We start from the raw sequence: 287000 nt of genomic DNA, 5'->3' as shown, positions 1-287000 counted from the left end.
GTCCAATCAGAGAAAACTTTGCATCCATTGAGAAAAGGCAAAGTGTGTTCACTATGCCAAAATTGTGTCTATAGTAGGGTGACCAGACATCCCCAGTTTCAGGGGACAGTCCCTGGATTGAGGACACTGTCCCTGGACCAAGTCTGTCCCCGGTTTTGTCCCCGGATTGGATTTGAACAGGGGCTGGGGCAATTTCAAAGACAGTCAGTGCAGAATAAAAACTGAATTACACCCCCCCCCCCCGCTCCTACTAGCTTAGGTGGGGGGGGGGTATTTTTTTCCATTATCTGTGCCACTTTCTGATGATCATGTGCTGGTCGGAGCAGAGGGAATATTTCTTCAGTTTCGGGTGCCCGTTCAGCTCCGCTCGCATGTTCTTCTGCCTTGGCTCAAGTCCCGGCCAGCCGCCTGCCTGCTTATCTCCTTGCCTTGCCTGGTGGAGTGATCTTCCTCCGCTCCCCACCCAGTAGTAGCCGGGGGACCCGGAGAGTGAGACTTGACAGGCTGTGAGGTGGCAGTGATGGGCAGAGAGTCGATGATTGCCGCCATTACTAGTAAAAAAAAAAAAATATGTCCCCGGATTTCATTTTAAAAATCTGGTCACCTTAGTCTATAGTGCAGAAGTATGTAATGTAGAATATAGTGTCTATAGTGCAGGAGTGTGTAATGTACAATATTGTGTCTAAAGTGCAGGTGTACGTAATTTTCAATATAGTGTATATAGTACAGGAGTATGTAATGTACAATATAGTGCAGGAGTGTGAAATGTACAATATAGTGTATATAGTGCAGGTGTATGTAATGTACAATATAGTGCAGGAGTATGTAATGTACAATATAGTGCAGGAGTATGTTAAAGCGGAGTTCCAGTTGATTAAAAGTCAGCAGCACACTTACCTGTCCCACGGTTAAGCAATGCGGCTGCCCGAAGCCTCAGTTCTCTCCCCGGAGTAGGCATCGTTAGTGTGGGAACACGGCTGTGATAGCTTGCGGCTTCACAGACAGGTGTGCCGACAATCTTCTGGGATCTGTGACATGTCCCAGACGATTGCCGGGAGGGAGGAGAACTTCCACTCGAGTCGCCTAGGCGGGCAAAAGCAGAAGTGAGAGCTGAGTACTTGTTAAAACGAGGTACCCGCTCCACCCCAAAAAAATGACATGCCAAATGTGGTGTGTGTCGGGGGGTCAGGAGTCCTTAAAGCGGAAGTTTCACTTTTGGGTGGAACTCTGCTTTAAATTGACGATAGATAGGCCAGTCAGTCTGTCCCCCAGTACAACCCTCCCCCCCAGGTCAGTCAGTCTGTACCCCAGTAAAACCCTCCCCCCAGGTCAGTCAGTCTGTCCCCCAGTACAACCCTCCCCCTTAGGTCAGTCAGTCTGTACCCCAGTAAAACCCTCCCCCCAGGTCAGTCAGTCTGTCCCCCAGTACAACCCTCCTCCTCTAAGGTCAGTCAGTCTGTACCCCAGTACAACTCCCAGGTCAGTCAGATTGACCTGGGAGGGTATTGTACTGGGGACAGACTGAGCTGATGGATTAGTGTACTGGGGGACAGACTGACTTGGGGGGGGGGTGTACTAGGGGACCCCAGTACAAACTTCCCCAGGTCAGTCTGCAGACCCATGGAAACCAATTACGATCTTAGCCATACTCTTATGCAAATATCTAGTGGTAATTTAGTGTAACTACAACTTGCAATGAGGAAAATATGATCCGCACTCCGGTCGTTGCTCTTTAAAAAAAATCGTTGTTTTTATTGACAAGCCACAGTGAACAAACGCAAATAAGAGCAGTTGACGCGTTTCAGCCTACAAGGCCTTAGTCATAACCCAACTACAACTTGTAATGTCTGAAACTGCATTAGTTGATTTAGTCCTTAGCTAGACCTCTCTCTTTTTTTTTGTTCTCTCAGTTATTTTCCAGCTTTCATAGTGGGCACAAGGCGTAGAAGACCCTTGCCCATTTAGACTTTGATATAGCCGGTTAACATCCATGTGCAGAATACAATTTTGCACAACTGCAAGAAAAACAGATCCCATACATCCACATCAGCTAAACTCAGAGCACAATCTCTTATATCCTCTGGTTCCAGGAGGTCACCGTTACGTGATATGCTATATGGAGGCCCACGCAAATGCAGTAGCAACTAAAGTGGCAAAATCCTTTGCTAAAAAGAAGCAGAAACTGAAGCCAAAGAGGCAGAGGTGAAGAAAGCTCAAAGATTCTCCAAATGGAAAAGAAGGGAGTAGCTGCCCTAGCAAAGTGATTGTTTTCTCTCAGCAGAACAAGAAGATTCCATAAAGCAAACTAATGACTATTGCAAAGAAAAAAACACACAGAAGGTTCCAAACGCCTTGTGCATTACCATCATACAGCTTTATTAAATCCCCAAAAAAAGATTGCATGCTCGCAAACATGAAGAACAACAGGCGTATCACATATCAACTCCAGCCGTAGGTGATGTAATCTGAACATATATCACAGGGTTGGAAGGCTGACGCGTTGCGGGGAACATGCCTCCTTCCTTAGAGCTTCAGTGCAACTACAACTTGTAATGTCTGTAAAATGGTACAATCCAGTTTACCTGCATGTCTGCAATAGTTTGATTAGTCCTTAGCTAGGCCACGCCCTTCTTCTTGTTCCCTTAGTTTACAGCTTTCACAGTGGGGACAAGGTATAGAAGATTATCGTCCGTTTACAGTTTGATTTGACCAGTTAACACCCATGTATTGTATTATGACAAGTAAAACTACTTTGGATTAAACTGCTGTGTCTTATTGGAGAGTTGAGCTGTCTTTGGAGGGAGCAGGATTGACCGAGGACTTAAGGAGGTATGGCCATGCATAAGACATAGCATGAAACAGATCATAAGGGGCACTCTGACCACCAATGGAAGGAGCACACTGACCACCAATGTAATGGGCACACTGACCACCAATGTAATGGGCACACTGACCACCAATGTAATGGGCACACTGACCACCAATGTAATGGGCACACTAACCACTAAGGATGAGCTCCGGTGTGTTCGCATAGAACACGTGCAGAGCCCGCCAGGAAGTGAGCACGGCGCTGTGCTAGTCACAGCCAGGGAGACATTGTCCCGAATGCTCGGCTGCAGGGATCGTGTAATGTCTCCCTGGCTGTGACTAGCACAGCGCCGTGCACACTTCCTGGTGGGCTCTGCACGTGTTCAATGCGAACAAGCCAGAGCTCATCCTTACTAACCACCAATGTAATGCGCACACTGAGCACCAGTGTAAAGAGCACACTGAGCACCAATGTAATGGGCACACTGAGTGCCAATGTAAAGAGCACACTGAGCACCAATGTAAAGAGCACACTGAGCGCCAATGTAAAGAGCACACTGAGCGCCAATGTAAAGAGCACACTGAGCGCCAATGTAAAGAGCACACTGAGCGCCAATGTAAAGAGCACACTGAGCGCCAATGTAAAGAGCACACTGAGCGCCAATGTAAAGAACACACTGACCACCAATGTAAAGAGCACACTGACCACCAATGTAAAGAGCACACTGAGCACCAATGTAAAGAGCACACTGAGCACCAATGTAATGCGCACACTGAGCGCCAATGTAAAGAGCACACTGAGCGCCAATGTAAAGAGCACACTGAGCGCCAATGTAAAGAGCACACTGAGCGCCAATGTAAAGAACACACTGACCACCAATGTAAAGAGCACACTGACCACCAATGTAAAGAACACACTGACCACCAATGTAAAGAGCACACTGAGCACCAATGTAATGCGCACACTGAGCGCCAATGTAAAGAGCACACTGAGCGCCAATGTAAAGAGCACACTGACCACCAATGTAATGGGCACACTAACCACTAAGGATGAGCTCCGGCGTGTTTGCATAGAACATGTGCCGAACCCGCTAGGAAGTGAGCATGGTGCAGTGCTAATCACAGCCAGGGAGACATTGTCCCGATGCTCGGCTGCAGGGATCGTGAAATGTCTCCCTGGCTGTTATTAGCGCAGCCCTGTGCACACTTCCTGGTGGGCTCTGCACGTGTTCTATGCGAACAAGCCAGAGCTCATCCTTACTAACCACCAATGTAATGCGCACACTGAGCACCAGTGTAAAGAGCACACTGAGCACCAATGTAATGGGCACACTGAGCGCCAATGTAAAGAGCACACTGAGCGCCAATGTAAAGAGCACACTGAGCGCCAATGTAAAGAGCACACTGAGCACCAATGTAAAGAGCACACTGAGCACCAATGTAATGGGCACACTGAGCGCCAATGTAAAGAGCACACTGAGCACCAATGTAAAGAGCACACTGACCACCATTTTAATTGGCACACTGACCGCCAATGAAAGGAGCACACTGACCACCATTTTAATTGGCACACTGACCACCAATGAAAGGAGCACACTGACCCCACCACTGAACACCAATGTAATGGGCACTCTGACCATTAATGTAATGGGAAAACTGACCACCACAGTAATGGGCTGGAGGTTAATTATTATGTAATGTTGAGGCTAACTGTTGTACAATGTTGGGAGATAGTTATTGTGCAGTGCTGGGGGTTAATTTTGTGAAACACTGGGAATTAAATATTGTGCAAGGTTGGAGTCAATTATTGTGTATAAATAGCTATATCTACTATACACCCCCAATATATATATATATATATATATATATATATATATATATATATATATATATATATATATATATATATATACACACACACACACACATACACACCTACTACCCCCCCCCCAATAAATATATATACCTACTATAAACCCCAATATATACTACTATACACCCCCACAACCATATTTATATATGGGGGGTGTATAGTAAGAATATATGGGGGGTGTATAGTAGGAATATATGGGGGGTATATAGTAGGAATATATTGGGGGTGTATAGTAGGAATATATGGGGGGTGTATAGTAGGAATATATGGGGGTGTATAGTAGGTATTGCGGGATGGGGGTTGTTAGCTCTCGTGGCAGATGCGTTTTTTCAGTGATTCAAGACAGTCAGGAACTATATTTAAGGGCATGGTAGCCCATTTTTATTAAAAAGGCAAAATAAAAGTCCAAACAAAGGTTTCTCCATCAAATACACAGAAGAGAAAATGCTAGCCCACCTGGCTCTCTGTAGCAGTACGTCTGCACTTTATCCTGGTCACTCAGACCAGCGGACTCTTCAAAGTAGACGGCTGCCCTTTAGCATCTACAGCTCTGCCTCTTGCAGTCACACACGTCTCCTACAGCCTCTCTGACTCCTGGAGACCTCCCGTCTCTTGGTGTGAAGCCGTCTCCAACTGGGAGCCATCAGGTTTTCCCATACACTCAATATAAGGGCTGCGCTCACCTGAGCACACACCCTGCTGGTAATCAACAAAGTCTGGATACAGGGTTGGAGATCCCGTCCCTCCCAAGACACTGTGGAATCTCCAAACTACAGAGCCCCATTCCAGAATACCAAAACCTGGAGAAAGCTGCGAAGGCAGTCTTCTCCAGTCCACATCTACGCTCTGTAGTCTTGCACCTCGCAAATGTGCATACCCTGTGTCCAGCAAACTGTCCATTTTACCGTGACAGTAGCTCCTACTGTTACAGTATATATATATATATATATGGGGGGTGTATAGTAAATAGGGACGTGTATAGTAGGTATATATAGGGGGGTGTATAGTAGAAATATATGGGGGGTGTATAGCTATCTATGTAGTACTGAAGACTCGGTATGTGGTAGATGGCCTGTAGGGGGCGCTCTTGGTAATTGCTCCTTAATGTAGTGGATCTCCGGGCACCATTCACTATGAATAGAGGAAGCCCCGTCTCTCATGAGAGCGGACCCGGAGGTTCAGCCCTCCTCCTGTCCGATCTCTCTCATCCTTGGCTCCTCCCAGTACAGATCGGAAAATTGTTCACCTTCCACAGCCTTGATTCAACATTTTTTCCGAGGCCGTACTGCACATGCATCCGTCGGGCAGGAATCCGACACATGCGTACTAGGAGCTGTTTTTTCCGTGCCAAACTGCGCATGCTTCGGGTGGGAATCCGGCGCATGTGTACTAGTAGCCGGATTTTCGGGGCCGCACTGCGCATGCGTCGGGTGGGAATCCGGCGCATGCATACTAGGAGCTCGTTTTTCTGTGCCGCACTGCGATTGCGTCGGGCGGGAATCCGACGCATGTGTACTAGGAGTCGTATTTTTGGGGCCGCACTGCACACGCGTCGGGCGTGAATCCGACGCATGCATACTAGGAGCTGTTTTTTGGGCCGAACATATGTAGAAGAATGCATATCGGCCTAAACTGAGGAAAAAAATTGTTTAAAAAAAAAAAAGTTGTGATATTTATTAAATCAAAAAGTAAAAAATATTGGGCCAGATTCAGATAGGTCAGCGGATCTTTAGATCCGCGTAACCTATCTGATTTACGTTACGCCGCCGCAAGTTTTTGAGGCAAGTGCTTTATTCAGAAAGCACTTGCCGGCGTACTTTCAAAATTCCCGCGTCGTATCTTTGTTTTGAATCCTCAAAAGAAGATACGACGGCATCTGGGTTAGATCCGACAGGCGTACATCTTCGTACGCCTTCGGATCTTAGATGCAATTCTTCGGCGTCCGCTGGGTGTCGTTCCCGTCGTAATGTGTTGAGTATGCAAATTAGCTATTTCCGACGATCTACGAACGTACGAGCGGCCGTCGCATTCTTTTACGTTGTTTCCGTTCGGCTTTATTCGGCTTATAGTTAAAGCTGCTATCTGGTGACGTACGCAATGTTAAGTATGGCCGTCGTTCCCGCATCGAATTTGAATTTTTTTATTTTGTTTGCGTAAGTCGTCCGTGAATGGGGCTGGACGCCATTTACGTTCACTTACGGTGAAAATTCTTTCTGGATTCAAACCAAAGCCAGGTAAGTTACGGCGGCGTAGCGTATCTCAGATACGCTGCGCGGGTGCAGATCTATGTGGATCTGCCCTAATGACTTTTTCGATGACATGCGAATCTAGTTTTTTTTTAACGCATCGCATTCGTTATCAACTCGCACAAGTGTGAACCGGCACTTGGCCATAAAAGTCTCCCTTCTGCAGCGTTAAACCGTGTCACTGTCACTTTAATTCCTAGCTACAGCTCTGTGCCTTACAGCTCTATGGGAGGGACTGAGGTCACATGACTGGAAGGTCCTAGCTGGGAGGTATAACAAAACAAAAAAATCCATTGCAGAGTGCTCGGGAAGACTGCTGGAAGTAATTGAAGCTCTGCAAAATCTTTAAACAAAAGAGAAAGATCTGAAGGTGACATCGAATAACCCAGAGCGGTGAGATCGTTTTTTGAACTGATACAAAGGAAATCATCGTTTGGGGAATTGCAGACGTGTTCACACCTTTGGAATGTTTGAAATCCACCCAAAACTGCCACCAAGGAAACAAAGATCCGAGATCTGAGAACTGTAAGCATTTGAGACCTTGGCGTGTGTGAGGTGAGTGGCACAAGTGGAGCTCTGGTGACCGTATTTTATTCTGCGCGTCTTGTTTAACGGAAATTGAACCGACTTTCAGTTTGGCAACAATGGCGTCTGCTGATCTGATAGACGAGCTGAGCTGCTCCATCTGCCTGAGCATCTTTGCGGATCCGGTAACGCTGAGCTGTGAACACAACTTCTGCCGGGAATGTATTGACAGTGTGTTTGATTCTCAGGCGGCGTCTGGACTTTATACCTGTCCGGAGTGCCGAGAGGAGTTCAAGAAGCGACCTGTACTGTCTAGCGCTAGAGTTCTACGCAACATAGCGGAGAAGTTCCTCATTTCTCAACCCGTTCCGGAAGATACCGGAATCTATTGTACTTACTGTGTGGATTTTCCTGCACCGGCTATAAAGTCCTGCCTGCTCTGCGAAAGTTCTCTGTGTGGCAAACACCTGAGAGTCCATGCCAAGTCACCAGAACACGTCTTAACCGATCCCACCAACACGCCATGGAACAGAAAATGCTCAATCCATAATCGGATTGTAGAGTATTACTGCCCCACGGAAAGGGTTTGTATCTGTGTTCACTGTATTGCCGTTGGAGATCACAAAGGACACCCGGTGGAGAAGCTGGATGAGGCCCCTGAGAAGAAGAAGGAGAAGCTGAGGAAAGATCTGGAGATATTGTCCTCAAAGAAAGCCTGGGCTGAGAAAGAAGTCCAGAGTCTGGAGGAACGGAGGACAGACGTACAAATAAAAGCGGCTCATGTGACACAGAGAGTCGCTGTCCTGTTCAGAGATGTCAGGAGAGAGCTGGAAGAAGTAGAGCAGGGAGTCCTAGACGAGATTTCCAAACAGGTGGAGAAGATCTCAGAGTCCGTTTCCATTGTGATCCAACAACTGGAGATACAGAAGGACGAGTTGTCCAGGAAGATGAGTCGCATCGAGGAATTGTGTAAATCCTCCGACCCAATGACCGTCCTGAAGGATCAGAACTCCGATGGAGAGGACATCTGTCATATCGAGCAGGAGGATACTATGGACACGGTGATTCCAAGTGAAGGCAATTTCTATGAAGATCTCATCAAAGACGGATTACACAAATTATCTGACATAATAAAAGATCTTCACATCTGTGTCCAGAAACAAGAAGGCGTTTTACTCGACGAGGAAACCGCTGCTAATGATCTACTGATTTCAAGGGATCTGAAAACTGGCTCTTCGATGACCGTGAGATTAGACCGTCCGGAAACGCCCAAACGATTTAAGAACTTTCAGGTTCTAAGCAGGAGAAGTTTTTCCTCGGGGCGGCATTGCTGGGAGGTGGACACCATTTATTCCAACAGCTGGAGAGTCGGGTTGTGTTATCCCAGCATGGGCAGGAAATCATTTATTGGGGACAATAAGGACTCCTGGTGTTTGCAAAGGTGTAACCATGATGAGTATAATAAGGTGCATGAATGTCAACGTATTCCATTTCAACACAAGCCAACCAGCCATAAATTCCGGATCTATCTGGATTATGAGGCCGGGCGGATCTCCTTTTATGAGCTGAGCGACCCAATCAGACACCTCCACACCTTCACCACCACCTTCACCGAGCCCCTCCATGCCGCAATTTCTGTTTGGAAAGGATCCATAAACATTATAAACTAGGAATGTGTTTTTCTGCATGTTTCATTCTGTTCATTTTGACTTAAAGTGGAGGTCCGCCATTTTTTTTAAGTCAGCAGCTACAAATACTGCAGGTGCTGACTTTTAAAATATGAACACTTACCTGTCCAGGGCGCCCGCGACGTCTGCACCCACGAAGCCGATCTATCACTCGGCTCTCGGGTGCTGGCGCCGCCGTCTTCTGTAAGGGAATCAGGAAGTGAAGCCGCGCTGCTTCACTTCCTGGTTCCCTAATGCGCATCCGCTATCCCACTGGTTCCTGCTGTCTTCTGGGACCTGTGTGTCTCCCAGAAGACAGCAGGGGGGTGGTAAAGGCGCCGGAAGTGGCGTAGATACCCGCAGGTGGCTCAGGTATCTATGCCCAGAAGTGGGAGCAAAATACCTTTATTATACAGGTATCTGCTCCCCCCTGAAAGGTGCCAAATGTGACATCGGAGGGGGGAGGGGCGGTTCCGAAAAGCGGAAGCTACATTTTTGGGTGGAACTCCTCTTTAATTTCTGGATATTAAAGTGGAACTCCAGGAATGATCTTTGTTGCATACTTGGTCCATCTCATACCGGAGGGGCTGCTCACTCGGTGCTGCCACCATCCACTGAGCGCTTTTTTTTTTTTTTTTTTTTTTTTTTTTTAAATACAAGCCATTCTCTGATTGGACAAGATGGAGATTGTGAAGCCACCGACCCCTCCTCCTCCTTTCCACCTTGTCCAATCAGAGTGCACCTTGTACTCGTTGAAAAAGATAACAAGGCATTGTGATCTGTGAATGGCAGGCTGTGCTAAGCAAGGAGTAGGGAAGCTGCTCAGCACAGGAGCCAGAAAATCGTGGCTGTCACTGTAGTAGCGCTGACTACTACAGCGAATGTCTGTCTGCTTCCTCAGAGGTATGAGCTCTGCATACTTATATTGTGGCAAACTGGACCAATAAGTATATCATAAAGATCATACGTGGAGTTAGGATTTAGAGCTTATTCACACGACAATTTTGGTGTTTCTAATGCATTTTTGTATCGGCATATACGTGCTTTTGAAGCGTTTTTTTAAGTGTTTTCAATGCTGTTCTGTGCATTTTTTGTTTTGTTTTTTTACCTCTTTCCACCCCCCCCCCCTTTTTTTTCCCTTACCCCTTTCACCTCCTTTCCCTTTTTTTTATTATTATTCATTATTATTTTTTTGACACTTTGCATTAGAAAAATGTGCATCCAGATGGGGGAAAAGAATGGAGCAGGTTATAGTTTTGTTGAAAGCACTGGAACTGACTGCACTGGTGTCAACTAAGGTCATTGCAATACATGGCGACCACTGTGCACTCTGGATGCATTTTAAAAAATGCACTGAAAAGCATCTGGTGTGAGCCAGCTGAAGTTTAGAAAATGTGCCCCATCATTTGTGTCATTGGGCCCCTTGTTGGTCTCATTGGGAGACATAGTGCCCCATCATTGGTGTCATTGGGCCCCTTGTTGGTCTCATTGGGAGAAATAGTGCCCCATCATTGGTGTCATTGGGCCCCTTGTTGGTCTCATTGGGAGAAATGGTGCCCCATCATTGGTGTCATTGGGCTCTATTGATGTCATTGGGAGAAATTGTGCCCTATAATTGGTATTTGTGGGAGGAATTGTGCCCCATCCTTGGTGTCATTGGGCTCAATTGTTGATGTCATGGGTACCATTCCTCCTGCTGATGCCAATGATGGGGAACAATTTCTCCCAATAACATCAACAATAGAGCCCAATGACACCAATGATGAGGCAATGTTTCTCCCAATGACACAAAAAAAATGGGATACTTTCTCCAAATGAGACCAACAAGGGGCCCAATGACACAAATGATGAGGCACTATTCCTCCTTCTGATACCAATTATGGGGCACATCAGTGGGACGAATAGTGCCCTATCATTGATGTCATTGTGCTCTATTGATGTCATTGGGAGAAATTGTGCCCTATCATTGGTATTTGTGAGGGGAATTGTGCCCCATCCTTGGTGTCATTGGGCTCCATTGTTGATGTCATGGGGAGAAATTGGGGCACCATTCCTCCCACTGATACCAATGATGGGGCACAATTTCTTCCAATGACATCAACAATGGAGCCCAATGACACCAAGGATGGGACACAATTCCTCCCACAAATACCAATGATAGGGCACAATTTCGTCAAATGACATCAATAGAGCACAATGACACCAATGATGGGGCACTATTTCGCCCAATGAGATCAAAAATGGGGTTCAATGACACAAAAAAATAAAAAAAAATAAGACCAACGAAGGGGGCCAATGACACCAATGATGGGGCACTATTCCTCCCACTGACACCAATGATGGGGCACATCAGTGGGACGAATAGTGCCACATCATTGGAATTTGTGGGAGGAATTGTGCCTCATTATTGGTGTCATTGGGCTCTATTGTTTATTTCATTGGGAGAAAATGTGCCTCATCATTGGTGTCAGTTGGGGGAATTATGGCCGCAAGGGCCTGATAAAAGCACGCAAACGGCCGAAGTTCGGAGAACACTGCTCCAGAGCTTAGTAAATGAGCAGAAGCTCTGCTGACTTCCATCATCCAATCATGTGCAAGGAAAATCTGCTTATTTTTTTTTTCTTCTTGCTTGCTTGTGATTGGGTATTCTTTGCAAAGTGAAGCCTCACCTCCATTTACAAAGCTCTGGAGCAACTTGCACTTTGTGAACTTTGCAATCTATTTGCCTTTAGTAAATCGACCCCTTATAGTATTCTCTTTCCTAGAAACTCTGGTGGTGAAACCTCTGCACTGTGTTTCCCAGGTCTGCCACCTTGCAAGGGAAGGGGTTCCATTCTTTTTGTACAGTAAGCCCCAACTGACACCGAAAGCCGCCAGTCAATGCAATTTCATGTGCAGCTTGCCGACATCTGTGCGACTTCACACAAAGATGCCAATGCAAGTCGCACATGAAATCGCCAAAAAAAAAAGGTGCAGAAACCTTTTCTTAAAATGGTGCAAGTCGGAGTCGCACCATTATTAATGGGTTCCATAGCCAGAAATGGGATGCGCCTTGTCGTGCCACTTTGCTCTGTCAAATCGCATGACAAGTCGCACTGGTGTGTACGGGGGGCTTGGTGTCCAATGTGCTCTTATTTTATGGGGGATTGCAACGGGAGCAGCAGGGCACCCATTCTTGTTTCAGGAGACCAAGGCAGACGGGAGAAAACCAGAAATATCTCAGCCCCGGAGTCTCTTGAGAGATATAGAACATGAGGAGCTGCCTCGGCCCACCAGGCTCTCTTGTGTATTTGAAAAACATTTTGGCTAAAGCTACACGGTCAATTTTTGGTATCTCAGTTGTGCCTCTGAATCAAACAGAGCAACATGTCATCCTATTGTGTAGACTGCATAAAAAAATATATACAGTAGTAGTTGTCAATCCATGGGTGTGAGCACAGGGTGCGCCGGATGTGCCCAGGCACGCCCTTATCACCCCATGCACATTATCACTCTGTGTGCCAGCAGGAAGATGGGAAAGTTCTCCCTCTTACCGGCTCTGCCATAAGAGAAGTGTGCTTGAGCTTTAGGGTGCACACACCTATGGATCGTTATCACATGATCACAATTGGGTGTGATCGATCACTAATACATGCTGCCTGTGTTGCTTACACTGTAGGGGGCGATGTGTTTCATGTTCAGCATATGATCAATTATTATTATATAATTTTTATACATATAGAGCTATATATATTGTATATTTGCATTGTTGCAGCTTGGTACATTATAAGTATGCATATCCTATACCTGATGGACCGCTGAGGAAGTTGGCAATCATCGTAGTAGTTGGAGCTACTACAGCGCGGCTGCTTTCACACTGAGAACTTTTTCAAGCACTTTTGCGTAAAAATACAAAAAAAGCGCTAGAACAATACATCCCTTTAAAATTATTGAGACCGCATTGACACCTCGTGTTTTAAAGCAGAGGTCCTTTAAAATTATTGAGAACGCATTGACACCTTGGTGTTTTAAAGCGGAGGTCCACCTGATTTTTTTTTTTTTTTTTAAAAAGCCAGCAGCTGAAAATACTGCAGCTGCTGACTTTTAAAAAATGGACACTTACCTGTCCAGCGCGCCCGCGATGTCGGCAGACGAGGCTGAGCAATCGCTCGGATGCTGCCGCCGCCATCCTTGGTGAGGGAGTCAGGAAGTGAAGCCTTGCGGCTTCACTGCCCGGTTCCCTACTGCGCACGCGCGAGTAGCGTGGCACGCCGTCACTGGTCCCCGCTCTCTCCTGGGAACAGTGTGTTTCCCAGGAGACAGCGGGGGGGAGTGGCGTGACTCCCGCGGAAGTCTATGCTCGAAAGTGGGTGCAAATAGGCAGGTATCTGCACCCCCCTCCCCCCTGAATGGTGCCAAATGTGTCACCGGAGGGGAAGAGGGTTCCGAAAAGCGGAAGTTCCATTTTTGGGTGAAACTCCGCTTTAATTAGTGGGCAGATTTGCCCGCAATTTCAAAGCGCTAAGGTGCGAATGACTAATTACAGAACGCACATTTTAGATGCCATTCATTTGAATGGCACCTAAAATCGTGGTGCGGTTCTGCCGCAATAAATCGCGGCAAACCGCATCACATGTAGCATGTTGCCCAAAAGTAGCTCCTGAACTTTCTTTGGGTGACCAGCTTCACGCGATGCAGGTTTCCGTGATTGCAGCTCGATTTATCGCAGCAGAACCGCACCACGATTCTAGGTGCCATTCAAATGAATGGCATCTGAAATGTGTGTTCTGCGATTTATCATCTCAAATGTGTGTTCTGCGATTTGTCATTCGCACCTTGGCGCTTTTAAATTGCGGGCAGAATCGCAGCAAATCTGCCCCCTCCTGTTTCAAATCCCTGAGGTGTAAATGCAGTCTGGATGTGTTCACACTGGGGTGGTGCGCTTCCGTTGCGGTGAAAAAAAAAATCCTGCTTGCAGCATCTTTTGGAGCATGCACGGGGAGCGAAAAAAAATAAAAACTGCACCAAACGCACCCTCCCATTGAAAGCAATGGAAAATGCAGTTTTTGGTGCGGCTTTTGAGTCACGTGTCCTTTAAAAAACGCACCGCAAACGCGGTTTTGCAGAGATCAGTGTGAAAGTTCCCTACTAGCGCCAATCTTCCTGGTCCGGTTCCGAGAGTCCTGGCTGAGCACTGATACAATAAACAAATTGGAGGAAAAAAAAGAAAGGAGGAAGCTTGGTCACATGATCTGTCAGCCTTCTGTCCTCCAATCACGGAGTTCCTCTCTGCTGCAGTACGCAGGGAGGGCTCCCACAATGGGGCCTGCATTTTATGAATGGGCTGTAAGTGTATCTGTAAGGACACAAAGAACAAATTTTCTAATAAACAATGTTTATGGTCATAACGATGTGTGTTTCTTTTTTATTCCATGATGCATAATAGGAAATTTTAAAGTGAATGCCCAGAAAATGAACATTGGGTGAGGAGAAGACTTTAGAGGTCAGGGCACCCACAGACAATAGATGATTTCCAACCAATACCATTGGTTTCTATAGCATCTGGCAATGACTGAAGTGTTTATGGGCACCTTCAGATTCATGCAGAAAACTCCAGACAATTGTTTTGAAAGGAAACATCAAGGGCCACTTCACACTATGGATACGCGGTCTAGATGCATTCTGAAAGCTTTTCTGCATGTGCGGTTTTGAATCGTTTTTGGTGCTGTCCAGTGCATTTTTTTTTTTCTTAACCTTAAGGCTGGGTTCACACTTATGCAAATTGGATGTGGATTTCTCTGCATCCTATTCGCATGACAGGAGACTGTGACCAACTCTCAATGGAGCCGGTACACACAGCTCCGAGGTGGCCGTATTCCGGATTTGGAAAGGGTTCTCTGCGTCTTTGGCTCTGAATCAAGTGCGAATTCAGGCAAAAATTCAAGCCTGATTTGCACCGGAATCGGACCTTTCACACCGGACCTTTTCCAAATCCGGCCTGCGTGTCTGAACCCAGCCTAACACACGATCGGAAATTCCGACAAGAAAACCGTGGATTTTTTTCTTGACGGGATGTTGGCTCAAACTTGTGTTGCATACACACGGTCACACCAAATTCCGACCGTCAAGAACGCGGTGACGTAGAACACCACAACGAGCTGAGAACAATTATTTTTTCCGACAAACCGAGCGGGTTCTGGGAAAGGTAGGGGTTTTGGGTGGGGAGAGTTACTAAGTGGAGACGCACTTATGTTTTTTTCCAACAAACCGAGCAAGATCTGGGTGCTATAAAAATGCATTGATTACTGTGAAAATGACAATGCAGTGAAGGGGTTAACCACTAGGGGGCGCTGTAGGGGTTAAAGCGGGGGTTCACCCATAAAAAATGTTTTAACATTACATTCAGCCGAGTTGTCAGAATGACATTAGGCTGTTTTTTTTTTTTATTTCATTGCCGTACATACCGTATTTTCACCGCCGCTTCCGGGTATGTAATCTGCGGGACTGGGCGTTCCTAATTGATTGACATCCTTCCGACCATCGCATACAGTGCGTCACGAGTTGCCGAAAGAAGCCGGACTGCGAGTCGGCTCTATACGGCGCCTGCGCACCGACGTTCTGCTTCTTTCGGCAACTCGTGACGCGCAGTATGCGCCGGTCGGAAGCCTGTCAATCATTTAGAAACAGCCGATTACATTCAGCCGAGTTATCAGAATGACAATGTTAAACGCACTGGACTCCAAGTACAGTGGAAAAATAGAAAAAAGCAGGGAAATATAAGAAAGATAGCATATGGAATGTATACGAAAACGCATCAAAAACGCACTGGAACATGTCAAAGCCGCATAAAAAAAACACCCATGCAGAAACACTTCCAGGACAGATCTGGAGTGCGTTTTTGTGGACATGTGCGTTCCTGGTGCATTTTTGATGCGTTTTACCGCGGTCCAGTACAGTCCCGTCCCCCCAACTGAAATGCTGGCTTGAAATTGTGTGAGTTCAGTGTGAACGGGGGCTAATGGCTTGGCCCTATTTCTCCCCCCCCCCCCCCCCCAGAAGGATGCCAGGTGAGTAGAACACTGTCTGCTGAGTGCATACACATACCTAAGGGCTTTTCCACACGGGGCATGGGGATCAGTGATGATGTGCCCCGTGAACCTCCGCTTGCTCAGCGGGGATCGCTACGTTAATCCCCGCTGAGCCGGCGGATGACAGGGCGGTCCCGCACACTTTACAGGGACCGCCCTGTCTTTTCTCTGCTCTCCTCTATGGAGGGATCGGATAAACACGGACCGTCTGTCCGTGTTCACCCAATCCGATCTGCAAACGGATGGAAAAATAGGGTTTTCCTCCGTCTGCAGAATCGGAGGATTGCGAGATCGGGTGTCAGCGGATGTTCAAAAATGAAAAAGCGTGTGAAAGAGCCCTAAGATCAGAGGCTTGATTTGCTCAAAAGGGAGCGTGCAAAATCTGGTGCAGCTGTGCATGGTAGCCAATCAGCTTCTAACGTCAGTTTGACAAGAAAACCTGGAAGCGGATTGGCTACCATGCACAGCTGCACCAGATTTTGCACTCTCCAGTTTGAGAAAATCAACCCCCTTGTGTGCGTTTTTATAAGGTAATTTAACCTCTTCAATACCGGGCACTTTACTCCCGTCCTGCCCAAGACAATTGTTAGCTTTCAGCGCTGTCACAAATTGAAAGAGAATTGCGCGGTCATGCAACACTTTACTCAAATTACATTTTTAGCATCTTTTTCACACAAATAGAGATATCTTTTGGTGGTGATTAGGCACTTCCCACCCAGCCTATAGCAGATTGGAATAAAAGTGACCCAAAAAAAAATATTTAAAAGGAGAGTGTAAAAAAAATAAAAAAAAATTTAAACGCCCTGACCCACCGAGCCTGTGCGCATCACAGTTTGCTCTAAAAGTGACGTTCCGCTGTAAAATTGCGCACTGCGCATGTGTGATGCCGCCATATGCCTTTCAACACTTTTTTTACGAGAAAACAGCACACTAAAACCGTGCTGGGTAGCCGAATGTGACGAAACACCGCCATCTTGCTACACTCCACACTCCTCCACCCTAAGGATACAGTGAGAAGGGGACAAGCGGACATCTTTGTACACCCCCCCCCCCCCCCCCCCGGAGTTTTACATTTTTCACTTATTTATTACAGTAAACTGAGGTTCTATAGTGAAATCCAGGACTTAGAACTCTGTGTGACTGTTTACATGTTGAATTTTAACCACTTAAGGACCCCTTCACGCGATATACGTCGGCAGAATGGCACGGCTGGGCACAATCATGTACCTGTACGTGTCTCTTTAAGCCCAGCCGTGGCGGCGCGCTCACGACCCGGTCCTAAGCTCCGTGACCGCGCCCCCGATCGCCGCCGGTGCCCCGCGATCGGTCACAGGAGCTGAAAAACGGGGAGAGGAGTGTGTAAAAACACCTTCCCTGTTCTTCACAGTGGCAGCGTCACTGATCGTCTGTTCCCTGATACGGGGAAAGACGATCACTGACGTCACATGTCTAGCCCCCCCCTACAGTTAGAAACACACATGAGGTCACACTTAACCCCTACAGTGCCCCTTAGTGGTTAACTCCTAAACATTTTCACAGTAAACATTTTTATAGTATTTCTTGTGGAAAAAAAAATAACATTTTTATAGTACTTTTTGCTGTGAAAATGACAATGGTCCCAAAAATGTGTCAAAATTGTCCGAAGTGTCCGCCATAATGTTGCAGTCACGAAAAAAAATTGCTGATCACCGCCATTAGTAGTAAAAAAAAAATGTATTAATAAAAATGCAACAAAACTATCCCCTATTTTGTAAACGCTATAAATTTTGCGCAAACCAATCGATAAACGCTTATTGCGATTTTTTTTTTTTTTACCAAAAATATGTAGAAGAATACGTATCGGCCTAAACTGAGAGAAAAAAACGTTTTTTTATATATTTTTGGGGGATATTTATTATAGCAAAAGGTAAAAAATATTGTTTTTTTTTCAAAATTGTCGCTCTATTTTTGTTTATAGCGCAAAAAATAAAAACCGCAGAGGTGATAAAATGCCACCAAAAGAAAGCTCTATTTGTGGTAAAAAAAGGACGCCAATTTTGTTTGGGAGCCACGTCGCACGACCGCGCAATTGTCAGTTAAAGCGACACAGTGCCGAATCGCAAAAAGGGGCCTGGTCCTTAACCTGCAATTGTGTTTAGTCAGTAAATTTGTCACATATTGTTAGTAAAAAAAAAAAATAATAATCTATTGCGCATTGACAACTCTGATCTGGATCATATTGGACGTGTGCAAATCTTTACCTGCCGAACCCGCATGCCTTCTATAAAGCAGTTTTATATTACTGCAGATATTTACATTAGGGTTGCCACCTCGTCCCTTTAAACCCAAACACATATTCCCTAATTTAGATCCTCCTTTACCGTGTCACTTTATTTCCTAGACGTTGCTCTGTCCCTTTAAGGACCTATGTGGGTGGGGCAGTGGTCACATGAGGAGGAAGTCAAAGTGTTTCTGACTGCGGAGGGGAAAGCCGGAAAATAATCGCAAAGAGAGCGATCTGAAGACAATGAATGACACCAAAGAGCGGTGAGATCTAATTTTTGATTGGATACAAAGGAAGTTATTATTTGGGGGACTTGAAAAACTGCTACAGGGTGGCAAAGATCAGAGATCTGCAAACTGTGTTTTAAATCTCCGAGGGGTTGCCTGGACAGGTCTTTCAAAGGTGAGTTGGACAAGTACATACCTCCCAACTTTTGAACTTCAGAATGAGGGACAATTGAGGGAGTGAGGGAGCTGCGGCGCATGTAACGGCAAAATGTGTGTGGCTAAAGGCGTAATGGTGGGAGGGGCTTAAGGGTGTGGTTAAACAAAACCCAGCTCTCTCACCAATGCCCCCAGCTCTCTCACTAATCCCCCCCTTCTTTCTTACTAGTGCTCCCCCAGCTCTCTCACTAATCCCCCCTCCTCTCTTACTAGTACCCCCCACCACTTCCTCCCTCTTCTCCTACTAGTGCCCACCCCCCACCCTCTCTTACTAGTGCTCCCCCAGCTCTCACCAACTCACCCCTCTCTCTTACTAATGCCTCCCCCACCAACTCCTCCCTCTTCTCTTACTAGTGCCCTCCACCCTCTCTTACTAGTGCTCCCCCACCAACTCCCCCCTCCTCTCTTACTACTACCCTCCTTCTTCTTACCTTCCCCCCACCAACTCCCCCCTCCTCTCTTACTAGTGCTCCCCCATCCTCTTACTAGTGCCCCCCACCAACTCCCCCCTCTTCTCTTACTAGTGCTCCCCCTCTTCTCTTACTAGTGCTCCCCCACCAACTCCCCCCTCCTCTCTTACTACTACCCTCCTTCTTCTTACCTTCCCCCCACCAACTCCCCCCTCCTCTCTTACTAGTGCTCCCCCATCCTCTTACTAGTGCCCCCCACCAACTCCCCCCTCTTCTCTTACTAGTGCTCCCCCTCTTCTCTTACTAGTGCCCCCCACCAACTCCCCCTCTTCTCTTACTAGTGCCCCCCCCTATCTTCTTACCTTCCCCCCCATCAACTCCCCCCTCCTCTCTTACTAGTGCCCCCACTCCCCCATCCCCTCTCTTACTAGTGACCCCCACCAACTCCCCCTCTTCTCTTACTAGTGCCCCCCACTCCCCCATCCTCTTACTAGTGCCCCCCCACCAACTCCCCCCTCTTCTCTTACTAGTGCCCCCCATATTCCTACCTTCCCCCCACCAACTCCCCCCTCCTCTCTTACTAGTGTCCCCCTCTTCTCTTACTAGTGCCCCCCATCTTCTTACCTTCCCTCCACCAACTCCCCCCTCCTCTTACTAGTGCCCCCCACCAATTCCCATCTCTTCTCTTACTAGTGCCCCCCATCTTCCTACCTTCCCCCCACCAACTCCCCCCTCCTCTCTTACTAGTGCTCCCCCTCTTCTCTTACTAGTGCCCACCATCTTCCCCCACCAACTCCACCCTCCTCTCTTACTAGTGCCCCCCCACTCCCCCATACTCGCTTACTAGTGCCCCCTCCCCCTCCCAGCTCTCTCACAAATTCAGAATGGTAGGTAGGTGCTTTTTTAAGCACAGTGCTGCTGACGGCTCAAGTGTCACTAACAGTAGCATGGAGCGGAGAGTTTCACAGCACTTCACCGGCTCCATGCTACTGTCCTGACAGGTGGGGAAAGACACCTCCGGCATCCACAATGTGTGGGCTGTTGTAGTGCCGGGACCCAGGGCACCCATCAGCAAATGTGAATCATGTACCCCCTGGATGCCTGGTGCAACTGAAACACACAGAACCAAATGGAGCGTTTCTGTGTGAGAAATCGCTCTTACCTTTCACCAGCACTGACAGGCAGAATCGGGGCTGTTCAGAAGCAGGATTGGGCCGCTGGCAGATGGCATGGGGACCGCTGAGAGTTGGCATGGTGGCAGATGAGAAGCGGGATCGGACCACTGAGAGCTGGCGTGGGTGGTGGCAGATGAGAGGCAGGATCGGGACCACTGAGAGATGGCATGGGGCAGATGAGAGGCAGCATCTGGATCGCTGAGAGCCAGCACTGGGGCAGATGAGAGGTCGGATCGGGATCGCTGAGAGATGGCATGGGGCAGATGAGAGGCGGATCTGGACCACTGAGAGCCGACATTGGGGAAGATGAGAGGCAGGATCGGGACCGATGAGAGCCGGCATTGGGGCAGATAAGAGGCAGGATCGGGACCGCTGAGAGCCGGCATGGTGGCAGATGAGAGGTGGGATCGTGAGCCGAAGAGGGGGCAGAACTAAGAGGTGGCGGTCCTAGCAACCGGCAACTACATTGAGGAGGGGAGCAGCAGAGATTGCTGGCCAGATATTCTCCCAATAATCCTCACTTGGTGCCGTGTGTGAACACACAATGCACCCATTGAGGATACCACTACGGAGTGGAGCCCAGGGCTTGAACTTGTTACAGACCTGAGTTCCGGGATCCAGATCCGCGGAACTTACCTCAAATCACGGAATGGTCCCGCAGAATCCGGGACGGTTGGGAGGTATGCAAGTAGAGCTCCAGTGACTCTTCCTGTATATTATTTTACACGTCTTGTTTAGCAGAAATTGAACAAACTTTCACTTTCATTTCTCCTCCTGCAGGCTACAATGGCATCTGCTGATCTAAGAGAGGATCTGAGCTGCTCCATCTGTCTGAACATTTATACAGATCCGATAACACTGAGATGTGGACACAACTTCTGCCGGGAATGTATTCACCATGTGCTGGACACTCAGGAGACGTCTGGACTTTATACCTGTCCGGAGTGCAGAGAGGAGTTCCAGGAGCGACCTGTACTGTATAGCGCTAGAGCTCTACGGAACATAGCGGAGATGTTCCTCAATTCTCAGCCTGTTCTGGAAGATACGAGAATCTATTGTTCTTACTGCGTGGACTCTCCTGTACCAGCTATAAAATCCTGCCTGCACTGTGAAAGTTCTCTGTGTGGCAAACATTTGAAAGTCCATGCCAAGTCACCAGAACACGTCTTATCCAATCCCACCAACTCCCCGGGGAACAGAAAATGCCCAATGCATAAAAAGATTGTGGAGTATTACTGCACCGAGGAAAGAGTTTGTATCTGTGTTTACTGTATTGCTGTTGGAGAACACAAAGGACACCTGGTGGAGTCACTGGATGAGGCCTCTCAGAAGAAGAAGGAGAAGCTGAGGAAAGATCTGGAGATGATGACCTCAAAGAAAGCATGGGCTGAGAAACAAGTCCGGAGTCTACGGGAACACCGGACAGATGTAGAAGATAAACTAGAGAGAGTCGCTGTCCTGTTCAGAGATGTCAGGAGAGAGCTGGAAGAACTTGAGAAGAGAGTCCTGAGTGAGGTCTCCATGGAGGAGAAGAAGATCTCACAATCTGTGTCCAATCGAATCCAACATCTGGAGATACAGAAGGACGAGTTGTCCAGGAAGATGAGTCACATTAAAGAATTGTGCAAAACCTCCGACCCAATGACCGTCCTGAAGGATCAGAACTCCGACGGAGAGGACATCTGTCATACCGAGCAGGACGATAATATGGAGACAATGATTCCAAGTGAAGGTGATGAGAATTCCATCACAGTCAGATTACACAAATTATTTGACTTCATAAAAGATTTTCCCGTCGGTATTCAGCAGCCAGAAGGTGTTTTACTTGATGAGGAAACAGCTTCTAATTATATACAGATTTCAGACGATTTGAAAACTGCGTCTTTGTCATCAGTAAAATTAGATCGTCCGGAAACTTCGAAAAGATTTAAGGAATATCACGTTCTAAGCAGGAGGAGTTTTTCCTCAGGGCGTCATTCCTGGGAGGTGGACACGAGTAATTCCACTAGCTGGAGAGTCGGGTTGTGTTATCCCAGTATGGACAGGAAATCATATATTGGGGATAATAAGTATTCCTGGTGTTTGCAAAGGCATATCCATGCGTTTAATAAGATGCATGAAAATAAATTGATGCCACTTCTTCAAAAGCCAACCAGACATAAATTCCGGATCTGTCTGGATTATGAGGCCGGGCGGATCTCCTTTTATGAGCTGAACGATCCAATCAGACACCTCCACACCTTCACCATCACCTTCACCGAGCCCCTCCATCTTGTGATCGCTGTTTACGATGGATCAGTGACAATTACCAACTAGGAATATATTTAGGGTTGCCACCTTTTTCTTCCAGCCAAACCCGAACACTTTAGTGGCCTGGCACACCCTCGGGTGCCCCAAGGAGAGTGGTAATGCAGTACGCATAGCGTGCCGCAGCAAACAGTGGGTGCGGCTAAATTGCTCTTGCTGACATCATCTGCCCCCCAGTGATGCCACACCTGCTCCCGGATGGCAACAAATTTGTGTGTGACTATCTTAATTCAAAACTGGGACTTTCCGGGTCAATCGTGGACAGGTGGCAACCCTAAATACTGTATATTGTGCTGTATGCTCATTCTGTGCATGCAGTTGCAGTTTTATCAGTTCACCCAAATCTAATAGTAAAGCGTTTGGCATTTCCTGTAGCGTTTAAGTTCATGTTGGTTTTTTATCCTTCTCAGGAATTGCTATGTTATTTTTACCTACAGGTAAGCCGATGAGGCTCGGTTCACTTGGGTGCGATGCGGGAACACTGCGAATCCACTACGCGGAGTTCCCAACTCGCAAGGCAGTTCACACTGTCATATACGAACTGCTGGGAGTGTCAAGACATTGTTAATGACACCCCCATTTCAGTTTGCATATTGGAGTGCGAACTAACAATTCGGACAGGAATCAGATCAGATCAATCCGATTCTGGTGCAAATCACATGCAATCTAGCACAGCGCACTGATGTGAACCTAATGAGGCTTACTTGTAGGTAAAATGAATATCTCCTAAACCTTTAACCCTACACCCCCTTCCTGCACACACTGCCCCCTTTACCCTACACTTACCTTCCTATACACACTGCCCCCCTTTAAGCTACACCACCCTTCCTTTACACACTGCCCCCCTTTACCCTACAACTTTCAGGCAGTCTGAAAACCAGGCAGATGATTCTGAACCTGGACTGTTCGGATAAATCCTGTGCAGGTGGCAACCCTATACACCACCCTTCCTGTATACACTGCCCCCTTTAACACTACACCACCCTTCCTGTATACACTGCCCCCTTTAACACGACACCACCCTTCCTGTATACACTGCCCCCTTTAACGCTACACCACCCTTCCTGTATACACTGCCCCCCTTTAACGCTACACCACCCTTCCTGTATACACTGCCCCCCTTTAACCCTACACCAAACTTCCTGTATAGACTGCCCCCCCTTTAACCCTACACCACACTTCCTGTACACACTGCCCCCCTTTACCCCCACCCCCCTTCCTATAAACACTGCCCCCCTTTAACCCTGTACCCCCTTTCCGCGCAAACTGCCCCATCTTCCTGCACACACTGCCCTGTATAGACTTTACCCCCTTCCTTGCTCAACACAGCGAGCAGCACATGCTTGGAGTACCTGGTCTGTCAGTCCCGCCACCCAGCTCATTGCTTCCATGGTTCCACCTGACAGCAGCCTTTGGCTCTCATACTGCAGGTCAGTGATGGGAGAGGGGCCTTGCCAGGCGCAGTACATCCTCCAGCTGCCTCTCCACTCTGCGCCTGAACTCCTTCATCTCGGCTTGCAGCCTGTACATGGTCCCCCATAGCGTACATTTCCCCTCCTCCTCTGGTACAATCCTGCAGACCAGCCACACCAACATCTCCACCCCAAGCTCCATGCTGGCTGGCAATGACAGGCAGTGATCAGGGCTTTGGGCTGACTTCAACTGCAGCGAGTAGCGATTGCCATCATCCAGCGAATGACCTTGTCCGGTGCCAGGATCTCAGCTCACTTCCGCTGTGTGCAGACGAGAGACGGCAGTAGTGTATTTAGGTTTTGTGCTGCCCTAGGCCTGACTAAACTTTTGCACCTCCTGATTCAACTATAACCCACCCCTTTCTGTCAAGGCCACACCCCTTTCTAAGACCCGCCCTGTAAATTTCAAATGGGGACACTAGTTCTGAGGGCCTGGGGTGGGGCAATGGATTCCCTAATTTGCATAGATTTCCTATCACTTCCTGTTTGGCTATGGGGCAGGAAATGAAGGGAAATCTCTGCAATGGGACAGGGATGGTAAAAAATAAACTGACCGGGGCCAAGTGTTGCCTACAGTTCTACTTTAAGCTCAAATTTCTGATAATTTAATGGAGAGAACTAAGAGGATATAATTATACCAATGGTGCAGCAGAAAACATATAACACAGTGAGGAAGGTTTGTGGTCCAGGATGATAGGACAGTCAAAATTAGAAACGAGGTGGGCACAAGGGACACCTATTGTGATGGAAGTGAAATAAAATAAATATTTTATTCTATGCTATTTTGTGTTAAGCTAATTCTTTTATTAGAACCACTGAAATGTTTTCTCTTCTTATATTATTTTAATTTCTTTTATATTCTTATATTGTTTTTATATTCATTATCTATATATGCATGTGTGAAAAATATATATCACAATAGTATTTATTTTCCTTGGGAAGTTATGTCAGATATTAAGTTTTAAAAGTTACAACTCAGCATTGGAGAAGAGACAAAGAAGAGCTATTCAGCTGCCATCCCCCCCCCCCTCCCTTGCTCCTCATCTTCCAAAACCCCCCTCCTTGTCCTCGTTTCACTAAAGCTACCATATATGGAAAAACCCTTGCAGAGCTGACCAAGGACCCCTGTACATGGACGTTCCACAATGGACTCTCATGCCTGTATGACACGAGGCTGTTTGTGCTATGAGAACCCCCATACCATATATGGACTTCCAAGGAGAATGTGTGCAGTGTGCAAAGATCAGACGTCACAGGGGGCGTGTAATAAGGGGCTGAATTATATCAGCTGACCAATGTGAATGCTTATGTTTGTGATGTCATATTGTTAATAAAGGAGCCGCACAGGCTCCACCTCTTCCTCTTGAGGTTGGACACTGGAAAGGTGAAGATGTAGATTTTTTTTCTCTCTGGTCTGCATGTTTCACTATTATGATTTGGGTCAAACGGCAGAAATGGGTTTCGCCCTGAGAATTGTGTCAGGGGTCTCATCCTTATCAATATCAGCAAATGTATGTAGGCAGAGGACACACCCCCTGCCACACCCCCTTAAAGGAAAAGTATACAAAAAAAAGATTAGTTAAACCCACAAGTGCTTTTTTTTTTTAACCACTACTATTCCTTTATATTGGCTTTTGACATTTACAAATGCAGCTAATTAGAAATTGGATGAAAGGTTTTACACTGTGAAACACTGTTGATAAAAAAAAAAGTGCATTTTAGGAGGAAAGAGAGACAGAGGGACTTTGTTCCAAATCTGGGACAGTCCCTCCAAATCCGGGACAGTTGGGAGCTATGCTAATGTGTTCTGTCATGTTATTACAGAGGTGATGGGCCATTTTTAATTGTAAAAATAAAATGTAGTTCTATGTGATTGCTGTTTTTTCATATTTTTGTATGTAGTGAGTACCCATCACATACACACAGCGAGTTCAGGCGTATAGGGGGCTGTGCCAACATGGTCAGAGCAGGTAGCAGGAATTAGCAAGTTAAGAGCTACTTAACAAACTGTATGCTAGTTAACCTCCTCCCACCCAGTCTATTGTAAAATGATAGCCGGGCGGGAGCACTGTTGTTCTGGGAGGACCTCATATGACGTCCTCCCAGGATCGCACCTCCCATGCTCCCCACGGGCCGCACTTAGGATGCCACCTTTTCTTCAAGCCACTGTAAAAAAATTTTTTTTAAAGGGGGACGCTGTGGTGTAAAAAGGAACTCTGATGTAAGGGGGTTTCTAAGGAAGGTATGCTGTGGTATCTGGCACCAAGCTGGACGTGTTTTTTAAGCAGATGCTCCATTGGATTGAGATCTGGAGAATTTGAAGGCCAAATCAACATCTCAAATTCGTTGTTGTGTTCCTCAAACCGTTCTTGAGCCATTTTTGCAGTGGCGCATTATACTGCTGAAGAAGGCCACTGCCATCGGGGAATACCGTTTCCATGAAGGGGTGTACTTAGTCACCAACAATGTTTAGGTAGGTTGTACGTGTCACAGTAACATCCTCATGAATGGCCGGATCCAAGGTTTCCCAGTAGAACATTGGCCAAATCATTACACTGGCTCCGCCGGCTTGCCTTCTTCCCATACTGCATCCTGGTGCCATCTCTTCTCCAGGTAAGTGACGCACACGCACCCGTCCATACACATGATGTAAAAGAAAATGCGATTCCTCAGACCACGCCACACTCTTCCATTGCTCTGTGGTCCATTTCTGATGCTAATGTGCCCATTGTAGGTGTTTAGGGCTGTGGACACACATGGGCACCCTGACCGGTCTGCTACCACACAGCCCCATACACAACACACTGCGATGCTCTGTTTTGTATTACTAAAACTAGAGAGCGCAAAATCTGGAGCAGCTCTGCATGGTAGCCAATCAGCTTCTAACTTCAGCTTGTTCAATTAAGTTTTGCCGATAAAACCTGGAAGCTGATTGGTTTCTATGCAGAGCTGCACAGGATTTTGCAGAAAATCAACCCCATTGTGTCCCGACTTCTTCCTATCAGAACCAGCATTAACTTTTTAGCAATTCTAAACTCCAGTAGCTCTTCTATTGGATCGTGCTAAACAGACCAGCCTTCGCTCCCTATGTACATCAATTAGCCTTGACCACCCATGACCCTGTCACCTATTCACTGGCTTTCCTCCCTTGGAACGGTTTTGGGGGGTCCTGATCACTGCAAACCCGGAATATCCCACAAGAGCTGCAGTTTGGCGCTTTTCAAAGTTGCTCCAATCCTTGCACTCTCCCATTTATTCTTCTTTCAACACATCAACTTCAGGGAGAACATGTTCACTTGCTGCCTAATATATCCCACCCATTTTCAGATGCCATTGCAATATTATTCAAACGTGCCGAAATGTGTCTGGTTCCTGCTTAAAGGGTTAGTAAAGGTTCCCGTTTTTTTTTTTTTTTTTTTAATAACAAACGTGTTATACTTACCTCTACTGTGCAGTTTGTTTTGCACAGAGTGGCCCCAATCCTCGTCTTCTGGGGTCCCTCGGCGGCTGTCTCGGCTCCTTCCCGCAAGAGCTAACTCCCATTCTGGGAAGCTCTCTCCCAAGGGGCTTAGCTTGCGGGCGCGCTCCGTGATACAGTCCATGACCATAGCCGCCATCTGTATCACTCGGCCCCGCCCCCCGGTGCACCGCGTCGTTGATTTGATTGACAGCAGCGGGAGCCAATGGCTGTGCTGCTATCAATCATCCAATGAATGAGCTGAGAAGCCCAGCCGAGAAGCCAGCGAGTTCACGTCGCGGGACTTTCGGCGGCTCAGGTAAGTAAACGGGGGGGCTGAGGGGCTTGTGAACATCGGATGTTTTTTCACCTTAATGCATAGGATGCCTTAAGGTGAAAAAATGCAAAGCTTTCCAACCCCTTTAACTGGCCAAATTTTGGTACATGTGTACTGGGTTTTATCCCCTTTCACTTTTCTTGCAATCTCTGCTCTCCTTTAGGCTCTCTAGGCACATGGGGCTGTCAGTCATTCTCAACCAATGTTCCTCTAGAGGTTGCTCTAGGGATTCCTTGAGCTGTGTCCGATCTCCCATTTGATGGTGGGTCAGTGCCATCTACACAATACCAATGATCTTCCCACTGACCACCAATGTAAAGGGCTATTTTCCTTACTGACTGGTTTTAGCAGGGGTTCCCCCGAGACCCGAAAATTATTTTAGGGTTCTTTTGGGGTACAACGTTTGAGAAAGGCTGGTCTAATTGTTTGCAAAAACAGAAAACAAACCAAACCAAACCTTTTCCATTTCTTTCTGTAGACATGAATGGACTCAGATGTAAGCAGATGGCCCAATCAATCACTTCTACCACTTTCCCCTCCACGTCCTCACACTAAAATGTCATGCATGGCTGCTTAATTGTAGTCACCTTTCCTTTTCCTAGTCACGTTCGTCAGGCATTAGCACCAAGTGAGACCCTTTCAAGTGAATGGGGCCGAGCTGCAACTTCCCTTGGGGGTGTTCTGTCAGATATGGCGACCCGTCAGAATTGGTAATGGAAGTGACGTTCCGATGCCACCATTTTGCTACACCTTTTTAGGCCTTGTTTACACTTACAGTCAGGGGGCAGTAAAAACAGTTTTATTATCCCATAATCTACCTTGGCTGCCAAAAGGAGTTGTACACATGTAAAGCATTTGCAGGTATGGAAAAAATTATACTCAGTGTCACGTTCTGTCAAACCTCAACCACCCTGTTACCAGTGGTGGCTGGTGCTCAACATTTTGGGGGGGGGGGGGTGCAAACCAACTGAAAAATTCTGAAAGAAAACATCAATTGCAGCCACTGTGCCCATCAATTGCAGCCACTCTGCCCATCAAATGCTGCCACTGTGCCATCAAATGCTGCCACTTGGCCCATCAAATGCCGCCACTGTGCCATCAAATGCTGCCACTGTGCCCATCAAGTGCTGCCACTGTGCCATCAAATGCTGCCACTGTGCCATCAAATGCTGCCACTATGCCATCAAATGCTGCCACTGTGCCCATCAAGTGCTGCCACTGTGCCCATTGAATGCCACCACTGTTCCATCGAATGCCACCACTGTGACATCACCCCCCCCCCCCTCCGCCCGCTTGCCGTCTGCCCGGCACTTACCCTGTCTTGGTGGGGCAGTGGGTGACGGCTTTTCTAACACACCTGGATGGGCTGTGAGTTCACTATGGCTCTAATCAGGTGCTATGCATAAATCTATCCATTGGTCATAGAGGGGGTGGCTAGAATGGATGCACCGCCACTGCCTGCAACCATGTGCAATGCATGAAGTTGTGGCACGATGGGGCTAGCTTTACAAGTTTGGCACTTTTTCAGTGCAGTGTTACTATTAACCTCGCCTCCTGCACCACTGGGGGAAGGGGGGTGCCATTTGGCATCTTCGCACCGGGCACTGGATATGTCTTAGCACTGGGGGTAATGAAGGTGGACCGTCAATAAATGGGCTTGTTTTATTGCACAGCGCATATAAACACAAAACTTCAGTTTGTTTTCCATAAAGAGCACCATCAGTGTAATGTTCTGTTCTATACATTCCTTCAGCAGGGAGAAGCATTAAACTGGCCATAGGGCCAGTTCACACCACATGCAGGCAAGTTCGTTTTTTTCTGTATCAAAAACGCATAAAAAGTAAGTTATATGGTTTCCAATGGCATCGTTTGTATCAGTATGGTCAGTTCCAGGGCTTTCCCATTCCAGAAAAAAAAGTAGAACATGCTGCATTTTTCCTGCACTGGACTGTACTGGAACGCGGGAAAACGCATTAAAAATGCACTGGAACGCATTAAAAACACACCGGACCTCAGTACGGTGAAAAAGAAACAGGAAAAAATAAGAAAAAAGCATCTGGAATGCATCAAAAACGAAGCAGAAGGCACCAAAAACCCTGCATGCAGAAACTCATCCGGAACAATTCTGGAGTTTGTTTCTGTGGTGTGAACCAGTCCGATTTCTCTCGCTCAGAATGCAGACCACTCGATAGGCCCTTCCACAATGGGGATACATCTCCTGCTACTGACTGCAATCACCGATTAGGCGACTTTATTTTTCTAATAAATATTTCCTTCACATTTCATATTGTCAGTAAAATTTTGTTCAGTCAGTAAATTTTCCACGTATTGTCGGTACAAAAAGTTTATTTTGTAACTCTGATCTGGATCATATTGGACGTGTGCAGATCTTTGCCTGATGGACCCACATGCCTCCTCCACTGCAGATATTTACATCCTCCTTCCTTACCATGTCACATTATCTCCTAGACGTTGCTCTGTCCCTTTAAGGACCTATGTGGGTGGGGCAGTGGTGACATGACGAGGAAGTCGAAGTGTTTCTGACTGTGGATCGGAGGGGAAAGCCGGAACAGAATCTCCGAACAAAAGAGAGAGATCTGAAGAAGACCCCAAAGAGCAGTGAGATCAATATTCAAACTGATACAAAGGAAGTTATTATTTGGGGACTTGCAGCATTGGAATGTGATAAATCCATCCAGAGCTGCTACGAGGTAGAAAAAATCTGAGATCCCCGAAACTGTGTTTACAATCTTCAAATATCTGAGATCTTGGAGTGTGTGCCTGGACTGGTCATGGAAAGGTGAGTTGGACATGAGAAGCTCCGGTGACTCTTCCTGTATATTATTTTACACGTCTTGTTTAGCAGAAGTTGAACAAACTTTCACTTTCATTTCTCCTCCTGCAGGCTACAATGGCGTCTGCTGATCTGATAGATGATCTGAGCTGCTCCATCTGTCTGAACATTTATAAAGATCCGGTAACTCTGAGATGTGGGCACAACTTCTGCCGGGAATGTATTGACCGTGTGCTGGATTCTAAGAAGGCTTCCGGACTTTATACCTGTCCGGAGTGCAGAGAGGAGTTCCGGGAGCGACCTGTACTGTCTAGTGCTAGAGCTCTACGGAACATAGCGGAGAAGTTCCTTATTTCTCAGCCCAGTCAGGAAGATACGGGAATCTATTGTACTTACTGTGTGGACTCCCCTGTACCCGCTATAAAATCCTGCCTGCTCTGTGAAAGTTCTCTATGTGGCAAACATCTGAGAGTCCATGCCAAGTCACCAGAACACGTCTTATCCGATCCCACCAACTCCCCGGGGAACAGAAAATGCTCCACCCATAAAAAGATTGTGGAGTATTACTGCACCGATGAAAGGGTTTGTATCTGTGTTTACTGTATTGCTGAGGGAGATCACAAAGGACACCCGGTGGAGAAACTGGATGAGGCCTCTGAGAAGAAGAAGGAGAAGCTGAGGAAAGATCTGGAGATGATGACCTCATGTAAAGCATGGGCTGAGAAACAAGTCCGGAGTCTGGAGGAACGTAAAACAGATGTACAAAAAAAGGCAGCCGGTGTAATAGAGAGAGTCGCTGTCCTGTTCAGAGATATCAGGAGAGAGCTGGAAGAACTTGAGAAGAGAGTCCTGAGTGAGGTCTCCATGGAGGAGAAGAAGATCTCACAATCTGTGTCCAATCTAATCCAACAACTGGAGATACAGAAGGACGAGTTGTCCAGGAAGATGAGTCACATTGAGGAATTGTGTAAAACCGCCGACCCAATGACCGTCCTGAAGGATCGGAACTCCGACAGAGAGGAGATCTGTCATACCGAGCAGGAGGATAATATGGAAAAAATGATTCCGAGGGAAGGTGATTTCCATGAGGATTCCATCACAGAGAGATTACAGGAATTATCTGACTTTATAAAAGATTTTCCCGTCTGTATACAGAAACCAGAAGGAGTTTTACTTGATGAGGAAACAGCTGCTAATAATATAAAGATTTCAGGAGATTTGAAAACTGCGTCCAGGTCAGCAGCAATATTAAATCGTCCAGAAACTCCTAAAAGATTTAGGGACTGTCAGGTTCTAAGCAGGAGAAGTTTTTCTTCAGGGCGGCATTCCTGGGAGGTGGACACAAGTAATTCTACTAGCTGGAGAGTCGGGTTGTGTTATCCCAGTATGGACAGGAAATCGTGTATTGGGAATAATAAGTATTCCTGGTGTTTGCGACGTTATAATAATAAGTATACTACGGTGCATAATCAAACATATATATCATGTGTTTACAACCCTACCAGCCATAAATTCAGGATCTATCTGGATTATGAGGCCGGGAAGATCTCCTTTTATGAGCTGAGCGACCCAATCAGACACCTCCACACCTTCACCACCACCTTCACCGAGCCCCTCCATCTTGGGATCACTGTTGGGAATGGATCAGTGACAATTACCAACTAGGAATATATTGTGCTGTATGCTTCATTCTGTGTGTTCAGTGACAGTTTTAGCACTTCCAAAGCAAAAATGATGGTGAAAATATCACAGCACTTAAAGAGGAGTTCCACCCAAATTTGGAACTTCCTCTTAACCCACTCCTCTCCCCCTTACATGCCACATTTGGCATGTAATTTTTTTGGGGGGGGAGTGGGGGCTTCAGCACGAGTGGGACTTCCTGTCCCACTTCCTCCTTCCTGTAGGCGACTAAGCTTAGTCGCCTTCAGGAAGTGGCTGCTGTTGGCGATCGCCTAGGACACGTCACAGGTCCTAGGCGATCTCCTGGCCAATTACACGGCGCGGCGCCGGGCCGCGCCGCTCGCGCATGCGCAGTGCCGCGCCGCTCGCGCTCGCGCATGCGCAGTGGGTGCCCGGCCGTGAAGCCGAAAGCTGTCACGGCCGGGTGCCCACACTGAAGATGAAGACGCCGGTCGGGGAGGGGGGGAGAGGAGCGGAGCCCCGGCCGGCGCGTCGCTGGAGCGCTGGAGCAGGTAAGTGCCTGTTTATTAAAAGCCAGCAGCTACACTTTTTGTTGCTGCTGACTTTTAATAAACACACAAATGGCTGGAACTCCCCTTTAATATCAAGCCAAGAAGTGCCTCAGCCCACCAGACTCCACCTGTAAAAAAAACATCACCTTATGGCTGGAGCTTCAGAGCGAATTCTAACAGCTTAACCACTTAACCCCCGGACCATTTGGCTGGCCAAAGACCAGAACACTTTTTGCGATTCTGCACCGCGTTGCTTTAACTGACAATTGCGCGGTCGTGCGACGTGGCTCCCAAACAAAATTGACGTTCTTTCTTTCCCCACAAATAGAGCTTTATTTTGGTGTTATTTGATCACCTCTGCGGTTTTTATTTTTTGCGCTATAAACAAAAATAGAGCGACAATTTTGAAAAAAAAGCAATATTTTAAACTTTTTGCTATAATAAAAATCTCCAATTAGTTTTTTAAAAAGCAATTTTTTTCTCAGTTTAGGCCGATACGTATTCTTCTACATATTTTTGTTTAAAAAAAATAAAATCGCAATAAGTGATTGGTTTGCGCAAAAGTTATCGCGTCTACAAAATAGGGGATAGATTTATGGCATTTTTATTAATATTGTTTTTTTTTTACCAGTAATGTCGGTGATCTGCATTTTTTATTGTGACTGCGACATTATGGCGGACACATTGGACACTTTTGACACATTTTTGGGACCATTGTAATTTTTACTGCGATCAGTGCTATAAAAATGCACTGATTACAGTGAAAATGACACTGGCAGTGAAGGGGTTAACAACTAGGTGACCCTGAAGGGGTTAAAGGGTCACTAAAGGAATTTTTTTTTTAGCTAAATAGCTTCCTTTACCTTACTGCAGTCCTGGTTTCATGTCCTCATTGTTCGTTTTTGCTTTGATGTTGCTGTAATTCCTCTCTGTTCTGGACACTTCCTGGTTGTCTGTTTCCTGATCACCACAGTACTGGGAGATTTCTCACTGTGGTGACTAATCAAGGAGGTGTGATTACTGTGTGTCAGCACCAATCCAGTTTCGTTTTACAAAGCATCACTGCCCTCTATTGGCTCTTTGTCTCTGTACATCAGAGAACCAGGAAACAACAGCAAAAACGAAACTAAACTGCAGGTACATTATATGATTGGTTTTTATCTATTTTTAATCATTTTTAAAAGGAATCAGTTAACTATTATGTCTCTATACCCTGTAAACAGTCATTTCAGCAAAAAAAAATATTTCCTTTAGTGACCCTTTAAGTGTATCCTAGGGAGTGATTCTAACTGTTAGGTGGAGGAGCTACAAATGACACGTTACTGATCACTGCTCCCGATCACAGGGAACATTCGATCAGTGACATGTCACTAGGCAGAACAGGGGAATCCCCCTATTCTGCCTTTGCCGACCGCAATCGCGGGCCGCCCGGGAACATCGAGTTCCCGGGACCCGCAAGCGCACTCACGAGGCACGCGGCGGGCATACGTGCCTGCTGGGTGGCAAATTTAAAGGGACGTACACGTACGCCCATTTGCCTGCCTGTGCCATTGCGTAGACGTAAATGTGCGTGTGTGGTTAAGAGATCTTTTGACATTGCCTTACCAACCATTGTTGAATGAGTGCTTCAGGTGCAGGGACTGAAATGCTCCAGGAAATAATGTGTGTGCCATTTAGAAGGTGATTAGCTATACCCTATTTAGGAGGAGGGTGATCCTTTTTCCAACTCAGTGATTGTGTTTTTGATTTAGATTTTTTACATGTGTTATATTTCTCACTTGGGTATCATAAGTTGCAATGAGTAACTACAGCTGGATAAAACAAAGACTGTGTCTGTCTTAATTTCCAGCTGCAAAGCAACAAAATATGATTATTTTAAAAAGGGGGGGGGGATTCTTTTGTATACCAACTGTATAGAACAAATACACTATAATGTTTTTACTGTATAGAGGGTATCCTACGTATTTTCTATATTATGGTCAGGTAAAAATACATGTTATCCTATTCTGCAAATCAATTTGTAATTTTTTTTGCAGTTTTACGACTTATGTAAAGTGTTGTAACCCCCATCAACAAATCATCATCATTCTTTGAACCAGCAGGCTCTGACCTGGCAATAGGTGAGATCTGATTGGCTGATAGAGGTTCTAGTACCTTAGGCTCCATTCACATCAATGCGTTTTTTCATGCTTTTTGCAGAAACTCATGACATTATTTTTAACATGGTTTCCTATGGAACACGTTCACATTAATTAATTATTGTGTCTCTGCACTTTTGGAAAGGGTCAGGGACTTTTTTTAACCACTTCCATACCAGGCACTTTCCCCCCCTTCCTGCCCAGGCCAATTTTCAGCACTGTCGCATTTTAAATGACAATTGCGCAGTCGTGCCACGCTGTACCCAAACAAAAGTTTTATCATTTTGTTCCCACAAATAGAGCTTTCTTTTGGCGCTATTTGATCACTTCTGCGGTTTATATATATTTTTTAAACAAATAAAAAAAGACAAAAAAATTGGAAGAAACTACAATTTTTCTTTGTTTCCGTTATAAAATTTTGTAAAAAAATAAGTTTTCTCCTTTACTGATGGGCACTGATAAGCTGCACTGACAGGCATTGATAAGGCAGCACCGATGAGGGGGCACCAATGAGATGGCACTGACGATGGGCATTGATAGGCGGCACTGAAAGGCTGCAATGATGGGCACTCATAGGTGGCACTGCTGGGCACTGATAGGCAGCACTGATGGACACTGAAAGGCGGCACTGATGGCTGGCACCAATAGATTGCACCGATAGGCATCACTGATGGGACTGGCAGGCCTTATTAATGGGCACTGCTTGGCAGCTGCCTGGGAACTGATTGACATATCCCTGGTGGTCTAGGGTGGCACACCTGTTGGAGTTCCTTTGTGGGCATCCCTGGTGGTCCTGGGCGCGCATCCGCGGGGTGGCTGCGCTGATAAACAACCAGAACAGACCCCCCTGTCAGGAGAGCCACCTATCGTCTCTCCTCTACTCGCGTCTGTCAAAAGCGAGTGAGGAAAAGCCGATAAACGGCTCTTCCTGTTTACATCGTGATCAGCCGTGATTGGACATGGCTGATCACGTGGTATAGAGCCTCTGTCAGAGGCTCTTTACCGAGATCGGTGATGCGGTGTGTCAGACTAACACATTACACCAACAATCGCCACACTGCGTGCCCCCGATCGCGGCTTATCCTACTGAACGTCATATGACGCCCAGCCAGGATAACTGAACCACTGCCCGGCCGTCATTTTGCTATAGGCCGGGCGGGAAGTGGTTAAACACAAAACGCTGCTTTTCTTTGCGTTTTTGGTTCAATAGACTTTAATGAAGAAGCTGCAGATAAAGCATGTAGTGCGTTTCTGCACTGCGATTTTGCTGCAATCTCCGTTTTTTTTTTTTTAAATCTGCCCAACAACAAATAAAAAAATAAAAAATGCCAATCACGGCAAAATCCCACTTAGCTCCACACTAGTGCTTTTCATAAGCCCAAAAACAGCTACAAAAAAAATGCTGGATGAAAAATTCAGATAATAGCATTTATTGTGTCAGCTTCTAGTAACATTATCTTTTAGCATTATTGGAGCATTAAAGGGGAAGTAAACCCTCTTTTTTTCCCTGCTCCTAGTCGTTGAACCCCCAAAAACGCTAATAGCCTAAAATAGTGTGCATGGACACATAGGATAACACTATTTAGCTTCTAGAAGCAGAACAAAAATGCTAAGAACAGCTTCTAGGAGCTTAAAAAAAACGCTAGTATGCATGGAGCCTAAAAAAACGCAAAAAGCACTGCAAAAATGCTCAAAAGCAACACGTATAAATGTGAATGGAGCCTCAAACATTATTATCACTCTGAAAATGTTGCGTATAAATCCTAACATGTTGAAAACTTACAAAAACATTAAAAAAATAAATAAAATCTATTTACACAACTAATGTGTTTCTATTATGTAATAACAGAGGTGATGGATAAATTGTCATTGTAAAAATAAAATTTAGTTCTCTGTGATTATTGCTTTTTCATCTTTTTACTATGTAATGAGTACCTGTCATGTATACACAGTGAGGTCAGACGTATGGGGAAAGAGGTCTATTAACAAGATAATAGATGCAATCAGTACACCTTCCCAGCTACTCAACCACTTCCATACACTTACGCACCTTCCTGCCCAAGCCAATTTTCAGCTTTCAGCGCTGTCGCAATTTGAATGACAATTGCGCGGTCGCGCTACAACTGTACCCAAATGAAATTTTTATAATTTTGTTCCCACAAATAGAGCTTTCTTTTGGTGGTATTTGATCACATCTGCGATTTTAATTTTTTGCGCAACAACTAAAAAAAAAAGACCGACATTTTTAAAAAATATATATTTTTTATTTTTTTCTGTTATTTTTTTTTGTAAATAAGTTTTCTTCTTCAATTATGGGTACTGATATGGCGGCACTGATGGGCACCGATGACATGGCACGGATGGGCACTGATAGGCGGCGCTGGAATGCTGCACTGATGGGCACTCATAGGCGGTACTGATGGGCACTCATAGGCGGCACTGGGGACTCTTTGGTGGCACTGATGGGCACTCATGGGCGGCACTTATAGACACTGATAGGTGGGCACTGGGCATAGATGGACACTGGGTGGCACTGATGGCATTGCTGGGCATCATTTCAGTCAGTGCCCATGTAGCCAGTAAGTGCCCATTTGTGGGCACTGATTGGCATCGATTGTGTTAAAAAAAAATGTATTGTTTTTTTTTTTGTCTATTTTGCTCTATTGAGCACAGGGGGGCACTCCCTGGTGGTCCAGTGTTGGCATCCGAGGGGGGGCTGCGCTGATAAACAATCAGCGAGAACCCCCCCGTCAGGAGAGCCGCCGATCGGCTCTCCTCTACTTGCGTCTGTCAAACGCGAGTGAGGAAGAGCCGATCAACGACTCTTCCTGTTTACATCGTGATCAGCAGTGATTGGACAAGGCTGATCACGTGGTAAAGAGCCTCCGCCGGAGGCTCTTTCCCGAGATCGGAGATGCAGGGTGTCAGACTGACACCCCGCATCACCAATCGCCGTGCTGCGCGCCCCCACGGGCGCGCGCCAGCATGTAATCCTGCAGGTGTCCGGCACCCGAAAAGGGTCCGGACACCTGAATAGGGGGTGTCAGCAGCGACCATAGATAGATTCATGCAATGCGTGAATCTATCCATGGTGATTAGAGCGGTGCAGGAGAAGGGGGCCGCGCTCCTGCGCCCTTTATGGACGTACTGCCACTGCTAGCAGCATAAGGATTAAGAATAGTCAAAGTTGATAGAGAAAATTGAGTACTGTCCGTGATCCTTTTTTTATTTGCACTAACATACAATTTTTCAGGACAAGCTTTCAGGGTGTGTCCCCTTCTTCAAGGTCCAAGCAGTACTGATTCAAAAATGTATTAGCAGAATGTTAAAACAAAACAAGAAAAAAAAAAAGGGAAAGGGAAAAAAAAGAAAAACAAACACATACAAATCAATGGTAATAAAGATAGCAGCAGAGTTAGTGAGATAAGACAGAGGGAGAGCTATAAACTTCAGGGGGGGGGGGGTGCTAGTCACAGAGGGGGTCATAAAACTGTAGTATAATGGGTAAGAAAACTATATAAAAATATCTACATTTAGGCCATTCGTTTGTGTCAAAAAGAATTATCATTCTTAGTTCAAAAATGTTCCTTTCTTAGATAGTTCTGAAATTCCCTTTAACCACTTAAGCCCATTATGCAGGTAAAGGACCTTGTCACTTTTTGCGATTCAAAACTGCTTCGCTTTAACTGACAATTGCGCGGTCGTGCGACGTGGTTTCCAAACAAAATTGACGTCCCAACAAATAGAGCTTTCTTTTGGTGGTATTTGATCACCTCTGCGTTTATTTTTTGCGATATAAACAAAAATAGTGCGACAATTTTGAAAAAATTCTAAATTTTTTACTTTTTGCTATAATAAATATCCCCCAAAAATATATAAAAATAAATATTTTTTCTCAGTTTAGACCAATACGTATTCTTCTACATATTTTTGGAAAAGAAAATAAGCGTTTATTGATTGGTTTGCGCAAAAGTTATAGCGTTTACAAAATAGGGAATAGTTTTATGGCATTTTTATTAATAATTTTTTTTTTACTAGTAATGGCGGCGATCAGCGATTTTTTTTTTGTGACTGCGACATTATGGTGGACAAATGGAAACAAAAATAAAAGGTCTGCAGTCACCAGCGATGCACTTCCATCCCTATATACATATACAGAAAAAGAGTCGCCCTTGGGACTTTAAATGAGGTGGTCACAGTTTGCCACTGAGTAACACAAATAGTAACAGTATAAATGTTTATTAAAATTGATGTACATACATGAATAATATAGCATTATAGCTCAGCCAATGGATTAGCACATAATAAAGAGAATAATAAAAATTGATACAATTGTTGTACAATGCAGTATATACAAATGCACGCATCAGAAAACCCGACGCACGTTTTCGCAAGATCATTGCTCGCTCATCAGGGGTGGATTGCGGATTGGATGTATCTAAATAGATAAATAAAGAGATGTGTCACAGTGGTAAATGCAAGAACAATGGCAGAGTGGGCCAGAACAAAACGGCCCAATACTTACCAATGAACAAAACTAAGTTCTGGTAATACTGGTAAGTATTGGGCCGTTTTGTTCTGGCCCACTCTGCCATTAAGGCGACGTACAGGTAAGTGCCTGTGCCCAGCCGTGCCCTTCTGCCGACGTATATCGGCGTGAAGGTGTCCTTAAAGCGGGGGTTCACCCTTAGAGGGCACTTTTCCCCTTAGATTCCTGCTCGTTTTCTCTAGGGGAATCGGCTATTTGTTTTAAAATATGTGCAGTACTTACCCGTTTACGAGATGCGTCCTCTCCGTCGCTTCCGGGTATGGGCTGCGGGAATTGGCGTTCCTTCTTGATTGACAGTCTTCCGAGAGGCTTCCGACGGTCGCATCCATCGCGTCACGATTTTACGAAAGAAGCCGAACGTCGGTGCGCAAGCGCAGTATAGAGCCGCACCGACGTTCGGCTTCTTTCGGCTACGAGTGACGCGATGGATGCGACCGTCGGAAGCCTGTCAATCAAGAAGGAACGCCCGCTCCCGAAGACCCATACCCGGAAGCGACGGAAGAAGATGCATCTCGAAAACGGGTAAGTACTGCTCATATTTTAATACAAATAGCCGATTCCCCTAGACCGAACGAGCAGGAATCTAAGGGGAGAAAAAAAAAAAATTTATAAATGGGTGAACTCCCGCTTTAAGTGGTTAAAGCGGGGGTTCACCCAAAAATAAATTTTTAACATTACATTCAGCCGAGTTATCCTAATGACAATCGGCTGTTTTTTTTTTTTTTTTACTGTACATACCGTATTTCACCGCCGCTTCCGGGTATGTCTTCTGCGGGACTGGGCGTTCCTATCTGATTGACAGGCTTCCGACCGTCGCATACAGCGCATCACGAGTTGCCGAAAGAAGCCGAACGTTGGTGCGGCTCTTTGTAAACTGATACAAAGGAAATTTGCATTTCGGACTTGCAGACGTGTTGACAACCTTAGAGTGTTAAACTCCATCAAGAGCTGCTAAAGTCAGATCAGATCTACAAACTTCTTTAAATTCTTCAAACATTTGAGATTTCGAAACGTGAGCTGGACAAGTGAAGCCCAGGTGACTCTTCTCGCACAATATTCTACTCATCTTAGTTGAACAAACCTTCAGTTTCGTCTCCCCTTGTGTTGGCTACAATGGCATCTACTGATGTGAGAGAGGATCTGAGCTGCTCCATCTGTCTGAACATTTTTAAGGATCCGGCATCGCTGAGATGTGGACACAACTTTTGCCGGGAATGTATTGACCATGTGATGGACACTCAGGAGGAGTCTGGACTTTATATCTGTCCGGAGTGCAGAGAGGAGTTCCGGGAGCGACCTGTACTGTATAACGCCAGAGCTCTACGTAACATCGCGGAGAAGTTGCTCTTTTCTCAGCCCGATCAGGAAGATACGGGAATCTATTGTACTTACTGTGTGGACTCTCCTGAACCGGCTATAAAGTCCTGCCTGCAATGCGAAAGTTTTCTGTGCGGCAAACATTTGAGAGCCCATATCAGGTCACCAAAACACATTTTATTCGATCCTAACAACTTCCCCGAGAACAGAACATGCTCCATCCATAAAAAGATTCTGGAGTATTACTGCACCAATGAAAAGGTTTGTATCTGTGTTCACTGCATTGTTTTTGGAAAACACAGATTACACCGGGTGGAACCACTAGATGAAGCCTCCAAGAAGAAGAATGAGAAGTTGAGGAAAGATCTGGAGATGTTGACCTCCAATAAAGAATGGGCTGAGAAAAAAGTCCAGAGTCTGACGGAACGCAGGGCGGACGTAGAAATAAAAGCAGCCGGTGTAACAGAGAGAGTCACTGCCATGTTTAGAGATGTCCGGAGAGAGCTGGAAGAACTTGAGAAGAGAGTCCTTGGTGACATTTCTATGCAGACAGAGAAGATCTCACAATCTGTGTCCAATCTAATCCAACAACTGGAGATCCAGAAGGACGAGCTGTCCAGGAAGATGAGTCACATTGAGGAATTGTGTAACATCTCCGACTCAATGATCGTCCTGAAGGATCAGAACTCCGACAAAGAGGAGATCTGTCCTACCGAGCAGGAGGCTACTATGGACTCGATGATTCCGTGCGAAGGTGGTTTCCATGAGGATTCCATCAGAGACAGATTACGGGAATTATCTGACTTTATAAAATATATTCCCATCTGTATACAGAAACCAGAAGGACTTTTACTTGACGAGGAAACAGCCGCTAACGATATACAAATTTCAATGGATTTAAAAACGGCGAAATTTTCAGAAGTAACATTAGATTATCCGATATCTCCCAAAAGATTTCATCTCTATCAGGTTCAATGCAGGAGAAGTTTTTCTTCGGGGCGGCATTGCTGGGAGGTGGACACGAGTAAGTCCACTGGATGGAGAGTTGGGTTGTGTTATCCCAGTATGGACAGGAGACCATTTATCGGGAATGAAAAAAATTCCTGGTGTTTGCGAAGGGACGATGATGAGTATAATATAGTGCATGAAAAGACATTTGTACTATTTCCTCACCGGCCAACCAGCCATAAATTCAGGATCTATCTGGATTATGAGGCCGGGCGGATCTCTTTTTATGAGCGGAGTGACCCCATCAGACACCTCCACACCTTCACCATCACCTTCACCGAGCCGCTGGAATTTGTGATCTGTATTTGGAATGGATTAATGACTATTACCAACTAGGAATATATTGTGCTGTACAGTGGAACCTCGGAGAATGCTCTTAATCCAAAATTGTAAAAAAAAAAAAATGGCTGCACATCCAGGAATTCCGATTGTCTTTTATTGTTCAAAATGATAACACCAAAGACATCAAAACAAGGTCACGTAGACGCGTTTCACACAAACATCTTGTGCTTAATCATTGCCGTAATGATTAAGCACAAGATGTTTGTGTGAAACGTGTCTACGTGACCTGGTGTCTTTGGTGTTATCACTTTGAACAATTAAAGTAATTCGAAATTCCCAGGTGTAAAGCCATTTATTTTCTTACAAGTCTCCCACGGAGGCGGGCCGGGGCTGGCACTCTACGAGACATTGTACCTCAGGTTATTATCATACACCTGGAGCAGCGGCTCTTTTTCATCGTAATCCAAAGTACTTGCATATCAAAGCGAGTTTCCCCATTGAAGTCAATGGAAACGAAAATCATTTGTTCTGCATTGACTTCAATGGCATGCAATACCTCATGCGGCCAGAGATGGGGGGGCACTGGAGAGCCTCGGAAATGGCTGAAAAGTATTTCCGAGCTTTCCCGAACGACGCAGATCGGCTGTGATCTGCGCCGTTTGGCTCCGGTGCCCCCCCACCTCAGGCCAAACGCTTTGGCCTGAATCCTGCTAGTTTTGCAAGACAACACTCACAAACCGAGTTACAATTTTTTTTTAATACAGTGCTCGTATTTGCAAAACGCTCGTTAACCACGTTACTCACAGTCCGAGGTGCCACTGTATATTTATTTTGGGCAGTAAGGATGAGCTAGGGCGTGTATACAAAGCCCACGTGCAGAGCCCACCAGGAAGTTGGCACTGCACTGTGCTAATCACAGGCAGGGAGACATTGTCTTTATGCGCGGCTGCAGAGATCGGGAAATGTCTGTGATTAGCGCAGTGCCGACTTCCTGGCGGGCTCTGCACGTGGGATTTGCAAACACACCGGAGCTCATCCTTACTGGGCAGTCAGTGACAGTTTTATCAGTGGACCCAAATCTTATAGTGCTGAAACAAGGTCATCTAGAGTCCCGCCCCCCCCCCCCCCAAGATGTATGAACATTATGTATCAGCACACCCCCACAAAAAAAAAAATTGAGCACTAATGCATGCTTTCCCTCTAAGCATAAATTCCCCCTCTTCCCAGGACAAATCTGCCCCCTGATGAAATCCCCCCTCCCAGCACAAATCGTTGCACCCCCATACCAGATCAAATCCTCTCCTCTTTTTTTACAATTTTAGTTTTTACATACTGTCACCAGAGCAGTACATCATCACTATATGAATGGTGTGGCAGTGACCAGGGACACTGACTGGTGATAATATGTAAAAAAAAAAAAAAAAAATTATAAATACATTTGTACTTTTTTTTAATATGTTTTTTCTTTTTTTACAATTTTATTTTTTTACATACTATCATCATAGCAGTATTTTTTATTTTTTAAAATATTATCACCAGTCAGTGCCCCTGATCACTGCCACGTGAATCATATGGTGACGCACTGATCAGGGACACTGACTGGTGATAGTATTTAAAAAAAAAAAAAGTGTACTTTTTTTTTAAAGATTTTAAACCTTTTTTTAAGAAAATACTTTTTTACATACTGTCCCCAGAGCAGTACAGCGTCACCATATGACTGATGTGGCAGTGATCATGGACACTGACTGGTGGTGATAGTATTTAAAAATTAAAATAAAATACATTGGTACTTTTCACCATTTTTAAAAATCATAATTTTTTTTTAACATTTTCTTTTTTTTACATAGTGTCACCAGAGCAGAACAGCATCACCATATGACTGGTGTGGCAGTGATAAGGGACACTGACTGGTGATAATATGTAATACAAATTAATAAATACATTTGTACCTTTTTTAAAGATTTTAACCTTTTTTTTTTTTATAAATAAAATGGTACATACTGTCACCAGAGCACTACAGCTTCACCATATGACTGGTGTGTCAGTGATCAGGGACACTGACTGGTAATAATATGTAAAAAAAAAAATAACATTTATACCATTTTCTACTTGTTTTACATTTTTTTTTCTATTACTTACTTTCACCAGAGAAGTACAGTGTCACCATATGACTGGTGTGGTAGTAATTAGGAACACTGAATGGTGATAGTCTGTTAAAAGAATAACAAAATAAATACATTTGTACTCCTTTTTTTCCAATTTGTTTTCCTTTTTTTTTTCTACATACTGTCCCCAGAGCAGTACAGTGTTATTATATGATTGGTTTGGCACTGATAAGGGAAACTGACTGGTGGTGATAGTATTTAAAAAATAAAATACATTTGTACTTTTCACAATTTGTAACATTTCTTTTTATTTTTTTACTTTTTTTTTACATACTGTCATTAGTATGCCGATAGTATTTAAAAAAATAAATACATTTTTACTCTCTTTTTCCTTTTTTTTTTTTTACATACTGTCACCAGAGCAAGTACAGCATCACTGTATGACTGGTGTGGCAGTGATCAGGAACACTGACTGATGATAGCATTTAAAAAAAAAACTAAAAAATAAATAAATACATATGCAAGTGTTTTTTTAAAAAAAATAACATTTGCTTTTTATTTTATTTTCAATTTGTTTTACATACTGTCACCAGAGCGCATCGCAGTGACACTGTACTATTCTGAGGAGGTGATCAGCATATATATATTTTTGTACACTGTGATTGCTTAATGCAGTGATGATCACTGGGTAAACAGTAATTTTTACTTTGTGAAGGGTATCCATTTATGTGCACTATTGTGATAACTGTGATTGGCCACAGCCATCACATGATACAGATCCACTGTGATTTGGCCCTGTACCATATGAACGCTGTGTCTAATCACAGAGATCATCACAATAGTACACAATGGCTATGCATGAAAGCCATCGTTTACAGCTGACATGCGATCACTGTGATTGGTCACGATGCCGGGGCTGCGAATCGGTTTTCCTGGATACATCGGGTCGCATATCACTCCCTAGGGCGCGCACAAAGCCCATGGCTGGGAAGACGTCATATGATGTCCACCCAATATAGTAGTACTAACACCTGGCCGTAATATGATAATAGGCTGGGTGGGAGGGGCTTAAACATTATTATTAGAAAATGTTGGTCATGTATCTTAATATGGCGAGAGACTTTATTATTGACAAAATATTCCATTTATACAACTAATGTGTTTGTCATATTATAAAAAAAGTTGATTAAATTGTAATTTTTCTGTGATCACTGTTTTTTCATCTTTTCAATCTCACAACATCTATACAACATCACTTCCGTTGAAAAGTCCACACGTTCGCATCCTGATTCTGGAGAGCGGATGAAACAATATTACTTATGTGTTTAACCCAGGGCCGCATCAGGAATTATGGGGCCCCTTAATAAAAATAAAAAAAAATAAAAAAAAAATAGATATAATTTTTTTTTAAAAAGGCGGGTTGCCATCTGGGGCCCTGGGGACCTCTGGGCCATATAATATATATATATATATATATATATATATATATATATATATATATACACACACACATACACATACACAAAAAGTATTATTATTTCTTATAAAAATAAATTACAAAAAAGGGGGGTTGCCATCCGGGACCTCTGGGCCCTTTAATAAAAAAATAAAAAAAAAACTCTGGGCCCTTTAATAAAAAATAAATAAAAACAAATATATGAAAAAAATAAACATTTATAAAAAAAAAAGGGGGTGTGCCACATGGGGCCCTGGGGACCTCTGAGCCCTTAAATAAAAAAAAAAAAATATATTACATTTTTTTTTTCTTATAAAAAATAAATAAAAAAAAGGGGTGTACTGCCTGTACCCCCGTGATGGTGGCCTGTACCCCCCTGATGGTGGCCTGTACCCCCCTGATGGCGGCCCTGGTTTAACCTTCTTGGAGCAAATATGCGGCCCATCTGGACTTGGCTTTTTTGCGTATCTCTCCCTTTGTGCTGAGAGTGCACCACAAGGCACGCTCCCATCACAGAGACCGGGGTCTCACCGAGTCCCGAACTTCGGATTCTAGGTCACTGTGATAGCCTATGATTGGCTATCACAGTGATCAGTCACTGTGAAGCCCACCCCTAGGTTTTCTCTCTTTGTGGAGATACGCCGTCGTAAGTCTCTCTGAATCCGGCCCTTTGTATCTCTCTCCCTGTCCTTGCAGAAATAGAAAAAAAAAAGTGTGTGCAAAATATATATATATATATATATATATATATATATATATATATATATATATATATATATATATATATATATATATATATAAATATATATATATTTTTTTAAAACACCTAGATCAAGGTTTGATCTAGGTCAGTGTTTGGGTTAAAGGTCAAGGTCAGGATAAAAAAAAATTTGGGCAGGAATTTTTTATTTTTTAAAGTCAGCAGCTACAAATACTGCAGCTGCTGACTTTTAAAATATAGACACTTACCTGTCCAGGGCACCCGCGATGTCCTCACCCGAAGTCTATAGCCAGCCTAAAGCCTGCCATACATGGCTCAAAGTTTGGACAGTTTAGCAGGGAACCAGCCAATATTCAACCCATTTATGGGCAGGTCGATTGTACCCAAGTCAATCCATTGATCGACTTGGGTACAACCAGCCTGTCGTGTTTTATGTTCAATTAATGCAGGCAGCTATAGCTGCTAGCAGCAATCATTGTGTTCTGCCGCTCGGGAAGGCTCTCTGTACCCCCCTTCTGGCAGAACACATAAGCGCTGCAGGAGGGACTCCTTCATTAAGGCCCCTTTCACACTGGGGCGTTTTTCAGGCGATTTAGCGTTAAAAAAAGCGCATGTAAAGTGCTTGAAAGAAGCTGCATCTGTAATCCCAATGTGAAAGCCCGAGTGGCGCTGCGCTGGCAGGGCGTCCAAAAAAAGGCAAGTGCTGTATTCACAAAGCACTTGCCTCTAAATTTACGGCGGCGTAGCATAAATCTGCCGGCGTAAGGGCGCGCAATTCAAATGATAAAGATGCGGGCGTGTTTTATGTAAATTTGACTTGACCCCACGTAATTGACGTTTTTTTTGAACGGCGCATGCGCCGTCCGTGGGGGTATCCCAGTGCGCATGCTCCAAATTAACCCGCAGCATGCCAATGTTTTTGACGTGAACGTAATTCTACGCAAAGCCCTATTCGCGAACGACTTACGCAAACGACGTAAAATTTTCAAAATTCGACGCGGGAACGACGGCCATACTTTTTTTTTTCTCAAAAAGAATGTTTATTGACACATATGGCAACAATCACAGGTACAGGGTATTTATACAAAACTAGATCAGTCATTCCAGAAAATATTAGTGCGCCCACAGGAGATCAAACTTCCCCCGCCGGCCCCTGTGCTGATAAATATATTTCTCCATGCGCAGCGTAGCTCCCATCTGTGTTATCCATTCGTTGATCTTGGGAGGCTCCAATGATGAAGAATGAGTTTACGGGCCTGAAAGAGGGCCCTACCTATGGCCACAACGGCCATACTTAACATAGGATACGCCTCATATAGCAGGGGTAACTATATGCCGAAAAAAGTCTTACGGAAATGACGTAAAAAAAATGCGCCGGCCCGACGTACGTTCGTGGATCGCCGTATCTAGCTCATTTGCATACTCGACGCAGAAACCGACTGAAGCGCCACCAAGCGGCCATCGGAAATATGCACCTTAGATCCGACGGCGTACTAAGACGTACGCCAATCGGATCTAGCCCAGCATCAGGCGCATCTTGTTTTGCCAGCGTAACTGCTTCGTGGATCTGGCCCACACAGTATACATACACACAGAGCACACATACACACAGTGAAAAGGTACTGGAGAGGCGGGGCAGCTAAAATCTTGTGATTTTTTTAAAAACACAGATTTTTACATACTGTCCCTGGTTTTACTGAGGCTAGCAACCCTGATTGGGCCCCCTAGTGGCATGGGGCCCTCGGGCAGTGCCCGAATGGTCAGTCCGCCCCTGCTCTCGGAATTGTCTGGTAAATAACATTCAGTCTTGATTAGATCACCTCTTAAGCAAATAAGATTTGTTTTATCATGAAGTGTTTACAAGAGGCCACGTGAAGACAATGGGACAATTGCATAGTAAGTAGTACCTGTGTGTTTATGTACTTGTAAATTATTCCCTGAAAGAAAACCTCTTAGCAATTGTTCTATTATGTTGGAGAAAACATTGGATCAGACATTGCTAGAAGCCTGGCTTTGCTTTCCTAGACTAGAGTACGGTACATATCTTCATGGGTTAGAGACACTTATGCCGCGTACACACGATCGGAATTTCCGACAACAAATGTTCGATGTGAGCTTTTGGTCGGATATTCCGACCGTCGTGTGTAGGCTCCATCGGACATTTGCTGTCGTAATGTCTGAGAGCTGGTTCTTAATTTTTTCCGACAACAAAAGATTCTTGTCTGAAAATTTCACACATTCCGTGTGTATCCAATTCCGACGCACAAAGATTCTACGCATGGTCGGAATCGATTAGATGCATGCTCGGAATCATTGTACTTCATTTTTCTCGGCTCGTCGTAGTGTTGTACGTCACCGCGTTCTTGACATTTTGGAATTTCCGAGCAACATTTGTACGACCGTGTGTATTCAAGACAAGTTTGAGCCAACATTCAGTCGGAAAAAAGTCCACGAGGAGAGCTTTTGGCCGCGAATCCCGGCCATGTGTATGCTCCCTCGCAGTTTTTCCGACGGGAAAACTGCCAAACCCACCGGCATAAAAAGAGAACAGCTCTCTTTTTTCCTGTCGGGGTTCCCAACTGACTTTTTCCCATCGGAAATCCTGAGCGTGTGTATGGGGCAAAAGAGAAGGAGAGAAGGAGCCTAGATATATACCCCAGCAGGGGAAGGTGTTTTGGACCTGGAGACAGGTCTATATTTGAGGTGAGCATTGCATGACCGTGCAATTGTCATTGAAAATGTGACCGCGCTGAGAGCTGAAAATTGGCCTGGGCAGGGAGGGGGGGTAATAGTGCCCATTAGGTAACTGGTTAAACATCAAGCTCTCTTCAAAAACTGATCAGTTTGAAAGGGCCCATAATCTGCACCCCACTATACAGCGATCACCTTCAATTGCTCGGCCCTGGAAGCTGACTGTCTCCACCAGAGGCGGTGCATCCATAAGCCACCCCCTCTATTGCCAATAGAGAGATGCATTGCATAAATCTATCTATGGCCACCGCTTCCACCCCATATTCAGGCGCCCGGCCCCTTTTCGGACACCAAGTGCCTGAATTACAGTAGCGGGGGGTGTTTTTGAAGCACCTAATTAGAGCCATAGGCTCTAATAGGCATAAAAAAAGGTATGCTTGGCTCTCGCAGTTCACATAGCTGTGTCAGAAAAGTGACTGAATAACACAGAACCACCTCTCCGCCAATCAGGTGCTTGGGTCTGTTACCCATCACCTGATTGGCTGAAATGACAGGTTCTGTGATTGGACGGTGTCCAATCATAGGAGAGGACGGGAGAAGACATGGAGGAGCATGGAGGACACTGCTTGCCGCCCCGCCGCCATCACCCACTGCCCCACCAAGACAGGGTAAGTGCCGGGCAGGTCGGGTGGCATAGTGGCAGCATCGGATGGGCACAATGGGAGCACCTGTTGCCCGAACAGGGTCCGGGCGCCTGAATAGGGGGTGGCAGCCATGGATAGTGGGAGCATTTGATGGGGCACAGTGGGAGCATTTGATGGGGTACAGAGGAAGCGTTTGATGGGCCACAGTGGCTGCGTTTGATGGGGCACAGTGGGAGCGTTTGATGGGCCACAGTGGGAGCGTTTGATGGGCCACAGTGGGAGCGTTTGATGGGCCACAGTGGGAGCGTTTGATGGGGCACAGTGGCTGCGTTTGATGGGGCACAGTGGGAGCATTTGATGGGGTACAGTGGAAGCGTTTGATGGGCCACAGTGGGAGCGTTTGATGGGCCACAGTGGGAGCGTTTGATGGGCCACAGTGGCTGCGTTTGATGGGCCACAGTGGGAGCGTTTGATGGGCCACAGTGGGAGCGTTTGATGGGCCACAGTGGGAGCGTTTGATGGGCCACAGTGGGAGCGTTTGATGGGCCACAGTGGGAGCGTTTGATGAGACAGTGGCTGCATTTGATGGCACAGTGGGAGCATTTGATTGGGCACAACGGGAGCATTTGATGGCACAGTGACTGCGTTTGATGGCACAGTGGCTGTGTTTAATGGCACAGTGGCAGTGTTTGATGGGCACAGTGGCAGCATTTGATGGGCACAGTGGCTGCGTTTGATGGGCACAGTGGCTGCGTTTGATGGGCACATGTTGGATGCGTTTGATGGGGGCTTTTTTCAGAATTGTTCAATTTGCGCCCCCTAAAAAAAAATTGAGCACCAGCCGCCACTGGTCTACACCTGGGGCCGATCCCTCATAGCTGGTCACTGCATAGCAATTGCATATAAATGGCCGTGATTAGCTTGCTTTCAATGGGGGATGTAATCTCCAGGAACCCCCCTCAGAGTTTCTTGCATATAAACGATGTTGGGCCCATTTGCAAGTGTAAATGTAGCCTAATTCTGGAAAATAATTCACCCCCCCATTTGGTGCTCAATTCACATTGAAATTTCAGCTTCTATGCATTTCATAGCTGCTCAGGATCAAAGCCATGTGAGGACCTTCTGGTAATACCTGTTTTCTGTGACGTCTTATCAGTGACCAGGATGTGAGGTGGGGGGGGGGGGGGGTTCGGAGCCACAAAACCTGAGAAGATAAACAGAAAGATTCTGTACCTTTTATTGTACTCAGTCAATTAAAGGTGTTACAATGAAGACAATACAGGAAGGGAACATATAATACAAGCTGTATGCAGATCACCAAGGTGGGGGGTATTAATCCTACATAAAAGGCATATGTTTCTATATACAGTATATAAGCCCCCTGGTCCAAAAGTCTAAAGGTATGGTTACACTGAAGAAACTATTTATTGAATAAAAGGAAAATAAACAATCACATCCCAACTCCACAGAGACCGGTGTCCCAGCACTGAAATATACTATATTGTCAAAAGTATTGGGACGCCTGCCTTTACACGCATATGAACTTTAATGGCATCCCAGTCTTATGACTGTGGCATTCTGTGATATATCGACATGCGACTTAAAAAGCGCACCAAAAAAAGCAACCGTGATGTGTTTTCCATTGATTTCAAAGGGGATGAGTGCTTTTTAATCATGGACCAAAAAATGCAGCATGCAGGACTTTTAAAAACACACCGAACCTGGAGCACATTGGTGGGAAGAGTTCAGTAGGATATAAAGGGATACATTTTTCATGCATTGTTTCCGATTTGTTCAGGATAAGTAAAAAGAATAAATAAATGCACATCTTTTTGCAGGTAAAAATTAGTGACAGCGAGCGGGGGGAAAAGATCCCCAGCTCGTTGTCGCAATGAGGGAACGGGGGTGTGGAGAGCTTGCTGTTGCAACTGTAACATGAATATGTGTGTAACATGTCACAAAAGGTGAAGCTATCCTTTAACCACTTCCCGCCCGGCCTATGGCCGATTTACGTCCGGGAAGTGGTTATGAAATCCTGACAGGACGTTCTAGAACGTCCTGCAGGATTTCATGCCGCGCGCGCCCGTGGGGGCGCGCATCGCGGCGATCGGTGATGCGGGGTGTCAGTCTGACACCCTGCATCTCCGATCTCGGTAAAGAGCCTCCGGCCAACCACGGCTGATCACGATGTAAACAGGAAGAGCCGTCGATGGCTCTTCCTCACTCGCGTCTGACAGACGCGAGTAGAGGATAGCCGATCGGCGGCTCTCCTGACAGGGGGGGTTAGCGCTGATTGTTTATCAGCGCAGCCCCCCCTCGGATCGCCACACTGGACCACCAGGGATGCCCACCCTGGAGCACCAGGGTGGGCAAAAAAAAAAAAAAATGCCAGGAAAAAAAAAAAAAAAAAAAGTCTAAAAAATAAATAAAAAAAAAAGCATAAAGAAAAAAGATGCCAGTCAGTGCCCACAAATGGGCACTGACTGGCAACCTGGCAAAAATCAGTGCTGCCACCCCAGTGTCCATCAGCGCCACCCCAGTGTCCATCAGCGCCACCCCAGTGTCCATCAGTGCCACCCCAGTGTCCATCAGTGCCACCCCACAGTGCCCATCCATGCCCAGTGCCCACCTATCAGTGCCCATCTGTGCCACCCATAAGTATCCATCAGTGCCGCCCATGAGTGCCCATCTGTGCCGCCTATGAGTGCCCAGTGCCGCCCATGAGTGCCCATCAGTGCCGCCTATGTGTGCCCATCAGTGCCACCTATGTGTGCCCATCAGTGCCACCTATGTGTGCCCATCAGTGCCGCCTATGTGTGCCCATCAGTGCCGCCTATGTGTGCCCATCAGTGTCGCATACCAGCGCCGCCAATCAGTGCCACCTCATCTGTGCCCGTCAGTACTACCTCATCGATGTCCATCAGTGCCATCTCATCGGTGCCCATTAGTGCCGCCATATCAGTGCCCGTAATTGAAAGAGAAAACTTATTTACAAAAAAATTAACAGAAAAAAATAAAAACGTAATTTTTTTTCCAAATTTTCAGCCTTTTTTTAGTTGTTGCGCAAAAAAAAAAAATCGCAGAGGTGATCGAATACCACCAAAAGAAAGCTCTATTTGTGGGGAAAAAAGGACGCCAATTTTGTTTGGGTACAGTGTAGCATGACCGCGCAATTGCCATTCAAAGTGCGACAGTGCTGAAAGCTGAAAATTGGCTTGGGCGGGAAGCTGCGTAAGTACCTGGTATGGAAGTGGTTAAAGAGGAAGTGAACCAAGGAAAAAAAAAACACCACCTGCAAGACAAAGGCATAATGCATGGAATACTAGCTCATTATGTAATACTTAGCTCCGATCAAAGCCCCCGCAGCCATTCTCTTCCAACGCCCGGGCAGCCGACATCTTGCCCGGGGGTTACTTCCGTGAATCACGGCTCCAGTGCTCCGATTGGCCGGAGCCGCGATGACGTCACAGCCTCAATGAGGAACGCCTGCGCCACTTGTGTACGGCGCATGCGCCGTAGAGAGCGGCGCCCGTGATTATAGTAAATCTCTTCTAAACCGTGGAGGTTCAGGAGATATTTCCAGCACCTACAGGTAAGCCTTAATCTAGGCTTACCTGTAGGTTAAAGTGGGTGTAAAGGGTTTACAACCGCTTTAAAAGGGTTGTAAACTCTCGTGTTTTTTCACCTTTAAGTGGTACTAAGGCTTTGTTTTTTTAAATAACAAACATGTCATACTTACCTCCACTGTGCAGTTCGTTTTGAGTGGCCCCGATCGTCGATCGTCCTCTTCTGGGGTCCCACGGCGGCTCTTGGGGCTCCTCCCCGCAAGAGCTAACCCCCTTTGGGAAGCTTTCTCCCGAAGGGGGTTACCTTGCTGCCGCGCTCCCGTGCCATACACTTGGCGTCCATAGCTGCTGAATGTATGACTCGGCCCCGCCCCCCGGCGGCCACATCATTGGATTTGATTGACAGCAGCGGGAGCCAATGGCTGCGCTGCTATCAATCTATCCAATGAAGAGCCGGTCAGGCATGGGGAGAATGACGCGGGATCGCTCCCGTGTAAAACATTCGTTGTCCATTGCCGCCAAGTGTATGACTTGGCCCCGCCCCAAGGTGCCCGCGTCATTGGATTTGATTGACAGCAGCATAGGATGCATTAAGGTGAAAAAAACACCTTGCTGTGTCCGCCCCCCCAGCCCCCCATTTTACTTACCTGAGACCCGAATTTCCGTGGGTGCGATTCCGCGTCATTCTCCCCGCGGCTTCTCTGCTCTTCATTGGATAGATCGATAGCAGCACGGCCATTGGTTCCCGCTGCTGTAAATCAAATCCAATGACGCGGGCGCCTTGGGGCGGGGCCGAGTCATACACTTGGCGGCAATGGACAACAAGTGTTTGACACGCGAGCGCGCCCGCAAGGTAACCCCCTCGGGAGAGAGCTTCCTAGAGGGGGTTAGCTCTTGCGGGGAGGAGCCGAGAGAGCCGCCGTGGGACACCAGAAGAGGACGATCGGCGATCAGGGCCACTCAAAACGAACTGCACAGTGGAGGCAAGTATGACATGTTTGTTATTTAAAAATAAATAAAAACTGAACCTTTAGTATCACTTTAAGCACTAATATGAAGTTCTTCAAAAACTGATCAGTGTGCGAGGGCCCATGATCTGCACCCCACTATGCAGCGGTCACCTGTGAAGCCAAGAGGTCTACATCCAGAGCCGATCACTCATGCATAGCAAATGCATATAAATGGCCGTGATTAGCTGTTTCATCAAATTAGGCGACCCTTCAGATTTTTTTAACGGAAGTGACGTTTCGTCGCCGCCATCTTGGTACTTCTCCATAGTAAGGATACACTGAAAAGGCGGCAAGCGGACCTCTTGTTACACCCACCGGAGTTTTGCATTTCACACTTATTTTTACAGTAAACTGAGCTTATATAGTGAAATGCAGTATTTAAAAATCCGTCTGACTGTTTAGATGTTGAATTTTAAAAGCAGCGGCAGGCCTGCAGATCTCACAGGTTTGCTAACTTGACAGAACAGCGCTGCTTTGAAAAATCAACATCAAAACAGCCTGAGGGCTTTAAAAATACTGAATTTCACCATATAAACTCCGTTTACTGTTAAGAATAGGTGTAAAATGCCAGACTCTGGTGGGTGTAACAAGATGTCCACTTGCCCCCTTCTCACTGTATCTTTTCTGAGGAGGAGTGCGGGGTGTAGCAAGATGGCGGCAACAAAACGTCACGTCCGTTACAAATTCTGATGGGTCGCCTAATCTGACGAAACACCGGCAGCCTCCTATTGCTTTCAAATGGGGGGGATGTAATCTCCAGGAACCCCCCTCAGAGATTCTTGCATATAAACGATGTTGGGCCTATTTACAAGTGTAAATGTAGCCTAATGAAAAATACCTCACCCCCCCATTTGGTGCTCAATTCACATTGAAATTTCAGCTTCTATGCATTTCATAGCTGCTCAGGATCAAAGCCATGTGAGGACCTTCTGGTAATACCTGTTTTCTGTGACGTCTTATCAGTGACCAGGATGTGAGGTGGGGGGGATGGGGTGTCGGAGCCACAAAACCTGAGGAGATTAACAGAAATCCAGCAGAAAGATTATGTACCTTTTATTATACGTAATTCAATTAAAGGTGTTACAATGAAGACAATACAGGAAGGGAATGGAGGGGTTGGTTGTTGGGGGGTGACAAGTCTCATGGGGACATTTTAGCCCGGTGTCCCCGGCATCAACATTTCTCTATGTAGAACAAAAGCTGTATGCAGCTCACTAAGGTGTGTGGGGTATTAATCCAACATAAAAAGGCATATGTGTGTCGCACTACCCCCCAAAGGAGCTGCTGGTTTGTTTTGGGCGGCATTTTACCTCATGACTCTGCAGTGCACTTTTAGTGTGATGAGTAGGGTGCTGGTCCTCGGGCCTGCTCTGAAAGTCTTGGGAGTTGGTGAACTCGGCCTTCTGGCTTAGTTCGCCGGCTCTCATGGGGTCTCCCTTCGGGGGAGCCTCACCGAGGAGGGTTCTGTTTCGGCAGTCCCTCCGAGGATGTTGGGTCCTTGTGGCTTCGGCTGCTTGGGCCATGGTGGGTTCCTTGTGGCTTCGGCTGCATGGACCACTACTCTTTTCCCTGCCAGGAGCCTAACGCCCCGGGGGATCAGAGCTGGGCCCTTTTCGGAGGGCCAATTGACGATGCACCCATCACAGTTTTTTTGTGTTTCACTCTTTATGTGTGTGTACATTTTTTCCTGCACCGGGTGAAGTTTTTGGGTTGTGTTATGCACGCCACAGGCTTTTCGATTGAGCCTTAAAAAAAAAAAAAGTTACCTCATGGCTCCTCCGCCGTCTAGGGGTGTATAGTGAATATAGTAGTAACGGAATGTCCATCTTTTCTGTGCTCTTTATTACCCAGCCGGGTAAAAACAATGGGCCAGATCCACAAATAGCGGGCGTAACTTAACTTTTCCCATTTAAGTTACACTGCCGCAAATTGTCCAAGTTAGTGCCCGATCCACAAAGCACTTACCTAGAAATTTGCAGCTGTGTAACTTAAATTTGTCCGGCGCAAGGCGTGCCCAATCTAATGGGGCGAGTCCCATTTAAATTAGGCGCGCTCCCGCGCCGGACGTACTGCGCATGCTCCCGACGCGATTTTCCCGACGTGCTTTGCGCGGATTTACGTTGCGCCGAGTTTTGAGAATCGCGACGGGTGTAAAAAAAAAAAAAAAAAGAGTTGCGGCGGGAAAAAAAAAAAAAAAAATGTAAAAAAATTTGCCAGCGACGCGGGAAAGAAGGGTCTACTTTTACGTGGTGTACTAAGTTTACACTTTGTAAAAGCAGCCCTAATTTTGCGACGGCAAACTAACACTTACAGAAAAAAAACGAAGGGAAAAAGCTTTGTGGATCTCCGTAAGTGCTAATTTGCATACCCGACGCGGAATTTCGACGAGAAATGCCCCCCAGCGGCGGCCGAGGTACTGCATCCTAAGATCCGACAGTGTAAAAGTATTATACCTGCCGGATCTTAGGAATATCTATGCGTAACTGATTCTGTGAATCAGCCGCATAGATAGAAACAGGGATACGACGGCGTATCAGTAGAAACGCTGGCGTATCCCTTTTGTGGATCTGGCCCAATAAAACTTGTGGTGAAAGGTGGAGTTGAAGGAGAACAGCAGATTCAGGCGTAGTAATAGGGAAACAGTCCTGCTCCCATGTGTAACACTTCTTGCGCCACTCCTGCCTGAGTGGACTAAGGCCCCTTTCACACTGAGGAGTTTTTCAGGCGTTGCAGTTTCTAAAAATAGCGCTGCTACACCGCCTGAAAAACTCGAGGGCTTTCACACTGAGGCGATGCGCTGGCAGGAGAGAAAAAAATCTCCAGCAAGCAGCATCTTTGGAGCGGTGAGAGGAGCGGTATGTATACCGCCCGCAATGCGGTAATACCGCCAGCAATGCGCCTTGGAATTGAGGTGATCCTTCAGTAACCGGTTACCTTGATCCCCGGTGGATTGTCGAGACCCTATTGGATCGCCAGCCTCTCTTGGCTCTCCTCAGATGGACTCCCCACCGAACAGCTTCCTCACAAGGAAACAACGCTTGGGATCTTCTTAAGAATAGTTGATCACTGGGGCCCAGCCACAGCTCAAATGTCCTGGACCAACATGGTCCCAGAACCAGGAATACCGCGTGGCACGTGCACCCCGGCCCGGAAGGCCATTTTGAAAGTGGGTGCCGCACTCGAAGAAGAACCCAGACCAATGGCGTCTGTCCCGTAAATACCCTCCCCCAGCATGCACAGTGAGGAAACACCCTCCTGATTGGCTGCTGGGGAAAAGCACCCAAACCTCGACTCCACTGCTGTCACCTATCGTCTTGGGGTGGGAACAACACCCCAGAAGCAACAGAATGACCCCACAGCACAGCCAAGCTGAGACAGAGACCCAATTAACTGGATCAGAGCCAAGTAACTCTGACCCCCTCTAAATTTAAACTAGCACGGGTACTTTGAAGTAACCAGGCGCTACATGTGTAATTATATAAACTCAAAAGTCTGGTTAAAGTTGAAGAAAATGTTTATTGCATAAAAGTAAAATAAACAATTAAACAATTAATTTCATGGTCACAGCCCAACTCCACAGAGACAACGGCGCAGGCGCACTGAGTGTCCCGGCTTTATGGATGGGATCATGCCGGTCCCGGCGCATGCGCGGGAGTGACGTCATCGACGCTCTGGCCAGTCACAGCGCCGGAGCGGCGATACCCGGAAGAAGCTCCGAGGGGACATGGCAGAGGGGAACGAGGAGCACTTCAGGGGCTTCGATTTCAGGTAAGTGCCACATAATGAGCTAGTATGCTATGCATACTAGCTCATTTTGCCTTTCTCTTGCAGGGTTTTCTTTTTTCCTGTTTTTTCAGGGGGGTTTACTTCCTCTTTAGCTTATTTTTTTTCTGAAGGAGCCTGGAGCTCTACTTTTAGGCATGTAGCTCTGTAGCGTGGAGGATTGAGGGAAGAGCACCGTACTGGGGGGGGGAATGGGTTGGGGGGGGAAGAGCCTTGAGCCCCACACCTCAGGCATTCCTGAAACTTGCACCTTGTGTGATATGCAGATCTGAGCCTGTGATATGCAGATCTGAGCTCTGGCCACACCTGCCACTTTGGCAATGTAAATGTTAGTACCTGGACCTATTCTCTGAGGTAGAAAAAAGCCCTGATTGTATTAGCATTCTCCCTGCGGGTGGGACGGCACATGACCAGGAAGTCCAACTATCTCTGACTGCAGAGTGGAAAGCTGGATCATTATTGGAAGCAACTGAAGTTGAAGACTCAACCCTGCGGAGCCTCTGAGCAAAGAAACAGAAGAAGACACTGAATGACCCGGAGTGGGGAGACCATTGTTTGACACAAAGGAAATTATCATCTGGGGACTTGCAGACATGTTGACAACCTTGGAGTGTTAAATCCATCAAGAGCTGCTACACAGCCAGATCAGATCTGCAAACGTCTTCAAACATTTGAGACCCCGGAGTGTGTGCATGGACTGGTTCATTGAAAGCTGATCTGGACAAGTGAAGTACCGGCGACTCTTCTCGTATATTCTTCTACGCATCAGAAGTATAACAAACTTCTAGTTTATTTTCTCTTCCCATTGGCTACAATGGCAACTGCTGATCTGAGAGAGGACCTGAGCTGTCCCATCTGCCTGGACATTTATACCGATCCGGTATCGTTGGGATGTGGGCACCACTTCTGCCGTGTCTGTATTGACCGCGTGCTGGTCACTCAGGATGCGTTTGGACTTTATATCTGTCCGGAGTGCAGAGTGAAGTTCCAGGAGCGACCTGTACTGTCTAGCGCTAGATTTCTACGTAACATAGTGGAGAAGTTCCTAATTTCTCAGCCCGTTCAGGAAGATACCGGGGTCTATTGTACTTACTGCGTGGACTCCCATGTACCGGCTTTAAAATCCTGCCAGCTCTGTGAAAGTTGCCTGTGTGACAAACATCTGAGGGTCCACACCAAGTCACCACTACACGTCTTATCCGATCTCACTAACCCCTTGGGGGACAGAAAATGCCTCCTCCATAAAAAGATCGTGGAGTATTACTGCCCCAGGGAAAGGGTTTGCATCTGTGTTCACTGTAAGAATTTTGGACTGCACAGAGGACATCCGGTGGAGAAGTTGAGTGAGGCCATTGAGAAGAAGAGAGAGAAGTTGAGGAAAGATCTGGAGATGTTGACCTCAAATAAAGCTTGGGCTGAGAAACAAGTCCGGAGTCTGGAGGAACATAAAAAAGACTCAGAGGAAAAAGCAGTCGGTGTAACGGAGAGAGTCAGCGCCCTGTTAAATGATGCCATGAGAAGGTTGGCAGAACTTGCCCAGAGAGCCCCAAGTGGAATCTCCAGGCAACAGGAGAATATTTCACTGTCTGTGTCGGAGCTGATCCAAAAGCGGAAGATGCAGAAGCACAGGATGTCCAGAAGGATAAGTGACATTGAGGAATTGCGTAACACCGCCGACCCGATGACCATCCTGGAGGACCAGAACTCGGATGGAGAGGACATCTATGATACCGAGCAGGAGGATACCATGGCCGCAATAATTCTGAGCGAAGGTGATTTTCGTGAGGATCTCGTGACAGACAAAATACACAAATTATTTGACTGCATGAAAGATATTGATGCCTGTATCTGGCGACCAGGAGTTTTACTTGATGAAGAAACAGCTGCTAATAATTTATATTGTCCAGAAACTTCCAAAAGATTTAAAATCAATCTCAGAGAAATTGAAAATTTTCTGCAGGGTGGCGGTCCTGGGATGGAAGGACGAGTCATTCCACTGGATGGAGAGTTGGGTTTTGTGATCCCAGTAGGTGCGGTTATGTTACCCCAGTAAGGGCAACAAATCGTTTATTGGGAATATAATAATATACAGTGGAACCTTGGATTCCGAGCATAATCTGTTCCAGGAGAATGCTCGTATTCCAAAGTACTCGCATATCAAAGCGAGTTTCCCCATAGAAGTCAATGGAAACGAAAATAATTTGTTCCGCATTGACTTCAATGGCATACAATACTGCATATGGCCAGAGGTGATGGGGGGGCGCCGGAGAGCCTTGGAAACACACAGAAAGGCTGACCTCAGCAGACCTCGGAAACTGACTATTTCTGAGTCTTTTTGTGCATTTCCAAACGGCGCTGATCAGCTCCGAATGGCGCCCGCGCCCCCCCCCCACCTCAGGCCAAAGCGGTACTGCACACCGCTGTGGCTTTGAATCTTGCTTGTTTTGCGAGAAAACACTCGCAAACCGAGTCAGGATTTTTTAAAATACAGCGCCCGTATTGCAAAACGCTCGTTAACCTCGTTACTCGCAATCCGAGGTTCCACTGTACATAAACGTAAACGTATACAATTTCTTCGCAAGCCTACCAGCCATAAATTCAGAATCTGTCGGGATTATGAGGCCGGGCAGATCTCTTTTTATGAGTTGTGTGACCCAATCAGACACCTCCAAACTTTTACCACCCCTCCATCTTGTGATCTGTGTTTGGCATGGATTGATGACAATTACCTACTAGGACTATAATTTGCTGTATGTTTCATTTTGTGCAATCAGCAGCAGCTTTATCACTTGTCGCACAAATGTCATAGTTTATGGTTTGGCAGATGCTTGAACCCCAAAGCTGGCCATAGATGGCGTGATTATTTTTCCCTGCAACCACAGGTTGCAGGAAAAAAAAAATCACTTGATTTCCCCATCAACGCAGTCAATGTTGGTGGTGGAATCCCTCTCATGGAGCGATTTTGTTTGACCAGCAGGGGGGGGTGCGGGGAGTCATCTCTGGCCGGAGACTACACAATGATTATTGCTAGCGGCTGTAGCCACTGGCAATAAGCTGATCGATTGGGTACACTCAGCCTGTCCATGGGTACACTCATCCTGTCTATAGATGGTTCGGAACTCAGCCTGTCCCTGCTGAACCGGCTGAAATTTGAACCAACCATCCGGGTTATAGCCCATGTTGGTTTCTTATCTTTCTCTGGGATTTCAGTGCTGAAACCTTTACAAGAAGCTCCCATTCTTCTGCTAAATTTGTAATATGTTTAATGAAGTATGGCTGTAAATATTACAGCACTAAAAACCTGAGAGATCTATAAAACCAGAAGGTGCCGCAATTTCATTTAATGGCCATTAGAGTGCGGTAAGGAGCAAGTATAATTTCTACAATAGTCAGCACCATCTAGTGGCCATAATGCAGAATTTTTTTTCTGCATTCATAAATTCAAACGGCAGAGAATATAAACTGAGAATATTTAATGTTGCATGTTTTCAGGTTAAAAGAGAAGTTTGAAGTGTTTTTTTTTTTTTTCTACTTCCAGTCCAGGCATTTTCTGGCACTTTTTGTAACAATACGTATTTTTTTTTATGGAAAATGACTTAGAACCCGCAAACATTATATATATATATTTTTTTTAAAGCAGAGGCCCTAGAACAGGGGTCTCAAACTGGTGGCCCTCCAGCTGTTGCGAAACTACAAGTCCCATCATGCCTCTGCCTGTTGATGCCATACTTGTAACTCTCAGCCATGTTAGCAACTGTCAGCCATGCAGTGCCTCATGGGACTTGTAGTTTTTGCAAAAGCTGGAGGGCCGCCAGTTTGAGACCCCCTGCCCTAGAGAATACATTGGTGGGTTTTGCAATTTTTTATGTCACACGTTATTTGCGCAGCATTTTTTTAAGCGCAATTTTTTGGGGGGGAACAAATACACTTTTTCTTATTATTTTAATGTAAAAATTACATAATAAATACAAAAACACAATACAAAACCCATTTTTTTGTAAAATATAAAAAAGGAGGTTACACTGATTAAAAACATACCAAACATGACACGCGCACCCCCGTGCAACAGCAACAAATGATGTAAATGTCACTAACCATAGGCAACACTTTAAAAGCCTTTTCAGGTTACCACTTCAGATTTACGCCTTTGGACGTGAGCACGGGAGGAGGGGGCACTTTATTTTTTAATTATTATTGCATTTTTTTCATTTTTAACTCTTGCTTTAATTATTATTTTTTCATCACTTTTATTGCTGTCACAAGCAATGTATACATCCTTGTGACAGCCAGCAATAGGTGACAGGTCCTCTTTATGGAGAGATCTGGGGTCTACAAGACACCAAATCCCTCCTTTGCACTTAAAAGCATTCCAAACACAAAGATTGGTGTTTCTGAATGCTTTTGATTTTTTTTTTAAATGGCGCTGATTGTTTCTGAGTAAACCCGGAAGTGTTGTCATGTCATCACTTCCGGGTTACTATTACGAACAGCCAATCGAAGCCCATCCTGGCTTTGCTTGGCTGTCCGGCTAGTTGGCACATGCGCCGGCTGGTTGCTTGGGTCTCCCGGTGGGATGGGAGTGCTTGAGAGAAAACTGCGGAAGGTGGAAAGAGGGGGAGGGGACGTCCCTCCCGCTATTTATAATATAAATCAAGCAGATGGTTAGCTGCTCTGATTGCTATTATAAGAGAGCCGACCAGCGGCTCTAAAAAATGATACCAGGGTGATGCCTGCAGTGAAGCTGCATCATCCCGGTATAGCCACCGAAAGTCCAGCGGCATAAGGGTATGTCGCGGGATGCAAAGTGGTTAAGAATCGTGCTTACCTAGGTGGATGCTGCATCTGCCCCCCAGCCGGCTCTAAGACTGAGAACCTGAGCAATCAAACACTACTGATCGCTCAGTTCTCCTTGAGCAGAGAGCGGTGACTGTCAGTTACCGCTCTCTGCTCTGCTCCCTGCACTTACTGGAGCGCTGGGCCGTGGAGTCTCCCAGCGGCTCACTGAGAGGCTAAGCCAGCTGCCGATCCAGGCTCCTGGGTGGATCCCGACCATATGGTCACGATTTTTCCCCAGCCTGAACCGGCTCTGCGACAGCAGCTGACAGCGTGGCTTCAGCCCGTTGTCTGCTGAAAATGGGTCCCAGGAGTGCAGAACAAACTGCACTCCTGTGATCCACAGGAGAAGTACAGCCAAACAAGCTTTGACTGTACTTCTCCAAAAGTAAAGGAAATGACCGAGCAGCGCTGTAACCCCCAGCAACCAATCATCATTCACCTTTTATTGTGCTGGCAGGCTTTGACCTGGTAAAAAGTGAAATTTGATTGGTTGATAGAGGTTGTAGCAGTTTATACATTATTACTTTGAAAATGTGGGTCATGCATTATAATATAACGAGATCTTACTTTTTTAACCTCTTGGTTGCAGAGTGCACGCAAATATGCGGCCTCGCGTTAGCGGGGCCCTGGGGTCAAGCGGCCGCATGTTTGTGTGGAATAGCCCCAACAGCGATGTGCCGAGAGCGCACGCCCTGCGCGTTCCCGACATGGCGGCTCACAGAAAGCTCCCGCTCATAGCTTTCGATCGGGAGTTTTTTGATCATGTGACTGCCGATCACATGACCGCAAGCCGCCGCCGCACTAAACCCCATAAAAGGCCAGCAGGCGCCGGCTCTAAGGGGTTAATCACCAAAGTTTCCATTTATACAACAAATGTGTTTTTATGCTGTGTTTTAGCAAGGGTGATAAGTAAAAAAAAAAAAAAAAAATTGTTTTAATTCTCTGGGATTTTTTAATCTTCTTGTATGCAACGAGTACCTGTTATGTACACACAGTTGGCGTTAATTTACTAAAACCTGCATAGTAACCAATCAGCTTCCAGGTTTTATTGTCAAAGATTAACTGAACAAGCTGAAGTCAGAAGCTGATTGGCTGCCATGCACAGCTGCGCCAGATTTCGCGCCCTCCAGTTTGAGTAAATCAGTGAGGTCAGATTGTGCCAGCAAGACCAGTGATTGGTTGATAGAGCTGGCGGTTTAAACATTATTATTAGAAAATGTTGGTCATGTGTCTTAATATGGTGAGAGCTTACTTTTTTATTAACAAAAGTTTCCATTGATCAGAAAATTGTATTAATCTTAATTAATGTATTAATGATTATACAACTAATGTGTTTCTGTTGTGTTTTACCAAAGGTGACGGGAAAAAATAAAAAAAAATTAATTCAATTTTCTGTGTTTGCTCATTTATTTATTCATCTTTTTGTATGTAATGAGTACCTGTCATGTACACACAGTGAGGTCAGACGTATAGACGAGTGTGCCAGCATGGTCTAAGCCAGGGCCGCCATCAGGAATTATGGGGCCCCTTACACAGCTTCAGGGCATGGGCCCCCTGGAGCAGAGAACCCGGGGGGGGGCTGTCACCTGAAATTGAGAAGCAGGGGGGTTGCCGCGAATTGAGAAGTAGGGGGGGGGGGTGCCACGAATTGGGGGGGTTGCCCTGGGGACCTCTGGACCCCTTAAAAAAAAAAAAAAAAAAAAAAAGAAGTATATATATATATATATATATATATATATATATATATATATAGAGGGGTTGCCATCTGGGGACCTCTGGGCCCTTTAATAATAAAATAAAAATACAATTAGATAAAAAAAAAAGTGGGGTTGCCATCCGGGGCCATGGGAACCTCCGGGCCCCTTACAGGTGTACTGCCTGTACCCCCCTGATGGCGGCCCTGGACTCTAAGCAGGCAGTAAGATAACAGATGCAATCAGAACACCATCCCAGCTATTTAACCACCTCAATACCGGGCACTTTCACCCCCTTCCTGCCCAGGCCATTTTTTAGCTTTGAGCGCTGTCGCGCTTTGAATGACAATTGCGCGGTCACGCAACACTGTACCCAAATGTATTTATTTTTCTTCACACAAATAGAGAGATTTCTTTTGGTGGTATTTAACCACTAGCCGACCAGCCGCCGCAGTTTTCTGCTCGGCTGCGCGAAATCACGTAATATAACGTGATTTTGCATTACAGCCACTAGGGGCGCGCCCCCCTGCTCACCCCTGGTGCCGACGCGTGTGCCCAGTGGGCGCGATCACCGCCGGGTACCCGCTCATTACAGAGCGAGAATCGGGAGCTGTGTGTGTAAACAATGTATGAACAGCGATCTGTCATTTCCCCCAGTCAGTCCCACCCCCCCTTCAGTTAGAACACACCCAGGGAACATACTTAAAGCGGCGGTTCACCCTAAAAAACAAGTTTCTATCATGCCATCCAGCATACTAGCGTGAGCTACAGTATGCCTTTATTTTTATTTTTTGCGCCGTACTCACAGTTTAATCCCTTAGTTAAGTTTCAGACTAGGCGTTCCTATGCAGAGGGGACAATGATTGACGGCCAGCTATGGCGCGTCACGCTTCCCGAGTACGACTCGGCTCTTCACGGCGCTTTACGGCGCCTGCGCACAGACTAGGAGCTGACTGCGCAGGCGCCGTGAAGAGCCAAGTCCTATTTCGGCTATTTCCGTGAAGCGTGACGCGCCATAGCCGGCCATCAATCATGTTCCCCTCTGCATAGGAACACCTACTAGTCTGAAACTTAACTACGGGATTAAACAGTGAGTACAGCACAAAAAAATAAAATAAAGGCATACTGTAGCTCGCGCTAGTATGCTGGATGGCATGTTAAATTTTTTTTTTTTTAGGGTGAACCCCCGCTTTAACCCCCTTCCTCGCCCCCTAGTGTTAACCCCTTCACTGCCAGTGACATTTTTACGTAATCAATGCATTTTTATAGCACTGATCGCTATAAAAATGCCAATGGTCCCAAAAATGTGTCAAAAGTGTCCGCAGTGTCTGCCATAAGGTCGCAGTACCAATAACAATCGCCATTACTAGAACAAAATATTAATAAAAATGCCATAAAACTACCCCCTATTTTGTAGACGCTCTAACTTTTGCGCAAACCAATCAATAAACGCTTATTGCGATATTTTTTTAACCAAAAATATGTAAAAGAATACGTATCGGCCTAAACTGAGGAAAAAAAATGTTTTTTTCTATATTTTTGGGGATACTTATAGCAAAAAAAGTAAAAAATATTTTTTTTTTCAAAATTGACGCTCTATTTTTGTTTATAGCGCAAAAAATTAAAAACGCAGAGGTGATCAAATACCACCAAAAGAAAGCTCTACTTGTGGGAAAAAAAAGGACGCCAATTTTGTTTGGGAGCCACGTCGCACGACCGCGCAATTGTCAGTTAAAACGATCGCAAAAAGTGGCCCGGTCTTTGACAAGCAAAATGGTCCGGGGCTGAAGTGGTTAATCGCACGACCGCAGTGCCGTATGACAAAAAATGCCCTGGGTCAGGAAGGGGGCAAATCCTTCCGGGGCTGAAGTGGTTAATGGCTCTTCAGTGTTATGTTCAGGAAAGAAAATGGACTTGCATGCAAATTATTTGCATACAAATGACAATCCCTTGGTGATCCCATTCAGCTCTGAGATCCCATTCAGGGCAAATTGCAGTGTAAAGACCCATACACACGATCTGACAACAAACCTCCGACGGACCTGTCTAATCGGACAAACTTTTTCGCTTTTTCATCGGACAAATGTTCGCTTTGAGATCAGACAAACTTTCCGGCAACAAATGTCCGATGGAGCAAATCCTATTTTATGTACTAAAGTCCAAAGTACAAACACGCATGCTCAGAACCAATGCTAAAGATCAGACAACAAAAGCAGAAGTTGCCCACAGGGTGGCGGTAAAGAGCTGAAAAACCATGTGATTTGGTGAAAGTTGGCTGAAAAAGTCCTGCCGTGTGTATGCAGTTCACAGACAACGCCTTTCGGAGCAAAATCTACGGAAAAGTCAGATGGAAGTCCGATCGTGTGTATGATCTTTCATCACTGCCCAAAGCCAGCCCATCAGAAATTCCCATCGTGTGTACAAGGCATAAGGTAAATCAGAGTTCTCAGAGCACCCCTTACATCAGTGTTCCACTTTACACCAGAAGCCACAGTGTTCTCCCTTACATCAGAGTCCTGACCGTACATCAGAGTTCTCAGGGTTCCCCCTTAAAGCGGAGGTTCAGCCATTTTTTTTTTTTTAAAGTCAGCAGCTACAAATACTGCAGCTGCTAACTTTTAAAAAATGGACACTTACCTGTCCAGCGCGCCCGCAATGTCAGCAGCTGAGGCTGAGCAATCGCTCGGTCCTCGGCTGCTTCCGCCGCCATCCTCAGTGAGGGAACCAGGAAGTGAAGCCTTGCGGCTTCACTGCACGATTCCCTACTGCGCGTGCGCGAGGATCGCAGGGCGCCGTCACTGGTCCCCGATCTCTTCTGGGAACAGTGTTTCCCAGAAGACAGCGGGGGGGGGGGGGTGACGTGACAGGCTGGATTCCCCGCGGGAGTCAGAACCCGGAAGTGGTGAAAATACCTATATCTGCACCCCCCTTCCCCCCTGAAAGGTGCCAAATGTGAGACCGGAGGGGGGATCCAAAAAGTGGAGGTTCACTTTTTGTGTGAACCTCCGCTTTAAATCAGGGTTCCCAGAGCATCCCTTATGTCAGAGTCCCCAGGGATCTCCCTTAAATCAGAGTCTGCAGAGTCCCCCCTTACAGTGTAAGGAAACTCTGCAAGTTCAGATGTAAAAGGGGAACTCTGTGGACTCTGATGTAAGAGGCGACTCTTGTTATTTAATAACAAAATATATGTACTGTGTAATATATACTGTAAAAAAAAAAATGTTGTGCGCCGCTAAAGTGTTCGGTTTTGACTTGAGGAAAAGGTGGCAACCCCAAGACCAATACCACCATAACTTTACCCAAACCACCTGCTCACCCACACCTACAGGACCTAGGGTGACCACATTTCCAAACTACCATTCAGGGACACCCTCCCTTCCCAAAAATCTGCTTCTGCTGTAACGAATCACAGCACAGTGATTGGACACAAGAGGCGGGATTTATGATTTCTCCAATCACAAGCAGGAGGTGGGATTGTGCTCCTCCAGGCATTCCCGGCTAGGACAAGTACTTCAGTGTGTAAAGCGGTGATGTGGCTGCCTTCTTTGGGGGCATCAGATTGGCCCGGGGGGGTGACTGTGTCAGTTTCATTCCGGGACACTGTATTGTCCTGGAATGAATGTGCCCGGGACAGACCTGCAAAATGCGGGACTGTCCCGGGCAATCCGGGACACGTGGTCACCCTAACAGGACCGCATTACCCACAATTAAGTTAGAGCCGCGACAATGGGAGGGAAGGTGCCAGACCACAGGTGTTGGAACCTAAAAATGAAAAACACTTCACCCCCATTTGGTGCTCAATTCACATTCAAGTTTCAGCTTCTATGCATTTTTTAGCTGCCCAGGATCAGGACCTTCTGGTAAAACCTGTTTTCTGTGACTTCTTATCAGTGACCAGGATGTGAGGCGGTGGGGGGGGGGGGGGGTCTTAGCCACAGGACCTAAGAAGATAAACAGAGAAAGTCAGCAGAAAGCTTAAAGTGGTATTGAGCCGGTGTTCCGTCAGAATTGGCGACCCGTCAGATTAGGCAACGAAAGTGACGTTGCTTCAGCTACGCATGCGTCCACCGCTACCAGGTTTGCTCATCTGACAGAACACCCGCAGTCAGAAGAAGGCAGCGGACATCTTAGTGCACCCAGCTATGTCTTAAATTTCAGTCATTTTAGAAATAAATATAGTATATAGCGCTGATCTGATAGAGAGAGCGGCATGGATAAGCATCGGGAGCGAGTGGTGTGTTAACTGCGCATGCTGATGGATCAGATGTTCATTCTCTGAGATGTCCGTGATCTCTGATTGCGCATGCGCAGTCCAGGCCGTGCACTATCTGATAGGGGACCCATAATGATAGAACACCGGCAGTGATCATTGTATTCTGACAAAGAAGAAACTTCCTGCTGTTACAGAAGGGTTTTCCCCATCAAACACATAGGGAGTGGTTGAGACCACAGGTTGTAGGAAAGATAAGCCCGAAAGCCAAAAAAAATGTACTGTAAAGATAAACAGAGGGCTGGCATGACTAGATAGCAGGGCTAACAGGCATACATAGGGTTAAAGTGGAGGTCCGCCAATTTTTTTTTTTTAAAGTCAGCAGCTACAAATACGGCAGCGGCTGACTTTTAAAATAAGGACACTTACCTGTCCAGGGCGCCCGCGGATGTCGGCACCCCGAAGCTGATCTATCGCTCGGCTCTCGGGTGCTGCCGCCGCCATTTTCAATAAGGGAATCAGGAAGTGAAGCCTTGCGGCACTGCGCGATCAGAATGACTGTGTGTCTCCCAGAAGACTGCGGGGGGAGGGGGGATGGGAAGTGGCGTAGATACCCGCAGATAATGTGGCTATCTATGCCCGGAAGTGGGTGCCAAATGTGACACCGGAGGGGGGGGGGGGGTTCGAAAAGCGGAAGTTCCGTTTTAGGGTAGAACTCTTTAATTATATACAGTGGAATCTCAGTTTAAGAGTAACTTGGTTTGAGAGCGTTTTGATTTGCGAGCAACTTTTTTTTATTTTTTATTCTGACTCTCAAGACAAGCAGAATTCAAGTTAAATAGGCCTGCAGTACCTAATTTGTCCTGAGGTACGGGGGGCGCAGAAGCCGAGCAGAGCCGAAAATAGGCCTGCAGTACCTCCTTTGGCCTGAGGTACGGGGGCGCAGGAGCCCAGAAAAGCCGAACATTGGCCTGCAGTACCTCATTTGGCCTGAGGTACGGGGGCGCAGGAAACGAGCCAAAGTGTCCTCAGGCCTTTTCAACTCTCTGGCGCCCCCCTCCCCACCTCTGGCCCCAATCGGTATTGCATCCCATTGAAGTCAATGCGGAACACATTTTTTTCGTTTCCATTGACTTCAATGGGAAAACTCGCTTTGATATGCGAGTGCTTTGGATTACGAGCATACTCCTGTAACGGATTATGCTCGTAATCCGAGGTTCAACTGTATGTTCTTGAAGTTACATACCAGTATGGGTGGGTTGTGTAGAATTAGGAGGAGCTTTGGCGTAGTAAAGGTGAGGTTAAAGAGGTTGTAACGGTAAAAAAAAAAATCCCTAAATAGCTTCCTTTACCTTAGTGCAGTCCTCCTTCACTTACCTCATCCTTCCATTTTGCTTTTAAATGTCCTTATTTCTTCTGAGAAATCCTCACTTCCTGTTCTTCTGTCTGTAACTCCACACAGTAATGCGAGGCTTTCTCCCTGGTGTGGAGAAAGCCTCTTGAGGGGGGGAGGGGGCGAGCAGGAGTGTCAGGACACTCTCTACTTTGCAGATAGAGAAAGGAGCTGTGTGTTAGTGGACATCCTGACTCTCCTGCTCGTCCCCTCAAGAGGCTTTCTCCACACCAGGAAGAAAGCCTTGCATTACGGTGTGTAGTTACAAACAGAAGAACAGGAAGTGAGGATTTCTCTGAAGAATTAAGGACATTAAGGCCTCGTACACACGACCGAACATGTCTGCTGAAACTGGTCCGCTGACCAGTTTCAGCAGACATGTTCGGTCCTGTGTATGGCCGACCGGACAGGTTTCCAGCGGACATTTGTCCAGCCGACCGTTTTCCGGTGGACAAATGTTTCTTAGCATGCTAAGAAACATGTCCGCTGGAAGCCTGTCCGTCGGACATGTTCGGTCGTCTGTACAGACTCACCGTACATGTCCGATCGGCCGCCATCCCTCGCATGCGTCGAAGTGATTTGACGCATGCGTGGAAGCTTTGAACTTCCAGGGCCGCGCACGTCGACGCGTCATCGTCGCGGCGACGGCGCGGCCACGTCACCGCGGATCGTGTACGCGCGGATTTCCGAGGGGACATGTCCGCTGAAAACGGTCCGGTGGATCATTTACGGCGGACTGTCCCCTCTTCTGTACGAGGCCTTAAAAGCAAAATGGAAGGATGAGGTAAGTGAAGGAGGACTGCACTAAGGTAAAGGAAGCTATTTAGGGATTTTTTTTTTTTTTTACCTTTACAACCCCTTTAAGAGTTCTACAGGCAGTTGGAGGTCATCGGACGAAGAAGAAACTTATGTGGATCGATGGATCGGATGGGGTTCAGCGGCTGTGGTAGTGGATTGGCGGTTGGGATCTTTGGAGGCCTTCTAAAATACCAGTGATTTGGCATAGTGGGGTACTATCAGGGCTCAAGTCCTGCGGGAACGCGTGGGAACGGAGTTCCTGCACTTTTTTCACAGCAGGAACGCAGTTCCCTTTGCAGGACTAGAGCAGCTGAGCCGCCCGAGCCAATCCTTCACCAAGCGGCGATGTCCAGCTCGAGTCACTGTCAGGGGCAGGCGAACCTTAGTAATCCTTTATGTTACTGGCCGCTTCCTGTATATGGATTTATCGGGTAGTGTGCGGGTATTCCGTCACTTCCTCGATGCCGCAATGTCTCCTGGGAGCTTTTGTCATTGTTCCCAGGAGACATTGCGGAGGTCTGCTGCGAGTTATCGCAGGATTTAGAAAGAACTTGCTTATAGTTAACTTGCACACTACCCAATGAATCCATATACAGGAAGCGGCCAGTAACATAAAGGATTACTAAGGTACAGTGGACCGAAAAAAATGCGGTTTAGTAATTATGCATATGAGCGTATCATTTTTTTTTTTTGGGTGGGAGTTCCCACACTTTTTTCCCCAGGACTTGACCCCTGGGTACTATCTATGGTATGGGGTCCTCTGTAAAATTCCAGTTAACGGAGGAGGCTTAACTGGGCATTTGGGATCTGGAGGTATGTGCGTAGAATGTGGAGAGTTGGGATCGTCCCCGAGTCGGTGTGTTGCCGCTGGCGACCTGTATGTGGTCACGCTGATACCAAACGATTTGGGGTTCTTCAGTGCCTTCAAAGATCAGCAACCTGGATTAGTATTTATTATTGAGGTTATTATGTTTCTGTTAAAGAAATGTGTTTTACTGGTAATATGGCCGCTACGGGCAATTTTTTTACTCCAAAAAGGGCGTTGTCTATGTATTCTCTGTTGGTAACAATTAGGGTGGGGGTTGTAGTGGTAGAGGAATTTTGGTGTTTGCAGTTGTCTTACCATAGTCAAGAAATTTGCATGATTCCACCATCAACACAGACAAGGGAGTCGCCCCTGCCAGGTCATTGTCTTCTCCCGGTGGGGTTCGGGTGGGGGAAGCCAGCCCATTAATGGGTCAAATCTCTGCTGGTTCCTGCTTAACTGGCCAAGATCAGAACTGTCTATGGCCAGCCTAAAGGCCCCGTACACACGATCGCATATTCTGACAACAATTGTGTGATGGAAGGGTTTTGTCAGATAGCCCGACCGTTTGTACGCTCCATCGGACAATTATTGTCGGAATTTCTGACAACAAATGTTGGATGGTCGTGCTCTCAAATTGTCCAACAACAAATGTGTTCCATCAGATTATCCGATTGTGTGTGCACAAGTCTGTCGGACTAAAATCCAAAGTACAAACACGCATGCTCCGAAATAATGCTAAACATCAGACATCATTAGCAGAAGTTGTTCAAAGGGTGTCGCTAAAGAGCTGAAAAACAACAAAGTTTCGTGTATGTTGGCTGAGAAAGTTCTGCCGCCTGTATGCAGAACAAGTTCACGGCCAACGCCTTTTCGGACAAAATTCCACGGATTTGTCCAATGGAAATCCGATCGTGTGTAATGTTGCGTACACACAATAGGTTAGTCTGATGAAAACGGTCCCATCGGTTATTTATCCATAGGTTAAAAAAATAGGAACTTGTTTTAAAGTGATCTGATGGATAAAAAACCTATAGAAAAAAAACGATCGTCTGTGGGTACGTCCATCGGTTAAAAACCCGCGCATGCTCAGAATCAAGTCGACGCATGCTTGGAAGCATTGAACTTCATTTTTTTCAGCACGTCGTGTTTTACGTCACCGCGTTCTGACACTATCGTTTCTTTACCGTACCGTATTTATCGGGGTATTGTGTGCTCCGGCGTATAGCGCGCACCCCTAATGTGGACCCGCATTCCTGTAAAAAAAAAACATTTTAGTACTTACAGTTTTGGTGTCTTGCGCGGCGTCCATCGGCAGCCTCGTCGGGTCCGGCGTCTGTCTGCGGCTTCGGTGGTGTCCTCCTCGTCGGGTCCGGCGTCCTGCGGCCATCGTGGTGTCCTCCCCGCTCGATCCCCGCTTCCCGCGCTGAGTTTGAACCACTGCGCCGGCATATAGCGAGCGCAGTACACTCGGGTATAGTCGGGCAGGCTCGGCTCCTCTCGCGTAAAGGACGTACAGGACGTGACCGCGAGAGGAGCCGAGCCTGCCCGACTATACTGCGCTCGCTATATGCCGGCGCAGTGGGAAGCAGGTATCGGCGTATATCGCGCACCCACGATTTTTCCCTGATTTTCAGGGAAAAAAAGTGTGCGGTATACGCCGATAAATACGGTAACTGATGGAAAAGTCAATCAGACCGTTTTCATCAGACTAACCTATCGTGTGTACAGGGCATAATAGGCTTTAGACCCCATACACACGATTAGATTTTTAACTTCAGATTTACCAAAATCATATAATATGAGGTCAAATCTTAATGCCCCGTACACACAAGCGGAATTTCCGTCGGGAAAAAAGTTGGATGTTTTTTCCGACGGAATTCCGCTCAAGCTTGGCTTGCATACACACGGTCAGACAAAAGTTCTCTGAACTTTCGAGCGTCAAGAACGCGGCGACGTACAACACTACGACAAGGCGAGAAAAACAAGTTCAATGATTCTGAGCATGCGTTGAATTGTTTCAGAGCATGCGTGTGTGTTTTTTTTCCCTCTGTCGGAATTGCATACAGACGAACAGATTTTCCGATAGGATTTCTTTTCCGTCAGAAAAATTGAGAACCAGCTCTCAAACTTTTGCTGGCGGAAATTCTGACAGAAAATGTCCGATGGAGCCTACACACAGTCAGAATTTCCGATGAAAAGCTCCCATCAGGCTTTTGCTGGCGGAAATTCTGCTTGTGTGTATGGAGCTACAATTTGTATGCAATCCAGTGTTGCCAACCTACCAGATTGAAATTTACTGGTACGACACCCGAAATTTACTGGCGCAGCCACGTTTTTACTGGCGTTTCACAAAAGTTACTCAACTACATTTTTAGGTACACATTTTAGTATTTAGGCTACAATCAAGTATGCTGGGCAAATAGCAATGTGATTTAAGGTAGATATTAAGGTAAAAAAAACATATTTTTGTTATTTTCTATATAAAAAAGGGCAAATTATTTAGTCACATCACCCCCTGCCTCCATCCGCCTCTGCCACCAACACCACCTGGCTTCACCCCCCTCTACGGTGCCACAATCTCCCCCTGCCTCCAATCACCCCCTGCCTCCTTCGTCCCCTGCCTCCTTCGTCCCCTGCGGTGCCACCAACAACCCCTGTCTCCATCCCCCACCCTCTGCGGTGTCACCATCCCCCTCTACGGTGCCACAATCTCCCCCTGCCTCCTTCGTCCCCTGCCTCCATCCCCCTCTGCGGTGCCACCAACAACCCCTGTCTCCATCCCCCACCCTCTGCGGTGCCACCATCCCCCTCTGCGGTGCCACCAACACCCCCTGCCTCCAATCACCCCCTGCCACTTACACCCTCTGCCTCCAATCTCCCCCTGCCTCCATCCCCCTCTGAGGTGCTATATTATATATATATATATATATATATATATATATATATATATATATATATATATATATATATATATATATATATATATATATATATATATATATATGTGTGTGTGTTTATTTTTATATGTTTTATATATATATATATATAAAAATATAGATAGATATATAAAACACATATACATACACTATAAATTCCTAACCTGCTAATTTTGGGGTGTGTAATGGTGGGGAAGATGTGATCTGACTGTATGGCTGCTCGTGTGTGAAGCATGGAAGACAAAAGACTTCCTTCTTCCTCCACAATACTCAGCCAGCTTCGGCTTCTCACTCTGATTCTCCACCTCAGAGATGGTGAATCAGAAAGTGAGAATTCTGTCACAGATCGCCAGTGAGGTGCTGAGATCACACCTTCATAAACTGCTTTCCGTTTCTGTGACAGTCAGTTAGAGATTCGCACTGTGCTGAGGTAATCGGTGGAGAACATGTTCTCAGCTGATTACCTCCGCTTCATAAACTGTGTATGACCTGAGATCAGCGGTGAGAATCGGGATCGCCGCTGATCTCACTTTCATAAAAGGACACCTTAGACTTGACAGGCTGTGAGGCGTAAAAAAAAAAATATGTCCCCGGTTTTCATTTTAAAAATCTGGTCACCTTACCATAGATAGATGTTTTCCTCTCCCAGAAAGCGGGGGGGATTCGTCATTGAGAGCGGGGGAGGGCTTGTCTGTCATAATGCACAGGCACTTCTGTGGACTGCCCAGGGGTCCTAGGTGCATGGGGCGCCTTTGAGGTTTCCTCCCAGCAGGTTCAAAAAAAAATTAACTGTTCTCCTCACTTTGGCTGTTTCTGTGTTTTGCACAGGTGAGTTCTATTATGTGTCTCTCTGTGTCTGCAATGCTCTCTCTCCCTCATACACACATCACTCCTCAATCCTCCCCATACACAGATCAATCCCCCCCCCATACACAGATCACTCCTCAATCCCCCCCCCCCCCCCAATACACAGAACACTCCTCAATCCTCCCCCCCCCAATACACAGATCACCCCGCAATCCCCCCATACACACATCACCCCTCATTCCCCCCATACACAGAGCACTCCTCCCCATACACAGATCACCCCTCATTCCCCCCCCATACACAGATCAATCCTCCCCATACACAGATCACCCCTCATTCCCCCCCCCCATACCCAGATCAATCCTCCCCATACACAGATCACCCCTCATTCCCCCCCCCCCATACACAGATCACTCCACAATCCCCCCATACACAGATCACCCCCCATTCCCCCGTACACAGATCACCCCTCATTCCCCCCATACACAGATCACCCCTCATTCCCCCCATACACAGAGCACTCCTCAATCCCCTCATACACACATCACCCCTCATTCCCCCCATACACAGAGCACTCCCCATTCCCCCGTACACAGATCACCCCTCATTCCCCCCATACACAGAGCACTCCCCATTCCCCCCATACACAGAGCACTCCCCATTCCCCCCATACACAGATCACCCCTCATTCCCCCCATACACAGATCACCCCTCATTCCCCCCATACACAGAGCACTCCTCAATCCCCCCATACACAGATCACCCCCCATTCCCCCGTACACAGATCACCCCTCATTCCCCCCATACACACATCACCCCTCATTCCCCCCATACACAGAGCACTCCCCATTCCCCCGTACACACATCACCCCTCATTCCCCTCCCCCCCCATTACACAGATCACCCCTCATTCCCCCCATACACAGAGCACTCCCCATTCCCCCCATACACACATCACCCCTCATTCCCCTCCCCCCCCATTACACAGATCACCCCTCATTCCCCCCATACACACATCACCCCTCAATCCCCCCCCCCCATTACACAGATCAATCCTCCCCATACACACATCACCCCTCAACCCCCCCCCCCCATTACACAGATCAATCCTCCCCATACACACATCACCCCTCAACCCCCCCCATTACACAGATCAATCCCCCCCATACACAGATCACCCCTTAACCCCCCCCCCCATTACACAGATCAATCCTCCCCATACACACATCACCCCTTAACCCCCCCCATTACACAGATCAATCCCCCCCATACACAGATCACCCCTCAATTCCCCATACACAGATCACCCCTCAATTCCCCCCTATACACAGATCACCCCTCAACCCCCCATACAGAGATCACCCCTCAATTCCCCCCTTGGGCCAGTTTACACCACATGCAGTCCAGTGCGTTTTTTTTTTTCCTGCATCAAAAACGCATGGAAAGTAGGTTATATGGTTTTCAATGGCATCGTTTACACCAGTGCTTGCAGTTCCAGTGCACTCCAGAGAAAAAAAAAGTAGAACATGCTGCATTTTACCTGCACTGCAACGCTGTAAAACGCACTGGAACGCACCTAAATGCACCAAAAACGCACTGGAACACACTTGTCCTTATCTATGGTTAATATAAAAGAAGGGTGAAAAAAAAGCACTGGACTGCATTAAAAATGTACCAAAAATGCACTGGAACGCATCAAAAACGCGCAAAAAAAAAACACAGCTGGAAACATCCGGATTGCGTTTTTATGGTGTAAACTGGCCCCCGTTTCTGCCATGTGATTGGCTGATTAGCAATTTGTGTTTCCGAGCAATTGAACAGGTGTACCTAATAAAGTGGCCGGTGATTATAGACTGCACCTGCCCTACAGCTGCACTACGGACCAGTTCACATCATAGAAACGCAATCCGAATGCGTTCCAGGTGTTTTTTTGTTTTTTTTTTGCATGCGCGTTTTTGACGCGTTCCAGTGCGTTTTTAATGCAGTCCAGTGCTTTTTTTTCACCCCTCTTTTTTTTATTAACCTTAGATAAGGACAAGTGTGTTCCAGTGCCTTTTTGTTGCGTTCCAGTGCGATTTTGATGCATTTTACAGCGTTCCAGTACAGTCTAGTGCAGCATGTTCTACTTTTTTTTTTTTGGAACTGGAACGCACTGGAACTGCAAGCACTGGTGTGAACTATGCCATTGAAAACCATATAACCTACTTTCCATGCGTCTTTGATGCAGAAAAAAAAAACCCCACTGGACTGCATGTGGTGTGAATTGCACTTAGGCCCAGATTCTGAAAGGACTTACGACGGCGCAGCGCCATGTACGCCGTCGTAAGTCCGAATCCGACCCGTCGTATCTATGCGCCTGATTCTTAGAATCAGTTATGCATAGATATCCATTAGATCCGACAGGCGTAAGTCTCTTACGCCGTCGGATCTTAACTGCATTTTTTTTTTTTTGACCGCTAGGTGGCGCTTCCGTCGAATTCCGCGTCGAGTATGCAAATTAGCTAGATACGCGAATTCCCGAACGTACGCACGGCCGACGCAGTAAAGTTACGCCGTTTACGTTAGGCTTTTCCCGGCGTATAGTTACCCCTGCTATATGGTGGCGTAAGTGCGGCGTACCAATGTTAAGTATGGCGTCGTTCCCGCGTCGAAATTTGAAAAAGTTACGTCGTTTGCGTAAGTCGTCCGTGAATGGGGCTGGACGTCATTTACGTTCACGTCGAAACCAATGACGTCCTTGCGGCGTACTTTGGAGCAATGCACACTGGGAAATTCCACAGACGGCGCATGCGCCGTTCCGCAAAAACGTCAATCGCGTCGGGTCACAGTAGTTTTACATAAAACACGCCCCCCTGATCCAAATTCGAATTAGGCGGGCTTACGCCGGCCGATTTACGCTACGCCGCCGCAACTTACGGAGCAAGTGCTTTGAGAATACAGCACTTGCCCGTCTAAGTTGCGGAGGCGTAACGTAAATCGGATACGTTACGCCGCCGCAGAAATACGCCGCTGACTGAGAATCTGGCCCTTAGACTTTAAAATAAATAGGGAAAAAAAATGTGCATTTATTTTATTTTATTTTTTTATTTTTGTGCACAAAGAGCCTTCAAAGCATTGCACCCATGATCGGGGTAGGGTGGCGGGTGGTACGATGTCTGCCTCCTGCCAACTCTTTCTATCTGCAGGGGGTTTCAGTTGGAAAGCTGTAGAAAGTATCCACGTGCTGCCAGCGTGCTGATGCGCATTCCTGAACCTTGCATCCAATTTAAATTGCAGTTCTGAGCCCTGGCCACACCCGCTCTTTGCTTTTTTCTCCCCGGGAGGGGGTGGGGGGATGTTGGCACTCTGACCTATTTCCCTGAGAAACAAAGCTTCCGGTTTAAATAGAATGTCACTGTCCCTTTAATTCCTAGACTGTGCTCTGCACCTTTAACTCCCTCTGTGGGCGGGGACGGCGGTCACATGGCCAGGAAGACCAAACGGTTTCTGACTGCAGAGAGGAGAGCGGGGATCATTGTTTGAAATCAACTGAAGTTGACGGTTCTTGTGCTGCCTCTGAACAAAGAGAGAGATCTGAGGACGGCAACGAGAGCGGTGAGATCGTTGTTTGAACGGATGCAAAGAGACGTATCATTCGGAGGGGCCTGCTGACGTCTTCTAGACCTTGGGGGTGTGCTAAATTTATCAACAGCTGCTGGAAAAGCCCGATCGGATCTGCCAACTGTCCTTCAGACCTTTTGAGATCTTGGAGTGTGTGCCCGGACTGGTTCTTTGAAAGGTGAGCTGGACAAGCGAAGCTCTGCTGACCCTTCTATAGATTGTTCCTTCCGTCTTGATTAACAAAAAATTAGGCAAGTTTGAGTTCCTCTCCGGCCGGCTACAATGGCGTCTGCTGATCTGATAGAGGAGCTGAGCTGCTCCATCTGCCTGAGCATCTATACGGATCCGGTAACGCTGAGATGTGGACACAACTACTGCCGGGAATGTATTGACCACGTGCTGGACACTCAGAAGGCGGCCGGACTTTATATCTGTCCGGAGTGCCGAGAGGAGTTCAAGGAGCGACCTTCACTGTTTAGCGCAAGAGCTCTACGCAACATAGCGGAGAAGTTCCTAATTTCTCAGCCCGTTCCGGAAGATACCGGAATCTATTGTACTGAATGTGTGGACTCTCCTGTACCGGCTATAAAGTCCTGCCTGCTCTGCGAAACTTCTCTATGTGCCAAACATTTGAGAGACCATGCCAAGTCACCAGAACACGTCTTTACCGACCCCATCATCTACCCGGGGAACAGAAAATGCTCCTTCCATAAAAAGGCCGTGGAGTATTACTGCCCCAAGGAAAGGGTTTGTTTCTGTGTTTACTGTATGGCTGTTGGGCTACACAAAGGACACCCGGTGGAGAAACTGGATAAGGCCTCCGAGAAGAAGAAGGAGAAGCTGAGGAAAGATCTGGAGATATTGACCTCAAAGAAAGCATGGGCTGAGAAAGAAGTCCGGAGTCTGAAGAAACGCAAGACAGACTTAGAAGATAAAGCAGACGATATAATGGAGACCGTCACCGCCATGTTCCAAGATATCGGGAAAGATCTGGAAGAACTTGAGAAGAGAGTCCTGAGTGAGATTTCCAAGGAGAAGGAGATGATCTCAGAGTCCGTGTCCAATCTGATCCAACAGCTGGAGAAGCAGAAGGACGAGCTGTCCAGGAAGATGAGTCAAATCGAGGAATTGTGTAAAACCGCCGACCCAATTCTCGTCCTGAAGGATCAGAACTCCAATGAGGAGGAGGATATCTACCAAACCAAAGAGGAGGACAATATAGACACAAAGATTCCAAGTGAAGACGATTTCCATGAGCATTCCATCACGGCCAAATTACACGAATTATCCGACTTTATCAAAGATTTTCAAATCGGTACTCTGCAATCCGGTATTTTACTCGATGAGGAAACCGCGTCCAATTATATACAGGTTTCGAAGGATTTGAGAACGGCGTCTTTGTCGGCGGTAAAGTTATTTCGCCCGGAAAGTCCCAGAAGATTCAAGAACTATCAGGTTCTAAGCAAGAGAGTTTTTTCTTCGGGGCAGCACTCCTGGGAGGTGGACACCAGTAATTCGAATAGCTGGAGAGTCGGGTTGTGTTATCCGACGATGGACAAGAGATCGTATATCGGGGATAATAAGTCTTCCTGGTGTTTGCAAAAGGAATATAAGTATAATATTATGCATGTGAGCAAATGTATACCGTTCATTCCCAAACCCACCAGCTATAAATTCCAGATCTGTCTGGATTATGAGGCCGGTCAGATCTCCTTTTATGAGCTGAACGACCCGATCCGACACCTCCACACCTTCAACACCACCTTCACCAAGCCCCTCCATCTTGTGATCTGTATTTGGAATGGATCGATGACCATTACTAACTAAGAATGTATTGTGCTGCATGTTTCGTCCGATGACGTTAGTGAGTTTTATCCCAATTCTAGTATTTTGGTATTTGGCAAATGGTGGATAGTTTAAAGGTTGTAAAGGTTTGCTTTTTATTTTCTAAATAGGTTCTTTTAAGCTAGAGCATTGTTGGTTCAATTCCTGTTTCCTTCCATTTCCCTTCTAAATGTTTTATTTTTTTGTCTGAATTTCTCACTTTCTGTTTCTCCTCAGTAAGCTTTCCCCCATCATCCGAGCCGTTCTGGCTGGGGGTTAGTCAGCGTGCTCGCCCCCTCCCTTGGGATTACATCCCTGCGGGGAGATGCGCTGACTAACCCCCAGCCAGAACGGCTCAGATGATGGGGGCAAGCTTACTGAGCGTCTCCCCGCAGGGATGTAGTCCCAGGGGAGGGGGGCAAGCACGCTGACTAACCCCCAGTCAGAACGGCTCAGATGATGGGGGCAAGCTTACTGAGCGTCTCCCCGCAGGGATGTAGTCACAAGGGAGGGGGCGAGCACGCGGACTAACCCTCAGCCAAAATGGCTCGGATGGTGGGGGCAAGCTTACTGAGCGTCTCTCCACAGGGATGTAGTCCCAAGAGAGGGGGGGCGAGCATGCTGACTAACCCTCAGCCAGAACGGCTCGGGTGATGGGGTCAAGCTTACTGAGTGTCTCTCCACAGGGATGTAGTCCCAAGAGAGGGGGGGCGAGCACGCGGACTAACCCTCAGCCAAAATGGCTCGGATGGTGGGGGCAAGCTTACTGAGCGTCTCTCCACAGGGATGTAGTCCACAGGGAGGGGGCAAGCACGCTGACTAACCCCCAGCCAGAACGGCTCGGATAATGGGGGCAAGCTTACTGAGCGTCTCTCTGCAGGGATGTAGTCCCAAGGGAGGGGGCGAGCATGCTGACTAACCCTCAGCCAGAACGGCTCGGATATTAGGGGCAAGCTTACTGAGCGTCTCCCCGCAGGGATGTAGTCTGAAGGGAGGGGGCGAGCATGCTGACTAACCCCCAGCCAGAACGGCTCGGATGATGGGGGCAAGCTTACTGAGCGTCTCCCCGCAGGGATGTAGTCCACAGGGAGGGGGCGAGCACGCTGACCAACCCCCAGCCAGAACGACTCGGATGATGGGGGCAACTTACTAAGGAGGAACAGGAAGTGAGAATTTCGGACAAAGAAAAAAAAACATTTAGAAGGGAAATGGAAGGAAAAGGTAAGTGAACCAACAATGCACTAGCTTAAAGGAACCTATTTAGAAAATAAAAAAACAAACCTTTACAACCCCGTTAAGTTGATGTTGGTATCTTATCCTTCTTAGGGATGTCAATTGTGAATTTTTTTTACAAGGGGCTCCCCTGCTTCTGTTAAATTCCTAATGTATACTATTGAACCTCTGATTACGAGAATAATCTGTTCCAGGAGTATGCTCGTAATCCAAAGCACTCGCATATCAAAGCGAGTTTCCCCATTGAAGTCAATGAAAACGAAAATAATTTGTTCCGCATTGACTTCAATGGCATGCAATACCGCAATGCGGCCAGAGGTGGGGGGGCGCCAAAGAGCCTCGGGAACAGCCGGAAAGACCCGAGAACAGCTCGGCTGACCTCGGGAACGTAGTATTTCCATGTCTTTCCAAATGGCGCCGATCGGCTGGGATCTGCGCCATTCCCGCGCCCCCACCTCAGGCCAAACGCGGTACTGCACACCGCTGTGGCTTGAATCCTGCTCGTTTTGCGAGACAACACTCGCAAACCGAGTCAGGACTTTTAAGAATACAGCGCTCGTATTGCGAAAGGCTCGTTAATCGCGTTACTCGCAATCCGAGGTTCCACTGTATTTTGGTATTTGGCAAATGGTGGATAGATTAAGTTGATGTCGGTATCTTATCCTTTTCAGGGATGTCAATTGTGAAATTTTTACAAGGGACTCTCCTGCTTCTGTTAAATTCCCAATGTATTCTACATTACAGGGAATGCTTTGGAGGGAGAAGGACAACCATTGTTTTTGTTTCAGGAAGAATGAGACTCCAAAGTTAGGCAGGCCAATGGCCATACACCGTTCCAATCTCGGCCAGTTCAGCAGGATCCAGGCCAAGATTTGAACCATGTATGGCATGGGTGCTCAACCTGTGGCCCTCCAGCTGTCGCAGAACTACAAGTCCCATGAGACATTGCAAGGCTGACAGTTACAAGAATGCCTTCCAATAGCAGAGGCAAGACGGGACTTGTAGTTCTGCAACAGCTGGAGGGCCACATGTGCAGCACCCATGATGTATGGGCAGGTTGAATGCATACAGTCCCAATCTCGGCCAGTTCAGCAGGAACTGGCCAAGATTTGAACCATGTACGGGCAGGTTGAATGCACACAGTTGATTGAGCGATCGACTTCGGTACAACCAGCCTGCCCGGTTTTACTTGCGAGTATCGCTAGAGGCTGCTGTAGCCACTAACAATAACTACTGATTTCTCCCAGCGGGGATGGCCTCCTATGCCGGGAGAAGACAATGGCTCGGCGGGAGGGATTTCCACATCAACACTGTCTGTGTTTGATGGGGGAATCGCGTGAATTTCTTTACTACAACCCGTGGCTGGCCTAAATGGGGACAGAACCAAAATGGTGAAAAAATCCTAACACTGAAGTCAGGGCTGGCCTCGGGGCGGGTGGACGACGACACACCATACACATGTAGGGGGCCCGGGTGCTATAGGGCAATGGTCCTCAGGGCCCACTAACAGGTCAGGTTTTAAGTATTACCTTGGGGGAGATGCAGACTAGAATACTGCAATCACTGAGCAGCAAATGATATCACCTGTCATGTATTTCAGATATCTTGAAAACCTGGCCTGTTAGTGGGCCCTGAGGACAGGGTTGATGACCACTGCTCTAGGGAATAGCACTCAGTGTGTGTGTCTATATATCAGTGTTATTCCCTATATAGAACACTGATATCTGAGTGGCACTCAGTGTACAGATATCAGTGTTAGGCTGGGTTCACACTACGGTTTTCCCGTCCGTCAGCCGCATACGATTTCAGTATTGAAAACGTACGGGCCCGGACGGGAAAACGTATAGATAGAGAATGCATTGCAAATCGTATGCACTCAGATGCATCCGGGTGCGTACGATTTGCTGGCAAAACGTTTTTTAAACGTCCGCAAAACCGTGTTCAACCACGGTTTTGCGGTCGTTTTTAAAACAGTATGGCAACCGCATACGTTTTCCTTTAACATTAATGTCAATGGAAAACGTACATATGTGCGGTGCCATACGTTCCCGTCCGTTTCAGCCGCATACGTTTTTTCATATAAATCGTATGCGGCTGACGGACGGGAAAACCGTAGTGTGAACCCAGCCTTATACAGGGTTGGATTGACCATTCGGGTGTCAGGGGGTCTGATTTAGAGGTAGGTAGGTGTCAGGGGTCTTATACAGAGGAGGGTAGGTCTCAAGGGGTGTTCCATAGAGGTAGATAGGGGTCAGGGGTCTTATATAGAGGTAGGCAGATGTCAGGGGATCCTTTTTATAGGGGGTGGGAAGTGTCAGGGGGTCCTTTATAGAGGGTGGGAAGTGTCAGGGGGTCCTTTATAGAGGGTGGGAAGTGTCAGGGGGTCCTTAATAGAGGGTGGGAAGTGTCAGGGGGTCCTTAATAGAGGGTGGGAAGTGTCAGGGGGTCCTTAATAGAGGGTGGGAAGTGTCAGGGGGTCCTTAATAGAGGGTGGGAAGTGTCAGGGGGTCCTTTATAGAGGGTGGGAAGTGTCAGGGGGTCCTTTATAGAGGATGAGAAGTGTCAGGGGGTCCTTTATAGAGGGTGAGAAGTGTAAGGGGGTCCTTTATAGAGGGTGGGAAGAGTCAGGGGGTCCTTTATAGAGTTCGGTGGGTATTTAGAGATTTTATATAGAGATAAGTACGTTACTAGAGTCCTTATACAGGGGTAGGTAGCTGCGAGGGGGGTCTTATGTTAAAGTCAGTAGGTTTCAGGGGGTCTTTATATAGAAATTGTTAGGTGTCCAGGGGTCTTGTGCTGGGGGGGTCTTATATAGAGGTCAATGGGTGTCAGGGGGTCCTATATAGAGGCTGGTAGGTGTCCAGGGGTCTTATATAGAGGTCGGTAGGTGCACTAATAACTTGGAATACACTTTTTCATATATTAAGTTGTAAGAGTGTTAAAATAGAGTTGGGTGCACTGAAGGACTCGGTGGGATGGCCAGTGGGTAGACTCAGTTAGGGGGCCCTGGGAATGTTGGTGGTCCAACCCGGGTGGGTGGGGCTGTGTAAGGGGCCCCAAAATTTCTGATGGCTGCCCTGACTGGAGTCTTTGAGAGATACAGACAGACTCCATGATGGTGAGATCAGGGCTCTGCGGGGGGCCAAACCATCAATTCCAGAACTCCTTGTTCTTAAAGCGGAGCTGCTGACTTTTAAAATAAGGACACTTACTTGTCCAGTGCGCTCGCGATGTCGGCACCCTGAAGCCGATCTACCACTCGGCTCTCGGATGCTGCCACCGCCGCCATCTTCGGTAAGGGAATCGGGAAGTGAAGCCTTGGCGCTTCACTTCCTGGTTCCCTACTGCACATGCACGAGTCGCGCTGTTCAATCTGAATGGTCCCTGCCGTCTTCTGGGACCTGTGTGTTTCCCAGGAGGACAGCGGGAAGGGGGGGGGGGGGCGTTGGACGTGGCGTAGATACCCGCAGATAATGCGGCTAGTATCTGCCTGTATTTTTTCCAGCATGGAGGACACCACTGATCCTGACCAAATTGCCAACTCCATTTGCAGAAATGCAGCCCCAAATATGCAAGGCACCTCCACCATGCTTCACAGTTGACACTGCAGACACTCATCGTTGTAAATATTTCAGATTAATCATTTCAGAGCACCTGCTGACGTTTTTCTGCATCCCAGTTTATGTGTTTTAATTTGTATGCCTTGTTTTTAAGTCCTATGCATGAAAACTTAGTACCCTACATATTTTTTTTTTTCTTGGTCAGGGAAAAATGTACACGTCGGCTCTATTCTATACAGTGGAACCTTGGTTAACGAGCGTTTTGAATAACGAGCAACTTTAAAGAAAAGAAAATCCTGACTCGGTTTGCGAGTGTTGTCTCGCAAACGATTGAAGCCAATGGGGTGTGCAGTACCGCATTTGGCCAGAGGTGCGGGGGCGCCGGTGAAACTCGGAACAGTTCTGCCAAGCTGTCCCAGAATATTTCAGAGGCTCTCCGGCGCGCCCCCCCACCTCTGGCCACATGCGGTATTGCATGCAATAGAAGTCAATGTGGAACGAATTATCTTCATTTCCATTGACTTCTATGGGGAAACTTGCTTTGATATGCAAGTGCTTTGGTTTAAAAGTATTCTCCTGGAACGGATTATTCTCGCAATCCAAGGTTCCACTGTAATCTTATTTGTAATTTTTGTTTTTGATTTATGACTTTGTTGCATGTCAAGTACTGTAACCTCCATCGACCAATCGTCATTCATCTTGTATTGTACCAACAGGCTCTAACCTGGTAAGAGGAGATTTGATTGGATGATGGAGGTTGTGGAAATTGAAATATTTGCCTTGCTCTGAAAATGTTGGTTATGCATCTTAATATGAAAGCTTGCTTAAGATTAACAAAGATTTTCATTTATACTACGAACATGTATCTGTCATGTTATTATTAAGGTGATGGGTCATTGTAAAAAATAAAATTTTAGTTTTGTGTGATTTTTTTTGTTTTTTCATCATTGCAATGAGTACCTGTCATGTATACACAGTGAGGTCGGATGTATAGGGGAATGCGCATAGGTGTGCGCAGCCTATTGCATTAGGGTGTGCACCCCCAAAGCTCAAACACACGCTACCGATCACTCACGATCTTCATTCTAAAAGGGAAGGGGCCAGTAAATTACATATTTACTGGCCCCTTCCCCCCCACTCATTCTAAAACATCCCCACAGCAACAGCTGGCGGGAGAGGAGGGAAGCCAGAAGCGCTGTAGGGAGAAGGGGAGGAGCCAGGGCAGTAGGGGGAATTTTTGCTGCACAGGGTGATTAGGGTGTGCCTTGGCGCCCCCCCTTTTCCTAACGCCTATGGGAATGTGTCTGCATTAGGGTTGCCACCTTTTCTTCAAGCCAAACCCAAACACTTCAGTGGCCTGGAACACCTTTTGGGTGCCCCAAGGAAAGTAGTAATGTGGTGCGCATCGCGCGCTGCATCGAAAAGTGGGTGTGGTCTGACATCATTGCGCTGCCCCCTAGTGATGACGAACCTGCTCCTAGAAAGCCTCCACCAGCTCCTGGATGGCAACAGATTTGCGTGCGACTATCTTGGTTACTTGGCGAGCTACAGCCCAGTTTGAATAATGTGTACAGGGTTTCAGTCCACCTGACACGTGATTTCAATCCCGGACTGTCCAGGTGAATCCCAGGCTGTCCGGGTGATTCCCGGACTGGTGGAAACCCTAGTCTGCATGGATATAGGAAAGTAAGAGCTGCAAGCAGTATACCTTCCCAGCTACTTAACTGTCCGTATGCCAATTAATATGGACTCCAGTTTCAGATTCAAGTACAATTTTGTCATTAAGACCCAAATTTATTATATAAACCAGATGGTAATGACTGTATTATTGGCCAATATACAGTGGAACCTCGGATTGCAAGTAACGCGGTTAACGAACGTTGCGCAATACAAGCGCTGTATTTTTTAGAATCCTAACTCTGTGTTGTCGCAAATGAGCAGGATTCAAGCCAAAGCTGTGTGCAGTACCGTGTTTGGCCTGAGGTGGGGGGGGGGTGGGGCGTTCGGAGCAGTTCGGACTTGATCAGAAAGATTCGGAAATACGCAGTTCCCGAGCCTTTCCGAGGTTTGCTGAGGTCGTATGTTCCCGAGGCTTTCCAACTCCCCCCACCTCTTGCCGCATGCGGTATTGCATGCCATTGAAGTCAATGCGGAACAAATTATTTTTGTTTCCATTGACTTCTATGGGGAAATTCACTTTGATATGCGAGTACTTTGGATTACGAGTATTCTCCTGGAACGGATTATACTCGCAATCCGAGATTCCACTGTATATTGAAGTATTCAGTATCTGCTGACTATTTTATTTGTGCATTCCTTATAATGGTGACCCTTCAATGTTATGCTCAGGAAAGAAAATGCAATTGTATTCAAACAATACAGGCCATAGATTATACAATTTTCTTTCCTTCCACCACAGTGCAAGGAAAGAAAATGGCTAAATTCCGCCATCAACATAACCACTGTTGATAGGGGAATCCCTCCCGCATTGCTATTGTGTTCTGCTGGCAGGGAGCCGTCCCTGCCGGCAGAACACAATAGTCACTGATGGCGGCTATAGTCACCAGCAGTGATTGCATGCAAAAAACCCAACAGGCTGGTTGTGCTAAAGTCGATGAATCTACTATGTAACTATAGATAAGCACCTGAAGGACCATGATATGCAGGGATATACAAGGTAATACAGTGGAACCTCGGAGTACTTGCATATCAAAGCGAATTTCCCCATTGAAGTCAATGGAAACAAAGATAATTTGTTCTGCATTGACTTCAATGGCATGCAATGCCGCATGCGGCCAGAGGGGGGGGGGGCGCCAGAGAAGCCTCGGAAACGTCCGAAAAGGCCTGAGGACACCTCGGCAAATCTCGGAAAGATTTTGTTCCCGAGGTTAGCCGAGCTGTCCTCCCATTTCCGTGCATTTCTGAACAGCGCCGATCGGCTCTGGCGCCCACCTGCACACCTCTTTGGCCTGAATCCTGCTCGTTCTGTGAGACAACACTCGCAAACCGAATTACGACATACAGCAGCATGGAGGGGGACACGGAGGGAGAGACAGCAGCATGGAAGGGGACATGGAGGGAGACAGCAGCATGGAGGGGAACACAGAGAGAGACAGCGGCATGGAGGGGGACACGGAGAGAGAGACAGCAGCATGGAGGGGGACACGGAGAGAGAGACAGCGGCATGGAGGGGGACACGGAGAGAGAGACAGCGGCATGGAGGGGGACACAGAGAGAGACAGCAGCATGGAGGGGGACACGGAGGGAGAGACAGCGGCATGAAGGGGGACACGGAGGGAGAGACAGCGGCATGGAGGGGGACACGGAGGGAGAGACAGCGGCATGGAGGGGGACACGGAGGAAGAGACAGCGGCATGGAGGGGGACACGGAGGGAGAGACAGCGGCATGGAGGGGGACACGGAGAGAGATAGCGGCATGGAGGGGGACACGGAGAGAGACAGCGGCATGGAGGGAGAGACAGCGGCATGGAGGGGGACACGGAGGGAGAGACAGCGGCATGGAGGGGGACACGGAGGGAGAGACAGCGGCATGGAGGGGTACACGGAGGGAGAGACAGCAGCATGGAAGGGGACACGGAGGGAGACAGCAGCATGGAGGGGGACACGGAGGGAGAGAGACAGCAGCATGGAGGGGGACAAGGAGGGAGAGACAGTGGCATGGAGGGGAACATGTATGCTCCTTGCAGTTTTTCTAACGGGAAAACTGCCCAGAACCTGCTCTCTTTTTCCCGCCGGGATTCCCGGACAACTTTTTCCCGGCGGAAAACCCGGCCGTGTGTACAAGAAAACTGTCAGTTTTTGCCAGCTTTCCCGTCGGAAAAACTCAGATGGAGCATACACACGGCCGGGATTCCCGGCCAAAAGCTCTCATCTGAGTTTTCCCGTTGGAAAACCCGCTCGTGTGTAGTAGAGCAGTTTCTCAATTTTCCCGTCTGGACTTCCGACGGACCTTGACTCGCCGGGAATCCCGACCGTGTGTACAGGGCATTATGCCGTGTACACACAACCGTTTTTAATGTTATGGAAAAAAAATGACGTTTTTCTCTACGTGATTCTTGTCAAGCCTGCCTTGCCTACACACGATCGTGAAAAAAAAAATGCTCGAGCAAAGCGCGGTGACGTACAACACGTACGACGGCACTATAAAGGGGAAGTTCCATTCGAATTTCACGACGTGAAAAACGCTGAGGAAAAAATAGAGCAGGTTCAAAATTTTTAATGGCCATTTTTCTCGTCTAGAAAAATGCTCTGGAGCCGACACACGATCGTTTTAAAAAAAAAATAAAAAATTATTCTCGTCATGTGTACGCGTACGGTCGTGTGTACACGGCATTAGAGTAAAAATCTGCTGTCCATTTGCCAGGTTCCTATATGTAGGTCTCTCACCTATACATTATTTCTGGTGGCTGGCACCACTGGTGTAGTGGCATTTTTTTTCCACCAACATGATACCAATGCTGGGGCATTTTTGTTACCTCCAGTGACACCACTGATAAAGGGCATTCAAAGAGTGGTGCTGATGTCCCCCTCGCTTACTGAAGACTCCCACCGCTGCTACATGTGGAAGAGAAAAAGGACCTCCGAGTATCATCTGAGCAGCCAGAAGATTTCTGGATTTAAGGTACTGTATGTAGCTCTGTACTGGGGAGGTCGAGCACCCATTCACATCAGTGCGATTTGACAGGTTCAAATCGCACCCTATTGTCGGCAATGGAGCTGTTCAAATCGGAGCAATGCCGACTTTGCACAGATTTGAAAAAAAGGCTTCTGCACTGTTTTTTGTGATTTTAAGTGCAGCTTGCATGGACGTCTGTGCATGAAGTTGCACAGATGTCAGCCAAGTCGCACCTGAATTCACACTAAACTGTGGCTTTGAAATTGTGCAATTTCAGCCCCTTTCACACCAGTGGACCTGAAAAACGGACAGCCAGACTTGATCGGACCACCCATTGTTCTCTAATCCGATTCGGCCTGCTAAAAACAGATGAATGGGCATCCATTCCCCAGTCATCCGGCGGATCGGAAGACAATCAGTTGGAAACGGGCAGGCAGTCCATTTCCATCTGACCGCCCCATAGAGAACAGCGATCTGTGTCCATGTCTGCTCTACATTGTGGAGCGAACACAGACTCTCATCTGCCTGCTCAGCGGGGATCAGTGTAAAGATCCCCCCTGCTGGGCAGGTGGATCCGCTCGTACAGATTCCGCTCCGTCTGAAATGGGCCTTCAAGTGAAGCCGCACGATTTTAAGGTTGGATTCAGTGTGAATGGGGGCTGAGGGAAATGCTCTGTACTGTAGGGTAGGTTTGGCCTGTGTGTTACCCACTACTGAGCCCTGCACCCTGTGTGATACACATGCCTTCACCCGGCACAATATGCACTTCTGGGCCCTGCACCCTGTGCAATGCACACACCTGTTCCCTGTGTGACACACATTCTGGAGCTCTGCACCTAGTGCAATAAACACTACACTGCCGCGTACACACGATCGGAATTTCCGACAAGAAAAGTTCGATGTGAGCTTTTGGTCGGAAATTTCCGACCATGCGTAGGCTGCATCTGACTTTTTTTTTCTTTCGCAATTTCCAACAACAAAAGTTTGAAAGCTTGTTCTCGATTTTTCCGACAAGAAAAGTTCTTGTCGGAAATTCCGAATGTCTGTATGCAATTCCGAGGCACAAAAAAAAACACATGCTCGGAATCAAGCAGAAGAGCCAAACTGCCTATTGAACTTCATTGATCTCAGCTCGTCGTACGTCACCGCGTTCTTGATGGTCGGAATTTGGTGTGACCGTGTGTATGCAACACAAGTTTGAGCCAACATTCCGTCGGAAAAAAATCAACGGTTTTCTTGACGGATTTTCCAATCTTGTGTACGCAGCATTAGTGAGTGAATAACTTGTATAGCGCTACACATGCGAACTAAATCGCCTCAAGGCACTTTTTCCTTTTTACAGGAACCGGATCTGTTTTTGCTCAGCAGCAGGAGATCTGTCTGCTGATCCCCTGCTGAGCTGAGCAGGATGGCCGCTTGACAGGTCGGTGTCCACTCCACTTTCACATAGCAGACGCGGACACAGACACAGCCTGCACTGCTTTATGGGTAGCCAGATGTGGACAGGCTGGCTGTTCGCTCACACCCGACTGCCCTCCAATCCAATCTGGCCAGAAGGAGTGTAACAGATCCCTTCAAACTATTTTGAAGGGGACCCATGCAGGCTGTGTCCGGATCGGATCTGGTATTGTGTTTTTTTTTTTGGTATTTATTGGTAGAACTTGGATAAGAGAAGGGATTAGTGGGATACTCCAACTTGAACTATGTACAGATGAGGACAACTCTCACTTGACCCCATTAAATTGATCCGGATAGCAGATTCACTGCAATGGTTATGCTATAGCTGTGTGGGAAGATAAGTCCTTTGGTTGCTCAGGAAGCAGACTCAATGCACACTTTTCTTCCGGACACTCGCTAGTATTCCTATTAGCTGACACCCGCCCACTGACTTCACTAGCCTGAAGGGATGGCCCTCACAGAACAGGCCTCTGAACGCAGGTCGGTATTCACTGTAGCCAGAAGTAGATCCTTCTAGATGCGTCTCCCTCCTAGTCAGTGTTACAGGACATCAGGGTTACAGCTTCCTCTGTTGACAACCTGAGGCCACATGGCAGCCGGAACAGGGAAGGGGCAGTAGCCCCCTCTCTCCAGGACCCTGCTCTCCAGCCGAGACCCCGAGCATATGTGTCCTAGGCATATATACAGTCACCCAGCATGCCTTAGGCACCTGCTTCTGCCAATGGCCAGGGCTGTAACTACGCCTATCCTCCCATTTTTCAGGTTTCCTCCCACTGTCCAATACGCCTCATCCTATTGGACCAGTGTGAAACAGGCAGACAACATTAGCAGCATCTGAGCACAATGAGCAGACCCTATCAATGGATCACTGCTCTCTGGTAGGCAGAGAACACCTAAATTTACCTAATAACCTCCCTGGTATGCAGGGAAACCCAAAACTATGCTCACTAATTAGTACCTACCTAAGAGGGTGCTACAGGTGTAATATGCAACTCCAATACCTGACCACATCCTCAAACTACGGCCCGCGGGCCGCATCCGGCCCCTCCAGTGTGATTTACCTGGCTCACGGACTGCCCCTTTAACATTGCAGCAATCAATCCCCCTCCCCTCTGCTACCTTTATCACACAATGAGAAACATGACAGGTCCGGACAAAGGGCGGGGCCTTTTGAGTTAAGAAGCGGGTGATTGGTTACTAGGCAGCGGGACCATCTCAGCAATTAATTACTTGCATTTCACTTGCAAGGTCCCGGACCTGCCCTGCTTTACATCTTGTGTGATTAAGTTAGCAGCGGGGGGGGGGGGGTTCTGTGATATTATAGAAAGGGCGGCAGTGTAATATCGATGGGGGGAGTCTGTGATGGGGGAGTCTTTTATGTGATGGGGGGCAGGGCCGATCCGCCCTATAGGCTCACTATGCAAGCCGCTTAGGGCCCCCGCAAAGCCGCGGAGGGCCCCCCAATTTACCAGAGGCTCCGGCCCCTCACCACGCTTCTCAACTCTCTGGCTGCATGGGACAAGAGGTAAAAACCCCCCCCCCCGCTTCTCACTTTAATGTAAGATGTAATTTCCGACAGCAGAACAGCCCCCCCCCCCCCGCTTCTCAACTTTAATCTTTAATGTGACATGTCACTGTCGGCAGCGCCCCCCCCCCCCCCCCCCTGGAGTCTGTTATAGGGCATCTGTGATTGGGGGGAGTCTGTGATGGGGGAGTCTGTTATGCGGATCTGTGATTGGGGGGAGACTGTGATGGGGGAAATCTTATAGGGGATCTGTGATGGGGGAAGTCTGTTATGGGGGGCGTCTGTTACGGGGGGGGCTTTGTGATGGAGAGGAGTTTGTGTTGGGGGGCTTTGTGATGGGGGGGGGGTCTGTTATGGGGGGATTTGTGATGAATGACCTAATATGGGGGCTTTTTGATGGGGGGAATCTGTGGTGGAGAGGTTCTGTGATGGGGAGGGGGATCTGTGATGAGGGGAGTCTGTGAAATACTAATACATTTATGTTGATTAAAATTGTTTTTTATTTTAAATATTAAATTGTTTTTCCTGTTTCTTTCGCACTACAAATAAGATGTGTGCATAGGAATTTGTTCATATTTTTTTAAACTATAGTCCCCCCCAACAGTCTGAGGAACCGTGAACTGGCCCCCTGTTTAGAAAGTTTGAGGACCCTTGCGGTAGTATGTCATTCTCATAGACACTGCTCTGTAGCTTTAATTATCTCTGTGGGTGGGGCAGTGGTCACATGACCAGGAAGTCCAACTATTTCTGACGGCAGAGAGGAAAGTTGGATCATTATTGGAAAGCAAAGTTGATGATTCAGCTCTGCAGAGTCTCTGAGCAAAAATATATTTCGGAAAGAAGACAATGAATAATACTAAAATCGGTGAGATCGTTATTTGAACTGATACAAAGGACATTATCATTTGAAAACTTGCAGGCGTGTTCAACCTTGGAATGTGTTAAATCCACCCAGAGCTGCTACAATGTAACAAAGATCAGAGATCTGCAAACTGTGTGTGAAATCTTGGAACATTTGAGATCTTGGAGTGTGTGGACTGCTTCTTTGAAAGGTGAGTTGGACAAGTGGCATTTTGGTGACTCTTCCTGTATATTATTTTACACGTCTTGTTTAAAAGAAATTGAACAAACTTTCACTTTCATTTCTCCTCTTGCAGGCTACAATGGCGTCTGCTGATCTGAGAGACGAGCTGAGCTGCTCCATCTGTCTGAACATTTATAAAGATCCGGTAACTCTGAGATGTGGACACAACTTCTGCCAGGAATGTATTGACCGTGTGCTGGACACTCAGAAGGCGTCTGGACTTTATACCTGTCCGGAGTGCAGAGAGGAGTTCAAGGAGCGACCTGTACTGTCTAGCGCTAGAGCTCTACGCAACATAGCGGAGATGTTTTTTATTTCTCAGTCTGATGAAAAAGAGACAGGGATTTATTGTACTTACTGTGTGGATTCTCCCGTACCCGCTATAAAATCCTGCCTGCTCTGTGAAAATTCTCTATGTGGCAAACATCTGAAAGTCCATGCCAAGTCACCAGAACATGTCTTATCCGATCCCACCAACTCCCCGGGGAACAGAAAATGCTCCATCCATAAAAAGATTGTGGAGTATTTCTGCACCGAGGAAAGGGTTTGTATCTGTGTTTACTGTATTGCTGTTGGAGAACACAAAGGACACCCGGTGGAGTCGCTGGATGAGGCCTCTGAGAAGAAGAAGGAGAAGCTGAGGAAAGATCTGGAGATGATGACCTCAAAAAAAGCATGGGCTGAGAAACAAGTCCAGAGTCTGGAGGAACGCAAGACAGACGTACAAGAAAAAGCAGCCGATGTAATAGAGAGAGTCACTGCCCTGTTCAGAGATATCAGGAGAGAGCTGGAAGAAGTTGAGAAGAGAGTCCTGAGTGAGGTCTCCATGGAGGAGAAGAAGATCTCACAATCTCTGTCCAATCTAATCCAACATCTGGAGATACAGAAGGACGAGTTGTCCAGGAAGATGAGTCACATCGAGGAATTGTGTAAAACCGCCGACCCAATGACCGTCCTGAAGGATCAGAACTCCGATAGAGAGGAGATCTGTCATACCGAGCAGGAGGATAATATGGATGCAATGATTCCGAGGGAAGGTGATTTTTATGAGAATTCCATCACAGAGAAATTACAGAAATTATCTGACTTAATAAAAGATTTTCCCCTCTGTATACAGAAACCAGAAGGAGTTTTACTTGATGAGGAAACAGCCGCTCATAATATAAAGATTTCAGAGGATTTGAAAACTGCATCTTTGTCAGCAGTAACATTAAATCGTCCAGAAGGTCCCCAACGATTTAAGAACGGTCAGGTTCTAAGCAAGAGAAGTTTTTCTTCAGGGCGGCATTCCTGGGAGGTGGACACGAGTAATTCCATTGGATGGAGAGTCGGATTGTGTTATCCCAGTATGGACAGGAAATCGTATGTTGGGAATTATAAGTATTCCTGGTGTATAAGAAGGAATTATAATGATTATAATTATGTGTATGAATGTCAATGTATACCATTTCCCCACAAACCAACCAGCCATAAATTCAGGATCTGTCTGGATTATGAAGCCGGGAAGATCTCCTTTTATGAGCTGAGCGACCCCATCAGACACCTCCACACCTTCACCACCACCTTCACCGAGCCCCTCCATCTTGTGATCTATATTTGGAATGGATCTATGACTATTACCTAGTAGAATGATATTTTTGTGTACATTTTATCTCATTCTGTGCAGTGAGTGACGGTTTTATTGGTAGACCCAAATCTCATAGTTCAGTGTTTAGTGGATTCTCGGGTGTTAAAACCCATTTTGGTTTCTTGTCTTTCTCTGGGATTTCAGTGGTGAAATCTTTTCATGAGGCTACTATTCTGTTAAATGTCTAATGTATTGAATATAATGTATTATGGTGGGAATATCACAGCACTGGAGTCCTTTGAAAGCTATAAAATGCCAGAAAGTGCCTCAGCCCACCAGACTCCAGGAAGAATTCTTGTAGCTTAAAGCGGTTGTATAGTCCCATACATTTTTTTTTTTTTAGTCACCTGTAAGGCAAAAGGCATAATGAGCTTGTATGCACCGCATACTAGCTCACTATGAAATACTTACCTTAGAACGAGGCATCGGTAACCTACCTGGTCCATGCCGAGGTAGCTGACATGCTGCCTTGGCGTGTCTTCCGGGTATCGCGGCTCCAGCGCTGTGAGTAGCTGGAGCCGCGATGTCGTCACTCCCACGCATGTGCGCGGGAGACTTCTTTCTGGCAAGGTCCGGCATCTGCCAGGCCTTCAGCTGAGAATCCCCTGTGCTTTTACCTACAGGCTTACCTGTAGGTAAAAGTGGTGTAACGGTGTTTACAACCACTTTAACAAGTGCGACAAACTGATACAGCTTGCAAGGTCTTCCTCTACTTTTTACACCACACACACACATCTTGTTTAGTACAAAAGAACAAATTTAGTGAAAAAGAGAAATTTTGCAAAAGTGGGTGTGATTTTGTCTATACAGGGGGTCCCTGACTTACGAACGCCGAAGTTGCGAACATCTTCTACTTACGAACCGGGCGCTGCAGGGACCCTCTGCCATTTTCCGCAGACCGTCTGCTGTTCTGCGCATGCGCGGCCAGGCGGAGCCTCCGGAAATGTCCGTAATTGGCCGCGCATGTGCAGAATGGCATTCGAAGGAACATCGGAAATGTCCGTAATTGCCGGTCTGCGCATGCGCGGCCGACTTACGAACATTTCCGATCTACAAACAGGAGGAAAGTCCCTTGTATAGGGAACTTCTACATTTTTTATTTCTGGACCAAGGAGGAAGTTGGGGACAGTGCTGGAGCAAGGAGAGGGTTATATGACTCGCCGATCATTATTTTTTTTTTTTTATTTGTATGTGGGGGGAGAAGGACCCAGTGGGGGGGGAAAAAAACACTAACGTGGAGTTCTACTTTCTGACAATGGGCAGGAGAGAGGACCCATATGGAAGGAAAAAAACAAGCTGGAGCTCTGCTTCGTCAATATAAATATGAAAAATTACATAAATTATAGATATAAAATAGGTAAAAAGATTTTTTCCTAAAACTACTCCAGTTTTCTTTTAAAAAGTGACTTTAGGTGTGTATTTATTAAAAAAAAAAAAATGTTGCTTAGTTGTTCCTTGAATTTACACTGCGTGCTCTTTGCAACAAGTGTGGATGCAGAAAGTACACATTATGGCCAATAGATGGCGATGAGGAGCATATATTTATTTCCTATCATAGTCAGTACGGTTTCTTGGCCACAATGCTGTATTTTCCACATTCACACATTTGAGGTGCAGAGACTATAGACCGAGGACATACAATTTTGCCCCGTTGAATTTATATTCAGTCTGGATGGATGAATTGCAATTTTTTTTTCTTTTTTTTTTTGTATAAATACATCCCTGAAACCAACCATAGATGGGTTGAACCGGCTGGATTTTGATCTTTCTATGGGCAAGCTGGTTGTATAAAGTCGATTCCTTGGATAATTTCCGCTCAATCAATGTCTATAGTTGAAGTTGTTGATGAGTGTGTTCTGGCAGCGGGGAATTCTCTCTTTGCTCCATTGAGAATTGACAATCGGAGATGGGAGAGATTCCCCCATCCACATTGAATGTGTGGATTGGAAAATCTATTTTTTTTTTTTTTTTTTTTTTTAACCTGCTGGTTGAATGAAAGAAAAATAAATCATGTATGGCCAGCCCAAGTATAAAGCCTGTGTTTAAAAAGAAACTCAAAACTTTATTTAATCATCGTGGTGTCCTCCATTCTGTGAAACTTTGAGAATTTTTATGTTTTCAGTTTATGACTTTGCAGTATGTAAAGTGCTGTAACCCCCAGCAACCAATCATCATTCACCTCTTATTGTACGGACAGGTTCTGATCTGGTAAGAAAACTTTTGATTGGTTGATAGAGGTTGTGACACTAAACATTATTATTACTTAGAAAATGTTGGTTATGTATCATAATTATGGTGAGGGCTTAACAAAAATTTCCATTTATACTAATGTATTTTTGTCATATTATTACAAAGTTGATGGGTAAATTTTCATTGTAAAAATAAAATTGACTATTTTGTTGTGATTGTGTTTTTTTTTTTTATCTTTTGTGTGCAATGAGTACCTGTCATGTTTACACAGTGAGGTCAGACAACCACCTATCCTCCCGCCCACTCACTGTCTGACGGTCTGGCACCTACCCCATCTTGGTGGCAGGTAGCGGCTTGTGTGTCCTTTTTCTCCATCAAGGCGGCCTTGCATCTCCTCCCCCTACTCCTAGGCGTCCAATAGGATTGCCTGTCCTTTTCAGCCGATCGGGTGACAGGTCTGAAGACCTGCTTCCTGATTGGCCGGAAGGAGGATCAGTGTTACAATAGCGAATGTTCATTCGCTATCGTAACACACCTGGATGGGCTCCGTTCGCATTCTCTGCGCCCCGAGCCCACCCTATTTTGAAGCCTATTGGAGCCTCTGGCTCTAATCAGACAGACAAATCTTTCACCGCTCCAGGTGAGCCTCGTGTATCATTAAGGGTTGTTGAACCACCAGGGTGCTGGCGATGCTGATTATAGCAAATGGACGAAAAAACTCTGGATAGCCTCACTCCAAAATAACTAAAATAAAGTTGGTCTTTTATTTTCAAATGCACATGCATTCACCGCAAACAACAGGTACAGTATAGGCCGACGCGTTTCACGCTGTACTTCAGCGCTTAGTCATGAGCCATGACTAAGCGCTGAAGTACAGCGTGAAACGCGTCGGCCTATACTGTACCAGTTGTTTGCGGTGAATGCATGTGCATTTGAAAATAAAAGACCAACCGGCTATCCAGAGTTTTTTCGTCCATTTGCTCTGGCTCTAATCAGGTGCTTCAAAACCCCCCCGCATTGGAATCCATGCATCCTGAAAGGGGCCAGATGCATGAATAGGGGAGGGGCAGCCACAGACAGGGGGGGCGTGCACCCTTAATAGACAGGCCGCCCCTGAACATTCCTTACAATCGGCTTCTATTTTTTTTTTGCCAAAGCTTAGTTTATTGGCTCCAGTTTTGAGCCATTGGCTCTCCAGTGTTAGTATAGCTCCCCCATGATGTCAGACCTACCAGAGGACCTTCAGGAAAAAAAACTATTTTATATGTATATATTTTGTGCGTGTAGTACATGTCGGTATGTTCTTATCATAGTTTTTTTTCTTTGCTATGCATACTAGCTCATTATGCCTTTGTTTTGCAGGGTGTTTTTTTTTTTACATTTTTTTAGAGAGGGTTTACTTCCTTTTAAGCCTCATTCACATAAATAGACTGATCCTTACACCTATGTGAAGGGCCAGGATGCAGAGGTGTTCCTTGCAGCTGCATGCAGGCAGCCTATCCAAATCATTGACTGACAAGCAGCTGTACAGACCTCCAAGCTCGTCCGCAGCTGTATATCCATGGAGGACAGATGCATGGATCAGAAAGCAGTCTGTCTGAATTTTCTTCCATACATTGGTCCCCGCGCAGTTGTGCTGTCTGGGATGTGATTGCAGATCTGTGCAGCAGCCTAGCTGTTATTGATTTTAACGGGCTGCCTGCAAGCGGCTGCAAGGACCACCAGTACATCTTGTGCAGGTAAAAAGGCTTGGTGTGAATGAGGCCTTAAAGCAAATGAGCCATGAAAAAAAAATATTAAAAGCCAGCAGCTACAAATACTGCTGACTTTTAATATTAGGACACTTACCTGTCCTGGAGTCCAGCGCCGTCCGCAGCAGAGGGCGATCGCTCGTCACTCTGCTGCTCCCCCCGACATCCACGGTGAGGGAACCAGGAAGTGAAGCGATTCGGCTTCACTGCCCAGTTCCCTACGGCGCATGCGCGAGTCACGCTGCGCCTGCCGATTGGCTCCCGCTGTGTACTGGGAGCCGAGTGTTCCCAGCACACAACGGGGGGGGGGGGGGTCAGCGGGAGGTGACGTAATGCCTGCAGTCTGCCCGAGATTGTTGTGGCCGGAAGTGGGTGCAAATACCTGTCTTTAGACAGGTATCAGCACCACCCTCCCCCCTGAAAGGTGTCAAATGTGACACCGGAGGGGGGGAGGGTTCCGATCAGCGTGAGTTCCACTTTAGGGTGGAGCTTCGCTTTAATTCAAAAAGCAGTCCACTGGCATGTCAGTTAAAGACGAAGTGTGGCATTTAAAAAAGAAATGTACATACTCACCTAGGTGAATGCAGCATTGATCCCCCTTCGACTCTAATGCCGCGTACAGACGGTCATTTTTTGTGATGAAATAAAATGACATTTTTAAAAATGTCAATTAAAATGATCGTGTGTGGGCAAAATGTCATTTTATGTCTTCTGAAAAATGACAAAAAAAAAATTCGAACATGCTCGAATTTTTTGTGTCGTTTTTCAAAATGTCATTTTTTGTGTCAATGAAAATGATAGTGTGTGGGCAAAACGACGTTTTTAAACCCGCACATGCCCAGAAGCAAGTTTTGAGACGGGAGGTAAAACTACCATTCATAATGGAGTAAGCACATTCATCACGCTGTAACAGACAAAAAAGCACAAATCATCTTTTACTAACAAGTAACCAGCTAAAAGCAGCCTCAAGGCGAATAGAACTTCCCCTTTAGAGTGCCGTCACTTTGTTCATCATTTTTCAAAATGATGGTGTGTATGCTACATCGTTTTTGAAAATGAAGTTTAAAAAATGTCGTTTTTTTTTCATCACTTCAAACGTCATTTTTTTTTCATCACAAAAAATGACCGTCTGTATGGGGCATAAGAATGAGAACTGAGCAATCAAAGACCACTGATCACTCAATTCTCAGTCTTCAGTGAGCAGAGAGCCGGTGACTGTCAGTTACTGGTTCTCTGCTCTGCCCCTCCAGTGCTCACTGGAGCGCCAGGCTGTGCAGGGGGCAGGAGCGGCTGGCTCAGGTACTCAGGACTCCCCCACCCATCAGAACACACAAATTGGATGCTGGTGTCCCTTCAAAAAAAGCTGGTCCTTAGGCTGGATTCACACCTAGGCATTTTTTGCATTTTGCAGATTTGCACTACAGAACGTGTTCCATAGGAAACCATTTTAAATGGACTGCAGTGCAAATCTGCAACATGCAAAAAGCACTAAAACTACATAGATGTGAATCCAGCCTAAGACCAGCTTCTGTTGGAAAGGACAGCTGTACATATATACCGAATGTCGGCCGGTTGCTGATGAGCAGGCCGATATTTGGACCTTGTGTACCCAGCTTATTTGTTAACCTATATATATATATATAAATAAATAACTGGCAGCCCTTCTTTTATATGCAGGCATAGCACACTGTACCTGTCTTTTATAAAAAATGAGGCTTGTAAATACAGTCAGGTGACGTATACGCGCGGGAGCCGCCAGTCACTGCATGACCCCTTTTGAAATGGCATGAACGTGCCCTTTCTAAAGTGAGCATGCGCAGAAGACATTGACGCATTGGGTATATTGTAAATATCTCCTAAACCGTGGAGGTTTAGGAGATATTTCCAGCACCTTCAGGTAAGCCTTAATATAGGCTCAAGCCTCGTACACACGGCCCAGATTCTCGTCAGGAAAAAAACGTTGTTTTTCCTGACGAGATTCCTGGCAACGTACGATTCAAAAGAACCGCCGCTCTTTTGAATGGCACGAACACAGTGATGTCATCGACTACGATGAGCGTGCGCTCGTCACATTTGATGCCGTCGCCGCCATCTTGCTTCACCCTACCTATGCCTTGGAAGCTACCGCGCATGCGTCAAAGTCATTTTGAGCATGCGTGGGTTTCTACGGTGACAGGTAAATATACAGACGCTCGGGTTTCTCGTCGGGAAACAGGCCGACAAGAAAATAGAGAGTAGGATCTCTATTTTTCTCGTCGAGATTCTGGGCAGATTTCCCGACGAGAAACCTCGAAGCCTACACACAAAGGATTTTCTCGTCAAGAAAGCTCTCCCAGCAGCTTTCTTGCCGAGAAAACCATGCATGTGTACAAGGCTTTACCTTTAGTTGAAAGTGGTTGTATAGAGTTTACTCTAAGGTGACCAGATTTTTAAAATGAAATCCGGGGACATATTTTTTCTTTACTAGTAATGGCAACAATCAGCGACTCTGCCCGTCGCCGCCTGCCTCACAGCCTGTCAAGACTTACTCTTCGGGCCCCGTCTACTACTGGATGGGGAGTGGAGGAAGATCACTCCGCCAGGGAGGGCAAGGAGATAGGCGGGTGGCTGGCCAGGATTTGAGCCAAGGCAGAAGAACATGCGAGCGGAGCTGAATGGGCATGCACCCGAAACTGAAGAAATATTCCCTCCGCTCCGACCAGCACATGATCATCAGAAAGGGGCACAGATAATGGGCAAAATATAACCCCCCTATGGTAGTAGGCACGGCGGAGCAGGGGGGTGTAATTCAAATTTTTTTTATTTTAATTCTGCATTGACTGTCTTTGAAATTGCCCCTCCCCCTATTAAATCCAATCTGGGGACAAAACCAGGGACAGACTTGGTCCGGGGACAGTGTCCTCAATCAGGGGACTGTCCCCTGAAACTGGGGATGTCTGGTCACTAGGGTTGCCAACTCATCCCTTTAAAACAGAACACATATTAATTACACAGGTTCTGAGGCTAATTTAATGCAAATAAGGCACCAAGTGAGTTTAATTACCTCCTTAATCAGCCACAGAACCTGTGTAATTCAGATGTGTTCTGTTTTAAAGGGATGAGTTGGCAACCCTACTGGTCACCCTAGTTTACAACCACTTTAACTCCTAGACTGTGCTCTGTACCTTTAATTTCTTCAGTGGGTGGGGAGGCAGTTGCATGACCAGGAAGTCAAACAATTTCTGACTGCTGGGAGGAAAGCTGGAATCTTGCTGGAAGCAGCAGAAATCAAAGGTTCAGCTTTGGGGAGCCTCTGATAAAAGAGGGAGAGATCTGAAAGAGACAACAAAAGAGCGGTGGGACCATTGTTTGGATTGATACAAAGGAAATTATCGTCTGCAGACGTGTTCACACCCTTGGATTGTGTTAAAGGCATCCAGAGCTGCTACAACGTAACGTGGATCAAACTGTGTTTGAAATTGTGAAACATTTCAGATCCTCTAGAGTGAGGACTGGTTTTTGAAAAGGTAAGCTGGACAAGTGGGGGATTCAGTGCATTTTCTGTATATTATTCCCGGTTTCCTGTTTAACAAATAGAACAAACTTTCGGTTTCATTTCTCCTCCTGCAGGCTACAATGGCTTCTGCTGATATGAAGGACGATCTAAGCTGCTCCATCTGTCTGAACATTTATATGGATCCAATAATGCTGAGATGTGGACACAACTTCTGCCGGGAATGTATTAACAAGGTGCTGGACACTCAGAAGGCGTCTGGACTTTATACCTGTCCGGAGTGCAGAGAGGAGTTCCAGGAGCGACCTGTATTGTATAGCGCAAGAGCTCTACGGAACCTAGCAGAGAAGTTCCTAGTTTCTCAGCCCAATCAGGAAGATACGGGAATCTATTGTACTTACTGTGTGGACTCCCCTGTACCGGCTATAAAATCCTGCCTACACTGTGAAAGTTCTCTGTGTGCCAAACATTTGAGAGTCCATGCCAAGTCACCAGAACACGTCTTATCTGATCCCACCAACTCCCCGGGGAACAGAAAATGCTCCATCCATAAAAAGATTGTGGAGTATTTCTGCACCGAGGAAAGGGTTTGTATCTGTGTTTACTGTATTGCTGAGGGAGAACACAAAGGACACCCGGTGGAGAAGCTGGATGAGGCCTCTGAGAAGAAGAAGGAGAAGCTGAGGAAAGATCTGGAGATGATGACCTCAAGTAAAGCATGGGCTGAGAAACAAGTCCGGAGTCTGGAGGAACGTAAAACAGATGTACAAGAAAAGGCAGCCGGTGTAATAGAGAGAGTCACTGTCCTGTTCAGAGATGTCAGGAGAGAGCTGGAAGAAGTTGAGAAGAGAGTCCTGAGTGAGGTCTCCATGGAGACAGAGAAGATCTCACAATCTCTGTCCAATCTAATCCAACATCTGGAGATACAGAAGGACGAGTTGTCCAGGAAGATGAGTCACATCGAGGAATTGTGTAAAACCGCCGACCCAATGATCGTCCTGAAGGATCAGAACTCCGATAGAGAGGAGATCTGTCCTACCGAGCAGGAGGATAATATGGAGACAATGATTCCGAGGGAAGGTGATTTCCATGAGGATCTCATTACAGATCGATTAAACAAAATATCTGAAATCATGAAATATATTCACACCTGGATACAGCAACCAGAAGGAGTTTTACTTGACAGGGAAACAGCTGCTAACAATATACAGGTTTCAAGGGCTTTTAAAACTGCATCTTGGTCAGCAGTAGCATTAAATCACCCAGAAAGTCCCAAAAGATTTGACAACAATCAGGTTCTAAGCAGGAGAAGTTTTTCTTCAGGGCGGCATTGCTGGGAGGTGGACACGAGTAATTCGAATAGCTGGAGAGTCGGGTTGTGTTATTCTAGTATGGACAGGAAATCGTGTATTGGGGAGACTACAGATTCCTGGTGTTTACGAAGGTATAATCATGAATATAATAAGATGCATGGAAATAAATTTATGCCACTTCTTCATACACCTACCATCCATAAATTCAGAATTTTGCTGGATTATGAGGCCGGGCAGATCTTATTTTTTGAGCTGAGCGACCCCATCAGACCCCTCCAGACATTCACCATAACCTTCACCGAGCCCCTCTATCTTGTGCTCGCTGTGTGGAATGGATCAATGACAATTACCAACTAGGAATATATTTTTTTGCTGTATATTCTGTACAGTCAAGCCGTGTACACACCATCGGTTTGTCCAATGAAAACAGACCGATGGACTGTTTTCATCGGACAAACCGATTGTGTGTGGGCCCCATCGGTCTTTTTTCCATCAGTGTTAAAAAATAAAACATGTTTAAATTTTTCCTATGAATAGAAAAATCCGATCGTCTGTGTGGAACTCCATCGGAGAAAAAACCATGCATGCTCAGAATCAAGTCGACGCATGCTCGCAAGCATTGAACTTAATTTTTTTCGACTCGTCACCGTGTGTAGGCTCCATCTGACCTGCACAGTGTGTGGGGACCGCCCTGTCATCCGCCGGCTCAGCGGGGATCAACGGAGCGATCCCCGCTGAGCAAGCGGAGGTTCACGGGGCGGATCATTACTGATCCGCCCCGTGTGAAAGGGGCCTTAGTGGTGACATTTATCCAGTGCTGAAAAATGTGTGTACAAGCCCTAAGGGGTGTTTTTTATTACGTTTCATGGCCCCAGGCATGTTCTTGGCAATTCAAATGTGTTAAATTCAGAACGTACGTATTTTATGTTTTTAGTTTAAAGTAAAGGAAACAACCAAGTAGTATGTAAAGTGCTGTAACCCCCAGCAACCAATCATCATTCACCTCTTATTCTACCAAAAGGTTCTGACCTGAAAAGAAGTGAGATTTGATTGGCTGATAGAGGTTGTGGAATTTTAAACATTATTATTACTTTGACTATGCTGCTTTTGCATCTTAGCCAGGTGAGAACTATACTTTACAATTCACCAAATATTCTATTTTATACAATTAATGTGTTTCTGTGATGTTATTACAGAGGAGATGTGTAACTTGTCATTGTAAAAATAAAATAAAATTCTCTGTGATTATTGTTATTTATCTTTTGTATGTAATAAATACCTGTCATGTACACACAGTGAGGTCTGCTGTATAATAGACTGTGTCATAGGTTTTGATTGACAGCAGCGGGATCCAATGGCTGTGCTGCTATCAATCTAGCCATTCAAGAGCCAGGACCCCCTGGAGAGAGGGACAGCGCGTCCCCGCCATAGGGAAATCGGGGCTTTGGTAAGTAAAACATAGGATGCATTAAAGGGGTTGTAAAGGTAAAAGTTTTTTTACCTTAATGCATCCTATGCATTAAGGCAGGGGTGGCAAACACAAGGCCCGCGGGCCGAATCCGGCCCGCCAGACCTTGCCATGTGGCCCGCGCCTCCGTGATCCGAACGGGTCGATCCGCGGAGCGCACCGCTGCCTCGGCCTTAGGAAAGGCATCGGCTTCGGCCTAGCTCCGGAGCGGTCGGCCATCTTGGTACACCCAGCGGCGTCGGCTGCCTAGGTCCCGCCTTCTGGAGCCTGCAGCTCCTATGATGGACGTCCCGGAGATCCAATCCTGGGATCGCGGGACGTGTGACATCCATCATAGGCCCCCGCAGACTCCAGAAGCCTCCTTGCAAGCCTACTCCAGTCCACACCATGCACTGTAAAGATCCCGGCCCCCTCCTCTCTGCCAGTGCCCCCCCCTTCCTCTCTGCCAGTGCCCCCCCCCTTCCTCTCTGCCAGTGCCCCCCCCCTTCCTCTCTGCCAGTGCCCCCCCTCCTCTCTGCCAGACCCCCCCCCCTTCTCTCTGCCAGACCCCCCCTTCTCTCTGCCAGACCCCCCCTCCTGTCTGCCAGACCCCCTCTTCTCTCTGCCAGACCCCCATCTTCTCTGTCAGCTCCCCATGTGGCAAGTGACAATCTGCAACGTGTGGCAGGTGACTTGGCAAGTGACAATCTACATCTGGTGACAGGCGACATGGCAAGTGACACGCTGAATCTGGTGACAAGGAACCAGTGGCAAGTGACACGCTGAATCTGGTGACGGGATGGATTGTACGTGACACACTGAATCAGGTGACGGTGGCAAGTGACACGTTGAATCTGGTGGCAAGTGACACGCTGAATCTGGTGGCAGGTGACGGTGGCAAGTGACACGCTGAATCTGGTGACGGGATGGATTGTACGTGACACACTGAATCAGGTGACGGTGGCAAGTGACATGCTGAATCTGGTGACAAGGAACCAGTGGCAAGTGACACGCTGAATCTGGTGACGGGATGGATGGTAAGTGACACACTGAATCTGGTGACAGTGGCAAGTGACACGCTGAATCTGGTGGCAAGTGACACGCTGAATCTGGTGATGGGATGGATGGTAAGTGACACACTGAATCTGGTGACAGTGGCAAGTGACACGCTGAATCTGGTGACAGTGGCAAGTGACACGCTGAATCTGGTGGCAAGTGACACGCTGAATCTGGTGGCAGGTGACGGTGGCAAGTGACACGCTGAATCTGGTGGCAGGTGACGGTGGCAAGTGACACGCTGTAAAGTAGAAATTTTGTACTTTCATTCTTGAGAGTAGGTGCGTAAATTGGGGCAGGCTTGTAGGGGCCCCATAGCATTACTTTGCCCAGGGGCCCATGATGCTATTAATATGGCCCTGCAGGTAGGTGAAGTCAGTGTATGTCAGGTAGGTCTATGTATGTCAGGTAGGTCCATGTATGTCGGGTAGGTGAGGTCAGTGTATGTCAGGTAGGTGATGTCAGTGTATGTCAGGTAGGTGAGGTCAGTGTATGTCAGGTAGGTCCATGTATGTCAGGTAGGTGAGGTCAGTGTATGTCAGGTAGGTGAGGTCAGTGTATGTCGGGTAGGTGAGGTCAGTGTATGTCAGGTAGGTGAGGTCAGTGTATGTCAGGTAGGTCCATGTATGTCAGGTAGGTGAAGTCAGTGTATGTCAGGTAGGTCCATCTATGTCAGGTAGGTGATGTCAGGTAGGTGAGGTCAGTGTATGTCAGGTAGGTCCATGTATGTCAGGTAGCCCATCCCATTATATCCCACCCCACCATACCTCATCCCATCTCATTCCATAATAAATAGTGGACACATAGTCTTATAGATACAACCGGCCCTTTGAGGGCAACCATACTGCTAATGCGGCCCCCGATGAATTTGAGTTTGCCACCCCTGCTTTAAAAAGTGATCCATGGTTGATTGCTTTTCAGAGGAGCAGTAGAGCAGTGGCTGCCAGAAATTCAGGGGGTGATACTGCTGCCTCATGAATCCCCCCTTTTTATAGTCAAATGGGGATTTAGTAGGAAAATACTGTGCCACTGCCAAAGTGTTTGGCTAGCAGTGGCTGTGTGGGCCCCATTCACTGAATTCAGGTTAGGTAGCAGTACTGTCCCCCAAATATGGTGGGAGGTCTAATTTTAGCCATGGCATTTGTACAACCCTGCTGCATGCTATCTTTTTGGTGGGTGGTAAAGGGCGGTAAAAGCTCAATAGGCTGTTTTTACTGCCCCCATCAGTGGCGGCTGGTGCTCAAATTTTTTTGGGGGGCGCAAACAAACAAAAAAACATCAATTGCAGCCTCACTGTGCCATCAAAAGTGCCATGCCATCAAACGCAGCCACTGTGCCCAGCAATTGTCACCACTGCACTGTGCCCAGCAATTGTCACCACTGTCCCCAGCAATTGTCACCACTGCACTGTGCCCAGCAATTGTCAGCACTGTGCCCAGCAATTGTCAGCACTGTGCCCAGCAATTGTCACCACTGCACTGTGCCCAGCAATTGTCAGCACTGTGCCCAGCAATTGTCAGCACTGTGCCCAGCAATTGTCACCACTGCACTGTGCCAAGCAATTGTCACCACTGCACTGTGCCCAGCAATTGTCACCACTGTACCCAGCAATTGTCACCACTGCACTGTGCCCAGCAATTGTCACCACTGTCCCCAGCAATTGTCACCACTGCACTGTGCCCAGCAATTGTCACCACTGTCCCGAGCAATTGTCAGCACTGTGCCCAGCAATTGTCACCACTGCACTGTGCCCAGCAATTGTCAGCACTGTGCCCAGCAATTGTCAGCACTGTGCCCAGCAATTGTCAGCACTGTGCCCAGCAATTGTCACCACTGCACTGTGCCAAGCAATTGTCACCACTGTACCCAGCAATTTTTATCACTGCACTGTGCCCAGCAATTGTCACCGCCAGATTGCTTCCCCGTCCCCCCAGCACTTACCTTTCTCGGGTCAGCCATCCTCCCTTGATGTCTTCTCCCAAGTCCCGCGGTCGATGTCGCTTCAGCCAATCAGGTTACCGGTGTCAGTGTTAATCAAGGAATGCACACCCCCTGCGTCCCCTGGTTAACTATTTGGAAGCCGATTAGAGCCAACTGGCTGTAATCGGAAAGCCTGCAAAATAGGGGATAGTTTTATTGAATTTTTATTAATTATTTTTTTTGTTTTAATAGTATTGGCGGCGATCAGCATTTTTTTTATCCTGACTGCAACATTATGGCGGACACATCGGACACTTTTGATGCCATTTTGGGACCATTGTCATTTTTACAGCGATCAGTGCTATAAAAATGCACCGATTACTGTAAAAATGACACTGGCAGTGAAGGGGTTAACACTAGGGGGCGCTGAAGGGGTTAAGTATGTCCTAGGGATGTGTTCTAACTGGAGGGGGGATGGGCTGTGTGTGACACGACACTGATCACCACTCCCGATTGCAGGGAGCTGTGATCAGTGTCCTGTCACTAGGAAGAACTGGGAAATGCTTGTTTACATCAGCATTTCCCCGTTCTTCCTCTCCGTGAGACGATAGTGGGTATTCCCGCGGACACCCGTGGTCACATTCGCACCGGCGCGCGTACCCACAATGCCTCGTCTTAATGGGCAACGTGTGTATATATATATACGCTAATCTGCCCAGCCGTGCCATTCTGCCAACGTATATCGGCGTGACGCGGTCGTTTAGCGGTTAATGTGTTTTCCGTCTGAACTGTTTGCACTAGGTATATGTTTAAAAAATTTTTTTATTCATTTACGTCCACTGAACGATTTATCGGTCATTACATGATGGCGCTATCGCTATGGTTGGGCCGATTTTTCATATAGTGTATGGCCAGCATAAGATAAACCACACCTCCCAACATTTTGAGATGGGAATGAGGGACACCTACCAACAAACGTATGTAGTCAAAGGACACGCCCCTGGCCACACCTCCTCAAAGGAGACTTAACCCCAAAAAAGGTTAATTAAAGCGGAGGTTCACCCTAAAACATCTATATACCATTACATGCAGCATACTTGCGTCAGCTACAGTATGCCGTTATTTTTTTTTTTTTTATCGCTGTACATACTGTTATATAGTTCATTTTCTTTTCAGACTCCCGCGGGGAATAGGCGTTCCTATGAAGAGGCGTAGATGATTGACGTGCGGAAAAGGCGCATCACGTGTTCCCGAAAATAGCCGATCTGGGACTCGGCTATATACGGTGCCTGCGCAGTCAGCGCTGCACGGCTCCTAGTCTCTGCGCAGGCGCCGTATAGCGCCGTGTCCCAGATCGGCTATTTTCGGAACGTGTGACGCGCCTTTTCCGCACGTCAATCATCTACGCCTCTTCATAGGAACGCCTATTCCCTGCGGGAGTCTGAAAAGAAAATGAACTATATAACGGTAGGTACAGCGATAAAAAAAAAAAAAAAAAAATACCAGCATACTGTAGCTGATGCAAGTATGCTGCATGTAATGGTATATAGATGTTTTTTAGGGTGAACCTCCGCTTAAAGTTCACAAGGGCTTTTTTTTTTACCACTACTATTCCTTTTATTTTGGCTTTTAGGCCCCTTTCACACTGGGGCGTTTTTCGAGCGTTATTACAGCATTATTACAGCGTTTTTCGAGCGTTATTACAGCGTTATTCGAGTGTTTTTCGATCGTTATTACAGCATTATTCGATCAAAGCCTCATCTGCAATCCCAATGTGCTGGTAAAGCACCACTAAGACCCTAACGTTTTAGGGTGTTTTTGCAGTGCCTTGGTGTGAAAGGGTAAGTCGTTTTTACAGCGCTTTTCAATTAATTTCAATGGAGAGGGGCGTTTTTGGAGCGTTTTTTTTCACCGCCCAAAAGCTGCTCCAAAGATGCTGCTTGCAGGACTTTTCTCAACGACCCGCCAGTTCAACGCCTCAGTGTGAAAGGGTAAGGCGTTTTTACAGCGCTTTCAATTCATTTCAATGAAAAGGGGCGTTTTTGGAGCGTATTTTTCAGCACTCAAAAGCTGCTGCTTGCAGGACTCAGTGTGAAAGGGTCCATTGAGAGCGTTTTAAGAGCGCTATTTTTAACGCTAAAACGCTGTAAAAACGCTTCAGTGTGAAAGGGGTCTTAAAATGTACAAATGCAGCAATTTAGAAATTGGATGAAGTTAGTTTAGCCCTGGGAAGCACCTTTTGAAAGCTAAAAATTGAATTTTAAATACAACTAAATAGATCAGACCAAAATGAGGGGGAAAGATGGACAGAGGGACATTGCTCCAAATCAGGGACAGTTGGGAGCAATGGATAAAGCACCATCAAGATCCTGAGGTAAAAGTTGCCTTAGGGGACAGGACATGACAGGAAACGTAAAGGTCACAGCGATTGGACAGCTGTTTTCCCTCCAAAACCTGAATGACCAATCCACCGGTAGCTCTGTTTAGTGATAGGCTGCAATCTGCCCGGCAACTCCAAGAAGCTTGGTGCCTGAGAGAAAAGCAGGACTCTGTGGGCGGGGCACTTCAAACTCTTCCTGACTGCTGAGAGGAAAGCTGGACCGTTATTATTGGAAGCGACTCTGAGAGGAAAGTTGGACCGTTATTATTGGAAGCGACTCTGAGAGGAAAGTTGGACCGTTATTATTGGAAGCGACTCTGAGAGGAAAGCTGGACCGTTATTATTGGAAGCGACTCTGAGAGGAAAGTTGGACCGTTATTATTGGAAGCGACTCTGAGAGGAAAGTTGGACCGTTATTATTGGAAGCGACTCTGAGAGGAAAGTTGGACCGTTATTATTGGAAGCGACTCTGAGAGGAAAGCTGGACCGTTATTATTGGAAGCGACTCTGAGAGGAAAGTTGGACCGTTATTATTGGAAGCGACTCTGAGAGGAAAGTTGGACCGTTATTATTGGAAGCGACTCTGAGAGGAAAGTTGGACCGTTATTATTGGAAGCGACTCTGAGAGGAAAGTTGGACCGTTATTATTGGAAGCGACTCTGAGAGGAAAGCTGGACCGTTATTATTGGAAGCGACTCTGAGAGGAAAGTTGGACCGTTATTATTGGAAGCGACTGAAGTGGATTCAGCTCTGCAGAGTCTACGAGAAAAAAGAGATTTCTGAAGAAGACGATCGCCCAAAGAGCGGTAAGATCATTATTTGAATCGGGGCTTTTTTTTTTTTCAGTCAGAATTTTGAGAACTTTTTTTCAGTCAGAATTTTGAGAACTTTTTTTTTTCAGTCAGAATTTTGAGAACTTTTTTTTTTCAGTCAGAATTTTGAGAACTTTTTTTTCAGTCAGAATTTTGAGAACTTTTTTTTCAGTCAGAATTTTGAGAACTTTGGGCCAGATCCTCAAAAAACGGGCTTAACTTAAATATTCCGATTTAAGTTACACCGCCGCAAAATTTCTACCTAAGTGCCCGATCCACAAAGCACTTACCTAGAAATTTTTAGTGGAGTAACTTAAATCGGGCTGGCGCAAGGCGTTCCTCATCATCAGGGGGCGAATCCCATTTAAATGAGGCGCGCTCCCGCGCCGGCCGTACTGCGCATGCTCGTGACGTAATTTTCCCGACGGGCATAGCGCGAAATTACGTTACGTCGGGCTTTGTGGATCGCGACGGGTCAATAAAGTTGCGTCGGGGAAAAAAAAAAGATACGGTGGCAAAAAAAAATTCAAAATAGAAAAAAAAGCGCGGCGCGGGTAAGAAGGGTCTGCTTTTACATGGTGTAAACAGTTTACACCTTGTAAAAGCAGCCCTAATTTTGCACTTGCAAAATAAAACTTACGGCGACAAAACGAAGCATAATAGCTTCGTGGATCGCCGTAAGTCCTAATTTGCATACCCGAAGCGGCATTTCGACGCGAAATGCCCCCAGCGGCGGATGCGGTACTGCATCCTAAGATCCGGCAGTGTAATTCAATTACACATGCCGGATCTTCGTCCTAACTATGGGAAACTGATTCTGTGGATCAGTTCCATAGTTAGGACAAGGGATACGATGGAGTAACAGCAGTTACTCCGTTGTATCTCTTTTGTGGATCTGGCCCTTTTTTTTTTTTCAGTCAGAATTTTTAGAAACTTTTTTTTTTCAGTCAGAATTTTGAGAACTTTTTTTTTCAGTCAGAATTTTACCTACAGTACCTTTCAGTGCTGGGACAAGGTAATCCGGTGCCCAGGGCATAGATGAAAAACTGCCCCCCCCCAGGTTTTCACAGGGGGGGGGGGGGTTTGCGGTTTTTCATCTTTGCCCTGGTCACCGGGAAAAAAAGCTGCTACAGCATCTACAGACGAAGGGATCTATACAGGGGACACTGATGGGGGGGGGGTCCCTAATCTAATCAATGGGGGGTATAAGGGGAATCTGAGCTTAGCCCCCATTCACATCTAGGCGTTTTAACGCCTGTAGTGCTACGCCGCTGCCGCCAGAGGGATGAAAACACATGTCCCTCTATGGAGATGGTTCACATCTCCACGCTGAACGCCGGCAGCCGGCCGCCTGAAGGCTCCATTCACATCTATGCGACAAAACACCCGACGCCGAACGCTTCTGCCGCTAGAGGTGCGAATTCCCATTGCTGTCTATGGAGATGGTTCACATCTCATAGACGCCGAACGCCTGTCGCCTGAAAAAAAGTCCCGGACCCTTTTTTTCAGGCGACATTGGCGTTCGCCCATTGACAGCAATGGGAATGCTTTGTCAAAAAAAAAAAAAAAAAGTTTCACACTCGCAGCAAAATACGCCCCGTACGCCGTTGTCGCATAGATGTGAATGGAGCCGAAAAAAGGTCCCGGACCTTTTTTTTCAGGCGGCTTTCGGCGTTCGGCTAGGAGATGGGAACCATCTCCATAGAGGGGGGTCAATCTGGGGCACATCTAGGCGGACAATACCGGCGTTTTGTCGCCGCAAATCGTGGTACAAAACGCCGCTATTTGTACCGTGAATTTGTCTGCCTAGGTGTGAATGGAGCCTAATGGGGAGAGTCTGTGGGGAGGGGACTGATATAGGGGACTCTTAGAGTGGCGTAACGTGAGGGGTGCCGTGGCCCCCGGGCGCAACATTTGGGGGGGGGGGGCGCCAGTCAGTGTGTGTGTCCCCGCCTCCTTCCTCCTAATTTTGATTTACAATGCGCTTCGGCCGCCATGTTCCGTCGCAGGATGGTCCCTGGCGCCCTGTGATTGGGCGGATGGGGTCATGTGCAGTGGCGAGGCTGCCCTGTCCTCAATCGCTGGTCGGGCTGCCTGGCCCCTGCTTAGCTGTGAGCCACCGCCGTCTCCTAGCCCCCCCCCCCCCCAGCGCAGAGGCAGAGCAGATGAAAGGAAAGCAGGTGAGTGAGAGTCCCTCGTGAGTCGCGTGTAGTGCAGTTTGTAGTGTAGTGTGTAATGTTTAGTGTGTAGTGCAGTTTTTAGTGTACTTTGTAGTGTAGTTCAGTTTAAGTGTGTAGTGCACTTTGTAGTGTAGTGTGTAATGTTTAGTGTGTAGTGCAGTGCAGTTTTTAGTGTAGTGTGCAGTTTGTAGTATAGTGTGTAGTGCACTTTGTAGTGTAGTGCAGTTTAAGTGTGTAGTGCAGTTTGTAGTGTGTAGTGTAGTGTGTAATGTGTAGTGCAGTTTGTAGTGTGTAGTGCAGTTTGTAGTATAGTGTGTAATGTTTAGTGTGTAGTGCAGTTTGTAGTATAGTGTGTAATGTTTAGTGTGTAGTGCAGTTTGTAGTATAGTGTGTAATGTTTAGTGTGTAGTGCACTTTGTAGTGTAGTGTGTAGTGCAGGGTTTGACAAATTTGCTTGGAATCTAGGAGCCAGCTAAAAAAGTTAGGAGCCAGAAAACGCGCCCCGTCCCGCCGAGCTCGCGCGCAGAAGCGAACACATACATGAGCAGCGCCCGCATATGTAAACGGTATTCAAACCACACATGTGAGGTATCGCCGCGATTGGTAGAGCGAGAGCAATAATTCTAGCCCTAGACCCCCTCTGTAACTCAAAACATGCAACCTGTAGATTTTTTTAAACGTCGCCTATGAAGATTTTAAAGGGTAAAAGTTTGTCGCCATTCCACGAGCGGACGCAATTTTGAAGCGTGACATGTTGGGTATCAATTTACTCGGCGTAACATTATCTTTCATAATATTAAAAAAAATGGGGCTAACTTTACTGTTGTCTTATTTTTTAATTAAAAAAAGTGTAATTGTTTCCCAAAAAAAGTGCGCTTGTAAGACCGCTGCGCAAATACGGTGTGACAGAAAGTATTGCAACGATCGCCATTTTATTCTCTAGGTTGTTAGGATAAAAAATATATATAATGTTTGGGGGTTCTAATTAGAGGGAAGAAGATGACAGTGAAAAATGACATTAGAATTGCTGTTTAACTTGTAATGCTTAACTTGTAATACCAACGGCCACCACCAGATGGCGCCAGCTCACAAAAACAACTTCCAAGCCAAGTCACCAGGACACCATTTTTAGTCGCCCTGGCGACCGGGATTTGTCGAGCCCTGGTTTAGTGTGTAGTGCACTTTGTAGTGTAGTGTAGTGTTTAGTGTAGTGCAGTTTGTAGTTTAGTGTGTAGTGTGTAATGTTTAGTGTGTAGTGCACTTTGTAGTGTGTAGTGCACTTTGTAGTGTAGTGTATAATTTTTAGTGTGTAGTGCAGTGTGTAATGTTTGTAGTGTAGTGTATAATGTTTAGTGTGTAGTGTAGTGTAGTGTAGTGTATAATTTTTAGTGTGTAGTGCAGTGGCGGTGCGTCCATAAAGGTCACAGGAGTGCCGCGCCTGTCACTCTCTAATCACCATAGATAGATGCATGCATGCATCTATCTATGGTCGCTGTTGCCGCCCCCTATTCATGTGCCCGGTCCCTTGTCTGGCGCCGGGCATATGAATTACAGCGGCGGGGGGGGGGGGGGTGTTTTGGAATCGCCTGATTAGAGCCAGAGGCTCTAATAGGCTTCCAAAAGGGTAAACAGCGGGCGCACTGCTGTGCGTTTGCTGATTACTCAGTGTTGTGTTAGGGAACCGACTACATCGCTGCCCTAACACTGACCCACCTCTCGGCCAATCAGGTTGCTCAGGTCTGGTTACCTGTCGCCTGATTGGCTGAAACAACAGGCGCCGCTATTGGACGCCTGACGGGACATGAGGACCGGAGAAGTGCAGGAGACATGAAGGACCCCGCTCATTACCCGCTGCCCCACTACAGGGTAAGTGTCGGGCAGACGACGAGCGGGTGGGGGCACACTCACACTGGCAGCATTTGGCACAGTGGCAGCATTTGGGCACTGGAAGCGTTTGATGGGCAGTTTGGGCACAGTGGCTGCAATTGATGGCACAGTGGCTGCAATTGATGGGCACAGTTATTTGATGGGCCCAGTGTCAGCGTTTGATGGGCCCAGTGTCAGCGTTTGATGGGCCCAGTGTCAGCGTTTGATGGGCCCAGTGTCAGCGTTTGATGGGCCCAGTGTCAGCGTTTGATGGGCACAGTGTCAGCGTTTGATGGGCACAGTGGCTGCAATTGATGGGCACAGTTGTTTGATGGGCACAGTGTCAGCGTTTGATGGGCACAGTGTCAGCGTTTGATGGGCACAGTGGCTGCAATTGATGGGCACAGTTATTTGATGGGCCCAGTGTCAGCGTTTGATGGGCCCAGTGTCAGCGTTTGATGGGCACAGTGTCAGCGTTTGATGGGCACAGTGTCAGCGTTTGATGGGCACAGTGGCTGCAATTGATAGGGTTTTTTTCAAATTTTTTTTTTTTTAGCTTGTTTGCGTTTTTTAGCACCAGCCACCACTGGTGTAGTGTGCAGTTTAGTGTGTAGTGTAGTATAGTGATGTAGAAATCAGGTAGGTCAGTGCAGGAATCAGGTAGGTCAGTACTATTGTAGGAAGGGAAGGGATTTGGGGAGTGTGAAAAGTCTGCAGGTTAGGGGGGGCGCAAGTTTCTTGCCTTGCCCTGGGCGCTGACAACCCACGCTACGCCACTGCTTAAAATGAATTGTGAATGATGGTGGAAACCCCCAAGGATAATCCAAGTATTAATACACTCCAATCCATACTGTTCAATCTCCACACACACACACATATAATAGTGTATGAATAGAGGTGTAAATCCATTCCACATTAGCTGTGCTAATATCCAACGTATATAACTCAAAAGGTGCTTATAAAATGGATATTGGCACAACACATTGTGGAATGGATTTGCACCACTATTCATACACTATTATATATGTGTGTGGAGATTGAACAGTATATATTGTATGTTTAACCACTTCCATACAGGGCACTTACGCACCTTCCCGCCCAAGCCAATTTTCAGCTTTCAGCACTGTCGCACTTTGAATGACAATTGCGTGGTCATGCTACACTGTACCCAAACAAAATTGGCGTCCTTTTTTCCCCACAAATAGAGCTTTCTTTTGGTGGTATTTAATCACCTCTGCGATTTATTTATTTTTTATTTTTTTGCGCAACAACTAAAAAATTAAGTTTTTATTTTTTTCTGTTAATTTTTTTGTAAATAAGTAAGTTTTCTCTTTCAATTACGGGCACTGATATGGCGGCACTGATGAGATGGCACTGATGGACATCGATGAGGTAGTACTGACGGGCACAGATGAGGTGGCACTGATTGGCGGCGCTGGTATGCGGCACTGATGGGCACTCATGGGCGGCACTGATGGGCACTTAAGGGGGCGGCACTGATGGGCACTCATGGGCGGCACTGGGCACTCATGGGCGGCACTTATGGGTGGCACTGATGGATACTTATGGGTGGCACAGATGGGCACTGATAGGTGGGCATGGATGGGCACTGTGGGGTGGCACTGATGGACACTGTGGGGTGGCACTGATGGACACTGTGGGGCAGCACTGATTTAACCATGTTGCCAGTCAGTGCCCATTTGTGGGCACTGATTGGCATCTTTTTTATTGCTTTTTTTTTTTCAGACTTTTATTTTTTTATTTTTTGCCCTTCCCTGGTGGTCCAGGGTGGGCTTCCCTGGTGGTCCAGTGTGGCGATCCGAGGGGGGCTGCGCTGATAAACAATCAGCACAAACCCCCCCTGTCAGGAGAGCCGCTCCTGTTTACATCGTGATCAGCCGTGGTTGGACACGGCTGATCACGTGGTAAAGAGCCTCCGTGAGAGACTCTTTACCGAGATCGGTGTTGCGGGGTGTCAGACTGACACCCTGCAACAACGATCGCCGCGATGCGCGCCCCCGGGGGCGCGCAGCGGCTCAGAATCCTGATGACGTCCAGTCAGGATTCTACAACCACTTTGCCGACGTCAATCTGTCATTGGCGGGCGGCAAGTGGTTAAATGAGATTGGAGTGTATTAATACTTGGGGTTTCCACCATCATTATTGAGGTTGTGCTGCATTTTTTCAATTTAAAATGTTTTGGGTTTCTAAGGGGACCACTGATACAAGGGGATTCTGATCTAATGGGTTCCTCTATGGGGGGGGCCCCTGTATTATGGAGGGCGTAATACTGACCCCTATAATAAGTAGGTCACACTGACCCCTGTATTACAAAGGGGGGTGATACTGACCCTCACCGTGGATGGCGGGGGGGGGGGGGGAGCGATCACTCGTCCTCTGCTGCAGATGGCGCTGGACTCCTGGACAGGTAAGTGTGCCGATATTAAAAGTCAGCAGCTGCAGTATTTGTAGCTGCTGGCTTTTAATATTTTTCAGCGGACATCCGCTTTAAGAACATTTGAGATCTTGGAGTGTGTGTGGACTGTTCTTTGAAAGGTGAGCTGGAAAAGCGAAGCTCTGCTGACCCTTCTATAGATTATTCCTTCCGTCTGTTAGTCAAAAGAAATTTAACAAACTTTCACTTTCATTTCTCCTCCTGCAGGCTACAATGGCGTCTGCTGATCTGAGAGACGATCTGAGGTGCTCCATCTGTCTGGACATTTATACAGATCCGGTAAACCTGAGATGTGGGCACAGCTTCTGCCGGGAATGTATTGACCATGTGCTGGACACTCAGGAGACGTCTGGACTTTATACCTGTCCGGAGTGCAGAGAGGAGTTCAAGGAGCGACCTGTACTGTCTAGCGCTAGAGCTCTACGGAACATAGCGGAGATGCTTTTGATTTCTCAGTCCAATCAGGAAGAGACAGGGATTTATTGTACTTACTGTGTGGATTCTCCTGTACCGGCTATAAAATCCTGCCTGTGGTGTGAAAGTTCTCTATGTGGCAGACATTTGAGAGTCCATCCCAAGTCACCAGAACACGTCTTATCCGATCCCACCAACTCCCCGGAGAACAGAAAATGCTCCATCCATAAAAAGATTGTGGAGTATTACTGCACCAAGGAAAAGGTTTGTATCTGTGCTCACTGTATTGTCATTGGAGATCACAAAGGACACCCGGTGGAGTCGCTGGATGAGGCCTCTGAGAAGAAGAAGGAGAAGATGAGGAAAGATCTGGAGATGATGACCTCAAATATTGCATGGGCTGAGAAACAAGTCCGGAGTCTGGAGGAACGCAAGACAGACGTACAAGAAAAAGCAGCCGGTGTAATGGAGAGAGTCGCTGCCCTGTTCAGAGATATCAGGAGAGAGCTGGAAGAACTTGAGAAGAGAGTCCTGAGTGAGATTTCCATGGAGGAGAAGAAGATGTCACAATCTCTGTCCAATCTAATCCAACAACTGGAGATACAGAAGGACGAGTTGTCCAGGATGATGAGTCACATTGAGGAATTGTGTAACATCTCCGACCCAATGACCATCCTGAAGGATCGGAACTCAGACAGAGAGGAGATCTGTCATACCGAGCAGGAGGATAATATGGAGACAATGATTCCGAGGGAAGGTGATTTTTATGAGAATTCCATCACAGAGAAATTACACAAATTATCTGACTTTATAAAAGATTTTACCTTCTGTATACAGAAACCAGAAGGAGTTTTACTTGATGAGGAAACAGCCATTTTTAATATACAGTTTTCAGGGTATTTTAAAACTGCGTTCAGGTCAGCAGTCCAAATAAATCGTCCAGAAGGTCCCCAAAGATTAAGGGACGGTCAGGTTCTAAGCAGGAAAAGTTTTTCTTCAGGGCGGCATTCCTGGGAGGTGGACACGAGTAATTCTACTACCTGGAGAGTCGGGTTGTGTTATCCCAGTATGGACAGGAATTCATTTATTGGGGAAAATAAGTATTCCTGGTGTATAGGAAGGCATAATAATGAATATCATTATGTGTATGAAAGTAAACGTATACCATTTCCCCACAAGCCAACCAGCCATAAATTCAGGATCTGTCTGGATTATGAAGCCGGGAAGATCTCCTTTTATGAGCTGAGCGACCCAATCAGACACCTCCACACCTTCACCATCACCTTCACTGAGCCCCTCCACCTTGGGATCTATTTTTGGAATGGATCAGTGCCAATTGCCAAGTAGAATGATATTTTTGTGTACATTTTATCTCATTCTGTGCAGTGAGTGACGGTTTTATTGGTAGACCCAAATCTCATAGTTCAGTGTTTAGTGGATTCTCGGGTGTTACAAAAACATTTTGTTTTCTTGTCTTTCTCTGGGATTTCAGTGGTGAAATCTTTTCATGGGGCTCCTATTCTGTTAAATGTCTAATGTATTGAATATAATGTATTATGGTGGGAATATCACAGCACTGGAGTCCTTTGAAAGCTATAAAATGCCAGAAAGTGCCTCAGCCCACCAGACTCCAGGAAGAATTCTTGTAGCTTAAAGCAGTTGTATAGTCCCATAAATTTATTTTTATTTTTTAGTCACCTGTAAGGCAAAAGGCATACTAGCTCATTATGAAATACTTACCTTAGAACGAAGCGTCGGAAACTTACCTGGTCCATGCCGAGGTAGCTGACATGCTGCCTCGGCGTGTCTTCCGGGTATCGCGGCTCCAGCGCTGGGAGTGGCTGGAGCCGCGATGTCGTCATTCCCGCACGGGAGACTTCTTTCCGGCAAAGTCCGGCGTCTGCCGGGCCTTCAGCTGAGAATCCCCTGTGCGCATGCGCCACTGCAGTCAGCGGCTCATTGCAAGGGGAATATCTTTACGGTTTAGGAGATATTTTTTTTTTTTTTTACCTACAGGTAAGCCTTATTATAGGCTTACCCAGGGATGGACTGGCCATAGGGACTACAGGGAGTTTCCCGGTGGGCCGATGGCTCAGTGGGCCTTTTTTAAAACAGAGATGCTGCTTGGAGGACTTTTTTTAATGCCCTGGCAGCGCCCCAGTGTGAAAGCACTCAGGCTTTCACACTGGGACTGCAGCGGAAGCGTTTTTCAGTCACTTTACAGGCGCCCAAAAGCGCCTAAAAAATGCCTCAGTGTAAAAAGGGGTCCTACACTCACCCCCTCTCTTTTACACTCACTGGCCCAGATTCAGGTAGATTTGCCCCTTTTTTACGGAGGCGCAGGGCAGCGTTTTTGCCCTGCGCCCCCGCAAATTTCCTGCGCTACCCGCGATTCACGGAGCAGTAGCTCCGTAAATTACGTGTGCGCTGTGTAAACTTGCCCTGCGTAAGGGCGCCTAATGTAAATGATCCTGTAGGGGGCGGGAATCATTTAAATTAGGCGCGCTCCCACGCCGAGCGTAGAGCGCATGCTCCGTCGGGAAACTTTCCCGACGTGCATTGCGGCAAATGACGTCGCAAGGATGTCATTTGCTTCCAAGTGAACGTGAATGGCGTCCAGCGCCATTCACGAATCACTTACGCAAACGACGTGAAATTCAAATTTCGCGACGCGGGAACGACGGGTATACTTTAGCATTGGCTGCCTCTACTATTAGAAGGGGCAGCCTTACGCTAAACACGCCGTACGGAAACGACGTATCTTGCGTACGCAGGGCTCGCGCAACATTGTGAATCGGTGTTAGTATGCAATTTGCATACTATACGCTGAGCACAATGGGAGCGCCCCCTAGCGGCCATCGCAAGAATGCAGCCTAAGATATGCGTGGCATAAGAGCCTTATGCCACGCAGATTTTAGGCTGCAGTCGGCGTTACGATGTTCCTGAATCAGGAGCATTCGTAACGCCGGGGCAAGTAAGCAATTGCGCTGTGTAACCTATGGTTACACAGGCGCAATTGCTTCTTGAATCCGGGCCACTCTCTTTTTCTTACACTCAACCCCCTCTCTCACCCACCCCCTCTCACCCCCTTTCCCTCCTCCCTCTCATTCCCCTCTCTCTCACCCTCTCATGATATACAATAATGGATGTAGGGGCCTTTTGGTGGGCATGATTTTTCAGGGGGGTGGGGGCAGCATTTTATTGAATTAAAGTGGGCCGGTCTGGATGAAGTCCAGGGCCACATTTTTGTCCCAGTCCAGCCCTGGGCTTACCTGTAGGTAAAAGTTACAAAAATTACTATACAACCGCTTTAAAGCGGTAGTAAACTGCCAGTTATAATGTGCTAGTATACATCGCATACTAGCACATTATGGGAAACTTGCCTTAAAGCAAAGCCCTCCAGCGCCACTCTGTCACCTCTGACAAGGCTTTCAGCTTCACTTGGTCTACCTTCCGGGTTGGTGGGCTCTGGTCCTTTGATTAGATGAGCTGTGATGACTTCACTCCCACACATGTTCACGGCACAGGGCTCTGAAGGAATGGCGTGAGTATGCTGTTCCTTCAGAGCGCATACACCGGGGACCTCACCCGCAGGTTCACAAATAAATATCTCTTAAATAGTGCACGTTTAGGAGATATTTACTGTAGGAAGTACCTATATTTACTGTACTTATAGGTAAGCCTTACCTATTGGTAAAAATAATCCAAGTAGTTTTATTTTTATTTTTTTAATTCTCTGTTTTTATTTTAAGAAAGAAAGAAATACAGGAAACCAAAAAAGGAACAAACAAAATCCAATAAAACATTGTATATGGATATTACATTATATCTCTCTCTTCAACTCTATTTCATTTATTACCTCAAAGGAAAGTAAAAATATAATATATCATATCCCCGGCGACTTTCTTTTCCTTAAGTCCAATACCACTGGGAGAAATGATATAACCAAATTACTATTCCTTCTATAACTTAAATTCATTCTTTCCCAGTTATTTCATCGCCCATCCTAATTATCCATATATTGCCTACTCTTTGAACTAGTTCCCTCTTTAGCTCCGTCACCCTTCCTTCCCCATATCTTTTCCCTCATACCCTCCCCCACTTATCCCCTCCTCAAGACCCCCATCTCCTCTACTTCTCCTCTTCCGTCCGTGCTAAGCAACGGATCGGAAGCAGGACAAAAAAAAACCCCCACCCCCTCCGCTGTCAACACTGTGATGAGCCGAGAAAATTAGGTTCAATGCTTCCGAGCATGCGTCGAATTGTTTCCGAGCATGCGTCGGAATTTTGCGCGTTGGAATTGCTACAGACGATCGGATTTTCCGATAGGATTTTTTTCCGTCTGAAAATTTGAGAACCAGCTCTCAATATTTTGCTGGCGGAAATTCTGCCAGCAAAAGTCCAATGGAGCCTACTCACGGTCGGAATTTCCGTTCAAAAGCTCACGGACTTTTCCTGTCAGATTTTCCGATCGTGTGTACGGGGCATAATGAGCTAGCATGTATCACATACTAATTCATTATGAAATACTTTAGAACGAAGCTGTTGCAGCCAGCGGTCCCTGCACACCGCTGTGACCGGTGACATGTCTCCCGGAGTTATGTCTTGGTTTGAGGGCTCCGGCGTCGTGATTGGCCACCGGTGATGGCATGGCTGCTGAAAAAAACGCCACGAATGGGCCGTTTCTTCAGTGGGAATGTGCTGACGACTTTGGCGCAAGCGTATATGGTAAATATCTCCTAAATCATAATTTAGGAAATAGTTACAGTACCTACAGGTAAGCCTTATTAAAGGCTTACCTGTAGGTAAAAGTGGTGTAACTAGGTTTAACAAGTGCGACAAACTGATACAGCTTCCAAGGTCTAGCTCTACTCTTTACACCACACACATCTAGTACAAAAGAACAATTTTCTGAAAAAAAGAAATTTTGCAAAAGTGGGTGTGATTTTTGTCTATACAGGGGGTCCCCGACTTACGAACGCCCGAGTTGCGAACTTCTCCTACTTACCGGGCGCTGCAGGGACCCTCTGCCATTTTCCGCGGACAGTCTGCTGTTCTGCGCATGCGCGTCCATACGGAGCCTCGGGAAATGTCCGTAATTGGCCGCGCATGCGCAGAATGGCGTTCGATGGAACATCGGAAAACTTTGGGAATGTCCGTAATTGCCGTTCTACGCATGCACGGCCGACTTACGAACATTTCCGATCCCTAACGTGTTCGTAACAGAAGGACCCAGTGGTTAAAGAAACACCAACATGGAGTTCTACTTTATGACAATGGGCAGGGGAAAGGACCCATCTGGAAAGAAAAAAAAAATAACAAGCTGGAGCTCTGCTTCAAGTCAATATAAATATGAAAAATCACATAGAAATATATTATAAATTTAAAATTGTTAAAAAAATGTAATGTTCTAAAACTACAGTTTTCTTTTAAAAAGTTATTTTAGGGTGTGTATTTATTAAAAAAAAAAAAAAAAAAAAAATGTTGCTTAGCTGTTCCTTGAATTTACACTGCGTGCCCCCAAGGCTATTTTCTTGGCAATTCAAATGTGTGAATGCGGAAAGTACACAGTATGGCCATTAGATGGCGATGAGGAGCATATTTATTCCCTATAATAGTCAGTACGGTTTAGCGGCCATTATGCTGTATTTTCTACATTCACACATTTTGAGGTGCAGAGAATATAGACTGAGAACATACAATTTTGCCCCATTCACACAGATTGAATTTACATGCAGTCTCGGTGGATGAACAGGTATGCAATTTTTATGCAGCCATAGATAGGTTAACCCAGCTGTATTTTGATCCATCTATAGGCAGGCTGGTTGTATAAAGCCTCCATTGACTTCTGTACGTGTTGGATAATTTCCGCACAATCAATGGATATAGCTGAAGTTGCTGATGAGTGAGTTCTGACAGCGGCGAATTCTCTCTTTGCTCCCTTGAGAATTGACAATCGCTCCATGGGAGAGATTCCCCCATCCACATCGAATGTGTGAATGGGGAAAGAATATATATATATATATATATATATATATATATATATATATATATATATATATATATATATATATATATATATATATATATATATATATATATATATACCTGCTGGTTGAATGAAAGAAAATTAGTTATGTTATGGTCTGCCCAAGTATAAAACTCCTTCTTAATGCAAAGTTCCCCCAGGATTTTTTTTTTTTTAGTCAGCAGCTACAAATACTGCAGCTGCTGACTTTTAAAATAAGGACACTTGCCTGTCCAGGGCGCCCGCGATGTCGGCACCCGAAGCCGACCTGTCCCTCGAATTCAAGTGGAGGCGCCGGCATCTTCAGTAAGGAGATCGGGAAGTGAAGCCTAGCGGCTTCACAGCCTGGTTCCCTACTGCGCATGCGTGAGCCGCACTGCGTGTTCTGAGTGGTCCCTGCTGTCTCCTGGGACCTGTGTGTCTCTCAGAAGACATCGGAGGGGGGACGGAGGAGGGGCTGGACATGGCGTAGATCGCTGAGGATACTGCTGCGATCTATCGTCAGAAGTGGGAGCAAATACCTGGATTAGACAGGTATCTGCTACCCTCTCCCCCCTGAAAGGAATGTGAAAGGAATGCGAAAAGCGGAAGTTCCATTTATGGGTGGAACTCCGCTTTAAGAAAAAAATTCAGAACAACTTCGTTCAATCATCACGGTGTCCTCTCCTTTACTTGAAACTTGTAGAATTTTGATGTTTTCAGTTTATGACTTTGCAGTATGTAATGTTCTGTAACCCCCAGCAACCAATCATCATTCACCTCTTATTGTCCTGACAAGCTCTGACCTGGTAAGAGGACTTTTGATTGGTTGATAGAGGTTGTGACAGTAAACATTGTTATTACTTAGAAAATGTTGGTTATGCATCTTAATATGGTGAAGGTTTACTTTAAAGTGGTTAAAGTGGATGACAATGTAGAGCGGATATATGCAATTAGCGGACCTCCAGCTGTTGCAGAACTACAGATTCCATGAGGCATAGCAATACTCTGACAGCCACAAGCATGACACCCAGAGGCAGAGGCATGATGGGACTTGTAGTTTTGCAACAGCTGGAGGTCCGCTAATTGCATATCCCTGATGTAGAGTATAAGATTTCCTATCATCTGTGCCCAGTCTTCCCACACAGTTAATCCAGCTGAGCAATCCTCTGTTATTGTTTATTGTTCAGACTTCCAGATAAAAAACCTGTCTAAATAAAAAGTCCTTTCCTCTCTCCTTTCTTTAAATAAAGGGTTATTTACATATCTAGCTTGGACATGTTTATCATATGTTATGTTTATCATATTATGAGGTGATCCACAGTATAAAAAGTGAGAAATCCACCCCTCCCCCCCACATAACACATCCTGGTAATATACAATGAACTGTGGATCACCTCATATTATGATAAACATAACATATGATAAACGTGTCCAAGCTAGATATGTAAATAACCTGTCACTCAAAGCAAGGAGAGAGGAAAGGATCTTTTTATTTAGACAGGTTTTTATTTGGAAGTCTGTTAATTTTCACTGAACAATAAAAGAGGATTGCTCAGAGCTGGATTAACTCTGTGTGGCAAGACTGGGCACAGATGATAGGAAATCTTAGGCTGAATTCACACCTTGGCGTACAAAATCGTGGCGACAAAACCCCGCGATTGTGAATGCAGCCTTACCCCCTCTATGGAGATGGTTCACATCTCCTATGCCGAACGCCGAAAGCTGCCTTGTTTTCAGGCGGCAGGCATACGGCGTTCGGCGTTCAGCGTGGAGATGTGAACCATCTCCATAGAGGGCAATGTGAAATCATCCCTCCAGCGTCTCAGGGGCGGCTGCGGCGTCGCACTACAGGCGTATATACGCCTAGGTGTGAACGGGGGCTTATACTCTACATTGTGACATCAAAGAAAAAATCCATTTACACTACTAACGTATTTTTGTCATGTTATTACAAAGTTGATGGATAAATTGTCATTGTTAAAAATAAAATTGCAATTTTTCTGTGATTATTGTTTTTTCATCTTTTATATGTAATAAGTAGCTGTCATGTATACACAGTGAGGTCAGACGTATAGGGGGATGTGTCAGCATGGCCAAAGGAGTCAGCGGGATATAGGGAGATAAGAGCTGCAATCAGTACACCTTCCCAGTTTCTTAACCGACTCCAGCTCCATATTCTTAGGCTCCATTCACACTTGCGACTTGTCATGCAACTTTGGACATCAAAGTCGCATGACAAGCCGTTCCCCATGTTTTTTGATGATAACCATTCCTTAATGTGCGACTTAGGCCTCGTACACACGATAGGTTAACCAGAGGACAACGGTCTGATGGACCGTTTTCATCAGTCAAAAACGATCGTGTGTGGGCCCCATAGGTTATTTAACCATCGGTTAAAAAAAAAAGCCAACTTGCTTTAAATTTAACCGATGGATTCCTAACCGATAGGTCAAAACCGATCGTTAGTAATCACGACCATCGGTTAAAAATCCACGCATGCTCAGAATCAAGTCGACGCATGCTTGGAAGCATTGAACTTCGTTTTTTTCAGCACGTCGTTGTGTTTTACGTCACCGCGTTCTGACACGATCAGAACGCGGTAAGTGTGTTCAGTTAATCTTTGAAAGTAAAAGATAGACACTGGTTGTCGTACACATTGGCTCCAGATTCTGGCCGCTCCAGTTTTGTTAAATTTGCGTTTTATGTCATCCTACTTAACCACTTCGGCCCCGGTAGAATTTACCCCCTTCCTGACCAGAGCACTTTTTGCGATTTGGCACTGCGTCGCTTTAACTGACAATTGTGCCATTGTGTGATGCTGTACCCAAACAAAATTTGCATCCTTTTTTCCCCCACAAATAGAGATTTCTTTTGGTGGTATTTGATCACCTCTGCGGTTTTTATTTTTTGCGCTATAAACAAAAATAGAGCGTAAATTTTGGAAAAAATTAAATATTTTTTACTTTTTGCTATAATGTCCCCAAAAAATATAATAAAAAATGTTTACCTCAGTTTAGGCCAATACGTATTCTTCTACATATTTTTTGGTAAAAAAAATCGCAATAAGCGTATATGATTGGTTTGCGCAAAAGTAATAGCGTCTAGAAAATAGGGGATTGTTTTATGACATTTTTATTATAATGTTATTTATTTTTTTACTAGTAATGGCGGCGATCAGCGATTTTTTTTTTTTTTTTTTTTTTTTTTTTTTTTTTAACCTGACTGTGACATTATGGCGGACACATCGGACGAGGACCGCTGCGGGGGCTTCGATCTAAGGTAAGTAATTCATAATGAGCTAGTATGCTATTCATACTAGCTCATTATGCCTTTGTCTTGCAGGGTATTTTTATATATATATATATATATATATATATATATATATATATATATATATATATATATATATATATATATATATATATATATATATATATATATTTATATTTTACAACCACTTTAAGAAGCAGAGTTGCGTTAAAGGGTAACTCCTCTTTCGTGGGAAAAAATAGAAGAAAAAAAAAAAAATATATATATATATATATATAGCATATACAATTGCAACTCCAGTCCTATTGTAAATGAATGTTATTACCTTTTCTTTTTAATCTGCAGCTTTGTAATTATCTGTAAAATGCAAAATGACCCCCCTTAGAAACATCATTTCCCGCTTGTGTGATTGGCTCACTGATTTTCCCAGAAGTCTGCACTAAGATACAAGTCAGATTTCAGGCATCCCCTGCAACAAGAATGTCAGTTTTGGTGAGATACACTCAATAGAAAATCACATCTAAAGGGATGCTGCAATTTTCCTCATTAGAGCTCTGCAGGTGCAGCAGCTGTTTGATAATTATAAAACCACTCCTATATTCACTTACCACATAGAAACACACAGGGATTTCTTCAGAATAACAAAAGGTAGGAATCCGCAACAAAATGTTTTAATCTCTGTAATGTGCATAGATCACCCAGAGGGAAATGTTTTTATTCTCTTTAATTGTACAGTATGTATGCAGAATAAGCAGCGATAAAAAATCTCAATATAAAGGGCAAAAATAAATAAGAAAAATATATATAACTAGAATATAAAGTCCACAAATTCATACATTTACAAATGATAAAAAGTGAAAGTGCAACCAGTAAAACATATTGGTATACATAACAAATATAGTTATTTTAGATAAATGGGTGAAACCAACATACAAATCCACTGCAAAGTGCAAATAAGTTGGAATGAAGAGATCCACCATCGGACATAAACACTCAGCACACGCCTCTTACCAGAGGTGATGGACCAAAAATGATAATGGTCATAAGTGCAAATCCCAAAACATTGGGAGCCAGCAGCAGATGAAGCGATAGCCATTTGATAGCGAATCCAGATATATCAGGGGATAAACAAACAGGCCAACAAATGGAAAGTTCGTTTTAAGTGGTAAAAAGTACGTAAGCCAGCTCGAGGTCATACAAACTGTAAGCAAAAGGATCCAGCACACTGTCGGCTTGTGGATTGCAAAGCATACATGATGTCGTTGACATCTGACCAATCGATGCGTTTCGTCATCAATGGGGGCAGGCAGAACACAAACGTCAAGATTCTGTTGGTCCAGATCCTTCCAAAAAAAAAAAATACAGGTTCCATTGGTGGAACCAATAGCTAAAAAAGATGAATTCTCAATGTGTAGACTAAGGCAGCCCATATGTTTTTTAATCTTTTTTTCATCTTCATATTTTAATCTTTTTTTCAGTGAGTTAAAAGACAGAAAATGAACAATTCCCTCCTGCTTTACTATTGTGTTCTGATGGGGGGGAGACTTCATGATCAATCAGCTGGCTGCACTGATTGATCAGGACAAACCTGACAGGCTGATTGTACAGAAATCGATCAGTAGGTTGACTTCTGTACAACCAGGGTGCCCAGTCCCTTGCTGAACCAGCCGAATTTCGATCCATGTATGGCCAGCTTTAGTGAACTTCAGAATAACATGTTGAGGTTCTAACCTTAAAGTGGAGTTCCACCCAAAAATTGAACTTTTGCTTTTCAGAACCCCCCCCCTCCGGTGTCACATTTGGCACCTTTCAGGGGGGGGGGGGAGAAGATACCTGTGTAATACAGGCATAGATACCTGAGGCATGGATACCTGAGCCCCTATCTATGTCCCTTCCCGCCCCCGCTGTCTTCTGGGAGACACACAGGTCCCAGAAGACAGCAGGGACTAGTGAGGATGCGCAGCACAACTCGCGCATGCGCAGTAGGGAACCAGGAAGTGAAGCCGCAAGGCTTCACTTCCTGATTCCCTCACCGAGGATGGCGGCGACAGCCGCCGAGCGGCGCCCTGGACAGGTTAGCGTCCTTCTATTAAAAGTCAGCAGCTGCTGTATGTGTAGCTGCCGTCTTTTAATATATTTATTTTTTTAGGCGGACCTCTGCTTTAAAGTGGTTCTAAAGGCTCATATAGGTAGATTCAGGTAGGGGCGCGCAAATCTAAGGTGGGGTAGCATAGCGTGTTTACACTACGCCGCCTTAAGTAAGAGAGGCAAGTACTGTATTCTCAAAGTACTTGCCTCCTTACTTAGGGCGGCGTAGCGTAAATGCGGCGGGCGTAAGGGCGCCTAATTCAAATGTGTTGGAGGGGGGCGTGTTTTATGGTAATGAGGCATTTTTTTAATTACTGCGCATGCGCCGGGCGCCTACATCTCCCAGTGTGCATTGCGGCTAAGTACGCCGCACGGGCCTATTGATTTCGACGTGGACGTAAACAACGTAAATCCCGATTCGCGGACGACTTACGCAAACGACGTAAAAAATTCGAATCTCGCGTCGGGAACGGCGGCCATACTTTAACATTGTTATTCCACCTAATAGATGGAATAACTTTAGGCCTGCTAATGCCTTACGGAAACTGCGTAAATCTACTGCGGCGGCCGGGTGTACGTTCGTGAATCGGCGTATCAACTCATTTACATATTCTACGCCGACCGCAATGGAAGCGCCACCTAGCGGCCATCCGAAAAATTGCAACCTATGATAGGACGGCGCAAGCCGTCTTATCTTAGATATGTTTAAGCGTATCTCTGTTTGAGCATACGCTTAAACATAAGTCGGCATAGATTCTGAGTTAGGCCGGCTTATCAGTAGATAAGTCGACCTAACTCTTACTGAATCTACCTAAAAGTTTTTTACCTGGTTAAGCTGCTTGCTCTGGGGGCAGGAGGGAGGGGACAGGCGCAACGGCGGGGGACCCGAGAAGAGGAGGATCGGGGCTGCTCTGTGCAAAACCAGCAGGTAAGTATAACATGTTTGTTACTGTATATATTATAATATAATGTGTATATATATTTTTTAATTGCGCTTAACGTTAAGTGGTCTGCACTAGATATGAGTTAACCTGATATATGCATTAGCCTGTGCAGGATTACAGTCTTCGCTCATTTATATGAGTACATATCTGCTGGAAGTAACTGGAAAAGCTGAATATTTTGGTGTAAATGTTCCAGTGTGTTCAGATTTCCATACACCACCAGAGTAATTTCAATTCACATTATATTTTTCTATATATAGCAATATTATCAGTGCACCAATACAATTTCTTGATTGTAGACAATAAATATCAACAGCAAACTGCTTAGTTGGGTTGCAATACAGTGAGTACACCATCCACACCCAACCAGAGTTCCTCCAGAGCTGGCATCTATGGGTGCTGCATGACAAACCCTGAGGGTACCTTCCGCAATGACCATTCATTGGGTGACGTGGCCATTTTATAGCGAGCCACCAACCAATGCACTCATTTCAAGTCTGTATTGCCAAATTCAAGGCCTGGGAGGCAGCAGCAGACGGCCGGGTACATCTCCGGATAGACGAGAACTCTGCTCTTCACTCTTCCTCTTCCCCGAAGGACCATCCGGTCTTCATAAACATCCACTGTCCCAAATGCATTACTGTCAGGAGGGGACTCGATGACCCCTTCCATAGTGACATGATGTATACCGTGCGAGTCCTGGTGATACCCCCCACTGTGGTCATGGCCAGCAAAGTAACACACCACGCTTCGATGTGAATGGATGACTTGGAGGATGTCCTTGTAGTTCCATGCCAGGCATGGCGTGCAATTGGCCTCGGGATGTATTGGAGTGTGGCCTGTAAAACAGGGAACAAATTAAAAGTAAATATAATCAATCTCATGGGCAAAATTTGTTTCTCATCTCTCACGTTTTCGTACACCGAACTCTGCCCCCCCCCCCTTTTGCAAAACCCAATTACTGGTATACACAAAACTCTGCGCCCCCCTCCAACAAAACCCAATTACTGGTGAATATCACTCTGCCCCCCCCCCCCCTCTGCAAAATCCAATTACTGGTGTACACAAAACTCTGCACACACCCCCCTGCAAAACCCAATTACTGGTGTACACAAATCTCTGCACCACCCCAACAAAACCAAATTACTGGTGTGCACCAAACTCTGCACTCCCTTCCTGAAAACCCCAATTACTGGTGTACACCAAACTCTGCACCCCCTGCAAAACCCAATTACTGGTGTACACCAAACTCTGCCCCCCCCCCTGAAAAACCCAATTACTGGTGTACACCAAACTCTGCACCCCCTCCCCTGCAAAACCCAATTACTGGTGTACACCAAACTCTCCCCCCCCCCCCCCTGCAAAACCCAATTACTGGTGTACACCAAACTCTGCACCCCCCCCCCCCCAACAAAACCCAATTACTGGTGTACACAAAACTCTGCTGCCCCTCCTCATTATGGCCTTGTTGAAATGGAGACTCAAACTACCCTGGGGAAATCTTACCATTATGGACAGAGTGCTTACAAATACTGGGGGGGGGGGAGTGTCACAATTCTGGGAGGTGCAAATTGATCTTACTATTGTTGGAGGGGTTGACCATTGTAGGAGGGGTAAAGACACAAACTACTATGGAGAAATCTCACCATTGTCGGACAGATTAAGGCCCGTACACACGACCGAGTTTCTCGGCAGAATTCAGCCAGAAACTCGACCGGAGCCGTATTCTGCCGAGAAACCCGGTCGTGTGTACACTTTTGGCCAAGGAAACCGACGAGGATCTCGTCGGGCCAAATAGAGAACATGTTCTCTATTTCCTCTTTAGGCCGAGAAACTCGACGGGCAAAACACATCGTTTTGCTCGTCGAGTTCCTTGTGAAGCTGCCGAGGATCTCGGCGAGCCAAGTTTCCTCATTGACTAAGGAGGAAATAGAGAACATGTTCTCTATTTGGCCCGACGAGATCCTCGTCGGTTTCCTCGGCCAAAAGTGTACACACGACCGGGTTTCTCGGCAGAATACGGCTCCGATCGAGTTTCTGGCTGAATTCTGCCGAGAAACTCAGTCGTGTGTACGGGGCCATAGTCAATGAGGAAACTTGGCTCGCCGAGATCCTCGGCGTCTTCACAAGGAATTCGACGAGCAAAACGATGTGTTTTGCCCGTCGAGTTTCTCGGACGTGTGTACGGGGCCTAACTCCTAGACTGTAATGCACAAAAATTATTAGTGAGACTTACCAGCCAGGATGACCCTCTCATTTTGTTGGTCACAATATGTGAGGACTTCATCCAACCAAGAGAGCTGCTTAGAGCCGAGTCCACCATTAAAGTCTACCAGATGTTTACTGGAGCCTACATGAAAATTAAATAACAAAAAAAAAAATTACACAAATTGACAAACGTATAAGCTGAAGATAGATTACAGTGGAAGTCGGCAGCTTCCATATGACCTTTCTAGGGACCCCATTATGAGAGGAGGTCCTAGGTCAATTACATCATAGTGAGGGAAAAAAACAAAAGGAACGGAACAGGTTTCCAGCATCGCCGTGTGATTTACATCTTCACAGGATTTGTAACACCTGTAATGCACTTAGATCAAATGTCTATGTCGTACATCACTTTATTAAATTGTATCTCTGGGCAACACATTTTATTTTGTGTAGCATGGAGTAGGAAATAATGTGTGTTCTCCTGCTTAGTGTGGTCAGTTTTTAATAGGGAAGCAGAGTGACTGGCAGAATCAGGAAGCAATACAATGAGAACAGGGGACTTTCATACAAGTACATGGTACAGCAGCCACATATCTGGATTATGAAATATTGGGTTTACAACCCCTTTAAGCATTCCACACTTCTAGGAGTGTTGGATGCTTACCTCCCCTGCCACACTATGGTTCTGTCCACTGACATGTATACAGGCCCGTCGCAACAGGACAGGCAAACCAAGCAATTGCTTGGGGCCCCGAGCTAGCAAGGGGCCCCCAAGCTGGCTCGTCAGCCTGCCTGCTGCTATGTTCACAGGCTGCATTGCATTTGCAAGCGCGCGGCACACGAGTCTGTCCCGGCCTTCAGTAAGATCACAGTACTGCCCCCACGTCTCATCTTGTGTGAATAAGACAGGCAGGTCTTATTCACACAAGATGAGAGCCACGGCCGCTCTGAACAAAGCACCGGACTGTTTAAGTTAAGAAGTGGGTGATTGGCTGCTATGCAGCGGGGCGGTCCCAGCAATCAATCACTCACTTTTAACAAAAAGTCCCGCCCGTTGTCCAGGGCTGCCCGTCTTCTCATCGATTCGTGTGTGAATAAGGTAATGCTCTGTGGGGAGGGGGAGTCTACTATCGGGGGGGTCTGTGATGGGGGGTCAGTCTGTCATGTGGGGTCAGTCTATGATGGGGGCACCAGTGTGATGTGGGGTCAGTCTGTGATGGGGCACCAGTTTGTCATGGGGGATTAGTCTGTGATGGGGGGTCAGTCTGTCATGGGGGGTCAGTCTGTGATGTGGGGTCAGTCTGTTATGTGGGGTCAGTATGTGATGGTGCACCAGTTTGTCATGGGGGATTAGTCTGTGATGGGAGGTCAGTCTGTCATGGGGGGTCAGTCTGTGATGTGGGGTCAGTCTGTTATGTGGGGTCAGTATGTGATGGGGGCACCAGTCTGATGGGGGATCAGTCTGTGATGGGGGATCAGTCTGTGATGGGGGGTCAGTCTATGATGGGGGGTCAGTCTGTGATGTGGGGTCAGTCTATGATGGGGGCACCAGTGTGATGGGTGGTCAGTCTGTGATGGGGGATCAGTCTGTGATGGGGGGTCAGTCTGTGATGTGGGGTCAGTCTATGATGGGGGCACCAGTGTGATGGGGGGTCAGTCTGTGATGGGGGGTCAGTCTGTGGTGGGTGGTCAGTCTGTGATGGAGGCACCAGTCTGTGATGGGGGGCAGTTTGTGATGGGGGGTCAGTCTGTGATGGGGGCACCAGTCTGTGATGGGGGCACCAGTCTTTGAGTGTGGGTGAACTTAAACTGTATCGCTATGCTGTGGTTCCTGTAGGCTTTGTGTGTGTGCAGGGGGGGGGGGGGTTGGGGGGCCTCTATGTCCATTTTGCTTGGGACCCCCAAATTCCTTCAAACGGCCCTGCATGTATATCACTGCTTTGTTTGGTTCTGTGTCCTGTAATGACATAGGGGTTGGTGGGAGAAACCACAGAGTGCAGAAGGGGGACAGGCATTTGACACTCCACAAAGTGGACAGCAAATATTAGAAGGACAGGAGGTGGGATAGGGGAGTAGTGATCTTGTATTACTGGCTGCTTTTTATGGAAAGCTTTTTTATAGTTAGAGTAGCATTAAGCATCCCCCCCCCAACTTTCCTGTTCACTCCAAGTAAAATATCCCAAATTTCCAAGTACAGGTGAAATGTTATGCCGCGTACACACGATCGGAATTTCCGCCAGCAAAAGTCGAGCTTTTCTGACCGTGTGTAGGCTCCATCAGACTTTTTCTGTCGGAATTTCCACCAGCAAAAGATTAGGGGAAAATTCTCTATTTTTCCGACGGAAAAAGTTCCTATTGGAAATTCCGATCATCTGTATGCAATTCCGACGAGGAAAAAAAAATGCATGCTTGGAAACAATTCAACGCATGCTCGGAAGCATTGAAATTATTTTTCTCGCCTTGTCGTAGTGTTGTACGTCACCGCATTCTTAACGCTCGAAAGTTCAGAGAACTTTTGTGTGACCGTGTGTATGCAAGCCAAGCTTGAGCGGAAACCATCCAACTTTTTTCCGACGGAAATTCCGCTCGTGTGTACAGGGCATTAGCGTTGCATTAAGCATCCCCCCCAAATTTCCTGTTCACGCCAAGTAAAATACCCCAAATTTCCGAGTACAGGTGAAATGTTAGTCTCTTTCTCACCTGCCATGATGCAGTACTAAAGCCCTGTACACATGATCGGATATCTGATGGAATCTAATCCGATGGATTTTTTTCGTCGGATATCCGATGAAGCTGACTTTCATCAGACTTGCCTACACACCATCAGTCAAAAATCCGACCGTGCCAAAACGCGGTGACGTAAAACACTACAACGTGCTGAGAAAAATGAAGTTCAATACTTCCGAGCATGCGCCGACTTGATTCTGAGCATGCGTGGATTTTTGACCGATGGACTTCCACACAGACGATCGTTTTTTTATCCATAGAAAGTTTTTAAACATATTCAATTTTTTTCACCAATGGAAAACAAACCACACACGTGTGTGGGATCCACACACGATCGGTTTGTCCGATGAAGACGTTCCATCGGTCCGTTTCCATCAGACAAACCGATCGTGTGTACATGGCTTAAGTGTTTGAGCTGCCAAAAAAAGGACTGAGGTGCTGCCACAAGGGGGTTGAGGGATGGCCCTTAGCCCTGTGTAAGCTCTAACCAATAGGACATGAAGCTCATGCCCCGTACACACGAGCGGTTTTCCCGTCGAAAAAATAAATAAATAAAAAATTCCGACAAAATTCCTCTTAAGCCTGCCTTGCATACACACGGTCACACGAAAGTCCGGTGAACTTTTGACTGCCAAGAACGCGGTGACGTAAAAGACTACGACAAGCCGACAAAATTAAGTTCTATGCTTCCGAGCATGCGTCGAATTGTTTCCGAGCATGAGTGTTTTTTTTCCCGTCAGAAAAGCATACAGACGACCGTTTTTTCCGCTAGTTTTTTTTCCTCACGGGAAAAAAGAGATCCTGCTCTTTTTTTAGGCAGTTTTCATGTTGGAAAAAGTCTGGGCTTCCCGACCAAAAGCTCTCATCAGACTTTTTCCTACAGGAAAACCGGTCGCGTGTACGAGGCATTACACAAGGCTTATGTCATAGTAGGTATAAGCAGAGAAGGAGGTGGCCCATCTTAGCAATCAGAACCCTCGGTGTACTGCCAGTTTTATCTAATGGGACCGTTTCTACATACCGTTCTGTTCCTCTTCTTCAGCTTTATCGAGAAAGTCTAAAGAGTCCTGATATCCCTGACTGTCCAGCTTTCTGCCAAAGACACTTAAATCGTAGGTGTCCAATAAAATGATCCGGAATTTGGGGTGAGGACTGAAGTGATATGCATAGTAGTCTGGAGGATCGCTGGTTTCATCAAGTTCTTCTCCATGGCCATTGGGCTGCTTGTCCTGCATCCCGGATGTATTTAACTTTGACTGTTTCAAGAAATCCCGATTAAAGTTATAGAGCTCATGGTTCCCCCAGATATGATGGAAAGGAATACTGGTTAGTTCAATGTCCTTCAGAACTGTCTCAAGTGCCTCCTTTGATCTACCCAATTTACGGTTGGAACTATCTATGACATCTCCAAGTTGCAGTACGAGTTTAGGTGAAGGGTCTTCCCTGCTCCACTCTTCTATGGCTTGCTGGAGGTGGAGTAGACTCTGCTGGAAGTATCTCATGACTTTCCATGAGCTCAGTCCATTGCGTTTAGTGCTGTATTGGACATCCCCAATCACCCCAAAAGAAAAGTATGGATCTGCTTCTTGAAGGTAATTGGCTGTTTCTTGACCAGGTTCTTCCATTCTGGAAAAATCCAATACCTTTAACACATATACGAGTTACATTAGATATGTTTTATTTTTTTTCATATCATGATAATTTACCAAATATGCAAGTTATTATACATAAAAAGATCTATAGGTAATATTTACGTATATACTTATATTTTTTTTACTTAAAGGGGTTAAAGCGGGGGTTCACCCGTACATAAAACTTTTTCCCCCTAGATGGATGCTCGTTTTGTCTAGGGGAATCGGCTAGTTGTTTTAAAATATGAGCATTACTTACCGTTTACGAGATGCATCTTCTCCGCCGCTTTGCATCTTCTCCGCCGCTTCCGGGTATGGGCTGCGGGACTGGGCGTTCCTATCTTGATTGACAGTCTTCCGAGAGGCTTCCGACGGTCGCATCCATCGCGTCACGATTTTCCGAAAGAAGCCGAATGTCGGTGTGCAGGCGCAGTATAGAGCCGCACCGACGTTCGGCTTCTTTCGGCTACGAGTGACGCAATGGATGCGACCGTCGGAAGCCTCTCGGAAGACTGTCAATCAAGAAGGAACGCCCGCTCCCGAAGACCCATACCCGGAAGCGACGGAGAAGATGCATCTCGAAAACGGGTAAGTACAGCTCATATTTTAAAACAAATAGCCGATTCCCCTAGACAAAACGAGCATCCATCTAAGGGGATTTTTTGAAAAAATGTTCTTATGGGTGAACTCCCGCTTTAAGGAAACATTTTTTCCCCTTAATAGCTTCCTTTAGCTTAGTGCAGTCCTCCTTCACTTACCTCATCCTTCTATTTTGCTTTTAAATGTCCTTATTTCTTCTGAGAAATCCTCACTTCCTGTTCTTCTGTCTGTAACTCCACACAGTAATGCGAGGCTTTCTCCCTGGTGTGGAGAAAGCCTCTTGAGGGGGCGAGCAGGCAAGTCAGGACACTCTCTACTTTGCAGATAGAGAAAGGAGCTGTGTGTTAGTGGGCGTCCTGACTCTCCTGCTCGCCCCCTCAAGAGGCTTTCTCCACACCAGGTAGAAAGCCTCGCATTGCGGTGGTGAGTTACAGACAGAAGAACAGGAAGTGAGCATTTCTCAGAAGAAATAAGGACATTTAAAAGCAAAATGGAAGGATGAGGTAAGTGAAGGAGGACAGCACTAAGGTAAAGGAAGCTATTTAGTGAAACATTTTTTTCCCCTTTACAACCCCTTTAAGTGATTTAAAGTAGAATTATGTCCTTCAATTAGAAAAAAAATATATGGTGCTTTAGCACTTAAAGGGGTTGTAAAGGTACAATTTTTTCCCCCTAAATAGCTTCCTTTACCTTGGTGCAGTCCTCCTTCACTTACCTCATCCTTCCATTTTGCTTTTAAATGTCCTTATTTCTTCTGATAAATCCTCACTTCCTTTTCTTCTGTCTGTAACTCCACACAGTAATGCAAGGCTTTCTCCCGGGTGTGGAGTGTTGTGCTCGCCCCCTCCCTTGGACTACAGGAGAGTCAGGACGCCCACTAACACACAGCTCCTTTCTCTATCTGCAACGTAGAGAGCGTCCTGACTCTTCTGTAGTCCAAGGGAGGGGGCGAGCACGACACTCCACACCAGGGAGAAAGCCTCGCATTACTGTGTAGAGTTACAGACAGAAGAACAGGAAGTAAAGATTTCTCAGAAGAAATAAGGACATTTAAAAGCAAAATGGAAGGATGAGGTAAGTGAAGGAGGACTGCACTAAGGTAAAGGAAGATATTTAGGGGGGAAAAAAATTGTACCTTTACAACTTGCCCACTTACAAAGAAATAAAGGGTCTATAATTTTTATCATAGGTGTATTTTAACCACTTCCGGTCTACCTTGGTTGTTTGAAGAGGGATATCAGTGTTCTGGCAGCAGCTAGCTACTACCGTCCTGCCTTCTTCTGGCCACAGGGGCCCATTACACTTGTGACGGCTGTACCCCCTTGATGGCGGCCCACTAGCTGGCCAAAATTGTGTTTACAATGATCAACCTGGAGATTGAATCTGTTGGTAGAGATTACGGAAAAGCCACCACATACCTGTTACCCGCTGCTGGTAGACCACAGGGACTCTCGGTTCTATTGTACCTGGACTTCCTGCTATACCTGTTCTTTCTCGCCTCTCAACAGCTGATGAAAGGGGAGATTACATGAACTCATAAATGGCTCATTCGGCTCACACCTCGTATACCTGGAGCGAGGACAGGTCAGCTCACCTAGTCATAGGCTGTATGCAGCGCAGTACAGGTAAAGGACGGCCAGCATTGGACATTTTGGATCCCCATCAAAAACTCTTTTTAGGGGGTTTCCAGTACAAATTAGAGGAGTGAATCTTCTCCATTGGGTCACAGGCAGTAATAAAAAAAAATTGACAGAGGGTCTAACTCTTCCCCACTCAACCCAAAATGTGCAAAAAATGTTTTTCCTAGAAATGCACTTTAACCAGTTCAGCCCGGGGGGTACACATTTAACCCCTTCCTCGCCCCCTAGTGTTAACCCCTTCCCTGCCAGTCACATTTATACAGTAAACAGTGCATTTTTATAGCACTGTTCGCTGTATAAATGTGAATGTCCCAAAAATGTGTCAAAAGTGTCCGATGTGTCCGCCGTAATGTCTCATGCCGCGTACACACGATCATTTTTCGGGATGAAAAAAACATTGTTTTTCAAAAATGTCATTTAAAATGATGGTGTGTGGGCTTCACATAATTTTTCAGGTTCTGAAAAACGACAAAATTTTTTTTCGAACATGCTGCATTTTTGGGGCTAAAACGACGTTAAAAACCCGCGCATGCGCAGAAGCAAGTTATGAGACGGGAGCGCTCGTTCTGGTAAAACTACCGTTCATAATGGAGTAAGCACATTCATCACGCTGTAACAGACAGAAAAGCGTGAATCGTCTTTTACTAACACGGAATCAGCTAAAGCAGCCCAAAGGCGAATGGAACTTCCCCTTTATAGTGCCATCGTACGTGTTGTACGTCGCCGCGCTTTGCTAGATCATTTTAAAAAAACGATGGTGTGTGGGCAACGTCGTTTTAATGATGAAGTTGGGAAAACTTTGTTTTTTCGACATGCTGAAAAACAACGTTTTTTTTTTCATGCTGAAAAATGATTGTGTGTATGCGGCATCAGTCCTGACAAAAATCACAGATCGCCGCCATTACTAGTAAAAAAAAAAAAGAATAAAAAAAAATGTCAGAATTCTATCCCCTATTTTGTAGCCGCTATAACTTTTGCGCAAACCAATCACAATACGCTTATTGCGATTTTTTTTTTTTTCCCCCCAAAATATGTAGAAGAATACACATCCAAAAGAAAGCTCTATTTGTGGGGAAAAAAAGGACGTCAATTTTGTTTGGGAGCCACATCACACGAATGCGCAATTTTCATTTAAAGCGACAGTGCCGAAAGCTGAAATTTTGCAGGAAGGGGGTATATGTGCCCAGTAAGCAAGTGGTTAAAAAATAAAACCTATTTAGCTTTACAATCACTTTAATATCACAGAAGTCAACCTGGGTATATTGACTTGTTTACACGCTTTCCTATGTGACCATACAAAAAATTTGGGAGTTTTGCACCGTGAAACAAGCGTGTTGGTGTGCTGGCGATATATTTCCCCTACCTTATACAGCATGACCAGACGTGGGTCACTGCAGCACCCTTAGCCCCCATTCACACCTAGGCGTTTTGTCGCCTGTAGTGTGACGCCGCAGCAGCCCCGAGACGCTGGAGGGATGAAAACACATTGCCCTCTATGGAGATGGTTCACATCTGAACGCCGTACGCCTGCCGCCTGAAAAAAAGTCCCGGACCTTTTTTTCAGGCGGCTTTCGGCGTTCGGCATAGGATGTGAACCATCTCCATAGAGGGGGTGAGGCTGCATTCACAATCGCAGGGTTTTGTTGCCGCAAATCGCGGTACAAAACACCGCAATTTGTCGCCGCAATTCGTGGGACAAAACGCTGCGATTTTGTACGCCTAGGTGTGAATGCAGCCTTCTAATCACATGATTGATTCCAGTATGGTGTGCGGGAAGAATATACGACGTCTGCCAGTACTGGGAGGGGGGCGCTCTGGAGTTCCCCTAGCTGTGCTCTGATAACACAGATGAGGTCTATGACAGCCTATGACTTTCCTTCTCACTGATAAATCCCAGAGAGTTCCAGATTCCACAGATCTATAGCAATCAGGGCCGATCCGCCCTATAGGCTCACTATGCAAGGCGCTTAGGGCCCCCGCAAAGCTGCGAAGGGCCCCCCAAATTACTAGAGGCCCCGTCTGGTGAGAAGTCATTTTCGCCCCCTCACCCCGCTTCTCAACTCGCTGGCTGCATGGGAGAAGAGGTAACAAAACAACCCCCCTGCTTCTCAATTGAATGTAAGATGTCATTTCCGACAGCAGAACACCCCCTCCCCCCCCCCGCTTCTCAACTTTCTTTAATGTGACATGTCACTGTCGTCAGCGCCCCCCGCTTCTCATTCCCCAGGGAGGTCAGGATCGGCACTGATAGCAATTGCCTGTCAGTTGGAGGAAGGATAGTAATGCAGCAAAGGGGTTAAGTCCAGCTGATGTAAGGGCAGGGCAGACGGGAGAAGACTGAAAATCGCAGTGAAGAGAAAGGCGTAGCTCTTCGACATGACAGTCTTTCCAGTACGGATAAACAACCCATCCCTACTGTCATCCCTACTGTCATCGATAGAACTCATGTCTGAAGGCGTAGTATTCTAAAGAACAGGAACTTACTTCAACACACCGCAGACTCTGGAGCCACCGGGGAGGATGAGATCAGGAAGTGCTTCCCATAACTACCTTCCTATTAGTTTCTATTTACTGTAAGGCCACATGAACGAATAGGAACGCGGGGAGGGACATCACTGTCACTGTCACATGATGGGTAATTGCTGAACCTTCAGAGTAACACTAACCTCCAGTTTACTAAACGACAAAGTTAACCACTTGACCTCCAGGGAGTAGGGTGACCACGTGTCCGGGGAAAGTCCCGCATTTTGCAGGTCTGTCCCGGGCACCTTCATTCCAGGACAATACAGTGTCCCGGAATGAAACTGACACAGCCACCCCCAAGCCGAACTAATGCCCCCAAAAAAGGGCGCCACATCACCGCTTTACTCACTGACAGTACTTGTCCTGGCCGGGAATTGCCTGGAGGAGCACAGTCCCCGCCCCCTGCTTGTGATTGGAGAAATCATAAATCCCCCCTTTTGTGTCCAATCACTGTGCTGTGATTCGTTGCAGCACAAGCTGATTTTTGGGAATGGGGGGTGTCCCTGAATGGTAGTTTGGAAATGTGGTCACCCTACCGGGGAGGTTTTACCCCCTTCACCACCAGGCCATTTTTTGCTGTTCAGCATTGCGCTACTTTAACTTTATTGGTTGAACTAGATGGACTTGTGTCTTTTTTTCATCCAGACTATGGGGCAGATCCACAGAGAGAGTACGCCGGCGTATCTACTGATACGCCGGCGTACTTTCAAATTTCCCGCGTCGTATCTTTAGTTTGAATCCTCAAAACAAGATACGACGGCATCTGGGTTAGATCCGACAGGCGTAGGCTTCGTACGCCTTCGGATCTTAGATGCAATTCTTCGGCGTCCGCTAGGTGGAGTTCTCGTCGTTTTCCGCGTCGGGTATGCAAATTAGCTATTTCCCACGATCCACGAACGTACGCACGGCCGTCGCATTCTCTTACGTCGTCTCTAGTTGGCTTTTTCCGGCGTATAGTTAAAGCTGCTGTTTTGCGGCGTATAGTTAGACTTGCCATGTTAAGTATGGCCGTCGTTCCCGCGTTTAATTAGAATTTTTTTTTTTGTTTGCGTAAGTCGTCCATGAATCGCGGGATCGACGTAATTTACGTCCAAGTCTAAACAATGACGTCCTTGCGACGTCATTTTGCGCAATGCACGGCGGGAAATTTAGGGACGGCGCATTCGCAGTTCGTTCGGCGCGGGGATGCGCTTCATTTAAATGAAACATGCCCCCTACCCGCCCAACTTGAATTCCGCGCCGTTATGCCGCTTGAGATAAACTATGCCGCCGTAAACTAACGGCGCAAAATCTTTATGGATTCGAACCAAAGCCAGGTAAGGTACGGCGGCGTAGCGTATCTCATATACGATGCGCCGGGGCAGATCTTTGTGGATCTGCCCCCTATGTACCCAAAAGAAATTTATATTATTTCAGGTACTTATAAAGCACCATCAAATTACACAGCACTTTACATCAAGTCTTAAAGTGATTATAAACCCTATTTTACAACCTTATGCTACAGGTAAGTCTATGTTAGGGCTTACCTGTAGCTAATGACGAAATCTACTAAACCTGCACGGTTTAGGAGATATCCCCTGTACCCTGCATGTTGCCGATGTCATCGGCACATGCTCACTGGGGAAAACTGAAGCAATGGCACCTATGTGCCGTTGCTGCAGTCTCCGTGCTGTTACCGGCGGCTCCCGCGGGAATGACGTCATCGCGGCTCCGGCCAATCACAGCGCCGGAGCCGCAATACCCGGAAGTAACCCCCGGGACGACATGTCGACAGCCTAGGGGGGAACGAGGACCGCTGCGGGGGCTTCGATATGAGTTAAGTAATACATAATGAGCTAGTATGCTATGCATACTAGCTCATTGTGCATTTGTGTTGCAAGTTTTTTTTTTCTCTCGTTTTTTTTTTTTTTTAAGAGGGTTTACTTCCTCTTTAACCCTCAAGGAGCGGTAAGTCATGCTTGTAACTGTCAGCTTTGCAAGGCCTCATGGTACTTGTAGTTCTGCAACAACTGGAGGGCCACAGGTTGAGCACCCATGATATATCCCATAGTTTGTAGATGTATAACTTTTACACAAACCAATATACACTTATTGGGATTTTTTTTTTTTTAACCAAAGACATGTAGCAAAATACAATTTATTCAAAAACTATATTTTTTTTAGTTGAATATTTTTTCTAACAAAGTAGAGCATATATTATTTTTCAAAATGTTCAATCTTTTTTGGTTTTATATATATATATATATATATATATATATATATATATATATATAATATATATAAAAATAAATAACCAAATGGAAAGCTCTATTTGTGTGAAAAGTTAGGTCCCTAAGTTACATACTATGGTCAATTTAGACAGGATCCAATTAACCTAACAACATGTCTTTGGAGTGTGAGAGGAAACCAGAGTGCCTGGAGGAAACCCATGCAGGCACATGGAGAACATGCAAACACCAGACAGGTGGTATCATGGTTGGGATTTGAACCAGCAAACGTTTTTACTGTTAGGCGAAAGTGCTAACCACTACACCACTGTGCCACCCATATATTGTCTTTTTTTCCCCACACAAATAGAGCTTTCCACTGGGTTATATATATATATATATATATATATATATATATATATATACCGTATTTATCGGCGTATACCGCGCACTATTTTGCCCTGAAAATCAGAGCAAAATCGTGGGTGTGCGGTATATGCCGATACCCGATTTCCCGCGCCGAGTTTGAATACTGCGCCAGCATATACCGAGCGCAGTACACTCGTGTATCTTCGGGCAGTCTAGGCGCCTCTCGCGCTGACGTCCTGAGCGTACAGGACGTCAGCGTGAGAGTTGCCGAGCCTGCCCGACGATACACGAGTGTACTGCGCTCGGTATATGTCGGCGCAGTATTCAAACTCGGCGCGGGAAACGAGCGGGGAGGACGCGAGGACGCCGCAGAAGGACGCCGGACCCGACGAAGAGGACACCCGAAGCCGCAGACGGACGCCGGACCCGACGAGGCCGCCGATGGACGCCGCGCAAGACACCAAAACTGTAAGTACAAAACATCTTTCTTCCACAGGAATTCTGGCAACTTTAGGGGTGCGCGCTATACGCGGGAGCGTGCTATACCCCGATAAATACGGTATATATATATATATATATATATATATATATAAAATAATATATGTTCTGCTTTGTTAGAAAAAAAAATCTAACTAAAAAAAAAAAAATCAATTTTGCTACATGTCTTTGGTTAAAAAAAAAAATCCCAATAAGTGTATATTGGTTTGTGTAAAATGTATAGCATCTACAAACGATATAATATGCCATGGGTTCTTAACCTGTGGCCCTACAGCTGTTGCAGAACTACAAGTCCCATGAGGTCTTGCAAGGCTGATAGTTACAAGCATGACTCCCAAAGGCAGAGGCATGACGGGACTTATAGTTCCACAACAGCTGGAGGGCCACAGGTTGAGCACCCATGGTATATACAGTCATGGTCAAAAATATTGGCACCCTGCATTTCTGTCAGATAATGCACCACTTCACTCAGAAAATTGTTGCAATTACAAATGTGTGGGTATTCTCATGTGTATTTCTTTTTTTTTGTATTGGCATGATACAAAAAAAGTGGAGAAACAAAAAGCAAAATCTGACACATTCCACGCAAAACTAAAAAAAGGGACTGGACAAAAATTATTGGCACCATCAATTTAATATTTGGTAGCACACCCCTTGGAAAAAAATAACTGAAATCAATCGCTTCCTGTAACCATCAATGAGTTACTTACACATTTCTTCTGGAAATTTTGGTTCACTCTTCTTTTGGCAACTGCTCCAGGTCTCTCAGATTGGAAGGGTTCCTTTTTCCCAATTGCTGTTTTGAGATCTCTCCACAGGAGCTCTATGGGATTTAGATCTGGACTCGTTGCTGGCCAGCTCAGTACTCTCCAGCACTTTGTCTGGGTGCTTTTTGACGTGTGCTTTGGGCCATTGTCCTGCTGTAAGACCCATGACCTCTGGCTGAGACCCAGCTTTCTGACACTGGGCACAGTGAGGCATGCAGATGGACACAGTGAGGCATGCAGATGGGCACAGTGAGGCATGCAAATGGGCACAATGAGGTTGAAGCATGCAGGTGGGCACAGTGAGGCTGCAGGTGGGCACAGTGAGGCTGCAGATGGGCACAGTGAGGCTGCAATCGGGCACAGTGAGGCTCCAAATGGGCACAGTGAGGCTGCAGATAGGCATTGTTGACCCTCTTTTCCACTTACAGTAGCTTCTGTATTTCTCATCCTAGGCTTATACTCGAGTCAATAAGTTTTCACAGTTTTTGTGGTAAAATTAGGTGCCTCTGTTTATATTTGGGTCGGCTTATACTCGAGTATATACGGTATATACATTTTTTGTTTGCCTTCAGTTATCCTTTAACAGGCTGGAATGTAAAATGTACACACTGATCTCTGAACACACCTCTAGTGGGGAAACTTGTAGCACGCTTTTGTGATCATTTTATAACAGAGGAATTTGAGTTTCGTTTCTCCCTTTTCATGCTTTCACAACAGTGACCCAATCGGCTAATAAAAAAAAAGCTACGGGATTGGTTACATTAAGCTTAGAGGTTGGACAACCTGTGCAGTATCATTTCTCTGCTCAAATACACAATTTTTTTTTCTTCAAGCACTTGCTCTGTGGAGCTTCTCTTGCTGGCTCGGTAAAGAACTGCGTTTAACTTGTTTATCTTCTTTCAGCTTTGATGGCGTCAAATTCACAGGATGGACAATCCTGCACTAGATGTGTAAACACCTGTACAGATCCTAAGCTGGATAAACGGGGGATAATATCCGAACCATATGTATGTCCCGAGTGCAGAGAGCAGTTACCGGAACAACCAGCCTTCATAAAGGACACAACTCGAGAAGAGGAGGCCATGATCTTCTGTACGTATTGTATTCACTCCTCTGTACCTGCCATTCAATCATGTCTGCACTGCGAAGCTTCTCTGTGTGATGACCACCTGAAGGCTCACAACAAGTCACCAGAACATGTCCTAACAGAGCTCACCACCTCCCCGGAGAATAGGAAGTGCTCCATCCACAAGAAGATCCTGGAGTATTACTGCTATGAAGACGCAGTCTGTATCTGTGTTTACTGCTTAGCTGAGAAGCACAGGTTCCATCAACTGGAACCCCTGGATGAGGCCACCACAAAGAAGAAGGAAAAACTGAAAGACCTTCTGGAGACCTTGGTCTCGGAAAGAGAGGACATGGAGAAAAACTGCCAGAATATTATTAGACGTATGATGAGAATTCCAGAGAAAGTATCCGACATAAAAGAAAAAGTTTCTACCTCATTCCAAGAGATCAGAAGAAGACTGGAGGATCTAGAAAATAGAGTCCTACGAGAGATCTCCAGACAGGAAACAGCAATTATAATTTCGGGCAATATTCGGTTGCAGCAGCTGCAAGTGAAGAAGATCCAATTGTCCACTAAGATCCGTCACATTGAGGAGCTGTGCAAAGAGACCGACCCTCTGACTGTCTTACAGTACGGCAAGGACAACTTTTATGATAATTCAGAAGATCAAAAAGATGACCTGAAGGAAGCTGATAAAACGATGCACGTTGTAGAGGACTTGAATGAGTTTCTAATCGCTCTGACTTTACACAATGGCTTGAATAATATTGTAAACGAGACAAGGAAAGAATATTGTATCCCTGAAGCTAAAGAGATCCTGCTGGATCTGAATACAGCAGCTAATAACGTATTGGTTTCCAGTGACCTCAAGTCCATTTCATGGTCAGTCGTAGGCCAACGTCGCAAAGAAACAGTAGAGAGATTTGAACAGCATCAAGTGTTGAACACAAGTAGATTTTCTGCTGGACGGCATTACTGGGAAGTGGAGGCGAGTGAATCGGAATACTGGATGATGGGAGTGACCTATCCAAGTATAGACCCCAAGAGCCCAGAGTCTTGGATTGGGAATAATACCAAATCCTGGTGCTTGTGCAGGTGGCACGATGAATATTCAATTAGACATGATGGTAAAGATGTCAATACACATTCTAATCTGTCCTGCAACAAGTTAGGAATCTATCTGGATTATGAGGCCGGGCAGCTGTCCTTCTATGAACTGAGTGACCACATCAGACACCTCCACACCTTCACTGCCACCTTCACTGAGCCCCTTAATGCCGCATTCTGGGTGGAGGACAACGGGTGGCTTAGAATAACAAGCTAAAAATACAGTGAAGCCGGCCATTTTCTAAATCGATCGATTTCCTCATCAACACAGTTATGCCTCATACACACGCTCGGAATTTCCAACAACAAATGTTCTATGGGAGCTTGTTGTCGGAAATTCCGACCGTGTGTAGGCTCCATTGGACATTTTCTGTCGGAATTTCCGACAATAAAAAGTTGAGAGCTGGTTCAGTGAATATCACTAGTGGCTGTAGCTGCTGGCGCATGAAAAGCCCACCATGCTGGTTGTACCCAAGTTGATTAACTTGGGTACAATCAGTCCGCCCATACATGGTTTGAATCTCGGCCGGCCTGGTCCCTGCTGAACCAGTCGAGATCCAAACCGTCTATGACTGGATTAACATAGCGTAGGAGAGCTCTAGATTTTTCATTCTAAGGAAGTTGGGTGGAGTGCCAAGATTCAATCAGTGGGTGGGCCAACCACTGATTGAATTTCAGCAGGTTCAAAAATTCTCAGTGTATAGCCAGTTTACAACTCTTCCTTATCTCCTGTGTGGATCAACAGTGAAAAATCCAATGTCTGTGTGCCCCATGGACTACTTATCTTTTGCACCCAAGGCCCACAAATTGCCTACTGCCAGGAAATAACATTTATGCCGCGTACACACGATCGGACATTCCGACAACAGAACCGTGGATTTTTTTCCGACTGATGTTGGCTCAAACTTGTCTTGCATACACACGGTCACACAAATGTTGTCGGAAATTGCGAACGTCAAGAACGCGGTGATGTACGACGAGCCGAGAAAAATGAAGTTCAATAGCCAGTGCGGCTCTTCTGCTTGATTCCGAGCATGCGTGGAATTTTGTGCGTCGGAAATTGTCTACACACACTCAGAATTTCCGACAACAAGTTTTTTCGTCAGAAAATTTGAGAATCAGCTCTCAAATTTTTGTTGTCGGAAATTCCGACAGCAAATGTCCGATGGAGCCTACACACGGTTGGAATTTCCGACAACAAGCTCCCATCGAGCTTGTTGTCGGAAATTCCGACCGTGTGTACGCGGCATTAGAAGAAATTCTTTTTGGTCTCAAGCACAGTCTGATTCCAATACTTTTTTTTCTATAATTTAGTATTTTCTTTTAATTTCAAGTGAACCGGTCACACCTTTTAAACATGTCTAATTGTTCTGTCAACAAATGATTGATCTTCACGGTCATAATTTCTATCTGTCAGCTCTAATCTCTTATTGGATGTCGTATGTATGTCATTTTGTCGCAGTACCCACCAATTATTATCTTAATGTTTTTTCTTAATACAGTGATTTTTTATGCCTTTGTGTTTGAAGGTCTCTGTCATTATTGACCCTTTTTGAGCTTTCACCATAGAGATTAGATCAGTTTAATGCCCCAACAATTCTATAAATCAGGGGTCTCCAAACTTTCTAAACAAAGGGTCAGTTTGCCATCCTTCAGACTTAAAGAGGGGGCCGGACTGTGGCCATTGGGAGTAGATAAGGTCACGACATCCATGGGAATAAACAATGCCCCATCTTGTCAGCGGGAAGAATAGCACCCCATTGTTGGTGTCATTGGGAGGAATTTTGCTGCATCTTTGGTGTAATTGAACCCTATCATTGGTGTCATTTGGAATTGTGCCCTATCATTAGTGTCATTGGGCCGCATTTTTGGTGTCATTGGGAGGAATTATCCATTGTCCTATTGTTTGTATCAGTGGGTGAAAATAGTGAGCAAGCAAAGGGCTGCATCTGGCCCCCGACCGATGTCCGTCGCGCCCACACACCATTGGTTAAATAACCGATCGTGTCAGAACGCGGTGCTTCCAAGCATGCGTCGACTTTATTCTGAGCATGCGTGGATTTTTAACCAATGGTCGTGCCTACTAACGATCGGTTTTGACCTATCGGTTAGGAATCCATCGGTTAAAATATAAAGCAAGTTGGCTTTTTTTTAACCGATGGTTAAATAACCTATGGGGCCCACACACGATCAGTTTTGACCGATGAAAATGGTCCATCAGACCGTTGTACTCTGGTTAACCGATCGTGTGTACGAGGCCTTAGTAGGCACGACCATCGGTTAAAAATCCACGCATGCTCAGAATCAAGTCGACGCATGCTTGGAACCATTGAACTTCATTTTTTTCAGCACGTCGTTGTCTTTTACGTCACCGCGTTCTGACACGATCAGTTATTTAACCGATGATGTGTGGGCGAGACGGACCATCAGTCAGCTTCATCGGTTAAGCGATGACAAGGGTCCTTCAGATCGTTCTCATCGGATATACTGATCGTGTGTACGAGGCTTTAGTAGTAAAAACATATTTTGTATTAAAGTACAGAAAGCTTAGAACCTCTAGGAAGCTTTTATTGCAGCCCATTGGGGAGATTTCGCACCACATTTTGTCCGGGTGAAAATTGTCAGGAAGCAAACGAAAATCTCCTTAAAGTAGAGAGGGATAACATTTAAAGCTCAGCTGAGGTTAAAGCCCTTTACCACATATTAAAAAATAGAGGAGAATCTACGACCTGCTAAGGAAGTTCCGTGTTCTGGGCTTCATCCCATGGACCCCCTCACATCCCAACCACGGCCCTGCAAAGTCTTCCACGGTCACCTTATTTAGCCACAACATGTCCCCAGTCTTTTGGGCTGAATAATGCAAAGGGTCATTCAACCCAGAAGACTGAGGACAGACTGTGAGTGCAGGGTTTCACGGACCCACCCCAATCTGGCATCACCGTGCCCTCTGCACACCAATCACAAGGGGTCTCTTTCTTTGCACCACTGGCATTCCTAAAAGGCCCTGTAGTATTTTTTTTAAGGAACAGAAAGAGTTCTCTCATTGGATGAGGTTTCTGCATAAGGCTGCCCATGCTATTAGCAGGGGCAGCCAATGCGAAGTATACCCGTCGTTCCCGCGTCGCGATTTTTAAAAATTACATCGTTTGCGTGCGTGAATTTTGTGAATGGCGCTGGACGCCATTTACGTTCACGTTGAAGCAAATGACGTCCTTGCGACGTCATTTACCGAAATGCACGTCGGGAAAGTTTCCAGACGGAGCATGCGCACTACGTTCGGCGCGGGAACGCGCCTAATTTAAATGATCCACGCCCCCTACGGGATCATTTAAATTACACGCGCTTATGCCGGCCATTTTTACGGAGCGCCAGCGCAAATTACGGAGCTACTGCTTCGTGAATGAAGCGTAGCGCACGCGATTTACGGAGGCGTAGCGTAAAAACGGTACGCTGCGCCTCCGTAAGAGGGCGCAAATCTACCTGAATCTAGGCCAAGGTGTTCTTTGAATGGTGAATGGCAGAGGTGCCAGACGAACGCACCCCCCCCCCCCCCCCAATGGTCAATATGCAGAGGGGCAGCCACACACCTAGAACCCTGTCATCAGATAACCGGCATGAACATTTTCAAATAGGGTATGTCAAAAAAATTAGCTTCCCAGTCACTGCTGGGAGTGGGGAGCTGAGTTTGCGAAGCTTTACTGGCAGAGAAGAGCAATGGGAACTGAGCTTCTGAGTTCTTGCTGGGAGGGGGAGCTGGGCTCCTGAGGCTTTTCTTGGAGAGGAGAGTAGATAAATTACTATGCTGTGATGGGAAGGGTCTACTACTGGAGGAAAGGAGCATGGGGAACAAAGTCTTCTTTCTTTACCTGTGTTGTATACAAAGGAAATTATGTAGGGAAAACAAGAATGCAATTTTACGGTGTAGATCTTTTATTACAAACAACGAACACCCACTTTACAGAGGAAATCTACAAATTCTGGGTTTATTATTCCAGTGCTAAATTCCAAAGTCTGCTATAAAACATGAGTATAAAAGGAACAATAAAAACAAAACAAAAAGCTCACCGTACACATCTGCTGTGAGAGAGCTGTTCACAGTTGGAGAGCTGCGCTCAGTGAACACCATATGTAGGAGAGCTACAGTCGGTGTACCCTGTACATAGCAGAGCTGCGCTCAGTGTACATCGTATGTAGGAGAGCTGCGCTCAGTGTATGCCATCTGTAGGAGAGCTGCGCTCATTGTACGCCGTCTGTAGGAGAGCTGCGCTCAGTGTACACCATATAGTAGGTGAGCTACAGTCGGTGTACCCTGTTTGTAGGATAGCTGTGCTCAGTGCACATCGTATGTAGGAGAGCTTCGCTCAGTGTATGCCATCTGTAGGAGAGCTACGCTCATTGTACGCCGTCTGTAGGAGAGCTGCGCTCAGTGTACACCATATAGTAGGTGAGCTACAGTCGGTGTACCCTGTTTGTAGGATAGCTGTGCTCAGTGCACATCGTATGTAGGAGAGCTTCGCTCAGTGTATGCCATCTGTAGGAGAGCTACGCTCATTGTACGCCGTCTGTAGGAGAGCCGCACTCGGTATATGCCGTCTGTAGGGGAGCTGCGCTCGCTGTGCATCGTGTATGGATGACAGCAGAGCTCCGTGTACGCTGTATGTAGGAGAGCCGCACCTAGTGTATGCTGTATGTAGGAGAGCTGCATCTAGTGTACGCCTTATTTGGGGAAGCTGCACTCAGTGTATGCTGTGAACTGTAGGAAAGCAGCACTTGTGTATGTAGGGAAGCAGTGCTCAGTGTACGCTATGTGTAGGAGATCAGCTTTCAGTGTACGCTGTATTTAGGAGAGCAGTGTAAATTGCAAGTGGGAGAGCAGTGCTCCATGTAGGCGAGCAGGGCTCAGTGTACATTATGCAGTATGTAGGAGAGTAGCGCTCAGTGTACACCTTATGTAGGAGTGTAGCGCTCAGTGTACACCTTATGTAGGAGAGTAGCGCTCAGTGTACACCTTTTATGTAGGAGATCAGTGCTCAGTGTGTACACTTTATGTAGGAGGGTAGCACTCAGTGTGTACACCTTATGTAGGAGATCAGCGCTCAGTGTGTACACCTTATGTAGGAGAGTAGCCCTCAGTGTGTACACCTTATGTAGGAGATTAGTGCTCAGTGTGTACACTTTATGTAGGAGTGTAGCGCTCAGTGTGTACACCTTATGTAGGAGATCAGCGCTCAGTGTGTACACTTTATGTAGGAGAGTAGCCCTCAGTGTGAACACCTTATGTAGGAGATTAGTGCTCAGTGTGTACACTTTATGTAGGAGTGTAGCGCTCAGTGTACACCTTATGTAGGAGTGTAGCGCTCAGTGTACACCTTATGTAGGAGTGTAGCGCTCAGTGTACACCTTTTATGTAGGAGAGTAGCGCTCAGTGTACACCTTTTATGTAGGAGATCAGTGCTCAGTGTGTACACTTTATGTAGGAGGGTAGCACTCAGTGTGTACACCTTATGTAGGAGATCAGCCCTCAGTGTGTACACCTTATGTAGGAGATCAGCCCTCAGTGTGTACACGTTATGTAGGAGAGTAGCGCTCAGTGTGTACACCTTATGTAGGAGATTAGTGCTCAGTGTGTACACTTTATGTAGGAGTGTAGCGCTCAGTGTGTACACCTTATGTAGGAGATTAGCGCTCAGTGTGTACACTTTATGTAGGAGATCAGCGCTCAGTGTGTACACTTTATGTAGGAGTGTAGCGCTCAGTGTGTACACTTTATGTAGGAGAGTAGCGCTCAGTGTGTACACCTTATGTAGGAGATCAGCGCTCAGTGTGTACACCTTATGTAGGAGATCAGCGCTCAGTGTGTACACCTTATGTAGGAGATCAGCGCTCAGTGTGTACACCTTATGTAGGAGATTAGTGCTCAGTGTGTACACTTTATGTAGGAGTGTAGCGCTCAGTGTGTACACTTTATGTAGGAGATTAGCGCTCAGTGTGTACACTTTATGTAGGAGATCAGCGCTCAGTGTGTACACTTTATGTAGGAGTGCAGCGCTCAGTGTGTACACTTTATGTAGGAGTGCAGCGCTCAGTGTGTACACCTTATGTAGGAGATCAGCGCTCAGTGTGTACACCTTATGTAGGAGATCAGCGCTCAGTGTGTACACCTTATGTAGGAGATCAGCGCTCAGTGTGTACACTTTATGTAGGAGAGTAGTGCTCAGTGTAAGCTGGGAAAGCAGAGCTCAACCCGTTCCACATCAGATATCATTAACCATCTATTAAGGAGTTAGTTCCACCTCGCTTACAGGGGGTTTGTCAGCATCACCACCATGGTAATTATGCAGAAGCAATGAAGTGCATGCAAACACAAAATCTTTTTTTCAGTATGTCAAAGTCAAGTTCTTGTATTACGAGATCTTGCCAGTAACAACACAAAACCACACTGCTCTAAACACAAAAGCCAAATGCTGCAGTGGATATTGGCACACCTAGTGCAGGTGCTCTGGCTCAGGATGTCCCTCCCACATCGAAAAACAAACCGTGAATGTGCATTGAAGAGCCGGCAACACTGGTGCTTCAGTCTTATATATCTTTATTTTCCTATGACCATGGTAAAAGAACACGCAGACGCGTTTCGGCACACAGGCCTTGTTCACAGCACCAAACCATGGTTATGTGAAAAGAACGATATAAGACTGAAGTTCCAGTGATGTCGGATCTTCAATGCACATCTTGCCAGTAGCAGCCCTCCCTGTTGTCAGCCTGCCACGAATGCTTTACTCATTGGCTGTTGGGTTGCCTACCAGGTCTATCAGACAGACCGAGGTACCCCAGCGGCCAACTGAAAGTGCGCCCACAGCAGGCTGAGAACACAAGAGCTAATTGCGGCACAGTAACTTAGCGTTGTCGGCCTGCAACCGGAAGTGCCGTTACTGGCAGGATCTCCACGTAGTAAACTTTGCAACAGATTCACAAAAATTATTTGCTTAAAGTGGAGTTTCCGGGAAAAATTTAACTCCTTGGAAATAAATATGTACTCCCCACCATTTTTTATTTTCATACATTTTTGGTATTTTTCTTTGGGACTTCCGTCCCACGGTGAGGTACGTCACTTACGCCTTTTTTGTTGGATCTTGATCACATGATTAATGAGACAACCAGTGATCAGGAGCTGGGAAAACAGGATCCTGATCACATGATTAATGTGGCAGCCAATGACCATGAGCTAGTGGGCCTTGTGTTATGCTGTCACATTAACGCATACAACCAGTATCGCTGTGCTGGGAGTACGCTCATGCCCCCATCACTGGAACTGTGCTGTCACCGACTACTTTCATCTACCAATGATCAGGAGCTGGTAAGACCGGATGCTGGTCACACGATCAACGGAAATAAAGATAATAGTGACTCTTTTTCTGCAGTCACTCGATCAATGTGACAGCCAATGATCAGGAGCTGGGAAAACAGGATCCCGATCACATGATCAATGGGACAGCCAATGATCAAGAGCTTGTAAGACAGGATCCCGATCACATGATCAATGTGACAGCCAATGATCAGGAGCTAGAAATACAGGATCCCGATCACATGATTAATTTGACAGCCAATGATCAAAAGCTAGGAATCAGGATCCTGATCACATGATCAATGTGACAGCCAATAATCAGGAGCTAGAAAAACAGGATCCCGATCACATGATTAATATGACAGCCAATGATCAGGAGCTGGGAAACATGATCCCGATCACATGACCAATATGAAAGCCAATGATCAGGAGCTAGAAAAACAGGATCCCGATCACATGATTAATCTGACAGCCAATGATCAGGAGCTGGAAAACATGATCCTGATCACATGATTAATATGACAGCCAATGATCAGGAGCTGGGAAACATGATCCCGATCACATGACCAATATGAAAGCCAATGATCGGGAGCTAGAAAAACAGGATCCCGATCACATGATCAATGGGACAGCCAATGACCATGAGCTAGAAAATCAGGCTCACGATCACATGATTAATGTGACAGCCAATGATCAGGAGCTGGGAAAACGGGATCCCGATCACATGATCAATGTGACAGCCAATGATCAGGAGCCCATCCTACCATTTTCAGGTGTTACGATGCCCTTAAAGGGCCAGCTCTCGATGGAAAAAAGAAGGTGAAAATGTGACTTATAGAAGAAACCTGCATTCTGGTTAAAGATCTGAATATTTGCACTAATACTGATGTGGTTTCCATGAGTTTGTTGGCAAAAACTGCTGACATGGGACTGGGACATTCCCAGCCAATCCCAAGCAAAGTGGAGTCAGGGTCCCTCCCACAATGTTTGCCAGTGTCCTGGGGCAGAGATCGTCACCCACACATCGGCACTCCCCATGATGGTGGTACCGCTCCTATGGGAGACTAAGACATTTCTCATATCTGTCTGTATCGCTTGTTGAGAATTCCAACTCTAGGATAACGGTAACCACAAAAGTCAGTGATTTTGGCGCATTCTTCTACAAACATAAATGTTACCAAATTTTAGCTGAACAGAAAACCGTGGAGGTGGAATGTAACAAACAATCACATGAAAAACTGTGAGCTCCAAAGAAAATGAACGCACAAACTCAACCCAAAATCTTGCGTACAGGTTAACGGCTGACCAACGCGGCTGAGCGTCTTCACATGCCGAAAAAAGTCGGTGTTTGGTTAATGCTCCGAACGTTCTCAGCGCCAGAAGGCGCCTTCATTCACCCTTATGGGCCCATTTATGTCTCATTAACGTTGATCGGTTTGAATACCTCTTTCCGCATTTGTGACACTTGTGGCGTTTTTTCTGGGCGTGCGTCTTCTCGTGTTTGACCAACTCGCACTTCTTGTCGAACCGCCGATCGCACTTGTCACATTCGAAGGTCTTCCCTTCTTTGTGCCGCCTCTCATGGACGAGGAAGCTGCTCTTGTGGCCGAATTTGGCCCCGCACTCTTGGCACACGAAGGGCTTCTCTCCGGTGTGGGCTCGCTGATGGATGATAAACTGAGATTTGTAGTCATACTGGATGCCGCAGATGGGGCACGGGTAGCGTTTGACGGCATGGTTTATGGCTTTGTGCCTTATAAGGTCCTCCTTAGACGTCAGACGTTCCCCGCATGCGTCGCAGTCATACTGTGCCTCTTCCTCCACAAGAGTCAGACTGCTGGTTTCAGGCTCAGATTCTCCTTGGACTCCATTCTCGGTAGTTACTGGGTGATTCAAGTTGTGGTTTTCCTCCTCCTCCTCCTCTGCCGAGTCCAGGGATTCGCACCCTGGCTTCCATTCTGGAGAGCTTTTCCTCTTTGGCGAGTCTTCAACTTCTTCCTCCTCCTCCTCACTGAAGTACTCTTCTTCTGTAGGAGAACAATATTATGATCGTAAAATGACCAACAGAGCAAATTCACACTAAGAAAATGCCGGCAACACGATTGCTTCTTCTTACAAATCTATATTGGGCACTAACAGCAGTGCTACACCTGATTTTGCATTTCAGCCACTAGGGGGTCGCCCCTGGTGCCCGGCGGGCGCGATTACCCCCGGGCACCCGCGATCGCTCCTTACAGAGCGAGAACCGGGAGCTGTGTAAACACACAGCTCTCGGTCCTGTCAGGGGGAGAAATGACCGATCGTCTGTTCATACAATGTATGAACAACGATCTGTCATTTCCCCTAGTCAGTCCCACCCCCCCTTTAGTTAGAACACACCTAAGGAACATAATTAAAGGGGTGTTCCAGCCTTTTTTTTAAGTTTATTAAAAGTCAGCAGCTACAAAAAGTGTAGCTGCTGGCTTTTAATAAACAGACACTTACCTGCTCCACGGTTCCAGCGACGCGCCGGCCAGGGCTCCGCTCCTTGCCCCCCCTCGCCGGCCGGCGTTTTCATTCCTAGTGTGGGCACCTGGCAGTGACAGCTTTCGGCTTCACGGCCGGGCACCCACTGCGCATGCGCGAGCGGCACTGCGCATGCGCCGTCCGATTGGACAGGCGCTCGCCTACAGGGAGGGGCTGCAATAAGGCGATTAAGCTATTCGCCTTACTAGCCCCTCAGCGGAAGGAGGAAGTGGGACAGGAAGTCCCACTCCTCCTGAAGCCCCCACTCCCCCCCCCAAAAAAATTACATGCCAAATGTGGCATGTAAGGGGGCAAGGAGTGGATTAAGCGGAAGTTCCATTTTTAGGTGGAACTCCGCTTTAACCCCTTCCTCGCCCCCTAGTGTTAACCCCTTCCCTGCCAGTGACATTTTTACAGTAATCAATGAATGTTTATAGCACTGATCGCTATAAAAATGCCAATGGTCTCAAAAATGTGTCAAAAGTGTCCCCATAACGTCGAAGTACCGATAAAAATCGCAGATCGCCGCCATTACTAGTAAAAAAAAATATATATATTAATAAAAATGCCATAAAACTATCCCCTATTTTGTAGACGCTATAACTTTTGCGAATCCGCCGCAGAGACCACTTTTATCTTGCAGAGGATCACCCGCTGAAGAAGAGGATACCGGGGGTTATGGTCGTTAGCTGCTACCATAACAACGGTATTCCTCTTCAAAGTCATCACGTAAAACTGTGGTGGGCGGTCCGTAAGTGGTTAAAGGAAAGAGCTGATGGCGCCAACTACGTTTACCAACTAATCATTCTTGTGTATGATTTATGTTGTAGCTTAGCTGTGTACCTACCTGCATTATTCTCTGTAATTCCTAATGTATCTAAATTTTCTAGCACACATTCCTCCCCTAGATTAACACTGCTGCTGCCCCCTGAGCTCCTTTATCCAGAGTGGGGGCGCTCTAATACAGGAAGTGTTACAGGCCAGATCCCCAGGTGAAAACAGGGGGGAAAACAAACCTAAAAAAAAAAAACACAAATGCAGCCACCACATCTTATGGTCAGTAAGCTGCAATTCATTAAATTTTTTTGATCCAGCTTTAATATGACTGGTTAAAATTATTTAAAAAAAATATATTTATTTTTCTAAAAAAAAAACACTTGGAACATGAATGACAAACACATTCTGATGGGATAAGGATCACCCCGGGGCAGCAGTCGGCATTACCTGAATCCCAGTGTTCCCGGGCCTGCCAGGTGCGTTTTACCGGACCGTTCTCTGCCACCGTTTCCGCATATTGCTGCCTGTGTCTCTCTACGTAGTTCCATTCATCCAGAGTGAAGAAGACCGCCACGTTACCGCACTTCACCGGGACCTGGAAAACAGGCGCCACGTCAGGTTCTGAAAACTGGAGCAAAAAGCAGAGACCAATCAGGGCTCAGCTTTCATTCCGAGGTAATGAAATGGATTTGGATTGGTTGTTGGGTACATTTTTCTCTAGTTTTATAAAGCTGGAGAAGCTCTCCGATTTCAACCCATTCAATGAGGATCCCACCCACGCTGAGCACTCCCTGCGCCGCCACATACTACTAATATATTTAAAGTAGAACTAAAGGCAAAATGTTTTTTTTTTTTTGGACAGTAAAAAAAGTAAGGCACAGATATAACCTCCTGTCAGGTTTTTTTATTTTATTTTTTATGTCATCTGTGTCCCATTGGGAAGATTTCCCTTCACTTCCTGTCCCATAGCCAAATAAGAAGTGAGAGGAAATCCTTGCAACTTAACCAGTTCCGGACCGACGCATGTACATTTACGTCGGCAGAATGGCACGGACAGGCACATCAACGTACCTGTACGTGCCTGCCTAGACGTGGGTCGGGGGTCCGATCGGGACCCCCCCCGTACATGCGGCGGTTCCCGTGGCTTCAGGAGCGATCCGGGACGAGGGCGCGGCTATTCGTTTCTAGCCGCCCCCTCGCGATCGCTCCCCGGAGCTGAAGAACGGGGAGAGCCGTATGTTAACACGGCTTCCCCGTGCTTCACTGTGGCGGCTGCATCGATAGAGTGATCCCTTTTATAGGGAGACTCGATCGATGACGTCAGACCTACAGCCACACCCCCCTACAGTTGTAAACACACACTAGGTGAACCCTAACTCCTACAGCGCCCCCTGTGGTTAACTCCCAAACTGCAACTGTCATTTTCACAATAAAGAATGCAATTTAAATGCTTTTTTTGCTGTGAAAATGACAATGGTCCCAAAAATGTGTCAAAATTGTCCGAAGTGTCCGCCATAATGTCGCAGTCACGAAAAAAATCGCTGATCGCCGCCATTAGTAGTAAAAAAAATAAAATAATAAAACTATCCCCTATTTTGTAAACGCTATAAATTTTGCGCAAACCAATCGATAAACGCTAGGTAGAAGAATACGTATTGGCCTAAACTGAGGAAAATTTTTTTTTTTTAGATATGTTTTTGGGGGATATTTATTATAGCAAAAAGTAAAAAATATTGCATTTTTTTCAAAATTGTCGCTCTATTTTTGTTTATAGCGCGAAAAAATAAAAACCGCAGAGGTGATCAAATACCACCAAAAGAAAGCTCTATTTGTGGGGAAAAAAGGACGCCAATTTTGTTTGGGAGCCACGTCCCCAACCTCGCAATTGTCTGTTAAAGCGACGCAGTGCCGAATTGTAAAAACGCCTTTGGGCATTTAGCAGCATATTGGTCCGGGGCTTAAGTGGTTAAAGCAATCTACTGAGCTGCCCAGAACCACCTCTGGAGGGAGTCTGTTCCACATTTTCGCAGCTCTTACTGTGAAGAAACCTTTCCATATCTGGAGATGAAATCTCTTTTCCTCTAGATGTAAAGAGTGCCCCCTTGTCCTCAGTGTTGACCGTAAAGTGAATAACTCAACACCAAGTACACTGTATGGACCTCTTATATATTTGTACATGTTGATCATATCCCCCCTTATTCTCCTCTTCTCCACAGAGAATAAATTCAGTTCCTCTAATCTTTCCTCATAGCTGAGCTCCTCCATGCCTCTTATCAGTTTGGTTGCCCTTCTCTGCACTTTCTCCAGTTCCCCGATATCCTTTTTGAGAACTGGGGCCCAAAACTGAACTGCATATTCCAGATGTGGTCTTACTAATGATTTGTACAGGGGGGGGGGGGGGGAATGATATATCTCTCTCTCTGGAGTCCATACCTCTCTTATACAAGAAAGGACTTTGCTCGCTTTGGAAACCGCAGCTTGGCATTGCATGTTTGATCCTGTCTTCTCTGATCCACCCCTTCTTCCACTGTCCCTAATCCATCTCCTGATGGAACAGAGCCTTGGGAGCTCAGTTTGGTGTGTATTGCTAGAGAGTTTTTTTTTTTTTTTGTGATCAGCACAGGGCCAATCAGCACTGTCCAGACATGGGTCCGGGTCAGGGGTCCTGCAGTCTCATAGGACAGTCAGAAAACTCCTCCTACAAGCTTTAACCAGACACTGATAGAGGTCACAAGACTGCTATATACTGCTGATGAGAAAAGCAGTATATTTAGCAGTTTATATTTATTAAAATAATTGCATTTCCATGTTCTGTGTACTGGGGGAGACCAGATATAGTGACTGCAGGCTCCGGGGTTTAGTAATACTTTAATAGAGGCATTCTAATTGGTCGGGACCGTCGCATGGACATGGAGTCCAGTTTTCTGTAAAGATGAAGTTATCTTTTAAAGAGTACATTCACCTTTTTTTTTTTTTATGAAAAGGTAAACACCATACAACCCCCCCCCGCTGTACTTGCCTTTGAAGGTAATGAGCTATCAGGGCCCACAAAGCCGGTGTGCTGGTCCGGGGATATGAAATCTCCACGCTTCTCCCTCTTCATTCTGCAGCTTTTCCTGGACAGATCAGAGTGATTCTGATTGGTCGGTGCTGGCACAGAGAATGGCTCTGATTTATCCTGAAAGTGCTGCAAAAAGAAGAGGGAGAAGAGCTACACCGGATGTATGGGAACAGGCAGGTCATCACTCAAAAGGTAAATACAGCGGGGACTGGGGGGATGGGAAGGGTGTACGGTGTTAGTCACACTGGCCTGCCTGTCAGTTTTTTTTTGGTGGACCTGAACGGGCGCTCCATGCAAGTCTATGGAGCGTCGGATGTCAGCAGTGACCATGTCCGCCATCCAATCTATCGGAATGGGTGAGATCTGATGAAAACTGACATGCCGTTGTCGTCCGATCTCTCTATAGCAAGCAGCGGCGCTCGACAAGCCCCTCCCCGCTCAGTGAGCAGAGAGGGACCTGTCATCCGCCGGCTCAGCGGAGATCAACGCAGAGATCTCCCGATGACCTGGCGGACTCCGCTGAGCAGATCCGCACAGTGTGAATGAGGCCTTAAACTAAATGGGCCAGATTCACAAAGAGATACGATGGCGTATCTCCTGATACGCCGTCGTATCTCTGAGATCCGACGGTCGGATCTATGCGACTGATTCATAAGAATCAGTTCCGCATAGATCTCCCTTAGATCCGACAGGTGTAAGTGACTTACACCGTTGGATCTTAGGCTGCAGTCTTCCGCTGTCCGCTAGGTGGCGTTTCGTGTTTTACTTGCGACGAATATGCAAATGAGGAGATACGCCGATTCAGAAACGAACCCCCTCCCGTCGCTTTTTTTTTACGTCGTTTGCGTTCGGCTTTTTCCGGCGGATAGTTACCCCTGCTATATGAGGGGTAGCTAATGTTAAGTATGGCCGTCGTTCCCGCGCCGAGTTTTGAATTTTTAAGTCGGTCGCGAATACGGATGGCCGTAATTGACGTTTACGCCGAAAACAATGACGTCCTAGTGACGTCATTTGGAGCATGCGCACTGGGAAATTTCTCCGGCGGCGCTTGCGCAGTTAAATCGGCGCGGGGACGCGCCTGATTTAAATTGTACACTCCTCCTAGCCGCGGAATTTTAATTCCGCTGGGGGAGTTACGATCCGCCGGCGCAAGTTTGGAGGTAAGTGTTTTGAATTACGATCCGCCGGCAAAATTGCGCCGGCAGATCGTTAATCACATAGATTACGCGGGTCTAAAGATCCGCTAATCTATGTGAATCTAGCCCACTGTCGGCTGTCAGTGACACACAATAATGAGAGATGTCAGGAGGATGTCGTCCACAATATGCAATGGGTGCGGACGTGCCCTTTAACCACTCCGGGACCGCCCACCGTGGATATAAGTCACCCCTTTGACTTTAAATGACGGGGTTATGGCAGCAGACAGCTGCCATACCCCGGTATTTTTATAAAACGGCGGGCGGTCCGCTTTTACATAAAAGTGGTCAACGTAAAATCACTTTTATGGGCGGCGGGAGAGCTGCCCCCTCCCGCCGCATCCCGGTAGTCTCTGTGGCTTACGGGAAGCCGTGGGTAGTGGCGGAAACGATCCGATGGCCCCACTCAACTCTATGCCTTTGGAGGACCAGAGCGATGTCAAATGTCACTTCCGCCCTCCGGCCTTTTGTAAATGTGAGATCGGAGGTCTTTTTCGACCCCAGATCTCACATTAAAGAGGCCCTGTCCTGCTTTTTTTATATTACAAGGGATGTTTACATTCCTTGAAATAGGAATAAAAGTGATCAACACATACCTTTTTTTTTTTTAAAGGGGGGGGGGACAACTTTAAAAGCGCCCCGTACCTCCGTGTTTACTCACAGTAGCGAACACATATGTAAACAGTGTTCAAACCACACATGTGAGATATCGCTGTGATCGTTAGAGCGAGAGCGATAATTCTAGCCCTAGACCTCCTCTGTAACTCTAAACTGGTAACCTGTAGACATTTTTTTTAATCCCCAATGAAAATGTTTAAGTACCAACGTTTCTTGCGTTCCAAGAGTGGGCGCAAATTTTGAAGCACGACATGTTAGGTACCAATTTAACATTATCTTTCACATTGTAGGAAAAAATTGGCCTAACTTTACTGTTTTCTTATTTTATTTAAATAAATTAATTTTTTTCAAATAAATTGGGATTGTAAGACTGCTGCGCAAATACGGTGTGACATAAAGTATTGCAACAATCTCCATTTTATTCTCTAGGTTCTTTGTTAAAAAAAATATATATATAATGTTTGGGGGTTCTAAGTAATTTTCTAGCAAAAAATACAGATTTTTAACAAGTGTCAGAAATAGGCTTGGTTCTTAAGTGGTTAAAGGGGTTGTAAAGGTACAATTTTTTTATTTTCCTAAATATCTTCCTTCACCTTAGTGCAGTCCTCCTTCACTTACCTCATCCTTCCATTTTGCTTTTAAATGTCCTTATTTCTTCTGAGAAATCCTCACTTCCTGTTCTTCTGTCTGTAACTCCACACAGTAATGCAAGGCTTTCTCCCTGGTGTGGAGTGTCGTGCTCGCCCCCTCCCTTGGACTACTGGAGAGTCAGGACACCCACTAAATTGCAGATAGAGAAAGGAGATGTGTGTTAGTGGGCGTCCTGACTCTCCCGTAGTCCAAGGGAGGGGGGGAGCACGACACTCCACACCAGGGAGAAAGCCTCGCATTACGGTGTGTAGTTAGACAGAAAAACAGGAAGTGAGGATTTCTCAGAAGAAATAAGGACATTTAAAAGCAAAATGGAAGGAGGAGGTAAGTGAAGGAGGACGGCACTAAGGTAAAGGAAGCGATTTAGGGAAAAAAAGTTGTACCTTTACAACCCCTTTAGGCCTGCAATATCCAGGCAGGCTACGGGAGGAACGTGCTTATCTCTGGAATAAGGAGACTCACCTCTCCGGTCAGCTCGTGCATTCCCTTGTGAATGGAGTCCTTCTTCACAATCACCCACTCCTGTTAGTAAAACAAAAAAATTATTTTATAACATCAAAAAGTAAAAAATATAAAGCAAGCAGCTAAATAAACAGATAAAAGACATTTATGGAATCTGTTTGTTTTACCTGCCAAAGGAATTTTTTTTATATCTGTCTATCCAGTCTGATATTCACACAGCTCTGCTAATCACTAGGAACAAACGATCACTCTGTACTTCCCTGTCAGAACGGGGATCTGTTTGTTTACATTGACAGATCCCCGTGCTGGCTCTCTATGGAGCGATCGCTGGTGGCCGGCAGACATCACAGCCGCCGGCCACACGCATCGGCTCCCCCCCACCATGCAGTGGGCGTGAAGACCGGAAGAAAAGACTGGACAGCCGCACTTCCACAAAATTCTTAAAAAGTTGCTTTTAATGGTAGAAAATGGAAACAGCACTACAAGTCACAGCAGACAGTGGGGTGGATAGCTGACGCGTTTCGCACTGGGGTATCAGCGCTTAGTCATAGCTCCTGCTATAGCTCCTAAAGGATCCGATGTACCAATACGGCGATTCGCACGAACGAGCCGGCCTGCCGCAGTATAATGAAGGCGGCTGGTTGGCATGTGGTTAATGATGTATTAATAAATCCAGTGCTACAGTTATCTATAACTTTCCACTCTGCCTGGGGTTCAGCTTCAAAATGTTAACCTGATACAAACCTGAGCAAACTGTGTTCAGCATATGATGGGGGGGGGGGGGGGAAACATTTAAGCCGAGGTCACCTTCCCCGAAAACCAAACATTAAAGCAGAACTATGGGCAAAACTTTATTTTTTTTCAATTTGGATAGACCAAGAAAAGGTTATAACTAGGGTTGTCCCGATACCACTTTTTTAAGACCGAGTACAAGTATCGATACTTTTTTCCAAGTACTCACCGATACCGATACTTTTTTTTCAATGTCATGTGGCACTTTGACAGATGGGGACTGATAGGTGGCACTGACAGGTGGCTGGCACTGATAGGCGGCACTGACTGGTGACTGGCAATGATGGGCACTAATAGGTGGCACTGACAGGTGGCACTTGTGGGCACTGATAGGTGGCACTGATTGCTGGCACTTGTGGGAACTGATAGGGGGCACTTGTGGGCACTGATAGATGACACTGATTGCACTGATAAGTGGCACTGATAGGTGGCACTTGTGGGCACTGATAGGTCTACAGGACTACAGGAGAGTCAGGACACTCTCTACAGTGAAGATAGAGAAAGGAGCTGTGTGTTAGTGGGCGTCCTGACTCTCCTGTAGTCCAAGGGAGGGGGCGAGCACGACACTTCACACCAGGGAGAAAGCCTTGCATTGCTGTGTGGAGTTACAGACAGAAGAACAGGAAGTGAGGATTTCTCAGAAGAAATAAGGACATTTAAAAGCAAAATGGAAGGATGAGGTAAGTGAAGGAGGACTGCACTAAGGTAAAGGAAGCTATTTAGGGAAAACATTTTTTTTACCTTTACAACCCCTTTAATTAAAAACAAAAAAACAATGAACTTTGGCTCAGAGTGTTGGAGATTAGTTGTTGTCGTGACCTCACCTCCCCAGTGATAAGTGTGATGATCTCCAGGGTTTGATTTAAAATGCGCTCCATCTTCAGCTCTTTCTTCCTCCGATTCCTCCATAAGACGCTGGTCACATACTGCAGGATGGCCAGCTGTGAGGGAAGAAGGAAGGCCAGAGGTGAGACAAGAGAGGAAACGCCAGAAATGATTCACCAAATATTCACACAGAGCTACAGATTCCACAATTTGTGAGAGCCGACATAACAAAAAAGGAAATGCCTAAGAACACACATAGGGGTGGATTTACTAAAGGCAAATAGACTGCGCACTTTGCAAGTACAGTTACACAAATTTTCCTAAATGTTAATGTGGTAAAGCTTCACTTTGTAAAGAATACCCAATCGGGTGCAAGGAAAATAAAAAAAACATCAGTTTTGCTTGCACATGATTGGATGATGGAAATCAGCAGAGCTTAACCACATTTACTAAGCTCTGGGGAAAATGAGTGCAACTGAACTTGCAAAGTGCACAGTCAATTTGTCTTTAGTAAATTAACTCTAAAGACTGAATGGCTCATACAGGAGAGAATAATACAGACCCAAGTCTGGGGGGGGGGAGAGCGGCTTAACAACGTAACACCAAACATCCTGTTGTAATCACAATAATCCCCTTCTGGGGTGTTTCTTGGTATCAAAGAGTGTAGAACTCGCTGTGTTGTTTGATACAACACCAATGAAGAGTAGGGATAAGTTGCCAATTTTGCATTGTGTTCATGCCCCAGAAGACGTCACATGTGACGAAATGCGTAGGGACAACACTAATGAAGAGTATGGATAAGCTGCCAATTTTGTATTATGTTCATGCCCCAGAAGACGTCACTTGTGACGAAATGCGTAGGACCAACACCAATGAAGATTAGGGATAAGCTGCAGGGCTCAAGTCCTGCGGGAACGCGTGGGAACGGAGTTCCTGCACTTTTTTAACAGCAGGAACTCAGTTCCCTTTGCAGGACTAGAGCAGCCGAGCCAATCCTTCACCAAGCGGCGATGCCCAGCTCGAGTCACTGTCAGGGGCAGGTGAACCTTAGTAATCCTTTATGTTACTGGCCGCTTCCTGTATATGGATTCATCAGGTAGTGTGCGGATATTCCGTCACTTCCTCGATGCCGCAATGTCTCCTGGGAGCTTTTGTCATTGTTCCCAGGAGACATTGCGGAGGTCTGCCACAAGTTATCGCAGGATTTAGAAAGAGCTTCTTGCGATTTAGTAATTATGCATATGAGTGTATCATTTTTATTTATTTTTTGGTGGGGGAGTGGATCTTGGGTGGGAGTTCCCACACTTTTTTCCCCAGGACTTGACCCCTGATAAGCTGACAATTTTGCATTGTGTTCATGCCCCAGAAGACGTCACTTGTGACGAAATGCGTAGGGACAACACCAATGAAGAGTAGGGATAAGCTGACAATTTTGCATTGTGTTCATGCCCCAGAAGAAAGAAAAGGGGGGTGAATGGCAAATGTATGCTTGTGCCACATCCAGTATATATATGAGAAAAGAAAAAGGGGGTTCGCCTGGGTGGACTTTTAAGGAACTAATAGTATTCCAAAATATACAGGATATTGAGAGTAAGAAAATAGTTGTATTCACAATTGTACATATTTATGAAAAAAAATGAAATATTGAATTAAAATATACAGTTCCAATGGTTGTCACCATATAAGTAAATACATGAAGAACCTTCTTTACACCCAGAAGACGTCACTTGTGACGAAGCTCGTAGGGTGGAGCTACATGCTGACATCATCGCGTAACCGGAAGTGACTCAGAGCTAAGAGTAAGCTGCACTGGCAGTTATGTGTGTTTTGTCACTGCATAAAATGCCTTTGTTTATCACCAAAGTCATGTGACTGCAATGTGAGCGCTAAACATACTACACTACAGGGGTTGACAAATTTGCTTGGAATCTAGGAGCCAGGTAAAAAAGTTAGGAGCCAGAAAACACGCCCCGTCCCGACGAGCTTGCGCGCAGAAAGCGAACACATACGTGAGCAGCGCCCGCATATGTAAACGGTGTTCAAACCACACATGTGAGGTATCGCCGCGATTGGTAGAGCGAGAGCAATAATTCTAGCCCTAGACCTCCTCTGTAACTCAAAACATGCAACCTGTAGATTTTTTTTTAAACGCCGCCTATGAAGATTTTAAAGGGTAAAAGTTTGTCGGCATTCCACGAGCGGACGCAATTTTGAAGCGTGACATGTTGGGTATGAATTTACTCGGCGTAACATTATCTTTCATAATATAAAAAAAAATGGGGATAACTTTACTATTGTCTTATTTTTTAATTAAAAAAAGTGTAATTTTTTTCACCAAAAAAGTGCGCTTGTAAGACCGCTGCGCAAATACGGCATGACAGAAAGTATTGCAACGTTTGCCATTTTATTCTCTAGGGTGTTAGGATAAAAAATATATATAATGTTTGGGGGTTCTAATTAGAGGGAAGAAGATGGCAGTGAAAATAGTGAAAAACAACATTAGAATTGCTGTTTAACTTGTAATGCTTAACTTGTAATACCAACGGCCACCACCAGATGGCGCCAGCTCACATCTGGTGGTAATAACTTTTTTTTTTTTTTTTTTTTTTTTTGCCCCCCCTTCCAAGCCAAGTCGCCAGGGCCCTATTTCTAGTCGCCATGGCGACCTTGCGCCCGGGATTTGTCGAGCCCTGCTACACTACATTGCAATCACATGGGTTGATCCAATTTCTTTACAAACAAAGGTAAGGGCTAGGGATATGGTAAGTGTTTATGGCACAAAAAGTAGTCTAGGATAGTGCCTAGTTTGTTATTTTAATTAAAAAAAATTGTTTAGTAATACTTTAAGCACTCCCTCCTCTATCCTGTAGCTCCCATTGGCCAGCACAGAGGATCACGTGACGGGACCAGAGCGGGCTGTAAACAGGTAAGGCCATTTTTATGACTAGTTAGGTTTTAACATGGAATTCTGCTTTAACGGCCCTGTATTTAGCTGTCTGCCTGGAGATCAGTTCTAAGGCCCAACAATACAAAAGCAAGCACAGGAAGAACCAAGGCAGCTTACATACCAGTTCCCCCTCAGAGTCCATCTCTTGGCAGCAGCTCTCAATGCCGTTCCTGAGCGCAGAACGATCGATGGCTCTTCGTACTTTGTAGTAATGATCATGGAGAACCTTCCAGGCCGGTCCGCTGGTCTCATACTCTGGCCATTGCACAGATTTGTCTTCCTTTTGGGTCGTTGGCGACAACGAGCTGTCGGGGCAGCCAGAGCCATAGACACCGTTCTCCCCAAATATGGCGTTCGGTAAATTGGCGTGACTTTCTACAGCCTGCATATTCGGGAAATTGTCTGTGCTCATCACGTTTTCAACATGGCTCTTTGCTTTTGTAACTTCAACCTTAGAGACAGAGGTGTCTACAGCATGTTTCTCTTCAACGTTGGCTCCACCATTGGCCAAGTCTTTGGCTGACCATTGGTTTAATTTTGATACAGCAAGGTCGTTGTTGGCCCACAGAGGGTTGGCCATATTGACTGGAAGAAAAGGCAGAATTGGCATCTGGAGGGGCTGCATATTCCAATATAACGGAGGGACGGTGCGCTCTACACTCACCGCTGGCTCCTCCATGTCTGGGACGTTCCCAACAGTTGGGATTCCTTTGGAGGTTTTGGCCGCCTCCTCCTTGCCAACGGTCTTCTCTTTCTTTGCAAGCATCATCGGGCCACCGGCGCTCTCCACTTTCATGGCCATCTTCTCCTTCTCCGGGAAACTCTCTGGATGAACGGCGCTCTCCATCTGAATTGCTGGCTTCTGTTTATCCGGAAAAATCATTGGACAAAAGGAGCTCTCTACCTTAACAGCCGGCTTAGCCAGGAAGATGGTTGGCACAGCATCCTCCAACAATATTTTCTGGGACCCCACAAAGCGGTAGCACTCGATGGCAAAGTGCGCTGAGCAGATGCGTATCACACCAGCCTTTCCCTCCAAGACTCCCTGTGCGAAGGCGTCCACATCGCCAAAGTTCTGATTGATCTGCTGGAGCCACATCTTGATGGTGGCAAGGTTCTTGGGGAACATGTGGAAGGTGACCCCCGGGGTGCTGTTCTTCCTTCCAGAGTAATGCGGGCATCCTTGCACAATGCACCTTGGCATCTCTTTGGCCTGTGGGATCAAAGGAACACGGGGTTATCAGAAGGAGTGTCCACCTCTGCAAAAAAAAAAAAAAACTCAAACACCACTTTCAGCAGGAATAAACCCAAAACCCGAAAAATGTATACATTGCAGCTTACCAGTTCATAGATTTGTTTTCTTTTTACCTTTTTATTTTCACCTGGTGCCAGTGAGTCTGTTATTTTTCAACTTCCTATAACAAACCAAGATCTCCAGAAAACGTGGCAGTTAGAGGGCTGAGACTGACCATTTACCACTGACAGGGGTGCTTACAATGGTCCGCTTTTATTTATATAAAACTCCCTTCCCAAAGAAAGAAAAAAAAATGTTTAACCACTTCCCGCCCAGTCAATAGCACATTGACGTCCGGGAAGTGGCTCTGTTATCCTGACTGGGCGTCATATGACATTCAGCAGGATAACATGCTGGCGCTCGACCCTGGGGGCACGCAGTGCGGCGATCACGGCGTGTCAGTCTAAGAAGTCTGTCTGAGGCTTCTTACCATGTGATTAGCTGTGACCAATCACAGCTGATCATCGCATGAATCAGGAAGTGCCGGTAAACGGGATTCCTTGGTTTGCGCTGACAGGGAGAGCCGATCAGTGGCTCTCCCTGTAAAAAGGGAGGGGGGATCTGTGCTGATAATCAGCATATTGGTTATCAGCACAGTCCTCTCAGATGTGCCAATCACATGCCAATAAGTGCCCAGCAGTGGCCCCATAATAAAAGACTGCCAGTGCCCACCACAGTGCCAATCAGAGCCCACCACAGTGCCAATCAGTGACCATTACAGTGCCCAGCAGTAACACCTGTCAGTAACACATCAGTACCTCATCATCAGTGCTGCCCATCAGTGCCACCTGTCTTTGCCACCTGTCAGTGCCAATCAGTACCACCTATCAGTGCTAATTTGTCCCGCCTGTCAGTGCCACCTATTGGTGTCTATCAGTGCCTATCAATTTTACATATCATTGCCTCCTCATCAGTGCCGCCTCATCAGTGTCTCCTCATTAGTGCCCGTCAGTGAAGGGGAAACCAACATTTTATTACAGAAACTGAGAAAAAAAAATTCTAGCGCAGTTCTACTAGCGTATCATCATCTTAAATCTGATATGGTCCATTGTTGTCACCCCCAGGGAATACGACCTGAGAAATGTCATGCATCCAATGCTCTAGTGCTGGGGCCTTCAAACTTTCTAAACCAGGATTCCATGGATCCCTGAGGTTCCTTGAGAAATTTCTGCCTTTTTTAGATAAGTTCCTACTGGCACAATTGGTCTTTTTAGCTATCTGTAAGGAGCGTTCTTCCCACCGACCACAAGTGTAAGGAGCATACTTCCCACCGACCACAAGTGTAAGGAGCGTTCTTCTCACCAACCACAAGTGTAAGGAGCGTTCTTCCCACCGACCACAAGTGTAAGGAGCGTTCTTCCCACCGACCACAAGTGTAAGGAGCGTTCTTCTCACCGACCACAAGTGTAAGGAGCGTTCTTCTCACCGACCACAAGTGTAAGGAGCGTTCTTCCCACCGACCACAAGTGTAAGGAGCGTTCTTCCCACCAACCACAAGTGTAAGGAGCGTTCTTCTCACCGACCACAAGTGTAAGGAGCGTTCTTCCCACCGACCACAAGTGTAAGGAGCGTTCTTCCCACCGACCACAAGTGTAAGGAGCGTTCTTCTCACCGACCACAAGTGTAAGGAGCGTTCTTCCCACCGACCACAAGTGTAAGGAGCGTTCTTCCCACCGACCACAAGTGTAAGGAGCGTTCTTCCCACCGACCTCAAGTGTAAGGAGCGTTCTTCTCACCAACCACAAGTGTAAGGAGCGTTCTTCCCACCGACCACAAGTGTAAGGAGCGTTCTTCCCACCGACCACAAGTGTAAGGAGCGTTCTTCTCACCGACCACAAGTGTAAGGAGCGTTCTTCTCACCGACCACAAGTGTAAGGAGCGTTCTTCCCACCGACCACAAGTGTAAGGAGCGTTCTTCCCACCAACCACAAGTGTAAGGAGCGTTCTTCTCACCGACCACAAGTGTAAGGAGCGTTCTTCCCACCGACCACAAGTGTAAGGAGCGTTCTTCCCACCGACCACAAGTGTAAGGAGCGTTCTTCCCACCGACCACAAGTGTAAGGAGCGTTCTTCTCACCGACCACAAGTGTAAGGAGCGTTCTTCCCACCGACCACAAGTGTAAGGAGCGTTCTTCCCACCGACCACAAGTGTAAGGAGCGTTCTTCCCACCGACCTCAAGTGTAAGGAGCGTTCTTCTCACCAACCACAAGTGTAAGGAGCATTCTTCTCACCGACCATCACACTAATGTATCATTATGTATGTCACATGGTGTATGTTATCTTTATAGGGCCAGATTCTCGTAGATCCGCGTATCTACGAGCGTATGCCATTAACACTACGCCGCCGCAACTTACTGGAGCAAGTGCCGTATTCTCCAAGCACTTTCTCCGTAATTTGCGGCGGTGTAGTCTAAATGGCCCGTAGTACGCCTCAAATACATTGGTTGCGACGTGAACGTAATTAACGCACAGCCCTATACGCGTCGAGTTGCGTAAACGACGTAAAAACCCGACGACCATACTTAACATGGCATACGGCGGACCGATGTAAGGTTACCCCTCATATAGCAGGGGTAACCTTACGCTTAAGGAAACGACGACAAATCGGCGTATCAGGCTCATTTGCATAGTCAAATGAGAAATCAACGTAAACGCCACCTAGCGGCCAGCGTAGAATTACATCTAAGATCCGCCGGTGTGACTTACACCTATCGGATCTACGCCGTATCAATGCGAAAATGATTCTAGGAATCAGGCGCATAGATACCCGGGGCCAAAAACAGAGATACGACGGTGTATCTTGAGATACACCGTCGTATCTCTTTTGAGAATCTGGCCCTATGTGTGTATGAGTTAGAGGTGTGATGTCACGGCGAATAGTCGGCGGACCACGTAGCGTATGTTATCTGAAGTGTGATGTCACGGCGAATAGTCGGCGGGTCACGTGGCGTAGGTTATCTTTATAGTGCGTATAAGCTAGAGGTGTGATGTCATGGCGAATAGTCAGCGGACCACGCGGCGTATGTTATCTTTATAGTGTGAATAAGCCAGAGGTGTGATGTCATGGCGAATAGTCGGTGGGCCACATGGCGTAGGTTATCTTTATAGTGTGTATGAGTTAGAGGTGTGATGTCATGGCGAATAGTCGGCAGACCACGTAGCGTATGTTATCTGTAGTGTGATGTCACGGCGAATAGTCGGTGGATCACACAGCATATATTATGTGTATCTTTAGCTGTGTGATGTCACGGCGAATAGTGATCCACATGGCGTATGTTATCATGCATGATCTGGGTGTGTGACATCACAGACCTACAGTCAGCACTGCCATGGAGGAGCCCAACACTGACTATTCACACAATGCATTCTGAATTGTATCTTGGCTACAATGTATCAATGATCTCCAGGTGACGTCACGCCACAAATTGCACTGACAACACAACACATACCTCACCCAGCAGCGCCCAGAGGGAAGACACAACTTTGTGGGGAAAGCTGAAAGCCGATTGGCTGGTCTCCTCTGACGTCACCACACCGTCCTCCTGATTCAGCCACTCCCGAGCACGGAGCGAATCGACGTCAAGCCGGGAGCCAATCGGCGCTCGGCGATTCTATTCCCGCCCCCTGTCACGTCCGTCAGCATGGCTAGAGCAGAGTGCGCGGCGTCAGGGGGCGAGGCTCCGGGCAATGCATGCAGGTCGCCATCTTGTGTGAGAAAACATGCAGCCTGGGGGCTCTAGGGGGAGGGGGCGTGTGAGGTAGGGGGTGCCTCCGGCCTCATATACTGCAGGGAGTCCAGCATGGCTGTCTGCTAGTCTGTGTGTGTTCTATGATCAGCACACTCATAGTGAGGCAGGGAAGGTCTCCATCTTGAGGGATATGGAGTGCAGCCTCTGTGCTTCCCACACAGAGGAGAATTCCTTGAAGGGGATCTCTAGTAGTGACAGCAGAGCAGGCGGCCATTGTCTGCTGAATTAGTGGAGGGATTCACCTATGTGTCACTCAGACTTCACAACCGTCATGAGGGAGGAAGACTCCCCCTGATAACACCCCCACAATTACCCCCCTGATTGCACCCCCCCTTCCATGCATTCGGTAACACTCCCCTCTGTGTTCTGCACAACCCCACCTCCGTGTCCTGAACAACCCTCCCTCCGTGTCCTGAACAACCCCCCCTCCGTGTCCTGGATAACCCCCCTCCGTGTTCTAGATAACCCCCCCTCTCCGTGTCCTGGATAACCCCCCTCCGTGTCCTGGATAACCCTCCCTCTGTGTTCTAGATAACCCCCCCTCCGTGTTCTGGATAACCCCCCTCCGTGTCCTGGATAACCCCCCTCCGTGTCCTGGATAACCCCTCTCCGTGTCCTGGATAACCCTCCTTCCGTGTTCTGCATAACCCCCCTCCGTGTCCTGGATAACCCCTCTCCGTGTCCTGGATAACCCCCCTCTCCGTGTCCTGGATAACCCCTCTCCGTGTCCTGGATAACCCCCCTCTCCGTGTCCTGGATAACCCCTCTCCGTGTCCTGGATAACCCCTCTCCGTGTCCTGGATAACCCCTCTCCGTGTCCTGGATAACCCTCCTTCCGTGTTCTGGACAACCCCCTCTCCGTGTCCTGGATAACCCCTCTCCGTGTCCTGGATAACCCCTCTCCATGTCCTGGATAACCCCCCTCCGTGTCCTGGATAACCCCTCTCCGTGTCCTGGATAACCCCCCTCCGTGTCCTGGATACCCGCCCCCTCCGTGTCCTGGACAACCCTCCCTCCGTGTCCTGGACAACACCCTCTCAGTGTTCTGCACAACCCCCCCTCCGTGTCCTGGATAACCCTCCTTCCGTGTTCTGGACAACCCCCTCTCCGTGTCCTGGATAACCCCACTCTCCGTGTCCTGGATAACCCCTCTCCGTGTCCTGGATAACCCCCCTCCGTGTCCTGTATACCCGCCCCCTCCGTGTCCTGGATAACCCCCCTCCGTGTCCTGGATAACCCCTCTCCGTGTCCTGGATAACCCCTCTCCGTGTCCTGGATAACCCTCCTTCCGTGTTCTGCATAACCCCCCTCCGTGTCCTGGATAACCCCTCTCCGTGTCCTGGATAACCCCACTCTCCGTGTCCTGGATAACCCCTCTCTGTGTCCTGGATAACCCCTCTCCGTGTCCTGGATAACCCCTCTCCGTGTCCTGGATAACCCTCCTTCCGTGTTCTGGATAACCCCCCTCCGTGTCCTGGATAACCCCCCTCCGTGTCCTGGATAACCCCTCTCCGTGTCCTGGATAACCCCTCTCCGTGTCCTGGATAACCCCTCTCCGTGTCCTGGATAACCCCTCTCCGTGTCCTGGATAACCCTCCTTCCGTGTTCTGGATAACCCCCCTCCGTGTCCTGGACAACCCTCCCTCCGTGTCCTGGACAACACCCCCTCCGTGTCCTGGATAACCCTCCTTCCGTGTTCTGGACAACCCCCTCTCCGTGTCCTGGATAACCCCTCTCCGTGTCCTGGATACCCGCCCCCTCCGTGTCCTGGATAACCCCCCTCCGTGTCCTGGATAACCCCTCTCCGTGTCCTGGATAACCCCCCTCCGTGTCCTGGATACCCGCCCCCTCCGTGTCCTGGACAACCCTCCCTCCGTGTCCTGGACAACACCCTCTCAGTGTTCTGCACAACCCCCCCTCCGTGTCCTGGATAACCCTCCTTCCGTGTTCTGGACAACCCCCTCTCCGTGTCCTGGATAACCCCTCTCCGTGTCCTGGATAACCCCCCTCCGTGTCCTGGATACCCGCCCCCTCCGTGTCCTGGATAACCCCCCTCCGTGTCCTGGATAACCCCTCTCCGTGTCCTGGATAACCCCCTTCCGTGTCCTGGATACCCGCCCCCTCCGTGTCCTGGATAACCCCCCTCCGTGTCCTGGATAACCCCTCTCCGTGTCCTGGATAACCCCCCTCCGTGTCCTGGATAACCCCTCTCCGTGTCCTGGATACCCGCCCCCTCCGTGTCCTGGATAACCCCTCTCCGTGTCCTGGATAACCCCACTCTCCGTGTCCTGGACAACCCCCCCCCTCCGTGTCCTGGATAACCCTCTTCTCCGTGTCCTGGATAACCCTCTTCTCCGTGTCCTGGATAACCCCCCTCTCCATGTCATGGATAACCCTCCCTCTGTGTCCTGGATAACCCCCCTCCGTGTCCTGGATAACCCCCCTCTCCGTGTCCTGGATAACCCTCCCTCCGTGTCCTGGATAACCCCTCTCCGTGTCCTGGATAACCCCCCTCTCCATGTCATGGATAACCCTCCCTCTGTGTCCTGGATAACCCCCCTCCGTGTCCTGGATAACCCCCCTCTGTGTCCTGGACAACCCTCCTCTCCGTGTCCTGGACAACCCCCTCTCCATGTCCTGGATAACCCCCCTCCGTGTCCTGGAAAACCCTCCTCTCCGTGTCCTGGACAGCCCCCCATGTTCAGCCACTGTGCCCATCAATTGCAGCCACTGTGCCTCATCTTGGTGATGAGTCAGGCAGCGGGTGACGGCGGGAAGCTGTGTCCTCCATGCTTTTCCTCCTGCTTGGTGTCCAATAGGAGCGCCTGTCCTTTCAGCCAATCAGGTGACTGGTATCAGACCCACGCTTCCTGATTGGCGGTTCAGTGTTAGAAAAGCGAATATTCATTTGTTGTTCTAACACCTCTGGGTGGGCTCAGAGGGCAATGCTACTACTTTTTTCAAATCGCCGCAGCATCGATTTGAACATGCCCATTGCCAACAATAGGGTGTGACTTGTCATGTGATTTGACCTGTCAGATCCATCCAATGTGAACGAGGCCTGAAGGGGCACAGAAAGCAAAAAAAAACCTGACAGGAGCTCTGATCTCTCTCCACTTTGTCCAAAACAAAAAAAAAGTTGCCTTTAGTTACCACTTTCACATGCATGCTGTCCTGGCAACAAGGAAACATATTGTCTCCATGGCAACCAGTCAGCATCCTCCTTTCATTTTCATACCACATGCTGTATAGAAGGGAGAGCTGATTGGTCGGTGACGTCACGCACAGCCGAGCTAGCGCTTTATTACGTTATGATAAGGATAGGCATGCGCGGGTGGGTCACGCGATTTTTCTCTCAGGGAACGTCGCTCTGCTCACGTGGGGGGCGTGGTTATGCCCTAATGGTTTGACGCCTCTCAGCATCCCGCGCTCTAGCCTCTCACGTGACCAGCTCCCTGCCAATCAGCGCGGCGTACCTGATCCCGGAAGTCGGCGTTTACTTCCAGCACGCTGTGCGCGGCCAGGTAAAAGGCAGCCTGCAGAGTCCGGTCTTTTCCTATTGTCCTGGTATTGGCCTTGTGTGGGAGGCGTTGTTATAAGGTCAGGGTGGAGGGGCCTGTCACAGCTGTGTGTTGCCCATGGCAACTGACTATATCCTGCAGGGTTGAGGGGGAAGGTGGTTGCTATGGACAACAGACGCATACGGCATGTGTTCTCCGTGGTGTAGCCACACCTGGGCCCCCCAGAACAGACCTGTATATGGATATCATCACCATTAAGATCCATTGAGCCCGTTGCGGTGCGTTAAGGTCTCGGTCTCTTAACAGCTTCCACGTGAGCGACTTCACTTGCGCAGTGTAAAAAAAGCGAGATGTTGGGCGCCATGTTGTCGTAGGGGCCATGCACCGCCTATCAAAATTAACGACAAGCTAAATACACAGCGATCGTGCGATGTTCTGAGCGGCACGCATGTTCATGGAGTCGCATACAGACCCCGTATGACTCGGAAACAGCGTCCAGCCGCCACGTAATTTAGCTCGTCATCGATTCTGACCGGCAGAAGGACCCATTTGTGATGCGACTAACGATGAGCCCAGGTTGTATTTGAACTAGGATCCGAACCTGTATTTGCGATTCCACCAGGGCGCGGTCACCTGTACGCCGCTGATTGAGAAAACGCTTCCAAAAGAACGCGACCCAACGAAGAATGTGGACAGCCACACGCGGATCGAAATTTGGCAGGTCCATATGCGGGCGATGATGTCGCCGCCGCTGTCCCACCTACCAGTGGTTGCTAAGGAAGCAGCGGGTTGTCGATCACCTGGCCCATTCACTTTAGGCCACATTCACACTGAGGCGCTAAAAATAGCGCCTGTAAAGCGCCCCTCCTGTCATTCCCGAGGGCTTTCACACTGGGGCGGTGCGCTAGCGGGATGTTGAAAAAAGTCCCGCAAGCAGCACCTTTGCAGCGCATAAGAAGCGGTGTATACACAGCTCCTACAGCGCCCCTGCCCATTGAAATCGCTAGCGGCCCTTTTAACTCTTTATTCGGGTTAAAAGCACCCCACTAGCGGCCTGAAAAGCACAGATAAAACAACGGTAAAGCGACGATAAAAATAGCGGTGCTGTACCGCCAACGCCCCAGTGTGAGAGTGTCCGTACATGAGGCACACTTAAAGCAGAGTGCCAGGCTTTTTCTGTTTATTAACCACTTAAGCCCCCGGACCATTTTGCAGCTAAAGGACCAGGCCACTTTTTTCTAATTCAGCACTGCATCGCTTTAACTGACAATTGTGTGACGTGACTTGGCGTCCTTTTTTTCCCCCCCACAAGTAGAGCTTTTTTTTTTTTTGGTGGTATTTAATCACCTCTGCGGTTTTTATTTTTTTGCGCTATAAACAAAAATAGAGTGACAATTTTGAAAAAAATGAATATTTTTTACTTTTTGCTGTAATAAATATCCCCCAAAAATATATAAAAAACTTTTTTTCCCTCAGTTTAGGTTGATACGTATTCTTCTACCTACTTTAAAAAAAAAAAAAAAAATCGAAATAAGCGTTAATTGATTGGTTTGCGCAAAAGTTATAGCGTCTACAAAATGGGGGATAGTTTTATAGCATTTTAATAATTTTTTTTTACTACTACTTTTTTTTTCGAGACTGCGAAATTATGGCGTACACATCGGACACTTTTGACACATTTTTGGGACCGTTGTCACTTTTACAGCGATCGGTGCTATAAAAATGCACTGGTTACTGTGAAAAAGACACGGTGGCATGGAAGGGGGTTAAACACTAGGGGGCGAGGAAGGGGTTAAGTGTGTCCTAGGGAGTGATTCTAACTGTGTGGCTACCACTGACATGACTGAGATCACTGCTCCTGATCGCAGGGAGCAGTAGATCTGTCATGTTGCTGGGCAGAACAGGGAAATGCCTTGTTTACACAGGCATCTCCCCATTCTGCCGCTCCATGTCAGGATCGCGGGACACCGGCGAACACCAAGTCTGCGGGCACAATGCCACGATTTAAAGGGGACGTACCTGTACGCCCATTTGCGCAGCCATGCCGTTGTGCGCCGGTCGGCAAGCGGTTAAAGTGGTTGTAAGCCCTCGTTCACATTGGAACGATTTGTCATGCAATTTGACAGGTCTGATCTCTGATCTCACGACAAAGGGCACATCTGGCCCCTGGGCCACAGTTTGGAGACCACTGATCTAGACTAACAATCAGTAGCTGGAGGGACTGGTTTCCGATCGTGATCAAGATGACAGCCAATGACAGCGTTCACATAATCCGCCAATGTTTCACACCCCCTGGCAATCAGAACTTTTTATAGGGATGCTAGGGCCGACAGGAAGGGGTTAATGATGGAAAAGCCGCTCCCATTAAAATTCACCCTGCACATCAACATAAATATAGAGCTATTCCTTCAGAGCAGAAACGGGTAGGAATCTGCAACAAAGTTTGTTAAAATCCCTCAATGTACATACCCTGTTTCTCTGAAAATAAGCCCTACCCTGAAAATAAGACCTAGTGTGAGTTTCTGGGATGGCTGCAATATAAGCCCTACCCCAAAAATAAGCCCTAGTTAAAGTCCTTGTAAAAACATGTAATCCGTTCTGTAAAAAGATTATATAATGTGCTGTGTGTCTCCCTTTAGTAACTTTATTGTGGAAAATACCCTATTTACAGCACTGCTGGGCGCTCACGTGACCCGCCGCAGCTCTTCTCCTCTCGGCTGATGTCAGCTTTTTTTTTTTTCAATAAAACTTTATTAACCCCCTACCCACTGCAGTACTCAGAGTGGGGCTGACGTCATTGGGGATCATGGCCCCTCCCTCTGCAGTATTTGGCGTAGGGAAGAAGAGCTCCAGCAGGTCACGTGAGCGGCAAGCGGCACTGTAATTAAGGTATTTTCCACAATAATGTTACACAAGGAGACACACTGCACATGATATCATCTTTTTACAGAACGGATTACATCATTTTATAAGGTCTTTAAAGAAAGGTTTATTTTTGGGATTACAAAATTTCACAATGCTGACTCCAGAGCTGACGGGGAGAAACGTTTTTGTACATACCATAAATAAATAAGACATCCCCTGAAAATAAGCCCTAGTGTGTTTTTTGTAGCCAGAATTAATATAAGGCCCGGTCTTATTTTTGGGGAAACACGGTAGATCATCCAGGGGGGAATGTTTTTTTTTCTTAACAAAAGTAGAGTTATTTTTTAAGGGTTAATTACTTGTAAAGGGATGCAGACACTGCAGCTTTTCTCACCAAAACACCGTGAGTGCACCAGATGATTATAATGAACTAGATCCTCCAATTTAGAAACAGTGGGCACAGGACACTGTGAAGCAGACCTTTATTTCTACAGAGGCAGAATGGCGGGGCTGCTAATGTAAACAAGGTAGATCACCGTTCTGTCAGTAGGAAAGGGATTTTTTTTGCAGCATTTTGGATATATTTTTTTTTTTTTGGTGGAGCTCCGCTTTAAGGCCGTGATCAGTTAAAGGGTGTGGAATGGGGATTACTATTTTCTATTATAATACATTTCACCATGTGGTGCTGAGAGAAAGTGATGTGTGTGACGATGACAAGTCCTTTCTGTCTCTGTACAGAATGTCGTCTTGTATTGTGAAGGGTTGTACAGGAAACTGGAAAAACCCTGACAGGATTCTCCACGAATTTCCTAAAAACATCGCCACCATCAAGTCTTGGTTACGGCAGACCCGTCAGGACTTCGGGGATCTGGACGCCTTTTCCAGAAATGTGCTTTGCACACAAGCCTACAGAATGTGCTCACTGCACTTTGCCCCAGAGTGTTACCTTTATGTGGATAGTTCCAGTAGGATCCTTAAAGGGAATGCTGTGCCCACCATATTTTCCCAGCCGTCTTCTCCTACTCCGTCCCCATCCGATTTTCTGAGGGTGAAGATTAAAAAAGAAGATTGCCCCTTGAGTCTTTCCCCGCCTTCACCAGCAGATAGTGGCACAAGCTTCTCCGGAAGATGTCCTCCTTTTATGCCTGCTCCCTTTCATGATGATCAGCGGGATGGCGATGGCACAGATTCCATAGGTTCTCATGAGCAGGAAATGGTAAGATGGGGGGGATCCGGACAGCGGAGCTTCCATTTTTGCGTGGACCTCCGCTTTAAACCTTGAAACAAAAAAATGAATATATATTCACCAATATTTAGATGTGGTGGCTGTATTCATTTTTTGCCTATTTTTTTTTTTTCTCCATTTTTTTTTTAGCTGGTGATCCTGGTAGTAACATTCCTGTCTTAGGGCTCTTCTATATATGGTGGAGCAATGGAGCCACCTAGACATGTGCAATTTGTTTTAGTCCGAATGTAAATGCGGATTAGATTTAAATGCGGATACTTGGATGTATCCGAATCGCCAAATGAAATAGTAACACATTTTGTTGAAATCCCTTTCATTTATTCGTTCGCTAACGAATTTCCAAATTTTCTGAACAATTCGAATTCTGATTGGTTGAAAAGTGATCGACTAATTCGACTTCTGTGTGAAGAATAGCTGGTTGTTAAGGAGTGGGTCAGGAAGCCGGCTGTTGTGTCCTTAACAACCGATGACTCCTCAGCGGTCAGCAGGTTTCACTGTTGAGAACTGAAATGTAAAAAAATGCCGGCAATAGAAAATTCTGAAAAAAAAAAACTGCTTGGGCTCCCCCAGCCCCCCCCAATCCATACCAGGCCCTTCGGGTCAGCGTGGGGCCTCCTCCAAAATCCATACCAGACCTTTATCAGAGCATGCAGCCTGGCAGACCAGGAAAGCGTGAGGAAGAGCGAGCCCCCCCCTCCTGAACCATACCTGGCCACAATCCCTTAACGTGGGGACTCTGTCCCTCCCACGTCAAAGCACCTTGCCCCCATGTAGATGAGGGCAAATACCTCATCCCCACAACCCTGGTCGGTGGGTGTGGGGGTCTGCCGCCACGGGACTTATCAGAATCTGGATGCCCTCTTTAACAAGAGGACCTCCAGATCCCGGCCCCTCCCTACGTGAATGAGTATGGGGTACATACCTCTACCCATTCTTCAAAAAAGTGACACAAACGTTTTTGACCATTCCTTTTAAAACATCAACAAAAAAAAACATTTTCACCCCCAATGTAGACCTATCGTCAATCGCGAACCCGCTGGACCCCCCAAAAAAAACTAAAAAACTCTGACCTCATCGAAGGCTCTCTGCAGGGGGGCTAAGGGTGGAGTCACCCTTAGCTCCCCTTAGCTTTGTATGATGATCTGAATCGCTTAAGTGTGACAAATATGCAAAAAAAAATTCAGGAAGGGGTAAATACTTTTTCACAGCACTGTATATACCCAGGTATGAATACAATTCTAATTCATTGCAATGTCTTGTCTCTCCAGACAGATTCCACACCTAAATGCTTTATCGCAGGTTGTCCGAATGGTGCCGTGGACCAACCCCTGTACCCTGGAGTGACCCTGCATCATTTTCCAACTGACATTTCCAGAGTGAAGGTCTGGCTGCGGCAAAGCGGGCAACATCTTGGCAACCCTGACTTGGCTGCTCGTCACATTCTGCGCAATTGGACAAACTTTCGTATGTGTTCTTCTCACTTCGGCCCAGACAGTTATTTCATCCATGGTTCTGTAGTGGATCTTAAACCCAATGCTGTGCCAACTATCTTCCCAAAATTTGAAGATCCCACTATCATAGAGGAATTTCAGCCAGGGAGCACCAAGGACACCAGCTGTGATACATCATTTATTTCCAAAGAAGAGATTGATGAGTGTGTAGACGAGAAGCGTAGAGTTAGACATATTGGCATCACCACTGACACCCACTTGGGGGTACGCAGTGTTGGGATCCTCACCAGACCCATCTTGGTGAAGGAGGCCTCCACCTGCACGTCCATGTCACGGTTTGGAAAAAATGTTAAGTGCATAAAGTTACAACAGCAAATGGCTGATAAGGGTGTCCAGTGCTCCACATTTGAGTTGGGTTTCGATGGTGATACTCGAAGCTCCAGACCTGATTATTTTTACCAGGGCAGTCCGTTCCTGCCTTCAGGAGAAATGAGCTTCAATAAACCACTGTTTGGTGCTACCCCACAATGGAGCGAGGAACATGGGCTCAATGGGGCAAATCAAGAGTCTATCGACTCGGCTGAAGGCGTCCGCGTGAAGGACAGCAGGTTATTTCTGGCCCTGGAAGATGTTTTGGTCAGTACACATTATAGGTGGCAGTACATACAACACTACATACAAATACTAAATTATCTTCTGTGAAACTTGTACTGTATGTTCCACCATGTCGGAGCTATATAAATGTATAACAATAATTGTGTTAGTGGTGGGACATTGGAGTGTAAGCTGGTCTGATGCAGAGACTGATGTAAATAGCCCAGTATTCTCTGCACAGCACTGTAGAATGTCAGCTATCGGCAGGGCTTTTTTTCTCAAACAATAGGTGCAGGAACTCCCCCTTTCCAAGTCGCCCCTTTTCTCCGCCCCTACCCACCTCCCAGTACCGTCTAGAGGTAGACCGATATTTGGCCATTTTTGATAAATCGGCATTGGCCGGTTATTATAAAAATTAGGCCGATATTTTACACTGACCACCCACCGTTACTCCTCCTCCTTTCTACACACTCAGCGGCTCTGGCAGCATCGAGCGCCGCGCTGAGTGTGAAACTGACACGTAACAGAGAGGAGAGAGAGAGGAGCTGTCAGCTCGATGTTGGGGGTAGGCGGGACCCAGCAGCTATATTACACCAGCCAATGGGATGGTATCTAGGCGGGCCGCTAAATGTATGGGGCCCTGCCCCCTTTCTAAAGCAGCCCAATCATTGGCTGGTGTAATTTAGCTGCTGGGTCCATCCAGCCATCGGCCGCCCAAATTTCTAAATATCGGCATCGGCCAGAGAAAAACCCATATCGGTCTACCTCTAGTACCGTCCCTTTTAGACAATATTTAACCAAGTATCATTTTGTGGTGCTAAGTAATATGTATGGAATTTGGTAATGATATCAAGAAAATCAGTAAAATAGATCCCCTGCAGCCAGCAACAATAGATCCCCCTAATAACAATGGACCACCCACAACAAAACTTCCCCGCCAGCAACAATAGACTCCCGGCAGCATCAACAGATGCTGTCGGAACAGTGTCGAAATTTTCACGTTTTACGTTGTTTGCGTAAGTCGTTTGCGAATAGGGCTGGGCGTCATTTACGTTCACGTCGAAAGCATTGGCTTTTTGCGGCGTAATTTGGAGCATGCGCACTGGGATACTTTCACGGACGGCGCATGCGCCGTTCGTAAAAAGCGTCATTTACGTCACAAGAAATTAACATAACACACGCCCACATCTTCCACATTTGAATTAGGCGGGCTTACGTCGGCCTATTTACGCTACGCCGCCGCAAATTTGCTTTGAGAATACAGCACTTGCCTGTCAAAGTTGCGGAGGCGTAACGTAAATAGGATACGTTACGCGCTCCTACGTGAATCCGGGCCTATGTCTTGTATTGCCCTCCAAGAAACACATTTTACTGGGGTTGTGAGACTGAGGATACTCAGACTGTTCTCTCCTGATCATGTCATTTCTTTGTCCCCTGCAGATCTCTCTCATGCAACATATGGTCAGCTCCTCGTTCATCGAAGAGAACGCCAAACTGACAACACATCGTATCCTGAGACAAACTCTGGAGATTGTTGGTCTACTGACCGGAGATGTGAGTTTCTAAAGAAGAACTTCATTGAGGTTGTTAAAAATTTTAAGGTCAATTGCTTAACCACTTGCCGACACACCGATATACATCGGCAGAATGGCACGGCTGCGCAAAGCCTGTACGTCGCCTATTAAATCGCGGCATAGTGGGCGCGCGGGCTCCGGAGGACTCGATATCTGCCAGGCGCCCGCGATCGTGTTCGAAGTTCAGTGTAAGAAATACACAGGAGAAAATGCATGTTGACAAGGGGAGTGTAGAGGCGGGCGGGGAGTCTACTGACATCAAGACTCCACCCACCAAGCTCCGGACAACAGAATCTGCAGTTTTTCAGGTCTCATAACAGAGGGGAGACATTGGACAGGTAAGGATGCATGCAGGAGACATGTATATCCTTATAGATAACCACTATGGCAGGAGATTAGAAAGGATGAGAGGGGGTTTGCATCCACTTTAAAGAGGAAGTAAAGCCTCTGTAAAAAAAAAAATACACCCTGCAAGACAAAGGCATAATGAGCTAGTATGCATAGCATACTAGCTCATTATGAATTTCTTACCTGAGATCGAAGCTCCTTAATCTAGGCTCACCTGTAGGTAAAAGTGGTCTGTGAGGCCTCGTACACACGACAGAGTTTCTCGGCAGAATTCAGCGAGAAACTCGGTCAGAGCCGGATTCTGCCGAGAAACTCTGTCGTCTGTACACTTTTGGCCCGATGGAGCCGCCGAGGAACTCGTCGAGAAAATAGAGAACATGTTCTCTATTTTCTCGTTGTTCTATGGGAGAAGGCGGCCCGCCGAGCTCCTCGGCGGCTTCATCCCAAAACTCGACGAGGAACTCGATGTGTTTGGCACGTCGAGTTCCTCGGCCGTGTGTACGAGGCCTCAGGGTTTACAAGCACTTTAAGCCTTGTACACACACGGGCTGAAATACTGGCCGACTTTTGGCCTGTGTGTACACCTGTCTGTCCTACAGAAGCCTCGAGACTGACTTTTGTCAAATGGGCATGCTGGAAAACCAGCATCTGATCGCTGCCAGCGCTGATCCATGGGTTCTGGTAGGGGGTCCCCATGTCAGCACACAAAGGCACACTGGGGGAGTTTGCCGCACTAACATCGCTTGTGTGTTTTTTTTTTTCTAGTGTGTACCAGGCTTTACTGATGGACTTCTGCTTTCTGCATTTGTTTGACTATTGTTTGGGTTACAAGAAATGCATGTGTTTTTTTCCTCTGCATTCTACCGTTATCGTATCATGTCATTGTGCTGTGTTCTCTGCAGAAATGGGTGATTACAGAGAAAGAGGAAGACCTTGAAAGCATAGATGAGGTGAGTGGATGCCTATTTTATGTAGTCTTTATTTTGATTTTCACAAACATTGAGCTTACAAAGAACAGAAAAACAGAAGCCCAAACTGGCACAAGGGCAAGAATTACAGACTTGAACTTGGCAATCAAAGCCTATTGGTACAACCAATGACAAATATATATACAGTGGAACCTTGGATTACGAGCATAATCCGTTCCAGGAGAATGCTTATAATCCAAAGCGCTTGCATATCAAAGCGAGTTTCCCCGTAGAAGTCAATGGAAACAAAGATAATTTGTTCCGCATTGACTTCTATTGCATGCAATACCGCATGTGGCCAGAGGTTCCTTTGGAGTTCCTTTGGTGTGCGGCTATCCATCCCTTTTGAAATTTCCACATTTGCCTAGTGCATTGCCAGCACCCTTGGTTTCCTGAGAGGTTCCTGATTGTTTGTTGGACCCACCTGGAGCGGTGACTCCCTTCCCCTTCAGGTAGGTAGTGCCGTGGTTGGGATTTGAACCAATGACCCCAGTGCTGCTAGGCGGAAGTAATGTTCTGACAGGGGGTCTCCCCCTCCGCCAGAACACACCCAATAGAACTTGCATCCCAAGTGTTCCATGCATGTTGCTGAGCAGTGTTGTATGTTGCAGGTGCCGGTGAAATGCGGTGACATTGGCGTCTATTTCACTCCGGATGAGTGGGACTATATTGAAGCTCACAAGGAGATGTACATTGACATAATCCCCGACGACCCTCTATTGACAGAATCCCAGCAAGACTTGGCTTCAGGTATTGTAGGGTCAGAAATAACATCTAGCAGAGTCACGTCTGCACCTCCCCCTGTGCACCGGAGATTGAGACATGTCAGTCTTTTCCTGAGTCTGGGTCCTGAATGGGCTTCTTATTTTAACCACTTCCCTACCCGCTCATTTTCAAATGCCGTCCACAGATGGGATCTCCCATCCTGGGTGGACGTCATATGACGTCCTGGGCTTCCCGGCCGTCTAGGGGGCATGCGTGTGCCTGGCCGGGGCACCCGTGATTGCCCGTCATCACAGCAGGACCGTGGATCTGTCTGTGTAAACACACAGATCCACGTCCTGTCAGAGGTGAGGAGACCGATGTGTGTTCCCAGTACAAAGGAACACAGATCGGTCTCCTCCCCTTGTGAGTCCCCTCCCCCTACAGTTAGAATCACTCACTAGGGAACATGTTTAACCCCTTCAGTGCCCCCTAGTGTTAACCCCTTCCCTGCCGGTCACATTTATACAGTAAGCAGTGCAGTTTTATAGCACCGATCGCTGTATAAAATGTGAATGGTCCCAAAAACGTGTCAAAAGTGTCCGATATGTCCGCCGCAATGTCACGGTCACAATAAAAATCACAGATCGCCACCATTACTAGTAAAAAAGAAATCTATCCCCTATTTTGTAGATGCTATAACTTTTGCACATATCAATCAATATACGCTTATTGCGATTTTATTTATTTTTTCTTCTTTTTTTTTTTTTTACCAAAAATATGTAGAAGAATACGTATCGGCCTAAACTGAGGAAAACATTTTGTTTTTTTATAGATTTTTTGGGGAGATATTTCTTATAGCAAAAAGTAAAAAAATATTGAATTTTTTCAAAATTGTCGCTCTATTTTTGTTTATAGCGCAAACAAAAAAAAAAACCGCAGAGGTGATCAAATACCACCAAAAGAAATCTTTATTTGCGGGGAAAAAAAAAGGACATCAATTTTGTTTGGAAGACACGTCGCATGACCGCGCAATTGTCAGTTAAAGCGGAGGTTCACCCTAAAAAACATGTATATACCATTATATCCAGCATACTGCCGACATGTACAGTATGCTGTTTTTTTTTTTTCCGCTGTACATACCGTTGTATAGCTATTTTCCCCCCGGCTTCCGTGTGGTGGCTCCTGCGGGACTGGGCGTTCCTATTCAGAGACTAAGTGATTGACGTGATGACAAAAGCTTCCCCCTGGCGCTTAATGCGCGTCACCAGTTTCCGAAAGAAGCAGAACGTCAGTGCGCAGGCGCCGTATAGAGCCGACTCGCAGTTCGGCTCCTTCTGGAAACTGGTGACGCGCATTATGCGCCGTGGGAAAGCTTTTGTCATCACGTCAATCACTTAGTCTCTGAATAGGAACGCCCACTCCGGAAGCCGGGGGGGAAAATAGCTATACGAGGGTATGTACAGCGAAAAAAAAAAACAGCATACTGTACATGTCGGCAGTATGCTGGATGGAATGGTATATACATGTTTTAGGGTGAACCTCCACTTTAAAGCGACGCAGTGCCGAATTGCAAAAAGTGCTCTGGTAAGGAAGGGGGTAAATTCTTCCGGGGCTGAAGTGGTTAACAAATAAATAAGGTAATTTTGAAATTGACGGCAGCAACATGTCTCAAAAAAGTTGGTGTGGGGACATGTTTAGCACGGTGTAGCATCCCCTCTTCTTTTAACAAAACGCAATAAACATCTGGGAACTGAGGAGACCAGTTGCTGGAGTTTTGAGAGAGGAATGACGTCCCATTCTTTCCTGAGCATATGCTGCTCTAAAACCTGCAAATATCTGTGTATAGCTACATCAAGTGAGGATACGGATTTAGAGGGTGAAACAAATATTGAATTTTTTTTATTACCTATAAAGTGATTATAAACCTCAGACATGAAATATGAACAAAACATATCCCTCCTATAGTTTGTACTTGTCTCAATCCAGTAAATCAATCTCTAAACGTCATTTCTGCCTGACAAGTTTCCCTGACACCAAGAGAAAAATGGTGACAGGGGAGGGATCTTCATCACGCAGCCTTTGATTGACAGCCTCAGCTCTGTATGTGCTGTGGGAAGGGGTCTGTGTCCCTTCCATCCAATCAGCTCTCAGAGCTGTTCTCACTAGGATTCGCAGGGTGCAACTTCAGCTCCCTGCCCCATTTGCTGAAATCTCAAACCAGCTGTATAAATTCTGCATTTTGAACGGCTGTAGAGAAGAAATGGCTGCAGATGAAGGCCTGGCTCACAGTCTCTGCTCTAATTCGGATATCCCAAAGGTGTTCTATCAGGTTGAGGTCAGGACTCTGTGTAGGCCAGTCAAGTCCGCCCCCCCCAAGTTCGCTCACCCATGTCTTGCTTTATGCACTGGTCCAAATCATTTGGTGGAGGGGGGATTATGCTGTGGGGGTTGTTTCTCAGGGGTTGGGCTTGGCCCCTTGGTTCCAGTGAAGGGAACTCTTAAGGGTCAGCATACCAAGACATTTTGGAAAATTTCATGCTCCTAACTTTGTGGGAACAGTTTGGGAATGTCAACTTTCTGTTCCAGCATGACTGCGCACCGGTGCACAAATTAAGGTCCATAAAGACATGGATGAGCGAGTTTGAGGTGGAGGAACTTGACTTGTCTGCACAGAGTCCTGAGCCTTAATCTGCTAGAACACCTTTGGGATAAATTAGAGTGGAGACTGCGAGCCAGGACTTCTTGTCCAACATCAGTGCCTGGCCTCACAAATGCGCTTCTGAAAGAATGATCAAACATTCCCATAGACACACTCCTAAACCTTGTGGACGGCCTTCCCAGAAGAGTTGAAGCTGTTATGGCTGCAAATAGTGGGCCAAGTCAATATTGAACCCTACGGACTAAAGTCACACACTATTAGATTTTCTGCAGATTTTTGTCTTTAGATTTACTAAAACCCTGTAGTACAAGGGCCTGCCTGATTGCATACAAATTGAAACTCCTAAGGTTTGACCTTTATATTATATGGTTTTGGTAAATCTGCAGACAATATAATAATGTGTATGGGATGCCATTAAAGTTCATGGGGTAGATTCACGAACGATTTACACCGGCGTATCCATAGATACGCCGCGTAAATTCAAAGCTACGCCGGCGTATCTATATTCTGTATTCAGAAAGCTAGATACGCCGACATTAGCCTAAGATACGACTGGCATAAGTCTCTTACGCCGTCGTATCTTAGGGTGCATTCTCACGCTGGCCGCTAGGTGGCGCTTCCGTAGTTGTCAGCGTAGAGTATGCAAATTACATACTTACGCCGATTCACAAACGTACGTGCGCCCGGTGGTAGTTATTTACGTCGTTTGCGTAAGTTGTTTTCGTCGTAACGTTGCTCCTGCTATTAGGAGGCGCAGCCAATGTTAAGTATGGACGTTGTTCCCGCGTAGCGATTTGAAAATTTTACGTTGTTTGCGTAAGTCGTCCGTGAATGGCGCTGGACGCCATTTACGTTCACGTCGAAACCAATGACGTCATTTACCGCAATGCATGTTGGGAAATTTTAGGGACGGCGCATGCGCAGTACGTTCGGCGCGGGAACGCGCCTAATTTAAATGGTCCACGCCCCCTACCGGATCATTTGAATTACGCGCGCTTACGCCGGCCCCTTTTACGCTTACTTTCTGAATACAGCACTTGCTCCTGTAAGTTGCGGAGGCGTAGCGTAAATACACTACGCTGCGCCGCCGTAACTTTAGGCGGAGATACCTGAATCTACCCCCATGTGTGTAAAGGCAGGCGTCCCAATACTTTTGACAATACAAGTGAAACTATTAAGGAAATATTTGGAGTAGCGGCTTCATCCTTTGTAAGGAGGCCGCTGTTTTGCAGAGGGATTTAGAAATCTTGCACACATCATCTTGTTTTCTTCTCAGGGGAAGAGTCGGCGAGCGAAGAAGAGACAAAACCTTCCCGGAATCGTCGGAACTCCCCAGAATGGAAGCCGCAGAGTGACCACAGCGAGTTCAGCGATTCTGAGATCTCCTCTGATGATTCTGACGACTCGAAAAAACACAAAACTGAAGATGTGCTTGTGGGAAATCCTGACATAAGGGTCGAGTACTCCGCAGACGGGAGGTCACGAACATTTTGGTGTCTGAGGTGCAACATAGCCTTGAAAGATAGGCGGGGTTTCCGAAACCACTTGAAGACGCAGAGGCACCTGAATTTCCTCGTTGATGAGGAGGAGGTGACCTGTGAGGAGTGCAGTCAGGTGTTCAGCACTCGATCGGCACTGACTAAGCACAAAGCAGAGAAGCACGCCAACAAGCGCTACGCCTGCACCATCTGCGGCCTGGAATATGAATACATGTCTCAGTACATCATACACCAGAGGGCGCACACCGGGGAAAAGCCGTTTGAGTGTGACAAGTGTGGGAAGAGGTTCGGCCACAAATGCTCTCTGCTTGTCCACCACAGGAGGCACATCAAGGGAAAAACGGTGAAGTGTGGCAAGTGCGACCGGTTGTTCGACACCAAGTCGGAGCTGCGCAGACACGAGAGAATTCACGTGCCAAAAAAGCCCTATAATTGCCCTGTGTGCGGGAAACAGTTCAATCAGAAGTCACTTTTCACAAAACATAAGGGGGAGCATGAGAAGAAGGCAAAGCGAGCCTCCCGGAGGTGATCAGACCGTCACATGAGGATCGCTTGGCACCAAACTCTCCTCCTGGCGAGCAGCAGAAGGGCAGCTGAACAAGATTGGATGCTTGCCTTTGCTTACTAGACATGTGCACTGGCAAAAAATGTGTTTGTTTTCATTTTCGTTTCATTCGTTTTTTTTGGGTCATTCGTTATGATCGCAATTCGTACATTTGTAAATTCGTACATTCGTAAAATGTGTAGATTCGTACATTTGTAAATTCGTAAATTCGTAAAATGTGTAGATTCGTACATTTGTACATTTGTAAATTCGTACATTCGTAAAATGTGTAGATTCATAAATTTGTGAATTCGTACATTTGTAAATTCGTAAAATTCGTAAATTTGTAAAATGTGTAAATTCGTACATTTGTAAATTAGAAAATTTTGGAACTTCAAAAATCTGAAATAACTAAATATTAAATGATAGGTATTGTAATTTCCTTTCAAATTTGGCTGTTAGCGAACGTAACGAATACGAATTTATCCGAAGTTACGAATTCCCTGAAATAACAAATGGAACGGAACAAATTAATAATAAATAATAATAATAAAAAGTTTATATTAATATTTATTGTTATTAATTCATTACGTTCCATTCGTTTAGATACGGCATTCATTATTTCGGAAAATAATTTGTAACTTTGAATAAATTTGTATTCGTTACCAGGGCAGATCCTAGGCAGGGTGCTTTGCACCCGGGCGCCTGCAGAGGTGGGGGCGCCGAAGTGCCAGAGTTCTCCCCTCCCTCCTTCTCTCCGTGTTTGTGTCCGTCCAAAACGAGTGTTCTGGGCATATGTGTGTGTGTGTCAGTCCAGAACTGGTATGTGAGCATAGGGTAGCCAGTCCAGCCTGGCAGTGCTGGGGGGCATCTCTGTGGTTGAGTCGTTGCCTTAGAAACATTTGTAAAGGGGAGGAGTTAGTAAAATGACCACGCCCATGTGCCAGAAATATTTCTGCACCCAGGCACCTGTGACCCTAGGGTCGGCCCTGTTCGTTACGTTCGCTAACAGCCAAATTTGAAAGGAATTTCCAATACCTATAATTTATTAGTAATAGTCAAGTTATTATTAGTTAATTATTATTTCAGATTTCCGAACTTACAAATTTTGTGAATGTATGAATTTGCAAACGTACGAATATTCGGAAAAATTTGTTAAACGGGTTTTCGGATATTTTCGGATTTGTCGAATTCGGAACTAAATAAATTGCACATGTCTATTGCTTACAGACACTTTAAAGACCATCTCTGCCTTTAGCAGCATGTTACATGTTTCACCCATATTTAGGGTGTAACATGTTGCTAAACATCTCAATTCCTAAACCCCCCCCCCTTACTATGACAGCGGGGGGTTGTCCTTTTCCCCGCAGCAACTGTCACATTTAAAATTGTCGTTTCTGTGTGGGGCTCCGCCCACACAGCTGCGTCCTTCATTCACAGAGATCTGTGAATGATTAAAATACAAGTCCCATTTGCCACTGCAGCAGACAGACTTGCAGTTCTCAATTGGTGCACACTGATTGGTGCACTGAAAGCCTATTGACACTTTTGTAGCTCAGTAACTGAAAGCCCATACAAAGGTACAGGCAGAGAGCTGTAGAAAATGCCTGCAGGAGCCTGACATTGCACCCATGACCCACTGATCGTGGGTGCAGTACTTTACAGACTCCTGTGTAAAAAAAAAATAATAATAATAATGCACATGTGCATTTATAATTTTTTTTCTTAAAGGTGAACCTAGCCTTTAGTTTCCTTGAAAGTGAGATTATGCAATTGTATGCATATATGTAACGGGATGGTGCTGGACGGTATGCAATGCAGCCCCATATGTGCATTCCGCCAATGTTGTTCTACTGGGGAAGCGCTCAGTTGGCGCCCCCAGCACTATCACCACACTGTCATCGACAGTTCCCGGGCACATAAAAATTATTGGGAGCTGGTAGAACGCCTCCCAATCATGTGACCACTGTGATAACCAATCACAATGGTCGGGAGACCTGTTTTAATTTAGTCTCTTTAATGAAAGGCTCTAGAGGTGGTTTAAAGTATAACTAAAGGCAAAACTTTTTAAGAGTGGAGATGGACTAGAGCCCCTGTCAGTTTGTTTTGCTGTCTGTGCCCCCATTAAAGGAGAAGTACAGCCAAAGCTCGTTTTGCTGTCCTTCTGCTATGGATCACAGGAATGCAGTTCGTTTGGCACTCCCGTGACTCGTTTTTAGCAGACAGCAGGCTTAAGTTCGCTCTCTGCTGACATCACAGAGCTGGTCCAAGATCGGGCAAGATTGCAACCATGGAGTCAGGATCTGCCCAAATGCCTGGATCAGCACCCGGCTCAGCCTCTCAGCAAGCCGCTCAGAGGCTGGATTGGCACCCAGCTCAGCCTTATCAGAGAGGCTGAGCTGGCCACTCCTGCCCTCTCCACAGCCCAGCGAGCGAGGAGGGTGCAGAGCAGAGAGCTGCTGACTGACAAGTGGCTGAGCAGCATTCTGTAGTACCAAAGGTTGCAGGTTCTGACCCTCCTATGCCCACCCTCCCGCTGACGTGCCCAAAGCAGCCACCTCTTCTGCCTACCCCTGGTTGAAGTTGTGTTCTTCCATTGAGGTTATGTTGGCTGTGTCACGTTAGGCTGAGTTTAACAGCTTGTGAATTCTTGATGGTTATGTACAGTTTTGTCCATTGCTGCTCTGTGCAATGGTTTTGCACAGAGCAGCCCCGTTCCTCTTCTTTTAGGGTCCTCCATCAGCGGTCCTGGCTCCTACCCCCCCCACCCCTCCCCCCTGACAAGTGCCTTCATAGCAAGCCTCTTGCTTTGGGGGCACTCAAGCAGACTTTATTTTATTTATTTATTTATTTTCTCATTCAAGTTTAAGTTTATTTTCAAAATATAGACGGTGCATTCGTTATAATACAACAAAAAGTCATTATATCGCAATACACAATGACATATCTAGTATTATGCAGACTTGATTTTGAGCCGCGTTCCTGTGCATGGATATTGTCCATTTACATACAGAGCTTGGCTCAGCCCGCCCCCTGCTCTCTCCTTATTGGCTCACTGGCTTTCATTGACAGCAGCAGCCAATAGCTACTGCTGCTGTGTGAGGCGAGAGGGAGAGAGCTGCTGCTCTCATGCACATTGCTTAATAGAGGTGGTAAACAAGAGAAAAGAAAACAAAGGCGCACCAGCCTAGTGTATTACCGTTAAAAGATTTTAATGAATTAAAATGTATATACAGGGCCTACTCACAAGTGTAGTAGAAAGAATCGCAGTAAGGCTTAATCAACATAAGCTGTAATGAGAAGGCTGGGCTCTGATGAAGAGGCTTAGAGCTTCGAAACGCGTCAGCCGGCGGTGACCCCTTTCACTTACTCCGTGACCGGTCGGAGTGTGGTTCGAGGTCTTCTCACTGCAGCTTATGTTGATTAAGCCTTACTGCGATTCTTTCTACTACACTTGTGAGTGGGCCCTGTATATACATTTTAATTTATTAAAATCTTTTAACGGTACACTAGGCTGGTGCACCTTTGTTTTCTTTTCTCTTGTTTGGCACTAGGATATCCCCATCCATGAAGGGCAGCAAGGCCGGTGGCACCATTGTTGGTATTATCCTTATGGACAATTGACTTTTGGACTTTCCTCTTGTGCGCAGGAAAATTCGCTTTTTGTGTTCTAAAGTACTTAATAGAGGTGGGGCTCAGGCAAGTATAAAGCCCCTTTCACACTTGTGCGACTTGGGACTGCAGAGTCGCAGGACAAGTCGTGCCCCACAATTTCCAAAGAGTACCTTTCATATCTGTGCGTCTTCAAGTCGCACCAACTTCAAAGTAGTCCCTGTACTACTTTGGTCTGAGTTTGATGCGAGTTGACACACGTTTATACTGGCATTTCCTGAAATTGCGGACGCAATATTGCTGTAAAATTGCATCAAAATGGCGCGACTTTGAAATCGCGGTAGTATGGAAAGGGGCCTTAGGGGGGAACTGCACCCAGAAGGTTTTTCCTTAATGCATAGAATGCATTAAGGTAAAAAAAACACCTGCCTTTAGAACCCTTTCAATGTGTTACCTCCCCTGCGGTGCGGGTCCGAATCACATGCGATCTCTGAGATCACAGCAGTGTGAGCCCTGGTTCACACTGGGTACGATTTGAGATGCGATTTGACATGTCAAATCGCATCTCAAATCGGCGGCAATTGTTGGCAATGGCACTGTCCTAATCAGTGCGACACCGCATCTGCGATTTCAAAAAGTAGTTCCTGTACTACTTTTTGCGATTTCGGGCCGCGATTTACATTAAATTGCGGCCAAAATGGCGGCGGTAAAATCGCGCATTTTACCGCGATTTTGAATTCGCAGCAGTGTGAACCTAGGCTGAAGGCAGCCCATTTATTTGTTATTCCAACACAGCACACCACAATACATGACAGTGCAATTTATTTAAGTTTACCTTAATTTTAGAACTTACTGAGACTGTCAGCTTCAACATAAGGTGGCAGATGTGCAGATTCTCATTTGTTGTTTGCTGATATCTCAGCTGTTATATTAGAATGTTATGTGCAAAACTGACCCTTTGTTACAGCAGTGAACATTAATAAAAAATGTTTAGATTAAGCTTGAAGTCTGTCTTCTGGATGTTTATTTCCCCACAGCCAAGCAAAGATAAGATCTGGTGGCGGATAGGAAGCTGTGAAGATGTGTACTGTGTGATATGACTGCGTACCACAAGCTGCGTACCACAAGCTGATCACCTATTCCTAAGCATCTATTATAGGACGTCACACAGACGAAACACATTTAGTGGAGCCACGCTGCTGATGTCAAATCTGGTGACATCATTTCTGGTCGCTTGGAGTTCACTGCATTTTTTCCTGACACCAGGAAGTGCCATTAAATTGGATTGAGAGGGAACCTGTAAGTGCAGTTTTTAATACAAGCTTTTATAATAAACATTATTACACTATTACGGTCTCTTTCTTGGTGTATGGTCTGAAGTGTACCTGGAGGTGAAGTGGAAGCAGTGGAGTTATCATACGGAGGCACATGGGAGGAGAAGAACGTGTATAAAAAGCGCTGTTGACTTGCGTGTTTTAATAAGGGGTCATCACAATCTGGTGAGTGTTTTCCTACAGGGTGGTGTCAAGCACTTTATATGGTGGAAGAGCAGTACTGGAGAATTTGGACTGGCACTTTATTGGAGTTGGAGGACTAGATTTTTGCACATCAAAAAATTAGCACAAGCACTTTAATATTACACTGGTGGATGTTTGGAAGTTATATATATATATAATACACATACCCAGTATCTCACAAAAGTGAGTACACCCCTCACATTTTTGTAACTACGGTATTTTATTATATCTTTTCATGTGACAACACTGAAGAAATGACTCTTTGCTACAATGTTGTGTAGTGAGTGTACAGCTTGTATAACAGTGTACATTTTCTGTCCCCTCAACATAATGTCTAAACCGCTGGCAACAAAAGTGAGTACACCCCTAAGTGAATATGTCCAAAATGGGCCCAATTAGCCATTTCCCTCCCCGGTGTCATGTGACTCGTTAGTGTTACAAAGTCTCCGGTGTGAATGATGAGCAGGTGTATTAAATTTGGTGTTATCGCTCTCACTCTCTCTCATACTGGTCACTGGAAGTTCAACATGGTACCTCATGGCAAAGAACTCTCTGGGGATCTGAAAAAAGGATTTGTTGCTCTACATGAAGATGGCCTAGGCTATAAAAAGATTGCCAAGACCCTGAAACTGAGCTGCAGCATGGGGGCCAAGACCACCCAGCGGTATAACAGGACAGGTTCCACTCAGAACAGGCCTCGCCATGGTAGACCAAATAAATTGAGTGCACATGCTCAGCGTAATTTCCAGAGGTTGTCTTTGGAAAATAGACGTAGGAGTTCTGCCAGCATTGCTGCAGAAGATGAAAGGGGGGGGGGGGCAGCCTGTCAGTGCTCGGACCATACGCCTCTTCTAAAAATTATACACAAGAAAGTCCGCAAACAGTTTGCTGAAGACAAGCAGACTAAGGACATGGATTACTGGAACCGTGTCCTGTGGTCTGATGAAACCAAGATAAACGTATTTGGTGTCAGATGGTGTCAGGTGTGTGTGGCGGCAACCAGGTGAGGAGTACAAAGACAAGTGTGTCTTGTCCACAGTCAGGCATGGTGGTGGAAGTGTCATGATCTGGGGCTGCAAGAGTGTTGCCGACACTGGGGAGCTACCGATCATTGAGGGAACCATGCAGAAAATCACAGTGGGCTTCCTAGTTGATGTAATGCACACTGACGTGCAGTTACTACTGCCGTTGGCGCCTCTCCTCTATGACGCCCCCACACGCGCTACAGAGAGATACTGCCGGAAGTCAAGTGATGATACCGGAAGTCATGTACTGCCACTGACCTCTGCTCCGGTCCTGCCGCGCCAATCCCATGACAGTAGGGTGACCACATTTCCAAACTGCCATTCAGGGACACCCTGTCCCCCTTACCTTACCCAAAAAAAGATGAGGGGGGGACGGGGGAAATGTAGTCTCGGAGGTTGATGGGGAATTTGGCAGTGGGTTATTTGTCAGCTGAATGTGCCACTTGCCATCAGATGCAGTGCCGCTTGCCACCCATAGTACTGCTGTCACTCCCTTTGCATGAGTCCCGTGCATTACAGGAAAGGAGTGTAGTCGCTATCTGGAGAGTGAAGATCACACCAGTCCCTGCTGCTTGCCGCTAGGTTCCGGAGAAGGAGGAGGTGCTGAGGTGGGTGGGGATAGTAGTGCTGCACTAGGCGCAGGCCTCACTCCCGGCCTCACTGTCTGAGAGTAAATTGTCACTGGTTGCAAGACGCCAGGCAGCGCTGGCCCTAGCAACCAGTTCCGGAAATGTAGTTACTAGTTAGTAGGGGGTAACTGAGTCCTCTATTTCACTCCGGGACATTGTATTGTCCCGGAATGAAGGTGCCCGGGACCAGGGACAGACATGTCAATTGCGGGACAGTCCCGGGCAGTCCGGGACACGTGGGCACCCTACATGACAGCTAGTGGGCATGCTAGCAAATCAAAGGAAGTGGGAGTGTGTGCGGGCGCACAGCTTGTGCCCTGCACACGCCCTAAACACAGGCAAATCAGCTTCCCAGCCTGCAATCAGCTGATTGCAGGCTGGGAAGCTTCCCATAGACCGCCGCATGTCCGGCGCCTGGTCACTCCTAAAGTGACATTTTTTTTTTCAATTTTTTTTTCTTTTCACAGCTTGGGGGGGCGGCGCCCGAGCACCCCCTATCGGCGGGCCGCCACCGGCTGCCAGAATCCACAGCTTCCTACTGCGCTTTCTAATTGACCCAATGGCTGAGAAAAGGGGCTGAACCTTTGAGGGATAGCGCCGCGGCAAATGTGGCATGGGGCGGGGGGGGGGGGGGTGGTATGGGGGGAGGTAAGTGGAAGTTCCCCTTTTGAGTGGAACTCCGCTTTCACTTAGGTTTTTCTTTGGTGGAAGGTTAAAGTAGTAGAAAAAATATACAGCTAAAAAAAATGTGTTTTATTTTGGGCCAGTTTTCCTTTGATAATGAAGAAAAAAAATCCATTACCATTTACCACCAAATGAAAACCCAAATGCAGTATAGCCCACCTGGATGCACAAAGTAGTTGTGATGATGACTTGTGTACGGTTTTACTAACACGTGCCAACAGGGATGGACTGGCCATTGGGACTACAGGGAGTTTCCAGGTGGGCCGATGGCTCAGTGGGCCGGCCTCTGCTCCTCTGTCTCTCCCTCCCCGCAGCGCTCATCTCCTCTTCCTCCCCACAGCACTCACCTGGGGGAACAAAGAAGCAGGGGGGACGACAGAGGAGCATGACAGCTGACTCAACAGCTATGGCCTGGGAGTTTCTCACTTCTGCCTTATCTTGTCCCATAAGGGGGGGCACCAAACTGATTCTTTGTCCCGGGTGAAATAATGTCTAGCTTCCCCACTGGTACTGCCTACAAGAGTACCAGTACTAGCCGTTCTACTCTAATAAATAGAACGCCTAGTGAAGGGGGAGAGGGGGCTTGGGTGGCCGGGGGGGGGGGGGCAGGAGTTGTCCGGCCGCCATGGGAGAGACCTGTCAAAGTGGGCCAGTCTGGATGAAGTCCAGGGCCAAATTTCTGTCCCAGTCCAGCCCTGCGTGTCAAAGTTGCAAAATTGTGCTTAGGCATTTAGATTTGTTTTACCCTTTGGCACGAATGGGGTTAAAATAATATTTAAAATTACGAATCGATTGCAATTTTTATTTATTTTTATATTTTTTAAACATTTAGATGCCTAGCCTGGAGTTTATCTTTAAGAAAAGGATTGCAATCCATCCAGCTAACGGGCTTAAAGACTGCACTTCCCAGAATCCCGCGTGATGAAAGCAGGAAGTGATGCGGGTTGTCATCTCCCAGCCAGTCGGAGCCTCTGTTGTCTCTCCAGCTTGAACTTCCTGTGTGTGGGGGACTGTGGATCTGCTACAACAATCAGGTATCATGTATCAGGCCAGTGACATCATTCAGCCTGTGTGTATATGTGTGTGCGTTCTGTACCATCAGCGCCTCAGAGCACTACGAGTCTCAGCATGGCCTGCCGCACACAGGGCTGACTCTTATCCCAGGGTTGGGTCTTCTTTTGGCTTAGGGGTGCTGTGGACAGTGCCGATCCTGACCTCCCTGGGGCCCTAAGCAAAATGACATGTCACATTAAAGTTGGGGAGGGGGGGGGGGGGCACTGCCGACAGTGACCTCTTCTCCCATGCAACCAGCGAGGTGAGGGGCCGAAGATGACTTCTCACCAGGTGGGACCTCTAGTAATTTGGGGGGCCCTCCGCAGTTTTGCGGGGCCCTAAGCGGCTTGCATAGTGAGCCTATAGGGCGGATCGGCCCTAGCTGTGGAAATACAACTCCCATCATCATCAGTCTGCTGAGTACACCATGGGCTTGTGTACCATCAAAGAACTACAACTTCCAGCCCTCCCTACTATGTGTAGTTAGCTTGCTGTAGAACTACAACTTCCAGCATGCCTTTTGCCTGCGATTCCTTACTGCTATGGTACTACATATACCAGCATGCTTTTTTTCCCCCACATATGCTTTTGATGGTTAAGCGAATGGCTGCATGTTTGGTGCATGTAATGTACATCACATACATATATACGGGTGGAAGTGTATCTTCACATTCTTAATAAAGAGATTTCATTTTAGACATTTTGCTACAATGTGAACACAAGATGTATGTTTAGCATCATGCTGGTATTCATGTTTATTAAAGCGGAGGTCCACACAAAAATGGAACCTCCGCTTTTCGGAACCCTCCCCCCCTCCGGTGTCACATTTGGCATCTTTCAGGGGCGAGGGGGTGCAGATACCTGTACATACCTCCCAACCTTCCCGGATTTCGCGGTAAGTCCCGCGAGCAGTGCTATTGTCCCGTGATTTCGCGGCAAACCCCCCCCCTCCCCCGCGAAGACGCCGCCTAGTAAACAGGAGATTCTCGCTGTATGTAATCTGACGGCGCTCATCCTGCCCCCCTCCCTGACATGGGATTTGATCAGGCTGCATTCATGGCAATGGGGAGGCTGCAGATGGGCATTAATCAAGCTGCATTGATGGGCAATTGTGAGGCTACGGATGGGCATTGATGGGCAATTGTGAGGCTACAGATGGGCATTGATCAAGATGCATTGAAGGGCAATTGCAAGGCTACAGATGGGCATTGATAAAGCTGCATTGATGGGCAATTGCGAGGCTGCAGATGGGCATTGATTAAGCTGCATTGATGGGCAATGAAGAGGCTGCAGTTGGGCATTGATCAAGCTGCATTGATGGGCAATGGTGAGGCTGCAGTTGGGCATTGATCAAGCTGCATTGATGGGCAATTGTGAGGCTACGGGTGGGAATTGATAAAGCTGCATTGAAGGGCAATTTTGAGGCTGCAGATGGGCATTTATGGGCACTGACCCTCATTTTGCTTTATTTAAAATGTATTTATTTTTCCTGAAACTTCCCTCTTAAAATGAAGGTGTGTGTTATACGCCTGTGCGTGTTATATTACGATAAATACGGTAATTGGACTAATTTAACCACTTCCTGCCGGCCGTACGACTATATACGGCTGCAGTGTGGTTGCCAATTTCCGTGAGGCCGTCTATACACGGCCTCCAGCCACTGGGGGGCGCGCGTGCCCGCCGCATCACTGAGATGCCGATGCACGTGACTGGCGGCCGCTATGTCCGCCAGGCACCCGCGATCGGCGGTTACACAGACAAGGACGTGGATCTGTGTGTGTAAACACACAGATCCACGTCCTGTCAGGGGGAGAGGAGACCGATCTGTGTCCCTTGTACATAGGGACACAGATCGGTCACCTCCCCCAGTCAGTCCCCTTCCCCCACAGTTAGAAACACTATGCAGGGTACACATTTACCCCCTTTCTCACCCCCTAGTGTTAACCCCTTCCCTGCCAGTCACATTTATACAGTAATTAGTGCATATTTATAGCACTGATCGCAGTATAAATGTGAATGGTGCCAAAAATGTGTCAAAAGTGTCCGATGTGTCCGCCGCAATGTCGCAGTCCAAATAAAAATCGCAGATCGCCGCCATTACTAGTAAAAAGAAAAAAAAATATTCTGTCCACTATTTTGTAGGCGCTATAACTTTTGCGCAAACCAGTTGCTTATAGCGATTTTTTTTTTTACCAAAAATATGTAGAAGAATACGTATCGGCCTAGACTGAGAAAATGTTTTTTTTGTTTTTTTAAATTGGGCTATTTATTATAGCAACGAGTAAAAAATATTGTTTTTTTTTTTCAAGATTGTCGCTCTTTTTTAGTTTATAGCGCAAAAAATAAAAACCGGTGATCAAATACCACCAAAAAAAAAAGCTCTACTTGTGGGGAAAAAAAGGACGTCAATTTTGTTTGGGAGCCACGTCACAATTGTCAGTTAAAGCGACGTAGTGCCTGAAGCTGAAATTTCACCTGGGCAGGAGGGGGGGTATATGTGCCCAGTAAGCAAGTTGTTAATTTGTTTTGTGCACTACTCTTGCGCAGTTTTCCATTTATTTTGAAAGTTTCATCTGCTGTGTATAATAATCCGATTTTGTCTGCAGGTGGAAGCCATGCCAAAATGTATCTTCCCATCCTGCCCGCACTTCATGGGAAAGAACTGCTTTTCCCCCGGCATAACTTTGCACGTCTTTCCCAAAGATCTCGCCCGGATAAAGCTGTGGCTTCAGCAGACTGGTCAGTACTGTGACGACATTGATGACTTCGCTGAGAAAATTTTGTCTTCGAAAATGGGTTCTTACCGCATGTGCTCGGCCCACTTCGTTCCCAAATCTTACATGACCCAGGGGACCAAAGTGGTCCTCAAACCGGACGCCGTGCCCACAGTCTTCCCCGGGAATGTGGTGGAAGTCGCCATAAAACACGTTCCTCAGAAGAAGAAGCAGCGCTTGGAAGAGAAGGAGGCTGGGAAAAAAGAGCGTTGGTCCCAGGTGGACGCTGGCACCTCCACCATACACATCTTACAGACGGAGATGGGCACACAGACTGATATGACTACGGTGACCATCCAGTCTTGCTCCGTCAGCGTCCCCCGCTGGAATACCTATGACAGAGGCATCCAATGGCCTGAATACGAGTTCAACTTTTATGGGGAAGACTGGAAGGTGCAGCTGGACCACATGTATTTTAACAGCAGATTTAAATGTGTTCAGGAGTTGCCCAATGTAGAACAGGAAGAGATTATGAAGGACCATTATCAAGTTCCTTCCACGTTGCAACATGGCTCCTCCCCCGAGGATCATCGTGTCGCCCAACAGGAACCTCTTAAGCAGGAGTCTGAACCTCACACCTCCCCCGAAACACCGGAAGGATGCTTCTTCTCCAAATGTTCCCTGCGAAACAAGAAAACATTATGTATCCTACAGGCCAAACTGGTGAGTACATGGCTTGTTTTATGGAGAACGTCAGGAGAACTGGAAAGTGTTGTTCTAGAACAGGGGTCTTCGACCTTTCTAAACAAAGGGTCGGTTTACTGTCCTTCAGACTTTAGGGGGCCGGACTGTGGCCAGTGGGAGTAGAAAATGTCTTGGGGGGGGGGGGGTCAGTGTGAGTAAACAATGCCCCATCTTTGATATTAGGGAGAGGAATAGTGCCCCAATGTTGGTGTCAATGGCAGGAATAGTGTCGCATCGTTGGTGTCAGTGGGAGGAATAGTGCCCCATTGTTGTTAGTGGGAGGAATAGAACCCCCATCATTTGTGTCAGTGGGAGGAATAGTGCCCCATTAGTGTCAGTGGGAAGAATAGTGTCCCATCATTGGTGTCAGTGGGAGGAATAGTGTCCCATCATTGGTGTCAGTGAGATAAATAGTGCCCCATCGTTGGTGTCAGTGGGAGAAATAGTGGCTCAATGTTGTCAGTGGAAAGAATAGTGCCCCATTGTTTGTGTCAGAGGGAAGAATAGTGTCCCATCGTTGGTGTCAGTTGGAGGAATAGTGCCCCATTGTTTGTGTCAGTGGGAGGAATAGTGCCCATCGTTGTCAGCGGGAGGAATAGTGCCCATCTGTGTTAGTGGGAGGAATAGTGGCTCAATGTTAGTGGAAATAATAGTGCCCCATTGTTTGTCAGTGGGAGGAATAGTGTCCCATCGTTGGTGTCAGTTGGAGGTATAATTCCCCATCATTGGTGTCAGTGGGAGGAATAGTGCCAGTGGGGGGAATAGTGCCCATCGGTGTCAGTGGGAGGAATAGTGGTTCAATGTTGTCAGTGGAAAGAGTAGCATTGTTGTCACACTGGGACAGGAAGTGTGTTATGACTACAGTGCACCTCCCTCATCTCCATAACATCATTGTGTTGTTCAGTAGTCCAGTAGGGGAGAACTGTGCAGGGCTGATGATGCTTGGGAATTCATCTCAGCAGAGAGCAGAAGGAGTTACTGGCTAAATTGATTTCTGGCAGAATCGAACGGCATTTTTGATATATAACATATAAATGCTTCCAATGTTATATGTAGAAGAGCAAAAGGAATCAAACGAGAGACATTTATTGTTTTCTTTTACCAACACTTTATTCTCATTTCCTTAAAGTACCAGTGTTAGAAAAAGAAAGCGGCTTCCTGAAGCTCAGGGCAGATATGAGCTCATGTTGTGCCTTTCCCTTCCTGCTAGGTGGCGCTCCTGAGACACATGACTGAAGCACCACATATGGGCAGTTACAAGAGGCAGCGGACCAGGAAACTGCTGAGTCAGATTGTGGAGCTCGTGTGTCTTGTGGCTGGAGAGGTGAGGACTGGGACCGACAGATATGTCCAGTAAGGCCTTTTCATTCATATTTCTTATTCTGCTGCCCTAGGGTGGAAATAAGGGTCATATTAGTATGGCACCTAGTTGAGATGCACTATATTGTCAAAAGTATTGGGACACCTGCCTTTACATGCACTTTTAATGGCATCCCAGTCTTGGTCTGTAGGGTTGAGTTTGCAGCTATAACAGCTTCAACTCCTCTGGGAAGGCCGTCCACAAGGTTTAGGAGGGTGTCTATGGGAATGTTTGACCGTTCTTCCATTTATGAGGTCAGGCAGTGATGTTGGAGGAGAAGGCCTGGCTCGCTGTCTCCACTCTAATTCATCTCAAAGGCGTTCTATCAGGTTGAGGTCAGGACTCTGAACAGGCCAGTCAAGTTCCTCCACCCCAAACTTTGCTCATCCATGTCTTTATGGACCTTGCTTTATGAACTGGTCCAAATCATTTGGTGGAGGGGGGATTATGGTGTGGGGGGGTTGTTTTTCATGGGATGGGCTTGGCCCCTTAGTTCCAGTTAAGGGAACTCCTTAAAGCAGAGTTCCACCCAAAAATGGAACTTCCAATTTAAAAAAGGTGACCCCCTGACATGCCACATTTGAGGGGGAAGGGGAGGGGAAACCCCCTTTTTAAAGGGTTCCAGGTCCCACTTCCTCCCTAGGTCACCTTGGCAACCGGAAGTAAGTCACCTCTCTCCCACCCCTCTCCGCAATCATCTAGGACACGTCACAGGTCCCAGGTGATTGCTCCGCCAATCACGGTGCGCAGCACGGCTTGCACATGTGCAGTGCATGCCCGGTTGTGAAGCCACAGACGAGCGTCCACAGTGACAATGCCGGCGCCGCAGAGAGGAGGGGGAGACAAGCGGGGCTTTGTTCCCCTGCATCGCTGGACCCTGTACAGCAAGGATATGCAATTAGCGGACCTCCAGCTGTTGCAAAACTACAAGTCCCATCATGCCTCTGCCTCTGGGTGTCATGCTTGTGGCTGTCAGAGTCTTGTAATGCCTCATGGGACTTGTAGTTCTGCAACAGCTGGAGGTCCGCTAATTGCATATCCCTGCTGTACAGGTAAGTGTCCGATTATTAATGCTCAGCAGCTGCAGTATTTGTAAAAGGGCATACATGTAGTGAGCAAAACCAACAAAAGAGAACTTTATTACATTAAATTCCAATTTTATTATAGAAAATTAAAATAAGACGTAGTAAGCACATCCATGTAAAGTGCACATTTGTAGTACAGAAAATATTCCTGGTTTTACAAAAAAATGGACCACATAAGCAGCTTGACGCGTTTCGAAAACATTGTTTCTTCTTCAGGATCGCATGTGAACACATATGATGTCCAGAACAGGGTCAAAATATAATAAAAGTGTTAAAAAACCTTGTCTTGTACAATAGAGTTCCAGTGAGTCAGCCACGTGATAGAACAGCAGGGTGCATGTAGTGGATCATAGGCGTATAATACGCATTAGGTACCAGCAGTTACCAACAACTATCACCCCGCATGGATAGAATATGCAAAAAGTAGTCTCAGGGCAGCCAAAGAATAAATAGGATATAATGCACTCTATGGGCAAAAGTTTATAAAAGCCTGACCATCACACCTATATGAGCATGTTGGATTCCAATTCATGTCTATTAATATGCAATTGTCCCTGCTTTGCATCTATAACATCCTCCACTCCTCTGGAAATGCCGTTAATAAGGTTTTGGAGGGTGTCTGTAGGAATGTGTGCTCATTTCTGAGGTCAGGTACTGATGTTGGAGGAGAAGACCTGGATCACAGTTGGTGTTCCATTTCGTGCCAATGGTGTTCAGTAGGGTTGAGGTCAGGACTCAAGTTCCTTCAAACCAAACAGGTCACACCATGTCTTTATAGAGCTGACTTTGTACACAGGGTGGGGGGCACAGTCATGGTGGAACAGAAAAAGGTCTTCCCCAAACTCTTACCACAAGGGTGGAAGTGCAAAACTATCTAAAATATCTTTGTATGCTTCACTGGAAGCTCCAGCTGTCAGGCAGTTGGGGGGGGGGGGGGGGCATATCATTTTGGCCATATGGTATAGATCCATGTCTGAAAATAGTGTATTTAGTAAATGGTGTGGGAGAGTGTGCTGCACCCTATACATTTTGTGTATCTAAATTTGTTCTTTGACTGTACTTTGTGACTGCCGGGCGAGTTCCACATTCTTTATATTTCGCAGGATTTGAAGCTGGTGAAGAAGAATGAAGATCTCAGCAAATTCTATCAGAAGGAAGGACAGGTGAGTGAGTGGACCAGGCAGAGGGGTGGAGTTCTGACTACAGGTAGTGTTATGTGGAACAGTCAGACAGCGGCGGATCCAGAGTCTAGTCTTGGGAGGGGCATTGTCAGATAATTTTGCGGTCAATTTGTCGGGGCAATGGCTGGTGTTGGCGCTTCAATCATCACAGCCCCATGGTTGTTATGGTGTCAGGAGGTGTCAGAGTGAGGGCGGGCGGTGAGAGATGATGTCAGAAAGCTGCTACACATCAGAATATGCAACCAAAGTGATGTTGCATTGCGGCCATCTTGGTACACCCGCACGCAGTAAACTTAGAGTTAGAAGTCGGCAAGCGGACATCTTTATACACCCACCCGGAGTCTTGCTTTTCACAGATATTTTTAACAGTATACTCGGCTTATATAGTGAAATATTAGTTGGGTTTACTGTTTAAAATATCTGTGAAAAGCAAGACTTTGGTGGGTGTATAAAGATGTCCGCTTGCCGACTTCTAACTCTAGGCTTACTGCGTGCGGGTGTACCAAGATGGCCGCGACGCAGCGTCACTTCAGTTGCATCTTCAGATGGGGAGCGGCTTCCTGACAGAACACCTGCCCGCTCACAAGCCTGACCGGTACGGCGGCATGATTGTCTCACTCGCCGGCCTGCCCGTTCGCTCGCTCACCTGCCGGCCTGCTCAGTCACCTGCCGGCTCACTCGCTGCTTATTTTCTCGGGGGGAGCAATTGCCCCGTTGCATGTTGACTTTAGGAGTGATCTCACCAAGAGTAGGGTACGATCTATATTCGGACGATCATTGTAGGGTATCCATGGATCTCACACCTTCAAGTACTTGGTGTGAAAGTCCTCCAAATTGAAAGTAAGCTTCTTACGCTGTGTTTCCTCTTTTTAACCACTTCCCTACCACATGCCGTCATATGACGTCCTTGACTTTGTGCGGTGATATCTGAATGATGGGTGCAGCTACAGGCATCTTTCAGATATCCTTCTTTTTAGCCGGCGATTTTGTGCACGGTAAGAACGATCACAGTGGCAGTTCCACCACTTGATCGTTCTTATAGGCAACACCCCCCCCCCCCCCCCTCTCACCGCCATCCGGTGCTTCTCCGGGCTCTCCCGTGCCAATCGGAGCCCGGAGAACGAATCTTCCGGCGCCGGCTGACGACGATAGAGATTTCCGAAAGACTAGATGGTCAGCAGTCATCTCTATGACTGCTGACGTCACGCCCGGGTTCCCGGAAGTAAACAAAGCCGCAATCACGGCTGTCAGCATGAGATCAGTGAATTTATTTTCCCGATCTCATGCTTTCCAGCCTGGAGGAGAGATGTGAGGTCTTATTGACCCCGCATCTCTCCATAAAGAGGACCTGTCACACACCATTCCTATTACAAAGGATGTTTACATTCCTTGTAATAGGAATAAAAGTGATCAAAAAAAGTGTAAAAAAATAAATAAAAAATTGAGTAAAATTAATAAATAAATACATTTTAAAATGCCCCTGTCCCTGGTAGCTCGTGCTCAGAAGCGAACACACACGCAAGCCCCGCCCACATATGTAAACGCAGTTCAAACCACACATGAGGTATCGCCACGTGCAACAATTCTAGCACTAGACCTCCTATGTAACGCTAAGCTGGTAACCTGTAAAAAAAATTAAAGCGTCGCCTATGGAGAATTTTAAGTACCGAAATTTGGTGCCTTTCCATGAGTGTGCGCAATTTTAAAGCGTGACACGTTGGGTATCTATTTACTCGGCGTAACTTCATCTTTTACATTATACAAAAAAATTGGGCTAACAGTTTTTGTTATTTTTTAATTTATTAAACCGTTTTTTTTTCCCCCCAAAAAAATAGCGTTTGAAAAATTGTTGTGCAAATACTGTGCGAGATAATAAGTTGCAATGACCGCCATTTTATTCCCTGGGGTGTCTGCTAAAAAAAACCATATATAATGTTTGGGGGTTCTGAGTAATTTTCTAGCAAAAAAATTATGAATTTTACATAAAGGAGAGAAGTGCCAGAATAGACCCGGTATGGAAGTGGTTAAAAGTAGGAGGTGTAAAAAAATGTTTTATCCAAGTTGATGACCTCAATGAAAGAACCATAAAGGATCTCTATATGGTCGCCGGGTGCTACTCCATGAACCGTGTATGAGCTGCACTGATGGATGCCTTGCCATTCTTTATTTGCCCAACTTCTTTGTGAAAAGTAAAAACGAAAATGAGATGTACAGTAAAACCTTGGTTTGAGAGTAACTTGGTTTGAGAGCGTTTTGCAAGACAAGCAAAATGTTTTAATAAATCTTGCCTTGATATACAAGCGATGTCTTGATATAAGAGCAGCGTCATGTCACAACTGAGTATAAAAGAGAAGAGAGGAGCCTCTAAGTGTAGCAATATGGTTACATTTAATGAAGGTACAACATTCAGCAACTTATTGCTACACTTAGAGGCGCCTCTCTTCTCTTTTATACCCTGTAAAAAAAAACGCTTTGATAAACAAGTGCTTTGGATTACAAGCATGTTTCTGGAATGAATTATGCTTGCAAACCAAGGTTTTACTGTATGTATTTCCATCTAGTTGGTATCGTTGTGTGTCCTCATAAAGAAATAATAGGCCATTATGTCTCCTCTGTTAGCGAACAGTGGCAGGGGACTGTGATTTAGCCAATCGCTGTCCTGTGTGTTTCAGATTCCAGTACGCTATCAGGACGTGGCTGTGTTCTTCACTAGAGAGGAATGGAATTACATAGAAGAAAACGAAGAGCTTTACAAGAAAGAAATCCTCAGTGACCCCAATGAATCTAAGGAGGACCAAATAGAGGACTTCATAGGTGACACTGGCATTGGCTGTATTTCTGTCTTGTTACGCTGTAGGATTGTTCTATATCAGTGGTCTCCAAACTGCGGCCTGGGGGCCCAACACGGCCTTTATACGGCCCTTGGGGCACTTTTCCTCCAACTGATACAAGACATTATTCCTCCCACTGACACCAACAATGGGGAATAATACCTGCTATTGACTTCAGCAATGGGGCACGATTTCTCCCATTGATGCCAACGATAGGGCACTATTCCTCCTAAGTACATGAACGATGGGGCACTATTTCTCCCATTGATACCAACATTGGGACGCTATTCTTCCCACTGACACCAACATTGGGGAACTATTCCTCCCACTGACACCAACATTGGGGAACTATTCCTCCCACTGACACCAACATTGGGGAACTATTCCTCCCACTGACACCAACATTGGGGAACTATTCCTCCCACTGACACCAACATTGGGGAACTATTCCTCCCACTGACACCAACATTGGGGAACTATTCCTCCCACTGACACCAACATTGGGGAACTATTCCTCCCACTGACACCAACATTGGGGAACTATTCCTCCCACTGACACCAACATTGGGGAACTATTCCTCCCACTGACACCAACATTGGGGAACTATTCCTCCCACTGACACCAACATTGGGGAACTATTCCTCCCACTGACACCAACATTGGGGAACTATTCCTCCCACTGACACCAACATTGGAGATCCCACTGACACCAACATTGGAGATCCCACTGACACCAACATTGGAGAACAATTCCTCCCACCGACACCAACATTGGGGAACTATTCCTCCCACCGACACCAACATTGGGGAACTATTCCTCCCACCGACAGCAACATTGGGGAACTATTCCTCCCACTGACAGCAACATTGGGGAACTATTCCTCCCACTGACAGCAACATTGGGGAACTATTCCTCCCACTGACAGCAACATTGGGGAACTATTCCTCCCACTGACAGCAACATTGGGGAACTATTCCTCCCACTGACACCAACATTGGGGAACTATTCCTCCTCCTAATACCAAAGTTGTTACCCTCCAGATACTGTTTGGATCCACAGAGTGGGTATAAATCTGATCTCAGATGTGCTGGAGATTCACTATATTGTCAAAAGTATTGGGACACCTGCCTTTACACGCACATGAACTTTAATGGCAGTCTCAGTCCGTAGGGTTCAATATTGGGTTGGCCCCGCCCTTTGCAGCTATAACAGCTTCAACTCTTTTGGGAAGGCTGTCCACAAGGTTTAGGAGTGTGTCTATGGGAATGTCAACCCAATATTGAACCCTACGGACTAAGACTGCCATTAAAGTTCATGTGCGTGTAAGGGCAGGTGTCCCAATACTTTTGACAATATAGTGTAGCTGTCTTCTTCAGAGGGGGAATCTCCCCACTGGAGGCTCAAACAGGAATGTCAACCTGACGGAGATTCCATCCCCCTCCTTGCTCTAGCCTGATAAAATGTTTTAGATATACATACACTAGAATGGTTTTAACTAACATTTAAAAAAGGTTTGTTTTTTGATGTTTTATTTTTTTTACTATTTACTGTATGTGTAAAAATACTTGACAAAGTGTCGCCAGAGAGCTATGGGTTAGCAAAAAAAGCAGCTTACTTTGCAGCTCCCTTTGTCTGATTGAAACCTCAGACTGAGCCATCTGTTTTCTGTAAACATAGAGGCCTGGATTCTCAAACGAGTTACGCCGGCGTATCTCTGAGTTTGAGGCGTCGTATCTATGCGCCTGATTCATAGAATCAGTTACGCATAGATTTGTATTAGATCCTACCGGCGTAAGTCTCTTACGCCGTCGTATCTTAACTGCATATTTACGCTGGCCGCTAGGGGCGTGTACGCTGATTTACGCCTAGAAATATGTAAATCCGCTAGATACGTGAATTCACGAACATACGCCCGGCCGATGCAGTACAGATACGCCATTTACGTTAGGCTTTTCCCAGCGTAAAGTTACCCCTGCTATATGCGGCGTACCAATGTTAAGTATGGACGTCGTTCCCATGTCGAATTTTGAAAATTTTACGTCGTTTGCGTAAGTCGTTCGCGAATAGGGCTGGGCATCATTTACGCTCACATCGAAAGCATTGGCTTCTTGCGGGTTAATTTGGAGCATGCGCACTGGGATACTTTCACAGACGCCGCATGCGCCGTTCGTAAAAAGCGTCATTTACGTGGGGTCACATAAAATTTACATAACACACGCCCACATCTACCACATTTGAATTAGGCGGGCTTACGCCAGCCTATTTACGCTAAGCAACTTTCGTTTGAGAATACGGCACTTGTCTGTAAAAGTTGCGGAGGCGTAACGTAAATAGGATACGTTACGCCCACACAAAGATACGCCATTCTACGTGAATCCGGGCCATAATGATGTTTTAAAGGGGGTTTTTGTCCATTCGCAGTGATTATTGTGGATGGAGGAATCTGTTATTTTTCTTTCATTATAGTCCTGACTATAACAAAAAGAGGAAGGAAAGATGTATAAAACCGCTACACCACTCCCTATGACATAACGGGAAGTTAAGAAAGGAACATATTGGTTTTTGCAACCATAATAGTTGTGTTGGAGGTCGGTGTGTTCATTTTTTTTATAGCGTGTTGTGTTTCTCTATATACCAATAATACTGTATGCGTGCACGTGCGTGCGCGTGTGTGGCTGGTTTTGACGCTTTGTTTGATTTTACAGATGATTTGGAGGAGGATGCGGATATAACAGACGACCATTTCTTCAAGCTTCTGGAAGTGAACTCACAAGGTACAGAAATCCCAGATGTTGGTAAGAAACGTCTGTAAGTCCCTCCTGTTTTTAGGAAGAAGATTGTTGAATTAATTTATTTGGGGTTTGGCCTGCGGGGGGCGCGCACTCTTACGTGAGCCGTGATTGGCGAAAGCTGGGTGAATTCTGCAAGTGCCGGAGCACATAATAAGGTGTCCTTTCTTCAAGCATTTCCATTCATTGTGTTGGCCAAAACTGAGCCTGATAATACCAACTTCCACATCTTTACCTGTTTTATAACAACCGAAAAGATAATACTTCTAATTTACTACTACTCTTAGTAGCGATAACTTATGTGGAGAGGGTATTCATTTATGCCGGGGACTCCAAACTTTCTATGCAAAGGGCCAGTATACAGTACATGTTGATGCGATAGAAGGCAACAAGGTCAGGCCAACAACACAGAGTAAAATTGGTTTTAATGGGAGAAATAATGCCCCATTGATGGTGTCAATGGGAGGAATAGGCCTTGTATCAGTGGAAGAAATAATGCCCCATCATTGGTATTAGTAGGAGTAATAGTGCTCCATCATTGGTGTCAGTTAGAGGAATAGTGTCCCATAATTGGCATTGGTGTCAGTGGGAGGAATAGTGCCCCATCATTGGTGTCAGTGGGAGGAATAGTGCCCCATCATTGGTGTCAGTGGGAGGAATAGTGCCCCATCATTGGTGTCAGTGGGAGGAATAGTTTGCCATCGTTGGTGTCAGTGGGAGGAATAGTGTCCAATCATTCGTATAAGTAGCAGAAATGTAGTGCCTCGTCATTGGTGTCAGTGGAAGAAATAATGCCCCACCATTGGGGTCTGTTGGTGAAGTAGTACCCCATCAAGGGCCAGATAAAAGAAAACAATGGGCCACATCCGGCTCTGGGGCTGCAGTTCGAAGACCACTGATCTATGCTTTAAAAAGATGAATACCGTGTTACTGACAGCAGCTGGTATTCACTTAGGCCCCTTTCACACTGGGTGGCGGTGGCGGTAAAGCGCCAATATTTTTAGCGGTGCTTTGCCGTTGAAATTGCGGTGGTATTCGGCCGCTAGCGGTGCGGTTTTACCCCCCCACTAGCGGCCAAAAAAGGGTTAATACTGCTGGCAATGCGCCTCTGCAGGTTTCCCATTGCTTTCAATGGGAAGAAGCGGTGGAGGAGCGGTTAACACACCGCGCCTTCACCGCTCCAAAGATGCGGCTAGCAGGACTTTTGAAGAGGTCCTGCTAACGCACCGCTTCAGTGTGAAAGCCCTCGGGCTTTCACACTGGAGAAACAGCAACCGCTGTTTCAGGTCTTTTTGTAGGCGCTATTTTTAGCGCAATAGCGCCTGCAAACCGCCCCAGTGTGAAAGGGACCTTAATGAATGGGAGCCAATCAATGTGGTTGTTGATCATGTGCTCACTGTGAGAGCCAATTGTGGTTATCAAAATGCAAGGTTGGCCTATCAGCCAGACCCCATCAGTATGGAATGTAGAATTACATGGGGGGGGGGGGCGATCCTACACTTTAAATCGGGTATTTATGGGGCATATCGGTAAAGTACCTAAATCACCGGGAAGTCATGAGTGTAACTCTACCCGTCTTTCCTTCTCAGGTCACAGTCCAGGAGCCGCGCCAGTGGGTAGGAAAAGGAAAAAGGTGTTGCTGCCCACCATGCCGTGTATTTCGGGTGAGTCTCATGCCACACAAATCACATTCTGACAGTACTAGGGAGGCCGCTGACCGGAATATATGTGGGATATATATTTAACATTGGAAATTATTTATTACAAAAGCACTGCTAAGTGCTGTATGATTATATACTGTACAGTGGAACCTCGGATTGTGAGAAAGGCGGTTAACGAGCGTTTCGCAATACGAGCGCTGTGTTTTTAAAAATCATGACTCATTTGCGAGTGTTATCTAGCAAAACGAGCAGGATTCAAACCAAAGCAGTGTGCAATACCGCGTTTGGCCCGAGATGGGGGGGCGTCTGAGCCAAACAGAGCCGCTCGGAAATGCTCAGAAAATCTCGGAAATACTCCGTTCCCAAGCCTTTCCGATTTCAGCTGAGGTGTCCTCGGGCCTTTCCGAGTGTTTACGAGGCTCTCCGGCACCCCCCCCCCCCACCTCTGGCCACATGCGGTATTGCATGCCATTGAAGTCAATACGGAACAAATTATTTTTGTTTCCATTGACTTCAATGGGGAAACTCGCTTTGCTATGCAAGAACTTTGGAACGGATTATGCTCATAATCCAAGGTTCCACTGTACCTTGGTCTCCAGACAAGCTGACCTATGGGGACTGACCCACTGGATGTGTGTTTAGCTGGGATTACCTAATAACTTTTATGTACAATGTCTCTGTGCTTTAGTAATATACACATACTAGGGCCAATTTACACACCAGCATGTCTTTAAAGTGTGGGAGGAAACTGGAGTACCTGTAGAAAACCCAGGCAAGCACAGGGAAAACTTAGACTCAATACAGATAGTGTTCTGATAGAAAAGTCCTAGTGCTGTATGAAATTTCAAAGGCAATATACGATTGTGTCAGTGGGGGGAATAGTGTCCCATCATTGGTGTCATTGGGAGGAATGGTGCCCCATCATTGGTGTCAGTGGAAGAAACAGTGCACCATCATTAAAGTCAATGGGAGGAATGGTGTCCCATCATTGGTGTCAATGGGAGGAATAGTGTCCCATCATTGGTGTCAGTGGGAGGAATAGTGTCCCATCCACCATTGGAGCACAGGTGTGTGAGGAGGAAGGTGTGTCTGGAGCTGCTGTGTGAGAAGGGAGTTGCCTGGAAATCTCTCCCAGCTCTCCTGGCCCCTTTCTGGGGAAGCCATGGAGGGCAGTGGGGCCTCTCCTGCTGGAGGCTCTCAGCCATCTCCTGGGCCATCTGCTGACATGTCTGCCCCTCTACAAGCCTCAGCTGGTGATCTCTCTGCCCCTGGTGTGGATGAAGGCTCGGAGGCCATTCGGGAGCGAGTGGTGGCCGGCATAAAAGTCCTAAACCGGGAGAGGGATAAGCTGTACAAGCTACGTGCGGAGCTGAAGCGCCTGCGAAGGCAACGTGAAGGCTTGCATAGCCTGAAACGCGGATCCATGGATCCAGAGATCCAATTGGCCAAGGTCCGTGTGGACCACCAGGAGACCATCGTGGCCATAATGGAAGGAAGGGATGGTCCTTTCAAGGAAAAGTTCTGCAACGACAAGAGGTTTGCAAAGGTGACAAAGATGGAGGTGGAGGAGGAGGAGACCCCCAGTTCTGACCCCCTGCCCCCCCAGGGAGAGGTAAGCACCCCAATGCCTTCCCAGGACTCAGGAGGCATGCTGAGGGTGATCCAGGTAATGGAGTCTCCTGTGCGGGGGGATCAGATGGTTTTCAATGATGAAGATATTGCAGATGGTGTACCTGATAAAGTGAAGCCAGCTAAGCCCCATGTTGTGAATAAGACTGTGTTTGTACCATCTAGCACCATGCCTGATAATGTGCCTAATAATAAGACTGTATGCAGTAATAATGTGCCTGCTGAGGCTGCAATGCAGCAAGAGACACGTTTAAAAAATGACATTCCTGTGAAGGAACTGCAAGTCCCAGCAGAACCCATTAACCCTCCTGCTGCTGAGACCAGAGCTGATTGCCCCACTGCTGCTCAGGACTCCACAGCGCAGCATCAGGACACAGCTGGTACTGCAACAGCAACCGTGACTGTTCCTGATGGGAATGTGTGTGTGACTGATAAAAATCATCCCAGTTCAGGTGTTATGGACAATGGTCCCGTTTCAGATATGATGGACAATGGTCCCAGTTCAGATATGATGGACAATAATACCAACTCTATTCATGTAGACAATGTACAGCATAAAGTGACTTCGGTGTGGGGTCTTGGCCCCAATAAACCCACTTTCGCTCAGGTGGTGCGTTCTGCCCCTGGTAGCTCCGCCCCCAAGCAGGGTTTTCCCCTGCGAGCTACCACCTCGAGCCCCCCAGGATTTGGTCTTGGGTCTCTAGCTTCGGCTGGGGGTCCAAGACGCAATGTTGTCATCCTGAAATGGGAAGGTGGTGCAATCCCCCCTGCAAGGCGTGCAGTGGTGGATTTAATCCTGGAAATGGGTTTTGGGGTAAATGATTTGTATGCTTTTATTCATGTGTCAGGGACGCGAGAGTATACAGTCAGTTTCACCAAGCCAGAGGGTCTTGACCTGTTCTGGGAGCGGTATGAGGCCCGGTGCAGGTCAAGACCCGAATGGGAAAGTCTGGCCCCAGTTGCGATTTCGCAGCGGTCAACAGTAAAAAAGATCACTATCATCCTCACCAATGAGAGCGTCCCTGCCAGGGATCTGGAGGTCTGGTTGAGGAACTACGGGGAAGTTTTGACCAAACCCAATAAAATATTAGATGAGCGTAACATCTGGACTGGGGGATGGTCGGTAACAGTCAGGCTGGCCAGGGATGGAAATGTTGTCCGTCACCTGCCCTCCTCGGCTTTCATAGGGAGGGATAGGATGACCGTCTTCTACCCTGGTCAGCCGAAGCTGTGCCACCGCTGTGGAGAGAGGGGGCACCTTAGCTCCTCCTGTTCGGCCTTGATATGCTCAGTGTGTCGGGGTCAGGGTCATATGGCCAAGGACTGCACCCAGAAGATCAGGTGCAACTTGTGCCTGCGACTTGGCCACCCTTATAGCAGATGCCCTGAGGCCTGGCACAATATGGAGAAGGAGGTAGTGGATGAGATGTCAAGGCTGGACAGGATGGAGGGGGAGGCCCCTGGTGTACCATCCTCCGCTGCGGTGACCGACCCCCCTGGTCCTGCTCAGGATCCCTCCCCAGTTTCCTCCCCAGTTCCCTCCCCAGTTCCTGTGACCACCCCTTCTGTGTCTGTAAGTACTCCTTCTGTATCTGTATCTGTGTCCCCCCAGCCTACTGTACCCGCTCCTCTTGTGTCAGAACCTTCCAAGTCTGTGCCCCCTGAGTCAGTTACCCCCCAGAAGTCTATCCCTGTTAAGTCGGATTTACCCCCCCCACCAGGAGTGGTAGCGGGTACTAAAAAGGTCGCTTCAAAGAAAAAAACAAGGGATGAGGGCATCTCTGAGGCTGACCTCAAGTACCTGGAGGAGAGAAGGAAGGTTGGGCGGCGGAAGAAGCAGGCGGTGAGGACGGAACGGGGGCGGGAAGCTCTGGTGCCTGTCTCCACCCGTCGTAGGTCCACTAGATGGGACATTTCCTCATCTGGCGCTTCTTCAGAGCTGAGCTCTGATTCAGAGATGGAGTTGGAGGCGGCCTCAAGAAAGAGGGAGGCTTCTGGTGATGAGCAGCAGAGGGGAGCTAAGAAGCAATCCACCCAATAACCCAAATGGCGGTTCCCCCTCCGTTAAAAGTGGCGACAATAAATGTCGCCAGCATTAAGTCAGTGAGAGCTCGTTCTATGGCCTTCTTTTTGTTCAGCCAATTAGATGCTGAAATTTTATTTTTGCAAGAGACTAGGCTCACCTCCTTGGCAGATATTCATATGGCCAAGAGAGAGTGGAGGTATGGTCCATCTTACTGGTCTCTTGCGGCCGAGCCTTACGGCGGTGTGGCGGTGTTGTTTAAAACCGGCATGGTAACTGTCCGGCGGGTTATTGAGGTGGAGATTGGGAGATGTATGGTCTTAGACGTCCTTGTGGGAGGGCAGGACCTGCGCCTAATTAATATCTATGGGCCGCACACAAAGTGGGACAGGAAATGCCTTTTTACAAGGATCAAGCCATTTCTTTTTACATCCCGGCAAGTGGTCTTTGGAGGTGACTTTAATACAGTAACTAGGCCCAAGGACAGGAAGGCCTTCAAGGACAGGCTGGGATATGATAGCGTTTTTTTAAATAGTATGGTTAGGGATGCTGGTCTTGTGGATGTGCACATTGCGCACCTCCCGGATGACACCGGGTTCACCTTTCATCGTGGTAATAGTCAGAGTAGGATAGACAGGTTTTTTTTGAAGGAGGCCTCTGCTTTCTCACCCCCAGTGGTGCAGGCAGTAGAGTTCTCTGATCACTGTATGCTATCTGTGGCCCTGAATGCTTCAGACGCCCCTCAGAGGGGAAAGGGAATCTGGAGATTGAATTCGACTCTACTCAAGGAAGAACATGTTAGACAATCCTTTGAGGAATTCTTTCAGGCACAGGTGACCCTCCTGGACTTTTGTAGCAGCAAGGCTGAGTGGTGGGAGCTGACCAAAAAGAGGATCGCTGGATTCTTCAGGGGCCTAGCCAATAGAACACAGTTTAATAAATACATGACCTACCAACGTTTGCGGAGGAAGCTGGATATTCTTGTCTCGAGAGGAGGAGATCCTGGGGCAATCTCCGAAGTGAAACTCCTTCTCAGGAAGTGTCAATATGACCGGCATGCCTCTTTGGTTCTGGAAAGGGACTATGGGAAGTACCACTCGCCTGACCCTTACCAGAACTGCAAACAAGGTGTAGCTGTTAAAGCGGTCGTTGGCCTTAAGGACAGTACAGGTTCCGTGACAAAGTCCAGGTCAGGGATTCTGGAGGTCGTGAGGTCCTTTTATGCCGACCTTCTTGGAAGGAAAGAGCTTGACCGTGACAAGATGGAAAGCTTTTTGGACTCTACTCCAGGTCTAAATGGTGGAGATGTTCCATTGATGAATTTGACAGAGGAGATCACAGTTGAAGAGGTGATGAGGGCAATTGAACAGCTTGCCATCAAAAAGTCACCCGGACCGGATGGCTTGACGGCTGAGTTTTACAAAGCCTTTAAGTCTATTCTGGCCCCACATTTGGTAGAGGTTTTTAACAGTTGTCTTGCTGAGGGGGTGCTATCCCCTTCCATGAGGCACTCGGCTGTGATTCTTCTGTCAAAGGGTAAAGATCCTTCGATGATTGAGAATTGGCGCCCCATCAGCCTTCTTAATGTCGATAGAAAGATACTGGCGAAGATATTTTTCTGGCGCCTGTCGTCAGTAGCAGAGTCTTTGCTTTCTCGCCATCAGCACTGTTCGGTCCAGGGTAGGAGCACCTTCACAGCGGTGTTAGCTGTCCGGGAGGCCTTGGAGCGGTGCAGGGCTGCAGGCTGGGGAAAGTACTTGCTGACATTGGATCAGGCAAAGGCTTTTGATCGTGTTAACCATGAGTACCTGTGGTTGCTCCTTAGTAAGTACGGTCTGCCGGGTGGTTTTGTTGATTGGCTGAAAGTCTTGTATAAGGGGGCAGAAAGCTTCCCTCTTGTTAATGGTTGGGTTGGACGGTCCTTTGAGGTTGGCTCCGGGGTGCGCCAGGGTTGTCCCCTGAGTCCCCTGCTCTATGTGTTTGCAATCGACCCCTTCATCAGGAGGCTAGAGAGCGGCATGTTGTGTGGGGTACCAGTGGGGCTCCCGGGTGAGCCGCCATTGAGGGTTGTTGCTTATGCGGACGACGTATCGGTGATTGTCACTGGGACGGATGAGGCGGAGGAGGTGGTCTCTCTGACATCACGGTATTCTGAAGCATCAGGCTCCAAGATCAATCAGGAAAAGAGTGAAGTTTTCTGGATGGGAAAGGAAGGTGAGGGGTTTGATCTCCCGGACACCTTTCCAGTGCCCCGAGAAAGAATTAAGATACTAGGCATTGAATTTGGTCCCGGCGATTATGGCCTCAAAAACTGGGAAGGCAGACTGGAAATTGCCAATGCTAAGGTGGTCAACTGGAAGAGATGGAAGTTATCTATGAGGGAAAGGGTTGATCTGATTAAGACCTACCTGATTCCGATCTTCTTGTATGTCAGCTTTGTCTGCATCTTGCCAGTGTCTCTCTATGCTAGGATCAGTAGTGTGTTCTTCCAGATGCTGTGGGGGAACAGACTGAACCCCATCAAGAGGAATGTCACCTACCTATCCAGGAGGGAGGGTGGCTTAGGTATGGTCAACCCAATTCTTTTCTTTTCACTGCTATTTCTCAAGTTTAACATTGGTAGTATGCTTGCAGTGGAACCTCCTGGATGGGCAGGCATATTTAGATCTTGGTTTAGGCCTTTTCTGCGACTTTGGGAAGAAGGTGGCCAAGTGAAGAATCGCAGGGGTCATCGTGGTCAGCTACCAGCCTATGTAGCTCCGTGCCTGAAGTTACTGCGGCAGTGGCGATTGTCGGCTGAAGATCTCAGATCGGTTCCGAGGAAAGACCTTATGAGTCGAGTCTTGAGCGAAGTCTTTCATGACCCACTGGCCTTAAGGGATTGCCCAGGCCCAGTTTTGAGGGCGGGGTTGAGACTGATTAATTTGGATAGAATACCTCCTAAATTTAGGGATCTGGCCTGGTTGTGTTTCCACGGGAGGCTCTATGTTCGGGGCAATTTGAAATTCCGCAGTGGGGTGGATCGTAGCTGTCCTCGGGAGGAGTGTGCAGGTGAGGAGGAGACTATGGACCATTTTCTGCTTCGTTGCCCTTTTAACATAGAAGTGTACAAACAGGTGGGGCGGGCGCTCGGTGTTCCTTTCCTCTCCAGGCTGGGTTATGCCGAGTGGGTGTACGGAGCATTCAGTACCGGTGGAGGTTTTTGTTTGGATACACTTTTTTTAGTTAGCCTAGTGGTCCGTTATTTCACCTGGAACGCACGGTGTCAGGTCAGCATTCGGCAAAAAATCCTTCCTGTTGAGGTGGTGGTGTATGACATTGTGCATGAGGTGGGGAAGATTCGGGGGCTTGAGAGAGACAAGCGGGGTCAGGGGGCTTGGCTGAAGGCGTGGAGGGGTTTCAAGCCTCCCTGACTGCCAGGAGTCTCTTTCCCGGGTGTGGCTGTCTGTCTCTTATCACCCTAGATTATTATTTTTCATACATTTTGATAAATGGCTGCGTACATAGGTGACGGGTTGTGCCTCTTAGGCCCTTTCTGCTGCTTTGTGTAAATAGTTTTGTAGTAATGTTTTGGTAGTGGTGTATAGTGTATATATTGTATATATTCTGAACCTGGATGTGTATTCCTTGGATTTATGTTTGAAGTTTTGTACTATAGTTATGTTTTTTACTTTTGTATAAAATTGGTTGCTTGATTCTTTTCAATAAAAGATCAATAGTGTCCCATCATTGGTGTCAATGGGAGGAATAGTGTCCCATCATTGGTGTCAGGGGGGGGGGGAATAGTGTCCCATCATTGGTGTCAATGGGAGGAATAGTGTCCCATCAATGGTGTCAGGGGGGATAATAGTGTCCCATCATTGGTGTCATTGGGAGGAATGGTGCCCCATCATTGGTGTCAGTGCACCATCATTGAAGTCAATGGAAGGAATAGTGTCCAATCATTGGTGTCAATGGGAGAAATAGTGTCCCATCATTGGTGTCAGTGGGGGGAATAGTGTCCCATCATTGGTGTCATTGGGAGGAATAGTGTCCCATCATTGGTGTCATTGGGAGGAATGGTGCCCCATCATTGGTGTCAGTGGAAGAAACAGTGCACCATCATTGAAGTCAATGGGAGGAATGGTGTCCCATCATTGGTGTCAGTGGGAGGAATAGTGTCCCATCATTGGTGTCAATGGGAGGAATAGTGTCCCATCATTGGTGTCAGGGGGGGGAATAGTGTCCCATCATTGGTGTCAATGGGAGGAATAGTGCCCCATCATTGGTGTCAGTGGAACCAGTGGCAGTGCACCATCATTGAAGTCAATGGAAGAAATAGTGTCCCATCATTGGTGTCAGTGGGAGGAATAGTGACCCATCATTGGTGTCAGTGGGAGGAATAGTGACCCATCATTGGTGTCAGTGGGAGGAATAGTGACCCATCATTGGTGTCAGTGGGAGGAATGGTGCCCCATCATTGGTGCCAGTGGGAGGAATGGTGCCCCATCATTGGTGCCAGTGGGAGGAATAGTGCCTTGTATCGGTAGAAGGAATAGTGCCCCATCATTTGGTGTCAGTGGGAGGAATAGTGCCCCATCATTGATGTCAGTAGGAGAAATAGTGCCCCATCATTGGTGTCAGTGCAAGCAATGGTGCCCCATCATTGGTGTGAGTAGGAAGAATAATGCCCCATTATTGGTGTAAGTGGGAGGAATAGTGCCCCGTCATTGATGTCAGTGGAAGGAATTGTGCCCCATCATTAGGGTCAGTGGGAAGAATCGTGCCCCAGTGTATGTATAAATATCTAAAAACCATTCATCAGAGATATACTCATGATAGTGATACAAAATATCAGTGTCTGAACCCAACAGACCACATACCAGTTTGTGGCATCCATAAATTAGCCAAAGAATATTCTTCAAAATTGTGATAAGAAGACTTCCACTTAATAAGGAAGAAAAGCCCCACATTCCATTCCTTCTTGTGGTTTTACGTAGAAAAGAACCGGATCCACCTTGTTGCACACAACGAGGCACTTACCAGATCCAAATGATCATTGCGCTAAAAACTGCCATAAAGTGCTTAGAGGGGTAAACAGTTCCCACTGAACACAACAGTGCCGCACATCCTGGAAGGGGGGTAAAAACTCCCATATAGATATAACATGAAAATAAAGAAACATCCAGCATAGAGTAGTAAAGTTCAAACACCAATTTATTATAAAACAAAGTGCGCACTCACATATGATAAATGAATAGAGTGATACCGCATTGCATGCAGACAGTCTTGTCCCATCCAGATTCTAACAGAAGTGTGCGTGATCATGTCAGGTTCGAAAGGCCCCGCCCAAAGTGTTTCGTCATAGTAAACGTCATTGTTACATTCACATTGATACTGAGTTATTGCAGTTTTGGTCCTTCATGCCTTAGTACAGTTTTGTCTCTCATTTCAGAGATGAGTTGGTGGATTTTTGTGATTTTTTTTTTAACCCTGTTGGGTTGTCGATGAGTCAGAAGTCAGATCAGTTAGCTGTGGTATTTTTTGCTGTCATTGCAGAGAATGTTCCCCGAGGAGAACAAGGACAGGAGGATTGGCCCAACAACAGAACCTGCAAATCCGAATATCTCTCAGGTGAGCCAACTAAAGCTATACGATACCGTGTATCCGCCTATTCATATCCTGTAGACCAGGGGGTCTCAAACTTTTTGAAACCAGGGCCCGGAAAATTCTTGTAATGCCCCCCCCCCAAAAAAAAATAATGTATATATAATTACTTAGAGTTGCACCAATACCAATAGGAATACTGAGCATTTGCAAGAGTACTTGTACTCTTGCAAATTCTCCGATGCTTGACCCGATACCTGGGCAGTCAGGGGTGATCGGTGCGGTGGTGGGGGAGTTACAACCACCGATCTTCCTGTATAGATTTTAATAGAGAAGCTGACAGCCCCCCCCCTCCTCCAGTCCCCCTCCGTGTCCTCCGTGCTCCTCCAGTCCCCTTCCGTGTCCTCCGTGCTCCTCCATGTCCTCCGTGCTCCTCCATGCTCCTCCAGTCCCCTTCCATGTCCTCCATGTCCTCCGTGCTCCTCCAGTCCCCTTCTGTGTCCTCCTTGCTCCACCAGTCCCCTTCCGTGTCCTCCGTGCTCCTCCATGTCCTCCGTGCTCCTCCATGCTCCACCAGTCCCCTTCCGTGTCCTCCGTGCTCCTCCATGTCCTCCATGCTCCTCCAGTCCCCTTCCGTGTCCTCGGTGCTTCTCCGGTCCCCTCCCTGTCCTCCGTGCTCTTCCAGTCCCCTCTCTGTCCCCCCTCCGTGTCCTCCGTGCTCCTCAAGTCCCCCTCCGTGTCCTCCGTGCTCCTCCACGTCCTCCGTGCTGCTCAAGTCCCCCTCTGTGCTCCTTCAGTCCCCTTCCGTGTCCTCCGTGCTCTTCCAGTCCCCCTCTGTGTCCTCCGTGCACCGATCATCCCTGACTGTCCCCTGTGTCCTTCTCCGTGTGCTCCTCTGGTCCTCTCTCTGTCCCCCTCCATGTCCTCCGTGCTCCTCAAGTCCCCCTCTGTGTCCTCCGTGCATCTTCACGTCCTCCGTGCTCCTCCAGTCCCCTTCCGTGTCCTCCGTGCTCCTCAAGTCCCCCTCCGTGTACTCCGTGCTCCTCCACGTTCTCCGTGCTCCTCAATGCTCCTCCAGTCCTTTTCTGTGTCCTCCATGCTTCTCCGGTCCCCCTCCCTGTCCTCCGTGCTCCTCCAGTCCCCTTCCGTGTCCTCCATGCTTCTCCGGTCCCCCTCCCTGTCCTCCGTGCTCCTCCAGTCCCCCTCTGTGTCCTCCGTGCACCGATCATCCCTGACTGTCCCCTGTGTCCTTCTCCGTGTCCTCCTCTGTGCTCCTCCAGCAAATTGGATCATGCTTTATTGGTGTTTTCTTGCCTTCCTCTAGGTCAGGGGTCTCCAAACTTTCTAAAAAAAGGGGCCAGTTTACTGTCATTCTGGCTTTTGGGGGGCTGGACTGTGGCCATCGAGAGTAGAAAATATCCCAGCCACCAGGGATATGAGAGACACTGTGTATGGACACGTAACAGTGCTTGTGTTCTCTGTTGTCAGAAATGCTGTTGTTTGATATGATATTTTGTATCAAGTTTTGTTTGTGATGTTATCCTGCCGTTTGTATTACTCTGTACCATGTCGGCCCATGTGGGCCTCTTTCCTGTTATAAATAAACAATAAAAAATATCCCAGCAATAGTTGGAGCAAACAATGGCCCATCTTTTGTGTTCTTGGGAGGAACTGTGGCCCATCATTGGTAAGAATTGTCCCCGTCATTGGGTTCCATCGTTGGTTTCATTGGTAGGCATTGTGTCCTATCATTGATTCCATTGGGTCCCATTGTTGGTGTCCGTGAGAGGAATTGTGCCCCATCACTGGCATCATTTGGAGGAATTGTGCCCCATTGTTGATGTCATTGGTAGGAATTATGCTCCATCGTTTGTGTCATTGGGAGGAATTGTTGGTCAAGGGCCATCGTTGGTCAAGGGCCGAATAAAAGCAAGCAAAGTGCCACATCCGGCCCCCAGGCCTCAGTTTGGAGACCACTGCTCTAGATCTTCTGTGGATATAGAATTAATTGTATTTATGGAGGTTTTCTATATTTGTAACTGCAGTGAGCTGAGTGGCAATCTGAGAAGTTGGAGGGCACTGTGGGAGGTTGAGGCCTTTTTTTTTTTTACGTAGCTATTGCTCCCTACTACAGTTCCAATTTTACAAGTAGTCCCCTCCGCATTGCACTCACCCCCCGGTGTAAATAGCTGTGTCGTCCTCCCCACTATATAAAGTAAAAAAGTAATGCGAATCGCAGGAGCGGCTGTGGATTTATCAGTTTACCTAAAGCTCCCATTTAAGCTGATGTAATATTGATAAAAAGCTGCTGTAACCCTGACAGCAAAAAATTCACTCATTTATATTTAACTGTTTGAGTTTCATTGTTATCATGCTTCTTGTCTCATTCTGATATTCTCTGTCCCCCCCCCCCCCAGACAATGAGGATGCAGAAGAGGAGGATGGCGGCTGTCTCAGGTCTCCGGACCCCGGTGCGTTCTGTCTCCTTGTTCAACTATTGGTCAGTTGCAGCTGTTGGTAGTGGTGTGGGAGATTAGGTCACATACATTGTCACATACATCCTCCACATCTAGGGCCAGATCCTCAAAAGAGATACGGCGGAGTAACTGCTGTTACTCCGTCGTATCCCTGGTCCTAACTATGGAACTGATCCACAGACTCAGTTTCCCATAGTTAGGACGAAGATCCGACATGTGTAATTGAATTACACTGTCGGATCTTAAGGATGCAATTCTAGGCCGGCCGCTAGGTGGCGAGGCCATTGCGGCCGGCGTAGAATATGCAAATGACCAGTTATGGCGATCCACGAACGCTCCGACGGGCCCGTCGCTCTAAATCTACGTCGTTTACGTCGAGTTCCGCCGCGTAAAACTAGGGCTAAGCCCTAGTTGTCTTAAGCCATGTTAAGTATGGCCGTCGTTCCCGCGTCAAATTTTAAATTCTACGTCGTTTGCGTAAGACGTCCGTGAATGGCGCTGGACGCCATTTACGTTAACGTCTAAGCAAATGACGTCGGAGCGACGTCAGTTAGCGCAATGCACGTCGGGTAATTTACCCGACGGAGCATGCGCAGTACGTCCGGCGCGGGAGCGCGCCTAATTTAAATGGGACTCGCCCATTTAAATAGGAACGCCTTGCGCCGGACGGATTTAAGTTACAGCGCCGCAAAATTCCAGGTAAGTGCTTTGTGGATCGGCACCTAACTTGGGAATTTTGCGGCGGAGTAACTTAAATCCGAAAAGTTACGTTGCGCCGCGGCTTTGTGGATAACCCCCCTAATGTCTACACAGGGCTGGTGCAAGGATTTTTGACACCCTAGGCAAAATCAAATTTTTCCACCCCCCCACACCTGGCTTCACCCCTGATCCCACCCCTGTTTGCCCTGCCCATGTACACCCCACCTTTTTAATGAAGCATACGTCAAATGCAGCCCACCAGCACCCATCAATTAAAGAGAAGAAACATAGTGGCCAGGCGCCCTAGGCAGCCTAGTTTGCCTAGTGGTATCACCGACCCTGTGTCTACATGGTCAAAGGAGCAGGATGGGTTAGTCACCATGCCGACCAGCCGCGGCAGTTATACGGCTGCTGGGCGAGAGCACGTAGTATAACGTCACCTCGCCCAGCAGCCAATAGGGGAGCGCGCACGCGCCCGACTCCCGTTCCCGGCGGGCGCGATCGCTGTCCGGGCACCCGTGATCGCTCGTTACAGAGCGAGGACCGGGAGCTGTGTGTATAAACACAGCTCCCTGTCCTGTCGGGAGAAATGCCTGACTGTCTGTTCATACAATGTATGAATAGCGATCAGTCATTTCCCCTAGTGAGTCCCCCCCCCTACAGTTAGAACACACCCAGGGAACATACTTAACCCCGCCCCCTAGTGTTAACCCCTTCCCTGCCAGTGGCATTTTTATAGTAATCCAATGCATTTTTATAGCACTGATCGCTATAAAAATGCCAATGGTCCCAAAAATTTGTCAAGTGTCCGAAGTGTCCGTCATAATGTTGCAGTCCCGAAAAAAAATCGCTGATCGCCGCCATTACTAGTAAAAAAAAAAATATTAATAAAAATGCCATAAACGACCCCCTATTTTGTAAACGCTATAACTTTTGCGCAAACCAATCAATAAACGCTTATTGCGTTGTTTTTTTTTTGCGAAAAATATGTAGAAGAATACGTATCGGCCTAAACTGAGGAAAAAAAATAATTTTTTATGTATTTTTGGGGATATTTATTATAGCAAAAAGTAAAAAATATTATTTTTTTTCAAAATTGTCGCTCTATTTTTGTTTATAGCGCAAAAACTAAAAACCGCAGAGGTGATCAAATACCACCAAAAGAAATCTCTATTTTTGGGAAAAAAAGGACGCCAATTATGTTTGGGAGCCACGTCGCACGACCGCGCAATTGTCAGTTAAAGCGACGCAGAGCCGAATCGCAAAAAGTGCTATGGTCTTTGACCAGCAATATGGTCCAGGGGTTAAGTGGTTAATAATAGAAGTTCTTATTGCCTATTGTGCCCTAGAAATTGCCAACGAAGAAACTGTGAGCGCCAGCCATGATTTGAAGCCCCTGATTAAGAGAGAAGAATGTTCTCCAGGTAATGAATTGTATTTTGCAAATGTCATTATTGATGATTATGAGAGTCGCTTCTTGAAGATAACACTTCAACTTCTGTGTGTTTTTATCAGTTGTCACTAAATAGCATTTAAAGCGGAGTTCCACCCAGAAATGGAACTTCCGCTTTTTGGAACCCCCCCTTCGGTGTCACATTTGGCACCTTTCAGGGGGACGGGGAGCAGATACCCATCTAATACAGGTATTTTGCTCCCACTTCCGACCATAGATAGCCGGCTATCTACGCCACGTCCGGCGACTCCCCCCGCTGTCCTCTGGGAGACACACAGGTCCCAGAGGACAGCAGGGACCAGTGGGATCACACAGCGCGAGTCGTGCATGCGCAGTAGGGAACCAGGCCGCAAGGCTTCACTTCCTGATTCCCTCACCGAAGATGACGGCGGCAGCAGCCGAGAGCCGAGGGACAGATCGGCTTTGGGTGCCGACATCACGGGGCGCCCTGGACAAGTAAGTGTTCCTATTTTAAAAGTCAGCAGCTGCAGAACTCAGCTTTAATGCTTGTAGCATGAAAGTGGAACTTCACTCTCCCAATCGTCATTAATTATCTTTAATCCTCATGCTGCTAGCATTAGGAAATGGGAAAGTAGATAATTTTTACTTGTTGTAAGCATTTTTATTTACATTTTTCAGTTATTTTCTGGTTTCTTGCCTAGGCAAAGGATGTCATACATTCCAGGAGTCTTCACAAGGGGAGGAGAGGAGGAGGGGTTTTCTAATTCATCCCAAGGGTGTTCTATCGGGTTGAGGACAGGACTCTGTGCACTCCAACCAAGTTCCTTCACCCAAAACTCGCTTATTCACACTATATTGCCAAAAGTATTGGGCCATCCCAAATCATTTGGTGGAGGGGGGATTATGGTGTGGGGTTGTTTTTCAGGGGGTGGGCTTGGCCCCTTAGTTCCAGTGAAGGGAACTCTTAATATGCCAGGCATGCCAAGACATTTTGGACAATTTCATGCTCCCAACCTTGTGGGGAGAGTTTGGGGACGGCCCCTTCCTGTTCCAACATGACTGCACACCAGTGCACAAAGCAAGGTCTATAAAGACATGGAGGAGAGAGTTTGGGGTGGAGAAACTTGACTGGCCTGCACAGAGTTCTGACCTCAACCCAAAAGAACCCCTTTGGGATGAATTAGAGCGGAGACTGCCAGCCAGGTCCTCTCGTCCATCAGTGCCTGACCTCACAAATGCGCTTCTGGAAGAATAGTCAAACATTCCCATAGTCCAGTGGTTCTCAACCTGGTGGTCGGGACCCCCTCAGGGATCGAATTACGATTTGCCAGGGGTCACCAAACCCGGGCTGTTCCTGAAGCGCACACCACTCTCCCAGCCTTTTCACGGCCGCCCACTCAGCCTATTCGCAGCTGCCCAGTTCAAGGCATAGATGGGGGCGGAGACTAGATGTCAGCTGACTGGTGAGGAATGTGAAGTGGGAGGGGCTGGAGGAGACCCTATCTCCTGATATCAGCATAGGGGGTCACTGCTGCGAGACACCACGAAGCCAGAGACACAGTGAGTAACACTGCCTGTGATTATATTTGCCATTCAAAGTCCCCACTACAGTTCTCAGATCAGCAGATGACCTTGATCAAGAACACCTAAGTGGGCTGATCAGAACTCCCTCGGCACTGCTACTCTTCCCATTCCCCCCACCCCCTCAACAAGGAGTAAGAGAAAGAATAAAAAAAGAGAATACATGGAAGGGAGAGGATAGAGGGGGAGAAACAAAGAAAAAGGGAGAGAAAGAACAAGAAAGACGGCCAGAGAGAGAGAGAGATAAAAGGGAAAGAAAGGAGAACAAAGAGAAAGAGTGGTACATCCTAAAATGTGGAGTGGAAGGGCCTCAGGGAGCGCTAAATGTTCGAGGGTTAGGGGTGCAAATTACTTGCCTTGCCTTGGGTGCTGACAACCCGCGCTACAGCCAATAGAGGCGCCCCCCCCGTTCTCGCCCCTGGTCCCGATGCGCGTGCCCGGCGGGCGCGATCACCGCCGGGCACCCGCGATCGCTCCTTACAGAGCGAGAGCCGGGAGCTGTGTGTTTAAACACACAGCTCCCGATCCTGTCAGGGGGAGAAATGCCTGATTGTCTGTTCGTACAATGTAGGAACAGCGATCAGTCATTTCCCCAAGTCAGTCCCACCCCCCCTTTAGTTAGAACACAAACAGGGAACATATTTAACCCCTTCCTCGCCCCCTAGTGTTAACCCCTTCCCTGCCAGTTTCATTTTTATAGTAATCGATGCATTTTTATAGCACTGATCGCTATAAAAATGCCAATGATCCCAAAAATGTGTCAAAAGTGTCCGAAGTGTCCGCCATAATGTCGCAGTACCGATAAAAATCGCTGATCGCCGCCATTACTAGTAAAAAAAAAATATTAATAAAAATGGCATAAAACTATCCCCTATTTTGTAAACGCTATAACTTTTGCTTATTGCGATTTTTTTATGAAAAATATGTAGAAGAATACGTATCGGCCTAAACTGAGGAAAAACATTTTTTTATATATTTTTGGGGGATATTTATTATAGCAAAAAGTAAAAAATATTATTTTTTTTCAAAATTGTCGCTCTATTTTTGTTTATAGCGCAAAAACTAAAAACCGCAGAGGTGATCAAATACCACCAAAAGAAAGCTCTATTTGTGGGGAAAAAAAGGACGCCAATTTTGTTTGGGGGGCCACGTCACACGACCGCGCAATTGTCAGTTAAAGCGACGCAGTGCCGAATCACAAAAAGTGCTCTGGTCTTTGACCAGCAATATGGTCCAGGGGTTAAGTGGTTAATAATAGAAATTCTTATTGCCTATTGTGCCCTAGAAATTGCCAACGAAGAAACTGCGAGCGCCAGCCATGATTTGAAGCCCCTGATTAAAAGAGAAGAATGTTCTCCAGGTAATGAATTGTATTTTGAAAATGTCATTATTGATGATTTATGAGAGTCGCTTCTTGAAGATAACACTTCAACTTCTGTGTGTTTTTATCAGTTGTCACTAAATAGCATCTAAAGCGGAGTAGCCCGGTCATTGACCAGCAATATGGTCCGGGGGTTAAGTGGTTAAAGTTCATGTGTTTGTAAAGACAGGTGTCTCAATACTTTTGGCAATATAGTGTATATATGCCTTTAGTAAATCAACCCCTATGATCTATCCTCAAGCAGAGGCTCAAGCAGCCAAAACTTTGTTCCTCCCCTTTAGTGGAGATCACATGACCAAATGACAGCGCTTTTAGACATGGGACCAGCAATGGTGAAAGCGATGTTTTCTCCAGCAAAGGTAGCTAAGTCAGGCCTTCCTGCTACTATTTATTTTCTTCTTTTATTAAACATGTTATTATTTGTATCCAATTTAAAGTCTTCTTTAAAAATCCATTAAATTTTTTTCTCTGTGTCAGAGATCAGCACTGGTTCGAATGCAGCAGATGATTCCCATGATGCACCTGGCCCCATGCTGTGGATAGCAGAGGATGGCACCACTTACACCTCTTGGATACCGTTCCGTGTCTATTCTTCTGACGCACCCATTATGAAAAGGCATACAGGGCACAGAAAAAAAAGGCTTCTTGAGCAGCCTGTTTTGCTCTTTGAAACAGCTGATACCGCTCCCAACCCCACAGAGTTAGAAGAACATTCTAAAAGTAGGCTAAGGAACCTCCCAGCACTGGACTGGGTCGTCGGACAAACACCTTCGCAGGCAACACTCTGGTGTGGCGTATGCAATATGTGTTTTTACAGCGCGGCCGAGCTTAAAACTCACCAAATCACGCACAGCGAGGAAACTCTGCTAAGGTGTGAAGACTGTGCGGAGGTCTTTGATGTCAAGGGCGATCTTGAAAAGCATAAAGCCAAGGAACATGGCAAGCTGCGCTATCCTTGTGAGGTCTGCGGCTTGCAGTATAACTACCGCTCGCAGTACATTATTCACCAGCGAACCCACACCGGCGAGAAGCCGTTTTGTTGCAAAGAGTGCGGGCAGGCGTTCGGCCATAAATGCAGCCTGCTCATACACATGAGGAAACATTCGGGGAGCTCGCTGTTTGAGTGCGGCCGGTGCGGGAAACTGCTGGACACCGGGCAGGCCTTAGAGAAACACCGCAAACTGCGGTTCTGCGTCAACTGTAAGAAATGCTTCACCCGCAGGGCGCTGAGGCACCACCTGAAAACGCACGCGCAGGACGAGATGGCGAAGAAAGACTAGCTAGACTTCCGAAAAACTTTCCATGGTCTCATCCGAAATTTCTGTTTGTTCTAAAAGGACCAGTATGCGCCTTTTTGTGGTCTTAAAACAAAGTCTCTAACTGTGACAGCCATTCTGTGTCTCTTGGAGTTGGAGTCATTGCCAGTAAAACTGACAGCTTGCTTCATTGTCCAAAAACCAGTGTTCAGTCAGACTGAGAATGTCAGCCGCCATTGATTACACAGGTCTTTTGCTTTGTGATAGGTTCCCTTTCAGAGTCATTGTCAGGAACCATAAACCAGGTGGTGACAGAAAGTGCAGTCAAAATCTCACCTTTAATGAAATAGCAAAAAATAACACAGTTCAGGAACATAGTCAAAAACTGAAGCTAGGGTTTGGATGCCAGAGCGGGTAATCGGACGAGTCGGAACCAGGAAACCAGAAGTCAGCGTAGTGGAGAGCAAAATCAGGAACAGGTATCAGAAGAGAAGTCAGCCAGGCCAAGTCAGACACAGGAACACACTGGAGATCATAGACCACACAAGGGCAAGGATAGACCACACAAGGGCAAGGAGGAAATGAGCTAAGCTGTTTAAATAGCAAAAAGGGTCTGGCTGTAGGCCGGACTAATGAGGCAGGTAATGGTAACCAGGTGAGTCTATGTGGAAACAACCAGTGGCTGGTCATTTACCAACAGCTGAGCAGCTTCTGTGCTGTGAAAAAAAAAGGACTGCCATAAATAGCAGGAGCCCAGCCCTGACAGTCAATGTTACCGTATCACAAACCAGGGAAATTTATAGTAAGCATATGATAGAAAAATATTTAAGGAGTAAATCCCCTCTGGGTGATCTATATACATTACAGGGATTTTAACAATCTTTGTTGCAGATCCCTACCAGGTTCTGCGCTGAAGAAATAGTTGTTTGTTTGGCCATGTCCTATGCAGACTGATTTTGAATGGGAGTATCTGGTTCATTATAATCAGCTGATGCTCTGTCGGTATTCTGATGAAGAAAGCTGCAGTGTCGACATCCCTTTAAAAGTAATTATCCCACAAAAAAAGCAAATTCCTATTGCAGGGGATGCCTAAAATTTGACTTGTATCTTAGTGTAGACCAGGGGTCTCCAAACATGCTAAACAAAGAGCTGGTTTATTGTCCAAATTTGAATTAGGTGGGCTTACGCCGACACATATTTACACTACGCCGCCGTAACGTAGGGCGCAAGTTATTTCTGAATACGGAACTTGCGCCCTAAGTTACGGCGGCGTAGTGTATCTCAGATACGCTACGCCTGCCTACAACTTAGACTATTCTATCTGAATCCGGGCCCAAGTGTACAAAAAAGTGCATGTGAAAACACACACAAAAAAGTGCACTTATGGGTTGTGTCCATGGGCGTCCGCTGAAATTTTTTCAGAGGGGGGCGCTTTGGCAGTGGCGATACACAGTTGCATTTTACCCTTTCTTCGACCACTAGCGGGGGTTAAAAGCGCCCCCCCACACGTTAATATGGAAAAACACCCCACTGTGCCCTCTGCATCTTTCAATATCTCTTTGTCACTACTGTGTACCCCCTCTCCACAACTGCACCTCTGGACCCCTTTACATTACACAGCACCTCACAGCTCTGGACCCTTTTACATTACACAGCACCCCACAGCTCTGGACCCCTTTACATTACACAGCACCCTGCATCACTGGCCCTCTTTACATTACACAGCACCCTTCATCACTGGACCCCTTTACATTACACAGCCCCCTGCATCATTGGCCCCCTTTACATTACACAGCACCCTGCATCACTGGACCCCTTTACATTACACAGCACCCTGCATCACTGGACCCCTTTACATTACACAGCACCCTGCATCACTCGACCCCTTTACATTACACAGCACCCTGCATCACTGGCCCCCTTTACATTACACAGCACCCTGCATTACTGGACCCCTTTACATTATACAGCACCCCTTTCCCTTGACTGAAACACTACACTATATTGACAGTATATTTATTTCAGGTCTAAAAGAGGAATCTTTTGGAATGAGGAACAAATGGATTTGATTCCAGAAGAGGGACAGGCACTCTAAATAAGGGAAAACTAGAGTGGAGGGAAGCGCTGCAGTCACCGCTTAAATCGGCCCCAGGGCCTGGCTCTCCCTGGCAATTCTAGGGGGGGGCAAACGACCCCCCTTGTCCTATGGAGCGGACGCCCATGGTTGTGTCTCTAGCCCACCTCCAGAAGAAGTAGGACCTTTTGCGACCCCTCCGGGGGGCAAGGCTCAAACTTGGTCCACCTAGCCAAAGGGCCTGGCGGACCCCTCTCCTTATGGTCAGCCGAAACAGAATACTAGATGAGTAGATGAGGGGCTCTCCCAAAAAGAGACTCCTGGTTCTCCGGGAGGGGGGGGGGAACCTAATAGCCCCAGAGGCATAGTGAGTTTGCCAGACTCGTAGTTACTAGGAGAACCCCTGGGGGGCCACTCCCAGAGGGCACAGACACCATAGGTTCTTTGCCTTGTTAGCCCAAGACCAGACCAGGCAACAATGTTCAGACTAGGAGGTCCATCCATTCCAAGGATTTACTCCAGTTCCAACCCACACCTTACATGGTGCACGCTCATTTGGTTTCCTCAGCTATCCAAAAGGCTCCCCAGGACCCCCATCATACCAGCATTGGTAGTGTACAGCCTACCAGCAGATATTTATTTTTTATTTTTAACTCCTGCAGTGTAGTAAAACAATCACAAAACCCTGGTACATAAAAAAGTGAAGCACACGAAAAACTACACAAGACCCTCCTCCAAAGAAAGAGGACCCCGGCCCTGATCCCCTGGGGTGTAAGGCTCTGACATGAAGTTAAAAAACCTTCTGTGTGCAGCAGCACCCTCCCCCCCCCCAAATACTTACCTGAGCCCCATCCCCATCCAACGATGTGCACGGGTCCCTTCCTCCTCACTGGCTAAGACAGCAGAGGGGAACAATTGACTTCCACTACTGTCAATCATATCCAGAGAGCCAATGAGGAGAGAGTGGGGGCGGGGCTGAACCGCACTCCATGTGTGAAAGGACACTGTCAATTATGACAATGGGGACTCATCTGTTTCCAGAATACACTGATCATCGCTGCCACTTTGTGTTGGTCCATCACATAAAATCGCAATGAAATACATTTACGTTTTTTGGTTGTAACATGACAAAATGTGGAAAATTTCAAGGGGTGTGAATACGTTAAGGCACTGTATTTACTCAGCGTAACATCATACTTTACCAAACAATGGGGTATTTTATTATATTGTGTTTTTTAACATTAAAATTCAAAAAAGTGTATTTTTCCAATCGTTTTTATTGAAAATTGTACATCTCAAATTTCAAGGCAAAATATTGTTTACATGAGATAAGAATTTCCGTATACAAAATAATGTTTTAAGGTACTAAAGGTATGAGCAAGATCGTATACCCCTAACAAGGGTGCTCGTTGTATCTCTTATTTCTTTATACTACAACTTAACCACTTCAGCCCCGGACCATTTGGCTGGCCAAAGACCAGAGCACTTTTTGCGATTCGGCACTGCGTCGCTTTAACTGGCAATTGCGCGGTCGTGCGACGTGACTCCCAAACAAAATTGGCGTCCTTTTTTCCCCACAAATAGAGCTTTCTGTTGGTGGTATTTGATCACCTCTGCATTTTTTTTTTTTTGTGCTATAAACAAAAAAAAGCGTAAATTTTGAAAAAAATAACGATATTTTTTACTTTTTGCTATGATAAATATCCCCAAAAAATATATATAAAAAAAAAACATTTGTTTTTCTCAGTTTAGGCCTGTAACAAATAAAAATAACAGACAAAAAAAGGGGAGGGGGGGGGGATTAGCGCTTTCTTGGGTCCCTGTCATTCCTTTAGGCTTCATGAGGATGAAGAGGAGGAATCCCTACCATGTGACCGTGTGGCCAATGTCCGCTTACTGGTCACTCCAACGGGATGCAGGGGAAGAAAAGAAAAGCCTGCATGAGGAAGGAAGGAAGAAAGGGGAGAGAAGAAGGGAGGGCAAGGTAAAAGGGGAGAACGTGCACCCCTGTCATTCTCGGCTTGACTGTACTGGTGCCTCATAAGCCTTCGGACAGGTATTTTATCCATGGTTCCCAGACTCTATCAAAGACTGGCTGTTTACCGAGTAATATCGCTGAGAGGCGTTTATTGATCATGATTCATGACAACGTAGTTTTCACCAAGTCGAAGGGGGTCATGGGCGCCCTCCAAAATCTAGCAACCGCTACCCTGGATGCAGTAAAGGTGAATGATATAAGTTTCTTTGTGTGTCCTGGCACTCCCTCTACTGGGCTTCCTAGTAGCGCCTGCAGTGGTGATTTGATTAAATTCGCCTGGGTTAGTGAAAAGATAAAACTATAGATGCGAAACTAAAATCGCCTGACTTTAGGGCATGTCCACCATATGTGGCAGGGGTGCCCAACCAGTGGCCGGGGGCCACATGTGGCCCGCGAAGCCCTTTGATGTGGCCCTTGACCTACTGCTCTGGGATGGCAAGCTAAGATCGTGGGTTGCCGACCCGCTACCCCAGAGCATCAGTGTTGTGATGGAAGCTGGCGGTAGAGGAAGCAAGCAACTGTGGAGCAGAGCAGCATAGGCCGATGGTTCCTGTATAGCATCGGCTCCTTTGACAGGCGGAGTGATACCTAAAAAAAAAATTCATTCTTTGCTACACGCATCGCCAGCACCTTTGGTCTCTGAGAGGAGGTTAATCACCAAGCAAACTCACCTGGAGCGGTTACTCCCTTCCCCTCAAGTGAATGAGGCCTAATGCCGCGTACACGCGATCATTTTTCGGCATGAAAACAACGTTTTAAAAAAAAAAAATCATTTAAAATGATCGTGTGTGGGCTTCACATAATTTTTCGGGTTCTGAAAAACGAAAAAAAATTTTTTTTCGAACATGATGCATTTTTTAACGACGTTTTAAATTTTGTTGTTTTTCTGGTTGTAAAAAAATGATCGTGTGTGGGCTAAAACGACGTTAAAAACCCGCGCATGCTCAGAAGCGAGTTATGAGACGGGAGAGCGCTCGTTATGGTAAAACTACCATTCGTAATGGAGTAAGCACATTCATCACGCTGTAACAGACAGAAAAGCGCAAATCGTCTTTTACTAACATGAAATCAGCTAAAGCAGCCCCAAGGGTGGCGTCATCCGCATGAAACTTCCCCTTAAGACCCGGTTCACACTGGGGCGACTCGTCAGGCGACGCAGCCGCCTGACAAGTCGCGTCCCATTCTAGTGAATAGAACCGTTCTAATAGGAGCGACGCAAGTCGCTCCGACTTAGAAAAAGGTTCTTGTAAGACTTCGGGGGCGACTCGGGGCGACTTGCATTGACTTCTATACAGAAGTCATTTTGAAAGTCGCCTTAGAAATCGTCTTCAGGTCGCCTGGCCGAGTCGCCCCCGAAGTCGTGCCGCCCCTGTGTGAACCGCCTCTTAGAGTGCCGTCGTACGTGTTGTACATCACCGCGCTTTGCTAGAGCATTTTTTAAAAACGATGGTGTTTGGGCAATGTCGTTTTAATGATGAAGTTGGAAAAACAACGTTTTTTTCTACATGACGAAAAACAACGTTTTTTTTCATGCCGAAAAATGATCGTGTGTACGCGAGACCCGAGATGGCGGAAAATGGCGGAATGTTTGATATAAGTTAGGTAGTGACGTTACTGGGGATGAGAGAAGCATCAAAATGTCGTCGGCGAAAAGGGCGCATTTGTGCTCCCTATCTCCACAGTATAGGCCTCTTATATCTGGGTGACTTCTTAGTTTGATGGCCAAGGATTCCAGGGCCATTATAAATAAGATGGGCGATAAAGGGAAAGAACATTCATTTTTCTAATCATCAGTTCAGTCAAATTAACGTTCCTTTACAGCCGCAGTGATGAGAAAATTTGAAGGAGCAGGATAAAATAAAAAAATCTGGAATGAATTTCTAGCAGGTAGGAGGAAGTCTTGAAGTACTTTGAATGACATTTGAATGTTCTAAGAATCTTTGTACACATTTTCATTTTCGACATTCTACTGTTGTATTTGTTAGCTTTGAGGCAAGCCGAGCCTAAATGCAGGGAAGAGCCGTGTACACCACTTTTATTACGTAGTTGGAAGGGGGTCTAGGGGGCGGTGGTGAGCCAGTAAACTAGTTCTTCCCATTCCCTCATAGAAGTTCACTCTGTAAAAAACACAAGACAGTCAGTTCTCTAAAGCAGGCAGCCATTTTCCCGGAGACAGGCTACAAGAAAATGGCTGCTACGACATAATCCTTGTCACAGAAACCTGCAGAGTCCCCTAGCTCTGCCTGTGATTGGGTTCTGTAGGTCAGTGATGTCAGCGGAGCAGGGGAGCTTCTTCCTGTAGTTCTTTACTGGGAGAAATCGAGAGTGGAGGGCGGAGCTGGAACTACAATTCCCAGAGTTCATGGCGGCTGAACTGCTGAATGCAGGAGCCAATCACAGGCTGGCTTACTCCCCAGACTTTGCTGCTTCCTGTCCTGAGTGCTGCAGCCAGGTGTGTGAGTGCAAATTCTGCTGGTGAGACACTGATAGCATGTCTTTAATCGCTATTTGTATACACTGATATCCTGTCTATGATCACTATTGTTATTATACACTGATATCCTGTCTGTGATCACTATTATTATTATACACTGATATCCTCTTTGTGATCACTATTATTATACACTGATATCCTCTTTGTGATCACTATTATTATATACTGATATCCTGTGATCACTGTTATAATATTATTATACACGATTTATATAGCACCAACAGTTTACGCAGCACTTTACAATGTATAGGGGGGACAACACAATTACAGTACAGTTCATGGTGGCTGGTAATGGCTGCGGAGAGTAATTTGATGGGGGTTATATACTTATTATACAGTATATCTGTGATCACTATTATTATACACTGATATCCTGTGATCAATATTATTATACACTGATGATATCCTGTGATCAATATTATTATACACTGATGATATCCTGTGATCACTATTATTATACACTGATGATATCCTGTGATCACTATTATTATACACTGATGATATCCTGTGATCACTATTATTATACACTGATGATATCCTGTGATCACTATTATTACACACTGATATCCTGTGATCACTATTATTAAACACTGATATCCTGTGATCACTACACACTGATATCCCGTGATCACTATTATTATACACTGATATCCTGTGATCACTATTATTACACACTGATATCCTGTCTGTGATCACTATTATTATACACTGATATCCTGTGATCACTATTACACACTGATATCCTGTGATCACTATTATTATGTACTAATATCCTGTCTGTGATCACTATTATTATACAGTGATATCCTGTGATCACTATTATTATACAGTGATATCCTGTGATCACTATTATTACACACTGATATCCTGTGATCACTATTACACACTGATATCCCGTGATCACTATTATTATACACTGATATCCCGTGATCACTATTACACACTGATATCCTGTGATCACTATTATTATGTACTAATATCCTGTCTGTGATCACTATTATTATACAGTGATATCCTGTGATCACTATTATTACACACTGATATCCTGTGATCACTATTATTATGTACTAATATCCTGTCTGTGATCACTATTATTCTACACTGATATCCTGTGATCACTATTATTATGTACTAATATCCTGTCTGTGATTACTATTATTATACACTGATATCCCATGATCACTATTACACACTGATATCCTGTGATCACTATTATTATGTACTAATATCCTGTCTGTGATCACAATTACACACTGATATCCTGTGATCACTATTATTATGTACTAATATCCTATCGGTGATCACTATTATACTCTGATATCCTGTGATCACTATTATTATACACTGATATCCTGTGATCACTATTATTACACAATGATATCCTGTGATCACTATTATTACACACTGATATCCTGTGATCACTATTATTATACACTGATATCCTGTGTCTGATCACTGATACAGTTGTGATCTTTGCACTTATAATGGTACATCTCTCCTACCAGTCATGTGTGACTCCCTGACCCTGCACTCTTGCTGTATGTGGATTGGTGGAGCCATACCATGGGGGTGGGACAGGTGATGTCACAGCAGCTCACATGGTGGTATTCTCAGGCTCTCCACCAATCCCTGCAGGTCTCAGGCTGGTGGGCGGAGCCTGGGTTTGTAGTTTTTGGGGATATGTTCTATATCTTCACCTCTGGTCTCCCCTAGGGGGAGGGGAATGTTTTGTATCTCACAATCTCCTTCTCTCTTCTGATAGGACGGCTCCGGTGCCCCACCTCAGACAACATGGCTTCTCCAGGGCAGAAGTATGATGATGTCATCAGCAAATCGCTTGAAGGTTTTGACCCTCCCCCCTTGGATCGGGGTACAGTATATCCGGATTAATTTGGGGGGGAGGTGCCCTTGTTTTGGACATTCCCTTCAAATTTGAATTATTCCTTTTTTTGTTTTTTAGATGTTCATGTGCTGAATGCGTTTCTGATTACCTACATCTATCTAGTGTTCCCAGCTCCACCCACCTGCAGTAACCATCATCAAGCCAAATGATGGCGCTACACTCCCCAACAAATAATTTAGGGGTCCATGTGGGAGAGAGGAAGACTTTATTATGGCTTGTTGGTGGGGCAGAGACACTATAGGTCGGGTTTTTTTTTTAAAAACTATGGCCCTCCAGCTGTTCAGGAACTACAATTCCCATCATGCCCAGTCATGTCTGTGAATCTCAGAGTTTTGCAATGCCTCATGGGATGTGTAGTTTCGCAACAGCTGGAGGGCCGTAGTTTGAGGATCCCTGCTATAGGTAGATCCACACCAAGGATAACGCCCCAGGGGGTCTTACGGCTCACTCAGAGGTTGCAGTGAAAACATGTGTTTGTCTTTCGGTATAGTTCAGGACTTTTATGGGGGCCGCATCCTGAGGGCCCTTTTTTAACCACCTCAATACCATCGTTTATAAAAAAGCTCTGCAGAAAAAACCCCACATGGACGGCCAGTGCACCCTCATTAAAGCCTGTGATTAAGCTGCCATCACACAGAACAAATCACAGAAAATATGTACAGAGCCAGTCAGAGCAGCTCTGTGCTTTGTGATCACCAATGGCCAATTACAGCGATCACAAATGTAAACACCGCCAGCGTTTAGATTTGAGGGCCCTCCTCTTCCTTCTCTGCCACTGATCATTTTCCCGCTGATCTATCGGGACCAGTTCACACCAGAGTGCGGTACGAGAAAGGCGTGCACGTTTTTCCTGCACCGCGTTCAAAGCGCACCGCCTTTGCAATCTTCTGCGGGTGCCAATATATTGGTAACGGCACCCCAAACGCAGATCGCAAACGCAGTGCTTTTATGAGCACTGGATCGATTGGTACCGCTTTACCAATGCGATTTGATGCGTTTTTTCAACAGTAGTGCATGCACTATTTGCACGGTTCTGGTGTGACCCGGCGGCTTAAGAGAAGTATGAGAAAAAAAAGAAGGATGCATAACAGCAGGAACCATCCAGCGTGATTTATTCCAAGAAATGTCAAATGACAGCCGCCAAAAAAATAACACAGGACAAAGGAGGCGACGCGTTTCACGCCGTGTCATTGTCTTGGCGGCTGTCATTTGACTGTTCTTGGAATGAATCACGCTGGATCGTTCCTGCTGTTGTGCAGCCTTCTTTTCTTTCTCATAGGATTTGTCCTGCGATTTGACAGTTCCAAGTCGCATGACAACAGAACCGTTCAAATTGCCGCGACTCAGAAAGAGGTTCCTGCACTACTTTATTCCGATTTCATTGCGACTTGCATAGACTTCTGTTAACCACTTAAGACCCGGACCTTTAGGCAGCTAAAGGACCCGGCCACCTTTTGCGATTCGGCACTGTGTCGCTTTAACTGACAATTGCGCGGTCGTGCGGCGTGGCTCCCAAACAAAATTGGCGTCCTTTTTTCCACACAAATAGAGCTTTCTTTTGGTGGTATTTGATCACCTCTGCGGTTTTTATTTTTTGCGCTATAAACAAAAATAGAGCGACAATTTTGAAAAAAAATCAATATTTTTTACTTTTTGCTATAATAAATATCCCCCAAAAATATATAAACATTTCATTGTTTTCCTCAGTTTAGGCAGATACGTATTCTTCTACCTATTTTTGGTAAAAAAAAATCGCAATAAGCGTTTATCGATTGGTTTGCGCAAAATTTATAGCGTTTACAAAATAGGGGATAGTTTTATTGCATTTTTATTAATTATTTTTTACTACCAATGGCGGCGATCAGTGATTTTTTTTTTCGTGACTGCAACATTATGGCGGACTATTTTGACACATTTTTGGGACCATTGTCATTTTCACAGCAAAAAATGCATTAAAAATGCATTGTTTACTGTGAAAATGACAATTGCAGTTTGGGAGTTAACCACAAGGGGGCGCTGAAGGGGTTAAGTGTGACCTCATCTCTGTTTCTAACTGTAGGGGGGTGTGGCCGTAGGTGTGACGTCATTGATCGTGTTTCCCTATATCAGGGAACACACGACCGATGACGCCGCCACAGTGAAGAACGGGGAAGCTGTGTTTACACACGGCTCTTCCCGTTTTTCAGCTCCGGGGACCGATCGCGGGACTCCAGTGGCGATCGTGTCCCGCGACAGCGGTTCCGGAGCTTCGGACCGGGTCGCGTGCACACGCCCGCGACCCCACGGCTGGGCTTAAAGGGCAAGTACAGGTACATTGATGTGCCCAGCCGTGCCGACGTATATCGGCGTGAAGGAGTCTGTGATACATTTGCCTATATGTCTCAGTATACTGCTCCCTGCTAGCCATGGGTAGAGGTAGAAAGGAATTTCATGTGTGATTCATTCCTCTGACCGGTTATTGACGTGTTAATGTCCCCTCACTATTCTAAAGGTTAATTGATCTATTGTGTTGTGTAAAGAAGATCTGTGTTTACCCTTAAAAGATGTGTATTGTATCATCAGGCTAAATGATTAGAGAAGTAGTATGTTAATTATTCTGATTGCTTCAGTGTATTAATTAACTCCCCTGATGTCTTTATCTAAAGAAACGTGTCTGCATGGTCGGCTCCGACTTGTCTCCTATAATCTGTATGGGAAACCCCACTGTGTGAGGGGGGCGTTCCTAACAGGCTGTAACCACATATAAGCTGAGTTTTTGTGTCAATAAAGTGTCTTGGTTCCAGCAGTAAGCTTGGCATGTGTGGCTTTCTGGGCGATTCCAGGGATATCCCTCCTCGTGGACTATTGGGGTGATTTTCGTTATGGGAAGAAGGGAACGTTGACGGGGATATCATACCGATACCGTCACAAATTGGTTGGCAGCAGCGGGATTTTCCCTTCTACTCTCCTTTACACCCGGATTCCAAGCAGACACTGGAAGAACTACTGGAAGTTCGTGGAAGGATTGCTAGCAACAAAACCAAGCGGGTCATCATAGCAGAATCAATGGAGCTAGACCAGGAGGACGGGATTGCAGCAACGCCAGCAGTACAAGAGATGGAGACACCAGTGATTCAGGAGGAGGAATCGCCAGCCAACAAGCTAATGAGAGAGAATCTAGCGTGGTTCGGGCCGAACCCAACGCCGGATGTGGTACTGAAAGTGATGGACCTGTTAGTAAACGCAGAACTACAGTTAAAACTGGCAGCAGTCCAACAAGCAGCCGCACCTTCTCCAAACAGTGAGTACAGCACAGCAGACGCAAGGAAGATTCCGTTTAGCGCTTTTAAAGCTTTTGATGAAAAGGACTGTGAGATTGATAACTTCCTGGCGGATTTTGAGCGACAATGTAACCTGCACCGAATAGCTAGAAGAGAGTGGGTCGCAATATTGTCAGGCAAACTGTCAGGCAAAGCTTCTGATGCTTTCCGGACCGTGCCAGATCAGGATATCCATAGCTACGCCCGGGTTAAAGAAGTGCTCCTGGCTCGTTATGCAGTAACCCCAGAGTCCCACCGACAGAAGTTCAGGGACTCACGCAAAACCACGAAAGACTCTTATGCGGAATGGGCATGCCAGTTGTCCCGGTCGGCCTCTAACTGGGCTAACAGCAGCCAGGCCACCACCGCAGAGGACATTTTGCAACTAATGCTCCTGGAGCAATTTTACAATCACATCCAGACGGATGTCAAAGATTGGGTGAGAGATCGCAGGCCCATGACTCTACCAGAGGCCGCTAAGTTGGCGGATGAATATGCGGATACTCGCAAGACGAACCAGATCACACCACAGGAACAACCTCCACCACAAACGGTGCCCTCACACCCACCAGCCGCTAGATACCAACCTCCTAACAGACCGGTGACATCTAGCCCTCGCTATCCACGCCAGGAGGGCAACGAACAACGCTGCTTCCGGTGCAAACAGCTGGGTCACTTCAAGCAGAATTGCCCCATGAATGACAACACCAGGTCAAATTGGTCTCAACCTGGGTACCGCCCACCAGCAGCAGCCCATTGTGTAGACTCGGCTTGGGATCCCCAGGAGCGGGGTCGGGAAGAACCATTGGGCACCCCTTACGAAGCCCTCATGGTACAATCTGCTATTACGGACAACAGGGAACACCATTGTCAGCTGGTCATGGGCTCCAGCCCTGAGCCGGAGGGGCCCTGGAGGGAGCTGGGCAGAAAGAGGCACCGCCGGCCACCCTTCAAGAAGAAGAGGTCCTGGAAGCCGTATAACAAGCTGACCTGGGAGGAGAAGAAGCGACTGGAGGAGAGGGAGTCGCAGCGGGCGTCCCAGATGCGGGCCGAGATGTTCGCCAAGGGCCCACCGGTGGCCCCTTACACCACCACCCAGTTCCTGATGATGAAGGACCACGTGGAGAGCCTGCAGGACATGAGCAAGCAGGATCTGATCCGTGAGTACATAGAGCTAGAGGAGTGCATAAGCCGCATGGAGGAGGAGAACAACCACCTGAGGTCACAGCAGGCTGACCCCCCCAGGCTCCATGAACTGGAGATGGAGCTGGAGAAGCTCCAAGAGGAGAACCGGCGGCTGCGGAGGGAGCAGGGGGTGGCTGACCTTATGGGGCTCTGAGTCCCCCCCCCCCCCCCCGGACTCTGAGCACCAGTGCTACAGCATTTCAACAAATATAACTTTTTCTTTTTATGAATCTCCTGTGATTGTCACTTCAGAGCCATAACCTGCCCCCTCCCATAGCGGGACACCTAGACGGCGGCGCACAGACCCATTCGCTGTCTTCACACTGACTTCTGGTGACCTTGCAGATCGCACAAAGACTTGGGGACTGACCGGCGTGTGATCTGACGACCCGGTGACATACCTGAGTCTGAAGCAGTTGCCAAGGGAGGTCAGTCATGCCAAACGGAGTTAACCTCGGACTAAAAGCTCTGAACCCGTCAACCCTACTGGACCAGGGAAGGTCCAACCGGATTTGCCGGAGCAGGGAGCAAAAGGGGGGCCATTGTGATACATTTGCCTATATGTCTCAGTATACTGCTCCCTGCTAGCCATGGGTAGAGGTAGAAAGGAATTTCATGTGTGATTCATTCCTCTGACCGGTTATTGACGTGTTAATGTCCCCTCACTATTCTAAAGGTTAATTGATCTATTGTGTTGTGTAAAGAAGATCTGTGTTTACCCTTAAAAGATGTGTATTGTATCATCAGGCTAAATGATTAGAGAAGTAGTATGTTAATTATTCTGATTGCTTCAGTGTATTAATTAACTCCCCTGATGTCTTTATCTAAAGAAACGTGTCTGCATGGTCGGCTCCGACTTGTCTCCTATAATCTGTATGGGAAACCCCACTGTGTGAGGGGGGCGTTCCTAACAGGCTGTAACCACATATAAGCTGAGTTTTTGTGTCAATAAAGTGTCTTGGTTCCAGCAGTAAGCTTGGCATGTGTGGCTTTCTGGGCGATTCCAGGGATATCCCTCCTCGTGGACTATTGGGGTGATTTTCGTTATGGGAAGAAGGGAACGTTGACGGGGATATCATACCGATACCGTCACAGGGTCCTTAAGTGGTTAAACGAATTTCGCAAGCCGCAATGAAATCGGAGGTGCAAATCGCACTGATCTGCGGCTTGGAAGTAGTGCGACTTCAGAGCCGCACCAGTGTGAGCCGGTGATAATAGTGAACATCAGCCCCATATTGAGAATTTCCTGCCGACTGTCTCACCCTCCTTGTCTTTTGCCCACAGAGTCCTCACAGGAAGACGGAGCTGTGGTGACCCCTGAGATCCCCGCCGCAGAGCAGACCCAACAGACACCGGAGGCGGCGGGTCCTGGAAAGCCCGTGGATGGGAACCTCAGCACCTCGAACAGTACGGACACTGACTGCTTTTATAGAGAAGGATCCTTTTCATATGTCCCAAGTGAGGCAGGAACTACACAGAGAGCGCACAGAGTCTGTAGTTTGGTTGTCCTCACGTTGATCCCTCCCCCTTTTTTGTCTCTTGGCAGTTCCAGCACAATATGAAAGCGGCACCGTGTCATTCCTTCCCCCGGGATTCGGCATTCTTGTACCCTCCACCAAGAGAAGTAACCGCAGGAAGAGTAAGCCAAAGAAATTAGGTAGGTGCCCAGAGGAGATAGCTGTTATCTCACCACTGTGGGAGGGGCAGAGACACAAACTACTGCAGGAAAATCTCTTCAATGTGGGAGGGGCAGAGACACAAACTACTGCAGGAAATCTCATCATTGTGGGAGGGGCAGAGACACAAACTACTGCAGGAAGTCTCACCATTGTGGGAGGGGCAGAGACACAAACTACTGCAGGAAATCTCATCATTGTGGGAGGGGCAGAGACACAAACTACTGCAGGAAGTCTCACCATTGTGGGAGGGGCAGAGACACAAACTACTGCAGGAAATCTTACCATTGTGGGAGGGGCAGAGACACAAACTACTGCAGGAAATCTCATCATTGTGGGAGGGGCAGAGACACAAACTACTGCAGGAAATCTCATCATTGTGGGAGGGGCAGAGACACAAACTACTGCAGGAAGTCTCACCATTGTGGGAGGGGCAGAGACACAAACTACTGCAGGAAATCTCACCATTGTGGGAGGGGCAGAGACACAAACTACTGCAGGAAGTCTCACCATTGTGGGAGGGGCAGAGACAAACTACTGGGGGAAGTCTCACCATTGTGGGAGGGGCAGAGACACAAACTACTGCAGGAAAATCTCACCATTGTGGGAGGGGCAGAGACACAAACTACTGCAGGAAATGTCACATTGTGGGAGGGGCAGAGACACAAACTACTGCAGGAAATGTCACATTGTGGGAGGGGCAGAGACACAAACTACTGCAGGAAATGCCACATTGTGGGAGGGGCAGAGACACAAACTACTGCAGGAAATGTCACATTGTGGGAGGGGCAGAGACACAAACTACTGCAGGAAATGTCACATTGTGGGAGGGGCAGAGACACAAACTACTGCAGGAAATGTCACATTGTGGGAGGGGCAGAGACACAAACTACTGCAGGAAATCTCACCATTGTGGGAGGGGCAGAGACACAAACTACTGCAGGAAATGTCACATTGTGGGAGGGGCAGAGACACAAACTACTGCAGGAAATCTCATCATTGTGGGAGGGGCAGAGACCCAAACTACTGAGGGGAAGTCTCACCATTGTGGGAGGGGCAGAGACACAAATTACTGCAGGGAAATCTCACCATTGTGGGAGGGGCAGAGACACAAATTACTGCAGGAAATCTCACCATTGTGGGAGGGGCAGAGACACAAACTACTGCAGGAAATGTCACATTGTGGGAGGGGCAGAGACACAAACTACTGCAGGAAATCTCATCATTGTGGGAGGGGCAGAGACCCAAACTACTGAGGGGAAGTCTCACCATTGTGGGAGGGGCAGAGACACAAATTACTGCAGGGAAATCTCTCCAATGTGGGAGGGGCAGAGACACAAATTACTGCAGGAAATCTCACCATTGTGGGAGGGGCAGAGACACAAACTACTGCAGGAAATGTCACATTGTGGGAGGGGCAGAGACACAAACTACTGCAGGAAATGTCACATTGTGGGAGGGGCAGAGACACAAACTTCTACAGGAAATGTCACAGTGTGGGAGGGGCAGAGACACAAACTACTGCAGGAAATCTCACCATTGTGGGAGGGGCAGAGACACAAACTACTGCAGGAAATCTCACCATTGTGGGAGGGGCAGAGACACAAACTACTGCAGGAAATCTCATCATTGTGGGAGGGGCAGAGACACAAACTACTGAGGGAAGTCTCACCATTGTGGGAGGGGCAGAGACACAAACTACTGCAGGAAAATCTCACCATTGTGGGAGGGGCAGAGACAAACTACTGCAGGAAATGTCACATTGTGGGAGGGGCAGAGACACAAACTACTGCAGGAAATGTCACATTGTGGGAGGGGCAGAGACACAAACTACTGCAGGAAATGCCACATTGTGGGAGGGGCAGAGACACAAACTACTGCAGGAAATGTCACATTGTGGGAGGGGCAGAGACACAAACTACTGCAGGAAATGTCACATTGTGGGAGGGGCAGAGACACAAACTACTGCAGGAAATGTCACATTGTGGGAGGGGCAGAGACACAAACTACTGCAGGAAATGTCACATTGTGGGAGGGGCAGAGACACAAACTACTGCAGGAAATCTCACCATTGTGGGAGGGGCAGAGACACAAACTACTGCAGGAAATGTCACATTGTGGGAGGGGCAGAGACACAAACTACTGAGGGGAAGTCTCACCATTGTGGGAGGGGCAGAGACACAAATTACTGCAGGGAAATCTCACCATTGTGGGAGGGGCAGAGACACAAACTACTGCAGGAAATGTCACATTGTGGGAGGGGCAGAGACACAAACTACTGCAGGAAATCTCATCATTGTGGGAGGGGCAGAGACCCAAACTACTGAGGGGAAGTCTCACCATTGTGGGAGGGGCAGAGACACAAATTACTGCAGGGAAATCTCTCCAATGTGGGAGGGGCAGAGACACAAATTACTGCAGGAAATCTCACCATTGTGGGAGGGGCAGAGACACAAACTACTGCAGGAAATGTCACATTGTGGGAGGGGCAGAGACACAAACTACTGCAGGAAATGTCACATTGTGGGAGGGGCAGAGACACAAACTACTGCAGGAAATCTCACCATTGTGGGAGGGGCAGAGACACAAACTACTGCAGGAAATGTCACATTGTGGGAGGGGCAGAGACACAAACTACTGCAGGAAATGTCACATTGTGGGAGGGGCAGAGACACAAACTACTGCAGGAAATCTCACCATTGTGGGAGGGGCAGGGACACAAACTACTGGGGGGGAAATATTTCATATGAAACGGTCCACAAAGAGGTAGAAGTAACCATTCAGCGATTTTGTTGTGCTGGTGAAAAATATCCAAATCACTGTTTCTACTCTTTTTTTTTTTTTAGTTGTTCCGGAGGAGGAGGATGGCGGATCTCCTTGGGATGGTACGTGATGTATAAATCTGTTTTGGCTTATAAACTGCTGTTCAGTTATTATGTTTCCAACCCTCGCTGCTGTGTCCTTGTAAATTAAAGCAGTTACAGTGCCTTGAAAAAGTATTCATACCCCTTGAAATTTTCCACATTTTGGCATGTTGCAGCCAAAAGGGTAAATGTATTTTATTGGGATTTTATGTGATGGACCAACCCAAAGTGTCACATAATTGTGAAGTGAAAGGAAAATGATAAATGGTTTTCAATGTTTTTTTTACAAATAAATCTGTGAAAAGTGTGTGTGGGGGGGGGGGCGGGGTTTGTATTCAGCCCCCCTTACTCTGATGACTAAAATCTAATGGAACCAAATTGCCTTCAGAAGTCACCTAATTAGTAAATAGAGTCCACCTGTGTGTAATTGAATCTCAGTATAAATACGGCTGTTCTGTGAAGCCCTCAGAGGTTTGTTGGAGAACCTTAGTGAACAAACAGCATCATGAAGGCCAAGGAACACACCAGACAGGTCAGGGATAAAGTTGTGGAGAAGTATAAAGCAGGGTTAGGTTATAAAAAAAATCTCCCAAGCTTTGATCATCTCACGGAGTTCTGTTCAATCCATCATCTGAAAATGGAAAGAGTTTGGCACAACTTCAAACCTACCAAGACGTGGCCGTCCACCTAAACTGACCGGGCCGGGCAAGGAGAGCATTCATCAGAGAAGCAGCCAAGAGGCCCATGGTAACTCTGGAGGAGCTGCACAGCTCAGGGGGGAGAATCTGTCCACAGGACAACTATTAGTGGTCTCTCCACAAATCTGCTCTTTATGGAAGAGTGACAAGAAGAAAGACATTGGAGAAAGAAAGACATAAGAAGTCCTGTTTGTAGTTTGTAAAAAGCCATGTGGGGGAGGGGACACAGCAAACATGTGGAAGAAGGGGCTCTGGTCACATGAGATTAAAACTGAACTTTTTGGCCTAAAAGCAAAATGCTATGTGTGGAGGGAAAACCAACACTGCACATCACCCTGAACACATCATCCCCACTGTGAAACATGGTGGTGGCAGCATCATGTGGTGGGGATGCTTTTCTTCAGCAGGGACAGGGAAGCTGGTCAGAGTTGATGGGAAGATGGATGGAGCCAAATACAGGACAATCTTAGAAGAAAACCTGTTAGAGTCCGCAAAAGACTTGAGACCGGGGGGGGGGGGGTTCACCTTCCAGCAGGACAACGACCCGAAACATACAGCCAGAGCTACAATGGAATGGTTTAGATCAAAGCATATTCATGTGTTAGAATGGTCCAGACCTAAATCCCATTGAGACTCTGTGGTAAGACTTGAAAATCGCTGATCACAGACGCTCTCCATCCAATCTGACAGAACTTGAGATATTTTACAAAGAAGAATGGGCAGAAATGTCCCTCTCTAGATGTGCAAAGCTGGTAGAGACATCCCCAAAAAGACTTGTAGAGAAAGGGGGTTCTACAAAGTATTGACTCCGGGGGGCGCCATACAAATGTCCCCCCCCCCCCCACACTTCTCACATATTTATTTGTAAAAAAAAAATTAAAAGCATTTATCATTTTCCTTCCACTTCACAATTATGTGACACTTTGTGTTGGTCCCTCACATAAAATCCCAATAAAATACATTTACGTGTTTTGGTTGTAACATGAGAAAATGTGTAAAATGTCAAGGGGTGTGAATACTTTTTCCAGGCACTTTGGTGGTGGGTGCCTTTCAATGTTACGTCTTGTACCCCCCTTCTACATTTTTCTGACGCTTCCGTTTCCTCGCCTTAGGTGTGGAGGCAGCAGACGGATCGCAGAACTCTGGTACGACACACGACGACGGCTCTGTACCCTCAAAGTCCAGGAGAGCGCGCAAGACAAAGCCGGTGAAAAACTTCCAAAAGCCGTACCTTTCCTGGAAAACCGGAGACATGCCGAGCCTCATGTTTGTCGTCCCGAACGAAGAGATGGAGTCTATAGAGAACAAGAACAAGAAGAAGAAGAGGAAGCAACAGGAGGAGGAGGAATCGCAGGAAATGCACTGGTGTGACATCTGCGACGATTGCTTCCCCAGCCTGGGTGACCTGGAGACCCACCAGGCGACTCACATCGAGGAGGAACCCAAGGAAGACTTCGATTGCGAAGAGTGCGGGAGAGTCTTTGACTCTGACGCTGGGCTCCAGGCGCACCAGTCGAAGAGCCACGGCAAACTGCGCTACTGCTGCGACATATGCGGGATTCAGTACAACTACCAGTCGCAGTACTTCGTCCACATGCGCGCTCATTCTGGCGAAAAGCTTTTCACCTGCGATGAGTGTGGCAAGGAGTTCAAGCATAGGTGCAGCCTGGTGATTCACCAGCGGAGGCACGTTGGAGTGACGCCGCACCAGTGCCAGAAGTGCGGCAAAATGCTCGATACGCGGTCAGAACTGGCGAAGCATGAGAAGATGCGCTATTGCCCGGACTGCAATAAGTGCTACACCCAGCGCGGCTTCAACAAACACCTCGTCAACAATTGTGTCAAACCGTAGAAGTGTTTTTTTTTTTTTTTCAGGTTTGTTGGTGGTGAACACACGTGGGACCGACCGCACAGGAACGTCGGATCCTCCGCAGTGGAGGACTGTTAAAGATTTAAAGTTCAACTCCAGTTTTGTTGGGATTATGGAAAATTGTTTAGTTACTTACCACTGATGGATCAGATCTGCCACCTGACTCCTACAGGACGACTACCTACCCGTACACAGGTGTCAAACACAAGGCCTTGATCTTTCTCCTGAAGGCCAGGGCCCAGATTCAGAAAAGAGATCCGACAGTTTATCTCCTGATACGCCGTCGTATCTCTGAGTGTGGTCGGTCGTATCTATGCGCCTGATTCAGAGAATCAGTTACGCATAGATATCCCTAAGATCCGCCAGGTGTAAGTGTCTTACACCGTCGTATCTTAGGCTGCAATTTCAGGCTGGCCGCTAGGTGGCGCTTCCGTATTTTTACGCAAGGAATATGCAAATTTGTATTTACGCCGATTCAGAAACGAACGACCGTTTTTTTTTTACATCGTTTGCGTTCGGCTTTTTCCGGCATATAGTTACCCCTGCTATATGAGGCGTAGCTAATGTTAAGTATGGCCGTCATTCCCGCGTCGAGTTTTGAAATTCGCCGAGCTCCTGGTCCTACTCCAGACCATTACTTTCTGCTTTCAAGCAATGCATCCAGCAGCATAAGGAAAGGGGGAGCACTGTGATGTAAGGGAGAGTGGGGAGACTCAACTTCTGATGGTGGGGTGGCTCTTGACATCTAATGTACGGGGGAGGGGATGCGCTGGACATCTAATCTTACAGATACAACCGGCCCTTCTGAGGGCAATCATAATGCTGATGTGGCCCACCATGAAATTGAGTTTGACACCCCTGTACTAGTACATAAAAGGGAGGTAATCCCCCACCCAGGGGCGGAACTACCGTGGGGTTAACACAATATTGAACCCTACGGACTAAGACTGGGATGCCATTAAAGTTCATGTGTGTATAAAGGCAGGCGTCCCAATACTTTTGGTAATATATAGCTAGATTCAGGGTGGCGAGTGCATAGTTGCGGCGGCGTAGCGTATGGCATTTACACTACGCCGCCGTAAGTTAGCGAGGCAAGTACCTGATTCACAAAGTACTTGCCAGCTAAGTTACGGTGGCGTAGCGTAAATGCGGCGGGCGTAAGCGCGCCTAATTCAAAATAGGCTGAGGGGGCGTGTTTTATGCTAATTTGGGTTGACCTGACGTGATTGACGTTTTTTTGGAACGGCGCATGCGCCGCCCGTGTACATGTCCCAGTGTGCATTGCGGCTAAGTACGCCGCACGGTCCTATTGATTTCGACGTGGACGTAAATGACGTAAAACCCTATTCACGGACGACTTGCGCAAACGACGTAAAATTTTCACATTTCAACGCGGGAACGGCGGCCATACTTAACATTACTATTCCAGCTATTTGATGGAATAACTTTAGGCCTGATAATGCGTTACGTAAACGGCGTATCTGTACTGCGTCGGCCGGGCGTACGTTCTTGAAGAGGCGTATCTTGTGATTTACATATTCTACGCCGACCGCAATGGAAGCTCCACCTAGCGGTCAGCCTAAAAATTACACTTTAGGATACGAGGGTGTAAGACACTTACGCCGCTCGTATCTGAGCCTAATTTAAGCGTATCTGGTTACCAGAATACGCCTAAATTAGCGCCAACGCAAATTCTGACTTGGGCAGTAGATACGCCAGCCTAAGTCTCTCTGAATCTAGCTTATAGTGTAGATGAAATACCTATGAGCCCATTAACCTAGCCAGCAAAATATATGTCAGGTATAGAGACACATCCCCAACCCCAGAGGGAACCCACCATCTGACATAGGAGGCCTTCCACCAGGGGAGGTTGAATCTGGCAGGCAATTAGGGAAAGCTGTAAAAGGAGTGTCCGGCAGTGAGGATAAAAATCAGGGGGTGGGGGAAGACCTCCATTTAATTTACGAGTAAGGGGTAGTCTTGTACAGGTCGGGATGCAGATCTGACCAGTAAATGGGCTGACATGAGGTCAGAACTTGGCGGAGCCCCGGAAATGTTTCAGGGAGGACCTCCACCCTACAAAATGGGTCTACTGAGAAGCGTCAGAACTGGGCGGAGCCCTGGAAATGTAGCGGGGAGGACCTCCACCCTACACAATGGGTGTACTGATAAAGGTCAGAACTGGGCGGAGCCCCGGAAATGTAGCGGGAAGGACCTCCACCCTACACAATGGGTCTACTGATACATTTCCGGGGCTCCGCCCAGTTCTGACGTTTATCAGTAGACCCATTGTGTAGGGTGGAGGTCCTCCCCGCTACATTTCCGGGGCTCCGCCCAGTTTTGATGTTTATTACCCATTGTGTAGGGTGGAGGTCCTCCCTGATACTTTTCCGGGGCTCCGCCCAGTTCTGACATTTATCAGGGAGGACCTCCACCCTACACAATGGGTCTACTAATAAACGTCAGAACTGGGCGGAGCCCCGGAAATGTATCAGTAGACCCATTGTGTAGGGTGGAGGTCCTCCCTGCTACATTTCCGGGGCTCCGCCCAGTTCTGACGTTTATCAGGGAGGACTCCCTGATGGTCTAAGTGACTCGGCCTACCAAACTCCACCTATAATGGATGTCAATGTTCCTTTGAGATAAAACGTTTCCTTTGTTCTGCCGTGTCTGTTGTAGATTTCAGCTCCGGTTCCGGGATTTCATCTTTATGTAAGGTAGACGGCTTGTTGGTAGCGGATACGTTATTATATTTTCTACTCGTATTTTTCTAACATCCTTCTTTATTAAGACTTTTTGTATTTGTATTAAAATAAAATGTTTTTCTACATCTTGGGCCATCTGTGTGTCTTCAGGTTTTTGGGGGGAGGGGCACCCATGCAAAATGGGCGGCACTTACTGATAGAGGTAATACTGGCCACCCTGGTGTACTTCAGGTAATGCAGGAAGAGCTTCAGTGACCCCCGAATTTGTGAGAGAACAAATATGACACAAGGAAACAGATTTGAGTGTTCATAAGGTCTCTGATCTTTTCTGAATACTACCGTGGCTTATATGCAAAAGAAGGAAGGGCGGGGCTGTGTTTTAATGCATATGTTTCTAAAGCCCTGTACACAGACCGATGGACTGTTTTCATCGGACAAACCGATCGTGTGTGGGCCCCATTGGTGAAAAAAAAATATTACATGTTTTAAAATTTTCCTATGGATAAAAAAACCGATAGGAAAAAAAAACGATCGTCTGTGTGGAAGTCCATCGGTCAAAAATCCACGCATGCTCAGAATCAAGTAGACGCATGCTCGGAAGCATTGAACTTCATTTTTTTTCAGCATGTTGTTGTGTTTTACATCACCACGTTTTGGACACGGTCGGATTTTTGACTGATGGTGTGTAGGTGCGACTGATGAAGGTCAGCTTCATCGGATATCCGACGAAAAAAATCCATCGGACTAGATTCCATCAGATATCCGATCGTGTGTACAGGGCATCAAAGTTATACAAACTCAGTACTTTTCTTATCATGATTTAAACTGCTGACTTTAGTTTAACGAGAACTAGCTAATAATTTTGCTTACACAACAGGCTGCTCCGTGAATCAGCTTAACCATAATGACTTGCAGGCAGGGCCGTCTTAATAGCATCATGGGGCCCCTGGGCAAAGTAATGCTCTGGGGCCCCTACAATGATGACAGTGCAGGTAAACATAAATAGAGTAGGTAGGAGGCAGACTGCCCCCCCCCTGTGTATCTATCACTCTCAAGACCATCGTGGGGCCCCCAATTTCGGGGGAGCGTGGGCTCAAGGACCAGCTGCTTTGGGGAAAGTGCAGGGGCCCCCCCATGCAGCTGGGGCCCCTGGGCAGTGCAGCCTCCGTGATCACCCCTGCACCAATCGCAGCGTCCGTGATCACCCCTGCACCAATCGCAGCGTCCATGATCACCCCCGCACCAATCGCAGCGTCCGTGATCACCCCCGCACCAATCGCAGCATCTGCGATCACCCCCGCACCAATCGCAGCGTCCGTGATCACCCCCGCACCAATCGCAGCGTCCGTGATCACCCCCGCACCAATCGCAGCGTCCGTGATCACCCCCGCACCAATCGCAGCATCTGCGATCACCCCCGCACCAATCGCAGCGTCCGTGATCACCCCCGCACCAATCGCAGCATCTGTGATCACCCCCGCACCAATCGCAGCGTCCGTGATCACCCCCGCACCAATCGCAGCGTCCGTGATCACCCCCGCACCCAATCGCAGCGTCCGTGATCACCTCCACACCAATCGCAGCATCTGCGATCACCCCCGCACCAATCGCAGCGTCCGTGATTACTTCCGCACCAATCGCAGCATCTGTGATCACCCCCGCACCAATCGCAGCATCTGTGATCACCCCCGCACCAATCGCAGCGTCTGTGATCACCCCCGCACCAATCGCAGCGTCCGTGATCACCCCGGCATCAATTGCAGTGTCCCCGATCACCCCCACACCATTCACAGACTCCCCGATTGTCCCCGCACCAATCGCAGCATCCGTGATCACCCCCGCACCAATCGCAGCATCTGCGATCACCCCCGCACCAATCGCAGCGTCCGTGATCACCCCCGCACCAATCGCAGCATCCGTGATCACCCCCGCACCAATCGCAGCATCTGCGATCACCCCCGCACCAATCGCAGCGTCCGTGATCACCCCCGCACCAATCGCAGCATCTGTGATCACCCCCGCACCAATCGCAGCGTCCGTGATCACCCCCGCACCAATCGCAGCATCTGTGATCACCCCCGCACCAATCGCAGCATCTGTGATCACCCCCGCACCAATCGCAGCGTCCGTGATCACCCCCGCACCAATCGCAGCGTCCGTGATCACCCCGGCATCAATTGCAGTGTCCCCGATCACCCCCACACCATTCACAGACTCCCCGATTGTCTCGCACCAATCGCAGCGTCCCTGATAACCCCCGCACCAATCGCAGCGTCCGTGATCACCCCCGCACTCATTGTAGTGTCCCTGATCACCCCCGCACCAATCGCAGTGTCCCCGATGGTGGCCTTAGTGGTGAAGACTGCAGGGTGCCGCGAGTATGTGCTGCCATCTCTCGGAGCCTCTTCTTAAGACCCCTTTCACACTGTGGGGCATTTTTCAGGCGTTTTAGCGTTATTAAAAAAAGCGCCTGAAAGAAGCCGCACCTGCAATCCCAGTGTGAAAGCCCGAGTGCTTTCACACTGAGGCGCTGCGCTGGCAGGGCGTCAAAAAAAGTCCTTCAAGCAGCTTCTTTAGGAGCATTTTGAGGCGATTTTTTAACGCCAAAGCGCCTGAAAAACGCCCCAGTGTGAAAGGGGTCTCAGCGGAGCTTTACCAGCGTTTTTCGGGCGCTGGCAGTGCGAAAGGGCTCTGAAAGCACTCGGGCTTTCACCTTGGGATTGCAGATGAGGCTTCTTTCATGCGCTTTTTTTTTTTTTTTTTATGCCAAAGCGCCTGAAAAACGCCCCAGTGTGAAAGGGGTCTTAAAGAGGAAGTAAACCCTCTCTTAAAAAAAAAAAACTACAAGACAAAGGCATATTGCACAGCATACTAGCTCATTATGAATTGCATACCTGAGAACGAAGCCCCCGCAGCGGTCCTCGGACACCTCCTCCGTCTCCGCCATGATACCCCGGAGTGAATTCCGGGTACCGCTGCTCCGGCACTGTGACTGGCCGGAACAGCGGTGACGTCACTCCTGCGCATGCCACTAAAGGCGTGAACCAAGCCCTAGACTGGCGAGCCTCGAGACTGAAAATACTTTTCAAGGGCGCCCCGGGTGGAAAAATGTTGAGAAACGCTGAGCTAAAACATTCTGAGCCGGGTCCGCAAATCTGCCGCAATTATATAATCGCAGAAAAATCAGTTCAGATCCGGCATCCTCCCCTTTACATTAAGACATTTTATATCCAGGTTTAAGTTAACATATCAAATGAATAAATTAATCCTTTTTAATTTTTTAATTTTATTATTATTTTTTTATTTTATATGGTGACACCTTCATAGAGTATCTCTATTAGTAGTGGCTTCAATAGACTAGCAGAAAAATACTGCAACAGCTCTGTATACTGTATATTTTATATGCGATTTGCAGCAGCGCCACCTGCTGCTTTCCTCCTTGTAACTACAAGGACATTGCTCAACAGCGCCACCTGCTGCTTTCCTCCTTGTAACTACAAGGACATTGCTCAACAGCGCCACCTACTGCTTCCCTCCGTGTAACTACAAGGACATTGCTCAACAGCGCCACCTACTGCTTCCCTCCGTGTAACTACAAGGACATTGCTCAACAGCGCCACCTACTGCTTCCCTCCGTGTAACTACAAGGACATTGCTCAACAGCGCCACCTGCTGCTTCCCTCCGTGTAACTACAAGGACATTGCTCAACAGCGCCACCTGCAGCTTCCCTCCGTGTAACTACAAGGGCATTGCTCAACAGCGCCACCTGCTGCTTCCCTCCGTGTAACTACAAGGACATTGCTCAACAGCGCCACCTGCTGCTTCCCTTCGTGTAACTACAAGGACATTGCTCAACAGCGCCACCTGCTGTTTTCCCCCTTGGAACTACAAGGACATTGCACAACAGCGCCACCTGCTGCTTTCCTCCGTGTAACTACAAGGACATTGCACAACAGCGCCACCTGCTGCTTTCCTCCGTGTAACTACAAGGACATTGCTCAACAGCGCCACCTGCTGCTTTATATCTTGTAATTACAAGGACATTGCTCAACAGCGCCACCTGCTGCTTTCCTTCGTGTAATTACAAGGACATTGCTCAACAGCGCCACCTGCTGCTTTCCTCCGTGTAACTACAAGGACATTGCTCAACAGCGCCACCTGTTGCTTCCCTTCGTGTAACTACAAGAACATTGCTCAACAGCGCCACCTGCTGCTTTCCTCCTTGTAACTGCAAGGATATTGCTCAACAGCGCCACCTGCTGCTTCCCTCCGTGTAACTACAAGGACATTGCTCAACAGCGCCACCTGCTGCTTCCCTTCGTGTAACTACAAGGACATTGCTCAACAGCGCCACCTGCTGTTTTCCCCCTTGGAACTACAAGGACATTGCACAACAGCGCCACCTGCTGCTTTCCTCCGTGTAACTACAAGGACATTGCACAACAGCGCCACCTGCTGCTTTCCTCCGTGTAACTACAAGGACATTGCTCAACAGCGCCACCTGCTGCTTTATATCTTGTAATTACAAGGACATTGCTCAACAGCGCCACCTGCTGCTTTCCTTCGTGTAATTACAAGGACATTGCTCAACAGCGCCACCTGCTGCTTTCCTCCGTGTAACTACAAGGACATTGCTCAACAGCGCCACCTGTTGCTTCCCTTCGTGTAACTACAAGAACATTGCTCAACAGCGCCACCTGCTGCTTTCCTCCTTGTAACTGCAAGGATATTGCTCAACAGCGCCACCTGCTGCTTCCCTCCGTGTAACTACAAGGACATTGCTCAACAGCGCCACCTGCTGTTTTCCTCCTTGGAACTACAAGGACATTGCACAACAGCGCCACCTGCTGCTTTCCTCCTTGTAACTACAAGGACATTGCACAACAGCGCCACCTGCTGCTTTCCTCCTTGTAACTACAAGAACATTGCTCAACAGCGCCACCTGCTGCTTTCCTCCTTGTAACTGCAAGGATATTGCTCAACAGCGCCACCTGCTGCTTCCCTCCGTGTAACTACAAGGACATTGCTCAACAGCGCCACCTGCTGCTTTCCTCCTTGTAACTACAAGGACATTGCTCAACAGCGCCACCTGCTGCTTTCCTCCTTGTAAGTACAAGGACATTGCTCAAGAGCGCCACCTGCTGCTTCCCTTCGTGTAACTACAAGGACATTGCTCAACAGCGCCATCTGCTGCTTTCCTCTGCGTAACTACAATAACATATTGCACAACAGCGCCACCTGCTATCCCTAGTGTTTACTACCGGTATCATCTACTACAGCGCCCTCTGGTGTCCTCAAGTGACTATTACATCGGCCGCATTGTTCGGCCATTTTCTTGGAGACCAATATCTCTGCCGTGTTGGAGACACTCGTTTTTTCTTCTTTCTCCACCATTCTGGGAAATAGGACGTCATTCCCATTTTATAGGGGGGTCTAGGCTGCCTGGCTCCATCTCCCAGCATGCTGTGCGGCTAGCCCTGACTTCCTGTGCTGGGATCACACAGGTACTTCCGGTCCTGTCTGCTGCAGGTCTGTGCTCATTGTTGTCACCAGTCATGTGCTGGCTGTCAGGGGGTCCCTGGGGTTCAGTATTTTGGGGGCGGGAGGAGTGAGACTCCTTGTGGTGATCAGCATTTTTTTAGGCAGGGAATGTTATGGATGTAGGAGAGGAATGAAGGAGGTACAATGGGGGGATGGGAAGAACTAGAACTCCCAGCATGCTCTATGGGCGCAGGGCATGCTGGCATTTGTAGTACTGGACAGCCAGAGCAACTGAGGTTCAATCCTAAAGAGTCAGTTCCCGTTTACTAAAATAAACTGCCTAAGGGGGGTCTGTAGATAGAAACAGACTGCAGATAAAGTTGAATAATGTCTTCCTATCAGTAATTCTATCTGTGTACCTCCTGAAGCCTGACCGAAAAAACCTGCCAAAGGATCTACACATTTATGACATAACCTTTGGCAGGTTTTTCGGCCCCATACCTGTGCTTAACTTAATGGGTCCTGCCCATTCTGGGAGGATGTACTTGTTTATCCGCCCGCTAGTGCGCCTCGTGTCAACAGAGCCAATCACAGATTAGGGTACAGGGCCGCTGTATCATGTGATCACTGTGACCAATCACAGTAGTAAGATATGGCTGCATTTAATTGCATTGCTGTGGCAGTGATCATCTACAATGTCCGTGATCACCCCCGCACCAATCACAGCGTCCGTGATCACCCCCTGCACCAATCGCAGTGTCCCAGATCACCCCCTGCACCAATCGTTGTGTCCCCGATCACCCCCTGCACCAATCGTTGTGTCCCCGATCACCCCCTGCACCAATCGTTGTGTCCCCGATCACCCCCTGCACCAATCGTTGTGTCCCCGATCACCCCCGCACCAATCGTTGTGTCCCCGATCACCCCCGCACCAATCGTTGTGTCCCCGATCACCCTCGCACCAATCGCATGCTTTTACTGTCCTGGTGCTCCAGGGCCTCCAAAAATGTGACCGGTAGTCAGGAAATTTAGATGCATAATTGATGCCTGTAGAATGCCTGAAGGTGCTCCCTGGATTTTGGACCTCTCTATGTGACTAGGCTGTGAAAAAGTCTCGCACATGTGGTATCGTTTTTTTGGGGTGTAACTCCTAAGGCCTCTTTCACACAGGCCGGATTCAGTTTTTCTCAGCAAGGGGATCCACCTGTTGAGCTGAGCAGAGAGGCTGGGTGACAGGTCTGTGTCCGCTCTGCTTATGTAAACCGGATACAGCCTGCTCAGTTCTAAGGGTAGTTGGGTGTAAATCTGGCCGGCCAGATGGAGGGGAATTGATCCCTTTCTGTTTGCTTAAATTGAATCAGAGGTAGCCAGGTGTGAATGGACACAAGTCTGTTTACTTTCGACTGCCCATAGAGGAGAATGGAGTGTCCGATTCCGTGTCTGAAAAATGGAAAGACGACCTGATCAGACCTCTCGTGTGAAAGGGGCCTAAGTATGCCTATGATATGTGTTAGAAATAGCATACAATATTGACAACCTTGTAAAAAAAAAAAAATAATAATTTTATTTTCTTTCCTGCATTTTCCCAAAATTTTAGGCAAAAATTAATTTTCAGAAGACTCATTATGCCTTTCAGAAGGTACCTTGGGGTGTTGGCTTTCCAAAATGTGTTCATATTGTGGGTGTTTCTCCTGTCCTGGCGCTTCAGGGACTCAAGAAATAATATAATAAATAATCAGGAAATTAAAAGCATAATGTATGCTTCTTGAAAACTCAAAGGTGCTCTTTGGATTTTGGGCCCCTCTATGTGTCTAGGCTGTGAAAAAGTCTCACACATGTGGTATCCCCATATTCGGGAGGTGTAAGCAAAATATTTTTTGGGTTTCAATTGTGAGTGTGCCTATACTGTGTGTGATAAATAACCTGTTAAATTGACAACTTGACTGGAAAAAAATAATATATTTTTATTTAATTTCTTTGTTCCAAAAAATTACAACTTCATGAAACTTTCTATGCCTCTTACTAAATACATTGGACTGACTACTTTCCAAAAAAGGGTAATTTGGGGGATATTTTTACTGTCCTGGCATTTTAGGGCCTCAAGAAATGAGATAGGCCATCATTACGTCAGGATTGATATTATTTTAATATATATATATATATATATATATATATATATATATATATACCATAGCTTGTAGGCACTATAACTTTTACCAGACTAAATAATATACACTGATCTGGGTTATTTTTACCAAAGAAATGTAGCAAAACATTTTGGCCTAAATTTAAATTTGCAAAATGTTATAACAAAAATGAAGAAAATCTTGATTCATTAACTCTCATAAGGTGTATTTTATGTTCCCCCTCCCAGGCCGCCGCCATGCCGAGCTGCATTGTGAAGGGCTGTAAGCACCACACTAGCATGAAGTCCTCCAACCCCCTGCTCACCATGCACGTCTTCCCGCGGGAGCTCAGCCGGATAAAGCTTTGGCTTCAGCAGACCGGTCAGAACTTTGATGATATAGACGCGTTCGCTGCCCAAATTTTGGACGCGGCAAAAACGGGTAAATACCGAATCTGCTCAGCCCATTTCGATCCGGACTGCTACACCACAGTGGGCTGCCGGCTGGTACTGAAACACGACGCCGTACCAACAGTCTTCCCTGGGGTCTATCCCAAGCCGTCGCCAGACGGGAAGACCTTTTCTCCACATGCCAGAACTGCCCACATGGGCCTGGATGTCATAGGGGCATATGCCCCAGGATTTGAAAATGTTGGCACGTCCAAGCTCGGCTTCCTGAGAAAAGACGCAGCAACGCAGACAAAGGCCGACAATGATAAGACGCGCCCGATATCCCTGAACACAAGTCTAATGGAGAGATGTAACAAACAGGAGGAGATATTTGATACTAGCGGGCGCCTCATTGGGGTCTTCACCCCGGATTCTCACCAGAGAGATCTGAAGGTCAGACCGGGACTCTGGACTTATGATTGGTCAACACAAATACCCGAAGAGCCTTCCAGGAAACACCAAACAACGGAGAATAAAGAGGCCCTGTCTTCTCTTGAGGATGTTCTGGTTAGTCGATGACATCATTCTGTAATGGCGTACTATCATCTGGGCGCACTGATCCATACACCTATGTGAAGGGTCGTCTTCACCCACAGGAGGCGCAGGTGTTCCATGCTGGTAACCTGTTCATATCATTGACGGGTGGTTCACAGACTGGCAGTGTACCCCGCAGTATACATCCTTGCTGGTCCAATCCACATGTCAGGATGCCGTCTGTCCCGCACAGATGTACATTTTGGGATGCACTTTGGGATCCATCCAGCCGGCTGCCTGTCATTGATTTGAACAGTCGGGCTGCACAGAATGCCTTTGAATCCAGCATGGGTGAAGGCAGCCTTTCACGCGGGCGTATGGGTCAGGATTTCTGTGTAAACAAGTCTTTACTTAGATGTTTTCCTCTGTATTCTGTTTCCAGTCAACCTTTTTACAAGCCCATTTCCTAAAAAGTTGGGACGCTGTGTAAAATCTACAAAAAAAAACAAATGCAATGATTTACAAATCTCATAAACCCATATTTTATTCACAATAGAAAACATATCAAATCTTTAAACTGACAAAATGTACCATTTATAAAAATTAGGTACTTTTAAAAATTGATGGCAGCAACACATCTCAAAAAAGTTGGGACCAATTTTACCCTCCAGCCTTGAACATAAATAAAAGGCTCCCTTTGTTATCTAAGGGCCTCTTCCAATTTCATAATATCATAAAACCCATGTCAGGGAAGTTGCTTACTTCCTGAGTTAGTCTAAACACCATCCTGAGCTTTATTCTCTTATCTCAAGACGGCATCATGCTCAGAATTTTTATGATAAGCTATTTTCCAAATCGTCTCCTTTTTGAGAGAATTTGCCTGGGTGGCCATAAACGTCAACACCTTGTCACAGACAAGATATATATGTATATAATCTATGAGCGAGAGAGCTACACACGCACTATTTCTTGTGGTCTTGAAGTGGTTGTCTACAATTCCTGCAATACCTTCAGTGTCCACCAGTATCTCTTCCGTGGCTCGCTGTTCTTCCATCTCCCCTCACATCTCAATACCGACCACCGATACTCTCCTCTATCAGGGCAGCCAGTTGGCTCAGAGGGTAGCTGCTCTGCCTCTCATGCTGGAGACCCTGGATCGAATCCCCCCATCAGTCACTTTATCACTGGGCTCCCAGCTGCAGAATAGCCCCTACAGCTGGGAGTTTCTCAGATCACAAAAAAGTAAGACCCTCTTTTATAGTGGCTGCCAGGTCACAGACAGGCACTTTATATTGTATAGTCCTAGTCATCCCCATTAACAAGGATTGGTGACTATTCCAAGGAGACAGCACCAGGACTAGAACCAGGAACTCCAACACCACTGCTGGATCATCCCCAGGCTGCTAACCCTCTGAGCCAACTCTCAGCCTGAGCATCAGAGAGACGTATCTCAATGTCCTCATCGGGTCTACACAACACAAGGTATGGCAATAGATTAGAGTAGGTCTCCATCCATCTTCAATTTACCATATCACATCAGCAGTGGGATTCGAACCCAGTTCCCAAAAATAGTAGTGGACTGTCTGGCAACTATCTGACTGAGCCACACAAGAGTCTGGCTTCTTGGGATGGTATTCCTCAATGTCATCCATCACCATATAGAATGTACAGGGTGGGGAGCAATAGGGGGCTCATAGGGTTGAGGTTCCTCACGCAATTATTTCTAACTTGTTAAACGGAGATTGGGGTGTTGCTCATAGGGTTTGGCAACAGGTATTTTTCTTAAAGTGTTGAATCCCCGAGTTTGAAGCCCAGGGCTGGGTGAAATTTGTTCACCATGTGTTGCTGAGGAGATCATTGATGGACATTGCTCTTGAGAGTTGGATTATGCAGGTCAAGAGGAGGAGGACATTGATGAACATCGCTGTTGAGGTCTGGATGGTGGTGGTCCGGGGGAAGGAGGGGAGAACATTGATTGACATTGCTGTTGAGAGCTGAATGGTGTTTGGGCTGCGGAAGGAGGGTGGAAGGACCTTGCTGTTGAGAGCTGGATGGTGGTGGTTCAGGGGAGGACCTTGATGGACATTGCTGTTGAGAGCTGGATGGTGGTTGGTCTGGGGAAGGAGGAGAACATTGATTGACGTTGCTGTTGAGAGCTGGATGGTGGTGGTTCAGGGGAGGACCTTGATGGACCTTGCTGTTGAGAGCTGGATGGTGGTTCAGGGGAGGACCTTGATGGACCTTGCTGTTGAGAGCTGGATGGTGGTTGGTCTGGGGAAGGAGGAGAACATTGATTGACATTGCTGTTGAGAGCTGGATGTTGGTGGTCAGGTGGACAACAAGCAAGCCAGACCAGAGTTTTTGGTGGTCATTAAATCAGGCATTGTGCTATTCAAGCTAAGCTCTGGTCATCTGATCCAGTCTGTGCAGGGGAAGAAGCAGAGCATTGGATGGACTATTAAAGGGGTTGTAAAGGTTTGTTTTTTATTTTCTAAATAGGTTCCTTTAACCTAGTGCATTGTTGGTTCACTTACCTTTTGCTTCCATTTCCCTTGGAAATTCAGACAAAAAAAAAAACATTTAGAAGGGAAATGGAAGGAAAAGGTAAGTGAACCAATAATGCACAAGCTTAAAGGAACCTATTTAGAAAATAAAAAACAAACCTTTACAACCCCTTTAAGTAACTTTGTGCTCAACAGTCATAGAAATGGTTGCTTTGCCTGTTTATGATGTCCCTGTATTCTGAACGACACAAGTCTTATGATATACCCTCACCCATAGGCGTGTGCCTGGGCCCACCCTAATCAACCTATGCTGGGCAGATTCCCCCTGCTGCTTGTCCTCAGTCCCTTTTTCTATCTCAAAGTGAGACATCAGGGGTCTGTTTAGACCCCTGATATTTCACCAAAGCCCCCCAATGGGGCTCCTACATTTAAAAAGAAAAAAAAAAAAACAATAATAAATTATGAAAAAAATATTGTAAAAAAAAAAATGGTTAAAAAGTAATATAAAAAATGAAACACTGACACCAATCTCTGCCCTTCTGTCACCGTCCACTGCTCTACTGACACTTTCCATTGCCCTACTGCCCTATAGATACATGCACACATGTGTGTTTGAGCTTTGGGGTGCACACCCTATTGCAATAGGCTGTGTACACCGACTTTATTAAATAAAGCAAAGGCGACTAATGTGTAGATTGCAGTGATCCATATCAACCAATTAGCAGTCATCATGCAACTGATCTAAAGTTGAAATCTTATTAATTCTGTATGAGATTATGGAAAATAATGAAAACACCCCCACCCTGCCCCCTCTTATGTAATAAAGGGTAGCACAAATTCAATTGAGGCAATTCTAATTTCCGACATATCCCACTAGTGGCGTGAATTCTGTTGGAAACTGTGCATTCAATTAATGAAGACCGGGCACAATAAATGTGCCAAAATTCAAGTAGTACCAACAATCTTATTGTCTGCTGGTATTGCTGCAATATATTCAATAAGATATACCAAAAAGGAACGTGGAGTACAGCAAGACCTCTCCCAGGTTGGCATTGTGTGGATTTGCTCTTCCAAGGATGTAGATTGATAAAAAAAAAAAAAAAAAATCACTATAATAATATAATTTAAAAAAAATTACAATATATATATATATATATATATATATATATATATATATATATATATATATATATATATATATATATATATATATATATATATATTTATTATATTATATATAATGTTTTATTATTATTATAGTGAATATATATATATATATATATATATTATATAAAAATCTTTTTATTTATAATTAGTAGCTTTTTTCATAGTGTTATTCATTGAGGATAGAGAGACACTCTTCATGTTGGATATTCGCCATTCAAAAGGTTAGCGTGAATCAAGAAGATCCTGCGTTATGGCCACTAGATGGACCTGATGACCAAGGAAATGGATACTTATTTACTATGACCATCAGCTCCATCTAGTGGCCACAACGCAGTATTTTCCTGATCGCCCAGAGTGAAAATAGCCTAAATTGATTTTTGCCAACATTCGAATGGGATGAATTTGCATACAGTTTTAGCAGATGAATAGCTCTGCAATTTTTTTTATAAACACACCTTCCAGAGAACTGTATTTATTTATACATATTTATTATATATGGATTTTATGTAGTGATGTCTTATTTTGAGATATTATTTTGTACATCCCAATTCCGACTGACATTTAATGACTGAAAAAAAAAGGATATAAGGCAGTCACAATATATCGTATACTATAAAGTGCTGCGTTTTTGTCATTTGCAGTTCTCCTTATTGAATCACATGGCGGAAGTTCCTCATACCCGGCCCCAGAAACAAAGGACCAGCCGCCTGCTAAACCGGACCGCCGAGATCATCTCCATCCTGACCGGAGAGGTGAGGGGGGGTCCAGGGTTTGGGGTATTACAAGCTATTAGCTGAATTGTCTTTAAAAATGGACCTTCACCCTGATCTAAGGCTGGCTATACACTAGTAGATTTTTAAATGAACATTCGCACAAAAATGTCTGTACATTCGGTGACCTGCTAAACATTTTGAATAAAATTCTATTCGTGTATGACCGACTTAAGTGTCCAATTGCCCCGCCTCCCCCCCCCCCCACAAATGTCACTCTTGTCTAGGTAAGAATGACTATTGTGAGAGAGACAGGAGGGTTGAGGGGGGGGGGTCAGAGAGAGAGGGAGGGGGTAAGAGAGAGAGGGAGGGGGTAAGAGAGAGAGAGAGGGGGGTGAGAGAGGTATGAGAGAGGGGGATGAGAGAGGTATGAGAGAGAGGTATGAGAGAGGGGGGTGTGAGAGAGGAGGGTTGAGAGAAGGGGTCAGAGTGAGAGAGAGGGAGTCAGAGTGAGAGAGGGGGGGGGGGGGTTGAGAGAGAGAGGGGGTGAGAGAGAGGGGGTGAGAAAGCAGGGTTATCCTACCCCCCCCCCATACTACAGCAGGAGCCCCCCCCCCCAAAAAAAAAAAATCTACAACCCGACCTGCTCTGCCAATTGAGCTACATCCGGGATTGAAGGCTGTAGCCACCACTGTCTCCTGCTTCCCCCTTCACTTCCCTGTCACCGAACGGTCAGCCCACGGCCACCCCTGGTGTAACCCCTCTGGTAGGTATCCCTGTTGTTTGGGTTAACACCCCCCAGAGAGATGCCGCTGCTTCTCTGCAGTCCTTGTAGTGTCCTTTTTGCCTTGGGGCAGTGCCGCCCTCCTGAAAAATGCCGCCCAAGGCAAATGCCTTGCAGTAGTATCTACATTTACCTCTGGTACTGTATGGCCTGTCACCTAGCTGTCAGGGGCGTATCGCCCCTGACAGCTAGGTGACAGGCCATACAGTACCAGAGGTAAATGTGGAAATGTGGAGAAAATTCATGGATGGAAAACCCATCTGTGGTTTATTTAAAAAAAAAAAAAAGAATCCAAGAGTCGGAATCCCAGATGACAGCAAGGTATTTTTTATTACAGGAAAAAGATAAATGAGTAAGTCAGTCATAGGGAGAAGGAAAGGGAGAAAATAAGGAACACTCTCTTAATTGGTGGAAAATCAGCTGTCTTTATCATTGAGTACAGATAATTGTTTATTGCTCATGCCCATTGATTCATGCGTCCCATAGACACCTATCAGGTTACAGCTCACTAGGGAGGGAGTATGATTGGTTGTAATGGGCAACACAGGCAGTTCTCTTCTCAGTCAGTTTGAACCTCCCGTCTTCCTCTCATTGCTCAGGAATGGACGGTGGTGAAGAAGAACGCACACATCAGCAAGTTCTACCAGATGATCCGAGAGGTGAGCGCCGGTCACATGACCAGTCACATGTCCTGCTTCCTGTCCGCCTTGCTGACGCACAATCTGCGGCTTTCAGGTTCCCATCAAATGCGGGGACGTCGCCATGTTCTTCACGATGGAGGAGTGGGATTACATAGAGCAGCACGAGGACCTGTATAAGCCGGTGATGCTGGAGACCCCCAAGGATGGCAAAGACACGGCATCTCATACTGTCGCAGGTAAACGCTGTAAATGAAAATTCATGCATCTACAATTCTGCACCACCTGTAACTAAACAGATGAGTCATTAAAGGCGTACTCCGCTCTGGAGGAACAATTTAGGACGCACAAAAGACAAATCTAACATACCCCTCCAGAGTTTTCATATTTTAATCCTGGGGCTGCACATGCAGATCAGACCAGCACACTGTGTGCAATCCTCTGTTCTGAGAACACCTAAGATACTGCAGGCCATGGGATTCCCAGCTCCACCCAACTATGTACACCCGGGGACCACCTCATCCTGAACTGCTAGTCCATGAACAGTCAGTAGGAAATCACTCCCACCCCCAAACTCCCCCCCCCCACTTCAGCTAGAATGGGGGCAGCACAAAATACAACAAATCTAGGAAACAGATGGGGCTCTCTAATTTCAGCATGGCTGCAGCACCTGCTGGAGGGTACCACCGTTTCCTTCGCCAGAGTTTGTCTGGAGGTGAGCTCTCTTGGTTCCCTCTGCACTGGCCCACACCCTAGTCTTGGCACCCCCGGGTGGACCCTTGAACTGCTCTCAGGCCACTGAATATGAAAGTGGGTTCTGGAGTCTAGAGACTTCCAAGAGCTTTGGGAGGGCTTCTTCCCTCCCAAAACTCTTGAAAGGCTCTTGACTCCAGAACCTAAACCAGGAATTGCAAAAACCAAAAGACCAATGTTCTCCGCTTATAATATCCATTCTGGAGCCTCTAAATCTGCATCCTTGAGAAGCCGTTACCTCTTTTTCATAGTGGTAGGGCCCAACAGTGTCACAACATACACCTGCCAGAAGCCCTTTCATTGGCTTTCATGCAGTGGGGTCTCTTAATGACCTGAGAATCATAAAGTGCAGGGGCCCACCCAAACAATCCTGGTAATAAATACCCATATGGGCCTCTTGTATGACCTTGCAGTTGGTAACTCTAAAAGGAGATTTACAATCCTATTGTGACGCGTGGCTAGCTTAAAGTGGAACTCCAGGATTTCCCTCACCCTGCCACTTGCCACCCCCCAGTTTTTATTTAAAGCGGAGTTCCACCCAAAAATTGAACTTTTGCTTTTTGGAACCCTCCCCCCTCCGATGTCACATTTGGCACCTTTTCAGGGGGAGGGGGGGTGCAGATACCCGTCTAAGATGGGTATTTGCACCCACTCCTGGGCATAGACTCCTATGGGAGTCACGCCACTTCCTGCCCCCCCCCCCGCTGTCTCCTGGGAAACACACTGTTCTCAGGAGAGAGCGGGGACCAGTGAAGACGGGGGTAGGGAACCGGGCGCATGCGCAGTAGGGAAGCGGGCAGTGAAGCCGCAAAGCTTCACTTCCTGATTCCATCACCGAGGGGGGCGGCGGGTGCAGCCAAGGGACGAGTGATTGCTCAGCCTCGGCTGCCGACATCGCGGGCGCTCTGGACAGGTAAGTGTCCATTTTTTTTAAAAGTCCACAGCTGCAGTATTTGTAGCTGCTGGCTTTTAAAAATAAATACAATTCGGGTGGACCTCCTCTTTAAATACATATACAAACCTTTTTTTCTTGAGATCGCTTTGCCAGAACAAGGACCCCACCACAACTTCTTCCTGCAACAAGAGACGGCCATTCTTCCAGTACTGATTGGGCTCATCTAATGACATGTGAGCACCACTCAGCCCCAGAGCACAGCCTGTGTGATGATGCGCCCCCTTGGGGGTGAAAATGACAGGGCAGGGCTCACAGGAAATGGGCAGAATGACAGATTGTTGTCCTGCACTGATGAGCACTGCCAGCATTGGACCGAGGAGGAAGAGAGGGTACCTGAAAATTGCCACTATTACAGGAGGGGATTGGGGGGGAATGCTAATTAAAAAAACATTTTCCTGGTATTTCACTTTAGCAGAGAATAAGAAAAGGGAGGAGCGAGAACAGAAAACTGAAGATTTCATAGAAATTATTTGTTCAGATCACATGTGAAGAGTTACCAATATTATGCGTTTTATCTCATCATTGGTGCGTTTTCATTGCAGGCAACAGTGAAGAGAAAATTCCCCCATCCCAGCAACAGCCGATCGCCAATGCAGACCACAACACAGGTAATAAATACATCATCGAGGCTGAAAAAAATAAAAAAAAGTTTTTGTTTTATATTTACTTAACCACTTAAGAACCGGACCTTTAGGCAGGTAAAGGACCTGGCCAGTTTTTGCGTTTCGGCGCTGCGTCGCTTTAAATGACAATCGCGTGCGACGTGGCTCCCAAACAAAATTGGCGTCCTTTTTTTTCCCCACAAATAGAGCTTTCTTTTGGTGGTATTTGATCACCTCTGCGTTTTTTATTTTTTAGCGCTATAAACAAAAACAGAGCGACAATTTTGAAAAAAAATCTATATTTTTTACTTTTTGCTGTAATAAATATCCCCCAAAAATATATAAAACATTTTTTTCCCCTCAGTTTAGGCCGATACGTATTCTTCTACCTATTTTTGGTAGAAAAAAATCGCAATAAGCGTTTATCAGTTGGTTTGCGCAAAATTTATAGCGTTTACAAAATAGGGGATAGTTTTATTGCATTTTTATTAATTATGTTTTTTTTTACTACTAATAGCGGCGATCAGCAATTTTTTTCTTGACTGCGACATTATGGCGGAAACTTCGGACAATTTTAACACATTTTTGGGACCATTGTCATTTTCACAGCAAAAAATGCATTGTTTACTGTGAAAATGACAATTGCAGTTTGGGAGTTAACCACTAGGGGGCGCTGAAGGGGTTATGTGTGACCTCATTTGTGTTTCTAACTGTAGGGGGGTGTGGCTGTAGGTGTGACGTCATCGATTGTGTTTCCCTATAAAAGGGAACACCACGATCGATGACGGCGCCACAGTGAAGAACGGGGAAGCTGTGTTTACACACAGCTCTCCCCGTTCTTCAGCTCCGTGGAACCGATCGCGGGACTCCAGCGGCGATCGGGTCTGCGGGTCCAGCGGCCGCGGATCTTCGGACCGGGTCATGGGTGCGTGCCCGCGACCCACGGCTGGGCACTTAAAGAGGACGTACCTGTATGTGCTTGTGCCCAGCCGTGCCATTCTGCTGACGTAAATGTGCAGGAGGCGGTCCTTGAGTGGTTAAATGATGTACCTCTGGCTGTAACTGCAAAAATTGGAGGAGCCAGATGGAAAATTGTCAGCTGAACAGCAGCTGCAAAAAAATAAATAAAAATCAAATGCAGATGCTGCATGGGTGTTTTGATAGCCAGTGGGGCCAGCTGTCAAAATACAATAGCCGCAGCTGGAGATTCATCCATCCGCATCCTGTTTAGCGCGGATGGAGGAATCATTTCGTTTTTTTTTTAACATTCCAAAAAAAAAAAAAAAGCTAATGTATGGCCATCTTTATTTTTCATATTTGTGATGTTTTTTTATTTCCAGACTGTAAAGTGCTCCGGAATGTGCCAGCCAAGCAATCCATTACTCCCAAAAGACCGAAACCGCGCCAATCCTCGCTCGCGGACTCGATCGAATACACCAAGCCCGATTCTACCACAAGCAGTAAGATTCCCGACAATCCGCCATTGATTCACCGTTGTACATTGCTTGGCGAACGCCTCATTTCTTGTTCTTAATTCAGCAGCAAAGCAAAGCAGAAGAAAGTCCCTGAAGAAGGAGGAGGAAGAGGCCGACGCTTCCTGCGCACAGAATTCCACGGGAGACGCCCACCAGACCCGCCACAGTCAGTTCACATGGCAGATCGTAATTGGGTCTAATGTTAAAGATTGGGGCGTTGGATTTTCACGTGGCGGCACTTTTACCATTTTTTTTTTTTTACTATAAAGGAACCGCACCAGAAACGCAAGTGGTGTTTGTGATACGATTTTTGATGTGTTTTGCGTTTTTTATTTTAACACTGTATATAGATGGTTGCCGGGGGCCGGGAAGCCAGTCGTGGTGTCCTTAACAACCAATGAGTCATCAGCTGAAAGCTGAATGTAAAAAAAATAAAAATAAAAGAAAATCGTGAAAAAATAAAACGCGTAGGGTTTCCCCCCAGATCTATATCTAGTATAGATTTGGAGGGGACCCCCCTCTTTCACCCCAAACATAAAAAAAATGGCATGGGGTCCCCCCCAAAATTCCATACCAGACCCTTATCTGAGCATAAAGCCCAGTAGGAAGGGGAGGGGCAAGTGTGCGCATGCCCTCAACATGGTGGTGGTGGGGGGGGGCGCTCGCTCATCCATGTCTTTATGGGCCTTGCTTTGTGCACTGGTTCGCAGTCATGTTGGAACAGGAAGGGGCCGTCCCCAAACTCCTCCCACAAAGTTGAGAGCATGAAAATGTCCAAAATGTCTTGGTATGCTGATGCCTTCAGACTTCCCTTCACTAAAACTAAGGGGCCAAACCCAACCCCTGAAAAACAACCCCCACAGCATAATCCCCCCTCCACCAAATGATATGGACCAGTGCACAAAGCAAGGTCCATAAAGACATGGAGTTTGGGGTGGAGGAACTTGACTGGCCTGCACAGAGTCCTGACCTCAACACCGATAGAACACCTTTGGGATGAATTAGGAGCGGAGACTGCGAACCACACAAATGCACTTCTGGAAGAATGTTTAAACATTCCCATAGACACACTCCTAAACCTTGTGGACGGCCTTCCCAGAAGAGTTGAAGCTGTTATATCTGAAAAGGGCGGGGCCAACTCAATAGTGAACCCTACAAACAAAGACCTTATTCACACCTATGGCATTTTTAGTGCTTTTGTGCAGATTTGCACTACAGTCCATGTAACATGGTTTCCTATGGAACATGTTCTGTCGTGCAAATCTGCACTAAAAATGCCATAGGTGTGAATAAGGCCTAAGACTGGGATGCCATTAAAGATCATGCGCGTGTAAAGGCAGGCGTCCCAATACTTTTGGTAATATAAGTGTATGTAGTGTTGCACATTACCATCTGCTAATCTTTTTTTTTTTTTTATGATTATTTAGCAGCTAAAGATGAAAAATTCATAAAGAAGGAGGAAAATTTGGACACTTGCATAGCAGAAAGTTCCACCGGTGAGTCCAAGCCACACTCCGACATCACCAGACAGTTCACACTGCAAGACCCATTTATAGGAGTTATCTCATTTTGCTACACTTTTTCTATGAGATTATTGGCAACAATTCTTCTCCAATTCATAAATCTCTCAGTGTCTATAAAAAATAATAAGCAGCGGACTTGGAAAAGGTGGCAGGAGGGTGTATAGAATGTAAAGAGCTGAACATACTGCATGTAACAGACAGGGCCGCCATCAGGAATTATGGGGCCCCTCTGCCACTACGAATTGAGGTCGGGGGGCTTTGGGTGCGGACGACCAAAAAAAAGGGGGGGGGGGGGTTTCCCTGTGCCCCTTACAAATATATATATATATATATATATATATATATATATATATATATATATATATATATATATATAAGGGGGTGGGTAGCCATCCGTGGCCCTTTAATTAATAAAAACAAAATAAATATATATATAAAAAAAAAAAATAATGGGCCCTTTAATAAAAAAATATATATATATTTTATAAAAAAAAAAAGGGGGGGGGGGGTTGCCATCCAGGCCCCTGAGGACCTCCGGGCCCCTTACAGGTGTACTGCCTGTACCCCCCCCTGATGACTGTCCTGGTAAAAGACCCCCCAACATACACACTATATTTATAAAATCTTCTGTAGGCTCGGGTATTAGGAGGATACAAGGATTAATTTCCCTCTATATCTCGATTTTTTTCGTGACTGCGACATTATGGCGGACACATCGGACAATTTTGACACATTTTTGGGACCATTGTCATTTTCACAGCAAACAATGCATTAAAAATGCATTGTTTACTGTGAAAATGACTATTGCAGTTTGGGAGTCAACCACTAGGGGGCGCTGAAGGGGTTAAGTGTGACCTCCTCTGTGTTTCTAACTGTAGGGGGGCGGGGCTGGACGAGTGACGTCATTGACCGTGTTTCCCTATAAAAGGGAACACACACTCAATGACGGCGCCACAGTGAAGAACGGGGAAGCTGTGTTTACACTCGCCCCTCCCCGTTCTTCAGCTCCAGGGACCGATCGCGGAGCTTCGGACCGGGTCGCGGGCGCGTGCTCGCGACCCACGGCTGGGCACTTAAAGAGGACGTACTTGTACGTGCTTGTGCCCAGCCGTGCCATTCTGCTGACGTATGTCGGCGTTAGGCGGTCCTTAAGTGGTTAAAGAGGGCCCTGTATAGCAGCATTGATGATCAGAAAGTATGGATTATTAGGAAGAAGTTAAGCCTTTCACCTACACCCCAAGTATAGCTATAGATAATACTCTGTGCATTCTCATTGGCAGCTGAAGTCCGTCATAGATGGGGCACGGGGAATGAATCCTACCAATCGGAGAGCTCCGAGCTCTGGATAGCACAAGATGGAACCACATCATGCTACTTTAGACCAGAAAAAGACCCCAGACCCCCGGTGTGGACCCACAAGACATATTCCAGTAAATCGCTGCCGATCCAGTGTCCCCTCTCTTCCGAGGGACCCCCTGACATGAAACCCAACGGCTCGGGATCAAAGAGGGCGGCGACGGGGAACCAGCACCGGTGTGATCAGTGTAACGAGCATTTCCCGGATAGAGGTCAGCTGACCGCTCACAAGAGAATACACACCAAGAAACCAAGACGGTGACTGGAGCTGTGCGATTCCCCCTCAGCCACACGATGGCAGGCGCCGGAACATCCGGTGATAACTGACACAAGGCCGCAGATTCCAATTCTGCATCAGAATTCCTAGAGACAATGATTCATAGCCATCCTCACACCTCAGTATAAAATCGCATTGGGACGCAGACTTTTGTGTCATCCGTATTTTCTTTTGTCTATAAAACGGTTTAGAACCGAAATTCAGTGAATAAAATCCTTATTTGTAGTTCAAAACAAACCAGAGTGGTTGATACAAGTTTCTTCCAAAAAAAGCCAGGACCTAAAAAAAAAGGTCAAATCTGAGAATTTCCTTTTTTACCGCTTCAGCCGCGGAAGATTTAATCCTTCCTGACCAGAGCGATTTTTACGATTTGGCACTGCGTCGCTTTAACTGACAATTGCGCGGTCGTGCGACGCTATACCCAAACAAAATTTGCGTCCTTTTTCCCCCCCACAAATAGAGTTTTCTTTTGGTGGTATTTGATCACCTCTGCTGTTTATATTTTTTGCGTTATAAACAAAAACAGCGTGACAATTTAAAAAAAGAAAAAAACAAACACAGTATCTCTTACTTTTTTCTATAATAAATATCCCAATTTTTTTTTTTCAAAAAAATATATTTTTTCCTCTGTTTATTCATGTATTCTTCTACATATTTTTGGTAAAATTGCAATAAACGTATATATATAACGTATATTGATTGGTTTACGCAAGTTCTAGCGTCTACAAAACTGGGGATAGAATTATGGTATTTTTTTGTTTTTTTAGTAATGGCGGTGATCTGTGATTTCTTTTCGGGACTGCAACATTATGGCGGACAAATTTTTGCGACTATTGGCAAATTATACAGCAATCAGTGCTGTAAAAATGCACTGATTACTGCAAGTTATAATCAGTAGTTTTTGCTAGAAAATGACTTAGAACCCCCAAATATTTATATACCGGTATATATTAGCAGATATGCTAGAGCAGTGGTTCACAACCCGGGGGGTCGGGACCCCCTTGGGGGTCGAATGACGATTTGCCAGGGGTCACCAAATCCTGGCCTGTTTCTGAAGCCCAGACCGCTCTCCCAGCCTTTTCTCGGCCGCCCAGCTGGGCTGTCCCTAGAGCCCGCGGCCGTCCACTCAGCCTCTTTGCAGCCACCCATTCAGTTCACAGCATGGCTGGGGGGGCAGAGACTAGAAGTCAATTGACTGGCTGAGGAAAGTGAAGTGGGAGGGGCCGAAGGAGACCCTATCTCCTGATTTCAGCAAAGGTGTCACTGCTGCGAGACACCACTGTAGTACGGGTTCCATGATACGAAAATAATTTTACTGTTAGGGGTCCCCAAAATTTGTCAAATGTTATCAAGGGGTCATGGCACTAGAAAGGTTGAGAACCACTGTGAGAGAATAAAATGGCGGTCTTTGCAATATTTTATGTTACACTGTATTTGCGCAGCATTTTTTAAACGCAATTTAAAAAAAACAACACTTCAATGAATAAATAATAATAAAAAAAAACTAAAACAGTAACATTACCCCAATTTTTTTCTATAATGTGAAAGATGATGTTACGCCGATTAAATAGATACCCAACATGTCACGCCTTAAAATTGTGCACACTCGTGGAATGGCGACAAACTATGGTACGTAAAAATCTCCATAGGAGATGCTTTAAAAAAAAAAATTAACGGTCAACTGTTTAGAGTTACAGAGGTTGTTTAGAGTTACAGAGGTGATCTTGCACTGGAATTTATGCTCTCACTCTAACAATCACGGCGATACCTCACATGTGTGATTTGAACTCTGTTTACGTGACTTACGTATGCTTTTTTTAGGCGCACGATTACGGAGGGATGGGGCGCTTTAAAAAAATAAATATGTTTCTTATTTTTTTTTTTTTTTACACTGTCCCTTTTATTGCTGTCACAATGAATGTAAACATCCCTTGGGACAGTAATAGGCAGTGACAGGTACTCTTTATGGAGAGATCGGGGGTCTACACGACCCCAAACCCCTCCTCTGCACTTGAAAGTATTCAAATGCCAAGATCTGCATTTTTGAATACAGATTTATTTTTATTTTTTTAAACTGGCGCCGTTGGCTGCCGAGTAAACCGGAAGGGACGCCGAGAGGTCGCTTCCAGGTTTCTACATTGGAGACCTGATCAAAGCCGAATCCGGCTTTGTTTGGGTCTCCAGCCAGCCGGCGCAGGTGGTGGGACAAGAGACCCAGGCGGGGCTGCGGAAGTCCCCCCCCACTGCTTGTAATAACAGCCGAGAGGCTGCTAGACGCATCGGTTGTTATTGCAAGAAAGTTGACTGTTGGCTCTAAAAAAAAAACAGTATCGGGTGATGGATGCGGCTGCATATAAACCGGTACAACCACTTCAGCAAAATGATGTACAGGTACGTGATTTTGCAGGAAGTGGTTAAAACAGTCAGGAAAAATCCATTAACATTTATCACTAAATGAAAGCCCAATCTGTTCTAAAAAAAACAAACAAGGTATAGTCTACTTGAATACACTAAAGCCTCATACACACGATCCGGTTATCCAATGGGAATTGTGTGATGACGGGCTGTTGTCGGAAAATCCGACTGTACGATCCATCGGACAATTGTCAGATTTTCAGACCTTTTTTTTAGGGCTGAAAATACCCCTCTCGGCTCGAGTCAGTGTACCTGAAGGGCTGCGGGCGTCCATTTTTTAAAACTTGCGGCTTCCTCCTAGTCCCGTTCCGCGACACTGTGTTCCGCCTATTACGGACGTTGTTTCATCCTCGGACTCAGTTTCCCAGTAGACACTGGGCTAGATTCAGAAAGAATTTACGTTGGCGTATCTATTGATACGCCGCGTAAATTCAAAGCTGCGCCGGCGTATCTTCTTTCTGTATTCAGAAAGCAAGATACACCGAAATTAGGCTAAGATCCGACTGGCGTAAGTCTCCTACGCCGTCTTATCTTAGTTGCATATTTACACTGGCCGCTAGGTGGCGCTTCCGGCGATTTACGCGAGGAATATGCTATTTAGGTAGATACGCCGATTCAGAAACGTACGTCCGCCCGGGCCCATTTTTTTACGTCGTTTACGTTAGGCTTTTTCCGGCGTAAAGTTACCCCTGCTACATGAGGCGTATGTTAAGTATGGACGTCGGGCCAGCGTCGAATTTTCCGTTGATTACGTCGTTTGCGTAAGTCGTTCGCGAACAGGGCTGTACGTAAGTTACGTTCACGTCTAAAGCATTGACGATTTGCGGCGTAATTTCGAGCATGCGCATTGGGATTCTTTCACGGACGGGTCATAAGTAATTTAAATAAAACACGCCCACATCATCCACATTTGAATTAGGCGGGCTTACGCCGGACCACATACGCTACGCCGCCGTAACTTAGTGCGCAAGTTCTTTATGAATACGGAACTTGCGCCCTAAGTTAAGGCGTCGTAACGTATCTGAGATACGTTACTCCCGCGGAAAATTACGCCGGGCTATCTGAATCTAGCCCACTGTGTTTTGCCTATCACGGACGTTCTCTTGTCCGAGGATGAAAGAACGTCCATGATAGGCGGAACACCGAACACAGTGTCAAACACCTATCACGGGACGGGACCAGGGGGAAGCCGCGAGTTTTGGGCACAGTGAGGTTGTAATGGGCACAGTGAGGCGTGCAAATGGGCATTGTTGACCCTCTTTTCCGCTTACAGTAGCTGCTGCATTTCTCACCCTAGGCTTATACTCGAGTCAATACGTTTTCCCATTTATTTTTTTGGGTAAAATTAGGTGCCTCGGCCTATACTTGGGTCGTCTTATTCTCGAGTATATACGGTATGTGTTCTAAAAAGAGGGGGATTAGGCAAATTGGGACTTTAAATGAAGCCATGACTAGGTAAAGTCATGTGCCTCCATCCCTGTCATTTGACGATAAAAGCACCATTTGCGGCAAGGGGCAGCAGTGATGCAAACAAGGAAATGGGACTTTATATGACGTAACAATTGTGTGTTGTCGGATTTTCCAATTGTGTGTACACAAGTCCGTCTGACAAAAGTACAAACACCACATTAGCAGAAAGTGGTTACGCTAAAGAGCTGAAAAACCACGTAGTTTCGCATTTGTTGGCCGACAATTGGGTGCCGTTTGTATGCAAGAGAAAACTGAGTACTGTCCGTGATACTTTTTTTTATTTGCACTAACAATTTTTCATGGACGAGCTTTCGGGGTGTGTCCCCTTCTTCAAGGTCCAAGCAGTACTATAAACCCCGAAAGCTTATCCATGAAAAATGATATGTTAGTGCAAATAAAAAAAAAAGTATCACGGACAGTACTCAGTTTTCTCTGTCACAATTGCACTAATACGGCTACAATCACCTCAAGTTGTATGCAAGACAAATTCCTGGCCCAACGCCCTCCAGACAAAGTCCTACGCTTTGTCCGCAGAAAGTCTGATCGTGTGTACAGGGCTTCAGGCTTTTTTTTTTCACAAGGAACGGATTCTGGAAACCTAAACGCATGGCCAGTGTGAAAAGAGCATAATTCGTTGCGATGACATGTACAGTTTTACAAACGCACGTTGCAAAGTTGCAAAATTTGGTTTGGGCATGAAGGTTTGTTTTGATCTTGGCCATGAAGGGGCTAAACAGATTTATATTGCTGCGTAGTCTTATTGTAATAAAAACACACATTGTGGTCCGTCTTGATTACAGTGTAATTTTCCAGTCTTGTTTGAAATTGTTGGAGAACGAAAACCAAACAGAATGTGGGCTGTGGCAGCACAAAGCACACACACTATACATTGCTGTCATCACTAGGCGGAGGTCAACAATCAGGATGACAAGGAGGAGGAAGTGAGTTGCACTTTGTGCCGCGTGTTACACACGCCTACTGCTTGGATCTTCAGCATTTGCTTCTCATTCCAGCTCAGTGCAATGGCTTCCAGTGACTTGCGAGAAGAATTAGATTGCTCCATTTGCCTGGAGATTTATAAGGATCCTATAACACTAAGATGTGGACACAACTTCTGCCGTATCTGTATCGAGGACTACATTCTGAGGACACAAGAAAGAACAGGAGTTTGTAGCTGTCCTGAATGCAGAGAGGAGTTTCAAGATCGGTCGGATATGAGGAAGAACAAAACCCTGTACAACATAGCCCAGCATTTCCTGTCTATTGCCGATCAGGAGGAGAAAACCGGGATCTACTGTACTTTCTGCGACTCTCCCGTCCCTGCCGTTAAGACCTGCCTGCAGTGCGAGACCTCAATGTGCGATGGTCACCTGAGGAAACACAACAAATCGGTACAACACGCTTTAATTCCACCAACCAGGTCTACAAGAGATAGAAAACGCTCCATCCATAAGAAGATCCTGGCGTGTTCCCGTACAGAGGACTCTTCTTGTATCTGCGAGTCTTGCAAGCCTGGTGGAGAACAAAGAGGCCACCAAGTAGAGTCACCATCCTCTGAGAAGGATAAGCTTAAGAAAATTCTGGAGAAACTGACCGCAAGGAGAGAAGAGACCGAGGAAAAGGTCCAGAAACTGCAAGAACGCAGGAGAGAGGTACAAGAAAAAGCAGCCGGTGTAACAGAGAGAGCGACCAGCCTGTTTAGAGAAATCAGGAGACACCTGGAAGATCTCGAGAAGAGAGTTACGACTGCGATCGCGAACAAGGAATCGCAGACCTTGCGATCATTCTCCGATCTGATTCGGCAGCTGGAGGTACAGAAGGAGAAGCTGTCTAGGAAGATGAATCGCATTGAAGAGATGTGTAACAACACCGACCCAATGACCATTTTACAAGAACCCAACAGACAGGACATCTTGGAGGACACACTGGAGGACATAGAGGCAAGAGAAGAGAAACAGGTCCATGATGGAGATCTGGGTGAAAATCAGATCTTTCAGACATTGACTACAGGTTTATCTGACATTATATCCGTTGTAAAACAAAAGATCTGCGCCCTGAGGGATTCAGACATCAAACTGGATATAAATACAGCTGGAAACCGAGTCGTTATCTCCGATGACCTCAAAACCGCGTCTTGGTCAGAAGAGAACCAGGGCCGCACCGAGACCGCAGAGAGATTCGAGTACTACCAAGTCCTGAGCGCCGGGAAATTGTCGTCAGGGCAGCACCATTGGGAAGTGGAGACCAGTGACCCGGTGCGGTGGAGACTTGGGCTGTGCTATGCCAGTACAAGCAGAAAGGGTGGCCAATCGCTCTTTGGGAACAACGCAACCTCCTGGTGTTTACGGTGGTGTGACAACAAGCTAACGGCGATGTATAATGGTAAAGTTACCCATTTACCTCACAGGATCTCCCATCGTAAAATAAGAATACATCTGGATTACGAGGCCGGGCAGATCTCTTTTTTTGAGCCATGTGACCCAATTCGGCACCTTCACACTTTCACCACCACCTTCACCGAGCCCCTTCATGCCGCGTTGTGTGTCTGGACAGGATGGGTGCGAGTCCTGAGCTAAGAAAACAGCCAAATTCATATATTTTTTTTTATGTTTTATGACATTTTTCACCCCACGCCATTAAAACCTAAGTATAGCAGGGAAAAAAAAAAAATAATCATCACAAGGGATATTACTTACTTCATTTTGATGTGTCCCTTGTGCTGCTGTTTCCTGCTTTAGCTGAAATCAACACAAAACGTCAAACCAACTCAGTGATTTCCCTTGTAAATACAAATTATACCAATTTTCCTTAAAGGGGTTGCAAACTTTTGTGTTTTTTTCACCTTAAAGGGGTTGTAAAGGTAAATGCGAATCTTTCTCCCTGGTGTGGAGTGTCGTGCTCGCCCCCTCCCTTGGACTACAGGAGTGTCAGGACGCCCACTAACACACGGCTCCCTTTCTCTATCTGCAACGTAGAGTGTGTCCTGACTCTCCTGTAGTCCAAGGGAGGGGGCGAGCACGACACTCCACACCAGGGAGAAAGCCTCGCATTACTGTGTGGAGTTACAGACAGAAGAACAGGAAGTGAGCATTTCTCAGAAGAAATAAGGACATTTAAAAGCAAAATGGAAGGATGAGGTAAGTGAAGGAAGACTGCACTAAGGTAAAGGAAGATATTTAGAAAAAAAAAAAATTGTACCTTTACAACATGTGCCGCAGCATTTTGGGTGTTCTTAGTTTGCCTGGATTATGAGACGGGTCAGTTGTTTTATGATCTGTGTGACCCGGTCACTTACACCAAGACTCTCCATGACGCCAATGCGGACAGGGAATCAGCTAGGCCAGGTAGTGAAAGGTAAAGATTTCAGTAAATGGAAAAAACATCAATTCACAAACTTTAACCACTTAAGACCCGGACCAATATGCAGGTAAAGGACCCGGCCCCTTTTTGCGTTTCGGCACTGCGTCGCTTTAACTGACAATTGCGCGATCGTGCGACGTGGCTCCCAAACAAAATTGGCGTCCTTTTTTTCCCACAAATAGAGCTTTCTTTTGGTGGCATTTGATCACCTCTGCGGTTTTTATTTTTTGCGCTATAAACAAAAATAGAGCGACAATTTGGAAAAAAATTAAAATTTTTTTACTTTTTGCTATAATAAATATCTCCCAAAAATATATATATATATATATATATATATATATATATATATATATATATATATATATATATATATATATATATATATATATATATATATATATATATATATATATATAAAAAAAAAAAATTCCTCAGTTTAGGCCGATACGTATTCTTCTACCTAATTTTGTTAAAAAAAAAATTGCAATAAGCGTTTATCGATTAGTTTGCGCAAAATTTATAGCGTTTACAAAATAGGGGATAGTTTTATTGCATTTTTATAAAAAAATTTTTTTTACTACTAATGGCGGCGTTCAGTGATTTTTTTCGTGACTGCGACATTATGGCGGAAACTTCGGACAATTTTTGGGACCATTGTCATTTTCACAGCAAAAAATGCTATAAAAATGCACTGTTTACTGTGAAAATGCCAATTGCAGTTTAGGAGTTAACCACTAGGGGGCGCTGAAGGGGTTAAGTGTGACCTCATATGAGTTTCTAACTGTAGGGGGGTGGGTCTGGACGTGTGACGTCATTGATCGCCTTTCCCTATATCAGGGAACAGACGATCAATGACAGCGCCACGGTGAAGAACGGGGAAGCTGTGTTTACACTCACCTTTCCCCGTTCTCAGCTCCTGTGACCGATCGCAGGACTCCGGCGGCGATCGCGTCCGCGGGTCCCACGGTCACGGAGCTTCGGACCGGGTCGCGGGCGCGCGCCCCACGGCTGGGCACTTAAACAGGACGTACAGGTACGTGATTGTGCCCAGCTGTGCCATTCTGCCGACGTATATCGGCGTTAGGCGGTCCTTAAGTGGTTAAAGAACTTTTTTTTTTCTATACAGGTTTTGTGCTTGTAAAAGTACTCAACCTTTTTACATCTGGATTAACCACTTCAGCCCCTGGAAGATTTGGCTGATCAATGACCAGGTCATTTTTTGCGATTCGGCACTGCGTCGCTTTAACCGACAGTTGCGCTATAAACAAAAAAAAAGC

General features: G+C 46.7%; 16 protein-coding genes across 27 annotated transcripts; 14 read left to right on the top strand and 2 right to left on the bottom strand.

Moving 5' to 3' along the window:
* Window positions 1-7571: 7571 nt before the first annotated feature.
* On the top strand, window positions 7572-9122 carry LOC120918384 (E3 ubiquitin-protein ligase TRIM39-like). The gene has a single exon (XM_040329929.1). The coding sequence runs from the start codon at window positions 7572-7574 to the stop codon at window positions 9120-9122; it is 1551 nt and encodes a 516-aa protein (XP_040185863.1).
* A 9450-nt stretch (window positions 9123-18572) lies between these two features.
* On the top strand, window positions 18573-24736 carry LOC120918998 (E3 ubiquitin-protein ligase TRIM39-like). Its single transcript, XM_040330938.1, has 2 exons — window positions 18573-18851; window positions 21258-24736. The coding sequence occupies exon 2, from the start codon at window positions 21264-21266 to the stop codon at window positions 22791-22793; it is 1530 nt and encodes a 509-aa protein (XP_040186872.1). The 5' UTR covers window positions 18573-18851; window positions 21258-21263; the 3' UTR covers window positions 22794-24736.
* Window positions 24737-30549: 5813 nt separating this feature from the next.
* Window positions 30550-32597, top strand: LOC120918997 (E3 ubiquitin/ISG15 ligase TRIM25-like). Its single transcript, XM_040330937.1, has 2 exons — window positions 30550-30850; window positions 30956-32597. Exon 2 carries the CDS (start codon window positions 30962-30964, stop codon window positions 32507-32509), a length of 1548 nt encoding a protein of 515 aa, XP_040186871.1. The 5' UTR covers window positions 30550-30850; window positions 30956-30961; the 3' UTR covers window positions 32510-32597.
* Window positions 32598-40836: 8239 nt separating this feature from the next.
* LOC120918383 (E3 ubiquitin/ISG15 ligase TRIM25-like) lies at window positions 40837-42384 on the top strand. Its single transcript, XM_040329927.1, has one exon. It carries the CDS (start codon window positions 40837-40839, stop codon window positions 42382-42384), a length of 1548 nt encoding a protein of 515 aa, XP_040185861.1.
* A 16456-nt stretch (window positions 42385-58840) lies between these two features.
* On the top strand, window positions 58841-60359 carry LOC120919590 (E3 ubiquitin-protein ligase TRIM41-like). Its single transcript, XM_040331804.1, has one exon. It carries the CDS (start codon window positions 59121-59123, stop codon window positions 60357-60359), a length of 1239 nt encoding a protein of 412 aa, XP_040187738.1. The 5' UTR covers window positions 58841-59120.
* Window positions 60360-79184: 18825 nt separating this feature from the next.
* LOC120918994 (E3 ubiquitin-protein ligase TRIM39-like) lies at window positions 79185-96696 on the top strand. 2 transcript variants are annotated; one of them, XM_040330925.1, is made up of 2 exons: window positions 79185-79566; window positions 94782-96696. In XM_040330925.1, exon 2 carries the CDS (start codon window positions 94788-94790, stop codon window positions 96330-96332), a length of 1545 nt encoding a protein of 514 aa, XP_040186859.1. In that variant the 5' UTR covers window positions 79185-79566; window positions 94782-94787; the 3' UTR covers window positions 96333-96696. The 2 variants fall into 2 exon arrangements, with proteins under 2 accessions (XP_040186859.1, XP_040186860.1); XM_040330926.1 differs by lacking the exon at window positions 79185-79566 and adding an exon at window positions 94332-94676.
* LOC120918382 (E3 ubiquitin/ISG15 ligase TRIM25-like) lies at window positions 79671-81215 on the top strand. The gene has a single exon (XM_040329926.1). The coding sequence runs from the start codon at window positions 79671-79673 to the stop codon at window positions 81213-81215; it is 1545 nt and encodes a 514-aa protein (XP_040185860.1).
* Window positions 96697-103486: 6790 nt separating the features above from the next.
* On the top strand, window positions 103487-105505 carry LOC120918993 (E3 ubiquitin/ISG15 ligase TRIM25-like). Its single transcript, XM_040330924.1, has 2 exons — window positions 103487-103782; window positions 103886-105505. The coding sequence occupies exon 2, from the start codon at window positions 103892-103894 to the stop codon at window positions 105437-105439; it is 1548 nt and encodes a 515-aa protein (XP_040186858.1). The 5' UTR covers window positions 103487-103782; window positions 103886-103891; the 3' UTR covers window positions 105440-105505.
* Window positions 105506-119411: 13906 nt separating this feature from the next.
* LOC120918381 (E3 ubiquitin-protein ligase TRIM39-like) lies at window positions 119412-120959 on the top strand. Its single transcript, XM_040329925.1, has one exon. The coding sequence runs from the start codon at window positions 119412-119414 to the stop codon at window positions 120957-120959; it is 1548 nt and encodes a 515-aa protein (XP_040185859.1).
* Window positions 120960-132373: 11414 nt separating this feature from the next.
* On the bottom strand, window positions 132374-143322 carry LOC120918990 (manganese-dependent ADP-ribose/CDP-alcohol diphosphatase-like). Of its 2 annotated transcripts, none has more exons than XM_040330918.1 (4): window positions 143215-143322; window positions 137881-138485; window positions 134161-134274; window positions 132374-132763 (listed from the first exon to the last, which is right to left on the bottom strand). In XM_040330918.1, exons 2-4 carry the CDS (start codon window positions 138482-138484, stop codon window positions 132411-132413), a joined length of 1071 nt encoding a protein of 356 aa, XP_040186852.1. In that variant the 5' UTR covers window position 138485; window positions 143215-143322; the 3' UTR covers window positions 132374-132410. The 2 variants fall into 2 exon arrangements, with proteins under 2 accessions (XP_040186852.1, XP_040186853.1); XM_040330919.1 differs by having other exon boundaries at window positions 137881-138502; window positions 143215-143314.
* Window positions 143323-148002: 4680 nt separating this feature from the next.
* LOC120918379 (E3 ubiquitin/ISG15 ligase TRIM25-like) lies at window positions 148003-149487 on the top strand. Its single transcript, XM_040329924.1, has one exon. It carries the CDS (start codon window positions 148003-148005, stop codon window positions 149485-149487), a length of 1485 nt encoding a protein of 494 aa, XP_040185858.1.
* Window positions 149488-153188: 3701 nt separating this feature from the next.
* On the bottom strand, window positions 153189-175324 carry LOC120918989. Its single transcript, XM_040330917.1, has 7 exons — window positions 175191-175324; window positions 170568-171659; window positions 167499-167615; window positions 165883-165942; window positions 162914-163081; window positions 160342-160489; window positions 153189-158639 (listed from the first exon to the last, which is right to left on the bottom strand). The coding sequence occupies exons 2-7, from the start codon at window positions 171648-171650 to the stop codon at window positions 158002-158004; spliced, it is 2214 nt and encodes a 737-aa protein (XP_040186851.1). The 5' UTR covers window positions 171651-171659; window positions 175191-175324; the 3' UTR covers window positions 153189-158001.
* A 7160-nt stretch (window positions 175325-182484) lies between these two features.
* On the top strand, window positions 182485-193625 carry LOC120918988 (zinc finger protein 90-like). Of its 3 annotated transcripts, none has more exons than XM_040330916.1 (6): window positions 182485-183092; window positions 184391-184921; window positions 186608-186721; window positions 187992-188039; window positions 188669-188807; window positions 192698-193625. In XM_040330916.1, the coding sequence occupies exons 1-6, from the start codon at window positions 182517-182519 to the stop codon at window positions 193447-193449; spliced, it is 2160 nt and encodes a 719-aa protein (XP_040186850.1). In that variant the 5' UTR covers window positions 182485-182516; the 3' UTR covers window positions 193450-193625. The 3 variants fall into 3 exon arrangements, with proteins under 3 accessions (XP_040186850.1, XP_040186848.1, XP_040186849.1); XM_040330914.1 differs by having other exon boundaries at window positions 184391-185209; window positions 192698-193624; XM_040330915.1 differs by lacking the exon at window positions 186608-186721 and having other exon boundaries at window positions 184391-185209.
* Window positions 193626-201865: 8240 nt separating this feature from the next.
* On the top strand, window positions 201866-254499 carry LOC120918987 (zinc finger protein 264-like). Of its 6 annotated transcripts, none has more exons than XM_040330908.1 (16): window positions 201866-201965; window positions 204591-205421; window positions 206653-206766; window positions 208991-209050; window positions 211741-211882; window positions 214607-214675; window positions 216280-216354; window positions 225542-225616; window positions 228007-228060; window positions 230115-230189; window positions 233046-233120; window positions 242766-242846; window positions 248675-248848; window positions 248937-249047; window positions 251913-251951; window positions 253741-254499. In XM_040330908.1, exons 2-16 carry the CDS (start codon window positions 204600-204602, stop codon window positions 254478-254480), a joined length of 2706 nt encoding a protein of 901 aa, XP_040186842.1. In that variant the 5' UTR covers window positions 201866-201965; window positions 204591-204599; the 3' UTR covers window positions 254481-254499. The 6 variants fall into 6 exon arrangements, with proteins under 6 accessions (XP_040186842.1, XP_040186843.1, XP_040186841.1 ...); XM_040330909.1 differs by having other exon boundaries at window positions 242766-242873; window positions 248675-248797; XM_040330907.1 differs by having other exon boundaries at window positions 242766-242873.
* Window positions 254500-262657: 8158 nt separating this feature from the next.
* On the top strand, window positions 262658-278715 carry LOC120918985. 3 transcript variants are annotated; one of them, XM_040330905.1, is made up of 10 exons: window positions 262658-262733; window positions 265060-265767; window positions 270047-270157; window positions 271499-271558; window positions 271635-271776; window positions 273788-273853; window positions 275188-275307; window positions 275390-275488; window positions 276750-276818; window positions 278126-278715. In XM_040330905.1, the coding sequence occupies exons 2-10, from the start codon at window positions 265069-265071 to the stop codon at window positions 278461-278463; spliced, it is 1704 nt and encodes a 567-aa protein (XP_040186839.1). In that variant the 5' UTR covers window positions 262658-262733; window positions 265060-265068; the 3' UTR covers window positions 278464-278715. The 3 variants fall into 3 exon arrangements, with proteins under 3 accessions (XP_040186839.1, XP_040186840.1, XP_040186838.1); XM_040330906.1 differs by having other exon boundaries at window positions 275387-275488; window positions 276753-276818; XM_040330904.1 differs by having other exon boundaries at window positions 275387-275488.
* A 4369-nt stretch (window positions 278716-283084) lies between these two features.
* LOC120918984 (E3 ubiquitin/ISG15 ligase TRIM25-like) lies at window positions 283085-285238 on the top strand. Its single transcript, XM_040330903.1, has one exon. The coding sequence runs from the start codon at window positions 283386-283388 to the stop codon at window positions 284937-284939; it is 1554 nt and encodes a 517-aa protein (XP_040186837.1). The 5' UTR covers window positions 283085-283385; the 3' UTR covers window positions 284940-285238.
* Window positions 285239-287000: the final 1762 nt, after the last annotated feature.

Source organism: Rana temporaria, chromosome 12, assembly GCF_905171775.1.
Source record: "Rana temporaria chromosome 12, aRanTem1.1, whole genome shotgun sequence".
Taxonomy (NCBI): Eukaryota; Metazoa; Chordata; class Amphibia; order Anura; family Ranidae; genus Rana; species Rana temporaria.
Note: the sequence above shows the minus strand (reverse complement) of the source record. Positions and strands in the feature narration are given on the sequence as shown.

Bases quoted from the DNA above. Each gene is read 5' to 3' on its own strand.
- LOC120918993 (XM_040330924.1), top strand. From the start codon at position 103,892: ATGGCTTCTGCTGATATGAAGGACGATCTAAGCTGCTCCATCTGTCTG.
- LOC120918384 (XM_040329929.1), top strand. From the start codon at position 7,572: ATGGCGTCTGCTGATCTGATAGACGAGCTGAGCTGCTCCATCTGCCTG.
- LOC120918994 (XM_040330925.1), top strand. From the start codon at position 94,788: ATGGCGTCTGCTGATCTGAGAGACGAGCTGAGCTGCTCCATCTGTCTG.
- LOC120918987 (XM_040330907.1), top strand. From the start codon at position 204,600: ATGCCAAAATGTATCTTCCCATCCTGCCCGCACTTCATGGGAAAGAAC. The intron at 206,767-208,990 runs GTGAGGACTGGG...TATATTTCGCAG, and splicing joins TGTGTCTTGTGGCTGGAGAG to GATTTGAAGCTGGTGAAGAA. The intron at 230,190-233,045 runs GTAATGAATTGT...ATTGTGCCCTAG, and splicing joins GAGAGAAGAATGTTCTCCAG to AAATTGCCAACGAAGAAACT.
- LOC120918985 (XM_040330904.1), top strand. From the start codon at position 265,069: ATGCCGAGCTGCATTGTGAAGGGCTGTAAGCACCACACTAGCATGAAG. The intron at 271,559-271,634 runs GTGAGCGCCGGT...TGCGGCTTTCAG, and splicing joins TCTACCAGATGATCCGAGAG to GTTCCCATCAAATGCGGGGA. The intron at 273,854-275,187 runs GTAATAAATACA...TTTTATTTCCAG, and splicing joins CAATGCAGACCACAACACAG to ACTGTAAAGTGCTCCGGAAT.
- LOC120918379 (XM_040329924.1), top strand. From the start codon at position 148,003: ATGGCGTCAAATTCACAGGATGGACAATCCTGCACTAGATGTGTAAAC.
- LOC120918382 (XM_040329926.1), top strand. From the start codon at position 79,671: ATGGCGTCTGCTGATCTGATAGAGGAGCTGAGCTGCTCCATCTGCCTG.
- LOC120918997 (XM_040330937.1), top strand. From the start codon at position 30,962: ATGGCGTCTGCTGATCTGATAGATGATCTGAGCTGCTCCATCTGTCTG.
- LOC120918381 (XM_040329925.1), top strand. From the start codon at position 119,412: ATGGCGTCTGCTGATCTGAGAGACGATCTGAGGTGCTCCATCTGTCTG.
- LOC120918984 (XM_040330903.1), top strand. From the start codon at position 283,386: ATGGCTTCCAGTGACTTGCGAGAAGAATTAGATTGCTCCATTTGCCTG.
- LOC120918988 (XM_040330914.1), top strand. From the start codon at position 182,517: ATGGGGATTACTATTTTCTATTATAATACATTTCACCATGTGGTGCTG. The intron at 183,093-184,390 runs GTAAGATGGGGG...TTGTCTCTCCAG, and splicing joins GTTCTCATGAGCAGGAAATG to ACAGATTCCACACCTAAATG. The intron at 186,722-187,991 runs GTGAGTTTCTAA...TGTTCTCTGCAG, and splicing joins TTGGTCTACTGACCGGAGAT to AAATGGGTGATTACAGAGAA.
- LOC120918990 (XM_040330918.1), bottom strand. From the start codon at position 138,484: ATGGAAGAACCTGGTCAAGAAACAGCCAATTACCTTCAAGAAGCAGAT. The intron at 134,275-137,880 runs GTATGTAGAAAC...ATTTTCATGTAG, and splicing joins TGAAGAAGAGGAACAGAACG to GCTCCAGTAAACATCTGGTA. The intron at 132,764-134,160 runs GTAAGTCTCACT...CCTGTTTTACAG, and splicing joins TGAGAGGGTCATCCTGGCTG to GCCACACTCCAATACATCCC.
- LOC120918383 (XM_040329927.1), top strand. From the start codon at position 40,837: ATGGCATCTACTGATGTGAGAGAGGATCTGAGCTGCTCCATCTGTCTG.
- LOC120918989 (XM_040330917.1), bottom strand. From the start codon at position 171,650: ATGCCAAGGTGCATTGTGCAAGGATGCCCGCATTACTCTGGAAGGAAG. The intron at 163,082-165,882 runs GTGAGTCTCCTT...TTCTTTTTGCAG, and splicing joins TGCACGAGCTGACCGGAGAG to CACTTTCAGGATAAATCAGA. The intron at 160,490-162,913 runs GCAAGTACAGCG...CCTGTTTTCCAG, and splicing joins ATAGCTCATTACCTTCAAAG to GTCCCGGTGAAGTGCGGTAA.
- LOC120918998 (XM_040330938.1), top strand. From the start codon at position 21,264: ATGGCATCTGCTGATCTAAGAGAGGATCTGAGCTGCTCCATCTGTCTG.
- LOC120919590 (XM_040331804.1), top strand. From the start codon at position 59,121: ATGGCAACTGCTGATCTGAGAGAGGACCTGAGCTGTCCCATCTGCCTG.